At 44.8% G+C, this 255,979-nt stretch overlaps 9 protein-coding genes and 1 long non-coding RNA gene across 21 annotated transcripts in view; 3 read left to right on the plus strand and 7 right to left on the minus strand.

The window, feature by feature from the left end:
- The window catches only part of LOC148686803 (uncharacterized), a 9,916-nt gene extending 1,846 nt beyond the window's left edge, over positions 1-8,070 (plus strand). For 2 of the 4 annotated variants that reach the window (XR_015948042.1, XR_015948041.1), the window contains 4 exons: positions 2,372-2,427; positions 4,870-5,068; positions 6,083-6,137; positions 7,638-8,070. Coding sequence is in view for 1 of the 4 variants with exons in the window: in XM_088661600.1 (XP_088517726.1) it covers positions 2,372-2,427; positions 6,083-6,137; positions 7,638-7,703 (177 nt within the window). In the remaining 3 variants the exon portion in view is untranslated. The remainder of the gene's footprint in view (positions 1-2,371; positions 2,428-4,869; positions 5,069-6,082; positions 6,138-7,637) is intronic. The other 2 variants (XR_015948043.1, XM_088661600.1) reach the window with 1 other exon arrangement.
- An 8,880-nt stretch (positions 8,071-16,950) lies between these two features.
- Positions 16,951-49,522, minus strand: ST6GALNAC2 (ST6 N-acetylgalactosaminide alpha-2,6-sialyltransferase 2). The gene is made up of 10 exons (XM_035104555.3): positions 49,028-49,522; positions 32,499-32,591; positions 31,107-31,164; positions 27,315-27,516; positions 23,572-23,737; positions 23,102-23,240; positions 22,787-22,890; positions 21,196-21,279; positions 19,712-19,811; positions 16,951-19,087 (listed from the first exon to the last, which is right to left on the minus strand). The coding sequence occupies exons 1-10, from the start codon at positions 49,129-49,131 to the stop codon at positions 18,920-18,922; spliced, it is 1,218 nt and encodes a 405-aa protein (XP_034960446.2). The 5' UTR covers positions 49,132-49,522; the 3' UTR covers positions 16,951-18,919.
- A 13,989-nt stretch (positions 49,523-63,511) lies between these two features.
- ST6GALNAC1 (ST6 N-acetylgalactosaminide alpha-2,6-sialyltransferase 1) lies at positions 63,512-88,746 on the minus strand. Its single transcript, XM_035104556.3, has 9 exons — positions 88,459-88,746; positions 75,907-76,702; positions 74,361-74,529; positions 70,775-70,946; positions 68,884-69,022; positions 67,981-68,084; positions 66,861-66,950; positions 66,138-66,237; positions 63,512-64,953 (listed from the first exon to the last, which is right to left on the minus strand). The coding sequence occupies exons 1-9, from the start codon at positions 88,572-88,574 to the stop codon at positions 64,783-64,785; spliced, it is 1,857 nt and encodes a 618-aa protein (XP_034960447.2). The 5' UTR covers positions 88,575-88,746; the 3' UTR covers positions 63,512-64,782.
- Positions 88,747-90,726: 1,980 nt separating this feature from the next.
- On the minus strand, positions 90,727-93,411 carry LOC148686804 (uncharacterized). Its single transcript, XR_015948044.1, has 2 exons — positions 93,301-93,411; positions 90,727-91,081 (listed from the first exon to the last, which is right to left on the minus strand). It is a non-coding gene; the product is annotated as an uncharacterized LOC148686804 (long non-coding RNA).
- Positions 93,412-102,539: 9,128 nt separating this feature from the next.
- On the minus strand, positions 102,540-112,150 carry LOC118079870 (uncharacterized). Its single transcript, XM_035104558.3, has 2 exons — positions 111,232-112,150; positions 102,540-107,541 (listed from the first exon to the last, which is right to left on the minus strand). Exons 1-2 carry the CDS (start codon positions 111,581-111,583, stop codon positions 106,946-106,948), a joined length of 948 nt encoding a protein of 315 aa, XP_034960449.1. The 5' UTR covers positions 111,584-112,150; the 3' UTR covers positions 102,540-106,945.
- A 1,718-nt stretch (positions 112,151-113,868) lies between these two features.
- MXRA7 (matrix remodeling associated 7) lies at positions 113,869-175,370 on the minus strand. Of its 3 annotated transcripts, XM_088661598.1 has the most exons (5): positions 174,590-175,370; positions 148,130-148,190; positions 136,173-136,269; positions 130,957-131,037; positions 122,282-124,073 (listed from the first exon to the last, which is right to left on the minus strand). In XM_088661598.1, exons 1-4 carry the CDS (start codon positions 175,148-175,150, stop codon positions 131,004-131,006), a joined length of 753 nt encoding a protein of 250 aa, XP_088517724.1. In that variant the 5' UTR covers positions 175,151-175,370; the 3' UTR covers positions 122,282-124,073; positions 130,957-131,003. The 3 variants fall into 3 exon arrangements, with proteins under 3 accessions (XP_034960451.2, XP_088517724.1, XP_034960452.2); XM_035104560.3 differs by lacking the exons at positions 122,282-124,073; positions 130,957-131,037 and adding an exon at positions 113,869-114,960; XM_035104561.3 differs by lacking the exon at positions 130,957-131,037.
- A 9,119-nt stretch (positions 175,371-184,489) lies between these two features.
- On the minus strand, positions 184,490-199,718 carry JMJD6 (jumonji domain containing 6, arginine demethylase and lysine hydroxylase). 2 transcript variants are annotated; one of them, XM_035104559.3, is made up of 7 exons: positions 199,382-199,718; positions 196,393-196,781; positions 195,596-195,882; positions 193,060-193,195; positions 191,960-192,098; positions 189,521-189,648; positions 184,490-188,541 (listed from the first exon to the last, which is right to left on the minus strand). In XM_035104559.3, the coding sequence occupies exons 1-7, from the start codon at positions 199,508-199,510 to the stop codon at positions 188,505-188,507; spliced, it is 1,245 nt and encodes a 414-aa protein (XP_034960450.1). In that variant the 5' UTR covers positions 199,511-199,718; the 3' UTR covers positions 184,490-188,504. The 2 variants fall into 2 exon arrangements, with proteins under 2 accessions (XP_034960450.1, XP_088517723.1); XM_088661597.1 differs by having other exon boundaries at positions 186,233-186,846.
- A 1,458-nt stretch (positions 199,719-201,176) lies between these two features.
- Positions 201,177-206,616, plus strand: METTL23 (methyltransferase 23, arginine). Its single transcript, XM_035104563.3, has 5 exons — positions 201,177-201,373; positions 203,380-203,484; positions 204,498-204,735; positions 206,122-206,206; positions 206,429-206,616. The coding sequence occupies exons 1-5, from the start codon at positions 201,263-201,265 to the stop codon at positions 206,610-206,612; spliced, it is 723 nt and encodes a 240-aa protein (XP_034960454.2). The 5' UTR covers positions 201,177-201,262; the 3' UTR covers positions 206,613-206,616.
- Positions 206,617-207,162: 546 nt separating this feature from the next.
- SRSF2 (serine and arginine rich splicing factor 2) lies at positions 207,163-210,407 on the minus strand. 6 transcript variants are annotated; one of them, XR_015948040.1, is made up of 5 exons: positions 209,835-210,407; positions 209,136-209,449; positions 208,735-208,838; positions 208,058-208,170; positions 207,163-207,600 (listed from the first exon to the last, which is right to left on the minus strand). XR_015948040.1 is itself a non-coding variant. In XM_035104567.3 (3 exons), exons 1-2 carry the CDS (start codon positions 210,194-210,196, stop codon positions 209,143-209,145), a joined length of 669 nt encoding a protein of 222 aa, XP_034960458.1. In that variant the 5' UTR covers positions 210,197-210,407; the 3' UTR covers positions 207,163-208,170; positions 209,136-209,142. The 6 variants fall into 6 exon arrangements, 1 of the variants encoding a protein (XP_034960458.1); XR_004691908.3 differs by lacking the exon at positions 208,735-208,838; XR_009557191.2 differs by having other exon boundaries at positions 207,163-208,170.
- A 2,651-nt stretch (positions 210,408-213,058) lies between these two features.
- On the plus strand, positions 213,059-235,261 carry MFSD11 (major facilitator superfamily domain containing 11). Its single transcript, XM_035104568.3, has 14 exons — positions 213,059-213,264; positions 213,424-213,596; positions 215,394-215,449; positions 217,168-217,275; positions 218,301-218,380; positions 221,015-221,111; positions 223,635-223,693; positions 224,641-224,785; positions 226,079-226,119; positions 226,923-226,988; positions 228,399-228,524; positions 230,516-230,690; positions 231,263-231,398; positions 232,372-235,261. Exons 2-14 carry the CDS (start codon positions 213,501-213,503, stop codon positions 232,534-232,536), a joined length of 1,350 nt encoding a protein of 449 aa, XP_034960459.1. The 5' UTR covers positions 213,059-213,264; positions 213,424-213,500; the 3' UTR covers positions 232,537-235,261.
- Positions 235,262-255,979: the final 20,718 nt, after the last annotated feature.

The following is a 255,979-nucleotide window of genomic DNA, read 5'->3' on the forward strand; positions in this document are numbered from 1 at the left end:
TCTGTCTACTCCTGCGTGTGACTTCCTCAGAAGAGTTGCTATTGTGGAATCCAAATTAGTGCTTTTGCACACAGAAGGTCCCAAGTTCAAGCCACTTAAAAGGACCTTGTTTAATAAATAATGAAATAATGATAAAGTCTTGCAATGTGCTAAAACGAGGAAGGCTACTAGAATGCACAGATTCCCATAGGGTTATAGTGAATTTACGAATGGCAATTGGAATGAATTAATCAAATGTGATTAGTTGTTTACACACTGACTTTTTTATTATTTTGGGGTGGGTGAGGGACCATCTTTAAATGTCAAAAGATTGCCCTTCCAAATGGTCACTGGCATAGGATGTATCTTGTTAAATCTCTCCTACCCTTGGTTGCATAAAATACCAAGTGCATTGTCAAGTAGGGGTGAGTGGGAGACTTTGACACACCTATCACCAATTTGGAACTCTTGATTGCAGGTGAGGGTAGAAATGACTGGAGGTGATTGGGCAGCATACAACCTTCGCCCAATGCCTTGCTGTGGCCATTTGGAAGGGCAGTAGTTTTCTGCTTGGTCATTTTGGCCCCTGAAAATCACTACATAGGCAACACATCCCTCTTGACTTGATGCATTCTGGTAGTTATTCAGAAATTCAGTATATTCCTATAGCCAATAGCGTTCATTCAGAAATTCAGCACGTCCCTAAAATCTGCCCAACACCAGTTGGAGTAAACAATGCTGGGCTAGATGTACTGATGATCTGATTCAATATAAGATAGCTTCATGTTGAAATAGTTGTCCTTCATCTCCATGATACTGGTTGTGCAAAGTTGGGAGCACCTCTAGGACATGTAAAATACTTTCTGGACTGCATGTTTCTTGCAGTGTTAAGTATGCACACACAAAAAAAGGGGATTTTTCCCCCCTGTAAAAGAAGGTGTGCTTTGTCTGCTCGACCACATTGTTTGAATGCTCTGAAGCAAGTAAAGATGAATTCGCTAATATAGTGGTAATTTGATGCTGCTCCTCACGTGCAGATGAACACAATGGCAGCAGTTTGGTATGCTGCAGATAGCAGATTATCATCTAGGGTCATTCCTTGGGAAGAGTGAGGGTCAAACTAAACGTGATTTAGAGCACTTTTTACAAAAATTCAGGGTTTTTTGCGACAGCCAACTCCTTTTTGTTGACAAAGCAGCCAGGGGCTGCAGAGGAATCCAGATGAGGGTTGGGAAAGAGGTTTAACCTTTTTCACCTTGCACTGTTTCCCCAACTTTAAATATTTTTAAAATTCTGATCTAATAGCTTTGTGTATAGGGGGGTTGGGAGGGGAATTTTCACTTGGAAAATGACATTGGAGGAAAGCATTAACCATCCATGGCCCTGCAGTTGTTTTTGTAAACAAAGATGTTGACAGTTGCAAGCGCATGATGCAAAAATGTGCTTAAAGTCACGTCTACTTTCATCTGGAACTGGACAGACATGCCAGTGATGAATCCAGTTGGGGAAAGCAGATGGTAGATTAACTGTCAGAGTACTGCTGTTTTTTAAATGCTCAAATATGTTTTGGAAGACAAGCTTTAGGCCTGATTCAGACACAGCAGTAATCTATGACTTGCTGCTATCCCAAGTGAAGATGAGCTGTGGGTTTGCACACTTCCCCTCCCACCCCCAGTCTTTTGTGGCTGTGGGGTTATCTGCACCATCTCTTTTAAAGGAAGCACACCTTCCCAACTTTGAACATAATGAGAACTGTGGTTAGTTTAAATGTAGATGCATCTGATCTCCTTTCAGCTGCAAAAAGAAGAGGGAGGGAGAAGTGTGCAAGGCCAAGACTTGACATGGCTTGTTTGTGTCACTGCATTCCTGTGCAATATGTTGTAGAAATGGAAGTGGGCTTATTGGGTGAGTAGATTGCAATAAGAAATATATGATTTTGAAATTCTTAAAATGTCCATTAGAATCCTGTTATGTGAACCTTAGTAAGCCAGAAATCCCAGTTACCTGAAATCATGTGTACAACACCACCCCAACGGATGTTGAACAGAATAACTTTGTGCCACGAACTGTAATGTCTGGTTTTCCAAATGTCTGGTTTATCCCAGGACTGAAATGAGGCTGCTGAATTCACTAGAATTAAATTTGGGTCTTGATTTAATTCCGCATTGTCCTTATTTTGCACAGAACAGATGAACTCTCAAAGACAATATAATATTTTTTATCTAGTAACAAGATGATACCCTTTCCCTCCAAACTGGACTCTTGTTCCTTTTGAATAATAAATTGTCATGGTGATTGTGATTCAGTTGTTGTTCAAGAAAATTGTCTGAAAGCAGTGTGCAAGTTTTGAAAGCAAAATGAAGAAATAAAATCAATATGTTTGGCTCCACAGGATGCAGACCATTTGCCTCTGGACTCAGAAGTACAGTTTGGAAACGGCTGCTCAGGGTAAGGAGCTCAGGGTAATGCTTATTCATTTGTTTGGCTTCTGACAAATTTGCTAATCCCTTCATGTCAGTGGAATGTGAGTTGCCAAGGACCAGACTCCCTCATTTCAGTGCAGCTTGAGAAGTTGTGACTGGAAGGGGTTTAGGTTTTGGCCTCAAAATCATGTGTAAATGCTTATTTGTGACATTTAAAGCAATGCAGGTGGTTGGAAATAATCCCACCCTTCTTCCGAAAGTTCTGGGGCAATTTCATTTTAGCAGAGATTTACCTATACATACTTGGGTCTTACTAGTCAAAGTCCACCATTCTGTCCACAACATCACATGACTGAAAAATCCTGGGCAGGACTTGCTTGTTTGATAGAAATGGCAAGGGTTACCCTGATTTAACACCTCAACATTAAGCCAGAGGCCTCCATATTTTAAACACTGTTCCATATTCAGATTACAATGAGACCCAAGCAAAGAATAGGGGAGGTGGCCTCGAGGGTGCTGGCCTGGTTGTGTCAGGCAGCTCACATATGTGTCAGGCAGCTCACATAAATGGAGGAATCTCCATGCTACCAGGCAAGGAGAAAACTCCCAGAGAGTCTGGAAAGTATCTCTTTGAAACACAGCAATCAAATCCTCATCAAGGGGGCAAAATCCATCCATCAGCCAACACCAAAGAAACGTTTCCAATTTAAGACCCTTTTTAATTCTTTGGAGAATATGGAAAAATCCTGAACTCTTAAATGGAGGCGGAAGATATAATTTCATGATTTCAACAGGCAGTCGCTGAGAAACCAAGTGAACCAACTCATCACTCCCTAAACTTTGCATATTTCAGAATTGGCGTGGTGTAATGGCCAAGGTGCCAAACTAGAACTGGGAAGACCAAAAGTTTCAGGTCCTCAACCTGGCCACAAAACTGCCTGGGTTACCTTGGACTTAGTCTCTTTCCCACCTCACAGGGTTGTTATGAGAACAAAAAGGCCATGTATGTAGCCTTGAATTCCTTGGAAGAAAGATTGAATATATTTTAGCCACCACAGGAAAATAGTTGAAGAACTTACAGCAGGCATCCCCAAACTTCGGCCCTCCAGATGTTTTGGACTACAATTCCCATCTTCCCTGACCACTGATCCTGTTAGCTAGGGATCATGGGTGTTGTAGGCCAAAACATCTGGAGGGCCACAGTTTGGGGATGCCTGACTTACAGCTTTTTTGGATCAGTCCTGATGTTGGCTTTTTCGTCTGTCACACTCCTCCTAAAAGCCTGTGATGTGATGTTATCCCTGTCTGAAAATTCAGCTATGAGGGAAAATAAATATCCACTGAGGCTTGCCCACTTTGACACCTCACAGTTGTCTTCAGTAGGAGTGATTTCTTTTGAGATAGGTGTGACCGCTGTATCCTTCCCTCAGCATCGTGACTTAGCATTCAGCTGTTGGGCTACATTTTTCAGTATTTTCTTTCTCTGGCATTGATTTGAGATGGAAGGGTTTCTGAAAGCGGGCCTTTTGCAACACCGATTCCCTTCTGGAGGTTATTACAGCAGCCACAAGGTATTCCAAAGATGCCAGTCAAAGAGAGAACTATCTGTCATCTAGTTTTAAAGTTTCTTGAATCTGTTAGAGATTCAAAAATCCGAAGCTGGTATCAGAGGCAAAGAGCTAATGTATGCTTAGCTGGGAACAGGATAGACAAAACTGAATGTTCCTTGGGCCAGTATTTTGACATGGATGGAGGAGCTGCCTGGCCTCCTTGCCACACTAAAATCATTGGAGCAAAAGAAAACGCCATTTTTCTACTGCCACTTTTATTGCGTTGTTGACTGGAAGGAAAGGCCTTGGCTGAGCAGCATGACAAATGTCCTGTGTTTGAGAACTCTGGAGAGTTGTTGCCAGTCAAAACACACAACCCTGGGCTTGATAAAAGACAGCTTCATATTCAATACGTTTGTCCTGAAAACAAAGTTGATCGGCTTTACAACGTCGTATCTTCAGGGTCACAGAGGCCTTTTCTGCATCTGCTTGTCTGCCATAAAACTCTTGAGCATTGTGGGGGGTTCTGGAGCATAAACTCTTCACATGGGGTGCTGGTCTAACAGTTGGGCCTCTGTGCCACCCTGAACAAACCACATGCACAAACACCCAACATTCCCCTGTGGCTGCACAGGCCGGTAATGATGATGAGCAAATTGTTTTCCTGCGTAGGCATTCCACCATCACTGATCCTCTCCCTGTGAACCTTCTGATAAGTTGTCAGGGTGCCACAGGGTGTCCTGAACATAGTTTGCGTCCTTTATGCCTGGGGGAGGGTGGTAGGGGTGGCATTGGTGGGTGGGCACGACACTTAAGTATGGAGCGCTCTTTCCACAGTTATGCATATAGCAAGCGGTTGTTGCTTTCTCATTGGCGAAGGGGCCTTGTTGATCACCTAATTCCCTCTGGTCTTTTAGAGTTACAGCTAAGAGGCGAAAAAATGGTGGAGAGAACATAGACCAGTTTTTCCATCATGCAATGATGTCTTTTCCTGCAAGAGGGTGAAGCTTCCTTGGAATCATACAAGCCCTTCAGCCATAATATTATAGGACAGAAGTAGAGGGATATCTTGTTTTGCCTTGGAACGTTGCCTCTCCATTAACTGCAAATGCCCTGGTAAGCAGTGTGTTCCTGGTTTTTTTGCTTCTTAAAAAACTTCCCTCTTGGGATATGATTGCTGTTGTTTCTTTTCTCTCTCTGTCCCCCACCCACCCACTTATGTGAAAAAGGAGCAGTGAACATTTGCCTGGGGAATAACAAAAGCCCATCAGCCCAGGATACAAAGCAGAACAGCCAAGCTTTCTGTTAGGACTCTCACCCAGCAGTAGGCGGGCGAGTAGAAGCCTCTGTGTGCACATCTTTGCAGAGGGAAGAGCGACAGTTTTGTTAACGCAAATGCCATGCCTGATGCAAACGCCTTGCAATGATGCCCTGAACATAGTTGCTCTTGTTGTCCCATGTGTAGGTGTCTTAAATGTCACATTATTGGCATATTCTCAGGGCTGTTTATACTAGAGGGTGTAATTGGTTCAGGGGTATAAAGCCTAACACTGTTAACTCTTTATAGACCACATGCACCATACAAGTGGAGAGATACTTTTGTAAGGTGCAAGAAGAGCTGGTGCCAAGTTAGTAAGGGAGTTTTGGATCGCTCTTTACAGCATCAAAGCAATAGCATGTCACACTCAGGTTGGCGCAGAGAGGGTGACAAAACATCTGTCAAAGAGTGACAGATGAAGGTCTGTGGGCAACATGGATGCCGAAGAATTTCTATATGACATAAACATAGTTTGAGGGAAGTAACAAGCAAATAGTTTGAGGATGAAACGGTTTTTTATTTTAAAAAAAGAGCAACACGTTCCTTGAGGCCATTTAGCTCTGGTTTTGCTGTTAATGTTTAGTGCTTTTTTATGGTTTTACTGCCTGCTTTGAGAAACTGCTGGGTTTTGGCGTTCTTTCACGTTGAGCATGAAAAACCTGAGGAGCAAGGTAAAAATGAAAATATGAATGTAAAGGGGAAAAAATGTATTTCCAGTCCAAGCCCCATTTAGTGATTTTGGAAGGGTAGAGTTGACTTCTTTTAAAAACAAAACAAAGAACACCCCCAAACCTTTTGCTATTTTGTTGCAGGCGCAACTGTAAGAAGAATGCATTTCAAGAATGGAGAAGTTATATTTTTTTATGGGTAAGTAAGCTGGACTAATTCTGTTTTCATGACCGAAAATAACTGGTTGAAGGACTCCATTTCATAGCTAACATTTGTTGCAGCTCTTAGTCCTTGGCTGTGTTGCCCATTCAGATTTCAATACAGTGGTACCTCGGTTTACGAACGCCGCAGACCCGGAAGTGTTTACATCCAAGTTCCGCGGCGTCGGATGCGCAGACGCAATCTGCACACATGCGCAGAAGCGTGCCTTCGGGGAGCGAACGCCTCCGTGGAACAGATCGCGTTCGTAAACCGAGGTTCCACTGTACTAGACTTTTGTGTGGGTCTCTGAAAATACCATTAGCTTTCTTTGCAGCAGTCCTTGATCTCTGGCAGCTCCCCTGTCCCCCTACCTGGGGAGCCTTTCTGGTTTCCTTTTCGACCTGAAATCATGTAGTGCTTGACCAAGTGCTGCTAGTAACACAATGTACTCAAGTAGTCTGTTGTAGAAATTAAACGGCCTGTTGTGATAAGCAGTTTTCAGCGGGGATGCCTTGCTTTGTCCCACCACTCCAATTTTACTAGGAGCAAAGCATTTGGTTACATCTCCAGCCCTTGCATGAGCAGCCCATAAGGATGGTGCTGGCTGCTCCACCTGTTTTCTCTTTCCCCCAACTGAAGAGGCGGAACAGTGCGGCTGCAGCAACATTAACACTTGCAGTAGCAGCAGAGGTTGGACTGGGGTACGAACATAAGAAGCAACCTTGCTGGGTCAGAACCGAGGGCCCATCTAGTCTACCAGCAGCCAGTGAGATGCTTCAAGAGGCTCATGGCAGATGTAGGTAGCCTTCCTCTGTCCTCTGCAAGCTATTGCTTTGCTGCCTGTTCACATTTGAATTAGTTTTCCTGGCAAACAACTGCTGCTAGTCCTAGCCTCCTTGAACGTGTCTAAATCAAACTAACGTAAGTCAGTCAACATTGAGGGAGAGTGTATTACACCATGTGTCGAAGAAGGCTGCCTTTTTGTTTGCCCTGAACATAATACATAAGGGCTTTGTTGGCTGCCAAGGAAGGAAGGAACCCAGCCACAGAGATACGGGGTGAATCATTTCTGCCCAGCTGCCCATGAGCCCTCTATGTCTCACCTTGCAAGCTGCTGGAGGTCATGAGATCAAGTGGTTCCAACACAGCTATTCTGGCCTCGTTCTCTTTTGCCAGCCTTATTCTTTCAGAGCCATCAATTTTTGATTCGTGTCCTCTGCCATCGTTTTATACCAGGGGTATGCAACCTAGGGGCCGGATGTGGCCCAATCGCCTTCTCAATATGGCCCGTAGACGGTCTGGGAATCAGCGTGTTTTTACATGAGTAGAATGTGTCCTTTTATTTAAAATGCATCTCTGGGTTATTTCTGGGGCATAGGAATTTGTTCATTTTTTCCCCCCTTCAAAATATAGTCCGGCCCACCACATGGTCTGAGGGATGGTGGACCAGCTCACAGCTGAAAAAGGTTGCTGACCCCTGTTTTATACCTTTTATAGGTGCTGGCTTTTAAGCAGAAGGGCCTGGAAGTGCCGAGCCACCCAGAAGGGGTTTCCCTGCGTTGAACAAGAAAGCAAACTTGATAATCAGTGGTGGAAAAGTGTAGTCTGCCTTGGTAGTGAACCAGGCCTTAAAGGAGGAAGCAATGGATTCTAAAGTAGCGTATCCAGCGTAACTGAGCACTTAGAAGTTTGGACTAGTCCATGAAGCTCACCAGGTGACCTTGGGCCAGTCACTGCCTCTCAAGTTAAGCTACCTCACAGGGATGTTGTGAGGATAAAATGGGGGAAGGGATAACCATGCACTTTTCCCACATCCTTGTAAAAAGAGAAGTATTCTGGGTTAGCGGAGTTTGTAACCTGAAGCATTTGTAACCCGAGGTTGCACTGTAAAATAAGAACAATAATAAAAACTCCCCCCCCCAACAAAAAACAACCTCATGGGGTGTGATGCTTGTGGGGAAAAGTGAGAAAGGTAATGTTTGTTTTTCAACCCTGAAGTTCTTCCACCTCTAAAGCAAGCTTTGCATGTTTACTCAAAAGTAAGTCCTACTGTTCTCAATAGTGCTCGCTTCCAGGTGAATATGCATAGGAATTCAACCTTAATAACTTAACACTGATAGCAAGGTAGGCATCAGAACTGTTAGCGTGGCAGGTGATCTTCAGGCTTCCTCGCCAGAGGGAATCCACATCAAACCTGTACATTGCAGAGGGCTCTGGGGCACTTTCCCACTGTGCCCACTGTTTGGATCAAGCCCTTAGCCAAAGTGCTCCCAAGAAAATACCCCACACTCCTCTGTGGCTGCACGATGCTGGGGAAGATGGATATGGGCAGACAAGTGAGCTTAAGGGAACTTTATCCACTTATTACAGTGCAGTCAGACCTCGGTTTAAGTACGCTTCGGTTTGAATACTTTCAGTTTAAGTACTCCGCGGACCCGTCTGGAACGGATTAATCCACTTTCCATTACTTTCAATGGGAAAGTACGCTTCAGGTTAAGTACAGACTTCCGGAACCAATTGTGTACTTAAACCGAGGTACCTCTAATGAATAGAAGAACATTGATAGACCCTCCTAGGAACACAGAAGACCACTGTTTTGAACCCTAAAATCACTCAGTTTTGGGCACAAGGAGCGGTCAGGAAAGTGATACTCCCTGTTACATGTGAACAAAATATGTTTGCCAGACTCAAGCCACCCACTTGCCCCTGCTTTTGATAGCAAGAGATTATGTGGAACAGTTAACACTTCCTAGAGTTTATACTTACATTTTACAGTCTTCATCTGCTTCTGCTGGTTTAACATTCATACAGTGCCAACAGTTTGTCAAGAATGCTATATCTGGTTGCTTTATCAAAGAAGGAAGTTCAGGCTGTCAACTCTTTCTGGATCAGTTCCTCCTAGTTTGATGCAGGCAAGAACCACTGATGAGAGACAGAACAAATGTTTGGTCTTGCACCTTGCCAGAAGGCAAGGCTTGTTTCCCACTACTCTATGGTGGGAAGGCCATACTAGATCCCCTTCTTCCTAGGACAGCCTAAAGTAGAGCCATTTTTTTTCTGGAACAATAGAATTATGAAGTTGGAAGGGACCACAAGGATCCTCTAGTCCAACCCCCCTGCAATGCAGGAATCTTTTGCCCAATGTGGGGCTCGAACCCACGATTCTGGGGTTAAGTCTCAAACTCTTAAGGCATGAGCTATATTTCTAATTGCAGGGGAGCAGGAAGTAGGATAGTTGGTAACAAAGTTGTTTTGTGATGGGAAAGGGTGTCTCCTAACAATTTTGAGCACCCATCACAAACTACAGGCCCCAGGATTCACTGGGGGAAGGCATGATTTTTGGAAGTTGCACAATGCTTGCTTTAAACAGTGCCGATTGGGGAAGTAGGCATTCTTTACAAAGCTGCATCCTACAAAACAGGTTTTTTTAAAAGGGTTTTGCAGGATATGTACAAAGCATATCTGTGAACATCTGCTCAAAGTTGTCAGTATTGCCTCATACATTTTTTGATGGTTTACTGTCTTTTCATAAAACTCCATAAAGGCAGTGCCATTCTGCTTCTTAGATTCAAAAGGAGCTGCCCCACCAAAGCCCTATAGGACTGCTAGGACAAGCTTTGGATCATTTGAAACTGTTCGTGTGGTCCAGTGTCCCAGTGGTCAGATGTTTGACAGGAGGTTGCAGCCTTCTTTCCTCCTAGATAATTTTACTAAAACTGCTTAATGCACAAGAGTCAACATAGCCAGTTTTTGCAAATTTACCATATTTGTAGCCTAAAGAAGTGTAACTTGTATCATCTGTGTGATAAATCGGAGATGCATTTGAAGAGGTCATTGCTCAGGGTGTGAGCCTGACTGCATCCCCATTTGTTTCTCAAACAGATGCATGGATTCTGTTAATGGGCAACAGGGTACACAACTGACATGGGGTGCTTCCCGATAGGTATTTAATACTGCAACAAGGTCATTCAGATATTGCAAATAATTCTGCAATTCTAGGATTCTATAAATACATTGTTGGCAACAGTTTGCCATTTTGATGCAGTGCTAGGTGGATGCTGTAGAAGTGCATGTGTTAGCAGTAAAGGTAAAGGGACCCCTGACCATTAGGTCCAGTTGCGGACGACTGGGGTTGCGGCGCTCATCTCGTGTTATTGGCCGAGGGAGCCGGCGTACAGCTTCCAGGTCATGTGGCCAGCATGACTAAGCCGCTCCTGGGGAACCAGAGCAGTGCACGGAAACACCGTTTACCTTCCCGCTGTAGCGGTACCTATTTATCTACTTGCACTTTGACGTGCCTTTGAACTGCTATGTTGGCAGGAGCTGGGACCGAGCAACGGGAGCTCACCCCGTCATGGGGATTTGAACCGCCAACCTTCTGATCGGCAACCCCTAGGCTCAGTGGCTTAACCCATAGCGCCACCCGCGTCCCTTGTGTTAGCAGTACCTGTACTTAAATAAGCATCCATCTGGAAGCACCCTGTGTGGCCTCCCAGCTGGGAGGTATCTTGTAGACGGTGCAGAGTGTCCCTGAAATACACATGGGAGCATAGGAAGCTGCCCTTTGCTGAGTCAAACCATTGGTCTATCTAGCTCCGCATTGTGGCTCTCAGATGAAGTCATCTCAAGTCCTTCCTGGAGATGGAAGGGATTGAACCCTGGACCTTCTGCATGCAAGGCTCTGTCACTGAGCCCCAGCCCAGCCTGCTATAAGCATTGTGTATCTTGCTGGTTTGTTGCTGTCAGAGCCTGCTTTTTATTTGACTAAACACAATGGTCAAACACACCTGTCAAGAAATTATTTGGATTTCAACACGGAACAAGAGAAACCATAATCGGGATGGTGTGTTTTGCCATGAAGCATAACCAGCATCATCCTTTGCTTCTGTTCCTTGATTGTAAAGAGGGAGGGTAGTTGGCAAAAGAACTTGGGCTTCAGCTGTGTCGTGGAGTTTCCCTTATTCGCATGAAAGATAAATGTTAGTCATGTAACCATAAAGGCTACTTGTTTCCTCCGATCTAGAACTGCTTCCCTATGATGGCCCAATTTCTACATTTAAAAAGACCTTGATTTTGGAAACCACGGAAGATTCAGTAAACATGGTCATGGTCAGCAAACTGCTTCCAAGTGCTGTGATCCTGTGTTTACACTTTCTTGGGAGTCAGTGCTGTTGAACACAGGGAATTGCTTCGGAGTCAGGGTGGGCCTAATGGTTGGGGGGGGGGGTCCCTTTACATTTACCAGGGTATACAGGGTTGCACTGATGGTTGGGTGCCGTCAGGTTTCCTACAGTATGAAGGAAATATTCAGATACTCTTAGCACTGCCAAAGGTTCAGTTTGGGACTTACTGGCCCATTACAAAATCTCCAAAAAGCATGTCCCCCCCAAAAAAAACAACAACACACGTGTCTGATGGAAAAAAGTTCTGACTTCCTATTGTGGCGGAATTGGACCACACACTTCAGCATCCATTTGAAGAGTTGCTTTGATGTGGCAGCAGTATAATGGGGTGAGGTCCCACCTGCAACACTTAAATTTGGTACAGGTGTATTTGTTGAGTTCAGCTGACCCAAACTGCCCTGCGGTGTTCGCTTGCAATTCCAGCTTTGGCTGAAAACCTGGATTTCTGTCTTGCCTGGGTCACCTCCTGTCACCTGTGTACAAAGTCTGCACAGGTAGGGGTTTTCCTCTTCCTTAATGGTTACTTCTGACATTTCCTCTCAGGTATTTCTTCCTTCTCGACCTTCCATTTCACCTGTGTTTATACATACCCACTCTCAACTTTCACCTTAAGAGTTGCTCATTATATTTTGTTTGGTGTACACAAAACATGCTGTAAAAGCAGCACGCGAATGCCTCTGGAAAGGGTACTGCAGCGTTGGCTGTGGCTCCATGGTAAAGGACCCCTGGATGATTAAGTCCAGTCAAAGGTGACTATGGGGTTGTGGCACTCATCTTGCTTTGCAGGCCGAGGGAGCCAGTGTTTGTCCGCAGACAGCTTTCTGGGTCGTGGCCAGCAGGACTAAACTGCTTCTGGTGCAACGGAACACCGTGACGCAAACCAGAGCACACGGAAACGCCGTTTACCTTCCTGCTGCAGCAGTACCTATTTATCTACTTGCCCTGCTTTGCTTTCAAAATGCTAGGTTGGCAGGAGCTGAGGTAGAGCAATGGGAGCTCATCCCGTCACGGGGATCAAATCAAATCAAACTTTTATTTGCATACATTACAAATTGGTTACCAATAAAACCTATTAAACCTGTTAAAACCCAAGGTAAAAGCTGTCGTCACAGGGATCCCAACCGCCAACCTTCTGTTCGGCAAGCCCAAGAAGCGCTGTGTTTTAGACCACAATGCCACCTGCATCCTTACCTTTGGTGTATACCTGTTCAATGGCAAGTGTGGGCTTGCTGTTGCATCCTGTGCAAGAGGCCCTTCAACTCTCCAAGCAGATTTTGGGTCTTGCTAACTGGGCTAGTTCCAATGTAAACTCTTGAAGTATTACGTCATATTTGGGCTACAGCCCTATTAAAGAAATCTTAGGTGGTTGAAGGTAGGAAACTGAATGTTTAAGTTACACTACAATGCTAAGTGGGCCGTGGGTGGCACTGTGGGTTAAACCACAGAGCCTAGGGCTTGCTGATCAGAAGGTCAGCGGTTCGAATCCCCATGACGGGGTGAGCTCCCGTTGCTCAGTCCCAGCTCCTGCCAACCTAGCAGTTCGAAAGCACCTCAAAGTGCAAGTAGATAAATAGGTACCGCTACAGTGGGAAGGTAAACGGTATTTCCATGTGATGACCTGGAAGCTGTACGCCAGCTCCCTCGGCTAATAACGCGAGATGAGCGCCACAACCCCAGAGTCGGTGACGACTGTAACTAATGGTCAGGGGTCCCTTTACCTTTACCTTTACAAGGCTAACCGACTACTTAGAAGTCCTATTGAATGGCTTACTCCCAGATAAGTGGGGTTAATCAGATTTGCAGACTACTAAAGCAATAGTTCTGAATATTTGTTTTGTTTTTGGAACATTGGTAACTTACTACCTTTTAAAAAACAAAACAAAAAAACAAAAGCACCATTGCCTTAGCTAACCAGAGGCACCAATTTCATTTATGAATTGGCTCAATGCTGGAAATCCTGCTTCACATACCATCTGACCTATAAGGACACAGTGTGCAGCATTAACTGGGGTTTCAGTTTGCAGTGCTGCACCAAATATGATTCCGTAAAGCAGAGGAAATGGAAATGAGAACAAGGCTCTTGGGAGAAAAACGTGCTACCTCTGCTGCTGATCCTGTTGATAACTGCTGCAGCACTTCACATTCCATCCTATATGTGAAGCATTGGGGCATTTTACATAAATCTATCTCTTCTTTGGCGATCACTCGTTTCCAAGTAAGATTGTCTTCCATAAACACGGTTTTAACAATGAGTCCGTAAGTGACTGTGGAGATCAATTCTGGATCTGCACATTCTTCCACAGTGGGGACATTGGTTACCGGGCGGGAGTTGATCACGGTGTGGATTTGCCAAGCGTGCCTTCCTCTTGGCATGTTTCTCCCTTGCGTCCTGAGATCGAGTGTCTTCAAAGCCCATGACACCTTTGGTAAAGGCTGTTCTCCAACTGGAGCGCTCGCAGGCCAGGGTTTCCCAGTTGTCAGTGTTTATACTACATTTCTTAAATATTTGCCTTGAGACAGTCTTTAAACCTCTTTCGTTGACCACCAGCATTACGCTTTCCGTTTTTAAGTTTGGAATAGAGTAGTTGCTTTGGAAGACGATCATCAAGCATCCGCACAACATGACCAGTCCAACGAATCTAGAATCCTTACAACAAGCATTCAAGTGAGCTCAGTTGCATCGCAGGGGAGTGACTTGCCTTTGGCAAATGGTGTGTCCATAACAAGCAAGATTTGAACCTGGAAATTTCTGGTCCATAGGCTGGTCACTTATCAGCTGTTGTTATGCTCTCAGGAGTGCATGAGGGCCTCTATTACACCTATGAGGAGAGTATTTGCTGCACAGTTGAGGTAGTCTGTCAAAAGCACTGGGGTGTTTATCTGTCTTTTCATGGAATCTCATGGAACAGGTGGCATGTCATCATGACGCCTCTTCTGCCGAGGCTGCCACTCATTCCCCAAATGCACACGGTTTAAAACAGTTTGTTCTCTTCTCCCATCCCCACCCATCCTCTGCACCAGCTTGGTCCTGCTTTTTACGCAACCAGCATCACTTGCTCCATTTCTCCCCCTACTGCTATTTCCCCCCACCTCACGCCCACACGACAAAAGGAAGACACAAAGGAGAAAAGATCATTCAACATTTATGCAATTATACAAAGTGGGAAAATGTTTCGGATTACACTCCACCTTCCCCCCCATTGTGCGCCTGCAACCCTCCGTCTGTCACTAGCCACTGTAACTTTCCCCGCAGAACAAAACTGACCCGATGCTGATCTCTTGGTTGCTATTTACACTTAATTATCTTACAAACACCAGTGGGAGGCCTGCAAGGTTAACTGGTGTCAATAAGCCCGCTTTCTTTGCTTCTTGGTTGCTAATTGTGGCTTAATTAGCTGGAGAGGGAATCTTACCCCATTGTGCCAGAGGGACGGGAAGTCAAAGGGTCAAGGTGCCCCCTTTCTAGAAGGGCTGCATCCTCAGTTGCTGCCTCTGGCGTCACTGGCCTTCCTTAGTGCTAAGCAAGGCCACTGACCAAGCTGGCAAATGCCAGCATGAGAACAGCAGGTCGTCCTACACAAATGTTGTGGATGCCCGAAAACTCAAGAGGTGTGCTGCTGGCGTGTTGCTGGTTACCTGAATGTGACTTGTCATCAACAAGAAGGGATATGTACAGTCATACCTCGGTTTAAATACGCCTCGGTTTGAGTATTTTCAGTTTAAGTACTCCGCGGACCCATCTGGAATGGATTAATCCACTTTCCATTACTTTCAATGGGAAAGTTCGCTTCAGGTTAAGTACGCTTCAGGTTAAGTACGGACTTCCGGAACCAATTACACTCATACCTCGGGTTAAGTATGCTTCAGGTTGAGTACTCCGTGGACCCGTCTGGAACAGATTAATCCCCTTTCCATTACTTTCAATGGAAAATTTCGCTTCAGGTCAAGTACGCTTCAAGTTAAGTACAGATTTCCGGAACCAATTGTGTTTGTAAACCGAGGTACCACTGTATTGAAAAAGTGAGGCAATGCACGTTTTCACTTACAAAATTCATCTGGTGGTGTCGGCATTCCCATGAGACAAGATTTGAGCATTCCCTGTTAACACATGTATACTGAAGGCGAGTGTGCAGCTCTGCGTATGAAATTAATGGAACACCTTAGAAGCACTGTTGGCTTTTAAAACCATTTATCACACATCCGCTCTCTTTCATTCCAGTCCTCAAACCTGCCTTCTCTGATGGCATCAACAAGTGACCCAAGGAACTAAGCACACTTTTGTCGTGAAATTGTCCCAAGTTTGCTTTCATGCTACACGTTGCCGTGACAATTTCCTATGAAACACCATTTAAAGCGCAAAGAGGCTGCATTCCCCTCTGCTGTTCTCATCCATCAGTAGTTACTGCCAGTCTTGGAGATCCTTGAGGAAAAACAGCTAGGGAGGAACTGTTTAGTTTGAGGTGATGGAGAGGATTCAGGCTCATGCAGTACTTTGAACAACACCTCTGGCCCCACTTTATATCTGCAACATCTGATTTGGCCCGGAATTGCCCTGGTGTGAAATCTTATGTTGCTCTGTGTACCAACACAGTAATCCTTAATGAATATGCTGGGCATCATGCTTTACAGCACGATTTCCCAAACCTGGGGTCTCCAGCTGTTTTTGGACTACAGTCCCCATCATCCCTGACCACTGGTCCTGCTAGCTGGGGATTGATGGGAGTTGTAGTCCAACAACAGCTGGAGACCCAAGTTTGCGAAACCCTACATTACAGCAAGGGTGGATACCCCTTGGTTCTCCACATGCTGCTGAACTACAAGTCCCAACCCCTTCCCTGATGGAAGTTGTGGTTCAGCACCATGTGGCGGGCCAAAAGGTTCCTGACACCTGATTTACAGGTTAAGAAATTTAGCATTCCCTATCTTGATCATCTGTCCTGTTCTCCGCTTCATGGACTCCTCCAGCTTCATAGTTCAGGTAGGAGGTGTTCTTTTTGAATGTTCTCTTGCACAGTATTTTATTTACTGGTATTTATTTATTTGACTTGTATAAGTGTCTCCCTATCAGTAGAAAACTAGGGGGAACGGTTCTAAGACAGGCCTCCTTCCTCCTTCCTTCTAAAAATGTGTTTCTTGCCAATGCTACAGTAAACGTGGCTCTGGTGAAATTTCAGAAGCCAAAGTTGGAGCATAATGGAAGCTCCTTGGTAAGAAGAAGCACAATTTACGCAAAGGTTAGCAATTCGTGAATTACGCAATTTTTTTCAAAATAAATTTTTAGCAGATGTAACCCTATGCCAAAACAAATTAACAATATAATATTGTTCCTTAAGCTTCAAAGAAGGAGAAGAACACTGGAGCAGAACTTTCCCACCACCTGCAACATTTTCTGAACCAAGCTGCAGCCACAAAGAGGTTTTCTTTGACACTTTGATAGGGCCTGAACAACTTGATTCAGGTCAGCAGTAAAGTAAAAGACAGATTGTTGGTAGTTATGCAATGTTGCCGTCAGACCTCTTTCGTTATCTTTGTAGCCGGATTTTCCTTGATTGACAGCATTGCAAAGACTTCCCTGCTTGGACTTCTTCACCCCACATAAGGAATCTTACACCACACAGACACAGAAATATCAATGGATTGTGGCTTTATTACGAGGATCATCTTGCCTCTGTCATCGTATGTGCACGCCTTTGTATTTACATTTAAATACAACACGTTAATAAGCAGTCTCTACTCTGTTAGACATTTTTGCGTGTACAGTGGTACCTCGGTTTATGAACACAATTGGTTCCGGAAGTCTGTTCATAAACTGAAGCGTTCATAAACTGAAGCGAACTTTCCCATTGAAAGTAATGGAAAGTGGATTAATCTGTTCCAGACGGTCCGCGGAGTACTTCAACTGAAGCGTTCATAATCTGAAGCAAACTTTCCCATTGAAAGTAATGGAAAGTGGATTAATCCGTTCCAGACGGGTCCGCGGAGTACTCAACCTTAAGCGTACTTAACCCGAAGCGTGGGTATAATTGGTTCCGGAAGTCTGTTCATAAACTGAAGCGTTCATAAACTGAAGCGAACTTTCCCATTGAAAGTAATGGAAAGTGAATTAATCCATTCCAGATGGGTCCACGGCGTTCGTAAACCGAAAATTCGTAAACCGAGGCGTTCATAAACCGAGGTTCCACTGTATTGTGGCCTTTACAGTCGTCTTCACTGTCAGTCCCTGAGAGAAACCCAGCTTACAGAAACAGTCCCAAATGCACTGAATTAAACTTTTCTTGGCACAGCATTATTCATTTATTTTAACCGGAGAGTTAGACATGCAGCCTTGCACCTTACCCACAGGGGAGGGACGGCTCCATAGCAATGCTATAATTTCCCTGCTTATCCCTGCTTCCGCACAAAACCAGGGGGAACTCTTGCGAGGCAGCTAACTAGGCCAGCCCTGGCCCACTTGAAAGGGGTCCAAGAGACAGAGCTGGTGCTCAGGAGTGTGGGTGGTTGAGCTGTAGCATTTCACCGTGATGGAGATCTTCCTGTAAACACAAAAACGCTGCCTGGCTCTTTTGTCCAGTGCTGACTTTGGGACGAATTTACCAGTGACAGCTCTTCCCATCTCTTCAACTAACAGAGGAGATATTTTTGCGTGATCTGCCCGGAACGTAAAATAAACAGCCAGACTGGAGGAGGAAATTTGGAAGCAGGCTTTAGGAAAGGGAGTTGGGCTGTGTCACTGAGGAAAAGAGAGAATATAATAAAACAAGACACTGGCGAGTGGAGTGTGTATGCTCAGCACCCACATGAAGAACGTAGCTGGTAGCCTGAGCAGTGCAAGAACACTACCCTGTGTGAAAGGGGGAAGATCCAATCATTCTTGCCCGCAACTGCTTCTTAAAAAATCCCCTTGCAGGTTCCTATTTCACAGTACTGTCCGTTAATGTGGGCCAATAACATTGCATGAACTCAATGCCTGTTGTGTAGGGCTTTTTTTTCCTGAACAGGAGAGCTGTTCTGAGTGCCACGGGCTCCCACCGCGTTACGGAGCAAAGATTTGTGGCTTCACCGAGGCCATGGCAAACACAAGTGTGCTCCAGCCCTTGTGCCCCATTTCACAGTGAGTATTGCCAGGCAGCTCCTAACAGGAAGAGGCAAAGAGTGGGGCGACTTCAAGAACAGCCATTTTGTAAGGTGGGGCCAGTGTTCCAGGAAGACCAAGCCGCGCCTTGCCTCTGAGCAGAAGCCGCAGCAGAATGCCGGACGGAAACATCACCGGAAGTGTGAGAGGCGCTTGCAGAGCTGGGGATTGTTGCCGCATTGTCACAGCAGGATTGTGACTGTGCTGTCGCAGCTCCCAACTTCGCTGGGCCTTCCTTCTCGAACGGATTAGTACAGTGCAATTTGCTCTTTGTCATATCCCATGGAGATGATTTCTCCCCTGGCTGGCTGGTGCAGGACTTCCTTTGGCACATTTGGAAGCTGCGGCTTTTCAGTTTTGCTGCTGACCTAAAATAGAGGAAGGGCTGCCCAGGATCCACCTGAAGGATGGAGATCAGGTGGAGCTGCCCTCTCCCTTTCCATGCCCATGCGCCCAAGCTGCCTTCACCGTTGATACAGCTTCATGATGCCAGTCCGGTGCAGACTCTTCCACAGCTCAGCTTCCAGCAGCATATCGTGGTTGGCATAGAAGACCAATGGCTTCTTCTCCTGCTCAAAGTAGTGGTCGGAGAATGCCCTGTAGTTGTCGGTGATGAAACCATAGGCACTGACCTGCGGGAGGGGGAGAAGCAGAGGAGGAGGACGACTTAGGGATGGGCGTGGACCTGAGGCCCAACCTCCCAGGCTCTGTCTGCCACCCCACCCTTGCCACGCACAGCGCCTTCTGGTGGTTCCCTCACTGCGAGAAGTGAGTTGACAGGGAGCCAAGCACAGGGTCTTCTGGGTAGTCGCTCTCCCATCAGATGTCAAGGAGATAAAGAACTACACAACTTCTGAAGGCAGCCCTGAATCAGGAAGTTTTTAAGGTTTGGCATTTTATGTTTTTATATTCTGCTGGACGCTGGGGCAAACCAGTCAAATGGGCAGGGTACAAATAATAAAATAATAATAATTATTATTACTTGGCACCTAACAGTGTGCTTGCACTTTCAGAAGACCCATGAAAGTTGCCCCCTTTCTCCAGGCAGAGATACAGAGGTTCTAGCTGCAAGAGGAACAAGCACATCTTGTTGGGAGGAAAATGGATTGTGTTCCCCGTTGGCGCTACGTGTGCGAGAGTCACCTTCGCCACTTTCCACACAGTGTGAAGTCACTGTCACAACTAGTCTTAGACCTCCACCCCTTGATGCTGAGTTTATCAGGTGCCGGAAAAGTTAACGGTATAAAGACTCTTACCTGATCACAGGTATGAAGAGCTGTTAGAAGCATCAGGGCTCCAGTGCTGGGCATGTAGAGATGTCCAAACTGACTGTTTATTATTTCTGACCTTAAAAACCTGTAAATAGAATAGGGGCACAGGAGGGAAGTTTATGGGCTATTAACAAAAAAGAAGAAGTCTTTAACCAACTGGCTGTGTCAGGTGTGAATAATGGGCCATATAAGAATCTGGCAATCAGAAAGGTTTCAAATGTCCAGCCTGTTCTTCTCCCTGACATGCTAGCATTCCACACACAGGGAATTTTTGCCCGTTGGTACTGGCTCTCACATGATACAAAATGGAATGAAAGGCAAAATTCCTGCACAAATCCCTGGAAATTGTGTATCAGTCTTCCACTCAAATTACTCAGTGATTCATGGTTCCCTCTGTCCTTTCCGACAGCCAGAGATTCAAACACCACCAACAAAGAAGGGCAATCAGAATTCTACTACATATGTATGTACAAGTGTAGGGGAAGAGGACTGTTATTGTTACGATTATTTTACTTTTAGGCTGTCAGTATGCTTCTTACTATGTTTTTATTATATTTTTATCATTGATGTTTGGTAATTTGTTTCTAATGTTGTACAACCCCCTCCCCTGAGATCTTTTGATAAAGGGAGGTATATATATTGAATAATAATAAAAACATGCAAACAAACAGATGGTCAGTGGTGGGGGAATCTCTGGCCTGCTTGCCTAGTTAGGCCTGGCAGGGTCCTAATTTGGCCTAATTTCCCCAAAGCTACACCCACCCGCAGATGACGTCAGCTGCTGGGCCAGTAAAGGAACGAGTGCAAAGGAGTTGGTTCAGGAGCCTTCAAGTGCAAGTTCAATTGCTCCCTGATAAGTGGGGAATTGTACCCACGTCTTTTCAATTTGGTTCCAAACGCAACCCCCACTGAGATTCTTCCCACTCAGAAACTCCCAATCTGCACTCCAGAGTGAAGCCAATCCCTGCCAAAGGCAGGCACGATGGTGATTAGCTGACTGAAGGTGACTTCAAGCCAAGCTAGAATCGGCTACATTCCCGAGTTTCCACTCAGGATCTCTGGAATGTGGCCAATCCCTGCTGAAAGTGGGGCTTGCAGACAGCTCAGGATCTAGCCCACTGAGCTGAAAAGGTTCCCACCCCGGATGTGTTTTATGTGATAAAATGTGGGTTCCCCTTACTCCCACTGACATGATACAAGTAATACTCAGAGTGGACCCACTGAAATCAATGTGCTTATGTCTACTGATTTCAAGGGACCTACTCTTAGCATGACTTAAGTTAGATATCGCCCACTGAATATATTAAGGGTGGGAAAGCCATAGATCTCCAGATGTTGCTGGACTCCAGCCCCCATCAACCCCAGCTCCAACATGGCCAGTACACAAGGATAATGGGATTTGTGCTCCACCAACAGTGCTAAAAAAAAAACCAGGCTTTGCTGTGGTGTTCAAAGTCTCAAAACATTACCTCTCTGTTAGGTAGTGCACAAATTCAGGGTGCAGCAACTTGAACTTTCCGGCAGATGCCTCAGATCCAAAATATTGTTGTGGCCTGTGGAAGTAGATCAAATAGAAATAGTTTTGTTGCATGACAACAATTAGACAGCTCTCAACTGATCCCGTGACTGGGGGAGAAAAACAATACGTACATAAAGCAGGAAAAAATGAACCATTTGTGAAGCACCACGATGCCCAATAAAAATACTAAAAATGGATGGTGTGAAATTAAATAACTCTCCAGAAATCTGGAACAGGAAATCCAAGTGCACCTGCTGCTGGAGGAGGTCCAGGAGAAGGGATTTCTGCTTATTCCTCCTTCCCCCTGCCATTCCACCTGCTGTCCAGAGGTTGAGCTACTTAAATGGTGCTGAAAACCTTCCATCTCCCTGCATGCCTCAAGCTTCCAGCCTACCCTGTGCTTGCCCCTCTTAGATCACTATGTATGAAGAGTTCAGGGAACGTGGGAGGGATTAAGCTTGCAATATTGGCAGTCAGAGCTTTTAAAGCAATCAAGGGATTTTTTTTTTTGTGAGAAACACAGAGAGAGATGAGGGAGAGGTTAGAGAATTGCAGGCAATTGCAGAAAAGGAACCGGAAAGGTAAAATAAAAGGTAAGCTCCAGCCACAGGCTTGCATCCATGCTTGCACAAAGGATGACCTCGTGCTTCTCGTTTGGACGCAAGCATCTCGCCATGTGTCCTTGCACCCTAGACACATGACTCTTACAAAGCATCAAAAGAGAAAGCATGAGATCGCTTCCTCCCAACAGTTTCCATGAAACTTCAAAAGATTCTTCAGTGCTTATGAGAACTCTGCAAGACCAGTGTCACACCACTGACTTGGGACTTCCACATGACATGGAATAAAATCTCATGATACAATAGCTCTGGTTGGGTGTTCTGGAAGTGAGGCTGCGTTGGGTAGCACCTCCCACTGTCATCTACGCATATTGTGCAAACATCTGAAAGGAGGGAGCTATCATGTGTCTACAGGCTTCCATGTGACCTGGAACCCCACCCTCACACAATCAGGAACCATGAGCAACTGAGGTTCTACACTATGTAGAATCCTGTACCTGCAACAACTCCCTCCCCACTTCGCTGGATGCGAAGATACCTAATTCAGTGCAGCCTTGATTCCTGCTTGCAAATTCCCTTCAACTGCGAGTCGAATGCCTGAAAAATAGGCCTGGCATCACTGAAGACTGAAGGACTGGAGGAAGCACATCTACAGTTGCAGGGAGATGCGTTACAACTGCACTACGATCCCTAGAAGTGTGATTTTGCGAGAACAAGATAAAGCGATCATTTTTAGCAATGGGGTCTGGCTACATAAAAACCTATTTACTTCAGGGTAGCTTGCCAGACTGAGCTGCCTCAGTAGGAACTGGAAGCACAGAGATATTAAGGCTGAACAGAAAGCAGAGTTCAAAAATGTGACCAAAGGGATGTCAACACTGAGAACTGACAGCGGCTGATGTTCCTAGCTGAATCTGCTCTGTGTGTCTCCAGGAGAACTGAATGCAAGGACAGAGAAGCACACAAGGAGCATCTACTTACTCATCGCCCTTGTCATACCCCTCTGGGACCGGGGTGCCCAATATGGCGGATTTCAGCATGATATAATCTCGTAGATCCGAGGGGATGAAAATGTAGCGGATGTCCTGAAGCAAAAACAGGGGAGGAATGCAAAACACAGAAGAGAAATTTAAGAACTACACGTGGCACCTACAACAAAATGTTGCTGTATGGGTTCCAGGGTGTCAGCCAGTCATATATAGAATCTTTTCCAGATGCTCCATCCATTCCTGGCTCCTGGTTTTCCATTCCCTCTCTTCCCCTTTGAAGAACAGATAAGATTACTGATGTATGTACCTTGCCCTGTGGTATCTGCGTGAAGCCATATTCTGCATAAGCAATGAGGGAATTCTTCATGGTGTTTACTGTGAAACCATAGAAAGAGATTTTCGTCCCAACATCTTCCTCGAAGCCTTTGATCACGGCCCCATTAAGCCTGTAAGGGGAAAAGATCTTTTCAGACATACATAGGTGTTAACCAGAAGAAATAACCGATTCAATATTTTATTTTTGTTTGGCAAGCTCTCCGACAGGGGTTTGGGGGAAGCTTTTAACATCTATACCAGGCATCCCCAGACTCGGCCCTCCAGATGATTTGGGACTACAATTCCCATCATCCCTGACCACTAGTCATGTTAGCTAGGGATGATGGGAGTTGTAGTCCCCAAACATCTGGAGGGCTGAGTTTGGGGATGCCTGATCTATACCCATCCGCAAATTGGATTTGGGTCCCTCCTTAAGAGGAGGGAATGCTGACCCCGTTGTACCTGAAGACGAAGTCATGAGCATCTATCTCCTTGCCTTGACGAGAGCCGTTCAGAATCCCACCGTTCCCAACCACAGCACAGCGGCTGCAGCCATCTGGGAGCCCGGTCTTACTGAAGAGCCTACTGTTGGTGGAGTCATTGAGGAGCTGCACGGTGGATGCAATTGCTGCCAATCAGAACACATAGATGCACATCAGGAGAAGCACAAAAGGCTGATGGATGTGTTCCCTCTCTGCCACCCCAATGACTGCTTGTTTCATTCTTTGCTGCCAACCACTTTGGGCAAGTGGATACAGAAGTAACTATGAATCTCAAAAACCAACTAGTTCAAAACAGATGATACGAGCTAGTTTGTTTAGCGTGCACTACACTAGGAAATTGAACATAAGGAGCTTCTGATCTGTTTGACTTCCACAGACCCCTGAAGCATCCATGAATTGAATTTTGGAACAGCTTAATATACATAGTATGTTGAGGATGTCTTAACGCTATCTCCCCCAAATAAAACATTGCTTACTTATTTCCCCAGCATAAAGCAGCTTTTGGGGTGGGGGTTCTTTTGTTCAAAATCGGTGAGTTCATGATGAATCAATTGAGAACTGCAGCAAGTTGATTAATGGCTTTTTGAGTCATTGTTTTGAATAACTCATTTTGTAGTAGCTCGAACTCCCGCAGATAATAGAGATGAACTTCCAGATGGAGCTCCCCACTCTTTCCTCACAGTGGTACTGTCAGGGCAGGACTATGTGGGCAGAAGGCACAGGGCCCCACTTAGCAGGAGAAGCCTTCAAATGCATCATAGTGGGTGTCCATTTTGAAGTAATACACACCACCATCTAAGGCAAGGGTGGGGAACCCACATAAAATGTGGGTTCCTCTCACTACCACCTGTCCCACCAACATGAAACACGCAAGTAGGACATAAAGTGGGTCTCACCCTAGTAGAGCCAGGACACTGAGGTCCGGCTCCGAGGGCCTTCTGGCGGTTCCCTCACTGCGAGAAGCGAGGTTACAGGGAACCAGGCAGAGGGCCTTCTTGGTAGTGGCTCCCTCCCTGTGGAACACCCTCCCATCAGATGTCCAGGAAATAAACAAGAATCTGACTTTCAGAAGATATCTGAAAGCAGCCCGGTTTAGGGAATTTTTTTAATGTGTGATGTTCTATCATGTTTTTAATATTCTATTGGGAGCTGTCCAGAGTGGCTGGGGAAGCCCAGTCAGATGGGTGGGGTATAATAGTAGTAGTAGTAATAATAATAATAATAATAATAATAATAATAATAATAATAATAATATACACAGAGTGGACCCACTGAACTAAATGAACTAAGTTGACTGATTTTGGTGCGTCAGCTCTGAGCATGACTTAAATTGAATGACATCCATTGAACAGCTGCAACCCTCCAGATGTTGCTGCACTCCAACTCTCAATAGCCCCACCCAGAGTCCAGAATTGCTTAAATGCACCACAGTTCCCCATGCGACCGGTTACAGAGTGGGGTGCAGGGAGCTGGGGAACCCCAGAAAAGGTCCTTTGCCAACATGTGGCTTCTGTGCTGAACTCATCTCAAGGCAGAAGCTTTCACACTTCCAAAAACTCTCTGCAGCCAGTTCCCCCACTACGCTGCTTCTTTGATTTGAAGCATGTCCCACATTCGCTTCCAGTCAAGAGATTCAGGACATCAGCTGGCCAGGCAGACAGCGTGCCTGGCAAGAAAAGGAAGAGTGGGCAATGCAGTAGGAAGTGAGATAATTCCCAAAAGCCAATGGCCACAAGCAGCAGCAGCAGCGACAACAATGGAGTGGGTTGTGCCAGACCCTTTTGGTTCAAGTTAATCATCACAAAGACACTGGAACCTTTTATACGGGCAAATGTCACAAGGCGTTGATACCAGCGTTTTCAAAGGCTTCCTCTCCCTTCAGATCTAAGTCTTTAAAGAGATACCAGAGGCTGTGTGAAGCCTGCTGTCGAAATGACGGCACTTGCAAACGCTGGGACATTGCTGAGAAAGTAGAACCTTGAAAATTCATTTGGGTTTGAGCGGCTGATAGATGAAGAAAGACTTTCTTTTCCTTTTCTTCTGCTACCCATTCCCCTATGTCCTTCAGGTGTTGCTGGTTCAGAGAAGGCACCTTTTCTTATATAGGATGCTCAGTGAATACATGCAGAACGAGCTGAGAGGAAGGATGCCTCCTTTGGGTCACAGACATTGTTAACAACATCACTCCTCACATCTGATCAGGGGAGGTATATCATTCCTGATAAGGATCAGTCGCCCCCTTCCCCATCACCTCAATCTGGACCAGGCAACCTGGATATGTGATGTACTCCACTGGCTGCGGGGCAGCTGCCATGTGGGAAGCACCAAGAAGTAGCAGTGGCATGTGGGCATAAAGGAGGAAAAAAGATTCTGGGCGCAGCTGCAGATAAGATGTGCGGAAACTACAGGCAACAACACTGATCCTGGGCTTTAGAGCCTTTAGGTGGGGAATGTTTGGAAAGGCTCTGCCCTCTCTCTCCAAGTCAACAACAGCGATTCAGCTGCCAGGAAACCAGGGAAGCACTGCTAACTTACCCCGCTGTCCGTTAATGGACTGGGTTACATGAGAAATCAGGGATAGGGGTCCATTTCAGCCCAATGGACCAGATCTTTATCTCTCAGGGCCAACTTTGACAGCTGGGTTGAGGAGAGGGGACTGTTTTCTTTTGGGGCAGGAATGTGTGTGTTTTTTTAGAAGCCCACCTATGTTATCAAATCGTTCAGCACATGGGAATTCTCGGCATTATCACTGGTTGTGATCCACGGAAATAAACACAGATCAAAACGTAAAAATGTATGATTAGGCAGAAAGGGGATGTGCACACTGTGTTAAGGCACAAGCCATGGCTGATTGCACATGAGCGGCGCATGTGAGCAGCACACCCTGCCTTATCACTCTTCCCTTAGTGCAAGTGGAGCGAGGAATCTATGCCATGCAAACTTAATGCTCGTGGTTGGTTTATTTCTCTAAAACAAACCATGACCGGGAAGCAAAAGAACAAAACATTGGCTTCAGATACAGTGGTACCTCGGGTTACAGACGCTGCTAACCCAGAAATAGTACCTCGGGTTAAGAACTTTGCTTCAGGATGAGAACAGAAATTGTGTGGTGGCAGCGGCAACAGCAGGAGGCCCCATTAGCTAAAGTGGTACCTTAGGTTAAGAACAGTTTCAGGTTAAGAACGGACCTCCGGAACGAATTAAGTTCTTAACCCGAGGTACCACTGTACTGGTTTGTTTGGAGACAAACAACTGGCTTAGAGGTCCCAGCAAGGCAAGGGTCACGATGTGTTGCTCACGCTAGGGGATGAGTGAAGCGGGAGTGATTTGGCAGCAAGCTTTTATGGCTTACCATGTTATCCAAACATGGCTGCTGAGGTTATGAGTACCAGCATCAATTAATGGAGTGTGCCAAGCACAAGGCCCCAAGAAAGGATGTATTCTTCCTTCATGTGTTCTGTTACCATCTGGCAGGCACCGGGTGGTATGAAGTTCCCTGGGCATTACAAAAAATTCCCATGGGCAATTGCTTGCTCTCACCAAGATTGCCTCATGTGTATTTATGGCACCAACACCTCCTGGAGCAGAGCAATGTGAGCCCGGTTTAGAGCTAGGGTAATTAGATCATAATGCATGCATCCAATGTAACCCACCATACAACAGAGTAGCCCTCTAGACTGAGCTGTGTCCCCAGTCCATTACCTGAATGTGACAAGCCACGCCAGCCGTAGGGGACTTTGTGCTCTTTTAGCTTCTCCCAGGTCTCTGGGGTGAAGTGCTGCTTCCCCATCAGCACTGGGATGCCAAAATCAAACTGCTTCCTCATCGTTGGGTCTACCTTTACTTTGGACTTCAGTGAGTGGGGACACAGACCGGACTGAGAAAGGTTTGGCGTGAGCAAATCCTAAAGCGGTAGAAGTTAATATCAATCAATACTTCTTTGGAATGTCTACTTAGGTAGGTCACAGAGAAGACTGGCAAAGAACATATAACAACCTTAACAAAACCCCAAATTATATACAGCAGTTCTCAATTACAACATTGTGTTCATTGATGAAAACGTTGCAATGCTGCAAACATTTCTGCACTCGGAAAACTCAAATGCTGAGATCGGGGGCAATTTTGCCAAATCAAGCAAAGAAGCAAGACTTGAAAGAGCCTGTTGACATCTTTGGTTCTTGCCCAATGGCAGTGATGGAACCACAACATACCACTGAACCCAAAGGGGAGGAAACGGTAGTCGGAGCAATCTTGTACAGGGGTTTGGGCTACACCCTCTGGGCTTGCTTAGCCTGACCAAGCTGTGTTAAACATTAGTGTGGGATGAAGCCACGCAGGAGACTGGAACAGCCCCGGTGGGACAGGTGGGAAGTCAGGTGTGCTGAATCAGTGCATCTGATCTCTTAACGGTTTTTCTGTGTCCTGAGACGGGGTTCCTGGATTTCCATTGTCTGTTAAAACTTCCAGTGGGCAGCAGCTATCAGGTCACTAGTCCAGGGAATTATGCCTGTACTGCAGGTACTGTACATTGTTTAATTAGTTGACTGTTAAGGGTTGATGCTGCTCAGGACTAAAGAAATATTCCACCCACACAGACACAATCCACGTGTGTAGCAGTTTTGCTTTGCTTTGCCCTTTCTCTGGGCTCAGCTCTTTCCTGCATCCCATAATACTTGATGGTACAGGAAGGAAGGGACCGTATGACTATTTTCAAGCTGCACTGAATATTGAACAAAGAAATGGTGGAGGAGTATTGCCAACACCAGAGTGGGGTGGGGGCAAGAATCAGGGTTTAGGGAACCGTTTTTCTTTCCTCCTTGTGGGCCAGAGGAGAAAGCCAAAGGTTTGTGGTTCTCCCTCCTTTGTTATGACTCACGAGAGGGGAAAAAATACATGTTCTGGGATGTGGGGTTGGAGATTAATGCTTTGCCACTTCTTGATGACACTGTAAAATAGCTTTGCATACCGTCGTACAAGTCAGATAATTTAGTGCACTAAACGAAGCATTCCAAATTTACTTCTATGGATCAACATGAGCTTAAAGTCAGATGTTAAACAGCAGCGAAGAATCGTATTCTTAGCTCCCACTGTTTGATGCATTTGCACTGGCTATGTAAATACACTGCCCCTGATTAAAAGCCTGCCAGTAGCATCAAAAGCAGATTCACACGGGCTGCATGGATGACATCTGCTGCTAGACGGATGATTTGAATGTCAAAATTTGAATTCCAATTTTGGGGGCCAAATACCCATTTTAAAAGTCAAATATGGATGGTATTTGAGTTCTGATGAGAACATCCAAGGCAAGCATCAGAATCCAAATATTGTGCAGCAGAGTCAACCTAAGCACGCTTGTGGCTGGCTTTTTTTTTTAAAATCAACTCATAGCCAAAAACATTTGCAGAAATTTATTTTGACGGAATACCTTTTCAGATGCCGCTCAAAGTGGCCTACAATAAAAATAAAGTGAAGCAGCAGCCAAATTCTCTGATAATTTCTGTGATTGCAAGGAATGGGGTGAGGATAAGGATACTGCTGGCTGTCAGTCAGAGTGAAAAAAGCATTAACCAGGGAAAGTGATATCCCTCTTAGGAAAGGATCCGACAGATGGGAGGAATGGGTTCTTTTCAGACAAAGTTACTGGACAATACAGTTGTTCTCCATTTGCTGTGCACATTTCAAGGCTCCCTGTCTCTGGAGCTCCCTCCCCAAGGAAGTACACAAGGCCCCACCCTTGTTACCTTTGCAATATACCTTTTTTTAAAAAAAAAAAAAAAGGTTGCAGACTGTGTTTACTAAGCAGTGTTGTGTTGGGCTTTTAAACAGCTGTTGTGTGTATTTAGTTCTTTCACTGATTTGTTTCATAAATCTTTTTTTTTAAGCATGAAGGGCCTTGAAAGGCAGAATGTAGATTTGTAGGTAAATAAGATACATGAAATAGACATCCCTGCAGATTTTGCATCAGTCCTCGGAAATGGCCTTTTCCTTGCAAATTATAATGCTGAATTGACCAGGAAAATGTGAGATCTACGTTCAAAATCTACTTAAAGCATACTAGGAGATTTGGGGCATGTCACTGATCCCTTGCAGTAAGATGGGACTAGTAACCCTTTCTTCTTCTTCTTTTCTTTGTTTTTGTGTGTGTGAGAGTGTGTGTGAGAGTGTGTGAGTGTGTGTGCTCTGTGTGTGTGTGTGTGTGTGTGTGTGTGTGTGTGTGTGGAGAGAGAGAGAGAGAGAGAGAGAGAGAGAGAGAGAGAGAGAGAGAGAGAGAGAGAGAAGGGGCGTAGGAAGATAGGGGCAGCGGGGGCGGGCCGCCCCGAGCAGCGGGCTCCAAGGGGCGCCATCACGGGCGCCCGCCCCGCCTCAAAACGCGTGCCCCACCCCCGGAACGTGTGTCACGCCCCTCTGGGAGGCGCGCCCCGCCCCCAGAACAGGCGCCAGCCCCGCCCCGGAGCATGAAGCTCCGACACTGTGTGTGTGTGTGTGTGTGTGAGAGAGAGAGAGAGAGAGAGAGAGAGAGAGAGCAAAACATCCTAAAGTATTTTGTTTATTATGTTGAATCCACACTTAAGTCTTATTCAGAGTAGAACCGTTAGATCCCTTGAATTCAATGGCATTTAAATTAGTCACAACTAAGTCTAGCTCTAAGCAATTATTAATATATTTTTTCATTATAAATTCTAAACTATATATCTACTATATATTTCTCTGTTTTGTCTTAAGATATCATAACCAAATTCTGCATGATGGTTCCTGAGATCAAGGAAAAGGTTTTCATTTACTGTATTGTCTGGGGACATCAGGATGCCATTTTGAATTAAGCTGGCAGACTGAGCCTTTCAAAGCTTCACTGATTTTAACCAATGATTGCAAACCTGTGCTGGTTTGTTGTTGCTGTTGCTCTTTAGAATCCCCAAGGATTGCCAGGCATGAGGTATTCCGGCCCTGTGGATTTCAGTGGGTCTGCTCTAAACGTTATTTGAGTGAGACCATCAACTGATACGGTAAATTTTCACAGCACGACACCCTTTTCCACTAAGCACACATGACACTAAGGCACTCTGTGGCTTAGAAGTACAGAATTTCCTTTTCAGAGCTTGTTCCTCTTGATTGTGAACTAGCAAGCAAGAAAGTAAGGGAAATACCTGTGTTTGTGCCATGCCTGTTCCAGAGATATGTGGTCAACCTCTCTAACTCTGAATTAGAAACAAGTGTTGTGGAAGAATAACTCTTACGATGTGAGCCTTGAATAGTAAATAGCTTTATCTTTTTATTTTTATTTTTTGATGTTTTGCTATGTTTTTATGTGTGTTGTAAGCCGCCCAGAGTGGCTGGTGAAACCCAGCCAGATGGGTGGGGTATAAATAATAAAATTATTTATTATTATTATTATTATTATTATTATTATTATTATTATTATCTGGGTGCTGAACTGCTTTTGGGAAGGGGACAAAGGGCAAAGGAAGTCCTTAGAATGAAGGGTGGACTTGTTACCTTCTCCTTGGGATGATTAAGAATTCTTCTCTCAGGTGAATCTTTGGTTGGGTTCCCCCTAGAACGAAAACAACAGGAAAAGGAGACTGACTTTCACACACAAACATTTGTTCACTGTATACTGAGATGCATTCACTGTCCAACAACCCTTTCTGAGGGTTTGCTCAAATTGCTCAAATTCCAGTGATTTATATATGAAATCTAGACCCTTTTATAGCCATTGGACAGTTGCAGATTGATGAACCTGCCGTACTGGTTCTGTCCCATTGCCATCTAGCCCACAGGAAGCATTAAAGAGCACATATCAACATTGCAGTGCACTTATGAAGATGAAACCTGTGATACTGTTTGCTTGGTGTGACGATCAGAATGTTCAGTTGCGCAAGGAACTGAACACTTGGTAGTTGTACTTCTATGAGGAAAGGGGAAATTGTCAGCATGGCTGGAATTAAAAGGTCAGGCCAGAAGAACAATGGATTTCAAATATATCTTCACAAGGTTTTATTTGTGTGATGAAGAGTTCAAATAGGAATCCATCCCAGCATAGTAGGCAAATAAAAATAAATTCCAGTAAAAATCAGGGCAAGGCAGTAAAAATCAGGGCAAGGCAGTCTGTTTGCCTGACTCACTCAGACTTGGTACACTCTGACCTGTGAATCTTTGCTGACGAAGAATTGTCGAAACAGGGCCTTGCCCTGATTTTTACTGGAATTTATTTTTATTTGCCTACTATACTGGGATTGATTCCTATTTGAACTCTTCATCACACAAATAAAACCTTGTGAAGATATATTTGAAATCCATTGTTCTTCTGGCCTGAGTTCTTGCAATTTACTGTTTATTTCTGGACTTTACCAAGAACTCCAATTTCTACTGGAATTAAAAGGCTGTGTGTGGCAGGTTAGGAATTGAGAAGGAAACCTGGATGTTGGGAAGTCAAGGGCGAGGGAGTCCAAAGACAAGAAAGCTGAAGGAAGGAAAGGTGCAGGGCAAACAAATGGACTAAGAAAGGAATATGAAAGACAAAACTGGGAAGGGGGGGCTAGGGCTGCAAACTATTGTTGGAAGGGAAGTGGGCAAGCCTAGGATGCTGGGGAACTGTGGGTCAGGGAATCAAGAGGGAATTGGAATCAAGGGAATCAAGAGGGAATCAGGGAATCAAGAGGGTTATTAGCCAACATGGTGCCCTCAGAACCCTCTGGGCTACAACCCCCAGAAGCTCCAGCCTAAATCCTGACAGCGCAAATTGGCTGTCTGTGACTTATCTCAGCCCTGACGTCCCTCTGGGACCCAGAAGAAGTGGCTGGCTGAATTGAATGCATTGATTTTAAGTAACCATCCAATACTCTGGCAACATTTCTGTGAGGAAGGGTCCACTCCAGCCTCGCTCACCTCTTTATGATGCTTTCTCTGGGCAGACTATGGTTCCTGACATCTCGGGGAAGTTCTGCTTGCGCTGGCCCCAGTGTCTCCTGCTGCAGCAGTCTGGAATACAGGAACCAAGCAGGTGGAGAAGTTATGCATGGAGTTCTCATTTCATGCCAGCGTTCCTATAGGTTTTGCCTCCAGATACATTCATTTTATTCCACATTCATGATTATTTGTGCCCGTGACACTACTGGATCAGTCACACACAATCCCAGTATCAATACAGTTTGCATTTCTAAATGTTTTGGGATGGTTTGCCTGAAATAGTCCATGCATATCCCATAACCTCCTGCTGAAATCCCATAACCTATTGTCCCACAAATGTTCTGGATTAATTTTGTCCTAGGTTTGTTGTACCGTAGCCCCTACAGACAGCAATGACCACCTCCTAGTGGTGCAGCAATAAAACTGCTAGCACACTTGCAAAGCTAAGCAGGGTCCAGTATGGGTTTCAAATTGGATGGGCTACCATGTGTAGAGATTGCTGAATAGCAGGGGGTTGGGCTAGAAGACCCTCAGGGTCCCTTCCAATTCTATGATAGCACTGGGGAAGTATCACAGAAGAAACTCAAGCAAGATAAATCCACCACTAATGCGCTTATTATTGTGTCAAGAACGCATTGCAAAGCGTGCCTGCAATAAAACACCAGTCTGGAGAGGCCCTCAATCTAAGCTGCCACATAGCTCAGCTCTTAGATCTTGCAAACTTTGTGTGACTTTAGCTCTGAGGTATGTAGCTGCCAGTGTTTAGCAAAACTCCTTAATTAACTCATAAATTAGATACTGAGGAATAATGTGTTCCACCATAACGCATGGCATCATGAAGCAATTCACACACACACACACACACACACACACACACACACACACACCAGTCTTTGCACAATGATACACTGAATTTAGATCTTAGAACACCAGTGCTGGTTTCCTTGTTTTTACATTGCAGGTGAAGTAGAAACAAGTATGCAGAATGTGGAGTTCAAATATAGGCACATTTTAAAAAAAAAACCTTCTCTGCTGGACTTCCCAGTGCTTGTAGGGATCCCAGTTTGCTCAAACTTGGTCTGAGTTGGTAAAAGGATCCACAAAGAAGGAGCAAAAGGAATTTGCAAGGGCATAAGGACGCGTTCCAACTTGCAACGACAGAGTCTTGTGGTAAAACTGAAACCGGCCCATCCACATTTTCCTAGCTTGAACTGGTATGATTTGGTAATCTCTTGCTTGGCGCAGTGCAGTTTCTCCACCATGCCTTTTGCAGAGGTAAGGTGGTTAGAGCACCTGTCTATGGCTCCAATCCCCACTTCAGCAATGAAGCACACTGGGCTATTGAGAGGATAAAAAAGGAGGGGGTGAGGACAAAATGGGGAAGAGAATCAGAAATGTTGCCTTGAACTCCCTGGGAGTAAGGCAGAATATATCTGTGTAATGAATGAGCCAATGAATAAACAAATGCTATGAGAAAGACGTGTGGCAAACCTACATCTAATCAAACTTCTCTGCGCTGCCCAACTGCCTCTTATTATTAGGCAAGGCAGGAACGTTGTTGACTTGAATGGCAAGCCAGACTTCTTCCTGTTCCTACAAGGCTTAGTGGTCCAGAGACAAATGAGACATGCTGGCCCTGATTCAGGGACATCCCTGCACAACAGCAGGCTGCGTGCCTGAGGCTGTGCAGGATGATCCCCCTCCTTCTCCCCATCAAAGAGATGATTAATGCTGTCAGCTTAGATTGGAGCAGCCCTTAGACTTAGCCACACACAATCCGCGCATGGGAGATGCGAGCTGGCAGCTCTCACCCTCTGTCTGGCATTGCATCTGTGGCGAAGGAACACAACACCTGCACAACGCCTGGTCCAGGTGCTGGATCTAGGGATTTTGCATGCAGATCCGCTCCTCTGGACCTGAGTTCCCATACTTTGCCTTCAGCAGAATTCCAAACTCCAAGGAGTGTGAATTTTTATGTCCAGCTGCTTAATATTGGTATTAAGTATTCAAAGCCTCCTTTGTGGGTCTGGGCCATTAACAACGGGTGAGAATTTATGGCTCAGATCAGTGCAGCAGCCATTTGGATCATGATGGATGTCTATTGAGGGCTACTAGCCATGATGGCTATGTTCCCCCTCCACTGTCAGAGGCATTATGCCTCCAAAGGCCAGTTGCTGAATACCAACCCTATCCATGCTTCCCAATATCTGCAAATCACCGATTGGGAGAGTACTAATGCACGCAGGTCCTGCCTGTGGTTTTCCATGGGCCTCTGGTTGACCACAGGGGGGGAAAGATGGCGGACTAGAAGGGCCATGGGCCTGATCCAGCAGGGTGGCTCTTATGATCTTATCAGTGTTGGTGGCAGGGGTCAGCGCTCTTCTGCAGGGCCCCCACTTCCAATCTCTGGAACCCATCGGCCCCACTTCTCCTCCCCTGTTCACCTACCTACCCCCTTTGACAATGCAAGTGGTGACTTGAGTGAGGAGACAGAGCAGCATGCTGTCCCTTGGGGTGGTTGTGAGGCTGCAGCCCAGAGAAAGAGGGCAAGCAAATGGAGGCACCAGTGAGGAAGACATGCCTCCCCCCGCAAACCTGGAACTGACGCTGACTTGGATGGTCAGCTCGTATCAACCTGCAGGATAGGAGCAGGTTGAATGGGATGAGGAGGGAGGGAGAGCTGCTGCGAGAAATTGTTTTGTTTTGCCATGGAGACCGCCCCACCAACCTCAGTCTCCCCTCAGTCAGCCCCTCACCCCATACCCCTGGTGGCATTGCTTGTAACCCTCCTCCTCCCTAGGTTGTGTACATACATTCAAAGCACATTCTTTCCCTCAAAGAATTCTGGGCACTGTGGTTTGTTAAGGGTTGCTATGAATTGTAATTCTGCGAGGGGTAAACTACACTACCCATAATTCTTTGAGGGGAAGAACGTGCTTTAAGAGTGTTGTGTGTACACAAGCTTAGTCTCAGTGTTGCCCTTGAGGATGGGGACAAAAACTAGAATTACCTGTCTCCACCTGTCTCTCATGGGCTGCGGTTGCATGCCCACTGTTGGTCACCCTGCCACTCTCAATGGGCATCAGCCCCCGCTGCTTATTTTAAATGTGCTATAGTTGCCTCAGAGATCTCTAGAGAAACCATATTTGCATTTTTGAACATTACTGTTTGTTACTACTGTATTTAAGGACTAATGTTGCTGCAACAGAAGTTAATCCTACTGTATTCAACAGGGCTTACCACAAGTAAACGTGGGATTGCAGCCACACAACCCCTAGCTATTTTGTTCCTACTTCTTCTTTTCCAGCTGCCTGTTTTGTCTTGGATCTTACCCAGCCACTGGTAAACCTGAGGTCAGGCAACTTGGCTAAACCCTTCTCAGTCAACAGCTCCACCTCCCTACATGGGTCATCTTGGAAGAAGAAGAAGAAGAAAGAGGCCCATTCATTGGGAAACAGAAGGTTGACTTCAAAGCAACTCTCACAGCAGCCTGCCCAAGTTCAGGTGGGTGGGGAAATCAATATTGCCATCGTGTATCTATGAAAAATGCTTTATTGTGGATTAGACAAGGCACATGTTGTTGAAGAGGCATTTACTGAAATACGAGCTCTTGCTGATAGTATACTCGCCATCCTGGCTTGAACTTTCTGCAAGGCGTCGCTCCAAACCTGGACTGGCTTTAGGGTTGAGTTTTGATGCGGCTCTGCCTAGTTAACACCTGCTTCCTGCTTAACAGAGCCCATCGAAACTAAACATGGGCACAACTGGAAGACAGAGATATGTACCTCCTTGCGGTAATCTGGAGCTGCCACATTCACTGCAAATGAAGCTCCAAGCACAGACTGCCTTGTTCATTGCAACAGAGACAGCCAACCTACATGTACAAAGAATGGAAGCACAGATTTTCTCCCTTCGGCAAAATGAATGGATTGGCTCTCTGTGTGAGGTGATTGTGTAGACCAGAGCTCCCACAACAATCAGGCATTGGGGAGCATGGCAAAATAATTTCGCTCTCCTTACCCCTGTCATAGGACGTAGAAATGTAGAGTTGGAAGGGACCACGAGGATCATCTAGTCCAGGCATCCCCAAACTTCGGCCCTCCAGATGTTTTGGACTACAGTTCCCATCTTCCCCGACCACTGGTCCTGTTAGCTAGGGATCATGGGAGTTGTAGGCCAAAACATCTGGAGGGCCGCAGTTTGGGGATGCCTGATCTAGTCCAACCCCCTGCAATGCAAGTATCTTCCACCCAGTGCGTGACTCGAACCCACGACCCTGAGATTAACAGTCTCATACTTTGCCAATTTAGCTATCGCTCAGATGCCCCTTCTCCAAAAATGGATTCTAGGGCTGTACAGTATATAAAAAGAAATGTAGAATTACAAAAATAAATAATGCAATAAAATGAAGAGGAATAAAACTATCCAACCAATGTGTGTGTGTTTTGGGTAAATAATAAAGTTGCAACCTGGCACCGAAAATAATAAACTGTTGGCATTGAGGTGCCAACCCAGTGAAAGTCATTTCTTTTGGACATACAGTACATACAATGTACTTTTCCTGCAGATGAAACAGACTTCCTCTGATGACCTGGGTGCACAGGCATTAAGAATTTAAGCCATTTCCCCCCACAATTGAAGTCAATGGGGCTTGATGGATTTACAACCCCGTCCATCTAGATGGACAGGTTGTGGCTTGGCCTTAATGAAAGGACTCCTACCCTTTGCACAATAAGCCTTTCCAGGAAGGTCTCCAGTATGCACAACCTTTCTCACAACAGAAATCACTTCTTTATGTGCATAATTCCACATCTAGTTCACCAGACCTTGCTCCGCTTGAATTCCAGGCCTCTGAGGCATGGCTTCAGAGGGATGTCTGCCACAGGCTACGCACATGCAGAAGTGAAGAAACACGACCTGCTTGCTCCTCTGTGTGAAAATCACCACTTGGGTGTCACAAAGGTTTCCTTGGCGGTTAGGCATTGGAATATGGAGTTGTCTGGTGTGTTTGAGGACTGGTTGTGGCCCTCATCCAGCCCTCCTCTTATAGGGGTATCCCCTTAAGGGATCCGGCGGTCGTGGATCCCGTCCGATGCCCTGCTGGGGCTGGGGCCATGGCACGACCCCCGGTGACACCAGGGGGAGCTTTCAGTTGTATTTGCATCAACAGGCTCCTCCCTCGGGGTGTTAACCTTATATGACCCCCTGCTGAGCGGGGTGGAGTCATGCTTGCTAGGGTGTCCAATGCCTAAGCCAATACCTCTCACTTGCTCTAACCAATAAAGTTGTGGCCTTATTTTACCCATTAACTCAAATCCATGTGTCACTGTGTCTTTATTTCTTGCGGGGGGCGGGTCCTCGAAGCGCAATCACCATTTGGGTGTCACAAAGGTTTCCTTGTCTCTCTCTCTGCTCCTTCAGACTGGCCCTGGCCAGAAGGTCAACCCCTTGAACTGCAACTATTGGAATGGATTCGAAAACATCCCCCCTCAGAGGTATCAGTCTCCACATGCTCAGAAATATAAACCTGAGACTTTTTCAAAGCAAAGGGGGTGGTTAAAACTTATCTGTGAACTGGAGCAGCCCTGTTTGTTTTTGCTCCGGTGTACAAGTCCAGAGATCCGGGTTCAAATCTCCACTCAGCCCTAAAGCTCACTAAAGTGACCTTGGGCCAGTAGCTTTCTCTCGGCCTAACCTACCTCACAGGGCTGTTGTGAGGATAAAATGAAGAAGCGGAGAAACTTATATGCTACCTCGAGCTCTTCGGATGAACATTTGAATCCTCAATAACCAGTATGCACAACCCTTCTCAACCTGTACACTTCATAGGCGTCAACTTCCAGATAGGAAAATAAGGGAAAATAAGGGATCAGCGGCGGCACGGCACCGGAAGTCGCTTCTGTGCATGTCCAGACATGCGCAGAAGCAACTTCCGGTGCCAGGCTGCCCGTGTCCGCATGTCTGGGCACCAGAAATCGCTTCTGCGCATGCTTGGGCATGCGCAGAGGCGATTTCCGAAGCCAAGTGAGCGAGCAGCCAGCCGGGAGCTGGGACATGGCTGCCGACGCCAGCAAGAGCTGCAAATCCGGGGGATTTACAGGATATTTTTCAATTCGGGAGACCAGCGGGAAATGGATTTAAATCCGGGGGTTTCCCGTGAAAAACGGGAGACTTGACAGCTATGGTACACTTATGTGTTTTGCAACATATGTATTTCTATGAATGGCTGGTTTTTGTTCTGCTACTGTTCTGCTTGTGAAAAGATACATTACTTCTGGTAAAGGACCCACCATAGCTGCTAGAGGGCCGTGAAAAATTGTGTTGTTTACAGCCAGTGTAAACAACGGCAACAGGGGCAAATGTGAGGCTCTGCCTAAGCTACTGGTGGGGCTAGAAAGGAGAAACACTAAGAAGGGAACCTCATGCAGAAGGGAGGAAAATCAACATAAGAGTTATGAGTTTGCTTATGAAGCCTGGAGGAGTAGGATATTGTGAGTGGTTTACCCAATGATTTCTAAACAGTGGCTTCGTACGATTGCAACCTTTTCTTCTAGGACTCCCATGTCTTTCACTGCTGCATGGTAGGCAGCTCTTTTGGACATCTTTCTTACATGCCTAGACCAGGGGTGGCCAACCTGTGTGGCCCTCCAGATGTTGCTGGACACCTCCTGTCATACCTGATCAATGGCCATTGCTCGCTGGGGCTGATGGGAGTTGGAGTCCTACAACATCTGGAGGGTCACAGGTTAGCTATCCCTGGTCTAGACATTCACCAGACTCTTATTATGACTGCCGTGGGACTTCAGGAAGTCCATTTCAACAATTACCAAATAAAGGGGTTGAGAGGTAACAGCTACCCCATACCATCCAACATTTCTCCGATGAAAATAGGGACATCCTATTCTATTATTGTGGGATGCGGGTGGCGCTGTGGGTTAAGCCACAGAGCCTAGGGCTTGCCAATCAGAAGGTCGGAGGTTCAAATCCCCGCGATGGGGTGAGCTCCTGTTGCTCGGTCCCTGCTCCTGCCCACCTAGCAGTTCGAAAGCATGCAGTGCAAGTACAGTAGAGAAATAGGTACCGCTCCGGCAGGAAGGTAAACGGCATTTCCGTGCGCTGCTCTGGTTCGCCAGAAGCGTCTTAGTCATGCTGGCCACATGACCTGGAAGATGTACGCCAGCTCCCTTGGCCAGTATAGCGAGATGAGTGTCGCAACCCCAGAGTCGTCCACGACCGGACCTAATGGTCAGGGGTCCCTTTACCTTTATTATTCTATTATTATTATTATTATTATTATTATTATTATTATTATTATTATTATTATTATTCTATTTATACACAGCCCATCTGACTGGGTTGCCCCAGCCACTCATGGCTTCCAACATATATAAAAACATAATAAAACATTAAACATTAAAGAACTTCTCCATATAGGGCTGCCTTCAGATAGCTCGGGGGTTGGATAACTCCATACCCTCCAACATTTCTCCGATGAAAACAGGGACATCCAAAGGGAAAGCGGGACATTCCGGGATCAAATCAGAAACCAGGATGACTTCTGTAAATCTGGGACTGTCTCTGGAAAATAGGGAAACTTGGAGGGTCTGATACACTGAGCCTGAAAATAGCTATCCTGAGTGTCCCAGTTTGAACCTATGGTTTGCCTATTCTAGCCCATGAATGTGAAAGGTCACCCAAAGTAGTGACACAGCTACAAGGGAGATGCCACCCAGAATTGTCTCCAGCACTTAGCGGAGGAGACGTTCACATTTGGAGTTAATGATTTCAGATATCACAAAAATAAATGCAATATGTCCATCTGTTACAACTTGGCAGGCACCATCTTTATGCAAATGATGTGCAAAACCTGTTAATTACAATTAGCTCAAATATACAAATTAGATGCCGGCACCTGGATATCATATGTTGCCAATGCGGTTCTCAGAGCTGTTCACCCCTGATCTAAAGGGACCTGCAGCAGAAGTTTATACAACTGATGGAAACATGTATTTGGATTTAGCCTTGCAAAAATGACTTCTAACAAATCTGTCTCACTCAGACATGCCTTTCTCTTCCCCATCATCTCCCCTGCAAGCTTCTTTCGGACGTCAAATCCAACGAGAGCCAAAGCATCAATCAGATTTTCGCTGGAGCTGTCGCCAGGAAAGAATGTCTACTGATGTGGGTATTGTTATAGCTAACCTATATCTGTTTTCTTAAAATAAAAAACAGCAACAGCATTTTCACATTTAGAAAATGAGATACAAACCCATTGCAATAATGCATTTATTATTAAAAGGCTAAGAAAGGTAAAAACTATTATATTGCTTGACTTCCAGATTATGGATTAATTAAATTAAATTGATTTAATTAATTTCTTAAATTCTTATGGAGCAGCTAAATCATCAAATCAACCCTATGGTCCTTAATCTGTAACTACACACACACTCTGGACTTGACAATTTAAACATCCCTTATTTTCTTGCTTTCTCAACATCGTTGTTCATTTTATAATCCCAACCTCCTGCTATAACTTCCTTATCAGGTCTGTTTTACTTGGTCTTGCACTCTCCCCCCCCCAAAAAAGTTTTTAGCATATCATATCGTGACCATCATGGGAATGCATAATACCAGCACTTGGTGGGTCGTTAGGATGCTATATTTTACATAATTAAATGAACAAAGCAAAGTGTCCATCTGAAATGCATCTTTAAGCATATTAATCACCATATGCTAAAAGCTCGCAGCCTTCTGGCATCTCCATCCAATTTGATATAAATCTTCCCTGACCAAGTGCGTTGCCTTGAGGTCAGATTCTAAGTTGGCTTTGTTGTTGTTGTTGTTGTTTAGTCGTTTAGTCGTGTCCGACTCTTCGTGACCCCATGGACCAGAGCACGCCAGGCACTCCTGTCTTGCACTGCCTCCCGCAGTTTGGTCAAACTCATGTTTGTAGCTTCAAGAACACTGTCCAGCCATCTCGTCCTCTGTCGTCCCCTTTTCCTAGTGCCCTCAATCTTTCCCAACATCAGGGTCTTTTCCAAGGATTCTTCTTTTCTCATGAGGTGGCCAAAGTATTGGAGCCTAAGCTTCAGGATCTGTCCTTCCAGTGAGCTCTCAGGGCCGATTTCCTTCAGAATGGATAGGTTCAATCTTCTTGCAGTCCATGGGACTCTCAAGAGTCTCCTCCAGCACCATAATTCAAAAGCATCAATTCTTCGGTGATCAGCCTTCTTTATGGTCCAGCTCTCACTTCCATACATCACTACTGGGGAAACCATAGCTTTAACTATATGGACCTTTGTCGGCAAGGTGATGTCTCTGCTTTTTAAGATGCTGTCTGGCTTCACCAAAAGTAAATTACTTGCATTTACAACTACCCTCCACATTCTACTTTTATTATGACACCATGTAATTCCGTTTTCATCTGTAAACTTGTTAAAAGCACACAATTAACTCAATTGCAAAACTCTGAACAAGTGGCTAATGTGTGGGGCAATTGAAGTTTTGTTGTGGTTACCTCTGTGGCGGTTCACAGTTACCATAGTTCCTTGAATTACAAAGCAATAAGGGCAGGTTTCGGCCCAGGTCATTTGTGTGAAAGACTTGTGCCAACAACAGTCTTTTTTTATGACTAGAAGAAAACAGGATTAGGAGCTGCATGTTAGATCTAGGGAGGGTTAGGAATAGTAGTCTAATTAAATGTATCAGGCAAAGACCCTAGAAATTACTGGTACATCCTGATTTCTGCCTGTGGAGATACTGGGTGATCTGTATGCAGAGCTGGGAATCCTGCAAAGACTGGAATCAGGCAGCAAATAAAAGAAGAAGTGGAAGCTAGAGGCATCTAAATCAGTAGGTTTTGAGCTGTGTTTTGAGATCTTTTGGGGGGCAGCTACAGATAGGCTCCTTGCCAAATGTTGTGGTGCTCTATTTAGACCAAGGTTCCCCAAACTTGGGTCTCCAGCCGCTTTTGGACTACAATTTCCAACATCCCTGACCAGAGGTCCTGCCAGCTAGGGATGATGGGAGCTGTAGTCCAAAAACAGCTGGAGAGACCCAAGTCTGGGAACCAAGTTTGTGAACCAAGTTTGTCCAAGGTACTGGACAGTCAGCATCAGGAAACATAGCAAAAACCAGTGTCTTATTTAGCAGATATTCAAAGGATCTGACCTGATTTCAGCTTCTGGACGTGGTCCCAGGAATGGCTGAGTGATGAGGGCAGCTGCCGCCAGGGGTGGGCTTTGATAACATGGTGCCCTGAGCGAGGACAAAAATTGCCCCCTACTTTAATATTTCTTATTTCCACAATAATTCCTTGTGGTACAGTTGCATTTTTATGGCTCTTCTCAGTAGGTGCCCGTATTAATAGAGGTATATTATTATTATTATTATTTTGCTCCCCTTTGGTTCAGCACCTTGTGCAGGGGAGACACCCACACTGCCCTAAATCTGGCGCAGCTCTTACACAGTTCCTCAAATATGACCCAGTGTCTGGTGAAAATTATTATTTTTGGTGTTATTTTTGGTTAAGTAGAATGTTAGCTAGGTCTACAAGGGAGCAAGGTGGCTGTTACCAAGCATCCTCAAAGGAAGTCTTTATTTCCTCCTGTCTTCTCCCCTAAGGCCTTGTGCCTCTGAAGGCATGGCTTCATTCCGAGAAAGGAGCTTCCACCTACAATTTATTGCTATTAGGGGCACAGTAAATGTTACATACAAATGTGTGTAATAAATCTTTCTTTCTGACAAACAACTGGCGGGGGGAGGCTGCTTAATCCTTTCCCCACAAGCCATTTCCCTGCTGAAAATAGTATCTCTCTCTCACCCCTCCCACCCACCAGCTTCTTTCTCATGGACTCATATAATTTTAGGATGAGAAGAGACCCCTGTGAGGTTCCATACACAAGCAAATGTGCACATAACTCTACAGGTGAACACCTTCCCCTTCACAGCTCATCTAATACAAATCCCAGCCTCCAAAGGCTGTGTTTCCCCAGGGCCGGCCCTCAGGCAAGGCTGGGTGGCGCAATGCGCCAGGGCGCCGGGCCGCTAGGGGGCGCCGCACTGCGCCCGCCAGACAGCCACGCTGGGAAACCGGAGGGATCTTCGCATCGCCGGAGGGATCTTCGCCAGATATGCTTAAGATGGCCCTGTGTTTCCCTGATGAAAAGCTCTAGTTTTCATTAGGAGCATTTAGCTTGCCCTTTGATGTATAAAAAGAAAGGGTTTATACACTTTGATGTATAAAAGGAAAGGGAGGGAAAAGAAGGAATGAGACCCGAATGTTTATTTTGCAACTAGAGTATATACCAGCAGGACAATGGTGTGGGAAATGGAAAGTTCTGCTAGTTGAGATGAAAAATTGAACTTTCCATCTCAATAAAGATAGGACACGGTATTACCTCCTATCAATCTGAAAAATGCTGGGGCAATTGCCATCCATCTTTCAATTGGAATGGTTGTGGGGTGGGGAGGGGAGGTTGGATAAGAGATATCAGAACTTCGACCCTCACAGACCCGACAAAATGTGTTGTTTGCTCAATTGAAAGGAAGAAGTTGGAAAACAGGCTGGGCCATTATGTCTCCTAAACTCCAAGGAGCTGCCCTGAAGGACAGGAACAGTAAAGAATTGCCCACAAACTCTAACTTTAGGGTTGCCATATTTCAATCAGTGAAAATCCAGACAGTTGTTGAGCTTTTTTTACCGTAGTTTTGCCCAAAGTGGTTGAGCTTTTTGGGCAAAATCGCTAAAAAAGAATGCCATTTTTGAACTACTTTTATTTTAAAAGGGCACTGCCGAAATCGGCTGCCATACGTCCGGATTTTCCAGGACATCAGCCGCGATTTCTGCCCGGACACTGCTGCTGACTGGAGTATTCTGGATATATCTGGCAAAATCTGGATGTATGGCAATTCTATAACTTAGAACTTTTCTGTTTTACAACAACGATAAATATGTCCATTTCACTGTGAACTTAGTCATGCTGAGAAGGTTGGGCCATAGCAGAAAAGCTGAGGAGGAGGAGAGAGCTCTTAAACCATACATAGCTTGGATATGGAATGCCTTTCAAGTTCTTGAGATAATGGGCAGTATTCAACTAAACAAGTTTGTGAGCAGAATGACTTTTCCTCATTGGTGGATGGGACTTTCCCTCCCCCCCCCCCGTGCACGCCATGCCATCTCCTAATCTGCTCTGGAGGATTGGAGGAAACCATCCAATCCTAGCCCCGTTCATAGACTCATAGGAGTTGGAAGGGACCATGAGGGTCATCTAGTCCAACCCCCTGCAGTGCAGGAATCTCACCCAACATGGGGCTCGAACCCATGATCCTGGAATTAAGAGTTTCGTGCTCTGTCAACTGAGCTATCACGCCTGGCCATTGTGCAAGCAAAAGTTGTTCTGCGACTTAGCATTACATTGAATATGGCCCATTCAGTTCAGGAATGTCCCTCCTCCTATTGTATGCCTCAAAACATTTGGGGGTAAGGCTCCTCCATCAGCAGAGGCCAGCAGAGGTGGCTAAGGCTGCTTGGAGGGGACATCTGCACCCCCAAGACAAATACTGCCTCTGGCACAGGTGATCAGAGGTTTGGATTGCTCTGCAAGGAAAGGGGTACCTTTTTTTGCAGGCATTCCCATTTTCACTATGCCATGTCCCAGGCTTGCTCAGCAAAGGGGCCCAGCAGGGCCAGTTCTGGAGGGCCAGCTCAGGATCCAGTGGGTCCTTTACTGGCCTAGCTCAGCCACCTCTCCAGCGTGCAAGATGCTGTCTTTTGGGGGCTCCAGCGACTACCAGTGGTAACTTCCATCCACCTATTGGGGTCAGGATTCAGATTCAGGGTTTTGTGGTTAAAACCACAAACTGTGGGTGTCATTCAACATAAAGCCAATTAGGGTATCTGTGTGTGGAACAAGGTCTGCTCATACAGCAAGTCTTTTCCACCCTCTCCTTCCCCCAGGAGTGCTCTAGGCCTGCTCTGGGGATTCCCCCAACCTGCCATCACAGATTTAGAGGTGCAAGGGGAAATCCCTGTTGCAGGAGTGGATCTCATTCCATGCACACAACAACTTAATTGAGTCCCACTCAAGTAAGAGTAACCCTTAGTTAGTGGGTTACACTCAACTAACTTATAAACTAACTCATAGTGGACCCAATGAATTTAAAGGAGCAAAGTTAGTCATAAGGGATGCAGGTGGCGCTGTGGTCTAAACCACTGAGCCTCTTGGGCTTGCCGATCGGAAGGTCGGCAGTTCAACGGGGTGAGCTCCCAGTGCTCGGTCCCTGCTCCTGCCCACCTAGCAGTTCAAAAGCACGTCAAGTGCAAGTAGATAAATAGGTACCACTCCGGCAGGATGGTAAACGGTGTTACCGTGCACTGCTCTGGTTTGCCAGAAGTGGCTTTGTCATGCTGGCCACTTGACCCGGAAGCTGTCTGTGGACGAACAGCGGCTCCCTCGGCCTATAGAGCAAGATGAGTGCCGCAACTCCAGTCATCCGTGACTGGACCTAACGGTCAGGGGTATCTTTACCTTTACATTTTTAAGTTGATCATGGTGATTAATTTTAATGAGTCTTTTTTCTTTTTTTAATTTCTAGTTTTCAAGTTTATACAGTTCACTAATTTTACCATCATTTTGACATTTCAAAGCTTGACTTCCTTCCCCCTCCTTCTGCGGTTCCTTAAATTTATTTTAAATATCTTCTGCATATCCAAATTAACTTAATTTGCTCATTTATTCATCTTCTTTAAATATAAACTCTTATGAAGCTGCAGGTTATTACAATAATCCTGCCAATATTCTTATCTGTTTACTATTTACAGTCATACCTCATGTTGCATCCGCTTCTGGTTACATACTTTCATGTTGCGTCCTGCGGCAACCCAGAAGTACCGGAACCGGTTACTTCCAGGTTTCGCCACATGCGCAGAAGCGCTAAATCACACCGCATGTGTGCGTAGGCACAGCGCTTCGCCTCGCGTCAGTTCTGTGTTACGGACAGGCCTCCAGAACAGATCCCGTCCGTAACAAGAGGTTCCACTGTACAGTGGTACCTTGGGTTACAAACGCTTCGGGTTACAAACACAAAAGTAGTACCTCGGGTTGCGAACTTTGCCCCAGGATGAGAACAGAAATGGCGCGCCAGCGGCACGGCGGCAGTGGGAGGCCCCACTAGCGAAAGCGCACCTCAGGTTAAGAACGGTTTCGGGTTAAGAACGGACCTCCAGAACGAATTAAGTTCATAACCCAAGATCTGTATCTGTAAATATTCAATAAACCATTTCCATTCTTTTATTTTAAAAGTTATCTTGATGAGTTTATTCTGAGAAAACATTTGTACAAAACAACCCCTATGCTCTGGCCACCCCTAACTCAAAGCTAAACTATGAACCTGCTGGGTGAAGTTAAGGAATTCACTATGTCTCACCTCCTGCAAGTATAATATGGAGATAGTCCTGGCCAACCCATCTAGAGCTTTAAAGATTATTGATGTATACAAAACACTTTATGGACTACATTTGGTATGGGGAACTTTTGGCCCTCTCGATGTAGCTGAACTACAACTCCCATCAGCCCCAGAAAGTATGGCAATAATGACAGGAGTTGTAGTTCAGCAACATCCAGACGGCCAAAGATATACACAACTAGACCTGAAATTCATAGAATATACTGCTACATTCAAAACTACTGAACACAAAGTGAAAATACAAAAAGGAAGGGAGGGTCTCACACTCAGATCTATGGGTCGTTGCGGGACGGGTGCCGTGTGAAACTTCATCCTTCTCCTTTCAAACATGGATGGGAGGACAGTATAAAGTAAAAGCTGAACTTCAGGATGAAATGAAGTGTGGAGCCTAAAGCAAGCTTGCCAAATGGTTTCGGATATCTGGGATCTGAGTTTTGGGTCCCAACCTGTTCCGAGAGAATCATCCCTTCTGAGCCCCTCATCCATCTCTTAGGCAGCAATGAAAGCAGATGACATCTGTATCTACTGCAGGAGCCCATGAGCTGTAGGGCAAGTGCTTTAAGCTTAGTGAACTTAATCTTGCAGGCACTTCACAGCATAGGCTTCGTCAAACTGGCGCCTGGCAGATGCTCTGAACTACAACTCCCACCAGCTGGCTGGGCCTGAGGGGAGCTATAGTCCAAAGCATCCGCAGGGTACCAGCTTGACAAGGGCTGCCGTAACATCTTTCCAGCCCCCTGTACTTCTCTGTTCCAACTTTCACACCACTGCTCTTAGCATAGATTACACAGCTTCACCGGCTTGCAAATGGGGGGCTTTAGTCTGCCACAAGCAGAGTAGGAAGCCTCTGAAGCAAAGGTAAGGGCAGTATATGTTCCCTGGGATCTGAAACTCATCACAGGACATAGCAGCTAAATGAATGGCAAAATCTGAGCTGCACTTTGCTCTCTTGTCCGTCTGTGTGTGTGTGTGTGACAACAGCACCCTGTATGTCTACAAACATGAAGACAGGACGTCTTGCAACCATGCACAGCACCCCATCTTCAAACTTGAAGCCATCTAGTGGCACCCTCCGAAGAACCCTGCATTCGCCTGCTTGGGCTTCCTGACCCCACTGTGTGGGAATGTGCCCTCATGGCTAGGAACCCTTGAACGCACAGGCGTCTGGAAGCCTCAACTCTCCGCTTCGCATGAATTACTCACTCCGCTGAACTTAATTAGCATGCCTGGCCTGCTTTTTATTCCTAGCCTTTTGGGAGCTGGGAGTACAATACCCTTCTTCTCTCCCAACACTCGCCTGCCCTTCCTCGCTCTCCAGGAGAGGTAGCGTTGTTGCTGTGTGCTTTGTTTCTGTAAATGCACACATATCTGCCTTCGCCTTGGAGGGCGTGTGTTCCATTGTAAAGCAACATGTGCAGTCACATCTCCGAAAGCAAGCTTTTAGGTTCTTCCAGGTTTAAAACTCCCCGCCCCCCCCCGCCGCCGCTTTAAAAATAAACGAGCTTGCACGATTTTTAGAGACAGCTGCGGTTTGGGTCGCGCAACCCCATCGGATCAAAACAAATCCCACGCAAACAAAAGAATATGAAGCAAGAGTCTTCGATTCCGAGGCTGGGTACACACACCATACCCTGAAAGCACATTTCTCTCCCCACCCCCAACCCAAAGAAGAATGGGAACTGTAGCTTGTTTAAGGGTATTGGGAACTATTGCCCTGCGAGATGTAAACTACAGTTCCCATGATTCTTTTTTTTCGGGAGCAAAGAAAACGCGCTTGGAATGTGCTTGAAAAGTGCGGTGTGCACGCCGCTCTTTCCTGTTCTGTTTCCAACACGATTGCCCGGTTCCCCTGGTTTTGATTTCTTTGGGGGGATTGCGCCTTTCCCCCAAACACCCTCGCACAACACACAAGGGATGCCCCTCATTTCTGAGCAGCCAGCTGCTAAGCATGCTAGGCAGGGCTGTGTTTTTCTCTCGCGACGCTGCTTTTGGGAACATTTCAATCTCCCCCCCCCACCGCGCCCCGCCCCCCCCCGACTTACCTGGATGAATCCGTCGTGGTGTAGTAGTGCCCGTAGAAGATGACCGAGAACGTTATCCCTATCAGGAACAAAAGGCAGAGCCTCTTCCACCGGGCAGACCCCATCCAGGAAAGTTTGGAGCACGCCAGCAGTAGCAGGAGGAGGAGGAAGAAGCCTTCCCCCAAAAAGGGTGGCCTCCCAATGCGCACTATCCTGGGCTCCGCCAAATGAAATCAGAGCCACCTTCGCTTCCCAAGCGATGCCGCCCTCCCTTGCAAAAAAGCAAAAGGGGGGAAAAGTGGGGAACTCTACAGTGGCTCTTTCAAGCTCTTTTGAAAAGTTCCCGAGTTGCTCTCCTGCCTGACTTTACCCTCTTGAGCCCAGCTGGAAGAGGTCCCCCAGGGCTTGGGTATTGTGCGGCGCGTAATAAAGACCTCCTTCTCTCTCTAGCGTCTCCTCCCTCTCCCTGCCCTTCCATCTGTTGATAGCTGCCAATGCACCTTCCCAGGGTAGCTAACTAAGGAGAGGGAGAAAGGCTGTGTAAAACAGTTGGGGAGGGGGGGTGGTAGGGTACTTTTCCCCTAACTGGTTTAGACTCGCTCGCTGGTGGAGGGGGCGACGGGAGGCGTCGGGAGGCGTGTGAGTTCCTACTCCTAAAACAGCTACTAATTCGCAGCTGGAGATTAAACATTTACTCGGGCAGGAAAGGAGCATGCTTGGAAGTTGATCATTCTTTAGCCTTGACCTAGGAACGTGGTTTATTTTGTTTTCTTATTTTTTTTCGTTTGGGGGGAGCAGGGAGCGGGTGGCGGAATTCATAAACGCTTATTTCAGATGAAACAGGAGCTTTTACGCACCAACGGAAGCGCGCGCACACCCCCATTTCACAGATATGTGAGAGGTTTCGGGCTGGGTTGGCGTTGGCAGGGTGGGGAGGGGTTGTTAGCGCGGATCCAAATCCGGAGTTACTCCTGCTGTGTTGTTGGGTAAACAGAAGAGCCCTGAAAGAGCGGCTGGGCTGCTGGGCTAAGTAAAGACCCTCCCACCTCCGCTGAAGAATGTATGGAAAAGATCCACGTCCCGCCCCCTCCAACCATTGCAGGTGCTACTCACTGAATTTCCATGGGGATTTGTCTCTCCTCTGCCCTTCCCTGAAGAAATCAGACCCCCACCCCACCCCTTGCAACTTCACTGGGCGAAGGCCGGCTCCAGAGGGTGACCGGGTTGGGCATTTTCCAGGGCTCCAAGACCAACTTTGCACAGAGAATACAACAAGATGCAATGTAGCCTAGGGCAGTTTGTGTGTCTTGTCTTCTCCATGGGGTGCTGTAGGTGGGGGCCCAAAATCCATGAATGCCTGATAAATTTGCATGGGATGGGGGTTGATTTAGTTTGGTTTTATTGTACAGTACTGTGTTATCTTTTCTAGAAGTAACCACCCTGGTTACTGGTTATGGCAACAAATACAATAAAGCAGGTTCTCCCCATAGAGGAGAACATGGGTTGCGGAAGGGTTAACAAGACATCCCAGGGTTGGAGAGGCGGGTCAGTTTGGATGGCCACATGTGTGATTGGTGGGTGTGCTGTTGCTGGGGAAATTTGCATGTAGCAAATGATTGATTGACAGCCTTGCCCTATATATGTTTAGCGAGCAGCGTTCAGTCCCACTTTTGCTGCTCGCAACGAATTTCCCGCCTGCCCTCCTCTAATTTTAGGCACAGGGGCCTGGTAGGAATTTTGCCACTTGGCTGATTGGCTGGTGCCAGGTGGTTTTTTCCTACTACGCTGCAATAAGTCACAACTTGTAAGGTTGGCGGTTAGGCATTGGTTCAAATTGGGTGGTGGAGGGGTACGAATTTTGGTTGGGCCTGCCCCTCATGGTTGCTGCTGCCTTTAGGGGTATTCCTTTAAAGGAATCCTGGGGCTCTACATGTTTGTTCATTTATTCCCGTTAGGGGCCAGGACTGCGCATGAGCCTCGGGGAGCATCTGCGGGATGAGGTCAAGGGCGTGGGCCCCTGCCCTGATCTCTCCCAGAGGGTGCTTACCTACTGGCTCCCCTACTAGGCTAATGGGAGTCAGATCTGTCCCAGGCGGGGGACAGATGGCAAGAACCAATGCCTAAACAACCACTCACATTCAGTTGTATTTAAATAAAGTTGTGGCCAAATTAATGCCAAAAACCTTAAACTTAAAATATTGTGTGAAGTGTGAGTTATTGGGGGGATGTCTTGGAACAAAAATAAAAATAATGGTGATAAAAATAATGGTGATAATAACAAACCCCCACGTCTGGGGTTTAAGGGGAGGGTTTACACTCAAAAGATATTTGCTTTCTGGTAAGCTTGAGTCCTAGCAATGCACTAAATAATCACTGGCTGAACTCTAAATAAATACATTATTAAGAAATGACTTGCAGTTAATGCAATGATGGTGCAGCCAAGGTCTGAATATGCCTCTGTGCAGCCATCCTATTCATGTGCTCACAATCAACATGACGCTTGGTCTTATGCACATTCACACCTAAAAACCTAGTTGTGGAATTGCAAATGAAAACCCTGGCAGCTTCCTAAATCCCTGTCAGTGGAGTTAGGTGAGCAAAAATTGCCTCCCGTAGAGTGGTACCTTGGTTTACGAACTTAATCCGTTCCGGAAGTCCGTTCTTGAACTGAAACCATTCTTAAACTGAGGCACGCTTTCCCTAATGAGGCCTCCTGCCACCGGTGCCCTTCCACTGTTCATATTCCGTTCTTAGACCGAGGTAAAGTTCTCAAACTGAGACACTACTTCCGGTTTTGCAGAGTTTGTAAACCGAATAGTTTGTAAATAGGGCTGTTCTTAAACTGAGGTACCACTGTATTCAACTTCCCAATAGCTTCATTCACGTTTACCCCCACTTGTGTCAAAACCGAGAGGTTTGCAGACATGATTTTTCTTACCACATCCATGTTGTCACATAAACTTGCTCTGAAAATACAAAGGACTGGATTAGCTATCAGACTAAATGATGCTGTTTTGTAGGAGGCTGTGTGTGTGTGTGTGTTTGTTTATTTCATAAAAAGTATATGTCGCTTGGTTTATAAAAAAGGATAAAACAATAAAATTATCACTAAAACTTTTTACAGCAATAATGTAAAACATAAAAAGTTACAACAATAGACTGAAACTAAAGAAAATTCACATCAGCTTTCTAAACATCTCTGTGGGCTTGTCTAAACCATGATGTTTTTAGCAGGCACCGAAAAGAATACAGCAGAGCAGGATCTGAATCCAGACCATCAGCTGCTGGCATATGAACCACCAACACTACTGGGATGTAAAATAAAGTGCTTTCATGTGACAGGACGTGTTCAGGTTACAAACCTGACTGAAATCCCTTTTGGGGGCCTTCATGAATGCCACTGTCTGCCAGTGGCACCGTGTCCCAGCTTAGCACTGTTAGCATTCTTCCATACGGAAGGAACACTTTGTATGAAGGACAGAAACTCAACAAATGCCATTTTCTCCCACTACATCTAATCCAATTGCTTGCATATAGCAAGAATATTCTTCAACCAGGCATTGGCTTGTCCACGATCCTGGCTACAACAGTCCATTACCCGCAAGTGGCGCTCACACCAGATGTCAAGGAGATAAATAACTACCGTATATAACTTTTAGAAGACATCTGAAGGCAGCCCTGTATAGGGAAGCTTTTAATGTTTGATGTTTTATTATGAGTGTTGGAAGCTGCCTAGAGTGGCTGGGGCAACCCAGTCAGATGGGTGGGGTACAAATAATAAAATTATTATTATTATTATTATTATTATTATTAGCAGATGAGGTGCACTGCAGGAAGCTGTTTAACTGGGCAGATAGCTTAAGGAAGAGAGGGATTTTCAAGGTGGATACCTGGGGTTCCTTGAAAGCTCATAAAAGGATCTTCAAGAGCAGTAATGGCAGTTCAGGTTCCACAAAGAAAGAAAAAACATTGTGATTCCTGTTTGATGTTTGAGGGGTCAGTCTGGATGTTACACAGGAATCCCTCCCAAACCTGTGACCCTGTATCTATTTAAGGGGAAACCAGCCAAACCACTTCCTTTGTTTGGGTAATGGCTTGAGCTAGCCATTTACATATCCAAAGAGGTTGCCCTGTTGCCATAGAAACAAATGGGTGGCCTTTTCCCAGCTAACCTGGCTGGCTGGCACATCATCCTAGGATGCAGAACAATAGGCAAAGAGTGCGTGTGTAAGTTTTGGATGATGCTGGAAGCTGGAGACACAGGCTTGTCTTGCTCTGTACTGGATCCAAAGTTTGGGGCTCCCCAGGAAACCTAGTGTTAATGCTGTGATCCCCTCCATCTTTAACTCAGGTTGTATATATGTGTACAGAAAATTATATAACCTGAAGACACCAGTGTCTCTTCATTTCAAGGAAACCAAACCCTGGGTAAATACTGGAACTCCTCGAGTCTCTAACCACTCGTATATTGGGGTGCATGATGCAGCATGACTATTACTGCTATAATAATAATAATAATAATAATAATAATAATAATAATAATAATAATATATTATTTATACCCTGCCCATCTGGCTGGGTTTCCTCAGGTTTAAAGACTGTCTCAAGGCAAATCTTTAAAAATGTAGTATAAACACTGACAACTGGGAAACATTGGCCTGCGACCGCTCCAGTTGGAGAACAGCCTTTACCAAAGGTGTCATGGGCTTTGAAGACACTCGATCTCAGGACGCAAGGGAGAAACGTGCTAAGAGGAAGGCACGCTTGGCAAATCCACACCATGATTAACTCCCTCCCGGAAACCAATGTCCCCACTGTGGAAGGATGTGTGGATTCAGAATTGACCTCCACAGTCTCTTACGGACTCATTGTGAAAACCGTGTTTATGGAAGACAATCTTACTTGGATACGAATGATCACCAAAGATGTTTGTACGAAGAGAGTTAGGCCCATCAGGCATGGCCCACAACCTGCTTGCACGGGCCTAGATTAGAATATACTGTACTAAATTCCTTTTGATGTAGAAAGGATTCCCTCGGTAGAGCATGAAACTCTTAATCTCGGGGCCGTGGGTTCGAGCCCCATGTTACATTGCAGGAGGTTGGACTAGATGACTCTCGTGGTCCCTTCCAACTCTGTGATTCTATGACCTCCATGTTTTAAGTCAGAAAGTTTTAAAACCACTTTTGTAGATATTTCAAACAGCCACGTTACATGCAATTTGGGTTTGCAAATCTTTGGATGTGGCCACAGCTCAAATATTTAGAATGCATATATGTTACCAGGAGTGAAAATGCATTGTGTGAAGGTACTATGGAATATTTGAGGGCTCTGCATCCTTTATCAGCTGAGGAATGGAAAAGAGAGAAGTTTGAGTACACTGACAATTCTCCTTTTCTCCCAGTGCCTCCTTTTGCTCCTCCATAGCTCTGCAAACGCCCCCTTTAACCACATCCACTTCCATCTGCCCTCTTTCCAATATCTCCTGACCCGCTTTTTCTCTGTGACCAGAACCCTTAAATTACCCCCTCTCTCACACATACCCTCCCTATCTCCCATATTTCCCCTCATTCTATGAAATGCCGTCTTTATCCCCACCCAACTGCACCTGACCCTTTTCTAGTTCCTCCTTCTCTTCCCCTTGTCACCAGAGGACTAAAACTGTCACACTGATTTAAAGGGCTTGAAATGCTCCCAATGATCAAATCTGGGGAAGGACACATGACCTCCCACCTTCCCTGGCCTTTTAAGCTTTGGGATCCTGGTGTTGCCCCCATGTCTCCAGACTTTTATGCTTCCCCAGCAAAACCAGCAGTGCCGGGAGAACTGCTCAAAACTCCACTATAATCAGGCCTATTACCTCCTAGATTTATTAACTCTGGAATGGATTTAATCCCGTTAGTTTAATTTGGTTGAGTTGGGCCAATTTCCTAATGTGAGAAAACAGCTGGACAAGCTGAGGAAAATTAATACCATGTAATATGTACGAATACTTGCATACTGAGCGAATAATTCTCTGTTTTGCCACAAAAGATAGCTCTGGTATCAATATAAGAGCTCGTCCACACTTTCCTTTGACTCGTATTTTGATTGTATTGTGTACCAATTAATCTATCCAGGTCCGAGAGTTTTTGTTGTTGTTTCACAGGGAAAATCTGATCTTACCTGCTGAATCGGATCTTATCAGATGTGTGGAAAATCTGGAGAGATTTTGCTTAACCAAATTTCAATTTAGTGGGTAGGATCAGTTTTCTCAAGGCACAGCCGTGGAACAATGAGAAAAGCTCTCCAACCCATGAGAATTAATCGGTACGCAATACGAACAAAATACAGGCCGAGCAAAAGTGTGTGGATGAGCCCTAAAACTGAACAGGGCCCAGTTTCCTGTGGTGGCAGTGCCAGTACAGTCGCGGAGGGTTTCTAGAAGCTGCTGTGGACACAGGAGGAAGAAGCGTAGAAGACCGATGAGAGGCAAATAAGAGTCTGACTAGTTCACCTCAAGTCTTGGACACAAATTGCAATGGCTAGTGGCTATTGCAAATAATAAATACCTACTGTCAGGGACTGGTCCGAAGAGGAGGAATAGTGGAGTCCGTTCCCCGCCTCCTCCTGCACTTCCCGGAGAAGAGGGAGACAGTATGGATTTAGAACAGTGGTTTGCAGAAGGTCATAGTTCAGAGACTGCAGAGGGGAGAAGCTGGGAAATATTGGGGGGTGATCAGGAGCAGGAAGCAGCAGCACCAGGGGAGAGACAGCTAACAGACTCAGTGTCTCTTGAAAGCATTCCCGACCCACCCACCCCCTTGCCCAGGACCATGGGTAGGCTGGGTGGTGGGGGGCGGCAGGGGGGCGCCGTGTGGCAAAGCCGTGCTGTGCGCTGCGCCCACCAGGGCGGGGGCGCCGGAGCGATCTCCGCACCACGGCGTCAGGGCGCCCGACATGCTTGAGATGGCCCTGACCAGGTGTGTCTTGAGTAGTAGAGCTCAGAGGCAGAGAGCACAGATCAGCCAGTGTAGGGGTGATGTAGAAAAGGAGGGACTGAGGGGGTGGGACTTTACATGGAGCAACGCCATTGAGAAACCACATTCCTTCATCTCTGTCTGTGAATATTGAATAAACTACTTGGTAAGAACTCTTCTCGTTTTTCTGCTTCTTGGCATCCCACTGTGGGAGGGATAGGATTCCCTGAAGTCTTGAAACCTACCATCTCAAGTCTCTGGAGAAGCTTACATCACCACAGTGGGCCCTGAGAATGGGAGGATATTAGTACTGTTACTTCAATTCCCTCTCCTGCACTCTGTACTGGCCACTGCCTTAGGCAGCATGGTGAGGGATGGCGAGAGCTGCAGTTCACCAACATCTGGAGGACCTTGTTTCCCTCTCCAGCGATAAAAAGTCTCCAGGCACATTTATGGACATGTTTAGAGCAGGACACATTTCTTCTCCATCTCTAGCAATCTAGTCCTGGCAGGAGAACCTTCCAGCACTTGCAAATATAGTGGATCATGCTGACCGTGTCCTTCCATCCAGCCAGATGTTTCTGCTTGAAATTAGATTATCTGAGTGAGATGACAATGCGCCATGTAGATTCAGGAAACATGAAGGCAAGAGGCAGTAATGAGATGATGGAGGCAAGTAATTAAATTTGTTCCGCTGGAAGCCCGGGGGGGCGGGGGGCAGATGTAACCACATGCCTGCTGTGCTGCCTTGATCAAACACCCTGAAATTGGTCCGAGGAGGCTGTTGTGTTTTTTTTAAAAGGAGTGCAGTGGTTTCCAGCGTTTCATGGGTATCAGCTCTTTGCCCTTGGCTTTGGATATGGATATGGCCTCAGGAAGTAACTCACCGTTGGGTACAACGGATGATCAGACGAGTCTCCTCTTCGTTAATACTTCTAAGCTAAGATGATGCATGTCAACGAGGCACATGCAAGGGTGAAATCCAGAAGCCCTGGCTCATAAGAGTGAATTTGTCAATTACAATCTTGGAGGAAGGCAAGATTAAGACAGCCAACAGGGGAGCATCCTTTAAATAAATATATAAATATATTTTTGGAATCAGAGCACGAAAGACCCACAGTATACAGGCGAAACTCGGAAAGTTAGAATATCGTCGAAAAGTGCATTTATTTCAGTATTTTTCTTGTAATTTTTTACAAATGCTTCCTTTTGGAAATTCCACAGTAATAAAACAAATAGTTGCAATAGTACAAAAATAAACATCGCTGTTACATTTCATTAATCACATTCCATTATAATTGACCCGCCTAATGACAAATAATGACAATTACAACAAATAAAGGCTTGATGTATCTTGCTTTGCATGTCATGCATCTATCTCGTATATTGGTTTCACCTTTTAAGCTGCATTACTGAAATAAATGCACATCTCAACGATATTCTAATTTTCCGAGTTTCACCTGTACATTTATAGCACACCCACCCCACACATTTAAAGCACATGGTTTTCCCCTCCCCCTCCCCTCTAGTTTTAAGGGGTCTCCTGGGAACTGTAGCTCTGTGAGAGGGAAAACTACAGATCCTGTGATTCTTTGAGCAGGAAACTCACGTGCTTTAAGTGTGCATTGGAAGTGCTTTAATTGCAGGAAGTGCATCTGCCTCATGTTTGCAAGTAGCCTTCTGCACACATTGCTGATACTTTATTAAATTAGTAGGATCTATGTGCAGCTTCATCTGAAAACAATGTCCTGAGGTTTGCATTAAATAGTATAAAATATTTGTTTAAAATAGCAATAAAAAGAGACTTTAAAAAACTGATAGGGGTGTTCATCTGGATGCCTGACATCCCTGCCAATATTGAGGTCCCAATGGAGTCTTATAAGCTTTCAGCCTCAGCGGACAACCTACTCGTACACCCAGCCTTTTGTGACGGAATCTGTGTCACTGTCCTTTGTTATTTGAAGGGGTGTTTGCTCTCTCTCTAGTTGTCCTGTTTTAATGTTTACTGACAGAATGTGTTTTTTTATATACTGTATTTTATTGGTACCATATCCTGCTTTCGGGTTACAGTATTTCCTAATGAAAAGTGGGCAACAACTTTTATATATAAATACGTCAATACCCTCAGCTCAGTTTGCAGCTTCCCCCTTATAAGCTGCAACTTGCAGCACATCCTGGGGCCAAGTTCAGCACCTCGGAGCCCTCTGCCAAAGCGCCACCCTGGCACCTTTGCCAAGCAAGCGTGGGCCGCCATCCCCAGAACAGGCACTCCAGCTACCCGGTGCTGAGAGTGGGCAGCTGCAGGAACAATTGGCCGAGAGAGGCTGCCATACGGTAGCTGCCCAGCCCAGCACTGAGCCCTTGAAATAAAAAACACACACCATACGCTGGCAGGGGGTGTAATCATTATACTGATCCCTAAGCTTACGGAGTGGGGAACATGTTTTCGGGAGGCAGGCACAGGCTCTGGCACAGCTTTTTGTTTTTCCTTTTAAGGATTCAGCTCCGAAAAAGGAATTCCAGGTCAGGCAGCTGCAGTGATGACCATCTTTGCTCCCCCCACAATGCCTTGGGGCCCAGAAGCTTTGGGTGGCTGGGTGTGATGTGTTGGTTTTTGTATTTTGGGTCATGGGGGGGGGAACCACTAGGTAAAATAAAAGAACTCCCTGGATGCTATAGATCAGGCATCCCCAAACTGCGGCCCTCCAGATGTTTTGGCCTACAACTCCTATTGATCCCTAGCTAACAGGACCAGTGGTTGGGGAAGATGGAAATTGTAGTCCAAAACATCTGGAGGGCCGAAGTTTGGGGATGCCTGCTATAGATGGAGGTTTGGATAAAGTACTCTTTGGTGAGAGAGAACTCCAACTAAAATTTAAAATCACAAAAATGCAGCAGAATAAAGTGTGGAAATCTAGTTGTTGGACCCTTACAATATCCCCTTCTAAGTTTCTTCCAAAGCTCCCCACTTCTTTTAGCACCAAAAGAGACCAAACATTTTGTAAGTTATAAATGGTTTACTTACAAACTCTTCAAAGGTCAGATTCATGTGCTTTTCCACACAGCATCAAGAAAAGACTTAAGCTCCCAAAATGGCAAACGTTTCTAAATTATTTGTCTAGGAACACAAAGATTGCTTACTTAAGCCCCACGGTCTAAGCTTGGAGGTTCCAGCTTTGTCCTCCTTACGGGTAGGGTTCACATGGTGAAAGAAAACGAACAAGAGTTTGGTAACCCGTCCTTCCAAGATCATGGGCAGGACTGCTTACTCTATGATCTTAACCCCTGCATGCATTTTATTATGTTTTTATACAGTATTTTGCTGGAAGCTGCCCAGAGTGGCTGGGGAAACTCAGCCAGATTGCATAATTAAATTATGATGGTGGTGGTGGTGATTCATTAGTTAAGCATGTTTGTTATATGAGGCTGGATAGCCCACATGATGGTTCCCCGCTTGATACTTCTCCTTTCAGTGCTGGGCCCTTTATGTATGAAAACAAATCAATCCTGGAAACAGCCCCAGTTTGCCCATTGAGGCCCATGGGTCATTGCCTTTGCCCCACTATGCTGGGTGCTGACGTCTATCCTGTTCTGGGGAAGGGGGTCTTCTCAGGCACTGAACTGCCCCACCCACCTAAATTAACCATTGGGGCCTTATAGGAGAGACTATAAGAGACTTCCTGTGTAGGCTTTGCCTGAGCAATTGTCTTCCTGCCCCTGGAGTGTTTCTGGGTCGTTGGCAACCAACTTCTTTCTCTGTTGCCTGTGGCTCACTTAGCCCTGATAATTGCAATGCTCATCCAAGCCCACTGACCTGGCTTTCAATAATATTTTTTATTAGAGAGGAAGGTGCACACCACACCTGTGTCAACCAGTTGCCACATCCACAGCTTTAGCTTTTCATCAATGGCTCGATCTTCGTTTGCAGCCAGAGCAGAAAATCCAAGCATGAGAAGTATACATTTCCCCATAAAGATCCCCGAGATGGTCTACAAAGCCTGTCATTCATCAACCCTGCCGAAGAACATGGAGCATATGGCAGTCTGGGAATCTGCAGCACATGGGCAGAGTAGATGCCTGGCATATGTCTCAGGAGACTTCACAAAATCCTTCCACAGTGAACACGATATGCTTAGGAGCAAAAGCAAATGTGCCTATATCTACTGTGGTACATGTCAAACTTTAGATGCCCATGGATTTAGGAGGAGGACCAGGAAAGAGCAGACTCGAGGGTGAGCTTATGGGAAGGAGGAAGCAATCTTGAGGTGCGATTCAAAGCAGAATTCAGGAACATCGGAACATGGAAAGTTGCCCTGAAACTGAGCCAAACTCAGCCGCTGGCAGCATCTCTCTAGGTTTGAGACACTTCCTTTCATAGGAGCTGCTGGAAGGCTGGAGTCAAAGACAGTTAGGGAGCTCGAGTAGCTTCAAGTGCATTCCAACAGCTCCTTGGTGATGGAAGAATCTCTCCACCCCTCAGAGAGGCCATACTTTTCTTCTTCTTCAAATGCTTCTTTTTATCCATTAAACAAATATCTAAGGTAAAGGTAAAGGGACCCCTGACCATTAGGTCCAGTCGTGACCGACTCTGGGCGCTCATCTCGCATTATTGGCCGAGGGAGCCGGCATACAGCTTCCAGGTCATGTGGCCAGGTCATGGCGAACGAGAGCAGCACACAGAAATGCCGTTTACCTTCCCACTGTAAAGGTAAAGGTAAAGGGGCCCCTGACCATCAGGTCCAGTCATGTCCGACTCTGGGGTTGTGGCACTCATCTCGCTCTATAGGCCGAGGGAGTTGGCATTTGTCCGCAGACAGCTTCCGGGTCATGTGGCCAGCATGACAAAGCTGCTTCTGGTGAACCAGAGCAGCGCACGGAAACGCTGTTTACCTTCCCACTGGAGTAGTCCCTATTTATCTACTTGCACTTTTGATGTGCTTTCGAACTGCTAGGTGGGCAGGAGCTGGGACCGAGCAACGGGAGCTTACCCCGTTGCAGGGATTTGAACTGCTGACCTTCTGATCAGCAAGCCCTAGACTCTGTGGTTTAACCCATAGCGCCACCTGGGTCCCTTTTAAAGGTAAAGGAGCACACGGCAAGCCCTAGGCTCTGTGGTTTAACCCACAGCGCCATCTGCGTCCCAAACAAATATCTATCTTTATACAAAACAACAACATGAATCTCATATGGCGAAAACAAAAATATCCAGAACATTAAAAATAATTTGCATAAAAATATAGAGAGGACGATTTGGGCCCAGTTGGCAAAAATATACAGTTTAAGTTTAACCAAAATGAAGTCTAGAGAAGAGGAACGCTTCATGCAGAGAGAGTCACAGATCTTAAGGCATGCTTGAAGCCAAATTGGTGGAAGACCTGTGGTTGATTCTCCTAACAACTTTTTCTTTACTTCACAGTGGCTGGTGCTTTCAGCAGAAAAGCCACTATTTATTTATTTCCTCAACTGAAATATCTGGAGTCAATCTACCTCAGGCACTGACTTTCAAATGCGCTTTCAAATGGCCACACTAGTTTCCTCTACTTTTATTATGTGGCATGGTGAAAACAGCAATGGACACAATGAGAGAGAGAGACCACAAACCATCCCCTTTTGTCTTGCTTTGTTATTCTAATGATATTGAAAGCAGACTGGATGTGCTAAATTAGGGATCACCAACCTTTCTGGGTCAAGGAGCAGAAGACCAGAGCATTGTCTGAGTGGCACAGGGCTTCCTCCTCCTGTTCTGATTCCCCCCCTGATTCCCTAATGCACTCGGAGAAAAGATTTGCATATGAGCAGAGCTTGGCTATTCTCTTTCCACTGCAGCACAAGTCAGATTGGATCACACACGCACTCCAACACACTTACAGTGTGACTGACAGCTGTACGAAAGATGGCACACCATAGTTCATATTGTGGCACTTTTGCAACATCACATATTGCAATGCTCTTTTGTGAAAAGAGTGCATTAAAAATAATAATCTATGAACACAGTTCTATATTGCTTTTCATAAACAACAGCCAGAAGTGTACAAAACCAAGACGTGAAACAAAACTACAATTGAGAATAAAATGTAGCTGCCAGGCAAACAGAAAGTTAAGTTAAAAAGAAACTACTGTAGCTGCTATTGGTGGCCAACAATGACCTCAGACAACAGAGGGGTTTGCAGCACATGCCAAAATTGCAACAGTGTGGGCAATTACTGCAATTCAGAGGGGAGGTGATTCTACAGAGCGGGTGCCACCACTAATAAGGCCTTTCCTCTTGTCACCTCTAAAAAAGCATTTGTAGGACACAGCATAGCCAGGAGGGATTCATCCAATGATCTTAGTGACTGGACAGACTGACAAAGGCACTCCTTTGAGTAAGCTGGTCACTAGTTTAGGGCTTTGCAGTGCAAAACTAAAACCTTAAACCTGGCCAGGTTTAAGAGTGGTATAACAGCTACATAATAGAATGCCTGGCTCAAGTACCTTAGCCCCTGGATTTTGGACCTGCTGCGGCTTTCAGACTGGTCCCTAAGGGCAGCCTCACACAGAACGCATTACTTTGGGCTTTGCTGTCAATAAATCATACAGCAACCTAAAGAGATGCTGCCACCTGATGGGCCAAAGCAGCATTGCAATTATGCAGGGAGAACATGGACATTCTTGCGCAGGTTCTTGGGACACCCTCATCCCATACATTGGTGTCCACACCACAGAGGTGGAAGAAAGTTTAGTCCCCCCACTTGAATGGGGAAAACCTCTTTCCTCTATCACTGTGGTTCACCTCACATGTGTGTCTGGTAGGTTTTGTGGAATATATAACCTTCTTTGACAAACAAACTTCCTGCCATATTGATGATGGGCATTTCACTAATGACTTGCTCATTGTAAGGGTCATAGTGGAATAGGCGAAAAGTCAGAACAAGCCAGTATCCTGCCTTTGGAAAGGAGATGTTTGAGGAATGATAGTAGATAGCAGATGAAACTCTCTGCAAAGATCTGCAAATGTAAAAAGAACGTTTCCCTGCTTTCTCCTTGTCAAGACGCCCATTCCTGTGCTGGCTAACCTAGGTATTTTTATATTTACATACATTCTGATCACGTTCTTGTATAAGCAAAAGCATTCAGGCTGCAGTGCTAAGTAGTAAGCTCAGTAGGCCTTTTTCTGAGTATTGCATTTAATAAGGTGTAAGTGTAAACATAGGTCTGTTTTTTTAAATAAAAAAAATGCACTATTTTTATATTGAGATATTAACTTACTCTGCCAGCTCCTGAAAAGTTTGTCTTGTAATTCTTACCTTACACTGCAATCCTATGCAGGTGTGTTCAGAAGAAAGTTACATTGAGTTTATTGAGGCTTACTGCCAGGTAAGAAATGCAACTTTAACTTCTTATAACACTGATTAAGAAATATCACTTAAGAAACAAGTACATGGTAGTACTTTGGGATAAGAGCAAACTACGTAGCAACAGACGCCAAGAACAATGGAGTGGCCATAGGAATGCTGTACAAGTAGATTTCCAGTACAACTGGGTAAACCAGCAATAAAAAGTACTTCACTTTCGTAACTTTTATTTTCTTTCCTCCATCTACTCCGGCTTTTCATAAATCAGAAAAAAAATATTTGATAGTATCTTTGCACTATCTTTTTAACAACTCTGTTAAACCAGTCAGCTGCTTCGTAAAAAATAAAATAAAAAATAGTGTCAATATCTATAGGCTACGATCTAAAGAGACAGAATGGATCCACCCTCCAGCCTGAACTTAAAGGAAATCCAGCATCTTAACCTTCTGTTTTCTGGATCCTAAGAGATCAGGATTTTTCTTCCAGTGAGGCTACAATGATTAATCCCAAACCAGTTCTATGGTCTTGTAGGAAAAAAGCAAGACAGGGGTGCAATCAGCTCCGGTCATGCAGACAGTTGATCTTTGTCCATGCCTCTGTGCCCTTGATTTTTCTTGGATTTGCAGCTGACTTTGTTGTTAAGGGAGAATTTTCCATCCCCTCCTGCTGATACGAAGGAGTTGGAAGGTAATCCCCTTTCCACAACAGAGAAGTGCAAGGGAGAAAGGGCCTCTGGAGAGAGAAACTTCAAAAACTTCTTGGGAACCGAAAAGGGTCCTATTCAGCTTTGAAGAATGCCAGCATGGAGATGGTCACCTAGCAACCTGGAGCAATGTGGCACAGCTTGGATTCCAGAGCGGGAGAAACAATGAGTCCTTGCGACCCTACTGAGAACTTAAAGCCCCAGGATCCTCTCGCAGAGCAGAGACAGAGCGCATCTAATGGGAAAACATCTAATGAGAGAATAGGCTTCACCAGAGCAATGGGCAGTGCATCAAGACATGTTGCCAACACACACACACACACACTTACACATACAGGAAAAAGCAAGGGCTGGTTGTTGAGCTTTGCTCTTCACTGATGTAAATCAAATGTTTAAGCTACTGTAGTAGAGACTGACTGGTGGAGAACTGAAACCAGGAAGGAGTAAAACTGACCAGAGAGTATAGTGGAAATGCTGTGTGAGGCCCCTTCCAGCCAACACAGGTAGCGGTAGCCAACTCGGCCCATTATACTCACAGTGGATTCTCAGGGAATAATTAGCCCCTTCAAAATGTTTTCAAGTAGTAATATCCTTCTTGTCTTTTGTTTTGTCCTGCAACCAACAAAACTGCATGTGCGGCGGAACGGATATTTGTTGTTGCGAGAACCAAGTCTTTAGTTGGCAAGGACCCGCTCAAATAAGATAATAATAGAAAATATGGCTCCGATCCATCTTAGCTTCCAAAACTTGCCATCAGCCAGGGCTTCGTTTTCATCTCGCTCAGGATCGCTGGTACAGCTTCATGATGCCCGAGTCGTGAAGTTTCTTCCATGTCCTCCGTTCCAAATCAAAGTCATGGTTGGCATAAAAGACTAAGCGATGCCATTTCTTGTCATAATAATGATCCGAATACTTCTGGTAGCCTTCGGTGATGTAGCCATAAGCACTTACCTGTGGAAAGCCAAGAGCCATAATTGGGGAGCTACAGGATAAAGGAGGGCTAAAATAACAACAACAACAAGAAGAAGAAGAAGAACAACAACAACAACAACGTGGCCCACACAGAGACGTGCTGTGGAAGATCCATGGTGACTACCGTAGGGTCTCCTGCAAGGCTGCAAAATTATTAGCAGCCCCAGGGAGGGGTCAGTTTTGAAGGCTGGGGAAGTAATGCATGGACAGAGAAGATTCTCAAACTTTTTCTTCCCTTGCCCTTTCCTCAACCTAAAGCAATCTCCATCCAAAGCTGTTATTCGTTACTGAAGAGTGTGTGTGTGTGTGTGTGTGTGTGTGTGTGTGTGTGTGTGTGTAGAGCAGGCATCCCCAAACTTTGGCCCTCTAGATGTTTTGGACTACAATTGCCATCACCCTTGACCACTGGTCCTGTTAGCTAGGGATCATGGGAGTTGTAGGCCAAAACATCTGGAGGGCCACAGGTTGGGGGTGCCTGGTGTAGAGCCTCTGTACTTCATCTGCCCTCCTCCCTCCCGCAAATAGAGCTAATAACACTGAGGTTTTGGCAGGGCAGGGAGAAGTAAGGGAGAAAGGGGTTAAGCTTCACCACCCTCAGCTGATACAACCCTAACATCCCCAAGGTATGGGGAGGAATTAAATGTCACACTAATGTGATTGTTCCATCAGCTTGGTAGAGAGAACAATCTCCACTTGCCTTGCTCCCATGCCCCACATGTTGTCCCTGGGGTTCTCCAGACCACCCCCAGCCAATTGGGAGGGGGCACGGAAGATGAGAAGGGGAAGAAGCCCCACAGCACAAGCGGAATTCCTGATGGGAATTATTAGATGAATCCTGCCCGCTGTGTGTTTGCAGCCCTTGCGGCTCAGATTATCACCTCTGGGCACTTCTAAACCCTCACTGGTTTTGGGGGGTGGGATTCAGCCACAGTCAAGTTCTGAAATTAATTTCTACCTCTTGTGCAACTAACTCGCTCCCCCACACCCAAAACAAAACTTCTTTGTTCAATGCCACATTGTATAAGCTCCCCGCAAACAAATCAGAACAAATGCTCAGCAAATAGCCGGCATGATCTACCGTCACCTCCCTGTAAACTTTGTGCAAACAAATCAGGAGGAAGATTCAACAAAAAGTAACCTTTGGGGCGCCTTTGAGTCCTTACCTGGTCACATAGATGAAGTGCAGTTAGAAGGAGAAAGGCACCTGTGGTGGGTCTATAGATCCGCCAGTAGGACTTGTCTAGGTTTTGGGATCTTAGAAACCTGAAGTAGGAGATATTTAAAAAAACATTTAATTTTTTTTCTTTTTATTGAGTTTTATCAACAGGATACAAAGGTAAATAAGATAGCTGGAGATGCTTTGTGGGCACAGAGGGTTTCTCTTATATCCTTATTTGACTGTGGGAGCACATCCTGCAATTTCTGATGGCGGCTTAGGCAGGTAAAAGAAGTGGCACTTTTACAATTTTAGCAATAAAGCCAACCTAACAATGGATGCGCCTCATTTGCAAAAGTTGCCACCTTCCATTCGGTCAAGGGGCCCTGTGCTTTTAAGAACTCTGCGGAAGAAATTCAGTGCTATGTTTCTAGAAAAAGAGGTGCCGGAACTCACCTTGTTCTCTTATAATGGCAATGGCACCCACCTGATAGGTGCCAGGACTCGGTACCAGTGAGTTCCAGCTGAAAAAAGCCCCGACTGTCAGTGGGTACAGCTTCTCTAACTACCATTGAAGACAGTGGCAGCTCTTCTTGTTTATAAATGATGACACTTATCACGCCAGGCCAAGGAGCCCTATCTCCTTCTTGAACCTGACAAGCCTGTTTATTTGGACCCTGCTAGCCCAGAGCATGCCTTATCGTTCAAGTTAACTTTACATACCACATACCTGTTTTTCATGTATCTGAGAAAATCGGGATGAATGACAAAGTAGTTATCCAGTGTGAAATTGCTACCAAATTTATCCCGAGGGTATGGCCTGGGAAAGGAAAAAAAAAACCTTTTAGGCCAAGCACGTGCCATTCAAGCAAGAACTAGTCCGGCCACTTCTCCTATGAGTTGGTGATGTGGTAGGCAGCCACCATTTTTCAGGGTGTGCTTAAGAACCATATGGGAAATGAACTTTCAAATGATCTTTATCTCGGCTGTTCGAACCCAAAAAAGGAAAAGACGCAAGGAGGACGTGGCTTTTAAAAGGGCAAGGGGGAGAAATGAAGCGTCATCAAGGGATGGGGAAAGGATGTTGTGTTTACCACTGAAATTGAACGAGGAGACCAAAGGTTCTCTTCTCACTGAGTTCAAATGCTGCTAAAGGAAAGCCCTGTGCTCATTCGCAGTCTCTTGGCTGACAATATTCCAGCCCGTCAGGTCTTCCTGTGACATATGATGTCCTCAATCAAGCCTTTATGTTGACATGGCTGTACCTGCAAGAGCACATACTACAATCTTTGGTGGGCATTCCCATATACACAGGAGTTCTGCTCGAAGATTCACCAACTACAGTGGAACCTCGGTTGTCAAATGCTTTGGAAGTTGAATGTTTCGGCTTTCGAACGTCGACAACCCGGAAGTGAATGCTTCCGTTTTTGAACGTGCCCCGGAAGTTGAACAGCTTCCGAGGCATGTTTCTCCATTTTTTCAATGGATTTTGCCAACCAGCAATTGCGCCTCAGTTGTCGAACGTTTTGGAAGTCGAACGGCCTTCTGGAACGAATTACGTTTGACAACCGAGGTTCCACTGTACTTGTTAAAATAGCAGGAGAACCCAGTGGCTTTAACTCTGGAATTGTTTTCACTATCCATGTTTGAAGAAGTCAACTGTAGTATTAAATAGAAGGGAGTGATACCTTATTTGTTGACTGCCACATGGAAATTTGAATGTACTTTAAATGAATGGCGTGGATCTGCACATGGTCTTCTGCAAATACAAACTGAAATGGCCAAACTCTTAAGGAACCTTGTCCTGAAATGGACTGAAAAACAAAAAGGGGGAAATCTGCTTCTCTTACCCATAGCCATCCAAAAATCCCTTCCTGACTCTCGTGTTCAGCAGAAGAGCTTTCAGCCACTCGTAATCTCTTGGCCCTTCCAGGAAATGAAGGTACTTGATCTCCTAGGAAACAAGCCGCACATACGCTGGTAGGGGTTGCAGCAGATGAAGCATAAGCGCTGCCAGAGCACAACTAATGAATGGGTAGGCTTGGGCATACTCTGTGCTGGCCAAACAAAATCCAAATTCTGATCCAGACCTCATTCTGAATAATTTATGTAAATGAGGCACGGCCAACCTCCGCTTTTCAGTGAAAGCGGAACAAGAGAGGCAAAACGACAGAAAATGGGAATGCTCTGCAAAAATTGGAGTGCTGATTTAAAAATCCAGAGACAACCCAGATTATTCAGGTTCAACACAAACTAGGTACTGTGTGGCTCTCCGAAGAAGTTCCACTGGCGGAGGAAGGGGGGTGCAGTGGGTGCGGGCTGCCCCGGGTATCATCCCTGAGGGAGGTGACATTGCTGCGCCGCCCCCCTGGGATGCTCCCCCCCCCCGCGGCTAGTCCCACCCCTGGGTGCACAGCACAGTCCCACTCCAGGTGCCGGAGCAGCTAGCTCCACCTCTGTGAAGAACTGAGCTGGGCACTTTAGTAACTGGACTGCTGTTCTGCAACATGAAACACACACTGGGACTAGGGTTAAAGGCTCATCTATTGTCAAGCCTAATATCAATAGATACCGGTAGTAAGTGGTCACAGACTGAGGAACCAGTGCTTGGATTTTAATGTGGAGCTTGGAGGGTGGGGGATAAACCTTTCCCCCCTTCACCATTTTTCTCATCTAAATGACCCCTCTCTAAAAACCCCACTAGCTATCCCACATGGGAGAAAACATCTAATATATGCCATAATCTGTGTTACCTTTCCCGTGGGGATCTTCTTGAATCCACGATTTCCCAGAATTGAGACAGAAGACACTAAGGAGTAGGCTGTGAATCCGTAGAAGGACGTTCTTGTTCCCACGTCTTCTTCAAAACCTTTGATCACGGCCCCACTCACCCTGGCCAAAAGTGACCATATAACATTGCAAAGTTAGCCTTGTAGCAGCTTCTCATTACTGGATTTCACAATGTGCTGCTGGGGTGGGTGGTTTTCAATATTTGATACAAAATAAGTGGCTTGGGCAAGTTTCTAGATGAAGGGAGCTCCAAAGGTTAAAGATATCTACCGGTAGGTGATTTCAATTTTCTATAAGCCAGAACAATGAAACTCAATCAGAACCATGACCTTTGCACATATGCACAGGGTTGGTGTATAATGGATACATGGTGTATAATGGATAGAAGACTCCAAATACCCTGGCATGGAATTTATATGTAGACACAAGCAATAAACTATACAGTATGTAAGGTGTGGGAATCCCCCATAACTTTTAATTTTAAAAAAGGTTGTCAATGATGTTGGCTCCGAAGACAGAGAAAAGGTCGTTTTGTGTGCATAGTATTTGGTTTAGGACCATCAGTTTCAGGTTTTTCAAACTACCTGGAAAGGAAACAGCATTGTTTCACCATCAGAAGATTCCCTACCTTTAGATGCCCCAACTATTCCTACATTATACATTGAAAGCACTTTCAAAAGACATTCTTTCGCTCAAAGAATTCTTGATGGAAGTTCACGTCGTGTGTGTGTGTGTGATTTTGGCTTATAACATTTTTTTTTAGTAGATGACCAAGAAGGCTTTGTGGTACTGTTGCAGGATTTCTCCCAGTCAATAACGATAGACACGGGTTCTTTCCAAGGAAGGACAGAATTTATTCACCTGCGCCCCTAGGGGCTGCAGTGGGATCTCTCCCAAAGAGCTGAGCCCCTCCTTGTTCTCCGAGGCTTCATTTTATAGTGACCAGTAAACAATTTCTGCAGGATTACCCATACAGGCAAAAAAGAGGAAGTTTACTCGAGCAGGCAAGAGAAACAGAACTTTTTTAGCTCCCCCCCCCCAATCTTGTCTGCCCCAAACTGCAAGCATGGGCAGGTTTAAAAACAGACACAGACATCAGTTAGCTCATTCCTTGTGACTGACATTCTGCCATAGATTGGCTTTACACAGCACTTTTCTGCCAATCTCCAGGGTGGGGACTGTTAAAGGGAGATAATCTCAACCCTTCGGTACTGAGAGAAGATGTCAGTTTTAATTCTGGCTTTATCCTTCTGGCACTCTCATGGATTATGCTTTCGTTGACTTCTGATATACGCAAACACACATTATGACACATATAGACGCACACACACACACGTTATTGTTTTAACAATGCTGTTAAGCTACCTTAGACTGTTTTTGTTGGCTTGTTTAGGAAGGACTCTTTTAAATAGGTAGACAGGCAGAAGAAGAACACAGGGAATTTGAATGTATGGAAAAATTTGGGGTATAAATTTGAGGCTAGGGGGAGAAATATAGAGGATAGGTGGATGGGAAAATAAATTTAGATTTGGACTAAGATGAATTATGGGTGGAAGACTGTCGATGCTTTTAAGAATAGAAATAGTTGTGAGATAATGAAAAAATGTGTTAGAATGATTTAAGATAATAAATGAAAATTGCTTAATTTGGAGTTAAAAATGGACCCAGTGTGAAGGGGAATCGAGGAAGTCTACAATGTTAATTAAAATGTTAGAATTGATATGTTTTTCTTTATGCTTTTATTCTTGTTTTTTGTTTTTGTGAATTTTTGTAATTTGTGATGTTTGAAAATCAATAAATATTATTTGAAAAAAGAAGAAGAGGAGGAACACAGGGAAGAGCAGTTCCTCTTACCGGAACACGTAATCATGGGAGTCGATCTCCTGGCCCATTTTGGAGTTGTTCAGTATCCCGCCATTCCCTACCACCGCACATCTGATACACCTAGAAGTCTGGCTGCTGTTGCGTGCAAAGAGAATTTGGTGGTACGGTTTAGGGGGAAGCAGGGTGATGACTTGTTTTACCACTGAAAGACAAAAGGCATCCTTATTCAGCATGAAGGGCAGGAAGTTAACACGCACAGCTCTAAACTGGTTGGGGCGTAGGATGGAACTTAAGGCAGAGGAACAGAACAGGATTAGAGCACTTTAAAGTCTGCCAGCTTGTCTTAGGCTTGGCCTCTGAAGCGCTGCCATTTGGGCTTTTCTATGATCACTTTTGTAGACATCGCTTCGTAAAAAGTCCATACCTGCAGACAGCGGAGCAGTTGCTGAATTGTTGCTATCTGTACACAGGGAGGGCATGTCTAGTGCACATTTAGACTCCTTGCTCCCTTCCCTTTCAATGCCCACTACACTTCTTTTAAATAAAAAATAAAAAAATCCTGCAAGCTTTTTGATATACCCAATGTGCAATAGCACAAACTGTGCTGGCTCAGTTTACAAATGGAGGTTCACATAGCTTTCAAATTCTGAAGCATCTCTGTTTTTGGTTTTTAAAAAATATTTACCGTAAGCTGCCTTGAGAATTCTTTAAAAAATAATAATACATGGAAAGGTGGGCTATACATTTTTAAACCAATAAGTGTTTGACCTGGATTACAAAGGAGCATAGAGATACTTTATATGAGGTGCGCATTTATTTTATCTCATGAAGCTCTTAAGTTTATAAAAGAACATTCTTCTGCAGCTTTTCCCAAGCAAAGCATTCCTTATATGGTGATCCCTTATCTAGACAGATAAGGCATTATTTCATTAAGGGCTTAAGAGCATAAGAATGTAGGTTCAAATCACCTCAGACACACCCATGACTTCTGCCCACAGTGGAGGCACTCATACATGTAGCAGACATTTCAAAGATCCCATAGATAACTTAGTTGGTACAGAAGGAGACTCTTAATTTCAGGGTTGTGGGTTCAAGCCCCATGCTGGGCAAAAAGATTCTTGCATTGCAGGGGGCTGGACTAGATCAGCGTTTCCCAACCTTGGGCCGCCAGCTGTTTTTGGACTACAACTCCCATCATCCCTAGCTAGCAAGACCAGTGGTCATAGAATCATAGAATCATAGAGTTGGAAGAGACCACAAGGGCCATCCAGTCCAACCCCCTGCCAAGCAGGAAACACCATCAAAGCATTCTTGACATATGCCTGTCAAGCCTCTGCTTAAAGACCTCCAAAGAAGGAGACTCCACCACACTCCTTGGTAGCAAATTCCACTGCCGAACAGCTCTTACTGTCAGGAAGTTCTTCCTAATGTTTAGGTGGAATCTTCTTTCTTGAAGTTTGAATCCATTGCTCCGTGTCCGCTTCTCTGGAGCAGCAGAAAACAATCTTTCTCCCTCTTCCATATGACATCCTTTCATATATTTGAACATGGCTATCATATCACCCCTTAACCTTCTCTTCTCCAGGCTAAACATACCCAGCTCCCTAAGCCATTCCTCATAAGGCATCGTTTCCAGGCCTTTGACCATTTTGGTTGCCCTCTTCTGGACACGTTCCAGCTTGTCAGTATCCTTCTTGAACTGTGGTGCCCAGAACTGGACACAGTACTCCAGGTGAGGTCTGACCAGAGCAGAATATAGTGGTACTATTACTTCCCTAGATCTAGATGTTATACTCCTATTGATGCAGCCCAGAATTGCATTGGCTTTTTTAGCTGCTGCATCACACTGCTGACTCATGTCAAGTTTGTGGTCTACCAAGACTCCTAGGTCCTTTTCACATGTACTGCTCTCAAGCCAGGTGTCACCCATCCTGTATTTGTGCCTTTCATTTTTTTTGCCCACCAGGAATGATGGAAATTGTAGTCCGAAAACAGCTGGAGGCCCAAGGTTGGGAAACACTGGACTAGATGACCCTCTGGATCCCTTCCAACTCTACTAGCCTATAATTCTATGAGAGCACTAGGGAACCCCACCCCCACCCCTCCTGGCATTCTACCTTAATTTAATTTAATTTAATACTCTTATAGACTGCTTAATCATCATCATTTTTAAGCAGTGTACCTTTAAAAAAAAACCATACAGAAAACGAAACAATAAAAATGTATCCTAAAACCAAACCCTAACTTAACATGCCTGCTGGGACAGGAAAGTCATAAATCATGTGCCTGAAGTTTAGCAAGTACATACGGCATTGCTGAATCCACAGTATTGTCGAGGGCACGCAACGGGTGTGCTCCCGAGGGGGGTGGGGCACAGAGGGTGCCCTCCCAGGAGCGGGATAGCTGCTCAGGTGCACAGAGCGGCTTGCACGCTCTGCAGCCGGGGGCACAGCAAGCCGCCCACGGGGGTGGAGCATAGCTGCCAAGTTATCCCTTTTTTACAGGGATTTTCCCTTATGCTGAATAGGCTTCCTCGCGAGAAAAGGGAAAACTTGGCAGCTATGGGGTGGAGTGAACCAACGATGGCAGGCATTTGTCGTGCAGCCCACTCGCGACTCCCAAGCCTCCCCCAGCCTGCATCCTTAAAGTAGAAGGCTATAGAGTAGGGTTTCCCAAACTTGGGTCTCCAGGGGGAAGGGGGGAAGGCCGCCAGCAAAGCGGCGCAGCTCTGCCCTCTTCACCTGACGGCTCAGGGTAGGCTTGGGAGTTGCAGACAGGCGGCGCGCCAAATGTCACCCCCCTCAGTGATTGCACCCGGGGCTGTCCACCCCCTTCCTCCACCCCTGGCCTAATCACTACCAGCATTCAGCTTAATGTAATGCAATACAGATTCCATTCTATATAACTGAATAATGGTGTGTGCCAAACCGAACTTTTTCTACAGTTTATTACCGCAGTTGGGTAAAAGTTGGCATACATTTTATCTAAAGGAGATCCCTATTATGAGCTTTCTTCACCCTGGTCTTTATCTGGAATGCTTCCCGAAAGACTTCCTGACCTTCTTCTTTAAGTAAAGACATTGGGCCAGATCCTGGGTTCTCCCACCCTCAGGAGGAAATTTTAGCAGGTGCCTGCTCACCTGTCAACCACCTGACTACCAGCTGACAGGCACTGACTTGGAGCTGGGATTGCCTTGGCAAACAGACTTGGTACACTCTGACCTGTGGATCTTTGCTGACAAAGAATTGTTGAAACAGGGCCTTGCCCTGATTTTTACTGGAATTTATTTTTATTTGCCTACTATACTGGGATTGATTCCTATTTGAACTCTTCATCACACAAATAAAACCTTGTGAAGATATATTTGAAATCCATGTTTCATCTGGCCTGAGTTCTTGCAATTTACTGTTTATTTCTAAATCTGGGTTTCTGCAAAAATCCTCAAAATTCTCAAAAATGGTGACTGTTCCTAGATCACATGACAGGGGGACAGGGAGGAGGTTCTCAGCTGGGAAATTTGAAAGAGGGTTGATCTTCTCAATGTGAGCACTTGTTCCAGAAAGAAGAACCCTTGACCCTTGGCTCTTTCTGTCGTCCCCTTCAAAGAGTTACTCACATGAGTAGTTCAGCTCCATGAAGCCATAGGGTGGGCCAAAATGCTCCAGACGCTCCCATTCGCTGCCACTGAAGTGAGTCTTGTCCATGAAAAGAGTGAGGTTGGGCAGGAAGAGATCCTTCAGCCAATCAGACTTGGCAGCCTTGACCCGCAGAGAATCGGGGCAGCTCTTGAAATAATAATTAAAAAAAGGTAAATGAAGCCGGGAGGTGTTTATTTGAGAGACTATATTTAGAGATCCATATTAACTGACACTGACAACAGTAACCACATCCTGTTAGTTACGTTAGCAAAATCCTGTTGGACAATTTCAGTCAAAGGGAGCTGCTATTCTCCGAATGATTTTTGGTTGTGTACACACCATGCTTTGCATGCATGCACACACCCACACCCCGAATCTTGGGTACTGTAGCTCTGTGAGGGCTAAAGTACAACTCCCAGGATTGTGGTGTGTACACAGTCAAAATGAGTTTTAGACCATCTCACTGGGCTGTTAAACCTGTGTGCAGGCCCGTCTTAGCCATAGAGGCTAGTGGCGCGGGGAACCACGGCACCGGGCACTGAAGGGTGCCAGGGAAGAGGTGTGGGGGCCACGGCTCGGTAGGGGCGGCAGCCTGCCTGCTGCCAGGGGGAAGGCAGGAGGAGGTGATCGGCGGCGGAGAGCTGGGCGCGTAGCGATCAGCCCTCCCTCCCTCCACCTGTCCCTCTCCGGCTGGTGTGCGCGCCCCGCCCGGAAGACAGGCGTTATCCCCAGCGGCCGCCCCTCCTCTCAGCGCCACAATTGGTGGCTGGAGTGCTTCTCTAGCCTGCCACCACAACAGCCAGCCAGCTCCCTCAGGGGTCGCCCTGCTGCTTCGTATAAATATATTATTATTATTATTATTATTATTATTATTATTATTATTACTATTATAGAAGTCTGGACAGGCCAGATAATCCGTTCAGTTCCCCATCTATCTCACTTTGGGATCTTATGGGAGAACTAAGGCAAAGATAAAGAAACACTGCCAAATGCAGGGTGTTATGTATGCATTAATTTATATTCATCATCTCAAAGCAGAACAGGTGTTTAAAACACTGTAGGAACCTAGGAGGAATCCTCATGCCAAAAAAGTTTACAGCCAAGATTAGAAGAGTAGGAAGAGAACAGGTGAGAATGTCACCTAGTAGAATCAGCTTCTACTCTTTTGTTTGGTTACGCCCCAGACCAGGGGTCAGAAACCTTTTTCAGCCATGGGCTGGTGCACCGTCCCTTAGACCATGTGGGGGGGGGGGCTGAACTATATTTTGAAGAAGAAGAAAAATGAACGAATTCCTATGCCCCACAAATAACCCAGAGATGCATCTTAAATAAAAGGACACATTCTACTCATGTAAAAACACGCTGATTCCCGGACGGGCCTTAGATTGCCTACCCCTGCGCCAGACTATAGATAACTGAAATAGCCCAAACCAGGTTTATACTTCGGTATTATTCTGTATGTGTAATAATGAAATGAAAGTATCTTTAGGATATCTAAGACCAGGTCATGTTGTATCAACTCACTGATGCTGGCGTTGAATTGTCCAGGAGATACTGGTCATCAAAGTCCCAATGGGGCTCAGATTTGAAGTCAGATGCTTTAAGCCTTTTCTTGGGGGTCGCTGCAGGAACTGGATGTGTGATAGAGACATTGTGACCTGCGACAACAGAATCAACTAAGCTCTGGCTCTTTTGAGCTACCGGTACATCCATTTCTCTGGAAAATTTCCCCTTGGTGTGGCTTGCAGTGGGTCGTGGTGTGGCATTTTGATTGGATGCCGGTTTTGCACCTCTTTCCTCATCCAGCTTTTGATTGGATGCTGGCGCTTCATATTTAGCCTCAGCTCGTTCATTTCCTTTGTGTTCCGGCTTATTTTTCTCTTCCTTTGGACTGGATGCTGATGTCGCATGCTTCTCACTTTTTTTCTTATACAAGGTGGGTGCTGCAATCATACCCCCAGCACGGTTTTGACCAGCTGCAGGTGTCATAGTCTTGTGTTTAGCTTGATTCTCATTGGCTGTGGGCCTTAGTTTCTCCACAACTTGCTTTGGATTGGCTGCTATCACACCCCTCTCTCCGGCTTGCTTCTCAGTTGATTCTGATGGGCTGGTGTCCTCCACATGTGTCTCTCGGGTGTCCATGGCATTGCCACCACCTGCCAATCTCCTAACAGCATCTTTCTCCAGTGGGGAGCTTCCTGGGCCAAGTATTACATTGCGAGGCCTTGGTGTCTCCCTGTTGGCAGTCATCACTTCTGGGGTAGCAGGCCGGGTGTCCATTTGTGGCACGCTTCCGGCACGGCGAAAGTAAGGAAACTGGCTGAAAGGTAATTGAGAAAAGAGATAGTTGCAGCAAAAAATAACTATACAAATTATACCACTTGTATGAAGTGTACTAGACGGTTGCTTACACTTGACAATATCATGGAAGCCGTGTTATGGAGGCCCCAGCGAGATTTGAACTCGCGACCCCTTGTTTACAACCTTTAATAAGCCGTTATAATTAATTCTCCCCCAATGCGCTTGTGGACTGTAGATATTTGGATTTGTAGAAAGATGACAGGAAGATTCTATGGATTTAAACAAATAACAACTAAGCCCTCCCTGAGGCTGGGTTTTAACACGTTCAGACAAAAAAAGCCAACTGAATAAATACACTTTGGGCTGTGTACACATTGGCGGCATATACTGCAGTGAGATCATTTCAAATCGCATTTATACAGTGAGTGGGGATTATTTTCTCCTAATGTGCAATACCTGATTTGTTGTCCCCACCCCTGTAGCACCCCCTGCCGAACTTTTGTTCAAAAAAACCTTTGCCTGCGCATGTGCTGTCATCAGTGCATGTGCATTCGCAAAGACTGCACACACCTCAGATTTGCATTTTTAAATCAGACAGAAGCTGCTTTGAGGGGGAAACACATCCAACTGGAGTGTTTCTTGAGAAAGTAAGGATACAGATGGATTGTGGCTGTACTCATCTTCAAACACCAGCAGTGGAAGCACACTGGAGCCAAGGTAAACAGTAGTGGGTGCATAGCCTTGTTAGCATGGCATTATAGGTTTGGTTTTGTGGAAGGCTGTTAACATGCAAGGCGGCTAATTGGTCATGATAGCGATTTAAATTTAAAAGATTTGCATTTCACCCTTCATTAAAAAAAACCAAGTTTCCAGAGAAACATGTTAAAAGTTCGTAATTCAGCAGTTATTGCAACTTGCTACAATACACACATCTCTATGGAGAGCATGGACCTATTACGCCTGCTCCTTACTGTTCCTTTTTGTAACTGGCGCCCCAATAATATGTACTTCACGTGTTGTTGCTTTTTCATGTTATGTTTCTTTTGTTACTGTTGAAAGCCAATGAAACACACATTTGTTTTAGAAATGAAACACAGCTCCAATAAAACCATAAATGCAGACATAAAGCCAAGAGTGCAAAGATAAACCACAAAATGCCTGGGTAAATAAATTAACTTTTGCCTGGCGCCATAAGGACTGTGACGTGGGTGCCAGCCAAAGGAGTCTCTTTGGGGAGAGCACCCTCTCCCTAGTTGTGACAGCCTGAAGGAGGTTGCACTAGAAGAAGGGCATAACTTTATAGCACAGCAAGATGAATATGAGAGTAGGCAGACACAGGAATACTTGGGTCTCGATCCATGTAGGGCACAAATGAGCAACTTGCAGGCCCCACCATGCCCCGAAGCTGTCCCGTTCTTCCATGCCATCAGGTTCCCTTCCTTCCAGTTCTGTTTCTTCCTTACCCCCACCCCCACCCTTTTAACAGTATTTCCCCCTCTTTCCATGGACTGCTTCCAAACTGGGCATTTACTGTGGAATAACAATGAGCCATCTGCATGTTTTTTTGGCGAACAAATCAAGCTCCTCCCATGTTGTCTGTGTTCATCTTCTTTCTTTTTTCGGAGCTCAGAAATGTAATCTTAAAAAACACAAAACCCTGCCACAGTGGAACAGCTGCAGTTTCCCTAAACAGGATGACCCATGTGGCACAGCAATTCTGGCTTGTTAGGGCTTGTGTAGATTGTTCTAGCCATTTCGTTCTCTACGAGGCATTTTTCCTCTCTGGGAAACATTCCCATTTCAAATGACATTGCATTCCCCCCCCCCTTCTTCTTCTTATCAGCTAGTTTTCTCCCATGCCATCCACAATTGCAGCCAGATGATGAAATAAGGATCTAGAGTCATTGTGTTTTAATATTCTGTCGGAAGCCGCCCAGAGCGGCTGGGGAAACTCAGCCAGATGGGTGGGGTATAAATAATAAAAATAATTTATTTTATATTATATTATTATTAGAAGATTCCACCTAAACATTAGGAAGAACTTCCTGACAGTAAGAGCTGTTCGGCAGTGGAATTTGCTGCCAAGGAATGTGGTGGAGTCTCCTTCTTTGGAGGTCTTTAAGCGGAGGCTTGACAGCCATCTGTCAGGAATGCTTTGATGGTGTTTCTGCTTGGCAGGGGGTTGGACTGGATGGCCAATGTGGTCTCTTCCAACTCTATGATTCTATTATTATTATTATTATTATTATTATTATTATTATTATTATTATTATTGAAGGGCAGCATGGTGGGAGCTGGGAGTCTGGCTCCCATGAAATTAGTCAACCTTCCCTCACAACACACACACACACACACACACACACACACACACACACACACACACACGTGTGGCCCTTAACAGATCACTCCCAAGGGAATACAGCCCTTGAGAAGACGAAAAAGTTGTTATGCCTAGTTTAAAGGTTCTAGGTAAATAATAGCACTTGGACTCTGCTCAGAAACAACCGGGCAACCAGCACAGATCTTTTTAACCTGTGCGACAAGATGTGATCTGAACAAGCTGGGACACATCAACATTTTGGCAAATGTATCCTGCCCTAACGGAAGCTTCTGAAGTGTTTTCAAAGGAAGTTCCGAATACAACTCATGGCAGGAATGCAACCATGACAATATGCTGTTATTTACCAGGCTTCCTGGAAAAAACAACAACCCATATTCTGCGTATGAACGCAACATGACTGCAGCACAACTTGTTTAATGCATTAAGAAAGAGTATGGGGTTAAAGGAATAATTATTTGGGGAAAGGACTTGCTGCAAAGTAGTAATATCACTTCACTGCTCTCGGCTCTTTGTGTCCTGCTAATGCAGAGCTTTCCAAACTTTTTGTTGTGCTGGCACAAATGTGCAAAGCGGCAGCTAGCCAGAAGATAATCCATCATAGCACATTGCCAGAGGATTTAAAAAAAAAAAGGAAGTAAAATTCTATCCCCAAACAAAATAATGCTTCTGTGCATCAATAATCTCCCAGTTGCTGGGGCTCTGAATAAGAGCCAGGGCACACGATGTGCCCATGTCATTCAGCAAAGCATTAGAGAAATACTGCAGGTCTTTGGCCCCTTCATGGATCAATGCCTTGTCGTGGCGAAGGGGCTTGAATAACTCAGAGAAGCTATGAGCTATGCCATGCAGGGCCACCCAAGATGGACAGGTCATAGTGGAGAGTTTTGACTAAACGTGATCCACCTGGAGAAGGAACTGGCAAGCCACTCCAGTATCCCTGCCAAGAAAACTCCATGGACAAAGACAACAGGCATATAAAAGTTATGACGCTGGAAGATGAGCCCCTCAGGTCGGAAGGCGTCCAACATGCTACTGAGGAAGAGCGGAGGACAAGTACAAGTAGATTCAGAGCTGATGAAGCGGCTGGGCCAAAGCCGAAAGGACGCTCAGTTGCGGATATGCCTGGAAGCGAAAGGAAAGTCCGATGCTGTAAAGAAAAATATTGCATAGGAACCTGGAATGTAAGAACCATGAGTGGAGGTAAGCTGGATGTGGTCAAAAATGAGATGACAAGAATAAATATCGACATCCTGGGCATCAGTGAACTAAAATGGAAGGGAATGGGCGAATTCAGTTCGGATGACTATCATATCTACTACTGTGGGCAAGAATCCTGTAGCAGAAATGGAGTGGCCCTCATAGTCAACAAAAGAGTGGCAAAAGCTGTAATGGGATGCAATCTCAAAAATGACAGAATGATCTCGATACGAATCCAAGGCAGACCTTTTAACATCACAGTAATCCAAGTTTATGCACCAACTACCGGTGCTGAAGAAAGTGAAATTGACCAATTCTATGAAGACCTACAACACCTTCTAGAAATGACACCAAAGAAGGATGTTCTTCTCATTACAGGGGACTGGAATGCTAAAGTAGGGAATCAAGAGATAAAAGGAACAACTGGCAAGTTTGGCCTTGGAGTTCAAAATGAAGCAGGGCAAAGGCTAATAGAGTTCTGTCAAGAGAACAAGCTGGTCATCACAAACACTCTATTCCAACAACACAAGAGACGACTCTACACATGGATATCACCAAATGGACAGCATCGAAATCAGATTGATTATATTCTCTGCAGCCAAAGATGGAGAAGCTCCATACAGTCAGCAAAAACAAGACCTGGAGCTGACTGTAACTCAGATCATCAGCTTCTTATAGCAAAATTCCAGCTTAAACTGAAGAAAGTAGGAAAAACCACTGGGCCAGTAAGATACAATCTGAATCAAATCCCTTATGAATACACAGTGGAAGTGAGGAACAGGTTTAAGGATTTAGATTTGGTGGACAGAGTGCCTGAAGAACTATGGATGGAGGCTCGTAACATTATACAGGAGGCAGCAATGAAAACCATCCCAAGGAAAAGGAAATGCAAGAAAGCAAAATGGCTGTCCAACGAGGCCTTACAAATAGCGGAGGAGAGGAGGCAAGCAAAATGCAAGGGAGATAGGGAAAGATACAGGAAACTGAATGCAGATTTCCAAAAAACAGCAAGGAGAGACAAGAGGGTCTTCTTAAATGAGCAATGCAAAGAAATAGAGGAAAACAATAGAATGGGGAAAACCAGAGATCTGTTCAAGAAAATTGGAGATATGAAAGGAACATTTCGTACAAAGATTACCATAATCAAGGACAAAAGTGGTAAGGACCTAACAGAAGCAGAAGACATCAAGAAGAGGTGGCAAGAATACACAGAGGAATTATACCAGAAAGATACGGAGGTCTCGTACACCTCAGGTAGTGTGGTTGCTGACCTTGAGCCAGACATCTTGGAGAGTGAAGTCAAATGGGCCTTAGAAAGCATTGCTAATAACAAGGCCAGTGGAAGTGATGATATTCCAGCTGAACTGTTTAAAATTTTAAAAGATGATGCTGTTAAGGTGCTACACCCAATATGCCAGCAAGTTTGGAAAACTCAGCAATGGCCAGAGGATTGGAGAAGATCAGTCTACATCCCAATTCCAAAGAAGGGCAGTGCCAAAGAATGCTGCAACTACCGCACAATTGCGCTCATTTCACACGCTAGCAAGGTTATGCTTAAAATTCTACAAGGCAGGCTTAGGCAGTATGTGGACCGAGAACTCCCAGAAGTGCAAGCTGGATTTCGAAAGGGCAGAGGAACCAGAGACCAAATAGCAAACATGCGCTGGATTATGGAGAAAGCTAGAGAGTTCCAGAAAAACGTCTACTTCTGCTTCATTGACTATGCAAAAGCCTTTGACTGTGTCGACCACAGCAAACTATGGCAAGTTCTTAAAGAAATGGGAGTGCCTGATCACCTCATCTGTCTCCTGAGAAATCTCTATGTGGGACAAGAAGCTACAGTTAGAACTGGATATGGAACAACTGATTGGTTCAAAATTGGGAAAGGAGTACGACAAGGTTGTATATTGTCTCCCTGCTTATTTAACTTATATGCAGAATTCATCATGCGAAAGGCTGGACTAGATGAATCCCAAGCCGGAATTAAGATTGCTGGAAGAAATATCAACAACCTCAGATATGCAGATGACACAACCTTGATGGCAGAAAGCGAGGAGGAATTAAAGAACCTTTTAATGAGGGTGAAAGAGGAGAGCGCAAAATATGGTCTGAAGCTCAACATCAAAAAAACCAAGATCATGGCCACTGGTCCCATCACCTCCTGGCAAATAGAAGGGGAAGAAATGGAGGCAGTGAGAGATTTTACTTTCTTGGGCTCCTTGATCACTGCAGATGGTGACAGCAGTCACGAAATTAAAAGACGCCTGCTTCTTGGGAGAAAAGCAATGACAAACCTAGACAGCATCTTAAAAAGCAGAGACATCACCTTGCCGACAAAGGTCCGTATAGTTAAAGCTATGGTTTTCCCAGTAGTGATGTATGGAAGTGAGAGTTGGACCATAAAGAAGGCTGATCGCCGAAGAATTGATGCTTTTGAATTATGGTGCTGGAGGAGACTCTTGAGAGTCCCATGGACTGCAAGAAGATCAAACCTATCCATTCTTAAGGAAATCAGCCCTGAGTGCTCCCTGGAAGGACGGATCGTGAAGCTGAGGCTCCAATACTTTGGCCACCTCATGAGAAGAGAAGAATCCTTGGAAAAGACCCTGATGTTGGGAAAGATTGAGGGCACTAGGAGAAGGGGACGACAGAGGACAAGATGGTTGGACAGTGTTCTCGAAGCTACGAACATGAGTTTGACCAAACTGCGGGAGACAGTGCAAGACAGGAGTGCCTGGCGTGCTATGGTCCATGGGGTCACGAAGAGTCGGACACGACTAAACGACTAAACAACAACAACAAGCAGGTCTTTGGTTAACGGGGCTGTGGTGCTGGCTTATTGGGAAACTTTCTGCCACTGAGAATTACTAAACTCCCACGGAACTGCAATCCTATGGGCATTTGTCACATATCTGTATCTCCATGACATCTCTGTAAGGACAAGGCCTTGATGACATCATAAGACTTCAATGTTGTTGCAGTTCGGGAAAAGCCACCCATGGCAGATTTTGTTTTTCGTTTGAGAAGGTTGGGAGAAAGAGGAGCAGAGATTTAACAGAACTGTTTGATAGAACCTGATGTTGAGAACAGGCACCCTCTACCATGTCACCTTGCCCCCCTACAGCTACAAGGAAGACTGTTTTGAGATTGACTGCCGGATCCCCAGCTTCAGTCGTGTCTTCTCTCTTGAAGCTCAAGAATTCGTTTTTGTTATTTCTTTCATTTTGTGGAGAGTATAAAGTGTCCTTAATGTTAAAGCACCCCAACTCCCTTCCCAAAAAATTATGTAAGCAATTGAAGAACGCTCCTGCATCACAGTGGTTGCCAGCACTGTTCACCCCAAGGACTTTCTCTACCCGGTGGCACAATTTGGAGTATATAAATAGCAAGTGGTGCCACTTGCTATGGCTTCTTCGTGGGGCTGCAACATGCCACCTGGCCCTGAATAACCCTTTCTAGGGAAGTGACCATTAAGCTTCCTTCCACACGAATGTTCGGAGGAGACTGGAGCTCTAAGTCGAAACAGGGATCCCTTCTAAACAACACGCTATTCTAATAACTTCTAGACTACAAGGACCAGCAGAACTATTAGCATGCCCCAAAACAACAATGGTAACTTTACCCATCACAGGACGTACTGCTCGAGCAACCCTTGATTTATATACAGGCCTTGCCTTTCCGCGTTATCTTCCGCCTCTTTTCAATAAACTTTAAAGGTTACCCTGTCTTTTGATATGTTCAACACAAGGTCTAAGCTCATGCACAACTCTGACCCTAAATTAAATCTCGGACACGCCTGAGTAAATGCAATTGTATGCACAGCCCTTCTGCAAACAGATCGAGCACCAGATGGCTGCCAAGTCCAGCAGCCTTAAAGTCGGGATAGCATTGTAAATAATTGTAGGTAATACGCCAGACTCCACCGCCTTAAAGAATCAACGGCTGAAAATCTTCAAGGGTGCCCAAAATCCAAGAATTAGCCAATGCCCTAAATATCATTTCCTGGAATCTGGCCGGTTGCTCTAGATGTTTATCACAATCTACAGATATTCCATTCTATCGCCAAAACTTTAACATCATCGCCCTTCAAGAGACTTGGGTGGCAGAAACTGTGCATCTTGATTGCTCAATGTAAAGAGCTGCCCTCCCTAGACCAACTAGCAATGGCCTTACTTATATTATGGGGAAGATGTAAAGTGTTACTTATAAATGTCTATATTCCTCCAACTAGCTTAAATATTGACATTGATAGCAAGTGGAAAAGATTAGAAACCTTTGTTAAGTTGCTGATTTCAGATTATCCGGGGGCAAAGGCCCGCTGGTGGGTGATCTAAACACAAGGCTAGGGCCAGTTCTGGAAGACTCCTATGGAAGAGTCCCTTCCGCACAGAGCTTTGTGCCTGCCCATTAGGGGAAATAGGAAGCTCCAAACATATATATTTTTATATGTCCTTTTTATGCTGAGATTCGTAGAGAAACCATCGACCCTTTGCTGAAGAGGCTCGCCGATCTACCAGAAAAGCCTAAACTTAATTCTCTCCTCTTAGGCAAAGATCACAAGACGACCTGGCTGGTAGCCAGATTCTGTGCCCAGATCTGTAGGCACCGATCGTCCCCTAGAATAAAATAGCTTACTAGGGAAAAGCTGAAGTCCCCTTTTGGGGTGCCTTAGGATCAATTTTTATGGTAGTCCAAATCTCAGCCATACAGATGTTGTATATATCTCAATTTTAACTCATGAGCTATTGTTGCAATCTACTCTTAATTATATATTTTATCTTCATGAATGCTGTCCCTATTGTGTTATGCAAGCTGGTCTTTGACCGTAATAAATTTTTATTATCATTATAATTGTAGGAATGCAATTAAAAGGAGGAATGGCTTGTACTGTAAAGTTACAAGCTTGAACCCTCTCTGCAAAGAATGATTTATTGATTTAAACTGTGCTGGACATCTGGTAATGATTAAAGCTTTAGGTTGAAAGTACAGTTTTGAAACAACAATAGGGTTGCCAGTTAATTATCAGTTGATCACCTGTCACTTGACCCAGTGGCGGAACTTCATGCTCCGGCACCGGGGGTGTGGCTGCTGGTGCCCGTTCTGGGGGCGTGATGCGCCTCCCGGAGGGGTGTGACACATGTTCCGGGGGCGGGGCGGGCGTTTTGGGGGCGGGCGCCCGTGATGGCGCCCCTTGGAGCCCGCCGCTCGGGGCGGCCCACCCCTACCGCCCCAATCTTCCTATGCCCCTGACTTGACCACAGTCAACTATCGCATGAAACCAAGAAAGCCACCCCCCCCCACCTTATGGGACCTTTCAGCCCCCCCCCCACCTTATGGGACCATGTTAGCAAAAGCATGTGAGAATTGCAGTACTTACCCTTTAGCTCTGTGGCTCCTAAAGCGGCTGGTACTGCCCCCTGGAGGGCAATGGGATTACCCAGGGGGCACTAGGAGGCGAGAGGGCAGCAGGGAATGGGACAGAGGTGGGCCCCTCCAAGCGCTTTGATCGCTTATTTACAATTGACCAGGCTAAACACCTTCCTCCCTTCATATTTAAAGTTTTACTGCTCTTATCCCTTTCAAGGCTGTTTCCTTTGGTCACGTTTGCATTTACAATTCTGAGTTGTCAGAAGTTACAAGATGGCTGCCAATTATTGGCAATAGCTGTTGATTTTCTTCTAAATTAGTTACTGTGCATCTGTGGTAGGTGAAGGTTGGTGCATGTTTGTCCTCGTTGCCCATCTGCTGGCAGGTGAATACATATTTCCTGTTCAAACAGGCTTTGGGGGACTGACTGATTTTAATGAAAGTGATGGTGCTGTTCTGATTTTATTGTAATTATTTGTATGGTTTTTCATAGATTTTAGATATGTATACAGTTTTAGTCTATCAGTGTTCATTTTTTTTTAAAAAAATGATGGGTTCCCCTCTATGTATTTAGTGGTTCCACTTTTTATCTGTAAGCCACCATGAGTCCCATCAGGGGAAAAAGGCAGGATGTAAATCAATGTAATAATCAAGGCCAGCATGACCCATGGTCACAAATGATGGGATTTGTACTCCCAAACATCTGGAGAGCTGGAGAGCCCCAGGTCAGGGGGCCTAGGACTGCCCATACTATTTTGCTTGCAGCAAAAAAAACCACACAAAAACAGAGGCTACCCCTCCTACACACCCAGGTCAAAAAATATTTTAGAATTCAGTTTCATTCTTTCAATAAACTGTTAAATAATTTGATTTGCAAATGATGCTTAGGCAATTGTTTCAACAGAGAAAGCATTTCCTCTTTCCAGGTGGAATGGTTTCCCCTTTTCTCTCCCTGCACAGTGTTCTTCAGGTTCTCCCAACCTTCCAGAGCAGAGTTGGGGGAGGAGAGAGGGAGAAAGCCCCATTGCGCTGAAAGAAGCCCTTGAGCTGGCTTCCACTAGCAGAAAAGGTTATTTACTAGTTAATAACCAGTGCTTTTCCCCTGGGGGAATGCAGGGGTACACATACCCCTAAACATTTTGTGAATCTTTGTACTTTTGTCCGTTTACTGTATTTATTTTCCCCTGATTTGAACTATAAAATGGTGATTTTCTTGAGTCAAAATGAGAGTACCCCTAAACATTTGTTATTATAACAAGACTAATTTTATTATTTATACGCAGCCCATCTGACTGAGTCACTCTAGGCAGCTCCCAACAAAATATTAAAAGCACAATAAAACCTCAAACATTGAACACTCCCCTCTAAAGGGCTGCCTTCAGATGTCTCCTAAAAGTCATATAGTTGAATCCAGCTCTGTGTTATGTAAATAGATATATAATTTATCATTACTATTCAATGTTTATTTATATCACACCTTTTCACTTGACAGGGACTCAAGGCAGCTTACAAATAAAATAAGAACAGCTAAAAACATACCGGTAGAAGAAAAATCAACCATTAAAAAACAAGTCGAATTAAAACGATATAAATATATAAAATATTGATTAAAAACATACATATATAATTACAATAAAAACAGCACTATCTAATTTATGTTAAAAAGAGGACAGTGGAAGCACTAAGGGAGTATTTGGTAGAAACTGAGCTGCAGTGGAATGGAAACAGTGCTGATTGCGATGAATATGGATCGGAATGGAAACTGCTGCCTTCCTACATCCCTAGTTCTGTCCTTCCGTTATAGGCAGATGCAAGAAGTGTCAGCAGTGTTCTAGAACATTGTGCTGCTTCCTTTCTATCCCTTCAATCAAGGGGAACGGAGAGGAAGGAACCCCAGGAAATGGAACATAAAAACTGCACGCCTCAAATAATAGTAGCATGCACTTCTTGGCAGCATTGAGGGCTGCAACCACCACCAGGCAGCCAGCATTTTTTGTTTTCACGTGATAGCAGTAGGAGGCTTCAATTATCTTCAGCCACCCATCACAAATGGGTTAACTATGGGAAAGCTAAAGGGCGTTTCCAAGTGAGAGCTAAAAGGGCTTTATTGCAGCCAGTATGTACCCTTTTTTGTATTTCTCACCCTGTTTTTTTAAGCATGGGTGTGCAACATAAGATTAATCCCAAGCGCCTGAAAAAATTAAGGTGCACAGCTATTTTTTCCCACTTACTATTAGTTACAGCAAAAATAGTTTGCTTTAAATTTTTAGATACCTCACGTTTACTGCATATCCTTAATTCTTATCGGGGGGACGGGGACAGGCGACTCTTGTCATTTAACTCAATGGATTAGTAGTTGATTTTCCATTATATGTGGAGCTCTTATGTCCGCATAAATTCACTATAAATCTCCCCCTTCTGGACATTATTTCAGGAATCTAGTCATTATAAGTGAGTTGATGTGTTTCAGTTTACAAACAGCTGTTCTTATTCAACCTGTGTGTGATGCTAGGTGAGCCTTTTATAGATACAGACACAGATTAGGTGAAAGGGATATCAAAGTTGCTGTTGGTTATGATGAAGCCAACACTTCTGATTTAATTTATTTGAAGCCCTACCTGGAAATGCGGCAGTCAAGACTCCGCAAGGATGGCTGGCTATGGCCCTGCAGATAAAAGTGAGCCACTGACAGAGAAAATTATCTTAACTTTTATTACACAATAGTTTTACGTGTCCATAAGAGAGATTACAGTATATGGGTAGGTACGATACACTATGCATTTCAGTATAGAATAAGGAAAGACCAGCTAAGCTTATCAGAGGAAGCAACACATAAGGTTCATCTGAAAAGGAGACGGATCTCCTCTTACCTGTATGGATATTTTTCAGTAAAGCCAATGTAGGCAGCAAAAGAGAAAACAAGGAACAAGAAGCCTATGAGAAGCAGCCTGGTTCCCCTAGGACACCACCTTCTGATTGATCCCATGGTTTCACACTAGACATCCTAGGAAGTCTCTGCCTTCTTTGCCACAGGTGCTTTGCAGAATGACAAAAGCTACAGAACTGCTCCTCCGATATCCCGTGAACAGGGCAGGCAAGGCACACACTCCATTCAGGTGCTCAAGGGCAGCTCAGCCTCATTCCTCTGCCAAAAGGGCAGAGAAGGGTTACTTCCTCATGTCTTTCTTAGTGCTCTTGTGGTCAGAATTTGCAAGCAGAGGAACACCCACAAGTCAAACAGGTGGGTTTCACACATTTGCTTAGCCCCATAAACAGTGCTCTTTGATTACCATCTTGAAAAAGGCTTGTTTGCTGCAGGTAAATATTACCTGAACAGATAGAATGTGTTTAGAGGGGAGCAGATGGCGAAAGGAACAGGACTCTGTTCCCTTTAAAAAATTAAAGAGAAGAGGACATTTAGGCAGGTGTGGCTTTATCGTATCCCTGCAAAACAAGCTGCACCTGCCGAAGTTCCCTCTCTGAAACAGCTACCTGAAGACAACACAGGCATTCTGTCTTCTTTTCCTGTTAGTTTACCTCTCTGTCTCTCTGTGTGTAGGAAGAAGTAGTTGTGTTCACAAGGAAGGGAAACTAAGGATATACAGTGGTACCTTGGACTACAAACACTTCAGGTTACAGACTCCGCTAACCCAGAAATAGTACCTCGGGTTAAGAACTTTGCTTCAGGGTGAGAACAGAAATCGTGCGGTGGTGGTGCGGCAGCAGCGGGAGGCCCCATTAGCTAAAGTGGTACCTCTGGTTAAGAACAGTTTCAGGTTAAGAACGGACCTCTGGAAAGAATTAAGTTCTTAACCAGAGGTACCACTGTAATCCTGTACTCAGTTACTTGGCAGTAAGCCCCATTGAACTCAGTGGGACTTCCTTCTCTAATCAACATGCATAGATTTGGGCTGCATCAGATCTAAGGTGTAACACTTTTGGAGGGTTTGTAAAGAAATGTGCATTTTCATTAAGGAATTTCATTCATTTAGGGAGAGGGGGACCAGGTGGACAGGGGGACCCTCTACAGCACATTGGGGATGGGGGGGGGCTGCAGTTGAGATGAGAGGAAGAGGAATTCATAGCTGCCAAGTTATCCCTTTTTTAAGGGATTTTCCCTTATGCTGAATAGGCTTCCTCGTGAGAAAAGGGAAAACTTGGCAGCTATGGGAATTATCAATGTGAAAGTCCACTGACACAGAATCTTTCTTTATTATACCAACACTATTATGTGGCACATTAAGTTTATCCATATTTACTGATCTATTTCTTCTTTCTCATTTGGATGGGTAAATACATTAGGTTTGTGATGGTGTCGTAGATTTTACTTAGGATCTGTGTTGGATATTCTTTCAACACCAGGATTTTAAAGTTAGTAAATACTCTTAGAAGACTATGGTTTGTGGTTGAATGTATGAGCAATAGATCTAAGCTGCAGACATTGAAAGGATTAAGGATGTTGTTCTTGCAGTTCAATAATTATTTCATTATATGTCATAAATTATTATCCTTAAATTATTTTCTTAGTTCTGTGAAACCATATGATTTCCATAAATAAAGATTTTCTAAATAATTCTTCCTCCTTCATCTGTGCATTATAAAACAATGCAGTAAGAGGTGATAAACCTGGGGCTATTTTTTTGGTTGTATTTACAGTATTATAGAAAGTGTTAAACATGGCTGATATGCATGGCTTATAGCCTTATCAAAATGTGAGCAATTCCAGAGTGTATTGTTTAGACTTGTCAAAACATTAATTTGGTCCAGTATTTAATATCTTTTTGGGTAAAATCTGATTTTTTAAATGGGCCAGCATAGCTGCCTCATAGTGTTTTCTAATTCATGGGAGAGCTATTCCTTTCTCCTTCATTCTGTTATGCAGAGTATTCAAAGTTACTCTGGGTCTTTTCTTTTGCCAGATGAAATCTATAAATATCTTTTGCCAATTATCAAAAATTTCAGGTGAACTCCTAATGGTAAATTAAAAAAAATACAATCGTATTTTTGACAATACTATCATTTTCAAGGCAGTGATTTCCCCCCAATTGTTATTTATTTGTGACCAGTGTTTTTATTCATTTTTGTCTTTGTTTTACTTCAGATAATATGATCATGTTTTAAAAGATTTAACACACTCATTTATTTATTAACAATGTGTGTTTATTACCTAACAACTAATATACAGGTGAATAATAAAGTTTAAAATGCATAAATATTTTTTAAAAAGCAACAAAACAAGCAATTAAACATTCACAGATAAAACAACAGCAAACCATGTAAAATAGTATAAAAAGAGGTATGGCAGATTGGACTATTGGAAATCTCGACAAATAAATTGAGACTTGCATGAGAATAAATTTAAAAAGGAAATTTCACTGCAACTTGCGTTAATTTATGAGTACTGTACAGCTGAACATGGCAACCTTCTGGCACCAGCTCTATTGTAGTTGATGTAACTCTCCTAACTCCCCTTCTTTGGTGAAGGAGGCTCACCTATGGAAAAAAGGGCAAGTTTTATTTTATATAATCCTTTTGTTATAACATCTCTTATACCAGGCACCCCCAAACTGTGGCCCTCCAGATGTTTTGGCCTACAACTCCCATGATCCCTGGCTAACAGGACCAGTGGTCAGGGAAGATGGGAATTGTAGTCCAAAACATCTGGAGGGCCGAAGTTTGGGGATGCCTGCTTTAGGCAAAGACAGGCTGAAGCAGATTGAGTGGATGAAACCAAAAAATGGTCAAGAAGGTGGTTTCTGCAGGTGCTGTAGAGGGAAGCCCCATCTGTCCCTCGCTTCCCTCTACAGCACCTGCAGAAACCACCTTCTTGACCATTTTTTGGTTTAGCACAGCGCACAAGTGGGTGACTCAGTTCAGGGGTGGCTCATGGGCCGGTCAAACGACCTCCGCGGACCGCTTCCAGCCCATGGGCCTTAGGTTGCTGACCCCTGGCTTAAAAGGTCTCAAGGAGATCCTGCGCTGCTCATCCAGGTGGGTAGAGCAACTCCAGGAAGACCTGCATGAATCTCTGCAATTCCCTCGAGGTGTATGCAGAGAAGAGCTGCAAGCAATTCAAAGCACAGTGTGACAGAGGACTGTGTTCTCACCCCAATTCCCTTTGACATATATTTCTATGTGTTGCTCTCATATGCCTTCAGCTTGACTGAAGACTGGGTGTACATCCATTCAAGGAGTCTGTTCAACCTTGCAGTCTCCACATCAAGAGAAAAGTGCAGTGGTTCTTTATGATGATGCAGTCTTCATAGCGCACTGTGAGGAAGCTCAATGGAGATCCACCAACCGTTTTACCCAAGCCTGCAGGGAGTTTGACTTTACCATCATCACCCTGACAAAGACCAATTTCCTGGGTCAGAACACTGCCAGCACTCCATGCGTCAGCACTGGCGACCACATGCTTGAGACGGTAGACGCTTTTGTCTACCTGGGCTCCACCATAACCCGCAACCTCTCATCGACGCTGAGCTGGACAAGCATATTGGTAGGACAGCTATGGCAACGGCTCCCCTCTCCAAAAGAGTATGGGAGAATGTGATGCTAATGACCAATAGCAAGATGAAGGTCTACCAGGCTTGCATGTTGAGCACGCTGCTTTATGGAAGTGAGTCACGGGCAGTGGCGGAGGAAGGGGGCAGGGGAGTGGGCCACCCTAGGTGCCAGCCTGGGGGGGTGACATCGCTGTGGGCGGGCACCTCCCCCTTGGGATGCTTGTCCGGGCAGGCACCACCCCATTGGGACAATGTTCGCCCAGACGGGTGCCTCTTCCTTGGGACGCTCACACGTGTGATGTGCCATGCCCCCACATGCAATGTGGCATGGCCCCACCACCCCGGGTACCGAAGCCCCTTCCTCCGCAACTGGTCACCGGCAACTTACACAAATGATACCTCAATGCCTTCCACATGTGCTGCATCAGGAAGATTTTGGGCATCACATGGCAGGACAGTGTCTCAAACAAAGATGTGCTCACCCAAGCCCATATTCCAAGCATGTTCACAATGATGTCTCAGCAACCTTTACAATGGCTTGGTCATGTCCACAGAATGGAAGATGGCAAGACTGTCTATGGGGAGCTGTCTTCAGGTACCAGGCCTGTTGGCAGACCAACTCTGCATTAGAAAGATGTCTGCAAGCATCTTGTGGAGCCTGGCTGCATTAACCGTACCATGTGGGAATCCCTTGCAGATGACCACAGCACCTTGAGACAGGCAGGTTGTGTATCCACAGCAGTGATGCGAGGAGGAATGACCCCCAGGAGGAGCACAGAAAGAAGAAACGCATAGCACATCTGCATCAGCACAACTGGATGCCTTCATCTGCCCCAGCTGCAACAAAACATGCCAATCTCTGTAGCCACAGCAGGTGCTGTAACTCTCCTATGCTTTGACTTCACCCCAAAGGTGCACTCTTCTATTGTCTCCTGAGAAAGGATGCCATCAACAAATAGCTTACACCTCGACTGTGAAGAAACGCTAATGTAAGCCTCATGTGAAAATGCCCTATATGCCTCCTCTTAAAGACAGATTGCCTCGCACGCCCTTAGTGTCTCTTGTAAGCAAAATCCTTTAATCATACTTTTAAGTACACATTGGGGAAAAACACAGGGTTTTTTTTGTCTTCTCAAAATAAACAAGGCAATAGATTTTGCATCCAATGCGAAAGGATTGAAAAAATCTGGTTGTTCAAGTCCTTACCTGGTTCAGGGAGAAAGTTCCATTAGCTTTCAAGTTCAAGTCGTTACCTGGTTCAGGGAGAAAGTTCCATTAGCTAAAACACTCTTTCTGCGCCCATCATAGTTCTAAAGAGTATGAAGCATTACACAGCTGCATTGACACTGACATGCATCACTGAACTTTGGAAGCACATCTTCATACTGCTAGAATGTGTGTATCAAGTGAGCCCTTCCAGTGAAGAGCAAAAGGAAGCAGGCCACAGCACCCATATTAGCTGATTTTTGAAACAGTGACCAGAAAATACAGGAGCCAACTCCTAGGGGCTGAGGTCCCTTCGGTCCCCCCAATAAAATATTTGAGGGGGCTGCCCTCCCACAGTTGATGGGCATTGCCATTCAAAAGGTGTGCATGCACCACAACTTGTGGAGGCAGGGCTTACCTCAGCCCCCCCAAAAAAATTTTATTGAAGTTGGACCATATTTTATTCACCCCTGGACTAGAAACACTGTGAGTTGCAGGGAAATGGCCTACAGCTATACCCAATTAAGGCGGGGGAAGATGGCGCAGTAAAATCAAAAGGCCCAGGTGGTTTCAGTGGCTACAGGTGCCAGCTGGTTTGCCAACTGATGACCCTTGCAGAAGCAGCTAAGGTGCTGGTGGGTACCACAGGCTAGGCACATGTTGCACCAGTTCTTAAAGACCTGCACTGGTTGCCTGTGTTTGTGTAAGCACAATTCCAGGTGCTTCAGGTATTTGTAGCCCTATACAACTTGGCCACTAAATATCTAGAGGATCCTCCTTTATAGGCCTGCCCATGTGTTGAGATCTGCAGGGGAGGCCCTGATGGCAGGTGTCTCCCTGTGATGTTCATAGGTTGGTGGTGCATGGACAGGACCTTCTCTGTGGTGACCCCCCCCCCCGATTGAGGTATGTCTGGCCTTATCATTGCAAACACTTCAGCATTAGTTCAAGATGTACCTTTTTGAATAGCCCTTTGAAGGGGAAAGATGAGATCAAAATACCCCTCTCATTGGAGTGGTGTTACTATTTCTGTTTATCAATTTGGTTGAATTTATGGTCTTGTCATGTCTACGTGTACTGAGTTGCATGTATCCCACCCTGGGACATGGTGATGGGTTGGGCTATAAATGCATACAAACAAACAGAATTAGCAAAATACTGGGAGTAGGGATAGATGAGGTGCATTTTCCTTCAGTCCTTCCTTCCCAGCAGGGAGAAATGTGTGGAGAACATAGAAGCAATAAAGGAAAACAAGAACAATAACCAACAGTCATCCTACCTTGAAAGAGCAAGAGGCCAGCAGCAAGTGGAGCTCAAGAAATAAATAAAGGTTTTATTTATTTATTGAGGTTTAGCCTCACACTACTGGATAGCAGGAGCTGTGAGATTATCTGTCCATATTAGTGAATGCCCATTGCCCACTGAGAAGTAGCTTTACTGTCCACATATTAAGACTGTCACCCTGGTCAGCACCACCACTCCTGGGGCAACACTTTTCAGTTGTGATGCTGGAGGAATTAATAGGTTGAAAACGGCAGGTGGTGATTACAACTGCCGTTAAAAGCAAAGGTTTATATTATTCTTACTTTCAGTAATGATGTGAGTCAGTTCCCTGCTGCTGATTGTACAGCAGTGGTGTCATGCACAAGGACTTTCATTTATTCGCTCCACTCCCAGTTTCTGTTTTGTCAAACTGCTCAGGACACTCAGCCATTTGCAGCAACAATTGTATTGTTAATGTTTTGTTAAAGCTCCCAGAAGCTTATAATTATGAACGCCAAGCAATTGCAATTACTGTTATAATCCAAGCTCTGCTCCAAGGCATGTGCTACAGCTAATAAAGAGGCAGAGTTCGCTCCAGATTTTCTAATGAGCTTGCCAGTTTGCCATCAAGCTGGACCCAAATAATTGAGCAGGGACCATCCCCGATTCAAGACAGGAAAAGCAAGAGAGAGTTTTGGAGCAGAGAAAGGATGTTCTAGTACAGTGGCAAATAAAGCAAAATAGCTTAAGGAAAACTTCCATGTTCTTTGACTGCAGAGACCAATTGTTATTAGAAGCATTAATTATTATTATTTTGGAAATATTTTTTATTAAAGGTTTCTTGATTTACAAAAGTATGTGTAATGTCTCTCTCTCATATTTTTTCCATTTATCATTTTAACCAGTCAGTTTCATTTGTTGAGACATTGGGAAGAAGAGGGGAAGAGAGGTAGATTGGGGGGGGGGAGGTTGGGTGTTGATGCTTCTATTTTACTTAATATATGTAGTTTGATGTCAGCGTTGCTGTAGGTTCTCTTTGTTTGCTTGTGTTCCTTTCGTGATGAGAGAGGTTGGGATTGGCCTAGGGTGTGGGTGATCATTTGTGATTGGCTGTGGTGGTCTTTGTTTTCATGTGTGAGTGGGGTTGGTGGGTGTTTTGGATCAGGTTAGCCATTTTGATTTGTATGCTGTTGGTAGATGTTTGTCATTGTCTTGTTGGGCTGTATGTGTGCTGAAGGGGAGCAAGACTGGGGTGAAGGCGTCTTCTTCTGTTTGTCCCCTTGTCATTTTCCGCTTACAGTCATACCTCGGTTTAAGTACGCGTCGGTTTGAGTACTTTCAGTTTAAGTACTCCGCGTACCCATCTGGAATGGATTAATCCACTTTCCATTACTTTCAATGGGAAAGTTCACTTCAGGTTAAGTACGGACTTCCAGAACCAATTATACTCATACTTCGGGTTAAGTACGCTTCAGGTTGAGTACTCTGTAGACCCGTCTGGAACAGATTAATCCACTTTCCATTACTTTCAATGGGAAAGTTGGCTTCAGGTTAAGTACGATTAAGTTTAAGTACTCCGCGGACCGTCTGGAATGGATTAATCCACTTTCCATTACTTTCAATGGGAAAGTTTGCTTCAGGTTAAGTACGCTTCAGGTTAAGTACAGACTTCCGGAACCAATTGTGTACTTAAACTGAGGTACCACTGTTTTGGTTAATTTTTCTAGTAAGGCTGTTTCCCATACTGTTTGGTACCATTGGTCCATGTTTACTCCTGACAGGTCTCTCCAGTGTCTGGTGATGATGTTTCTGGTCGCTGAAAGTATGTGGGTTATGAGTTCTTTGTGGTGTAAGTGGGCATTATTGTCTTGGAATATGTTTAGTAAGGCCAATTCTGGGGTGATTTCTAATACTTGCTTGGTTATTTTACATATTTCTCATATGGTTGTTGTCCAGAATAGTTGGATTTTGGGGCACTCCCACCACATGTGGAGGTATGTGCCTGTGAAGGTGCACCCTCTCCAGCATTGTGTTGACAAAGGTTTGTTATTTTTATAGAAGTCCATTAGGCAATATAAGCCTCTGGATTGCCAGGTTTTAATCTGGAGGTTTTATGCTGCGTGGTGGAATAATGGGTGGTATGCCAGGGGGATTAGTAGGGATGGGCCTTCTCAGTAGTGGCGCCCGCCCTGTGGAACGCCCTTCCATCAGAGGTCAAGGAGATAAACAACTACCTGACATTTAGAAAACACCTAAAGGCAGCCCTGTTTAGGGAAGTTTTTAATCTGTGATATTTTAATGTATTTTGGTATTTGTTGGAAGCCGCCCAGAGTGGCAGGGGAAATCTAGCCAGATGGACGGGGTATTATTATTAATAATAATAATAATAATGGGGTTGGGGATAGTTTGCCTATTACTGTTTTCCATGTTTTGAGCATTGTCTGTGTGTACCTATTAAGTGTTGTGGGAATTTTCCTTAATTTGTTTGGGAGGAGAGGGTATGTTGTGGTGCAGGTATTTTCAATTGTGTCCTTCTCTAGGTGTGTCCATTGTTTCGTCTCATCTTCTAGTATATATGGGATTATATGGCGTATTTGGTTGGCCATGTAGTATGTTTCTATGTTGGGGATTCCCCATATTAGAAGCATTTTTCAAACAAGACTAATAACTTCTATACTTGGCAAGCTATCACAGTAGGATGCAGATTACCCGGAAACTTATAATATAGGGATTTGCAGCCTGAGGGATTCCAGGTTGAGACCAAGACAGAGAAACAATGTTCCAGTCTGGTCTTACACATCTTTATTTAGAGGGAAGTCCCACTGAGTTCAGTGGGGCTTATTTCCAAGTAAGTGTACATAGGGCTTCAGATTTAGTGACATGAACAGTATTTACTGAAAGACAGGACTGCTGACAACAATACCAGTGGAAAAGACATAAAATGGTGTATTTGTGAGCAGGGATTTAACCAGTCAAAAGGAATGGGACAACAAGAGGAAGCATTGCCCAACATTACAAAAACAAACGACAAAATCAGTGTCATTAGGATAACATTAGGCTATGGTGACCGGCCTATTTTTGTCCCTTAATATAGACTTCATGTTCACTTTTGTGGATTTTTTCTCCTTCCTGAGAGTTAGGCACTTGACTTTCTTTCCCAGCAGTATTATATGGTAGAGGCAGTGGAAGCAGCAGGAGGCTCAGGAAAGTGAATGGAGAGGGCAGCACTTGGCTGCAGGGTGCTTATTTCCCTGACCCCTTGCTCCCACTGCCTTCTGCTGGGCAAGAAAGCAACCCACAGCCAGGTGCCTGAGATAGAAGCAGCCTGTCTCAGGGAACTGGATCAAGGGCATATTGTTCTCCAACATTGTGGAATGGCCAGTCAGTGGCATGAGAATATCCACATTATTTTTGTAATAGGCCACAGCCACTCAAAGTGCATCCATGGTGTCATGGACAATAGTGGAAAACCAATAATAATAATAATAATAATAATAATAATAATAATAATAATAATAATAATAATAATAATAATTAATAATAATTTATTTGTACCTCGCCCATCCGGCTGGGCCCCCCAGCCACTCTGGGTGGCTTCCAACAAAGATTAAAATACATTAAAATGTCACACATTAAAAACTTCCCTAAACAGGGCTGCCTTCAGATGTTTTCTAAATGTCAGGTAGTTGTTTATCTCTTTGACATCTGATGGGAGTGCATTCCACAGGGCAGGCACCGCTACAAGGCCCTCTGCCTGGTTCCCGGTAGCTTTGCTTCTCGCAGTGAGGGAACTCACAGAAGGCCCTCGGTGCTGGATCTCAGTGTCTGGGCAAAACGATGGGGGTGGAGACGCTCCTTCAGGTATACTGGACCGAGGCCATTTAGAGCTTTGAAGGTCAGCACCAACACTTTGAATTGTGCTTGGAAACGTAATGGGAGTCAATGTAGGTCTTTCAGGACCGGTCTTATGTGGTCTCGGCGGCCGCTCCCAGTCACCAGTCTACCTGCTGCATTCTGGATTAGTTGTAGTTTCCGCGTCACCTTCAAAGGTAGCCCCACATAGAGTGTATTGCAGTAGTCCAAGCGGGAGATAACTATAGTATGCACCACTCTGGCGAGACAGTCTGTGGGCAGGGTCTCAGCCTGCGTACCAGATGGAGCTGGTAGACAGCTGCCCTGGATACAGAACTGAGCTGCGCCTCCATGGACAGCTGCGAGTCCAAAATGACTCCCAGGCTGTGCACCTGGTCTTTCAGGGGCACAGTTACCAGGGACACAGGGACACAGTTACCTCCACACCAGCCTGCCCCGTCCCCCCAAATCAGTACTTCTGTCTTGTCAGGATTCAACTTCAATCCATTAGCCACCTTCCACCCTCCAATTGCCTCCAGGCACTCACACAGGGCCTTCACTGGTTCCGATTTAAAAGAGAGGTAGAGTTGGGTATCTTCCGCATTATTGATGGACACCCAGCCCAACCCCCCTGATGATCTCTCCCAGTGGCTTCATGTAGATGTTCAAAAGCATGGGGGAGAGGACAGAACCTCGTGAGGCACCCCACAAGTGAGGGCCCAGGGGTCTGAACACTCATTGCCCACCTCCACTTTCTGGACCCGGCCCAGGAGGAAGGAGCGGAACTACTGTATAACAGTGCCTCCAGCTCCTCTAGATGGTCCGGAAGGATGTTATGATTGATTGTATCAAAAGTCACTGAGAGATCCAGCAGAACTAGGAAACAGCTCTCACCTTTGTCCCTAGCCTGCCGGAGATCATCAACCAGTGCGACCAAGGCAGTTTCAGTCCCATGATGAGGCCTGAATCCCAACCGGAAGGGATCCAAATGGTCCGCATCCTCCAGGCGTGCCTGGAGTTGTTCAGCAACCACCCACTCAGTCACCTTGCCCAAGAATGGAAGACTTGAGACGGGGCGATAGTTGGCCATATTGGCTGGGTCCAAAGATGTTTTTTTAAGAAGCAGTTCAATGACCGCCTCTTTCAGCGGGTTTGGGAATGCTCCCTCACAGAGGGAAGCATTCACTACCCCGCAGAGCCCATCGCCCAGCCCTTCCCGGCTTGCATTTATTAGCCAGGATGGGCAAGGATCAAGGAGACAGGTGGTTGGTTTCACGTGTCCAAGCAGCCTGTCCACATCCTCGGGGGTAACGGATGGAAATTGATTCCATGCAACTCAACCAGACAGAGCTCCAGCACTCTCCCACCTCGGCCCTGCTCCCACAGTGGTGTCTACCTCCTTCTGAATCTGAGCGACTTTATCTGCAAAAAACTTTGCAAAATCGTTTGCAAGGCCCCGATGGTAAAGGTGGTTCTGTTAATTTGTGAACCACCTGAAAAAGTCTCCTGCTACTATTTTCTGCAGATGCAATAGAGGCGGTGAAGAAAGTCTTCTTCACCGTCGCTGTTGCCACTTGGTAGACTCGACATTGAGCTCTAGCCTATGTCCGGTCTGATTCAAAGTGAGTTTTCTGCCACCAGCACTTTAGCCATCTCAGCGATTGTTTCATCACCCTCAGCTCCAGGGAAAACTACGGGGCTGTCTGGGCTCTATACAATCGGAGAGGGCGCTTCAGAGCCAGTCAGTCAATAGCCCTGGTTAACTCCATATTCCAATGGGTCACCAGGGAATCAGCTGAACGGCCATCAACATGGGATAAAGCATCCCCTACCACTCTCTGGAAACCATTTGGATCCATTAAGTGGCAGGGTGGACCATCTGAATTGGTCCCACCTCCCTGCAAAGGGGAAGGGTCATGGAGAAGTGCAGCACCAGGAAGTGATTTGACTGTGGCACTTCTTTTGTTTCACTTTTACTTAGTGTCAGATCACCCACGTCACTAGAGGTGAACATCAGGTCTAAGGCATGTTCATGACTATGAGTTGGGCCAAACTTATTCAGGGACAGCCCCATGGAGGCCATGCTTTCCACGAAGTCCCGAGCGGCCCCTTGTAAGGTCGTGTCAGCATGGATGTTAAAATGTCCTAGGACAACCAAACTAGGTGTCTCCAGGAGAACATCTGCCACAACTTGAAGCAGCTCAGACAGTGAATCCTTGGTGCAGTGGGGAGGTCAGTACACCAGAAGGAATCCTGTACTGCCCCTATTGCCCAACTTCCAGAACATGCACTCAGAGAACTGGGTCTTCCCAGTAGGACGCCTAATGCAAGCTAGTGACTTCCTAAAAATCACTGCAATCCCCCCCTCCCCGCCCACATGACCTGGAGGGGAAGGTCAGCTGTGTGACAAACAGGGCACTACCTATCAATTCAAAATAAACATGGGTTTGGGAATCAAGACAGTACTAAGGGCATGAGGGAGATCACAAAAGTTCATAAAACTGCATGTTTGAGAACTATAATTTGAGATTTATAAAAGGTTCTGCTATGGAATCTATAAATTGAGTTTCCAGATTCTGTTAAAGAATAATCCAATGTTACTTATTCTAATCTCTGCTTTTTTAATAAAAAAAATCCTCCATACTACTTATTCCTGACAAGTAGTCAATATAGTACATCCAGTGATATTGCAGTGGAACCAAGTGAAAAAAAGTACATTCAGATGGCTCAAAAAGGTGAGCTGTCACTAGGTACCCCTGACCGTTAGGTCCAGTCGCTGACGACTCTGGGGTTGTGGCGCTCATCTCGCTCTATAGGCCGAGGGAGCCGGCGTTTGTCCACAGACAGCTTCCGGGTCATGTGGCCAGCATTACTAAGCTGCTCCTGGCGAACCAGAGCAGCGCACGGAAACGCTGTTTATCTTTCCGCCGGTGCGGTACCTATTTATCTACTTGCACTTTGACGTGCTTTCGAACTGCTAAGTGGGCAGGAGCTGAGACCAAACAATGGGAGCTCACCCCATGGTGGGGATTCGAACCACTGACCTTCTGATCGGCAAGCCCTAGGCCCTGTGGTTTAGACCACAGCTCCACCCGCGTCACTATTATTTGCTAAATAGTTACAGGTAGGTAGCCGTGTTGGTCTGAGTCGAAGCAAAATAAAAAAATTCCTTCAGTAGCACCTTAAAGACCAACTAAGTTTATATTTTGGTATGAGCTTTCGTGTGCATGCACACTTCTTCAGATACCTTTCGTGTGCATGCACACTTCTTCAGATACCAGGTATCTGAAGAAGTGTGCATGCACACGAAAGCTCATACCAAAATATAAACTTAGTTGGTCTTTAAGGTGCTACTGAAGGAATTTTTTTATTTGCTAAATAGGAAAGACTGCCAAATACTATGCAAAACTCACATATGCAGTAACCGGGATATAGTGAAAATATTACTGAACTGCTTCATGGGAGTCCTACAATCTGGAATTTCTACATGATCAACAACTGGCAAAATGAGACAACCACAAACTTTAAAACGTTGGTTTAGTCATAGCACCATCTAGTGGAATACAAAGTTATCACTGGGAGTATCTCATACTGTAATACAAAAACAATTCTGCTCTTACAGAAATGAAATTACCATAGTAATAAACCTAAAACCAGCATGTAAATAAGTTACAGATAACATGAGTGATGCTCATGTTCTCCATGATTTAAATACTGGTTTTGGGTTAATTTTGTTTCTCAGATACAGTTACAAGACAGCCTGACATGCATCTAGACAAAAATAAGCTCCATTGAGTTCAATTGGGTTTATGCCCAGGTAAATGGGTATAGGATGTATAGAATGTAACCTATGTCTCATTTAACTGTATAAATGACTCATTTGTCCCCTTGCTTTCCCTCTCTCTCCAACGTTTAATAACTGGAATATTTAACAAATTCAAAGTGTGAACCCCCTGTGCTGACTTAATAAATCAAGTCAAAAATCTAAGTGTTGTAGTGTTGTAAGATGTGGCACTGAGTGAATATTTCCTTAGTTTAACTTGAACCCTATGCACATGTTTGCGCTAAACATGACTAAGAAAAAGTACCGTATAATCTTTTATAAACATCAACAGTGAAACACATTTTAGTTTTTCTAGGTGCAATAAAGAAAGATGCTTTATTTCCAGGGGGGGAAATGCTTTTGTCAGATAACTGGTCAAAACAATATCTTCATAAATTAAAGACTCCTAACAGGGAAGAATTAACTTGAGACATGAATGCCTGTGTCCACGATGAAAATAACTGAACCTGAAAATTAATTTCACATCTGTCTAAAAATTTCAGTCACTTTACTCTATTACACAAAGTTCCGTGTGTTTTATTCCAGGAATACTGATACCAACATCTTTGTCATGTCTATCAACATTGAGTAAGAATTCCACCCTGAAACACATTCAGGATATTACAATTGAAATGGTATGCAAGATTCAGAATAGACAAGATGTGCCACTGTTCTCATCTTTACAGTCCCCCAAACTACTTGCTTTTTGTTCTGGTGCACATGGTATGCCTTTTTGATGACATCAGTGGATTTCCTTTTGAGAATTCTTGCTCTAAATACAACTGGGTATAGTTGCTGAAGGAAGTGCATCTAACATTGGGGGCAGGACAGAAAATACAGCCCTACTCCCCAATATTGCCCCATATGTGAGTAATACATGTATAGGGCCTCAAGGTTGACAGCAGCATGTCCTCAAAAAGATGGTTTAGATCAGGTGTGGAGAACCTTTCATCCTCCAGATGCTATTTATCTACAACTCCCATTACCCCTGGTCACTGGACATGCTTACTAGGGCTGAAGGGAGCTGTAGTTCAGCAACCTCTGGAGGGCCAAAGGTTCTCGGTTCATGATTTAGATAAAACCCTTCCTTCTAGAGAAGAATCCTCATACAGTAGTATAAAGTAATGTCATCATTGCCTGTTGATAAAGGAACTGTTTCCAAAATCAGTTTGCAGCTGCCCTTTAATGAAGAATTATGTATTTATTTTGTTACAATTTCCAGAGGGACAACTGTGTGAGGCTGGTACACCAAAACCAATAAAGAGTCTTGTGGCAGCACAAGGACTAACAAATTCATTACAGGATCAGCTTTCATGGACCAGAATCCACTTAAGTAGATACATGAAGTGCAAGAGTGGGGAATCTGCTGCCGATCTGCAATTCCCATCCTGCCCGATCACAGGGCATGTTGGTTGGGGCTGATGGGAGTTGCAGCCCACTGGTTCCCCACCCCTGCTGAAGTGCAATCCCCAATTGGCGTGGTTGTGTGCATACATGGGGGAGATTGACAGGAGTTAGTCTAAGAGAAATGCAAAAGGACAGTGATAATAACGTAAAAGCAAAGTAAGTATTGTAACCATTAACAAGGCTGCATTGACAAAAGCATAAATACCCCATCCTTGGTTAGGTGCCACCACTCTTTGTTGTTTTCATTATCGTGCAGTTTAAAAACTGTGGTGAGGTATGACAGAAACAGGCTGAGAATCTCAACAAAATTAAGCAACAGTGCTGTGGATAGCAACTCAATCTAATGTATAAGAACAGATTTAGTTCCAAAGCAAGGCAATTGCTTTAACGTAACATGAAGAAACACAACAGTAGCAGGTCTACAGGACACAACCTTTGCCTGTATACAATTTTTTACATTCATATGTTGCAAAGTAATATAGTCACCACATGTTTGCATTTCCATCACAGTACAGTCATACCTCTGGTTGCGTCCGCTTCAGGTTGCGTATTTTCGGCTTAAGTACGTGGCGGACCCGGAAGTGTTTACTTCCGGGTTCCGCTGTCCGTGCATGCGCAGAAGCGTTCTGCACGCTTCGCGCACATACGTGGAAGCGCCACTCCAGATACGTACTTTTCGGGTTGAGAATGGCACCCTGGAACGGATCAGGTACGTATCCAGAGCATAGCTGTCAAGTGCTCCCTTTTTTAAAAGGGAACTCCCCTTATGCTGAATAGGCTTCCTCACAAGAAAAGGGAAAACTTGACAGCTATGATCCAGAGGCACCACTGTACAATTTTGATTCTTCAAATGTCTTCACAAGTTGCAATTCTCTCTAGACATCTTGGTTTAGAGATCCTTTCGCTTGCTCCTGTGGCCTTTGCTTCTGGCATATACCATCACATTTTGTAAAGATCCAATTCTGTAGATAGTTTAGGCAAAGCCTCATCCTACTCGAAGCAAAACAAAATACAGACTAAGTGTGTAACTCAAGTGTATATATAAAAAATTCACAAAAATAGCAGTTCCTTGGTTTTGCAGGCGTCTCCATTTTTTCCTGTTTCCGCTCACCTTTTATTCACAGATCCCCATGTCCACTTAAGTTCATGCAGTAATATGGCTATATCGAACAGCACGAGCCACAGGAAACATTTGCCTCCATCTTCATTCCAGATGGAGCAGTTTTTCTAGCAACTTACCTCTAACTCTGTTGCATCAGTCAACAGTAACTATTCTGATGTACCAAAAGCACTGCAAGGCACTACTGCACAAAGTCAAAGTTATGGTTCTATTGCAATATTTAAACTGAGATTCATGTTGCAAAAATAGATAATAAAAATTCAGGTAGCCAAACATAAACCCATTTCTCCTTCTGGCTTGGATGATTCCATGACGGCCAAAGAATTATCTGGAAGAGTATTGGCCTCTGCTGCTAATTCCATTTGATTATTTGCACAATACAGTTTAAGTTTTAAGCTCATCCTCAAGCTTAGACGAAACCCCAACAAACTGATGAATACGTTCTTTGGTCATAATACAGTTTACAACATTATCCTGACCTCCCTATACTAAATGATAGCTTGTGAATTCATTACAAAATAGTGAGGGGGAGAGAGAGAACATTACCCCTGGGCAAATCATTTATCATCATTCTGACAAAAAAGCACAGAAAAGTCCAATAGCAATTTCTATTAATTATGGAAACGGCAGCCATTTTACAATACTTAATTAGGAGTAACTAGATGTCACAAAATAAGTGGCTAGTTTTTCAAATTTCACAAATTTCCTCTTTGTCAGACAGGTTGTTAAACAAAACAAGGTGTCATGAAGAGAAGAGATCTGTTGCTGGTAAAGGGCATGGTAGAAGTGATATCACCAGTAAAGGATAAGCCCCTTGCAAATTGATTAGGTTAGTTTATGCCAAGTACAGATGGTTCAGGTTGCGCCAAAGCATATTGGGACAAAGAATCAATGGCCATTCCCCCTTTGAAAATACATGCAATACATGTCATAAACAGACATAATAATTTGGCAAACATTTTCCTGAATCGCTGTGCTAAGGCAATCACATATGGCACATGGGACTTCCACTGCGCTCTTACTAGCAACATCTTTTTCTCTTCTCTCCCTGACCTCTTCCTTTTTGCGTGTGCGTTCCATATTCAGCCCGATAAAGAGTTTTGTGAAACAAGAAGGTTAGTTCACTACTATGCAATCCTAATAACAGTATTATGATGCTGGGGTTGTCTGGATTTTCTCTCATGGTTCAATAGAGTTGACTGTAATTATAATTAATTATGGATACTGAAGAGGTAATATGGAGTTTCCCTGTACTTGTATTAAGCAAGTCTTTCCCACCAGATGTACGGTAATTCCATGTCCTTAAGGTAGTCAAAATGGGAAGACGTATATCAGAACTACAAATAGTAAGATTGGGGGGGGGGGAGGAGATATAAACTGGTACAAATGGCAATAGGCAATGAATACTTCCTAAATGCCAACACACTAGGGAATGATGGTTGGGAATCACAGCCAACTATTGCTCCAAATGACCTATTCTAGACAGTGGAACTAGTCTGTGGCAGAAACTCAGCCCTCAAATGACTCACAACCCTCAAATGGCTTACTCTGGAATAGTGCATAGCATTCAATGACCAACTGGAGTAAGCAATTTGTTGACTGCAAGAGAATCAATGCAAATGCAAATACCCAATACTGAAAAACATGTATATGCATACTTTGTGTGGTCTCATTTCCCCTGTCTACCCAATACTCTTGCACATACAATTTGTTAACATCTGAAAAACTGTTTCACCTGTTTTTGCTTGGGTTCCTTATAATGACTAGTTACATACATGTGCCTCTCTGAATAATGCCTTGCACACAGAGCAGTAAGTAGATACCTGGTCCACAGCTTTTTTCATTATACCATCTTATAAATTTCCCTCAAAGAAATCAAAATGTACAGTTTCATTAAAAATGAGAGTATATTTAAAATCTTCATGATGTTAAAAGGGAACAGTTTCTTTCATCTGTTATTAGACAGTCCTATCGTTGCAGAGATTAGTCAAAGGAACATATCTACCAACCTGTGTCATCTATATATGTAAAATGCAGTTTAAAGCTACCTAGGAACAGGGAGCCCATATCCACTCGTATTCATCCAAGTGTACAATTTGTAAGACACTATATGATGGTCAAGCAGCAACAAACCCATTCTTTCTGACAAAAACAAACACATATTACTAGCATCTTCCCAACTATCCCAAAACCTGATAGAACCGCAGGACTTTCTTCAGGTCTGCCAAGAAGAAATCAGCTCCTGCATCAGATAGGTCATTGACATCAGGCAAGAACAGGTTTGCTTTATCAGGCGTAATCAAGTTATGCGACAGAAAGTGTACGCCAATTTCATTACAAAAGCTTACCATTTTTTTGTTAACAAACTTTTGAGATTTTGCCATGTGTTTAGGATTTTGGTCCTTCTTACAAAAACGTCTTGGCAACAGTGAAGACCAAACTATAGTAGCATTTGGGAATGCTCTTTTAAGAATGCCCAAGTCATTTTTCATGGATATAATGAGAGACAAGTTGTCGTTGGGATGTAGATCATCTTCTCCAACATGAATTATTATAAGCGATGGAGAAGAACGGAGATAATAAATTTCATGCAGAAGAGGCATGAGCTTTTCCCACTTCATTTTCTGTATCCCAATCCAATACAAATTTGCCTTTGAAACAGAGATGCCCAACTGCAATCCATCTGGTTGACTACTAGCTCTCTTCTTCGATGCAAAGATCACAGAATTGCCACATATCCAGATTTCCTTTGGGGAAGCTTGCTGTCCTCCAGCACCTAAAAGTAAAATGCCACATTAGTTCAACTCCTTCAGATTGACCCCTGCACTAGCTTACTGTAGTTAAAGACTGAAATTTAAAATCTATAAATATGTTAATATGCTAGAAAATTTGATCACCATTCTCGCAAGACCAAAATCAAGAGACCAAGCTAGCTGCACTTTTGAGAAGACAGAAGTCCACTAATATGCACCAGAATTAAAACATTCGCAGAAGCCCGTTAAGACAACTGACTGACAGGAAAATCCACTAAGAGGATCAAAGATGGGGTAGGGTGAACAGTGCAGCTGAGCTCAGCACACAAGGAAACACAAAAAACAGGATATCCCCCCTTCAGCTGTAAGCACTGGTTTTCAGGTATAGGTCATGGGACTATTACTGCTACAGGTCATGAAAAGAGCTGGCCTGCAGAACTAGTCTCAGCACCACTATTCCTTCCACTATGAGCAGCAGCCCAGATGATATGCAGGCAGGGAAGACAACAGGAGCTGAGTGATCCTGACATCTGCACTCACCCACTTATCAACCTGAGGCTATAGTGTACCTAGCTGTAGCAAATGCAGCTCAGTCTGACCTGAATTGGAGAAGGTGCAATAAAGTGTTTTTTCTCACCAAGAAAGGCCATTAAGCTGCTTTCACAGGAATAAGCATTCTGGGGCAATTTCCACCATAAGGAAAAGCCATACCAGAAACCAGCAAGTAGAGGCCATTTGGCATGCCTCATCTTCTTGCCATCCCAGAATTTTACCATGGCCAAAACATGGTAATCTTATGCTGCAATCCTTAGCATACATGCTAAGGAGTAACGCCCACTGGGCATATGAAACTGACTTTGGAGTTAACATGCTTAATTTTGTATTGTTAAACTACATTTTACATATTTAAATGGCAGAGAAAGGAGAAAGAGATAGTGCATTTGTATTTTGTTTGCACAGTTCAGTGAACTCTGTGTAGTTTTAACAGATTATCTCACTATTGCAATTTTCACAAACACATCTGTATGAATCAAAATTCAGGCAAACAGAAAAGATGCACCTCTCTCTTTTTTAAAAAGTCAAGCCCTGCACTCAAACCTGCCTCTCCTCCATCAGCAAACAAATACTGCAGGTATTGACAACTGCAGGTGACCAACTGCATTTTTCCATACAATTAATACAAAGAGTTTTATTAGCTAAGAGGGGAACCAGCATGATTAGTCTACTTACCTCTGTGATCAGACCAGTGTCATTTAGAATGGAGGAGGAGGATATAATCAACCACAGCAGCAAGAGTAGGAAGTTAGCAAAATTCAGTGAGAGATGAAAATAGTCAAGAGCACGGAAATGGCCATTTGAACGGCAGGTGGTGCTAAGAGCCTGGCTTGAGAGATTTTTAAAGTATCAAAACTGCAGTGACATAATGCAGTAGATTCTTTTTGGCTCTGTTAGCTTCAAATCCGCACACAGAGAAAAATAAGGGGCACAAGTTGAAATCATTATGCTTTGACATCTGTGGAATGTGAATTATACCTACCACCTGTAACTTAGTTCCATAGAAGTTTTGAAGAAAAGCACCAGAGAGGAAAAAGAACACTTCCAAAAACAGCATCTGACGGTAATTACCGTGTCTCCCCCAAAATAAGACACCGTCTTATATTTATTATTCCGCAAAGACACACTATGGCTTATTTTCAGAGGATGTCTTATTTTTTTTATTAAGTATGGGAACCTCCAAGCCTCTCCCACCACCCCGTTCAGAAAGGACCAGTAGCACGAGACAAAAAAACACCCCCAATCCCCCGAATCCATCTGTCTCTCGCATCTATGGGATGTTCCCACACTGCTGCGAAACCAGTGAAGCCAGCCCAGCGATGCACATCCACTGCGCCGCCGATTGGCTGTCACCGCCACCGCACCCACTCTGCGCCTTCCCCTCGACAAAGGCGCGTGCGTGCCACCCAGTCACCAGTTCTGGCCATGTCGGTGCTTCAGCAGCAGCAGCAGCAGCAGCAGCAGCAGCAACCAGTTCCAAGTGCCGACCCAGCAGGCGTCTTTCTTCTCCTGCTGCGGCCAGCGTTGCTGCTGCTGGGTCCTGCTGGATCGGGGTGCTCTGCGCGGTGCTACTGGGCGCTGACCCGGCAAGCCGCCGCCTCCTCTTGCCACGGCCAGCATTGCTGCTGCTGGGTCCCGCTGGCTCGGGGCGCTCCGCGCGACACTGCTGGGTGCTTTGTTGGCGCTGCAGCAGCAGGTTCCAGGCACCGACCCAGCAAGCCTCCTCCTCCTGCTGCGGCCGGCGTTGCTGCTGTTGGGTCCCACTGGCTCGGGGCACTCCGCACGGCACTGCTGGGCACTTTGTCGGTGCTACAGCAGCAGCAGCCAGTTCCAGGCACCGACCCAGCAAGCCTGCTCCTCCTCCTGCCGTGGCCGGCTTGCTGCTGCTGGGTCCTGCTAGCTCGGGGCACTCCACGCGGCGCTGCTGGGTGCTTCCTCCTACTCGCGAGCTCACATGCTCTTCTTGGCGCCGCAGTAAAGAAGATAGACAGCAGCTGGAGGGCGGCTCCTCCAGCGGGAAGGAGGCTCAGAGGTGACCGAAGAGGTGCAGGCAGCCTCGCCTCTTCCTTGGCGCCCTCCAGAACTGCGCCTATCACTATGTCTTATTTTCGGGGTATGGCTTATATTGCACAAATGCGTAGAAATCCTGCTACGGCTTATTTTATGGGTATGTCTTATTTTAGGGGAAGCACGGTAGCTGGTTTCTTTTTATTAGATGCATTAATACTTAAGATCCAGGGTCCCCAAACTTACGTGGCCTTGGGCCGGTAAGTATAAGCCATATCCAAGTCTGAGTATGCACTGGATATGGCAGTCTTTTTTCTGGCAAAGCAGCAACATATTGTTGGTCTCAGTGTAAGGCAAACATATGACTGCTTTGTTAATACTGTACAGTATCTTTGGATCAGCTATAGGCAGAACCACATGCTAGACAAAGAGAGGCCAGAAGCACAAGACAATAAAGATCTTCTTCTACTTACATCTATTGTTCAGAAGTATAAGGACCTCCTGATCATGCATTGTCTGACTTGCTGTATGACACAATAACGTTAAAGCTTATCACATATAGTATGGTACCTATACTGATTCAGCAATTGCTTTTTCTAAATATTTCAGGATTTTATATACCATTGCATTTGTACCCATATTCTTTTTCAACTCTTTATTTACTATTTTCTGGTTTCGTAATGGGTATTCCATTGCATTGTTCCACTTGCCCACTTTAAGGCAAAGTCACTAAAAATCTGCATTATTTATTCACAAGTTTATGATGTGGGGTGCACAATCAATTTATACCACAAAATGTGTTTTCTGCATTTTCTAATATTCCACAATTAGTTATATCCTTTCTGGCCTTGCCAAAAGCCAAGGGACACAGAGACAAAACTTTCTGCTAAATAAAGAAAAATCTACCCTTGCTCTCAGTGAGTTGCCGCTAGATATATACCGTAGTTGGCACAATTACCACAGTCATGCCACACTAGGCAGCTGTGGTTTGGAAGCTTTTCCATCCTCGCTCATTTGCTGCCATTTTTTCCAAACAGGTGTGAGACAAGATACAGTGGCATGGAAATGGCAATCCCTGCAAGTTTGTGTTTCGGAGCATCTTGCTTGGGGTTGCGGCTCCACCATATTGGAGGGCGCCTTGTTTGACTTACCCTTCACCTGTTGCACGGCAGTTATCACAGGCGTACGCATCTCATTGAAGACCTTCTTCTTCTTTCCCCCTCCTGCCAAGCGGGGAATAGGATTCAGGCCTTCCGGAGGGTCTTTTGCCGGAGGGGCCACTCCGTTGCTGCCTCCTGGATTCAATTCCGGGGTGCCTCCCGCCGCCGCCATGGCTTCCGCGCCAAGCAAGCCACGCCGGCCAGCGATTAAAACCGCCTCCAAGGCTTTCATGAGGGACGAGTTGGAGGGACTGTCCTTAGGGTTAGGTCCCCTGGGAAACTTGTTTTCTGGAGCCCCGGAGACGACGAGGCTGTCGTCACTGGGCCTCTTGACTGGCTCCATGGCAGAAACAGCGGGAAGATGGGAGCAGGGCAGGGAACCTATGGGGTGCTCAAAAAGACCAAATTTTATTGCAGGTAGAAGGGAAACCCCAGCCCCCAAAATAACCTATAAATATAGGGTGCTGCCTGTCTCTTGGGGCAGGAGCTTTGCAGGCTCAGCACTGAGGTGCTTCAGGTCCAGCACTGAGGTGGCGGCGGGAGCACAAGTAAGCGGCCTTTTAAGGTGGGAGGCGAAATGTAAGGCCCTTCTAGACGGAAGGCAGAGGCGGCCGTTACTCTGCAGCCGGAAGAGGCGCCCCCCTCCCGCGAACTCCGCTAGGCCCCGGGCGCTTCCTCGCCGGAGAGGAGCGAACTGGCAAGGGGCCGTTGCCCTGGAAACGCTCGTCGTACCCCAGTCTCTCCCTCTCTCCGTCACCGCGAGCGCCGGACAACCGACGACAGCGGCGTGTGACCGCGAGCAGGAAGCAGCCTCCCATTTAACATCGAGCGGGAAATGGACCCACGCAGCCACCGTAGCCAATGGCCCTTCATCCCGGCCGAGGAGGGAAGCGCGCGTGCGCATCTGGCGCAGCGTGGCTCGCTGCTGTTTCCTAGACTCGCAATGGGTAGAGAGTCGCCTGGAGGCCTCAGTTCGTGGTTCAGTTTAGACCTCGCTTCCCTCTCCGCCCGGCGGAGGTGAGAGCTGCGCAGGACGGCAGATCATGCATGCGCGGTGTGGAGAGAGATGGCCAAGATATGCTGTACCTAAAATCTGCATGTGCTTTTATGTGCAAAAAAATGTGCCTGTGCTGATTTATATGTGATTTATATGCACATTTTTAAATAGTTATTGCGCCATAAACACAGTGGGCAGCCGCCCACTGTCTCATGGCTGCTAGGACTTTCACCTGTGCCATGGGACTTATAACTCTCTTTTCTGGCGCCCCTCATCTGCTCTGCGGGTGCCCTCAACCCTCCCACTTTAAGCAAGTTTACTACTTCCTAGTACGTGTGCTTAACCCTAACTCTACTTCCTTGGGGGAACTCACTGAATTCAATAGAACTTACATCTGAGTACAGTACAGTAGTTGACATGGTTAGCAGCATGAAAAGATTTACATAATTGCAAACATGACGAAAGTGGTCACATCAGCAATAACTCATCAGAAAGTGCCCAACCAAATGGGACGATTTCCACGTAAATCATAATGGGATCTTAAAAAAAATACAAGATACAAAAAGTTAATAGCTGTAACAGTTATTAAACAAGACCCCGGGGCCAAGAGTCTGTTCCGCAGCCTCAGCTTTTGTGGCTGGAGTGCAATCCAGTTAATTCATTGACACTGCAATTGTAGCACCTTCCTGACTTGTCTTAAATGTTCAAGATGACTTGAGGCTGGCAAATTATAAGCAAAAGTTGTTTTGTGGGGAATGGGGATAATGCTGCCTAATGGTGCAAGTAGTAGCCACTACTGAAACACTTATCTTCAAAAGGATTTCTTTTCTATTGATGAACGAAATAGCATAGAATACCGTTGAAAAAACATTTTGCCTATGCTCTTCACCAAACTACAGGTGGCAATCTTATGCTCACTTGCTTAGGAGGAAGTCCTATGAAATCAATGAAGCTTTCAGTGAGCAACCCTCAGTAAGATCACACTGTTATAATACATGAATTGACTATTATTTAATGAAGATATCCCAGCATGTGTTCTTACACCCACAAAGTCCCTTTGAACAAGATGCATTTCTCTCCCACTGCTTAACAAGCTGTGGATTCATTTCCACATTCATGTAGATGTTATGTGTTGATTTTATCTCTGCCTTAAATTCTAAGCGGGTAATATTACTCATTTTATGATGCAGGGGCACAAATTTTTTAATTTTGGATTTTATTAATTTGTTGATAGCTTGTGATGCTTCTCCTTCTGAACAGCCATACTGGACTGGAGAATTGCAATGTGGACATTTAAAATAAATAAGAGTCTCCATCTTACTGGAGAATGCTGGGTCAATACATAACTATATTTTGAGAGTTCTTAAATGTGTCGTGGAGCATTTAGTTCAAAGGCTGTATGGCTTATTCCTACCAGGGGAACGCACGTGAAATTTGAATTGAAAACTAGAATAAAGTGTTATTTTAATCCTAGCCTGAGATCTTGGGGCAATCTCCCCTCCCCACTTCCTTTCTGCTGGCCTTATATTGAATAGCAGGAGAACAAATGCAAAGCCCATAGATGGTCCTTCTCACCAACAGCACATGCACACTCAGTGTCCCCCCCCTTTTGTATGTTAAACAAGAATGCATTTATTTAAGATATCAAGAATACATTTATTTAAGAAAACATAACAGGAAAACACACTTTTCATAAAGTTTCCTAATGTGCTTTTAGCAGTAAGGTAAAAGGCAAAGGTAAAGGCAGTATATCCATTTGTTGTTGTTGTTTAGTTGTTTAAAGTTGTGTCCAACTCTTCGTGACCCCATGGACCAGAGCACTCCAGGCACTCCTGTCTTCCACTGCCTCCCGCAGTTTGGTCAGACTCATGTTTGTAGCTTTGAGAACACTGTCCAACCATCTCGTCCTCTGTCGTCCCCTTCTCCTAGTGCCCTCAATCTTTCCCAACATCAGGGTCTTTTCCAGGGAGTCTTCTCTTCATTTATCCATTTATTAAATATTGTTGAGCATAGATCTTTATTTGTGAAAGTTTTAAGTTAATGTTTATCATCAGCTTAAAAAGGGGGGGGGGTTAGCCTTCCACAGCATCCATGAGAAAGTTTTGTCAACAAGTGTGTGAATTCTGGTAAATGCAATGCCAATTAAGAAAATGATATATTTGGAAATAAATGGGAGATAATATGTTGAGAAAGTAGCTGACATTATTTACTTTGCTGCCAGCAAATACAGTATATGTTTCTAACAACCATTTATTACCTAATTGGTTACATTATCTCAAAAGAGATTTCAAACAATTATCTTGTTTCAGCTGGGTTCGGAAACATTGAATCTTCATGCAGCACTAAGGTTATCTTCCCTCAATGCGAGTGTAACATTAATAATGTTGATTGGGACAGCAGTTGTTATATTCAAACAAAAAACCAGAGGACATTTTTCTTCTAGGAAAAATCAGTTCCCAAAATCAGAAAAAAAGCTAGTACTGAATATTTTAAATAGGTCAAACCGCAAACATTATCTTGTTCTATGCATTTTTGCTGAAAGTCCTGCAGCCTCCAGTGTGCTAAAGAATCAAAAAACAAACAGTGGTGAGGCTTGGTGACTTGTAGTCTACATGTCATAAAGTTTAAGCTGTTCTTTGATGTCAGTTTCAGACATCTCCCCAAAAGTTTCTGTTTTTTCCTTTAAGAGGGTGAAGATGGCAGTCAGTTGTTCTCTTTGGACCCTGCCAAGAAGAGAAGAACAATAACAGAGAGAGAAAATGGAGAAACCATTGCTTCATAAATTTACAATGCCTCTGAGCAGGGTTAATGGAGTCTGACACAATGCTTTCCAATACTACTACTTCTTCTGCAGTTGTATCTGGTGTCTCTGTGGTATGAGTACGATATCCCAGGGATATCCCCCATCCAGCATCAAAAGCAGGAATTGAGAACCTGTGGCCCTCCAGGTGTTGGACTCATCAGCCCCAGCCAGCTATCAACACCTGGATGGTACCATATTTCCCATCCCAGAACTAAAGTCTGCTTTATGGTAGGACATTTGAATGAAACCCTTCCCTAACATTCAGAATGGAAAATAGTAGGTGCCTCTGGGTGCGGGGGACCTTGGTTTCTAATCCCCACTCTGAGTGTGTTCATTTATAATAATTTATAATAATTATTATTATAAATTATAAATTATTATAAATTTATTATATAATAAATAATTATTACATAATTATTATAATAAATTATAAATTCCAGGTGGCGCTGTGGTTAAACCACTGAGCCTAGGGCTTGCTGATCAGAAGGTCAGCGGTTCGAATCCCTGTGACGGGGTGAGCTCCCGTTGCTTGGTCCCAGCTCCTGCCAACCTAGCAGTTCGAAAGCACGTCAAAATGCAAGTAGATAAATAGGAACCGCTACAGTGGGAAGGTAAACGGCGTTTCCATGTGCTGCTCTGGTTTGCCAGAAGCGGCTTTGTCATGCTGGCCACATGACCTGGAAGCTATACGCCGGCTCCCTCGGCCAATAATGCGAGATGAGCGCGCAACCCCAGAGTCGGTCACGACTGGACCTAATAGTCAGGGGTCCCTTTACCTTTATAATAATAATTTATTATTTATACCCCGCCAATCTGGCTGGGTTTCCCCAGCCACTCTGGGCAGCTCCCAGCCGAATGTTAAAAACACAATACAGCATTAAACATTAAAAACTTCCCTAAACAGGGATGCCTTTATTAACAGGAGGTGGTCTTTTCAGATACAAAAGGCTATTTCCCTGAATCCCACTGGTTCCAAAAAAACATGTTTATTTTTTAGTCTCAGAAATCATGGAAGCTAACCCATTAAGGTGCTATTTTACGTATCAAGGTGTTCACATAAAGAGATAGCTTCTTCAAGCAGAAAGAGAGGCACAACAGAGCAGTTGTTTACAGCAGGACTTCAGTTTAAAGGACAAATGTAATTTAGAGGGAAGTGATGGGATGTCTAAAAACATCTGTGACTTCAGGTTACTTCTCCCATCCCTTAGACCTTAGATGCTGGGCATGCTCTGTGACTTGTGGCATTTTTATATGTTCAGCTTGAACTTTACTTTGTAGAAACAAGCATCTCTGAAGTGTGTTACCCTTAAAAATAACTCTCGTCCCAAAACATACTTTTCTGATGGTCTCCTCCACTCTGAAACCTTGATGAACGGATCTAGCACTTATTCTTCATTGAAATTAGGGACAACTGGGGATTAATACTTTGCTATTCAGGAGTCAGTGAGCTTGCCATGAGGAGTTGAGCAGGGGTTCCAAAGGGATATGTGAGGTTGTTAGGGCAAAATTCTGGGTGCGAGAATGCTCAGCCACCCAGCTCATCAGGCAAGGGCCTGTGGTCGTTGCGGAGTATAAAAGGAAGGAGTCCAGCCACGATCCGGAGCAAACAGCAAGGTTTATTACTGCGCAGCAGGTTCAATGCCAGACTGAACACTATGAACAGGGCTGCAAGAACTTTTAAAAGTTCCCACCACCATCCCATAATGCACATCGAAAGCATCATACACACATCACTTGTGACAGGGTAAAATGTCAGAAAAGGGGAAGGTGCAAGGGGCATTAGCATACAGGTAAACAGGAGGTAAACAGGATTAACATAAGGTAACAATGCACGATGTCCCAGGACATTGATAAGCAAGTACCAGTAAGTATCCGGGAGGGGATCCTTGAGTACCTGGCCGGGGGGGGGGGGGGAACAATGGGTCCAGGTGTGTGTATTGCCTCTGGCTTTGGAGGGCCGGGAATGGCAGGAGATGGTACCTGTATGGATTATGGATATGCAGAGGAGCACCACCCTGGCTACGTGACCTCTTGCTTAAAGCATTATGGCTGTTCCCTGCATCCCTGAGAGCCCTTGGCCAGAGTTGCAAAAGGGGGTTTCATTTAGAAATACAGATACACGGTATTCATTCATAAAGAAATATGGTTACATAGAGTCTCAGGCAACAGAGAAAGGGTAGGAAAGGGAGCCTTTATTACACAGGGCTTGATCTTGAGGGGTTCGTGTTGGTGCGATACTAGAGTGGTGTTGTAGGATCAGGCGGGGTCCCCTTGAGGGCATTTGTGCCAATTTTGATTCCCAAATGAAGCCTCGTTTGGGTGCCCCCCCCCCTATAAAATTCCCTAACAGAGGTACAGAAGCAAGTTCAGTTTAAATGAACCTTCAAGGGTAAGAGGACATCTGCACAAAGTACTGTGATGCTTAAGTGCTGATATTTGCATATTTTATTTCAGAAAACCATAGATGTCTAACAGCACAGGTGAGATCTTTAATGTGGAACTCTCATTCTAAACATATTTTAGCAAAGGGGAGGGGAATACTAACAATAAGTCCTGCCCATTCGAAATCCCAGTACAGTCATCTTTCCCACCCTCCCATATAAAGAGAGAAACTAGTTCTGTCCACCACCACCCCCCCATTATGGAACACAAGTCAATCTTAAGGCACATCTGAATGGATAAAGCAACAGACTTCTTTGGAATGTTTTAAAGTCTATTGAGATATGAACTTCTATGGGCAAGAATCTTGCAAAATTATTGGGTTACACATGGCAACTGTACTCGTGTAAGAACAAGTACATTCGTGAATCTGCAGTTCAGATGAATGTCGGTTTCTTGATGTGGCAAAAGATGAAATATTGGTAAATTCAGAAAAAGACTGGATTTGGAACTAAGAGGAACTTCTGTAATCAATAGCAATGGATTAGATTTTTTTTAAAAGACCTCTGGCTTAAAAATGGATTTTCCACGGTTATGTTCCAAAAGAAATGTAAGTTTTCTTGTTACTTTTTTTTCTTCACTAAAAAGAGGATGTAGAACAGGACTGTATGTGTTGTATCCAATGCTGTGAGTGCAGAGTTATGCTCATGCAATGTGACTTACCCTTCCTCTCCTTGCACACCTTCAAAATTTGTTATGGGGTATTCTGCAATCCTCTGGAGCAAATTTTTCCGGCTGTATGCGGGGGATGGTTGAGGAGAGGAAGTATTGATTTGGAGGCTGAAGTCTCCTGTGCTAGTGGAAGAGCAGTCTAGGCTATGAGCAGAAGCCTATGGACCAGCCTATACAAAATGTGGTTTTCCCCTTGACATATTCTTCTACGGAATGAGTGGCAGAAGTTGCAAAAGCAGAGAGGAAGATGTGTGCAGGTGGACTGAGTGTGCCATGAGACAATAGTAGCTTGGGGGGTGGGGTGGGGTTAGTGTGGGAAAACAGAAAAGCATATCTCCTGTCATGCTCAATTTCAACAGCAGACATATTGGTGTGTGTGGTTTTAGCACACACACACACATGAAAACATAATGTGACTGAGCATCACATAGCTTGGCCCATAGCCATTGCTGTCTGAGAGAAATGGTTACCATTTTTAAAATACAGTAGTTTAGTAACTATCCCTGCTGAGGAGAACACACAGTGGTGGAACACTCTGTTCACAGCTACCCATTGCATAGATTTCATTATACCTGTGACTTGGGTTTAAAAGTTCATTGCCCTGATCATTCAGAAGACTTCTCTATTATAGCCAAGCCTCCAGTACTGATTCATGGTGACAGATACTCTTATACATTCCAGATTAGGTACTATGGGTGTAGCCAGGACTTTTATTTGGGGGGAGGGGCACCAGAGGTGTAGCAAGCCCTAGGTAGTACCCGGTGTGGAATTTTTTTTTGTTCCCCCCCCCCCCACGCAGCTCTGGCTTTGGTGAAAAGTGAAAAACATGAATTGCAAAAAACCCTAGAGCTTACAGGAAAAAACTGACTTCAGATATGAAATCAGAATTGAAAGAACATATAAGAACAGTTGAAAAATCTCATGCAACAGGGGGGGGGGAAATGGTTCCCCAGTGGGGGACGCCGAGTGTCACCCCCCCTCCAGGGTGGCACCCGGGGTGACCCGCCCCCTTGCTACGCCACTGGGGGTGGCCAAAGTTGTTGGGCTTTTTTATAAAAAAGGAAATAAAAGTTGTTGAGCTTTTCTTGGGAAATAATGGGTAAAAATACGCTGTACTGTAAATAGGACATGGGGGTGGAGGGGGAGGCTTCTGCTGGGAGGGCAGAACCTCAGATAATTGAGCACTTTCAGTGCTTTTCAATAATATTTGTGTATGCCTATGGGTACAGGAGATGGAGAGGACAGGGGGAGGAAATGAAGTGACAGGCAGCCTTTCATGTGAACACCACCAAATCCTTACCTACTTTGGAATGAGGCATCACTTATTTCCAGTTTTGGACTGCTCTTTTGTGCAAGCATGGTAGATCACAAAAGGTGTATGTGCACATATAAACAAATATCCATGGATCTCAGGTTTCCTGGCTTGGAGCAAAACACACACACACACACACGGACGGACGGACGGACGGCTGCTGTTTTGTGCAAATCTGATAGATTGAGGAAAAATAATAAGAAAGCTGTGTGCTTACAGGTAAACAAATACCAGTGTGCACGCTCATAGTGACCTCAGGCAAGGCCAGCCCACCCCACCCATGAAGTGGTGTGCAGTAGCTGCCTCAGGTAGCAGAAGCCAGCCTCATGGATGCCTCCTGCCACTCCCCCACCTCTGCCAGAACAGCGGTGCCAGTATAGCTGCTGATCTCCTGCTGGTTTCCTGCAAGATCTTGCAAGATCTCACCAAAGTCTTGCAAGATGTCAAGGAGAGCAAAAGTGCTCATGAGATCTGGGTGAGATCCTGCAAGCTCTTTCAGGGAATCGGCACCAATGCCAGCACTGCTTCTCCACAAGAGAAGGTGAGTGTCCCTCTGGTGGTGGTGTGGCAGAGCAGGGTGGCACTTCCTGTTTTGCCTCAAGTGGAAAAATGAGACGTACCACCCCAGACCTCAGGATTCCAGAACTTACAGCTGTCAGTTTTGAGGGAAGGCAGGCAAGAACCCACAGTCCAGGTGGGGCTCACTAGCTCGGGGAGGAGGTGTGTGATTCCTCAGCTGGAGTAGGCTTAGGACAGGTGAGGGTCACATGTGTCATCAAGCCCAGAAGGTATAAAAGGAAAGCCGTCCTGGCCAGGCCAGCGTCTTTGCTGGGAATAGCTCTCTGGACAGATGATTTGGACTCGGATAATTCTATGCCCTTGTTGGCTACTCTCATTAAAAAAGAAGAAGACAGGAATAGGAATATCTCTTGTACTGCAACTTCAGGTTCTGGTCTTCATATTTTGTGTGCTATTCAATGCTACTTACAATCAGAGAAGATCTATTGAAATCTGTTTGTTATGGTTTATTTAGATGCTGCTTTTTGGCCCCAAAACTTAAGTCTATGGATTTCAGTGGGCCTGCTCTGAGGATGACTGAACTGAATAGCATCCTTTGTGTGCTGATTCAGCATTTTTACATCCGGATGCGGAAGATTTAGCATCTACCAGTCACTGCTGCTCCACTAGAATGCCAGCTTGGTGTCTAGATTTTTGGAATCCAAATAACATTCTATAACTAATTGATACTTCTTTCTTTCCTTAGCCCCAAATATTGGGGGGGGGTGTGGAGAGATCATTTTTATTGGGACCTTGGAGTGGATGAAATGGGCTTACACTTTTTCTGCCTCTTGCTGTACTCCCAGTTATGATTGCCCCCACCCTTGGTGCAGCTGTGTGGAGGTGGTGGTGGTGGAAGAAAAGAAGCAGATAAAAAGGTAGTACTATTTGGAAAGAGAAGGGTTAAAATGGTAGTCTTGAGTAGGAACAATGAAGCTGCCTTATATGAAGTGAAGCCACTGGTCTATCCAGTAGCTGATGTCATCAGGTGGGTCCCTGCAGCTTACTCAGAAGAAGAGGCAATGGGGAGGTCAGCACTGTGCAAACACACTGGCGTGAGCATGGTATTAACTCCACTGATGCATTTGTGTGGAATCAACCTCCCTACAGCCTTGCCCTTCCCTCTCTCCCTCTTGCTAAGCAGCAGCAACAACAACAACTCACCTGCACAGAGATCAGGTAGTAAGCACTTCTGCCCACCACTGAAGCCATCTAACTCAATATTGTCCACACTGACTAGCAGCTCTTTCCAGGATTTCCAGTTGATGTTTCCCCAGCCTTGTCTGAAGTTGCCAGAGAATGAACCTGTCCTAGAACCTCTTGCATGCAAAACATGCGCTCTTCCACTGAGTTACCGTTCTTCCCACAAGAACCTAGAAAGATTCCTAAAGGGAGTGAGGGAGAAATCATAGAGAAGCCATAGCAAAAGAAATGACCAAAGCACCACTTAATCAGACCACACCCAGCCTATACAGGCCAGAGTAGCTGTGCAATGGGAACAGATGTTCCAGAAACATTTGGCCTTGTATGCCACTATTTTTTCCTTTCGGTGTTAGACTTTGTGCTTATTTTTAAGATGTTGTGTTAGTTAATCTAAATTGTTTTATGCAAAGTTGTATGGAGTGATCTTTTCATTGATGCATTGATCATTGACACTAGGGTTATCTGTAACTGAGGGAAGGTCTTGTTCTCCTTCATCTTTCTGGTTTAACCCTATGTTCATTGAGCAGAGATGCCATCCAGATGCAGCCTTATTCTCTATTTCCAACTTTGCTTGGCTTGGTGCTGTCTCAACCTTCCCCCTCAACCACTTTTCGGCTGCCCAGAGGACAACCCATCCACATGTGCTCATATTCAATCCACTGTTAACACTGCTCACCTATGTGAAATGTGAACAGGCCCAGAGAGCACATGACATGCAAAAGCATGAAAGGAAGTTTTTGAGGGCAGCAAGGTGGTGGCGGGAAGAGATGCCTGTAAATTTGTGCCCTGCCTACTTTTAACCCAACATAAACTGATAGCTTGAATTTGCTCTTTTAGAATACCTACTTCTCATACCATTCCTTCAAAGATGAGACTGTCTTCTAGTTGTTAATCTTGGGCATTAATTATGGTATTGTTTTCCAAGGAGGATATAATGGATGCTCTTTGAAGTATTCCCCCCTCCCTCCCCCGGGGTAATATTTGAAACAAACCAAGTAGTTCGAGGGTGGAAAGGCATGGAAAGCATGGACATTAACAAACACAATGACCATTCATATAAACTATTTAAAGGTTTATTGGACTGAATAATGGCAATATACATTTTAAGCCACTAGAAATTACAGCCCTATGTATATAAGATCCACCTTCACATTTAGAAAAAAAATGTAAAAAATACCCAGACAGCCATTTTTGTTATTATTGAGGAGATAGCTTTGCTCACTGCCACTAGTAATATTCCTTGTACAATAGACGTATTGCTGTATACTGAGACATTATATTGTATATAAGGCATTCTTTGCATAGTTAATGCTGTTTGGAACACTGAATCTGTCGATGTGAGTTGGAGGCAGAATGGTTGCTAACAGGTTTTTCAAAGCCGAGTGTCCTTATACATATCTGTATATATAAATAGGATTCAATTGCAAACTGTATTGCTAGTGAAAACATACAGAAGCAGAAGCTTAGACTTAAAAAAAAAGCCAAACTTCCCACTGTTTCCTAAATAAGCCCTTGAAAAAGTTATGCTAGGGGGGGGGGGGAACATCCGCCCCAAACCTAGGTGCCCCAAAGAATGATTGACTAAACAATTTCAAGTATTGTCTGCATAAGTTATCATTTTTAAAAGCAGCTTGGGTTTGATATATTATTAAGCATCAAATCAGTCTGCCCTCAAAACATGAAGAAAAAACAGGAGTATGGGGGGGGGAGAGAATTCCTGCCTAAAATGGTAATTCTACAAAACAGGAAGTGACATCAATATTGTCCTGAAATACTACCTTTGTGGAGGAAAAGACTTATAAAACCAGTGTAGGCTTACAGTAATTGATGGTTTCCAGCCACTAAGGCCCATCAAATGTTATTTTCTGTATGGGTTAATAATCTGATAAATCTTTCAGGGAAGTTAAAAAAAGATGTAACAGTGTGGTGTCAGGGAGAAAAGAAAACAAGGATCTTTGAGGTTACTCGGGAAGTTTATAATTAATATTTCAAGAGTTGCCTTATATTTCATGGATTACATTTTCTAACTCTGTTATTGGGGACAGGAAGCAACCGCTAAGTAAACAGAGGTGTTGGCTATTGAGCATTAATGATGCTCAGACCTCATGATGAAAATCAGTCATGAACTATTACACTAAGGCGGCAATCCTGTATATCCATTTTGCTGGGAGTAAGCCCCATTGAGTACACATGCCTAGGAGTGCATTCTTATCTCTCAAGATTCATCCTACCTCAGATGGAGGACTGCTTCGTCTTCAAAGGGCTATGAAGCAAGACAGGCTAAACTAAAGTCTACATCCTTCCACCATCCACAAACCTTCACAATGCTTTATATCTCAATGCATTGTCTTCAAGGATATAAAGGGAGCTTTTGGTCCTAGGCGGAGGGGTGGAAAGGGACCAAATAGTTTGATATTGTATCTCTGGACTGGCTGATGCAATGGGCAACCTTTGTCCATGCTATCTAAACGGAATATCTCGGGTTTTAATTTTGGATACAGCGGATATGGAGTGGTTGTCACAACAAAGTGCATTCATGAGTTTTACTTTGACATCCAAGAACAGCACCCTCAAAATGTAACTTCTGTAACTTTCTCTAGCCCACATAACTCTTGGGATCAAGCCACACAGATTCTTTACGGTCTCAATATTACAAAGGTTTATTTCTGAGGAACTCAGCTTCGCTCAGCCAAAGAGAAAGTCCCGTATTTTGAGGGGTTATTTATTTTTCGGTTATGTATGTGTATCAGGTTGGTTTGGGGTTTGTTTGTTTGTTTCTCAAGCCTTTAATGATGCCCAAGGGAAAGCCTTAGGAAGAGTTTAGGGATAACTTCATATAGTCTTCAGTTCTGCAAAGGAAACAAGAAGAAAAATAAAGAGGATACATTTCAGTCATGTCGCCTTCTGTGGCTTGCTTTCTTACTACTACTTTCTGAGATAAGTGGAGGAAAAGAACCGAGTTTAGGGAGGGAATTTGAAGGAAAGTTTCTGAACCACCCAGGCACACACACACAGTGATTAGCAGAAGGGGTGCCTCAAGGTTTAAGGCATTTGCTTCATCATTTGCAGCAGGGTAGTCTATGCCCAAGAAAGTGAGAACTATACCTAGAAACCTCTTATTTTGTGCCAGGCATATTCCAAGTTCTAGCCCTGCAAACTGAAAACATGCAAGGATCCATGTAAAACCAAATTAGTATGTCTCAGTGTCCCACCTCAAACATTTCCCCCTTGGGATATCCCAAGAAATGTGGGTCATTTGACCAAATACACTATGTTTCATAATATAGGTCTATGAACAGATTCAGGCAGGCCATACATCGCTGGTGCCGGCACTTCTCACACATTACGGATTTGTGTTAGCCTTTCCACGGTTGACAGAAGCAGTTTTTACTGACCCAGGAAACTGGAGCTTGCAACGTAGGGAATTACTGCAGCACATAGCTTTAACCAATCTCATTTCTGCTGGCAACCCTTTCCTAAAAATATGCACATCCCAGCATAATTTCCTTATCTCTCTCCCCCCCCCCAACTGCATACATTTTTTATAAAAATAAAAAACTGACTTGGTTCATAAATATTTTGAGAGCATGTGGTTGCTAAGGTTTGCTATTGAGGCAATATGGGTACTGGTAACCATTTATCATAGACAGCAGTGGACAAGATGTATACTCACCCATGTCTTATATATCAGACAAAATGAGTTTACACCCAATTGTCCAGTATAAAAAGATACAGGCTATAATCTTCTTTATGCTGGAAATAATATCTTAATAATTTACAAAGGGCAGCATAGTTCAGTCACACTCAGTTGTTTATTGTTCCCCTTTTATAGATTGAATAAAAGAAAAAGAAGCAAAATGTATGAATCCAAGATCATTTATACCGGTGTTGACTTACTGAAGTTAATGAGGCTAAAGCAATGGAAATGATCATGAAATAGCTCCACTAGGTTGCAGTCAACATAATTAAGGAACTGGTGTGCCTGCCCTTAAACCACTTTTACCTCATTTGGGTCAAAGGAGCTTAATGGCTTAAGAGACAGGCAGACAGCATTTGAATGCCATTACACTCTTCAGAAATGGTCCTTTCCCCAAAGTAGCTTTGGGATCAACAGATTTAATGACCTCAGCTTGTCATGTCAAGTCTTTTTCAGCTGTTGGACCACACAACAGTTCTCTTGATGAGAGAACATTTGTGTAAGGCATTTTATTCACTTTGTCATTTCAACTGAAACAGTTCATCCCAATCTTAAGACAAACATTAATGTCAGCATCAGTTGGCTTGGCAATGTGAGCAGCATCATGCAAAAGAGAGTTCCACATGCTTTTTGATTCCAGCTTTGTGGACAGTCACTGACTTTCGTGTTTTAGGGAAACAAAATGACATTCAGTTGTTCTATGAAATTCTTGATGCATCTTCTCCATGCATAGGGAAAGGAGGGTACCTACATACCACACTTTTAGGGAATACAGAAAAAATATTTTGACCATGATCACCCCAAAATGCACATTTCTGGACAATTCACTAACAGCCCAATCTACCCATTCAAGCCAATATACTTAGATTTTACTACAGACATCAGGAATTGCATTAGCTAACGTGTTGCTATGCAAGCAATTCATCTGATGTAATGTTAGCTAACTTTGCATGGCATAGATCTGAAATACTGTACAAGTAGGGAGATCATAGTCCCTTGATGGCTCCCAGTTCTCCCATTCAGTATTTTTCTGCAGCCCCCTAATCAATTCATCCCCTTCCCTATCACTTGTTGACACAGCAAAACACGCATAAGTTAGCAGATGGGGAATGACATCAACTGCCTGGAGAAGGATCAGTACAGCACAGAAGATATGAGAAGGAAATTCTGTGAAGGATTGCCAGGTGCGGCACAGATAAAGAACAAAAAGACCAGGGGAGAACTAGAAGCTGAGCAGAAATGGAAAATTTCCAAAGCTCAAAGCAGCATTCCCACTGCCCCTCTGTTTCCTCTATGCCTTCCTAGCACAATCGGAAAGAAGAGAAATTTTGGGCCACTAGCTAAAAGACACCATGAGTTGTATCCAATTAAATTATACTCAGAGGAGATCCATTGAAATAGATGCACCTATGTTAATTTCAGTGGGTGTTCTCTCATGATTCCCCCTTATATGAATGGTTTTATTGGAAAATTTGCATGCAGGTTAATGATAGTTTCTAGAGAAATGGCTATGCTGACTGCAGTAAGCCTCCGCCACCTTGGGTCTCAAGATTCCTGCTGCTTCTTCCCCACCCTTGAGTGCTCTTACCGTGCTGCAAAAGATGAAAAGCAAAAGAAGGAACAGAAACTTACCAGCCTCTCTTATCCCAAAGAAGCACCATGCTGGACAGGAAAGCAAAGCTGCTGATAAAGGACTGGGAGGAGAAGGACAAGGCAAGCAGCGAAAGGGCAAATGACAACAGGAAGAGAAGGTATTTACCATCCCAAGGCTACACACACAAGGAATCGGCAAGCAGATATCACGGGAGGAGCAAGCACAGGGGGGAAGCATGCACTGGGGAGCAGGATTGGCAGAGGCCAAAAAGGCACCTGCTCCAATGTATACCCTACCCCTTGGAAAGCCTAGCTGTGTTTGTGGAAGGGGGACTTGGCAAAAGCGCCTTAGCTGCTTTGATTGATTCTCTGCAACCGCTTCTTTCTTTTGGCATATTCGGAGGAGCTGTCTCAAGATGACGTGTTTGTGCAGCCTGCAGTGATGCAACAGTGATGCTTTGTGTCCAGAAAGACAAACTTGTATGTTGTCCTTAAAAACAGGACACAAGCAGACCCCCAAATGGGAAATTCTTGCCCTACCCTGTGGGATTTCACCAAGAGGTTGTGGAGCACTAACATTTAGATCCAAAGCTGAGAGTTCTTCCTGTTGTATGAATTTTGAGTTTCAGAGTGTTGTGCACAAATCTGCTGCAAGCTTTGGCCAATGTATCTTAAATGAAGGGCAGGTCAAGCAGGAGGGCTGCACCCACTCCATTCTCCTCTTCTTCACTTGGAGTTAAACTAGGGCAAACACACAGCTATTGGTGAGAGTAAACACAACCACCTTGCATCCATCTTCCCACTGCCGTAATGTCTAGTAGAACGTATAAAGGCTGCAATCTGCAATGCCAAAATCATATACATTCCCCAAGCTGCATAATTGGGAGGTAGGAAAACATGAGATCATGATGTCACAACACAAGGTACGTTCTACTACACATTAGAGAAAGAGAAGTGGAGCTAGATGCAGAGCTGCACGTTTCATTGGCAGCTGCACGTTTCCTATGATGTCTAAGTCTGGCCGTCAGAAAACTGCTTTGGGGTTGTCGGTACCTGGAAACAACAGCACCTGATACGGTACTATCAAATGGTGCTTACATCAGAATGGCACTTTGTTGATATTTCCCAGGAGGGGGGAAATTCAGAAAGCATCCTGACCTTCATCGCTCTTTCAAAACTCACTGGGTTGTATCAGCCCAGGTCCTGCCCAGAGCAGACCCGCTGAAATTACTGGAACGTAGTAAGTCACGGTCATTAATTTCAACAAGTCTACTCTGGTGACCAAGAAAACCTGTGTTTCTAGACCCTTGCTTAACTACACAGAACAACTTATGTTGGTTTATACCTTGCTAACTGCCTAGGCTTCCTCACCACCACCCTCAAGCTACAATGCCAAGGTTTCCCTGGGAAGAGGGACTGGTTGAGAAACCAGTTCCAATCTGGTGTGGCTTTGCCACCATAATACAAAAAAAGGTGAAGGGTTTTTGCAGAGAGGCTTTCCAAGATCTACAGAGGGCGCCCCAACACCAGGAATCTCACATTCTCTTCCCGGGGGGGGGGGGGAGTAAAAATGAAGCGTAATAACTAGAAGACTGGAAAGGACAGAGTCCAAAATCATATCCTGCTTTGAATGGTTGCATCCTTCAGGATTAACTCCTAATAGGACCAGAGATGCATAAAGTATAGTTCACAAATCACTTACTGAGGCTGTTTCTAAAATGCACCCTTTAGACTTCCAGATAGGCAGGTAGGTGGAAGTGCATAAGAGGAGAAAAGGTAATGCTTTATACGTAAATATAGAATGTGGAACCCATTTGAAATCATGAGCATTTCTAGGCTGGTTTGTTCCCTTGACACCGAAGGGACTACTAACTTAAGTGGATGTGGAAGTTTGCCACTTGAAGCGGCTTCTGGGCTGCAGGCTTTGGCCACAACCTAGAACCTAGTCACTTACTGCAGGGCAGCTTCATAGATTTTTACTGGGGTATCTGCAACACTGAGAAGGTTGGCATCAAGGACGCTTGCTGAAGCCCATGCCCCAGCAGGAGGCTTGCTTCCAATCCCTGGCTGCTGTTTCTTCTTGCTGCCTGTTCACCTGCCCTCTTAGAGTGAGCAAGGAGAAGGGGCAGCAATGCCTTGCACTCATTCTCTTGGGCAGGGTTGCCTGTTGGGCCCCAAAGGAAAGGCGTGTTGTGGCAACAATGGCGAGGGAGAAAGGGGTGGGTGCGCTTAGGGAAGGGAGCCCATGGAGAGCATCTTGCCCCCTAGGGGCCCTTGAATTGGCACTGGACACAGATGCTGATCCTCAGCTACCATGACAAGTTATGAAATGGAGCTAAGCCAAGAGGACAAAAAGTATTGAGGAGCCAGGCAGGCAGAGCCTATGCAGTGCAGCTGGATTCCTTGCAGTCCTCTATTGTTTGCTTCTTCCCTAATCTTACCATTTGGCTTGTCACTGCTCTTGACCCCTGCTGGATCCTATGTCATAGCTTGCCCTTCATCTTCGGTTCTTACTCTCTGTTCCTGGGGCTGTATCTTTCCCTGTTTGTGCTGCAATCTTGAAAGCTTTAACCTTGGCTTGATGTCCTGGCTGAGTAAACATTGGCATGATCATAATCCATAGTCTTCAGCTACCTTCAAGCTTTGCTGTTCCTGCCTATTTCCTTGGCCTCTGACTTGAACGAGTTCCGAACGCATCCCTTACATGTGAAGTGTTGAAACATTTTCCATTTGTGCTTTAATGGTTAAATCAGAAAGCTGACATGACCAGGACACTCCTTGAATTTTCTCCCTGTTGCCAGATTTTGAACTGGCCCAGATAGTTGCCCCTTGAACAGCAGTTTTATGTGGAGCAATTAGCAGTGGATACTGATTAGCTCCACGACATGAAAAGCTTCACTTGCTGATGCCAAACCTACGTTAAAGGCAGAGAAGCAAGCCAGAGCTGCTGTAGCTGTGTGGCTAGGTTCAAGTCTCATTTCTACCATAGACTCAAAAGGCAAACAATTCTCTCATCTCTACTCTCCATCTCAAGAATACTATTGATCTTCCTTACTGGGTTGTTTCAAGGATTGTTGAGATAATGCATGTTTCTGAGCACTTGGGAAGTACTGTATGAATGCTAAACAATAATGATTTTCAGAAAAGCTTGTTCTTCAGTATGAGAATTTCTGGAGCTGTTGGGCAAATGGTCCCTTTAATAACTACCCTCTTGTTTTCATGACTGCACAGCAAGCTAAGCCCCAGATGTAGTTGCTGCGTAGTGTCTACATAAGGCAGCCGTCCCCAACATGGTGCCCTCCAGAGGTTCTGGACTACACTTCCTATGATCCCTGACCACTGGCGTTGCTGATTCAGGCTGATGGGAGTTGTAGTCCAAAACACCTAGAGGGCACCAAGTTGGGAAAGGCTGATTTAAGCCAAAATTGCAACTATTAGATTGTAAACAACACAGCAAAACTGTGGCAAAGGATATTAGTGGACTGGGGTCAGTGTGTCCTATAATGCAAACATCTTTCAATATTGAAAACCCAGGGCCCAATCCGGTAAGCACCATAAAACCCCACTGGTGTCAATGGGAGAGATTTCAGCATGTGCATAGCTTTGGGGGTGCTACGGTAGTTAAAAGAGCACAAGCTCTGGAGTAGAAAATGGCCTTAGGCAAATGATTGTATCTCAGCCCCTAACTGATACAGTCGTACCTCAGAAGTCAAACGGAATCCATTCGGGAAGTCTGTTTGACTTCCAAAATGTTCGTAAACCAAGGCGCAGCTCCTGCAGCCAATCGGAAGCCGCAGAAACCGCATCGGATGTTCGGGTTCCAAAGGAAGTTCGCAAACCGGAACACTGACTTCCAGGTTTGCGGTGTTCGGAAGCCAAAACGTTTGACTTGCAAGGCGTTTGACTTCCGAGGTACGACTGTAATATCATCCTGCTGCATGTCTTTCATTTTGGGTGGACAGTTCCTTCAGGCAGAAAAGACGGCCATATTACTACAATCAGAAACTCTACCTAATCCTGAATGGAAGGAAGTTCTGCCCAGCTCATAGCAATTTGATGTAAATGTTCATTTTCAAATTTGGGAGGCAAGTTTGCTGTACTCAAATGAAGTCAGAATGTGGATTCAGAGATCTGATTGTTATTTTTAATTCTGGCTGCTGCCTAGGAGGAGTAAGCCGCAGAATGGAAAATAAAGGCCAGTGAATGTCCCACTAGGGAAGGCCGGTGTATCCTGTTCCATCACATTGATTTGTGGTGCTCATGGTAAATGAAATGGGGCACAGAGGGGAAGGAGACTAATTCATTAGTTATGAGGAGGGAGGGGGGAAGTGGGAGGTGCGGGGACCGGGGGGGGGGGAGGAACATGGTCAACTTTAGTTTCAGATCACATTAGCAGAGGTTATAGGTGGTACCACTAATTCTAAGAAGCATCGTCTCCTTACCAAAAAGATTTGTAAGAATGTTTGTGGCCGAGGACCTAAGGTACTTGCTACAGGGATGTGAGGTCAGAGGTCAGCTCAATCCTGTAATATAAACGCAGCAAACCTGGGTCACATCAACATGGCAGTACTGTCAGGCAGTCCTTGACTGGGGTGGGGCTGAGGGGTAAGGCTGTTGTGTTTGCACGCAAGGGATTGGGGGGGAGGACAGGACTGGGTTTTCATGGCTTCCCTCATCTGATTCAGTGCATCTCCTTACCTGAGGGCAGCCCTGCCCCAACAAACCAGCTAGAAAGAAGGATTGTTTGAAGAAGCCTGAAATGAGAAATTGCTGATGCCACAGCCAGCACTCAGAGGTGGGGCAAGGACGGGGGAAGAAGAAAAGAAACAAAACCAAGAGCTTGGGAAAAACAAAAAAAAACACAGACACACAAAATATGGCACATTGACAAGAAACAGAGAATCCGTTAGAAGAAATGCGACAATCTGCCAATGCCAATTAGTGCAGGAGGCTGGAGAGGGGTTTGCAAAGGGCTCTGCACGGAGGCAGCAAGCATCAAGGATCCCAGCCCAGGTGAATTCTAGAACGGAAAAGCGTGGCACAGGAGAAAATGCTGTCAACCAGGAAGCAAACCACCCTTTGTAACACTGACATTGCAACCCAGGACAGGGAGAGGTGGCAGGCTACATGCTCAGCCCTTAGGAAAAAGTTGTCCCGTAGAACTGCTTGCCTTCCTGTTAAATGGAAGGTCAGAGGAACAGTCACTGAACCACCTCCATGATGGAGGCAAGAGAATCTCACCTGGTTGTTCTTACATCAGTCCTCTTGCGTTTTTGGTTAAATTAGCACCTGCAGGGATGGGAACATGATGGCCCTCCAGAGATTGTCGGACCCACCAGCCTCAGACAGCAGGACCAGGGATGACTGGGGTTGGGAATCCAACAGGACTGGAAGGGTCATTGATCTACCCAATGAATGATTGTGGTCTATAGAGCAGACCTGCACATCATACAGGATATCATATGTGGTATATGGGGTGGCCATGTGTCCTACTTCACAGAGGATGGTCCTCTGTTTGAAGGTGTCCTCTAATTGAGAGTTTTCTGGTCCAAATCTGGTTTAAAGGTAAGGAACCAAAACAAGAGAGTGCAGTTACTTTGAAGTTGCCCATCAAGGGCCATCCCAGACTATGGTGAGAAGTATTGTATTTCTATTTAAATTATTTCTATCTCTCCCCAGCAAAATTTTAGTCAGCAATGCAAGGTCAATAGAGCAATGGGATTCCAAAGTCAGTAGAGCAACACATTAGCCACCTGGAGCCTCTTTTACCTGCTGATGCATCCCTGAAAAGCTAGTTAAACAGTTGGATCTTTCATTTTGGTATTAATGGAAGAGGTAGAGAAAACCTGGTATGAATGAGAGCCTAACAGGTACTTGAATTATTACCAACAGAGGAAGGAAAGGACATTATGTTCCTACATGTAAGCACAGCAACTTTGATTCCCTGGAAATGTGCAAGTTTACATTTTGTGTGTTAAAGATATGCATGAGGACAGAGGTGCCTCCGACTTGAACTTTCTGTATTTCTGCATGTCATGAATACAAAAAGGCAAGCTGCTCTGAGCGCTGAGACTTACAGTGGAAGGGCAGGATATAAATAGTTCTAATGAATAAATAAATGAAAGACTGCTCCAAAAACGGCTTAAATAACTTCTTCCAAAAATATATATGTTTAGGACTGAGGCAGAAGTTAACCTTACAGCGAAGCTTGCATCAAAATGAGTTGGGACTTCTCAAGGATGGATCGCAGCTATTGGAGACCACAAGTTTGATTCCTTTGTGGCTTGATTTTAACTTAACTGCCCAGATTACATAAAGATCTTCTTTCCAAAGAAACTCATTTCTAACTACATGCAGTTAAAAGCATCAAAGCGCACCAATGAATAGAGGCTTTTCTGAAGGACATTTGATGTAGGAGGCCATTTGTAAGAGTAGGACAACTCCAGGGCCTTTCTGTACCCACAGTAGTATGTATGAACGTAACAGCTAGCACTCCTATAGCACTCCTATAGCACCCTACCCAGCTAATGGGTACATTCAAATTGCTACTTCACTGAGGGCTGTAAAGAATTGTCTTCTTCCAGCGGTATGCCTAATGAGCACGAAATGTTCCTGTTAGGTGAACTCCATCTCTTACCAAAAGGAGCTATATATTTGTGCCTGTTGCACACATTTTAAAAGCTTTAAATTAATCTACAAATTCATATTCAGTTCCCTTGAGCATTTGGCTTCCTGACCCGGTTACTCACCTGGCAAACAATGCCACAAGGCATCCTATGACACCCCCCCCCCCAACAATTCACATCTGTGTATTAGCCTGGTAATTCATTTATTCTGCTTGCTCACTTACACCACTCGGGTCAGCTTTTGGGGACAGGATAGGTGCATGAACTGGACGATAAAGCTCCCTCTCGTCTGTTATTAATTGATACGAAGGCCAAATATAGGCACCTTGCTGTGCTAACTAACATGGGCATGAAAAGCTGTGCATGCTGAAATTCCTTCAGCTACACAGCTATTCTACATAAAGGAGCCCTGTCCTGTTGCATTTGGTCACCCTATGTGGTGGTTGCAATCTACAACTGAAGCAAGCCGAAGCACTTCTACTGGGAGTCACTTGCTTTCAAGCTGGAATCAGCAGCTCCAATGAGCCTATATGCAGTGATTTTCTCACAAGTGGATTTCCAGTTGGTCTACTGGAGAAAGCAGATCCAGACTGTTTAAGCTGCAATCTTATACACCAGGCACCCCCAAACTGCGGCCCTCCATATATTTTGGCCTACAACTCCCATGATCCCTTGCTAACAGGACCAGTGGTCGGGGAAGATGGGAACTGTAGTCCAAAACATCTGGAGGGCCGAAGTTTGGGGGTGCCAAACTTATCCAGGAGTAACCTCAACTGAAAACAATGAGATCTGCTTCTGAGTAAACATGTCTAGGATTGCAGGTTAACATCTTTACAAACATAAATTTCAGTTCCAGAACTGGCTTCCTTTCTCCATCACAATGTTACTTGCGGACCCCTTGTGAAACCATAAGAGAACTGTGAACTGAGCTCCAACTGAAGAAGCAGGGCGTCCTTCTGCTATTTTAAATAATAGCAGTCTATAGTCCCTGTTTTTATTGGAACTAAGTGTGACTGCAGAGCAAAGTAAGCGCTCAGAAATAATGAATTTATCTCCCAGTAGCACCTTACGCTCATACCAATAACAAACTTAGTTGGTCTCTAAGGTGCTACTGGAAGGAATTTTTTTTATTTTGTTTCGACTACAGTAGACCAACACGGCTACATACCTGTAACTAGAATTATTATCTGTACTGTATATGTATTTGAGTATGTATATAAAGACAGGTCCAGGATTTACGGAATTGCCAATTAAATATTTAGGCTTGCGAGCATGTGACCCATTCCTAATCAGACTTCAGGTGTCCATTAGTAAGCTTGTTTTTACACAGCTCTGACCAAACAGACACAAAAAGGGAGGAAAAAGCAAAGCAAACTTTGCTGACCACGTCATAAAGCAACAACATGAGAGGGAATCGCTAAGCCATTGGCACAAGGAAAGCTTTTCTTTCTTTCTTTTTTTGCTATACAGTCGTACCTCAGTTTATGACCAGCTCGGGTTGCGAACACTTTGGGTTACGAACTCCGTAAACCCGGAAGTGTTTTCGGCGCACGCACGTCCCACACATGCGCAGAAGCAGCACACGCGTCCTGCGCATGCGGGAAAATCGCGCTTTGCACATGCGCAGAAACGGTGCTCGGTTTGCGACCTTTTCGGGTTACGAACCGCGGTCCGGAACGGATCGCGGTTCGTAACCCGAGGTACTACTGTATTCCATTATTTTCTTACTTATTTTATTTAGGTTAAAACTGCCTTTTTATTTTTACTTTAACAAGAAAGGCAGTGTCACAAGAACTCTTTGGCACAGGTGTGGGGAACCCTTGCCCCCCCTCCACCCCCAATGTTGTTGAACCACAACTCCCATCAGCCCCACCAAGCATGGCCAACGGCCAAGGATGATGGGAGATGTAGTTCAGTAGCATTTGGAGGGCCAATGGTTCTTCTCCAACACCTGCTTTGGCATGTAAAACATAATAACGATGCTGGTGATGCCATCTCCCAACTTGATGTAGGCAACTGTTCCTGTATAGCTGCAATCCTAAATGCACATACTGTACAAGAGAGTAAGCGCCACTATAGTCAGTGGAGCATACTTCTGAGTAAACCTGCTTAGGCTCATGCTGGACATCTTCCAGTGCTAGTATTCAGCCAAGACCATCTTCAGCACTTGATTTTATGATCTTCAGTGCTGGGGGGAACTTGCATTTTTTGTGGGGGTGGTGGTAACTTGCCATGGTAGATATGAGATGGCAGAAGGTACTGTATCAAGTGGTGGTGGACCTGTAATGAGCAGCGGCAGCTCCGCCTTCCTGAATGGGAACGATGCTATATTTTGATGAAGTACAGCCTTGGTGCCCTCCAGCTGCTTTGGGCTACAACTTCTATCAACCCCCCACTGATGCAGCTGCTAGTGGGAGTTGTCCCAACATCTGGAGGGCACCAGGTTGTGGAAGGCTGGTGAAGCACCATTCCCAGGGGCATTAGTGGAAATATGTATAGCCAATCCCACTGGCCATCTGCTCCCTGGTGGACAAGAGGTCTTACTACGCAGAAGTCCACAGCATGTGTAAGGAATGGAAGGGCAGAAATGGCGTCTATAAATTTTACATGATCCCTACCGTACTGGGTGGCTAAACTAAAAGAACTAAAAAGAAAAGAAAACCTGTTTGGAAAGTGATTTAAACTGAACTTGTTGTCTGAGCCTGAGGGCAACCACAACAGGATGCCCACAGTATATCTTGTTCCTCTGAGAAATGCTGGCTAGTCATTGCTTGGATAACTTCGAGATCCCGCCTTGAAATAGGAGGCTAGAGCCATTCCTTGCCAGCAGAGCTGTTTCCAAGGAAGTGGACAGCGTATCTCAGAATGGGAATACCACATAGCCGTTAGCCAGTCTTTAATCCCCTGTCTTAGTCTTTTGAGAATGGATAAAATGCAGCAGCCATATAATTCTGAGTTACAACTTGTAACCAGAAGAAGATGGGTTACAATCCCCGCCTGATCTGCTTAATTTAAAAGGGTGCTCAGCTTACCTTTGTTCCTCTTCAAATTCTTCTTTGGTCATCATGGTTTTATACTGGTTTCCTCTCAGTTTTCCAGGACTGTATTTAAAGGAGAACTGTTCATCTGCTACAGAAGAAAGAGAGAGAGAAAGTCAGAACAGAGAAAGAGCTCGGTCCACAATTTTATGTTGTCATAGGAGGAAAGACTACATAACAGTGAGGCTTATGTCCAAGCAAAATGCAAAAGATCAGGCTATTGTTCTCTGAAGAATATTCCTTTCTCCTTGAATTAAGGGTTCGCTTCCATATTAGGAAGAAGCAAATGCTATTTTGATTACCCTACGTTATTCTGATTCTGCCTTCCTTCCAGACAGAGATTTATCAGTTTCCCTTGTGAGCTGTTTAATGCTTTAGTTTTGCATGCAATCTATAATCACACAGAAAGAAAAATGAGCTGGGCCAAAAATGCTCATCACATAGAAATCTAGTTGCATCTTGAATTCCACTCCAGATTTTTCAATTCTGAAATTTCAAAATCAGAAGAAACATTTTTTAAAAAATATATATATTAAAGGTGTGAGCTGGTCATATTTGGCCATCTCTTATACTGTAGGTGCAAGACATGTTTCCTATGCATAGTTCAGAGAATGGCAGATAAATTGTCCTGAGGCAATCACTTTATTCTCACTTTTATCACCATTCCCTAACCTCTCCTCACACAATAGGCTCTAGCATGTCGAATTCTGTGTTGAATTGTGTACCCATTAAGCATGTTACATATATGACTCAAACGTGTGTGCACAGTCCAATATTTTATGGGGCAGCAGTTTTCTTTGTTACCATGTGATGGTGAGGATGATAGATGATTGTATTTTAATACAGTGGTACCTCTACTTACGAATTTAATGCGTTCCGAACGCACATTTGTAAGTCAAAAAAAATTGTAAGTCAAATCCCATAGGAATGCATTGGGAGAAAAAAATCGTAAGTCGAAGCAACCCTATCTAAAAATTCGTAAGTAGAAAAAATCCCGCATCTAAACCGCATCCAAGATGGCAGGCGGAGCTCCGTTCGTAAGTAGAAACATTCGTAAGTAGAGTTATTCGTAGGTAGAGGTACCACTGTATTCTGTTATAAGCCGCCCAGAGGGCGGGGTATACCCAGATGGGCGGGGTATAAAAAAATATTTTATTTTAATTTAATTTACCAACCACCCATCTGACTGGGTTGCCCCAGCCATTCTGGGCACCTCCCAACAAAATCTTAAAAACACAAGAGGATTCCTAAGTTGTAAATTGGGTTTGCTGCCTTTCTTTACAGCATTGAATGATGCTTTATTTCTCTGGAATCCTGTAGACATAATTAAAGCTCTAACTAGTAGGCAAAGACCCGGGGTTTATCTATTCAAAGCAGGTTTTTGCTAGAGCTCTTTGTTTATGTTTTAAACCGCAGTTCTGGGTTATCTTCCTACAAGAGCCCCAGTAAATGATAGGCCTGGAAGACAATTAAAGGCCCCAAGGCAAGGGGGAGGCACCTGTGCCTGTCAGCTTCTCTTCTTTTAAGCGTGCATACATAAAAGGTTGCATTTAAATAAACTCTGCACCAGGCGGACGATGGAGCAATGCTGTCTCATCGCTGGACTCTCCAGTGGGGCACAGGTTGTACTCCGTGTGCGGGGAGCAGTGGGACACCGTCTATTCTTAGAGCTTTATTTCTAACTGCAGGGAGGAGGGTATTGTTGTAAAGCAGACTTTCTCGCCATTGCGAGAGGCAACTCATCAGGAGCTGAAGGGCCGCAGCTTCATTTGTATATGCTAATGTCACGCCATCAGCATAATGACATGCTGTCGGCAATTTGCATCTCATTTGGAAAGAGCCAAACAGCGCATTGCACATCTCCAGCAATACATCTTCACGAGGAATTGTCACGCTGTTTGTATTACTGCTCCGAGCGGTGCTTGTCTTTAGCGAGGGGTCGGAAACAGATGGGAAGGAAGCGCTCCAGGGTTTCCCTCAGAGCCACCTAGGCTGCCTTGCACCCCCCACCCCACCCCCAATGGCTTCAGGTGAGCCCAACTGCCAAAGGGAAAGGCCCCGTGCTGAGCCAACCATATGGAATTCTGATGGTGTCGGGTAAAAGGGCAGGAATTAAATTTCTGCTTCAACCAGTTAATCAATTCATTAGCCAATTGCGGCACCGGTTAAGAGCCATAGAGGTGGTTGCTCACCCCGCCTCCCAAAAGTGGTAGTGCTCAAAGCTCTGCCTTTAGATATAGCCAATGCAAGGCGCCCTCCAGATGTTGCTGGATCGCAGCTTCCATCATCCCTGGCCATTGGGCATGTTGGTTGGGGCTGATGGAAGCTGGAGTCCAACATATCAAGGGCATCCCTTTAGCTACCACTTCTCTGACTCAACCCAGTGTCGTTGTAATAGGGGGCAGGGGGGCGCCACCCCGGGCAGCAGGCTGGGCGGGGGACAGCAGGCTGGACGGGGCTGGCCACCTCTGATGGCCTCCTCCATGGAGGAGAAGCCCCGATGCAACCAAGACTGCCTTCCGGGGTGCCTTTGGGTTTGCCGCCCTGGGCAGCCAGGCGGCTAGTTACGCTGCTGATTCAACCCCTATATTTAATACCCTCCATATTGCTCTATCTCCCAGTTCAAACCACCTGAGAAAACTACTTACCTCAAGGTAGGGGGGAATCCATCTGCCAAACCTATATATGCAGAAGTAAAAATTGCTGGACCCTTCTATCATACCCATGCTTTTGTCTCCCTCCTCTATTTTGGATCAGTCATCCTCAGAAACTATAGTTTCTGGAGCAATCTGTGGATAGGTAAAGCAGGCATTAGCAAACTCGGCCCCCCAGATGTTTTGGGACTACAACTCCCATCATTCCTAGCTAACAGGACCAGTGGTCAGGGTTGATGGGAATTGTAGTCTCAAAAACATCTGGAGGGCCGAGTTTGCCTGTGCCTGAACTAAAAAGTATATACTGGGACACAAGGAGGGAAAACTGCCAACCAGCTCCATAGCACATCTTTTATATTTTCTGGGACTGAGAAGAAAGAGCAGTCCACAAAAGGTAAACTATGAAATTTGCTTGCAGCATTGGAGTAAAACTACTGGAAAGTAGCACTATGCAAATTCACTCCCTTCCCACATGCCACACACTTTCAGCAACAGCAACCACCCTGAACGGCAAAGCCTTGGCTCAGCAGCCTCGAGGAATATGAAGTTTCATGAAATCTCATTTCCCCTCATGGAAAAACCAACAGTGTCCCCTGACAATGGCAGGCACACAAGTCTGATCGACTGGAAGTGTGCAGAACATCAGCTCATTTAATTATCACACACTACCAGAGAGCTTGAAAAGGCACTTTAATGGGTCACTGATCTTGAAGTTCCTGGATCAACGCTACCGAGACCATCCATTGAGAGAAATCAGCAGTAACGCCACGATTTATGAAAGGAACTGAATAAGGAACGGAGAAAGGATTTGTTGTTTCTGTACTTAGCGTTAGCCTGGCCACTGGCATATTCAGAAAGCTCTGAAGTACAGAGTTTTGTTTGTTTTCGTTCCCAGTGGAATGTCCAGGGAGGCCATGATATTTTCAGTTGCCTCTTGTGGAAGGAGTAACAGAAACCGGAGGTCGCTTTGCAATCATTCCCTCTGTTGCCGATGTTCAGGTGAGAGGGCCAGTGCTTATGTAATCATTTGACATATGAATTAGAATGTGCTTGGACAAGAGAGAGTATATGTTCGGAGGAAGGATTGCAAGAAATACAAAAGGGTCAGCTTTAAAAGCAGCCAGGTCGTCCCCACCTCGTTGCATTTCAAATCATATTTGCATGTCACTGCATACATCCATATTGGTGTTTGTGTGTGTGTGTTTCCAAGTTGCCCACCGTTTGAGTTCACAACAGTGGACAGAGAGCGTGTGTGGATGTGTTCATACGGTTATGTTTTCAAATAGGATCAAAGCTGGTTTGAGAGGAAAAGCATCAAAACTTAGTATTTCTCAAGAAACCACAGGAGAGCTGTTGATTGAGGCCGATGTTGTTGTGTGTACACATATCCACAAACCAGCAGTGGAAAAGTGCACAGGATACAGGCCAATTTTTTTAAAAAAGAAATAGCACCATGTGTGCTCATTAACCACAAAATGCTGACAATCTGTTGGGGATGGAGGGACAAAACAGCAACAATATAAAACTGGATTTGGGAGAACGGGACTGAATAAAAAAGGGAACAGGCACGCTATAATAGTTGATGAATCTACCAAGGACTGCTTTCTTCCACTTCTTTCCATAGTCAGGGCCGGCCCGAGACATGTTGCAGCTGCAGGCAAAACACCCCAACGCTGTCCCCACCTGCACCATGGCGCGCCCCCCCCCAGATCCTTGTCCCCTACCTGCCTCTGCCATGGCCCCCATGCTGATGCCAACTGCATTACTGCAACTGTACCCTCATCTGCAGCTGCGCTTGTGCCGCCACTGCAATACAGGGGCAGTGGGCGCAGCGGCACAGGCAACGGCGTTGGGTTGGTGGCATAGCTGAAGCCCTAGTGGGACTGACAGTGGCACAATGGCAGGTGCGGGGGCAGAGAGGGGGAGGGATCTGTCACCCGAGGCAAATGGCTTCCCCTCAACCGCATGCGTGGAAGGCCCCTGTCTGTAGTGCAGGGATGGGGAACTTGCGCTTCTCCCGATGACGTTGGACTTCCGCCAGCTGCAGCCGCAGATTCCTCCACCCCTGCTCTAATGCTGTTGGGAGGATAGGATGAAGCTGGGTAGGATGCAGCTAGACCTAGCTGCCCAGACACAAGTGGAAGAGGATAGGGCTGTGGGGGGGCCAAGTCCTGATGCTCTGGCATTCAGATGGTAGATGATGAGCAGGGCCGTCTTAAGAATGTCGGGCGCCCTGGCGGCGTGGTACGGAGATCACTCTGGCGCCCCTGCCCCCCCGTTTCTTGCCACGGCTGGTGGGCGGGCTCCACACGCCGCACGGCACCCCCCTGGCAGCCCAGCGCCCTGGCGCCCCGCGCCACCCAGCCTTCCCCTAGAGCCGGCCCTGATGATGAGTGACCATCAACATACCATGCCATTTTTCAAAACAAAAATTTAAAATAAAACACTTTCAGAGTGATCAAGCTGCACTAAAGCTGCTGCTGTTCCTTCAAGCACAAATGAAAGTTTACTGAACAAAGTCGTGGGTCATCTATCCAAGCTTGCAACTTAACTCTTATTTCTCTAGTTTTTGCTTCTTCGTTTAAAGATCAACACACAATCGCTGGAGAGCCTTCCACATGACCTGTTTATTGAGCGTTCATCCTGATTTATTGAGCATTTATTCTCATTAGACAATATTCACTATTTAATGTGCATTCATTCTGATTTGTCTGCAGGGAGGTTAGATGACGTTGCCTCGAAGCATGTGTTATCCCTCACTTTCCTTATTGCAAAAAGGCCAAACTTTTAGGGAAGCGGGTTTGTTGCAAGAGACCTCCCAATCAAATACAATTGAGCAACCTGAATTTGTGGTTGGGTCTCCCTCAAAAATAACAACAGTCTGGAAGCACCCCCAACCTCTACATAACCTAAGTTTAATTTATCCATAGATGCTGTCAAGAATTCTAAATATGGCAAAGCAAGCTTTCCAAGTGTTCATAGGAATTGGGCTGAAATGAAAAGGCCTACTGATATTTATATCTTCCCTGCCTCCAGCAAACTACAGGAAACACTTTTCAAGTTCTGGGCATGAGACTTGTTGCAAAATATGTGAGGGGAGTGGAATGGCCTACTTTAAACAAAGCAGCTGGAAATACAATTTTAAAAGGCATTTAGCTAAACTCACTCCTTTGCCCTCACCCACCCCATCATGAGCCTGCCAGATGCCATGGGACTCTGCCTCAAAAGGTCATATTCTTCCATGAAGTCATTTTTAAATTATTTTTTTAAAATAGAGAACTTTAAATGCTTTTCCATCCTATGCTCCTCGCAATCTGATCCTATGCAAGTCATTTTCTCAGAAAGTCAGCCCAATTAGTTTGATAGGACTTATTTCCAAGTTTTTAACCTGTGAATCCTATAGCCTACTGGAGATTCTTGTGTGGCAATGTCACACCTTTAAGGAGGATGAAGAGGGATGCTTGGGGTGGGGGGCAGTCTCAGCTTGTTGAAAGCTTCATTTCTGGCTACACCCAAATGGATACAAAGATGTGAAACATGAAGCTTTGGTTTCTAACATTCAGCATGCAAAGTCAGTGGCAGATTTGCAAAGTCATTCATCTCCTGCTATATGCAGTCTACAAAAAACTTAAAGTATATCGGCTCCTAAATCTGCATGGCCCTGGTATTTTGAAATGAAGTGATATTGAGAATTAGCATATTAGCTTAACTGGTTTTGGATGTTAATGGTTGAGACAAGAAAGGAAAAGTGAGCATAGCAGAGATTTGGGTTAGGTTAACCAAAGAAGAAAAAGAAATGAACTGTGTCTCCAACAGTATTGGGTATCAGAAGGTAAAGAAGAGTAAGCAATGCTATTGAGCCCTTCTCTTATTTTGTCAAATTTGCATCTGGTTTCCAGGCCACAGAAGTTAAAGGACTTCCTGACCAAAACCTGTATATCTTCCGTATCACAGGGTGTCTTCTGAGCCTGAAACTCCATGATGGCAACAACCTTGCTGAAGTTAAGCAGCTCTGTGCTTGGAATGGGAAACTGCCTTAGAAGAAGCACTATGGTCTGATTTGCGCACAGTGTTAAGCCCTAGTTTAAAATAAACTGAGGCTTAAAACTCATAAGTTCTCTGCTCCTCCTCCACTTCTGACGGGGGGGGGGGGACTGAAAAAAAGCCCAAGTCTGGCTTGTTGTGTGATGTGCAAACCTGGGCTTTTGAGCAGTCGGGAGCAGGTAATGAGCAACGTGCTCATGCATGTTAAATCATAGCTTATGTTAACTATGGTTTAACATGGTGTGCAAACATGGCATGCCATTTTGAGGCACATCATGAAATAACGGCAAGATATAAATTTAAATGCTTCTAAGCTCTCACCCAGTTAGTTTTAAAAGCTGGTTACAGGTGACAAAGTTCAGGAATCAAATGTGATAAAATAATATTGATACTGCAGCAGCACTACATATTTGAATAGCAACACTGAAGTGGGCAGCCTTGCCGCCCAAATCTGATGAAGCACAAGGCTGCAGTTCTGAAATGGGGTGGAAATCTCCCGCTGATTCTGTCTGGAAGCAGACTTGAGTTCACGTTGCCAAAAAGAAGTAGAAGAAGAAGTGAACCCAGAGTCAGATTGCAAAAGAAAAAGGGAAGTGGAAAGAGAAAATAGTTGAACTATAAAAATGGGCACTCTTCCACAAAGATGGGAACTGGGGAGAGAGGCATCCATTTATGTCAGAGAAACACTCAGAAGACTGGATGCTGCAGGCAGGGGCATAAAATGCATTAGCGAAGTACAAAATTTGCTGGCTAACAATTCAAGTCCCACATGGTTGCCAGGGGCCTCCACCTTCTTGGCCTTCCCAATTCTATTAATACTCCTGAATTATATAATACCTTTCTTCATGGTTGGGAGGGGACGAGGGTATGAACCGAGGCAGCCGCAGCACCAGAGTCCCATATGGCAAAGATCTTGTATGACCTCAAGTTCCCCAAGCCTTGGAATCCTGTCTGCCCCCACTAACTGCTATTGGCATTTTACATGGATATTTTAAGCTATTCCAGTAAATGGTATCTCAGGTTCGTGAAATGAATAAATTCCAACAAACCCAGGGATCACGTCGCCTCCTTCCTAGGACAGTAATAGTTTTCCTTCTAGCTTCCTTCTTTAATTTGGAAGTCCCTTAATCAATGCTGGATGCAGAGCTGGAGATCGATGATGCGCCTTTCTTATTTTCACTCAGTGATGCCTATTCAGGTGTGTCTGCATACATATGTCGTATCAGGGAGTGGGACAAACCAGAAGGGAAGGAAGACTGTGCTCCTGTAGCTTTTGTAGTAGTGCAAGGGTGGAAATTTCAGGAGGTGCAGCTTTGCTTACCTTTGCAAGGCAGACAGCACTTGCTGGGGGGGGGGGGAATGCCATTTTACAAATGGTTAAAGGTCCCTGTCCTCCTTTGCATCTGATCACCCTAAAAATCACCACTCTGAGCCTTACTAGGTGAAAAAAGAAGAAGCTCTGTAGCCTCAGAGCCCTGGTTGGCTACTAGTCTCTAGTATTGCTCTTAGAAACCTCACCCTCACAGAGCCAGACTGGTGGTGTTTTGCTGGTGTATTCTGCAACATGCCACTGGTGCAATGAAAGTGGTGGTGGACTGAACCACCCACCCGCCCGCCCTTCTGCTTTCTTGGCTGTTCTGTGATAATCCCCCAATGTTATTGCATGACTGCTTTCTGGAGGAGCATATAGTGCTGCGATGATAGTGAGGGCAAAGAACAAATGAAGCTGGAACGTTTGTGGTACAAAGAGTTACAGGATGTTGGCAGGAAGCTAAGGGGCACACACCAATTGGAAATAAAGCACCACAATATTTTTGCAGGCACAAACACTACTGCGTATAATGCCATCATGAACACACAGCAAAAAGGACGCCAGGTGAGGTCCAGTCTGCATTGGCTCTGTGATTTGTTTATCTAGAGCTGCCACCTTTTGGCAGGACTCATGTGCCTTTAAAAGCTATGGAGCAGGCAGAAATTCAGCCGCTGGGACTGTTAAATGCTTTGGCATGCAACTTTACAGTCCATCTGGAAACCTAGTGCCAAACTCCTCCTGGGCTTTGTTTCGTAGGTGCTACAAGATGAGGACAAGCTACACCTGACACAACTATTATTCAGGACTACACATTACATTTTTATGCATGCAGGAAGATATAAAGGGTGGGAAGATACAATCCAGTAGGCGATACTTTTGTGTGTGAAAGGATCATAGCTCTACACAGCAAAGGACACGCTTTGTAGAAAATCTCTAGTTCCAATTTTGTTTCTTTTAAAGGATCAGATAGTGCACTCAAAAGACCTCAAAAACTGCTGCCAGTCAGAATACACAATATTGGTCTAGATAACTGGTTTCATCCAGTTTAAGGCAGTTTCTTATGTCTCTCTCTCTCCCCCCCCCCTTTTAAACTGGTCTTCGTCCTGTGCCTTTAACCAGCCAAACCTTTCCTGGTACAGAGATAAAATGAAGGGAAAGGATTCACCTGCTTAGCGTCTGTGTGCCAGACTGCTGTCAAAGGCACAGGAGCAGTGCCTATAAAGAAATGTGGCAGCTCCACTTCTTATTTCTCAAAAAAAAAACAAAAAAAAACAAAACACCATGCCTTGCTGTGTGAGCTTCAGCAAATGGCACTATAAAACAGGGATGATAATCACTCCCCCTGCCTTGCGGACATGATTTGTGAGGATTAAAGATTGAAGGGTGATAAGTGTAATCCTCCTGAGCCAATAGGATTGTTGCTGTGACATGGGGCCTTGAGGGACAGCAAGAAAGTGGGACACACGGATGTGTCCCACTTGCTGTAACCACCAGACAAGCTGCAAACAGCACCGTGGCAACTTTCTGTAAACTTCTTCAAATGATCCTCCAACCCCCAAAAGTAATACAGCACTTTTAAAAGTAAGCCAAGTTACATTTCAGAAAGATTATCAGGCTTGCCAACTGCAAAAGCAACCCCCAGTAAATCTGGCGTGTTCCTATTGCTTGAACTGCAGGAACCACCTGCCAATTGACGCAGATTGCAGCACTGCTGAAAGCACAGCTACAAGGGCCAGTTGAAAAGTTGGCAACCCTAACTGGACACTGGAATTTGAGCCACTGGTGCTGGATCATGGCATAAAATCCAAAGGGTTTTTTTTCCTTCCAAATTTAGCTGGAAAGGCCTCAAGGCACACGTTTCTGTCTGCCTTGCTTTACGCTGTGTTCTCCAATTAGTCAATTAATCATTTGCAAATCAACTGATGGACCACTTAAACAGGGCTCCATATGAACCTCTTCAGAGATGCCCTCCAGACCTGGCAAGGAACTCTAGGCCCGGCTTCCAAAGTTGTTGTAAAGCAAGGGCAGGTGGAGGCAGAAATAGAAAGCAGATCTGTGCTGAATGGTGTCGTGTGTTGGTGAGCTACACTGCCATGCTAGTGTACTGCTTTATTTTTAAATGTATTATCATTTCAGGTGTGCAATTTGTTCCATGCTGAGGTCTGCTCTGGCGGTTGGTGTGGAGGGGGGGAAACACACCATTTGCTGGAGGTCTGCATCTAAAAACGCCTGCAATTAATATAAATTGCCTAGCATTTTCATGAACAGTGAAGGATGCCAGCTGATACAACTGGTGGACACACTGTGCTAATTTGACAATCTTCTTCTTACAAGGTTTCATTGACAAATCCCCCGGCTTGTCTTTTGTTCTCCCCCCTGCTTTGCATCTCTTCCTGAAAAGAATTAACAGCCTGATAATCAGGAGGAGGAAGCAGCTGCTTGGGGGGGCAGGCAGCTAATCCTCTGCCCTCCCCCAGAAGGGATGGGAGAGTGAATGCAATGCGCCCAGGACTTCTTCACCGGAGGCCTTATTGATAGGATGTGACAGCCTTGCCTTAGCCCTTCATCAGACCACCTTATAACTGGGCTCAGACTCTCCAATTCACATCCTTCAAGAAGCAGGGTTCTTGCCAGGCTGCTTTAGTCCTCCCTCTCTGGCTCCCCCTTCCCCCCACCTCTGCTAATATAGGAGAGAACTGGAAATGGAAAGTGAAAGCCACCTGGATTTTCATGTTTGCTGGGTCAGAAGGGGAGAGGACGAAAGTGTAGAACTTTCTGGGTTCCAATTGTCAGCGCCAGAGTTCTTTGTCAGCCTCTTCCATTGTATCGCAAGGGGTGAGTTCACATCCAATAATAAGCCATCAAATCCCACCCAGGTGTGTATGTCATCCCTGATTTAGTAAGGATGCAGATATTGTTTGCTTTTAAATTCTAAGGGTACTATGGCTGAGGTGTGCTGCTACGGAGCTTTCTGTTCACATTTAAATATGATGGAGAGATATTCCCACAATGCACTGCACAATCTTCTTGTGCAACAAAGCCAGATAGAGGTGGAAGGCAAGCCTCATATTTTCAGAAATGTGCCCATTCCCCCAAGGTTGCTTAGAGGGCCAAAAATAAGGAAGCAGTTCAGGTAAGGCTGCGGGGTGGGTAGGTGGGTCTACAGAAGTTGGAATCAACAGACAGGAGAATTCCTAAAGTAAGAAACAATGGGAAGTTGGGAGCTGCCGTCTCTCTCATGATCTAGTGCTAATCTACATGTAGGTGTAAAAAGGTAAAGGTAAAGGGACCCCTGACCATTAGGTCCAGTCGTGACGGACTCTGGGGTTGCGCACTCATCTCGCATTATTGGCCGAGGGAGCCGGCGTATAGCTTCCAGGTCATGTGGCCAGCATGACAAAGCTGCTTCTGGCGAACCAGAGCAGCACACAGAAACGCCGTTTAAATGTATACACATTTAAAATGTACTTTGTTTACGTTATGATTGGAACTGAATAGACTAACATTTAGAAATTGGATTGCAAAAGAGAGTCAGGAAAATCAGCAGGAAAACCAACCATGTGGCAATGCAATGTGGCATTTGTCTAGTTTTCCCTAGAACTGCAGTCTACTGGAAATAGAAGGCATCTTACTCTAAAGTTCACATTTTCAGTTTGGCTCTGATTTTCACAAGTGATCCCTATACCTTCAATCCACATACAAAAACCTTGCACTAACTGGAATGTGCATTCCATTTTAAAATTGCCCTTTTTGCTCTGTCACAGGCTCTAATGGTTAAGAATTTCAAACAAAATAAATTTAAAAAATGGCTTTCTTCCAGTCTTACATTAAGAACATTAAAAAATGATGGTCTCCAGACTAAATGATGCTCTTTGCATCACTCGCACAGTCTTTTATCGCCAACGTTTCTCCCTCCAGCCATCATGCATCTCCAAACTTACCATCTTCAGTCTCGGGTTCCCTCACCACTAGTTTCTCATTTTCTGATTCCTGATCTTCTTCCTGGAACAGATGAATTAAACATAAATCTGTTGTATAAGATGCTGGCGGCAAGACCTCCTTACAAAACAAACAGAGGAGCACACTGCAGAATCACAAGGGAATCATAGGCATACCGTGTTTCTCATATTATAAGACATGTCTTATATTTATTTTTTCCTCAAAAAAACACACTATGGCTTATTTTCAGGGGATGTCTTATATTTTTCCTCCTCCTGCTGCCATGGCCGGTATTGCTGCTGTGCCTATCACTATGTCTTATTTTCGGGGTATGGCTTATATTCCTTGAATGCTTAAAAATCCTGCTATGGCTTATTTTATGGGTATGTCTTAAAATATGAGAAACAGGGTAATAGCTCAAAGACAGAATTTTAGTTGGATCTCACTGAAAGGCATCTTTCATTAAATAAATCTTAAATTCATTTACACTTTCTTCCCCATTGCTCTTCGGAGGAACAGGCACAGGAGGATGGAATTTAAAGGCTTATAAATGCATGATAGAATTTCATGCAGCTTATACTCACAGCACATGTAAAAATGGTTGGCACAAGATTGTTAAAAGATAAAAATAAATTAAAAAATAAATGACACCTTTTTGTGGCACAGGGAATTCATTTAGTGCTCCCCCCCCCCTAAAATTGCCCTCTTCAAAACTTGATTTGGCTAGCATGTATTAAAATGTTATTCATCCACTTCCTGTCCTGTGTTAATAGCACACGCATACATATTCCAGGAGAAGGTGAGATAAGGTTACCAGACGTCCTCATACAAAATCCATTGAAGCTGAAAAGTGTCCCCGGATTCATTGAAAAAAATCTGGTAACCTTAAGGTGAGAGCCTGATTCTTTCCTGGTGGCAGCTTATGTGTGTGACAAAAGGAACTACTGTACCTCTATTATAAAAGGGGAAAAAACAATGTTTGGAGGAAACTTTGGTCTTGGAATTAAAGACTCACCCCTTCTAGTTTAAGCATGTTCATTTTGATCCACCTCATTCCATCTTTGGTCATGCCTATACATATATATATGTATATATATATACACACACACAGAGAGAGAGAGAGAGAGAGCACAGTACCTCTGAGCATCTGCAGAGTGCCTGCATATGTTCAGAGGCAGGGGGCTTGGAAAACACCAAGGGGAGGGGGATGCCTGATGGTGCTCCAACTACAAAAGCTGAGGCAGCTGAGGAGGCCAGAGATCACCTTGGCTGTGAGTCCTGGAAGACCTGCTCCCTGCCTTGCAGGCTTTTCCCACTGGCCTGGGAGTGTGGGGCCCTGACTGACTCCAACTACAAAAGCTGATGCTGCTGAACAGACTCTTGGGCTGGGGTGTTGTTGGGAGGGGCGGCTCAGTTATCGCTGTTGGTTTTTTTGTAACTTTATTTTAGATCTTGTTGCGATGTATGTGGAAAGGGTTCAGTTTGGTTGTGTGTTTTTCAGTGCTTTGCTTATTGTTTATAACTACTTTTGTTACGTAGTAGTTATGTAATCCTCGGGATTCTTCAGGAAATAAATGCTGTGACAATTGTTATTGAACTGATTCTCTGTTTGGGTTTGGATTTCAAGTTATTGCCATTGGAGAAGCTAGTGGCTCAACCTGCTAGTCCCCCTTCAACAGACACACATGCCCACACGCCCACACTTACTTTTCCATTAACACATAGGTGCTGGAATGCATAACAGGGCAGCCAGCAGCAGCAGCACATATTCCCTCTCCGTACCTCTGCATCCCTGGAGAGGAGCGGAATAGCCAGTCAGATTCCAGATGGTGTGTGGGCCTGTCGGCTGTCTCCTCCCCACCTCATCTAATCTCCCATGCTTGATTCAAGAGGACAGAGCCTTTACAGTGGCTACCATTTGCTCTATTTGTAAATGATGGTGTGTGTGTGTGGAGGAAGAGCCACGGGAGGCTGCCAGCCTCGATTATGAAGATGGAGTCAAGTTGGAGAAGAGACAAAGGGAGCTATTGCAGACATCTCAGGGTCAAGAGCTTGGAGAGAGGAGAGATGAAACAGGAGTGCTCTCCCGGCAGGAAGGGTCTTGGGAATTCAGAAAGCAGCTTTATAGAAACCAGAAATTTGCTGTTGTTACCCAGAGGTCAGATCTGGATGGAAAGTGTCACCACTGAGGAATGTGTGCTATTCACCAGCCTTTTTGGGTGCATCTCGCATTCTCTAGTCTCTGACTCACCAGCCGGAGCCGGAGCCGGACACGGACACACACAGCCAGCATCTCCTACACACACATCTATTTTAGTCCATGCTTCCAAAAATGGAAACTCCTTTCACCACTTCATTCATTTATTTCTCAACAGCCCTTATTTGGGGTGGGGAGAGGAAGCATGACCCAGCAAGCTGGGGTTTTCTTATGCATAGAGAGAATGCCAGAAAGGTGGCTTGGTCTGGTTGTCTTGCATAGATGGGGGCAGACCAGACCAGAGAAATTCTGTCTCCTTGAATGGGGGATTGTTATATGATCTTCTGGATGCAATAGAGCACTATGCCATGGGTAGGCAAAGTAAGACCTGGAGGCCGGATCTGGCCCAATCACCTTCTAAATCTGGCCCGCGGACGGTCCGGGAATCAGTGTGTTTTTACATGAGTGGAATGTGTGCTTTTATTTAAAATGCATCTCTGGATTATTTGTGGGGCATAGGGATTCGTTCATTCCCCCCCCCCAAAAAAATAGTCCGGCCCCCCACAAGGTCTGAGGGACAGTGGACCAGCCCCCTGCTGAAAAAGTTTGCTGACCCCTGCAATATGTCATCCACTATTCTCCCATCCACACATCTAAAGCACTATTATACCACTTTTAACAATCATGACTTCCCTCAAAGAATTATTGGAACTGTAGTTTGAGGGCGTCGACTGCACAGACCTACAATTCCTAGGACCCTTAGCAGACTACAATTCCCAGGATTCCCCATGACTTAAAGTGGTACAATTGTGTTTTAAACATATGCTGTGGTCGTGATCAGTGTTTGGGTCCTTGAACTCAGCCTGTAAAATCGTTTAAATCTGCACTACTGTCTTGTTTTCTCTATTATCCATCTCTCCTGGTGGGTGGGTGTACATGAGGGAGAGGTTTAGACCAATAGACAGAGCTAAGACTGATGGAAGCTAAGTAAGTCTGGGCTTAGCTGTCAACCTCCGGATTTAAAGATAAGGAATCCTATGGTGCTGTCAACTCCTGGATATGAAAGTAAGGGAATTTCCTGCAAAAAAAGGGAAAGTTGACAGTACTGAGTCTGGGTCTGGTCAGAGCCTGGGCGGGAGACCTTCTCAGAAACCAATGTATGCTGCCTTCAATCCAGTGATGCAAGAACGGTGGAATATATCAAAATTGTAAAAGAAGTAAGTATTGTAGAACTCTGGAAGAGCAAATGAGAACTTTAGATACCTAGATGGACACCTGTCTGCCTGGGCCTCTGTGTGGGATTAACACACGGGAAAGAGTCCAATGGGACTCTTCTGCTAAGTATAAAATACCAATTTAAAAATAAACTTAAAAAGGTAAAGGTAAAGGACCATTAATGTTTTAGCCTGGATAGCTCAGTTCATGCACCCCCAAACTTCGGTCCTCCAGATGTTTTGGACTACAATTCCCATCTTCCCCAACCACTGGCCCTGTTAGCTAGGGATCATGGGGAGTTGTAGGCCAAAACATCTGGAGGGCCGCAGTTTGGGGGTGCCTGGCTCAGTTGGCAAGAGCATGGTGCTGATAATGGCAAGGTAGGTTTGATCCCCGTATGGGACAACTGCATATTCCTGCATTGCAGGCGTTGAACTAGATGATCCTCAGGGTCCCTTCCAAATCTGTGATTCCAGGAAATCTCTTCTTTTTTTGTTATGTTCAGCATTATGATAAAGTTAAACCATTTTCTGACCCTCTTGCATTTGCAGGTTTCTGATCTGACTTCTAATCAGCAGGTGTTCCTTGGCCATTGTTTTTAGCAGATCAGGATGTACGTTTCAGTTGTCCGAAAGTTGTGCACAGGACTGTTTGTCCTGAACATCTTTTCATGAGGTCATATAATATGGCTGGGGCAGCGGCGGCAGGGGGGTATTTACAACATATTTCTATCTCATCTCTCTATTCCTTTGCCAATGGTAAGAGTGCCTCTCTCCGAAGCATGTCCCAACCAAACCTAAACTGGGCAGTGCAGATGGCCTTTCTCAGGAGGAATCCAGCAGCTTCTCAGGGCCTGGTGGAACTTGCTTTACATGTTTGCCTGACAGAGTAACACAGCAAGGTGGAGGCACAGGTGAGCAGGAGGTTCACAGAATATCACAGCGAGTTTATTTAACCATGGTGGGAGGGGGCGGGGAATGATTTCCCCAAGTCATAACTAAAGCAAAATGGTCATATTTGCAATGGGGTTAATATAAGAAATCACTGGATCCTCAGGAATGTTGTAATTTTTGCTCGTTATCATCTCTGCTGGAGACCATCATTTGGGGTACATGCACTAAACTGCAGTTGTTGCTCGGTTACTGCAGAGAATTCAAATGACTTTCCCCAAGGTAGTGTTTCCACTGCAAAATAAAATAATGTATATATATATAAATGTAGAAGGTCCATGTTTGTTAAAGTCCACTTTTCCCCGACTGCTTGACCGATTACGCTCAAATTTGGCCACCACGTCACATGGGAATACGCGAGTGTTTGCGTGCACTTAGATTGGACAGATGCCATACCTTTAAGACAAAAACCTGAATTTGTCTTAAAAAACATAGCGCCCTCCAGTGGAGGTCAAAGAAACAGACACCATTCTGTAGCAATAGGGCCATAATCCTGCCCACAGCAACGCGTGGCTGGGTGCAGCTAGTAATAATAATACAGTAAATTGCATCATTTTGTGCTGGGAGGGGACATGCTGTATTCCTCTACTCCCGGTGTTTTCATTGCAGTTGTGTGAGGTGTGTGATGCCGCAATGCAAGACAATGGCTGTGGCAGTGCCAATGAACTATTGATTCCTTCCTCCTGCTGCAAAAGTCAGCACGAAGTCAGGGAAAGATCACCCCATACTGCAGAACAGGGCTAAATGAAAGTGTGTGTGGTGTTGGGAGCGCCTGCTGCTGCAATACCACCCCTTCTGCCTTACAGTCATTCATTAAACATGTGGAGCACAGCAAGAACATCTGAACAGGGCGCTCCTTTGAATTATAAAGCACCATGGAACCCTCACTTCTGCTTTCTGCTGTGTTGGAACAGCGGGGCAGGAGATTTAAGACATTTCCTAATGGCACATCTGTCTGGGAGACCTTCTTGCACTTCAGCACACAACCAGAAATACGGGAAGCAGTCTCAGAAACAGGAAGCACAGTTTGGTGCTGAACTATCTCATGTGAATGTTGCACCTTCCTCCGTGATGCCTGGATTGTATCGGGTTGGGCGAGAAGTCCTTTTGGGTTCCTTCCAACCTTACATTCTATGATCCTATGTGTAGACTGTGGCACTCATGCCCATGGCTTGCTGTTGTTGCAATCAAGGTGTGTGCTGTTGAGCACTAGCTTTGGGGCCTCCACGGGGAGAGCACCACTTCCATTATAACGCCAAGGTCGCAGGTTCGATCCCCGTATGGGACAGCTGCCTATTCCTGCATCGCAGGGGGTTGGACCAGATGATCCTCAGGGTCCCTTCCAGCTCCACAGTGCAATGATGCTATGCCACACAGAGGGTATCTAAGAGTTATCAACTCAAGCCACTTTTCTGTAAGATGGAACAGCTGTTTCAATGATGGGCAAAACAAGAGGACAGAAAGGCCCATCGGGAGAAAAGCCTCGACCCAGTTGGCAAGCGGCAGGCAAAGGAGCATCAGCGCAGCTTTTATGGGGTCATGAAGGCCATGGTACCCCGGGAGGCTTATGTTCTCCCAGTGTTCACTGACTGTGGCTTGGAGAGTGACATCAGCAGGGGCGGCAAGGAGGTTTCCCTTTAGGAAAGAGGGCAGTGGAAAGCTCCTTGCTTGAGGGCAAACAGAGGCACAGATCTGGGAGCATCTGGGGGAACTGCTGCATACATAGGCAGTTTGGGCAGCTGCTGTAACTGACAAAGATTCATTCATTGGAGGATTATATTATTTTTGCTTCATGAATATTGCAACCTTGTTTCCCCCCCCTCTTCCTTTCCTCTGTGCATTCACTCTGTGCATGAGATGGGGACATTAATGTCAGAAGGAGCTGTGAATCTTGGGGTGAGAGAAGCCAGGCTCTGACTCTTCTGGTCACTTTCAAAGATGGGCAGTTATGGGAACATGACAGAGAGGGGCATGTTGGGCTAAAGCCCCCCTCCTTTAGTTTCCGTGCTAAATCCATCTATTACTGGACTGTATAGATCAGACTTAAGGTCCGTACAGTATAGTTAAAGCTATGGTTTTCCCAGTAGTGATGTATGGAAGTGAGAGCTGGACCATAAAGAAGGCTGATCGCCGAATAATTGATGCTTTTGAATTATGGTGCTGGAGGAGACTCTTGAGAGTCCCATGGACTGCAAGAAGATCAAACCTATCCTTAATGGAGGAAATCAGCCCCGAGTGCTCACTGGAAGGACAGATCGTGAAGCTGAGGCTCCAATACTTTGGCCACCTCGTGAGAAGACTCCCTGGAAAAGACCCTGATGTTGGGAAAGATTGAGGGCACTAGGAGAAGGGGACGACAGAGGACGAGATGGTTGGACAGTGTTCTCAAAGCTACGAACATGAGTTTGACCAAACTGCGGGAGGCAGTGGAAGACAGGAGTGCCTGGTGTGCTATGGTCCATGGGGTCACGAAGAGTCGGACACAACTAAACAACTAAACAACAACAACATAGATCAGACTATGTTTATTTCCTACAAGTTCATTTCCCTTGTCCCCCAAACACAGGCCACCATCTAACAGGTAAAGTTGCCAGATGATCCTTGCAAAAGAAAAACAAGAAGAAAAAGCAGGTAAGGCCTGCCAGATGCTTGATTTTTGTTTTTTTTATTAAAAGTGAAAGAGCAATCCCAAGCCCACAGAGGCTGGAGGAGGAATCTGTGTGATCTCTACTCTGAGGGAGAAGAAGGGTGTGAAGGGAATGTAAACACCGAGCTCTGAAGAGGAAAACCACAGCTTGGAAAATAACTCTTGGCTTACAGCGCTGAAGCCAGTAACACGTTGCCATTTATGGCTTTGCTTTCTGACCCAAGCCTGATGCAAGATGCTGCAAGAGGAAAAGGGAAAGAACAAAGTCTGGAAGAAAGGCACACTCCACAAACATGGCCAGAGAGACAATTACATCATGCCCTGTTCCTTTTCACCCATATTCCACATCTAGAACTCTGCCTCCTTGTATTGAAGGAAACAGCTGTGAAGGCAAACACCTCTCCAGACAGTTGAAATAACCACAGCTGAAGTCTCTTCTTGTCCAGCATGGAAAAAAGTGGATAGCCAATATGTAGAGTCAGTGGGGGAGAGCACGTTCAGCTGAGAGGTCTTGAATATCCTGTATGTGCATGTGCACATTATGTCCCATGTGCATCAATGCGCCTACTGAAGAAGGAATGCCGTGGCAAACAGGGGAAGAGATACACTCTGCCGATTTGCTTTGGCGGACAAAATTATGAATGGTTACTAACCCGAATGGCCAAGTTCTGCTTCCATTGTAAAGGTAAAGGTAAAGGGGCCCCTGACCATTAGGTCCAGTCATGACCGACTCTGGGGTCGTGGTGCTCATCTCATGTTATTGGCCGAGGGAGCCAGCGTACAGCTTCCAGGTCATATGGCCAGCATGACAAAGCCGCTTCTGGCAAACCTGAACAGTGCATGGAAACGTTGTTTACCTTCCCGCTGTAGCGATACCTATTTATCTACTTGCACTTTGACGTGCTTTCGAACTGCTAGGTTGGCAGGAGCTGAGACCGAGCAACGGGAGCTCACCCTGTGGTTTAACCCACAGAGTAGGCTTCTCCTAATACCATGGCTGGAGAGCACAAGCGTGAAGAGAGTTGTTGTGCTTGTGTTCTTTCCAGAGGCATTTGGTTGGCCACTGTGAGAACAGGATGCTGGACTAGATGGGCCTTTGGTCTGATCCTGCATTCAGGTGTTCAGCTTGTGGTTCCAGCTTCTGAGGGCTCCCTACACAACCAGGTTCTAAACTGTGCAGGGAACCTATGCAAGACAGGGGTGCCAACTTGAATAAAATATTGGGAGGGCCTAGGTAAGCCCCACCCCACACAATCTATCACAAGATGTGGTGCACACACATCATTTGAATGGCAATGCCCATCAACTTTGCGGGGGCCTGGCCCCCTCAAATATTTTATTGGGGAACCGAAGGGAGCTTGGCCCCTAGGAGTTGGCTCCTATGGCTTTAGAGGTTCACCTTCCAGCATACTGAGAGTGGCGACAGACAGGGATATGGCAGGAGGCAAGGACGGCAACTGGGGTCCCCTTCTCCCCACATCGTATGATGTACAGCTTTCTGTTTCCCGATTGCCCGTGAACACAGGCAACCAAATAACTGTCTACAGGGCTCCAGTGCCTTTAAGTGTGGTTTCAAAGAAGTGACTTGAGCCACTTCCATGGTTTTAACATCTTGTACTTTTCAGTTGTTATGCTGTTTAAACTGGGTGGTTATTTTAAATGTTTGGTTTGCATTGCTAGCCGCTGTGGCAACCCTTTTAGGCTTGAAGAGCAGGGTAGAAATTGCCTGTAACCAACCAGCAAACGTATTGTAAAACATCAGCTGGTGTAAGGTCAATGCTTGGTTGCTTAGCTCCTGGCTATCTCAGTCTTGTCTTCGACCTGCTTGGTTGCTCTGATTCTTAGCTTCTGATACCTTAACCTTTAACTGCATGACAAGCTCTTGCCTGGGACGACTTCTTGGAGCTTGAAGCCCTTCTATGAACATCTGTTCTTGAGTCCTGATAGAGAAAGAAAGGTTGAGGCATGCCTTGCCTCCTCCTCCCAACTGGCATCACTGGCATTTGAGCCCAAATGCCTCATGCCACTGATCAGCAGCATGGCAAGAAGGAAGTCTTTCGTTATATTCTAAACTTATTGACAGAAGTTGGCCTGATAGGCAAGGCGAGATGTTCTACTTGCTATCTCTCATGCTGTGATCTTGACTCTCTAATTTAAAAGGAAAGGTGGCGTATTCTCTGTCAATAACTCATATCCTGAAATGGGTCTCAAGGGCTTTCATACAGATATGATACATTGACCAGGTCAATGATGAATGAAAGTAGGTTAGGACATCACCAACTCTTGCTCCACACATACTGCCTTCACAGTGACTTAGACTTTTCACACATTGCATCAGGGGCGGACTTTGGTAACATGGCACCCTGAGCGAGGACAAAATTTGGTGCCCTCTTCCCTGCAAATATTTTTTATTTTTCACAATAATTGCTTTTGGTACAGTTTACCCATATAGCTATGGGACGCAGGTGGCTCTGTGGGTTAAACCACAGAGCCTAGGGCTTGCTGATCAGAAGGTCAGTGGTTCGAATCCCTGCGATGGGGTGAGCTCCCGTTGCTCGGTCCCAGCTCCTGCCAACCTAGCAGTTCGAAAGCACGTAAAAGTGTAAGTAGATAAATAGGTACCACTCCAAGTGGGAAGGTAAATGGCGTTTCTGTGCGCTGCTCTGGTTCGCCAGAAGCGGCTTTGTCATGCTGGCCACATGACCCGGAAGCTGTACACCAGCTCCCTTGGCCAATAATGCGAGATGAGCACCACAAACCCAGAGTTGGTCACGACTGGGCCTAATGGTCAGGGGTCCCTTTACCTTTACCTTACCCATATAGCTACCCATATAAATATTTGTTGTTGCTGCTGCTGCTGCTGCTGCTGCTGCTGCTGCTGCTGCTGCTGCTGCTGCTACTGTTTTTCACCCCCTTGACTTGGCACCCGCACTGCTTTAAATCCAGCGCTGATTACACTGACGACAGACCCAAGCTGTCTCTATACATGTACAGACAGGGTGCACACTTGTCGATGTGTACGACCCCACTATTGTGTACACAGACTGTACACTCCTTGAATGCTGTGTGCAAATAAATGTACAGCTCAACTATTTGTGTACACAGACGGTGCAATTATTGAATGTAATATATGTGACACACACACCCCAGCGTGATCTGAGGAGGACCGTGAGGGATGGAGGGATGGACTTTACATCTCTGCCTGCCCATGAAATCATGGGGTGGTTGAGAAAGTTCTCCCTCTCCCAGCCTCAATCCCATCATCTGTAAAATGGGCATAATGATTACTTCTCTTTCACAGTGATGTTGTGTGGGTGAATGAGATTACTTTTAAAATGAGTTATATAAAAAGATAATTGTTTGATCATTCTCCACAGTGAACAAGGCTGAGGCTGCAGGGATAATTTATAATTATGCAATGAAAAAAAGTTGTGGCCAGTACAGGACTATTCCCCTCTTTTTTTTTATCTAGCTCACAAAACTATACCTATGAAGATCTTTAAAAGGGAAGAAAATGACCTGGGGACCACAGTTCTCAGGAGCTAGTCACCTGCAATTGCACCAAGGTGTCAACATCCCTAGACAGACAATTAAAACCACTCCCAGACAAATTTTAGGCCTACCCAGCATATAGCTGCCGGATCTGCTATTTATTCACCCTCTACATTTATCCCTGCTCTGAATGTAGTAATAATAAGGGAATGAGTTAACAAAGGGCTCCCAGCCTCACCCTGCCCATCCTCCTGGGATGCTTTGCAAGGTTGTTTGAGTCTGCTGTTTTTAACAACATTTCTAATCTGTCTCATTAATACCAGACCTCCAACTGCATCGGCCTGATAATATATGATGTAATTATTATGAATAGATTTCAACTAATCTTAGAAACAGCAGGAATTGTTGGCTACAGTGTTAACTTGAAGTCCAAACGCGAAGTTATACTCCATTATTCCTTTGGACTTGAAGTCCAAGCCTCATTTCAAATTTCTTTGTTTCTGTTTCCTTACCAATAATAAAAATGACGCTTTTCTCAATAGGCACAATAGGAATATCTCGCCCCCCCTCCCCCGGAAATGAGAGAGTTCTGTTTCCACTCGTTTGTCTTACACACATTATGCATGTCATTCCATATATATTTTAATCCCTTTGCTTATTAGACTCTTCTACTTACAGCTCAACAAAGAAGAAGAAGAGTTTGGATTTGATATCCTGCTTTATCACTACCCAAAGGAGTCTCAAAGCAGCTAACATTCTCCTTTCCCTTCCTCCCCCACAACAAACACTCTGTGAGGTGGGTGGGGCTGAGAGACTTCTAAGAAATGTGACTAGCCCAAGGTCACCCAGCAGATGCATGTGGAAGAGCAGGGAAGCAAACCCAGTTCACCAGATTACGAGTCCACCGCTCTTAACCACTACACCACACTGGCATTGCGCGGTAATTGTTTTAGGCAATTTCAGAGCCATAAGCAATGTTCCCAACCAGGAAAAGTATCTTCTGCTTACAACGGGGAATATTGTGTGCACAAATGCTATTCCAGATGGGAAAGCAAGACTATAGTTCTTTGTTCTTTGGAGAGCATGTCCATGTTAACATGCTCTGTTTTGTACCTTACCCAACGATGGGGCCGGATCCACATTACAGCTCCTTGTGTTTGCAATGCAATGCTGCACTGATTATTATTTTTTAATAAACACAATTGCTATGCATGGGGCACATTGCATTGGGTACCACCCTATAAGCCCCTTGTTAATAGCACAAGCCCATGGCATGTAGCACGGACTCACATTATAAACAAGGGACTTACGGCATGGTACTCCATACAACGTGCTCTCTGACCAGCAAATGTGTTTGCAAAAAGGTATGTTGCGAGTCCATGCTACAAGCCCCAGGGAACTGTAGTAAGAGAACATACACCAGGCACCCCAAAACTTTGGCCCTCCAGATGTTTTGGACTACAATTCCCATCTTCCCTGACCACTGATCGTGTTAGCTAGGGATCATGGGAATTGTAGGCCAAAACATCTGGAGGGCCGCAGTTTGGGGATGCCTGACATACACAATGTTTGACAAGAACACGTCCATTTGCGCAGGCAGTGGGTGTCTCCCTCTCCCAAGCCATTTTTTCCTCATCTACAGTTTCAAAAACCTATTTGAGGTTCCTTTCACGAAACGTAGGCTTGTGTGCCAGCACTGTAACAACAGTAACCAGAGCTGCCTTTACATTACGCAAGAGATATTTGCCATCGGTCAGTGAGCAGCACCTGGTCTGCACCTGGCTCCAGCCCCAACAGTCCCCGAGGGCGTCCCCCAACCCCAGGCAAGGTGTACAATATGTTCCCTGCCATTGCCAATTCTCCACTTCCCTCGGTGTGTTAAGTTGCTTGTTATGCTTCTCTCCCAGGGCCGGATTTAGGTTTGATGAGGCCCTAAGCTACTGAAGGCAATGGGGCCCTTTATATGTCCAGCTGTCCTTTGTCAACAACAAATTGCTATATGGTAATTTAGGGACCTAATAGATATTCTAAAGCCATTTGCACATGTTGCCATGCAACCAGTCCATGCAGAATGTAGGCACCCTATATATAGAAATGAGCAAAGCAGTGATATTTTAGGGAGCAGGCTAGCAGGCGGGACCCATTACTTACATCCTAGGAGCCTACACAACACAAAACACTGTTGCTGTATGTAGGTTTTATTTTATTTGTTTTTTACAAATAAAAGGGGGCCCCCAAGAGAGTCAGGTCCTAAGCTATAGCTTGTTTAGCTTATACATAAATCCGGCACTGTTCTCTCCCCATGTGCTTTTTTGCCCCCTTCCATCCCTGGCAGAGTGAACAGTTCACCCTGCACCCAGGATTCACTCAAGGAAGCAGCACAGGTAGCAGTATTCTTGACGGAACACTTACATTTGGAATTCTGCAGATATGCAGGTACACATGGAGAAGAAGCATCTCCCCCCCCCCAAACAAAAGAAATATAAATCTTGCAACCACAGCACCCCTGACAGATGTCTATCTGAATCTCTGGTTAAATACATCCAGCAAAGGGGATCTGAACCTACCAGCACCTCCCAAGCCAGTTGGCTGCACCGTCAAGTTAAGAGGGTTCTCCCACTGCGTTGCCAAAATCTGCTCCCTTGCCATTCCCATCTATTCATTCTGGACCTGTCAGCTGGAGTAGCAGAAGATAAGTACAGTATGCTCCCAGTAAACAAAAGGTGTCACAAGAGCTTGAGCATGTGGACTGAGTTCCTAACTTTATGTGGCAGCCCTTTAAGCCTTCGAAGAGAACCACTGTCTATAAAAACTGCAGGATTCCAGGAAGAATCAGAACCAGATAATTCATGCTGCCTAGGGGCACAGCTGTGCTGTCATTCCACACAGTTTGATGGAGGCTTTAGTGCAGGGGTCAGCAACCTTTTTCAGCCGTGGGCCGGACCCCCGTCCCTCAGACCATGTGGTGGGCCTGACTATACTTGGGGGGGGGGAGAATATGAACGAATTCCTATGCCTTACCAATAACCCAGAGATGCATTTTAAATATATTGGTACCTCGGGTTAAGAACTTAATTCGTTCTGGAGGTCCGTTCTTAACCTGCAACTGTTCTTAACCTGAGGTACCACTTTAGCTAATGGAGCCTCCCACTGCTGCCACACGATTTCTGTTCTCATCCTGAAGCAAAGTTATTAACCCAAGGTACTATTTCTGGGTTAGCGGAGTCTGTAACCTGAAAGCACATATTCTACTCATGTAAAAACACACTGATTCCTGGACCGCCCACGTGCCGGATTGAGAAGGCGATTGGGCCACATCTGGCCCCCGGGCCTTAGTTTGCCTACCCCTGCTTTAGTGCAAGGATGATGCTACCATCCACCCCAAATGACAGGAAGTACCAGAGGTAGAAAATAATATTGAAATGTGAAGTATTGGAGTTAGGTTTTTGGGTTGTTTAAGTGTTTTTAAATGTTATATGTTATTTTGGATTTTTGTATATGTATTTATGGGCTGGACTGAGTATTGCTTAGGGGCTTTTGTTGGGGAATAGATTGTTTATTATTAGTGCGTATACCTTTGTATCAATAATGGCTTTGATCATTTTTATTATGTATTTTGAGCTTTGTGTAATGTAACTTTGGGTTGTAAGGTATACAAATTTAATAAATAAAATAAATATTGTCAGAAAAGGGGGAGGGGATGAGGAGACACATGTGTCCAAAAAAAGCAAAAAATGTGTGCATGAACGGAAGCAGGGATAGCCAACATGGTGCCCTCCAGATGTTGTAGACTCCAACTCCCATCAGCCCGTCAGCATGGTCCATGGTCAGGAATGATGTAGTCCACTAAAGGAATAACACAGTCAGGTTTAGCTCGTTCTACCAAATGGCTACTTGCTACTTTGGGAAATGCTTCTGGGAAGATGCTGTTTGTTTTTCTCACTATTAATGTCACATACCACACTAGCAAAGGCTGAAACCTGCAGGACAGGTTTGTTGAGCTCTGGGCCCCTAAAATAGAACTGACAGGAGCCTATTAAGGCCCCTCTAATTGGACCAGCTGTAAATATGTCATCTGATCCAGCAGCTCCAGTAAACAAAAGGTGTCACAAGAGCTTGAGCATGTGGACTGAGTTCCTGACTTTATAGTTGGGGAGGGGGGCTGTTGGCTTGTTTGCAGTGGGAGGTTTAAAAATATTATTCCATTGCCTTTCCGAGGAATTCAAGAACCTAGTGCACAAAGGAAAAGGAAAATGCAAAACAGAACACCGTAGATCGGGGTTGTTGTTTCTTTTGCTTACAGATGACAATAATGCAGTATGAGCTGCACCTGATATTGCCAAATCTCCCCCCCCCCTTTGGTCAGTTTTTTTTGCGGGGGGAGGAGGCTCCCAAAAATTTATAGGACTGAATGAGATGTTTTAAGGTTAAATTCCGGACCACTTTTGAAAGCCTGCATTGGGATTCTATAAACCTAAAATGCAGCCTCTATATAATTAGCTAGACTGTGTGTGTGTGTTTTGAAACCCAGCATATGCACATGATAATGACAGCTCTTAATTGAGCTTCTACTCTGAGTCCAATTACTACCCCTTCATTCCTCCCCCCTCTCATCCTTTCTTGGTTTTCCACAAGAGCTGATCTGTGCGCAGCTTAATGCTGAGAGAATAATCCCCATATCTCCTCCCCCCACTAGAATCCAAGAGCAGGAAGAGCTCCCATGGAAACCTTTCCTTTTTAAACTCCAGTGCATCTATTGTGTTTTAATTTCTTTAAAAGGTGGTGAGGAACAAGGACTAACCTCCTGCCCCCCCCCAACCCACTAAGGATGCTTTTCTTAAAATTAAGGAACATCTGGCAACTCCGCTCCTCGCAGCTACCCCACCCGAAACTCCTGCAGGGCAGCTGGGATAACATCCATCCTCTGCCCATTAATCAGGATCTTGTCGGCTTGAAAAGCAAAACATGAGTTAGGAGGCAGCTGACTCTGCAGGGGGAAGTGTCAGTTTACTGGGTGAATAGGACCGCTGTTGTCTAGCACAATTTGTTTCCCACATGGCTGTGCCTGTCGGAGGCGGCCCCTGCTCTGAGGAACTAAGACTGCCGCACTGTGATCTTGACATCTTTGCTTGCTTGGCGACAGGCACCGTCCAGATCTTCTCTCCCCACAAAAGGAACCCTCAACAAAGCAGGAAGAGTTATCTGAGGACTGGTCTACATGCACACGTGCACAGCACTCCATCAATCTGTTCTGATGACTCAGATGACATGGGGAACTGCCTCCCTCCGGTGAAATATATTGTCAAAATGATGCCAGATGATAAGAATGCTCTGCCTGCGGTTCAGAACAACTAACTGGGCTTAGAAGAGTTGCAAGTGAGGTTGTAAAGGAAAATACCTTTGATGTGAAACCCAGACTCCCTTTTTTTCATATGTAAGGGGAAAATAAAATAAAGCTTTTCCACCAGCCTCACAAACCTGTCCGTGGAGAAGCTATATAGACTGCCAATGTTTTAAGATCATGTAAAATGACACCATGGGCTTGGTGCTATGTTCTTTTATTTGCTGTGACTGTATTGTGTGTGTGTGTGTGTGTGTGTGTGTGTGCGTGCGCACACAAAAAACGATGTCAGGAGATAATAATGCTCTGCGTTATTTTAATATGGGCTGGCTATTTCAAGTGTACAAATCATCGCTTGATGTTGCAGTTCCATGTCTGAATGAATACTAAGCTCCACCGACAGCAGCAGCAGCAGCAGCAGCAGCAGCAGCAGCAAAATAATAATCCAGATTTCAGTTACTTCAGGTTTGCAAGGACCCCGAGCAATCCACAATGCTTGGACACAGAGGACTGACAATGGCAGGAGGTTGTATATTATACTGCCAAATAGGCCCACAGGGAGATGAGAAAGACTTGGATCTTTTAAGCGTGTACCTAACTGGGAAGAGGAAATGATAAATTAAGTCAGAGAAGAAGTCCCATGGAAGCGACTGCACTGTACCACTGGTTTTCTTCTGTATATTTTCTGAAATGGATGCCTCTTCCATTCCTGTTTCTTGAATTGGCTTGTAGGATGATGTGTAGGAACGAGAGGAGGGAGCTGCAATTTTTAAATTTGCTCATATGTGCCCTCTCTCTTGCCATGCCATTTCCTGCCCTGAGCCATTCCAAGGCACGTATGACAATAGAGGGAAGGAGGAAAGGCAAGGAATGGCCTCACTCTTTCATACATCTAGAGATGCAAGAGAAGCCTTTGCCATTGTGAACTCTTCAGGAATCTCAAGTAGGGATTTGCCAAAATCAGGCAGCATTTCAATAGCTTGTCATGCATATGTAGAAATCTCCTGTATTGGTTGACAATACCGTAGCATCAACCCATATCAGGGACATTGTAAATTCACAATGAAGTCTAGCCCATTCTGGGTTCCAGACTCCTGGAGAGTTCTGGAAACAGTTCCAGAAGTTTAAGAGAAATCCAGATGGGAAATTTAAAGTCATCAGATGCCAAGCAAATTTCTCATACACAAGCCAAAGCCTAGGGGCTAAGCAACTGGATTGGGACTCCGAGAGCTGGATGCTCCATTCTTGCTCAAAGCATCTAATACTTAAATTTAAACACACACACACACACACACCATAACCACTATAGGTTCATCATCTGCAAATGGGAGTAACATTATAAACCTCCTGTGTGATATTAAGTAGGTAGGGTTTCTACATAGCAGGGCTAATTTGTGTGTGAATACTCATAAAGACAACCGAATGTCTGATGGGTGATCAGGGCCTCATCTATGGTAACTGAATGATTAAGGCGGCGGCAAGGGTAACCAAAAGCATTTTGGGGTCTGCGGTAATATGGCACTTCCTTCCCCCCCCCCCGATTCCACATTCAGAAGTTGGCGAGAATGGCAGGTGAATTTTCTTGCAACACTGGTGATGGGGCACTCTCCTAATCTTTTACTTCTAAGACCCCCAGGTTTGGTTAGGGGTTGAGGGGAGGTCCCATGGTCCTGTAATGTGTCACCTGTCCCTTTAAGAGGCAAGCCCAGAAGGCCTCATGCTAGCAGTCCATGCAAGAGGAATAGAACAGGACAGAGATGGAGGGAGGGAGGGAGGGAGGCTGCAAAAAATAAGAAAGGGGGGGAAAGGCCTGGGATATTTTTGCCAAGATAATCAGAATCTGGATATTATTCAGCAAAGTTGTTTATGTTGCTCTTTAATGTCAAAAATTGTTGCTCTGTACGTTTTAATAAAGATTTGTTGAGTTTGATGATGTGGTGTAACTTACTGTTTCCCATATACAAGATCACCACTCACCACTCTGCTTCCCCATTATCAGCCACCTGAAGCAGTCCCCTCAGTCTGTCTAAAGGTAGGGCCGGCCCTGGGAAGCTTGAAAAGAGCCTGTTTTACAAGCATGTTGTTTCCTTCCCATAACTTCAGCTGAAAGAGAATGCCTAGCAGGCCAGTGAAAGAAAGGCCTTTAAGATCCACAGCTGTATTCAATCCCATCTAGTCTCTGCTTCTGGTCAGGCTCCCTTCTTATCTGAACTGCAAAACCTTTTTAGCTGGATGTCAGGTCCTTTTAAAAATGGCTCCCATGTTAAAGCTTTACAGCCTGATGAGCAGATGGGATGCACAAACCTACTTCTGATCCAGCTCACAGGGCAGGAGAGGATTTAAGGATTTTATCCACAAAACACTGCTGGCTACAGCTCTATCAGTTGCAAAGAACTTCTGCAATACATGCCACTATTATTATATGCATCCCAAAGCAAGGACCTACTTCACCAACAGAAATAGACTGTTACTGTTCTTGGCGGAAAGGCACCCCCCAAAAAATAACCATTCTCCCAAGCAACTGGGAGCCTCAGCCAGTCATGGTGGGAGTTGGGACTTGGCGGCAATTTAAAATTTGCTGCCGAGCTCCTTTAAGAAGAAGGGTGGGATAGACATGTAATATCTACAAAATACAGTGCATGAACTGTTGGGTTATCAAGTGATGAGGAATCCAGTGTTTGGTATCAAGGGGGGGGGGGAGTGGAGAGAGACAAATGTGGTCAACTAGCCAATAGGTTGGAATTTGCTCCAAAAACTTGGTTTGACTGCCAAGCCCAGTCTTTTCAGTACATTGCTTAGCATCTGGGGATGCTGCTGATTCTCATTCTCAGAGGTGGTTTTCACAGTCACATGGAAATCAGCTTGAATTCCTCATTTGTGATGACTTTTGATGTGTAGGTGGGTTCCCACGAGGCAAGACACAGTGATAACAGCAAGAAGCTTTATTGAACTACACAACTGGAAAACAGGGGCAAAGCCAACTGCTTATATACATTTCTGAAAGCCTGGGCCACTCCCACTCCCAACGTGATTGGCTGTCTAAACTTCCAAGCAGCGAATCACAACTCAGAGTTCAAGGGCCAATGGCAGAGGCCCAAATCCTTAAATGTTCTGTGATATCTCAAATCAGAACACAGGAGCTCAGAATCCTTAGTCCAGACTCAAGCTCGAATACATAACAACTTTGAGCTGAGCTAAACAAGTGAAGTGATTCGATTCAAAACTATTGCTTTTATGTGAAGTCAGGCAGTGAAAGTTTGTCTGTAGTGTTAAGATATGTGACCACTCATTCACATCATCACTTGATGCTACATGTTACCATTCAATACTGCAATGTGCAGACAGAATCTGTTTGTGTGTCTGTGTGCATGTTTGCTTGTGTTACTCTGTAACGATGCAAAAAAAAAAACATCGTAATGAAGTTACCAAGTGACAAACAGTCATGGGCGGGCCAACCCTTGGTTCCCTTGGTTTGTGAAGGTGAACAGGATAAGGATGCCAGCAACAAACAGCCTATCAGCACACTGAGAGCACCTTTTATCAATGAACATTTTAGTTGGCTGATTAATATTTGCACGGAATCCAGCCACGTCCTGATGCATGATGCATCCAGGCAGTTGAAGGGGAAAGAGGCCATCATCCTTGCTTTTCTGCCATTCCTGATGTAGCGATTCAATTAAAAGGGCCTTCTGCCTGCTTAGGAAACCCCCCGAGGTGCCTACAGAATGGACAGCTTAGCTCACAGTGTCTCGGAAACCCAGGTAGCGGACATTTCTAGAGCTTTCCTGATTAGATAAGATTATTTTAATAAATCATGCCTGCCACAGTTTAAAAATTAGCCAGGAGGCAAGGAATGTCATTATTTTCAAGGTATCCACAACTTTCTCCAGATTCCTCTTGGCATTTAGGGGCAGCTGTGTGTAGTCAACAACCTCTTCCTAGGTGGCCTTCCGAACAGCAGTGGCTCAGCTCCCTGACCAAATCTCTAGTGTCAGGCAGACAGGAGGAGTTTTACAAAACTCCAAGAATCAGCATGTTTTAAAGGCAAATGCTTGCTTAATACTTCTTCCATTTTTCCCCCTTCCAATTTTTTTTTGCAAGGCAGCCATCAGAGAAACAGCTCAACAACATCTCCTTTCTGGGAGTAAGGACAAATAAATCCAATCACTGACAGCTGAACTAGATATTTATTTGCATCCAAGTCCGCCTCTCTCAAATACCGTTGACTCACACAGCCCTGATCAGATTTCCTGTACAATCTGATGACACATGTCTACTCAGAAGCAAGTCCCCTTGAGTTCAATGGGGCTTGCTCCCTAGTAAGGGAGTATACCATAGCAGCCTAAGTATCTTCTCTGGAGTTGCAAATTTCATAGCAACAGCAATGACATTCTCAAATAGGAGAATTTTTCACGAGAAAATGGGCTGGATGAATCAGACAAACCAGTGAGCTGTACCAAAATGCAAGCTGATAAGAATTCACAGGGCTAGCCCGGATAATATGGTATAATGAAAGTGACCAAAAGATCAAGAAAGAGAGAGAGAGACCATAGCTCAGTTTAAGGCATATTATTTGCATGTAGAACATGCCAGGTTCAATCCCCAGCAGCTCCAAAACAGAGATCCCAAACAGCTGCTGCCTGTCAGAGCAGACAATACTAGGATAGTTGGACAAATGGTTTGCCCTGACATAAAGCTAACCCCTAAGTTCCAAACCCATGATCCAATAATCAAATGAGTTAGTATTTGTTCAAAGGCTCCCTTATTTCTGCTCTAGCAGGGATATGAGAGACACCATAGACCAGTTTTCAAGGACTAAAGGGCAGTGCTAATGACTGCCACCCATCTTGAATTCTGTGGGCACCATTTACTTTAATGCTCAGAGAGCAGCCTGGACACATGCCTAGTCTCCTATGCGCTGTGCCAGCCCAGTCCTGTCAAGCACTTGCTCAGTACAGAAATGGGCTCAGTACAGAAACATCTCTCTCCCTCTAGACACCGCTCAAGCACAGCTTCGCCTCCCTCCGAGACCAGCCAAAAGAAGCTATGCAAAGCAAGTAAACTCAATGGGGCCATTCTTCCCACAAACAACATGTGGTGAGTGGCAGAGAAGTAATAATCAGACTATTCCGGCTTGCTTTAACAATCTAATATGGGGTGGGTGGGATAAAATGAAATGGGGAGACCGTGACGTGAAGTCCGCCCATCATGCAACCCTGAGCTGTTTAACAAACAAAAGAAAACTGGAGGTAGCTTGCTGGTAGGCAGAGGAGAATGTATCAGCTGCTCCTTGGAAGTTGTGTGTGCAAAAAAAAATAAATGCTCGACTTTTGACTTGTAGGTGATTTGCAGAATTCTGGCTGAGAACTTAAAAAACAAGGGATGTTGGAATGGGTAGGTACTGTACTCTACAGGCTGTGGGGTTCTGAAACATGACATTTTCTTTACAATGCAAGGCATCTTCCCACCTAATATCCTTCCAATATATTGCCTTGAGAATGCGTGGTATGCAGTTTGCATAAATGAACATAATAAGAAATAATAAAAACGACAATGTACAGCACAAGGCAGTTAGGCCAGTGAGCTCCTCTGTGTGTTACTTCTGCCTCAAAGCATTCTGACTAGGATCCCAGCCAAGCCCATCACTTATTAAACCCCTCTGGACCTGGTAGACTCACACTTAACCAGGCATTGGTTTCCTGTGGTGGTTCTAATCAAAAGGCCTGATAACTCTCCCTTAAAAAAAACAACCCCACACCAAATGGGAGTTTGCTTATTGGCATAGGACCGGGGTAATCAATACGATGTCTTCCAGGTGTTTGTTGGATTCCAGCTTCCTCCAGGCCCTGGTAGCATGACCAACAAACAGTGGCGATAGAAGATGTAGTCCAGCAATAACTGGAGGGAGTCAACTTAGGGACCATATTTTGTTTTTGAGGCAATTTAGTGGGCACTGTTCAGGGAGTAACGTGGGTTCAAATTTAGTTGCCCCCCCAAAAAAACACAGCACGTGAAATTTAACAGAGTTAGAATGTGTGGATTCGTTTTGGTGCAGATGTGCATTCTTCATTTGCAGTTTGAGTTTGCACAGATTTTGTGATTACTGTACAGGTAACAAGAAAAAAAATGGAGCGACAGAGTTATGATGGTGGTGGTGAGAGGTGATTATGATTCTGAGGGGAAGGGAGGGAGACATGATAGGAGACCCACTGACGGAGGGGGGGGGACCCAGGTAGCTTTACAATGTACAAAAGGTCTTTCCCCCAAATGGTAGTCTTCCCTTTTCTAAAATTATCTCCAAAAACATGCAGTCACCAAAATGGTCAACATATTCACAAGACAACTAGGAGTCACAGGAAAGTGCCCATTAATCTGCACAGATGGTTATCACACAATAAACATGGGAACACCCTATGGACGTATTTGGGTACAAACAGCAAAAAAAGGCAGTAAAATGAGGTGACCTTATGTACAAAGCAGGCATAAATGTTGCTTTTGTAGATACTCTTAGAAAGCGTAGATAAGCTGTAGCTAATACAGAGACAGAAGAATAGGGGGAAAGGCAGAGAAGGGTGTACGCTAGCCAGAAAGGAGCCCAGCCCCACCTCAGAGAAATAAAAGTAATTCTTCCTGAACCAAGAGACGCCCATCATGCCACGACAGTGGGGAGGCTCCCACCAAGCACACTGTTAGGCTGCTGTCCGAGGCCAGCTATTTATTTATTTTTTTAGATGCTGTATATTTCCACCCAGAGAAGCCAGCATGTGCTCTGTATGCTGGGAAACCCAGCTGGCTTAACAGAAGCTATCTCCTGATCAGCAGGCCTGCTTAGGGCAACTTCTCCCTCTCGCCAATGTTTCCCCGGGGAAATTACAAAACAAGGTACGGTAAAAGGGTGCCCAAAGGCATAAACAGGCACAGGAGCTAAGCAAGGGATGTGGAAGGTAATCACCGGGTCCAGGGATGAAAATAATAATCACAATAGCATCAACAAACACATCCTTCCCTCTGCACTCTGGCACCTGGGCTGTAAGGGGCCTGTTTCTAAGATGTGCTGACTCTGCACTGCTTCCATTTACTTTGCAAAAGAAACAACAAAGGTAGCATTTCTCCTAAAGAGATGCCGCAATGGCAAGCAGCATATGAACCAGAAAACAAAATGAGCAGAGTAAACGCAGGACTCATTTGCCAGGCCCTTTACTAATCTTATTCACTACTCCGCACTGGCTTTTGTACCAAGTGAGACCTCAGATGGAGATCTGAAGCGATTTTAACCAAGAACAGGCCCCCCATTTGTTATTACTGACTAGTTGGAGAAGGTAGCAGTTCGACTCTCAGACTAAGACCACATACCCTTTGGTCAGTCATCACTTCTCAACCTAGCCTACCGCACAGGGTTGTTGTGAGGATAAAATGGGGGGTATTATATCTTGAGCCCACTGCGGGAAAGGGGGGATATAAATGGAATAAATAATACTTATATAGCACTTTTTGTGGGTTCAAAGAACTTCAGCAATCCTTACCACAACTTGTAAGCAGGTCAGTATTATTCCCCCATTAGAGATGGGAGAGGGGGACTGGAAGATTTGTATGAGGCAGTGAACGGCACAAACTAGTTAAAGACAGTGTCGTCACAGAGATTAAATAATGTTAAATCGAAGTCTTCTGGGTTGGATCCCAGTCAAGCACCTAGACAGGCTCACTGCTCATTAATCTCCTCTGGGCCTGCCACGCTCCTGCACACACTTAACCAGGCACCAGCCCTTTTAGTTGTTCTAACCATGAGCAGAGTTCAGGGGTGATGGGAATTATATTCCAACACCATTTGGAAGGAGACACAAGTTTGGTGTTCCCACTGCTATTCCAAACCAAATTGGGGAAAAACAACACACTTATAAATTACTTTAATTTAGTAAATCCCCTCCAAAATCACATTTCATTCGGGGAATTATTCAGCTTTGGTGTCTGCAGTAATTCAGGAAGCAATGATGATGATATAGCAATGCCTACTGGTAGTGAGATCCATCATGGAGAGGAGTAGGTTTGAATTGGAAGCGTTCTGGACTGCAGCTCATGTCGTCAGTTGTCTAGCCACTACAACACAACAGCTCTTTTAATAGCGCTATTTCTATGGAGTTGAAAAGATTACACCCAACATAACGGAGGAATCCGCATCCTCCCTCCCCAATGCTGAGTCATGGCCACGGTGGTGACGATGTTAGACTTGGGCTCTTGATGAGACTTTACACGCACTTTCTATAGGCAGTAGATTTTCCTCAACAACCAAGCCAATGTTAGGCAGCACACATTCGGTGTTGTACTTAGGCGAAAGTGTTGATGTGGGAAGGGCTGTGCACTGCTTCCCTCTTTTCAAGCCCTCATGGCAGCCCCTTTCTTCAGCAAAGGAATTGTTCTTGGCCTTGTACATGTGGGTGACAACAGTGACTCATCTATCTGGACAGAGTGCACTCCAACCGGAGTAGGGGGGGGATGACCAGTGCTATTTTTATGGAAGAAGAGGTGCTGGAACTCACCATAAACACCTCACTTGTTCTCTTAGAATGGCAACGGAGCCCACCTGCAGGGGGCCAGAACTCAGTTCCAGCAAGTTCCTGCTAAAAAAAGCCGTGGAAATGACCTTAACACAGGGTGCAGCGTTAAGAATGAGGGGCTCCCCTCAAATGAACCCTCCTTAGACTTCCAGCGTCTTAAAAAAAGGTCTGCCTGGATCCATCTGTTGTGATACTTCAGTGTGCCTCTGTAATAATCCTATATGCTAATGGCACATTCATTCATTGAATGTGAATGCCTCTATAGCCAAAATGGCCCAGGAGGCGATGTGCAGAAGTACTTGCAGACAGAGAAAAGTACAAAATAGTCTGCAGAAAAATAAAATCTAAGTAGCAGCCCTGCATAGAACAACCCCACAGGCACTGAACATGTTCAGTGGCCATGGGAATGCTGACTGTTGAGGAGGGGACAGGAAAGGGGGGATGGAGTGGAAATGGAATGGAGTATCCTAGAAAAAGCATGGCCAAATGTTGCTGCAAGTCCCACTTGTCTGGACTATATTTGAGCTACTTCAAGGAATACGGCTCCAGTGCCAGTCTAGAAGCGAGTGAAGTAATGGGGCATATTTTAGATATTAAGGATTTTAAGCACAACAACACGTGGTTTATAGCCTAACTAGAACAATGGTAGGTTGAGAAAGCAGGCAGTGTGTCACCTCTTTGTGTTTTGAAGATGGCTCATTTATTTTTAATCAGAAGCCATCCAGGGCTGAATGCAGAGAAGAGTATTTTTTACCTTTGCTGCATGCCAGTGCCTCCTGCCCTATGCATATCCAGGGCGCACCCCTGGGAAAATAGGGGACATCACAATGTGTCTCACTATAAGGAAAACGTGAGACTGCAGAAGGAGATAGGAAGCCAGACCTATCCTTCTTAAAGGCTGGAGAAGGCACCATCCATGGGGATTTCACCTTCATGTATAAAAGTTGCATCAGGAACAAGGAGAAGACTTTCCAAGGCGCCCTCTAGCATTTAGGCTACCAACAGAAAAGACAAAACGCCAAAAGCAGATTCCCAAAGTGAGCACAAGCAACTACTGTAAAGGTAAAAGGTAATGCTTGCATTTCCCTTATTTTCATCAAGCTATTTCAGAAATAAATAAATTTCTTTGGGAATCTGAAAAGTCTCTCTTCTGAATGAGGCCTGCGACATTTACAGCAGCAGCAAGCAGTCATTGCTCACACTTTCTGAAGCAACAGGTGGGCTTCCTGAGCCAGTTTCACAAATGTGAGACAGGGGGATGGAAAGCTTTTCGGGGTCTCCCTTCGGTAGATGCACTGGGATGTACAAAGAGTGAAACCAAGGCAGCTTGTTTTGTTACAATCAAAGTTTGGGTTGATGCTGTTAAGAGATCGAGGATCCTGGGCCGCTCTCCCCCGTTTGTTACCTCTTTGACTCGCGGTCTTTACAAGATGCGGGCTAGGGCAGTGCAAGTATTAGAAGGGATAGCGCTGCATGAAACGTGGCATCGCTACGTCTGGAGCTGCGCCTGCCCATTGCCTGGAATGCTGAACGGGCACGAAACGCAGAGCAACAAAGGCGAGGTGCGGCGAGGGGAGTCCTCGGCAGGAGGCGATCCGCGCCTTGATTGGCTGCGGCGGGAGGCTTCGCTCGGCCTTCGGAAGGAAAGGAAGGCCGAGCGAATTGACCTCCCCACCAAATACCCGCACAGTTCAAGTCGCCGGGGACCCGGACGGCTTGCAGAATGAGCTTGCCTTACACGCACAAGTCGAGGCAAACGCGCACAAAATGCAAAAGCAGTGCATTATGGAGAAGAATTGCAAAATGCAAAGCAGTGCATTCCGGACACACACACACACAAGGAATGCTTTCGTGGAGAGTCCTGCATTGCAGGGGGTTGGACTAGATGACTCTCGGGATCCCTTCCTTCCACACACACACACACAGAGAGAGAGAGAGAGAGAGAGAGAGAGAGAGAGAGAGAGAGAGAGAGAGAGAGAGAGAGAGAGAGAGAGAGAGAGACCTGGATCTTACAAGACTCCCCAAGCACACACTTCTCCCTGGCTCCCCCCAGTAGCATCTCCTTTACCTTGCTCTCCTCCTCCTCTTCTTCTTCCTCCTCTTCTTCCTCCTCCTCTTCCTCCTGCTCTTCTTCTACCGCCACCGGAGCGGCAGCGACAGCCGCCGCCGCCGCCTGGCTGGGGATCTTGACCTCCTGCGGGTGGCTCTGCTGTCCGGCTTGGGCAGTCCTACAGGCGGCGTCGGCGGCGTCCTCGTCCTCCTCGCCGCCTCTCTCCTGGCGCTGCTCTTTCTCCTCCTCGTCCCCTTTTTCTTCAGCAGCCCCGATCTCCTCCTCGCGGCGCCTTCTCCCCTCGCCCTTCACTTCCCCGCCTCCCTCCTCATGAAGCCGAGGAAGCCCCGCTGCGCCCGGCTCCTCCGCTCCCGCTTCGCCGTCCTCTGCCCCGTCCGCCGGCTCTGCCGCAGCGCACTCCTCAGCGGCCTCTCGGGGCTCGCCTCCTCCCGGGGCAGCCGCCGCTTTGTCGCCCTCCGAGCCGGTCCTCAGCTTCACAAAGACCGAGGCGAGGATCACGGCCAAGACGGTGAAGAGCAGCGGGACGGCCAGGTAGTACAACTCCGACGCTACATCCATCCCTCCTTCGGCAGCAGCGCCGCCGCCGCCGCCGCAGTCCCTACACTGGGGGCTCCGACCGCAGCACCGCCTGCAACGCACCAGCAAGGAGCTGCCGCCGCTAGCAGGGAAGAACCGCGTTATTAAGGATAAGAGCGGCAGGCAGCTCCCTCCAATATCTCGCCTCTCCTGGTTCTGCTGCTGCCGCGAATTCCACAGTCCCCACGCGCGCCGCGCAACAGCCTGACAGCAGCAGCACTGGGCGGAATCCCGCCTCTCCTCAAGCTGGGTCGGGTTTCACAACACGCGCGTCACGGCCCTGCGCCCCGCCCACCACCGCGCGCTCCCGCCTCTCAGACCCCTGATGCGGGGGGCGCGCGTTCTCTTTGCTCCTCCCCAGCTGGTATGGGTTGTTGGCTATTATTATTATTATTATTTATTACTATTATTATTATTATTTGCTACTTTATATTCTTAAGCAAAACAAAAAACAAAAAAACCTCACAGTGGTTTGCAACCTTAATTAAAACATCAAATAAAACAATCCAGAATAAAACATTATTGAAGAAAGTGAAATATTATATCATAAAACATCTTACAATATCATCAAATCATAATAGAAACATGGGCGTAACCAGGGGACAGACCCCCCTCATCAAGTAAATAAAAATACTTAACTAACTGACCAATCGTGTCACAGATAGCTTGGTCCTATCCCCCCCATCCTGCCCCCAATATAAATCCTGGTTATGCCGATGAATAGATAAGCACTATGATCAAGCAATCATAAAATCATATTGTGCAATCATCTCCCGAGGCCTTTCTTCCTGTGCCTCTTCCACAAGAGGTCCATAGGGTGACAACACAACATTTGTGGAATGCTCTGTTCTACTTCTCCCTTTCAAACTGTGTATATGTGTGTGGGGTGGGGGAATTGTTTCTGTTTGTTATTATGGTATGCATGTGTTTTTACAGTATATTGAAAACTGACCTGTGATCTTTGGATGAAGGGTGGTGTAGAAATGAAATAAGTAAGAATAATAAGTGTGATGGCCTGGGACTCGGGCTCGGGCTCGGAACCAGAGGAGTCGCAGTCTGCACCGGATCTTCTGCCTTGGACATAAGCTGAACCAAGTCTGGGGCCTGATTCTGATGAGCCTGAGTCTGCACAGATTCCCCTGCAACAGGCACCAGCTGAGCCAAGTCAGGGGCCTGACTGAGCCTGTCCTGGCTCCAGATGCGGGGAATACTTCATTGCTGTCAGCTGAGTCATCATGGACAGCTGGTCCATTACCTACTGGGTCAGGAGAGGCTGAGGCGGCTCCTGGGTCTAGTAACCCACCGGCGTCTCCCAAGCTGCAGAGACTCAGGTCTGAGAGAAGGAGAGACCTGAGTACTCGCAGGAGGAGTGCTCACCTTTGGGAGAGACAGGGTGGTGAGTCGTCAGGGGATCAGGACCGGCCATTACCCCATCAGAGATAAAGGCCAGTCAGACCCCGCCCCAGGTTGCGGGAGCAACAGTGCTGCTTGCCAGATCCTGCCCTGCCCGGCTTCGCCTACATCGGACTGACTCTACGTTGACTCTTTGGACCGTGGATCGGACCTGGACCTTGCTTCTCAGATTACCCACGGGACCAGCACAATAAGCCTCTTTCCAACAATGAATTGCACTTGCTCGGTTAAGACAACTGGGTGGCCCTGAATCAATCACTCAACCTCTGCCTCAGTTGCTTACTCATAAAATGGGGACATCAAGCACTTATTTTACGGAAATGAGGAAATATTAAAATTGTTAAACACTTGGTCCATTAAGAGTGCTACTGGTGCACTCTCTCACATGCAGCCAGACCTTCACCACTGTAGCAGAACTAAGCTCCAACCCATCTCCCACTTAAATATGCTGTCTGCTATGGATTCTCTCCTTCCACCCAGCAAGGAAGGTTCTTTCTGTCCATAATATCCAAAGCCAAGCAACAATTAAGGTTGGTTTATCAATTAAGTTGTTTTGTTCCTCAGTATACAAGGGAACATCTTGCAAGAGGAAATCTCTTTTACACCTTCTCCAGAGATTTCCCTGGCCTAGCGCTAAGTGCTTTTCCAGCCTGTATGTTGCCCTAAGTGAACATCCAAAAACTTCTCTGCTCACCTTCCCCCATTCCTAGAACTCCTTATTAAAATACTTAATACAGCTGGGCTGTCTCCCTCTATTTGCCTTCGGCAGAAGTTGGTCAGGATCAGGTCCAGAGACCTCCCTCATGAATGGAGATGGTCAGTCTATTAAAACAAGTTAGGAATGAAGGTGAGCAGTGGACTGAGAAGTGTTGTTTCCCTGTTCTTGAAAAGTAACACAGCTGAAGAGCCTTTGGCTTCAAAGCAAGGTAGAATCTGAAGTGCTGGCACAGAGGTACAGCTTCCCTAAGAGACACCTGTGCCATTTGTCACAAGCACCCACTTTTTGCAGAAGAACAATCCTTGATGCACCATGAAAGGAGCACAAGGTGACAGTAAACATCTCTGGACAATAGGGCCGTGCTTTTTGATTAAGCCCTACAAGGTTTGTAAGGCTGGTAGCAGATTGCTGCCCAGAAGTAAAATTTATCTGTGTCATTACAGACTCTCCCCCCCCCCAACAAGCTATCAGGATAGATAACTATACCCTGACTTGCCAACAGGAAAGGGAAATGAAAGCTCGCATGCCAGACTCGTATCCTAGGGCTGCTTGGTGCTGGCCTGTAAACAGAGAGATTATTCCTGCAGTTCTCCATCCTGCTTCAGTCATAAAAGGGGGAGGGGGGAGGGAGAGAGAGACTGCATCATAACCTTGCAGTCCACACAGCTGCAGACTTCACTGATGTTTACCGGTCTTGAGTCATTGCCAGGAAGCTGGATGGCCAGATATGGTTTGCACAGCCTTGGGGGAAAAGATACGGTACAGGGTGGCTGCTAGAAGCGGCAGAAGTTTTACCCACCTCTCCATTTTATCTTGTTTCTTTTGTAAAAACAGAAAACCACAAAGAGGTCAGCTTCAGTCTTCTTTGGTTCATTTTAAAGTTCTGAAGTTTGTATGTAACATCAGAACTCTGATAGGATAAGAGAGGGTCGCTAAACATTAAGGAACTAAATCCCCCAATTTTTCAATAGATGTATAAATGAATCAGTGTAGGTGTTCAGCATAGGGCTGTCTCTGTGGCAGAGCTTCATGCTCCGGCACCAGGGGCAGGGGCGGGGCTGGCGCACGTTCCGGGGTGGGGCACGCCTCCTGGAGGGCCGTGGCGTGCGTTCCAGGGCCGTGGCGCGCCTCCCAGAGGTATGCCGCACCTCCCGGAGGGGCGTGACACGCATTCTGGGGGTGGAGCACGCTTCCCGGAGGGCCGTGGTGCGCGTTTTGGGGGCTGGCGCCGATGGCTCCCCTTGGAGCCCGGCGCTCGGGGCGCCCCCACCGCCCCTATCTTCCTACGCCCCTGGGCTGTCTTCAACCAAGTCCCCTGACTAGGACAAGGGCTTCTGCCTATGAAACAGGACGTTCTCTTCCCACATCTGCTCTGGGGGTTTAAGGAACCCCTAGAATAGATCAGGAGGAATACATGGGGAGGAAAGAGGAGGAAGTACCTTTGTGTAGTAGGTGGTGGAAGTATTTGTGCTACTGGGACAAATTTGCTGGATAGAACTCAGTCTCTACAGTAGATCATGTTACAGTTCCCAGTTTTGTGTGAAGTCTTGAGGGGTCCAGTGAACGCAATACTTTGTACTGAGACAGCAAGGCAGGAATGGGGAACTCTGTGGCCCTCCAGGTATAGCTGAACTTCAACCCCCCCCATCAGCCCCAGCAGCATGGCCAATAGTCGGAGATGGTGGGAGTTGTAGTTCAATAACATAGAGCCACAGGTTACCCCCATCTCTGTACTCAAACAGCTTGTGAGACTTCACCAAAGGCTTGAATTGGTAGAGTCTGCATTTTGACAGATCCAGGACCCATATTTAACCCAGGCATGCACCTGGGGATCCTTTACTTTTCTTTTTAATAATAATAATAATAATAATAATAATTTTTCTTTATGGGTAAAGGACCCCTGACAGTTAAGTCTAGTCGCGATCAACTCTGGGGTTGCGGCGCTCAGCTCACTTTACTAGCTGAGGGAGCCGGTGTTTGTCCGCAGACAGTTTTTCTGGGTCATGTGGCCAGCATGACTAAGCCGCTTCTGGCGAAACGAGAGCAGCGAACGGAAATGCCATTTACCTTCCCGCTGGAGGGGTACCTATTTATCTACTTGAACTTTGACTTGCTTTTGAACTGCTAGGTTGGCAGGACCTGGGACTGAGCAACGGGAGCTCACCCTGTCGCGGGGATTCAAACCGCCGACCTTCTGATCGGCAAGCCCTAGGCTCAGTGGTTTAGACCACAGCGCCACCCGCTTCCCTCTTATTTATACCCAGTCCATATTTGTATGGTGGTAGTACTACTGTTATGACGCACCTTAGATCACCTTTGTTGAAGACAAAGGGTTTAAATGGTCCTGGCATTGAGCAGTCCGGACTCATGCGAGTGCCCGATGGGCTAAGCAGTTAGAGGTCTCTGTACGCACAATTTGATTCTATGCCATCAGAGAAAAAGTGAGTCATCATCAGTAATAAGAAATGATGGGTGCCAGGCCTCTCCCATTTTCTAAAATATATGAATAGAAGTTGCCAGTTGGCGTTTGGGACTACCGGTACTTCAGCCTTTAAGAGTTGTAAACAACAAACCAACCCACCAAATCACATCCCCACAGGTTTGCATTGCTTCACCTTCCTTTACAGCAGAAGGCAGAGGCGTCCCAGCCACCAGGCAGGGGAGGCCATTGTTTCAGGCAGCAGAAATTCCTCGGGCAGTATGCCTGTGGGTGCCTTGCTTACCGCATGGGAGAAGCCCCACCATAATCAGCACCGATTTAGGGCAAGGTCTCACCTGAAATCAGTGCAACCGTACCCCAAATCAGCACTGATAGTGGTGCCACTCCTCTGACAAAGGATGCATGGTGGTGGCAGAACAGGTGGCAGTAGGAGAAGGTAGGAGATGGCAGGAGCAGAACTTCCCATTTAATCTCAAGTGACAAAACGGGACACACCACCCCTGGCAGAGGGCATTAATCAAGCTCACCTCTGGAGACAAGGGTCACAATCCAGCGTGCCTTTAAAGGGCAGGGTTTGTTTTCTTTTGATTTTGTCCTACTTAAGTCAACAGAGCCAATATAAATTCTCTCTGAGCTCTAAATGTGACCTTTATAAATTAATATTTTATGCATTGCCTGGGATAGGGAGACCAAGTAAATCCACTTAAAAGAACAGTGGACTGGCCAAGGCAATGTCTCCAAGATTGTAGCTGGGATTGTCTTTCGGGCTAATCCTATCAAGACAGTGATCATTAGCATGCGGATAATTATATTCTTAGTAACAAACAGCCATAACACCTAATCTCCTCCTCCATACAGCTTTATATCTCACAGGGAAGGGATTAGCAGAGTTGGACTGTTAGCGATCACTCCCTTTTGGACGGTGCTAAGGCACATCTAGGAAGCATTGTCAGCTGGCTGGTATTGCTTCCCTTTTGTTAGACAATATACAGTTGCTAGATATGTCAGTGTTATTATTCTGAACTGACTGTGACAGAAATGGGAAGTGAATTCTCTTTAAATCTTTAGCGTTAGAACATCTCTGCTTGACTCGAATCTTTGGGAAGGTCTGGGCTAGTTGCCTCCAAGTTTCATTTTGGCAGGTAAAAGTAATAGGTGACAGAACTGGCACCTGATATAGTTTTCAAGTTCTTTGATTTAATCAGAGTAGGTCCCACACTGACTACTTCTGTGTGCAAGAGGGAGCAATTGGTACAAGTGAGCCAATATATACAGCACATCAGTGATAGGTCATAGCCTCTGTTTTATTTGTTGCTTAAATTTCCACTTTGCAGAAGTGCTTATATGGACACACGCAATGCGGACATTTCTGGATTTTGAGTACCTATCTAAGAAACACCCAAAACTTTTATTATTTTTTAAAAGGGAGTACAATATAAGAACATAAAAAGAGCCCGCTGGATGAGGCCAGTGGCCCAGCTAAACCCAGCATCCTGTTCTCACAGTGGCCAACCAGATGCCCATGCGAAGCATGCAGCCAGGAACCAAGTATAACTTATATAGTCTTATGTGACTGAATATTTTGGTTCTCAGAACCTCTGACAAAAAAGGAAATCTATGGGCTGGGAATCTGTTTGAAGATTCACCGATGAAGAGCCATAGATCTGTAGATCTGTACAAAGGGTTGATGTGGCAGTCCATTTCAAGAAGGGTTAGGGAACCTGGTACCCTGCAGATGTTGCTGCTCTGCAACTCTCATCATCCCTGAAAATGAACCATGCTAACTGGAACGGATGGGAATTGGAAGAAAACGTCCTGAGGATCACAGGTTTACCTCTCCTGATTATAAGGAAATGGTAGCATGGTTTGCCAAGATCCTCCCCCTCCCCCTTACTTATCAGGTTGTTGTTGTCTGCTCTCCTTAGTCCAGATCAACCCATTATTGGAGATAAGGGCCAGTTCTTAACCAAACGGCATCTAATTTTCAACAGACCAAGCTCTTCCACAGAACACTTGGCTAATTTCAGCAGTTTGCTGCCCTCTACTGGAAAAGGGTGGTCCTACAAATATCTAAGCAGGAAATTGACAGCACCGACAACTGCAACTATGGTGGCGATATGCAAACTCAATCGCTTTAGGAAGGAATGGACCTTATTGAGAAAAACAAGATAGGAAAGGATAGCTAGCTCAGTGCCAGCACTACTTCCAATGCACAAAGACACGTCAACCTAATTTGTAAACAACCAGTGTGTGTTTGGATAGCCAATGCACAACTAAACCATGGAATGGTAACAGAGCAAATCAGTTGAACATCTGAAGTGAGAGAGGAAATCCCTCTTCCCTTCTCACTATTATGATTATTTGATAATTAGGGAATTGCCTTCCACATACATGTCCCGGGTGACCTACAGCCATGTCCTTAAAAGGCAGAAAAGAACAACCCAGTGTAGGTTTCAAATCACAAAATGAAGACCTAAAGCAGGTAACTTTTCAATTAGCTGAAAAGGCTTGCTGAAACAAAAATGGTACCAGTTGTTTCTAGAAAGCATACATAGTGGGCACCTGCTATTATCTCAGCAGGAATGCTGCTCCATAGAATAGGGGCAGCTATACTGAAAGCCCTGGTCTGAGTTACTTTTGGTACCTTTGGAACTTTTCAAGACAAACTTCTACAGAATGCAGTATATAAGAGATATATATATATTAGGGGAAAGTGCCTGGTAGCAGACGGAGAGCCAATGCAAATCCCGCAAACAAGATGGTACCATACAAAAGGGATTCTAAGGACAGTGAAACTTTCCCCACCAATGCTGCAGAGGGAGACCATGAAGATGAAGGCAAAGCTGCAAATAAGCTGTTGTTCAGGTTCAAGTATCTAAATCCTGTACCACAGAATTGTAAGAATTTGCAAAGCCTTAAGAAACTGATGTAGGTGGCTTCCTACAGAGTTCAATTGGGCTTACTTTCTAGTAACCATGTATAGTTGGATCCCAGCTTCAGCCATTTCCTGGGCTGGCTATTGTAGGACCCTGCGACTACCATTCAACTATCAGACTCTGCTGTCTTGAAGTTAAATAAGAGTATTATTCATAGCTGCTGGCAGAAACAAGAAAGGCCAAATTTTATAGTGGGCTGCACAAGAGGCAAACATTGTTCATTGTTGAATGCACCTAACTGAATTAGAAAAAAGTAGAAGTGAATACTAGACCCATCAAGGATATAGGGTATCGTAAAAATTGACCACGTTGATACACTGGTATATTAAGCTGGAGCAAGTTTGGGAAAAGAAGAACTAGTGGAACTAGTAGCAAACAGAACAAGGGATATACAGTATATGCAATCTCAAACAGACACAGAACACAGACAGGAAAGTGTGTTAAATGTTTAGGGTTTTGATTTGGACATCTGGTGAATATTTTAAAGGACCATAACAGGGAATTGTATTATTTTCAGAAATCTCAGCAAGACCAGGTGAACACATAACTGGGACGAGCTCATGGTGGGAAAGGCTATTGAATTCTGCAGTGTAGATCAAAGTCACATGTGGAGAAAGAGGGAGAATCAGAGAGGCATTGTGTTTGAGATAGCCACCTTATATGGAACCCAAGGTTCAAGACTATATAAAAAGGGCCAAAAGCATGATGTAAGGGTGGGTGCGATTCTTTGTGATTTGGAGCACCAAAGCTGTGGGTGCATATGCAACTCTGGGCTGACAGGTCAGCACTGCTACCTTTAATCTCTACTATTTACGAAATGCCTCGTGTTTCTTCTTTTAAATATTTGTGTGGCTTTATTGTTTCAAATGTTTGTAAGAAATTGTGTGAAACTTGTTTAAACCATAACCACATTTGTTCCGATTGCACTCTAAATCCAGCGAACGACCAAGGTCAGTAAAAAGGTGATAGGAAAGCTTTGTAGGAGCTCCCAGATCAAACGCTGGTAACTAATTAAAAGTCTCCTAAAATTAAATTCCTACAATATAATTGCAGAGGTTGGATGTCAACCTGCCATACATGATCTAGTTGAGATTCTTGCATTGTAGGCGGTTGGACTAGATGACCCCAGGGTACCTTCCACCTGTACAATTCTATGATAATACAGATTCTTCCCTGTTTTTTTTTTTTTACTATTGAGGAGTTTTCTAGTAAAACATAACTAATTCCTCTCAGCCACATAACTATAGCCTAGCACTGAGTAAGCAGCATACCGCCTACTATGCATAGAGAGTAAAGCAGAGATTCACAACTTCTTTTCATATCTATGTGGTTGCTCTGGCTAAGTAAAAGGGTGTTGTAACTTCCAGTTAAGCCATATCAAACTTATGTTTAATTTGTCTGATATGGCTTAACCAAAAGTTACAAGTTAATTAAAGGCAATCTGTTCTGTCTCTGATATCCTTATCGAGGCTATACGGGTTGATTAAAAAGTATTACACAAAACTAAAGGCCAATTCACTGTCGCTTTGAAATGTAAGTATTGCAGAAGCACAAAGTCACATTGGGCTTCTGATTTCCTCTATGCAGAAGGGTGCAATAACATCTAAAGCATTTCCTAGAAAATGCAAGGCAGTATTCGGGATACAAATTCAATAAGAAGTTGAAGCTCTAGTAGAAGATATATTCCAGTTAGCAAGCTGCACTGCATCAAGTATTTCAGAATCCTACAAATTGTGACACTGCAAGTTAGTTACCGCACATAAGGTAAAAAGATTATCACCCAATGTTTAGATGAAAGTTAAGTGCAAATGAAGTAATGGAAAATAAGGCTTTATTTTTAAAAATTTAAAAACGAAAAACATGAAAATCATTCAGAGAACAATTCAGAGCACTCCCACCCTGGTTCCATTAAATGATTAGACTTAACGAGTAGTTAGCAGAAGTGGCACTTTAAATGTTGCTGAAACAGTCCAGAGAGACTTCGCCCCTCACAAAAGGGAAGAATGGAGCTCTATCCTCAACACAATGACACAGTTATTAGGAATTCAAGAAAGAAAAGGTTTTAGCACATTTCCCCAAGTAAGTAGTGGCTGTTGCTGAAAGCTGTTCAGAAAAAAAAGGCTGATCCAGTTTAACTGAAATATGCAAGAGCTAATAAACCCAGGACTTTCTTTGATGCAATCACAAGCTCTCAGTGAAATTTTTCATCGGATGGGTAACTGAAAAACATGCATCCTTTTAAAATGCATAAAGTGCCTCTATTAACAGAAAGAGATGTTCTAATAACAGTACAGCATTAAGGACCTGAAAATAAAGTCTGAGCTAGAGATATATTGATTTGTAAAGCCCCTGTTGCTTAATTAGTGTTTAAATGATCCTGGCAAGCCCCAGGAGCGTCTCCACCTCCATCGTTCTGCCCGGATACTGAGGTCCAGTGCCGAGGGCCTTCTGGCGGTTCCCTCACTGCAAGAAGCCAAGTTACAGGGAACCAGGCAGAGGGCCTTCTCGGTAGTGGCGTCCGCCCTGTGGAATGCCCTCCCACCAGATGTCAAAGATAAAAACAACTACCAGACTTTTAGAGGACATCTGAAGGCAGCCCTGTTTAGGGAAGCTTTTAATGTTTAATAAATTATTGTATTTTAATATATCTGTTGGAAGCCGCCCAGAGTGGCTGGGGAAACCCAGCCAGATGGGCGGGGTATAAATAAATTATTATTATTATTAATTTATCTCATAAGTTTTTAGGTATCATAGTTATAAAAAAGGCAAGTATTAGCCATTGGACTTTTAGGCAGCAACTTCAGGTCTAACTGCAGCTGGCATAATATAAACACTGCATTGGTTTTCAAAGAGGCACATTAAGGGGGGGAAAGTTTGTGAAAAGCAGTATCTTTAAAATAAGAGTTGTGATTTAAACAATGATCAGCTGTAAATTTTCTCTGCAAGGATTATTTAGAAGCAATATTGCAGTTTTCACACTCTTGTCACCCCATCACAAAGGAATCATTAAACTAGAAGCTTGGAGTTATTTACTTCTGCTTGCAACCCTGGGCAAGTAGAGAATTCAGGATCCTTATTCCCAACCCATGGCTATCTGAATGCTTGGTACTTAACAAAACCAATTTGCTTTCCTCCAGCATGACAGCTGCCTGGCTTCAACTCCGCAGAACAGGAATATAGTTGGCATCTGGCAAAACAATGAAAATGACAACAAACACTGAAAGAGTGCAACTGAAAGGAGCTAGTCAGCTACTCAGATGCAAGATGTATATTCCTATGAATAAAATCTACAACTTTTTAAAAGAAAGAAAGCCCAAGTTTAATGTGGATTTGTTTCATCAGTTTGGGAGATCTGGAATAAAAATATTCCCTAGTACAGTAAGAGGCAAATAGCATCTATAAATGAATAAATCCCACTTGTGGAAGATATACATTTAAAAAGGACACTGATTGTAGCTGAACACTGTTGCTTGTGGTTGCTATTCCTAAAAAATATAACTGGATTAACCCTGAAATGCCAAATATCCATCAGTTTTTGATACAAAGAGAAAAGCCACCCAAGTTTGTGTTTTAATGGCATATTTGATACAAGACAGAGAAAGTTAGCATATTGTACCCAAATGGTGGGGCTCTTCAGCCTCACCCACCAAGCATACTTAGCCCCCAACTTCCAGATGAATTTTACTGATCAACTCAGTGAAGGTTTGTAATCCAAGTTCAAATAAATGTACATGGCTGAACAAATGTATCTGCATCTCAGTATGACAAACAGGAATTAGGTAAAGATGACACTCCCTGCAAACCTAGTGCATAAAGGCCACACAGAATGTATAACACAAGTCTCCTTTTATAAACATAGAAAGCAAAACAAATTCAATATTCTAAATCTCATGGTTGCAAGGAATACTTTAACAGGACGAGCAGATTTTGCCAAATTCTGTTTGGCATGCCGAAGGTTATTGGTGCAATCCACGGTTGTCAAACAATGTAATAGCAGGAAGCAAGGCTAGAAAAGACCTTTGCCCAAGATATTGAAAATGCTGCTGCCAATGAGTACCGTAAATACTGGGCTGACTCAGGCTGCTTCAAATGTTCTGGTCAATGTTATGATATCTATACTAGTCCTAATTCCTTTCCTGTTGCTGTTCATCTGCCTCCAGAGTTACAAGTTCTGCAAGGTAAATTCAAACAAAATTACCTGGTTACTTTCATCTGCTGTAAATTTTGGAAAGCTATTTGTGTGTTCGCTATGCATTTGGATACTTCTTAAGATATTGTAACCAAACTTTGCATGATGGTTCCTGAGTTCAGACATCAGGTTCTCCTCAATGTTTCGATGCAATTTTGAATCAAGATAGTAGACTGAACCTTACAAACGACACTGATTTTAACTGCACTGGCTGAGCAGCATCAGGTACAAGTCTGCTAGTTTAACCTAAGTGTTTTAAGGGGAAAGAGCCTGGGAGAAAACAGTTATGGGGTACAGAAGGCAGCCATCCTTTTAACACATACTGTTGGCATTCACAAAAAAATGATACTTTTGTGCAAGTATGGAGTTAAGGCTGGCAAGTGACATGTGGATCCCTGCCTGAGTGATATGGTAGTATTTTGGAAATGAGTAATCAGTACTTTCACAATGCATCGGCCAGTAGATGTGAATTCTCCCTAGGTTCCTGGTAATGGGGTAAGTAGAAAAACAAGAAGAGAATTGAGAAGCACACCCAATTAACCATTAAACTTGCTTTTAAGTGGTTATTGGGGCATCAGATCTTTTCACTATGTTGCAAACCTTCAGGGTAGAGACAGTTGGGTATGGAGGTACAAGGCCCCTCTTAACACATAACACCCATCTCCATTAACGAAACAAAAAACCTTGAAGCAGCAACATATCCTGAAAGAATACAGCTACCTTAAGATAAACACAACCACATCTTATTTCAAGACAAAACGCACAACGTAAAAATACCTGCCATATTACAACAGCAGATACAAGTAGGAAGTTTCTGGGCTGCAGAGAAGCAGTTCTTCATAAAATGGGATTTTTATTGTATTTTTTTCAGACTCCAGACACTCCATATAAAAAAACTTTACCTTCATATAATGTTTCCAGAAGCTCCCACAGGGAGAGGTAAAAGAGGCAACTACAGCTTCTTCCATGCCTACTTTTTCTGGGGCAAAATCACAAACTTACTGCAAAAATCCAGCAGCTTTTCTTTAAAATAGAAAGCATATGTAATTGTGGAAATGAACTGCTGGTTCAGACATTACATATCTCACGAATCTTATTAGTCCATGGTTGGTTTGGTGTCATCAACAAATTAAGAACTACAAAAACGTGTTTCTTACAAGGTGATCATTTTTTACACAACAGAAGGGTCCTTAGTTGGATATAACTAACACAATGTCTCTTCTTGTGCTCTAGTTAAAGGATCTGCTGACAAGTTACATGCAGCAGAGGTTATAGTTCTGACCTCCAGTTGTAGTGCACGAGAATTCAACTTGTAAACATATGACAATGTTGGAACTTGACACAGGCTTTCAGGAGCTACCTGCTTATTTTTAAGATTACGTTTTGAATAGATATTCCCCATTTTCTTTTGCCGACTGCTTGTTTGATGGAGTGCAGAAAGTGTTGAGAACATAGAAATCTCTAGTTTCCTCCTTTAGTAAGCAAGAAGTCAGCAGGTAATGGCAAGTAGAAGATTGGATTTTTAAAAAATAATAAAAAGGAGTGGTGAAGACTTGAGAAAGCTCCAAGCATACAGCTGATAGGAAGAATAGAAGACTGCTGGCTGGCTGCAACTGCCTTTAGATGGGTCTTGTTATCTTTCAGGGATGAGCACGGCTTCCGCAAGATTCCCTAATCCTGTCAAAAATAACAACAAAAATAAAAACACAACTTCCTGTCATGTCAGGGCATGCATCTTTTTAGCTTATGCAAGATGGCAGTAAAAAAAACTTTAGAGAATCTGATGCACCCTCAAGCTTCTTGGAATACAACATTAACTGCAGTGGAATCAGAAGTGGCTAGCCAATCATATGAATATCTGAGAAAAGTACCGACATAAATAGCTGGGGAAAAGCCTTTAATTACCCAACAATTCCGATTCCTGCTAGCCTTCAGACCACACAAGCAAGAGAGATGAGATGCCATCTTAAGATGTTTACCTCAGCCACAAGCCTTACCAAGAGCAGGACAACAGCTCTTCAGAGATCCACTTTTTTGTCTTAAAAGCAGAAACTCATAAGCTTTATATCAACAGGATCTACCAATAGATAGTATGGTCAGAATCCACCTGCTGTCTCTGAAGAATGACCCAGTGGAACGAGAAACACCATTTCTTTTCCTTTGTTACCTATTGGAAGCTTACCAGGCATAAGCTCTGACCTACTATTTGAACATCAACATCTACAACACTGGAGATCCATGAAGTCAAGGCTACAAAAAACTACAAGAAACCTGAGAAGTATCTTCCAAGATATGATTAGCTATTCAAGTCTCACTCCTCAGTTGCCAGCTCTAGCACTTAACACCCCTATAAGCATGGAATCTGATTCTCTCTCCTAGAAGTAGAATTTTTATACCTCAACAACATTACTATTTTCAAGTTAAGGAGTTCTGAGTTGGACAAGCAATCAAAAGTGAAGAAATCTAGGCACTTTTGATAAAGAGAAGTCCCAGTTTAGAGCATTAGACATGAACAAGGAGATGTGTGGGGTAAGGTGGGTTACAAGCACATGGTGAAGCTGCCTCCCCTTGTGGGCAATTCCCTTACACTCCCCTTGTCTGTAATTAGCAGCCCAGCCCCACAGATCTGATGAGCTTCTATAATTTGTTTGGTCACCTGGAGGAGCTGCGCTCTTTGCTCACGCAGTCATCGTGGGAGCTTGTATCGCCATTCCCCATCATGCTGCATGTCCTTCGCTTTTTCCTTCTATGCATCATTCCTTCCGTCTCAGAGCTAGAATCACACTAAACAAGAAATGACAGTAATAAATCCTGACTATCAAAATAGCAATTCTGGCCACTGATTAGTAATAATGTCTACATTGTCTGAGGAACAGCATTATTTCATGGTGACATCTGAAGTGATTAGGAGGCTCCTAGAATCTGAGCTGTTAAGAGGCTATTATATTCCTACCGTGTTTCCCCTTTTTTAAGACACCGTCTTATAACTTTTTTCCCTCAAAAAAACACACAGTGGCTTATTTTCAGGGGGTGTCTTTTTTTTAAAAAAAAGTGCTGGTACAAGTGGGACCCACTGGCTCAGGACGCTCAGTGCTCTCTTCTGCACGCTGCTGGACGCGTTGTTGGCGCTGCCAGTTCCGAGCGCCTGCAGGGTGGGGTGGGGGGTGGCAGTGCTTTAAACCCCCAACCCTGTAGAAAGCAATGGAAGTTATGGACTGTAACAATCCTTAAGATGCGCAGGTCTTAAAAAACCCCTGGTATCACCCTTGAAGCACAGCCTTCCAAAGTCAGGGGGGAAGAGGTCTGTTTAGACAAAGGAAAGGATCGGGGGTGATTCTGCGCCCTGGGACCCACAGAACTACTTTAAAAATCCCAACCTGGGGGGGGGGGGTCAAATAGTGAAGCCCTGTAGCAACAGAAGGCACATTCTGAAGCACCCGAGCTGTTCGGTTCCATAAAAAATCCAGGAATTGTAAAATTAACAACAATAATGCGGGGGGCACTCTATCCAAAGAGTTAAGAAGGAATGGGAAAGTGTTGAGTTATATATGGAAAAATATGGAAAGGAAAGTTAGTTAAAGATAAAAAAATAAATAATTATCGCAAGGGGAAAAATAACATCATAAAGGGTAATAATATTTAATATAAAATAGACAACACAACAGAAAAAGCAAGTATATGACTAAATGAGATCGCACAGGAGTGAGGGAAGTGGGGAGAGAGGGAGGGGGGTAAGGAATGGAAGGAGGCAATGGTTGGAGGAGGGTATAGGGGGATGAATTAAAGGAAAATTAAGACTGAGAAGCGCATGGTTTTTGTTTTTTAAAGATGCAAAGGCTTGCAATCAGCCAAAGTATATAGCCCAACTTCCAGGAGACTGCGATCTACTTGCGGATTTATAAACTGGAGGTGATCTACCCCCGTTTTATTGGTGTTCAGGTCAGAGTTGTTTTTAGAGAGAGGAAATATCCAATTTTTGAGGTTAAAGTAAAAGTTCCTGACCTTTTTTTTATAATGAGGAAATGCTGCTAAAACTCTGTTCTTCATTCCACGAAGGGGAGAGGGGGCGGGGCCGGGTGCTCAAAGACAAAAGAAATGGAAAAGGAGATAGCGATCAACTACAGCCTCCTGGGGATCGACCAGCCTCGCATTCATGCAGCCGCCGGGAGAGGCAGGGGCTGCAGCCGAGTGCTGCTTCGCAAACAAACGGGGGAAAGTGCTTAGCACCCAGAGAATCCTGCTGAAAAACACGAAGCAGCAACAGCAATTGCACACACACCATCCCAAGCCAGCACAGTAACCAAGTCCCAAAAGCAAGAAAGGACTCAGCAAACACTGCTGCGGCCGGCGTTGCTGCTGCTGACTCGGGGAGCTCAGTGCTCTCTTCCGCACAGCGCCTATCACTATGGCTTATTTTCGGGGTACGGTTTATATTTCTCAAATGCTTAGAAATGCTGCTATGGCTTATTTTATGACTACGCCTTAAAAAGGGGGAAACACGGTATTTAGATGTCCAAAGATAGGGTAGAATGCAATTAAGTCTAATTTTTGAACATGTTGGCTACACTTCTAGAATCTAGGCATTCCTGGAGGTGGAACCATATCAGTTGGATTTTGGCCCAAGACTTGGAAAGTAAGCCACTTCAGTATTTCTTGGTGGACTGTGCCTGGAGACTGACTTTTTCAACTCCCTAGATCTTACAGTGAAATATCACATGTACAAAATTAGAATTAGAAAAAACAAGCATAGCTCAATGGTGACTGAGTGTGCTCACTGCCCACAGAATGTTGCTGTCTAATCAAGAGGGGGGGGGGGAAATGAAAAAAGTGATGGTTGACCCTGAACAGGAACATCCCACGCTGCCACCTTTTGCTGAAGATTCACTTGTTGATACTACTGACCATCAAAACCTTTTAGATCATCTGCCGGGGTTGGGGAATATAGAAACCATTTATATATGGGACCAGCACTAGTGATACAATAGTTTTTGCTAAAGCACACCACCTGAAAGTTAACATCCCCCACTCCACAACTGTTGTCATACAACCCCACCCATGACTTACAACTTGTGGCATGTCTGATGTAGTAACTTACCTCTGAATCAGAGTCTGAAGAACTGGAACTTGAAGAGCTGGACGAATCACTAGAACTATCGGAAGCAATGCCTGTTGATTCTTGTAAGTCAACAGAATCTGCTAGTGCAGCCAGCTCAGGATGCTCCTGTTTCAGGACCCTTGAAGACAAATTTTCAAGAAATAATGGTTGGCAAACAAACTAATGGATATACACACAGATGGCAAAATTATTGTGCATTTTGCATCTTCAGCCCGTATGACACAGCAGACTATTTCACTAGCCAAATGCATCAGCTACAATTCTGGAGTCTGTGTTTACATGCAACTTGGAGTGTTTATTAAAAGTAATTTAACAATATTGCCTGGGGTTCTTATGTATCTAGGTAAAATAAGAAATGGGATACAGATGTTCTCAATTCCCAATATGCTGCTTAAATGTGATCCAAATTCACTCAACAGTTCAAGCAGGCTTGTTCCCATCAGTGTAACCATTGCAACTTTGAGCTTGCCAACAAAAAAACCAGTTGCTGGAAACAACGGGAGAGGGCTATTGTCCATATGTCCTGCTTGTAAGCTTCTCAAAAGGTATCTGAAAGGCGAAAATGAGAAACAGGATGCTGGACTAGATGGGCCTTTCCTTTTGATCAGTTCAATGGGAAGCCAGATCAGACTACTCACATAGGTAATCTGAGAAATGAGTACTCACAACAGAGTGAGAATGTATCTGTTTCTAGAATAACTTTAACTGCTGCTCAAAAACATCCTTTTTCACCATGATAATACATTTCAACTACTGAACTAGCATTTTTATTTGATAGTTAGTAATTGTATGTTTAAACAAAGTATTCAAATGCATTCCCTGTATATGTTTTGAAACACAGTTGAGTCACCTTATTGAATCTTGAAATCCAGAAGCCTAATTCTCCTTCTGGACTCCATGAAAGATGTTGCTATTAGAAAGCCACAATATTTTTCCAAAATGCAAAAACAAGTACACCTTCATCACTTCTGTCTTTCAGATATTCTGTCAAGCATCATTCCAGGCGTACTCAGGAAGCAACATTTAGCTTGCACCGCCAGCATCTGGGAAACCACAGAAGTAATGATCACATCTCTCACCTGTACCATTTTCTTGATAATTTTGGTCTTCCCCTTACTGTCTTGTGCCACACCACAGGGAAATTTGTACAGCTGGCAAAGTTCTGAGTGACAGCAATAGTTGTGTCAAGATTGAGAACTACATGCCACCAGCCACCTACAAATGCAACACCACATAAGGTTATAAACAACCAACCGAAGGAAGCACATTAACTATGCTATTTTTAAATGTAGGCTTGAAAATATGGAAGAACATGTTTGGAAACAGAGGTGTATAAGAAGCATCTTTGAAACCCATGTCCCCTGTACAATACTCATTCTAATAATGTCTTGGGATAAACACAAGGAAAGGGAGGAATTTTTCACCTTTCCTTGTGAGGAAAGGGAGAAATTTTTCACCTTTCTAAAAAGCAGTGAGAGGTTGGCAAGGCCCTCTGCAAAAGCTACTCCCCAAGTACTTTGTAATGTGCAAGAAACTCAGGGGTGGGGTCTTTTCTAAATCACTTCAGGCCAGGCTTTAGCAGACAACAAAAAGAAGTTGAGACTTTTCCTGCTTTTATAGAGAACCCGTTCCTAGACAGTGGTCATCTTCACACATTGTGATAAACCATGCAGTGTTTAGCTAAAGTGAAACTGAACAATGTCAAAATCTTCCTCCCAGACATGGAGGACAGAGAAGAAGTATGTAGACCAAAGGCTTACAACCATAAAAACAATAATGAAGAACAGTATCCTACTGCATTAAAAACAAACTGAAAAAGGAAAAAAACAATCTACTTTGGGAGGGAAGGCAGGGTATAAATTTAATAAATAAAACAAACCCATATATGGGAATGAAAATGAGTATTTTTGTCCCCAAATCAACCCATGACTGATATCACAATGAAGAAAATTCAGAGCAGCAGAGCATGACACTATATAAGAAGAGGAAAGGGGACTGCTTAGCAAACAATGGATGAAATAAAAGGGTTTTTGTATACTCCGGGACTGTTCACCTGATGAGCCATCCCTCTAGGACAGCCTTCCCCAACTTGGTGTCCTCCAAATAATTTACACTACAAATCTCATCAGCCCCAGCCAGCATGGCTGATGGTCAGGGCTGATCTGGATCAACTCCATATGTTCTCCACAGAGAGAACATGCTATGCAGTCTGGTCCCTTGCAGATTTACCTGGAAGTACGCCTAACTGGGTTCAATAGGATTTAGAGTGTTTACTTACTAGGAAAGCCTGCCAAACACAGTGAGACTTGCTTCCAAATAAATCTGTGGAAGGCTGGGCTGTTAGCCACAGCATCCAATCAATATATCAAGTAAGACATAAGATGCAATGAAGCTTAAATGATAAATGAAATGGAAGCACAATAGCTTGGTTTTTATTTGGGATCTTATTGTTTCAACAAAATAAAACTATTGTATTTAAACAAAACTGTTTTGTTTTGGTTCAGTATAGTTTTAAAAGAACAAAGGACTCACAGAAGAATGGAATTCTGTTTCCTCCACTGTTAGTGGCATACTTAATATGTAATCTATGTTGCACAGAAACTCTGTGTCAAATACCAGAGATCTATTTTTAAGCTGATTTTTGTGACGAGAATATTAATTTCACTCACATATGACGCTACGATTAAAGACATGATCAACTGATTACATACACACATTTCTTATGAAAGTTATAAGCACCTAAGACAAAAACAGTTTACAGGGTATAAGGGAAACTGAAAAGGCAACTCATGTTAACTGAAGACTGTAATATATTTCTGATACGGAATCAACAGTTCTACAAAGACAATTGTCAACTGACCAAAAACCCTCCAAACACAAGAGACAGAGGCCTACTCCAGTCTGGTTATTATTAGACATCTGGCTCACGTCCTAGAAGTGTGCATTTAAAAGCCAAAAACCTGACCTGGTCCACAGATCACAGTACCAGTATTTGCAATTGGGTCAGCCCCAACCTGCCAGAGACCATAATACCCATGTACTTGAGTTTCTGAAGTTGGAGACAGAGGGAGAGAAATTATTTCCCAAAGGAACAAATTGAAATGAGGGTCCAAGTGTTTACTTCCCTGCTTCTTTTCTGGAGAGATGCAGGTTTGTACAGATGTGACAAGAGGTGCTAGGCCTTTTGTTAGAGACGCAACGCAAAAGTGATTTTAAGAAGCAAGATCAAGTGGAGTCCACTTGTCCACGTTCATTTTCTGCTTCCATTTCACCGTAGAAGTCTCAAAGCTGACAAATTCTCTCACCTATTGTGCTAGTTAATCTGCTTGGAACTGAAAGGACATTATTCATGGGGCTTCCTCCCACTTCCTAATCTTCAAAGGTTTAGCACATCTCCATCTTGATTGCCTTGCTAAAGTATATATTATTTCAGGATTACCTCCCATCACATTTGCTATGCATCTTTCTTGTTCAACACACACAGCCTAACATAACAGAATCTATGAAGAACTCTTATGACACTTTGTTTCGTATCTGTCCACGCTTGGATACTGCACCAGAAGTGTATCTTCTATAACTTCACACTTCAACACGAAACTTAATAAAACCCTTTACCTGGTACAAAGACAGTCTCTCCTGGTTTTTGCACAATTTCCAAGGGTTTGAACTCAGAAGGCCAAGTGGGAAGCTGAGTCCTTGGGTATATTACTCTGAACCAAGTGATGGCTTCATCTTGTTGGTTCCCTCCTTCCTCACGAGTCACTTTGATCAACTCTCTGGGAGTGCTGGTAGGGAAGAGGCACCAGCGCTTGTATCCTTGGACTAAGGAATTCCAGGCACTGGTTCCCAGAGGGTCAATGTGGATGCCTGTACCTGATCGAGGTGGACCCATCACAAACCATCTGCACAAAGGAAAAACCCAGCAGCGTTACAAACAACCCCGCTATTTTCCTTAATGTGTTTCTCAAAAGCAAGTGTTTTCTTTCCGTTTCCAAAGCAGTCTGAGATAAGTTTGCTTTAGCTTTTGTTTGTATTGGAGGAGAGATGAAAGTAAAGAGAAGAAAGAACACTAAATATTACGCTGCTCTATACAAGTCAGACCATTAGTTCAGTATTGCCTAGATTGACCAGCAGCTTTCTCCAAGCTCTCCAGAGGCCTTTCCCAGCCTGCTATTCATTTAACTAGAAATTGCATTATTCCGCCTCCCATCCAAGACAAACCCTTCTTCAACCCATCTGGCTGATTTATCCCAGAAACTGGAGAGAGGTCTCCATAGAAATGTTACAAAGGCAGGTAAAAGGTTGACGGCATATAAAAATTAAATTAAAATCCGCTGATGGACTGTGCATCTGTTTGAAAAGCACTGCCCTTTGCTGTTTCTATCCTGAGGCATCAAATAACCAATTTATACCTGTAAGGTGGCCGCCTCTTCTCGCCTGCATACTTGAACAGGTCATCTGTGAAAAACTTGGGCACTCTGTAATCCTCCAAGAGTTTTCTACGCTTTGGGTGCTCCCCATAGCTGCTGTCGAATATATAGAGGGGACTGTCATCTCGCGTGGTATCCATGTATTCAATGTAATATTTCATTTTCATCTTCACAGAGTACCCATCATTGTCCTCCCCACACTTGAATTTCTGGTTCCTGTATTTGCGTTTCAAACGCTCCAGGGTCCATTTCTCTTGAGCTGGCCATCCTGCCTGAGCATTTAAGAGGACAACTGGCTTGTAAGGCTTCTCAAAACGTTCAATAAATTCTTCCACTGACAAATGGAGTGCATCTGCTCTTTCCACATTGTCCTGAAAGATGGATAAAGTGTTCTAAATGCAAGAAAATGCACATTTAATACAGCAGAATTATAGTGACCATGTTAAGTTCCACGGAACAAGTGCAGAGCAAGTCTTATACTGAATCAACCAGTCAATAAGAAATATACATTAAGCAGTCTTTAAAATCCCGCCACCCAAAAAAGCTTCCTTAGTTCTACAAGGACCTAGAGTCATGCTGGCAACCAATAGGCAGTGGATTTTATTCTGAATGCACCTGAATAATATCACTATGTGATCCACTCTTTTAAGCATATGTTTTTAAATGGCCAGATAATCTGAAATGCTTAATGAAATACAAAAGATTCTCAAGGAAAAACATTGTGTATGGCAATAATTATTTTAATCTAATTTCTACAACACTTTAACAGTGCAACCATATACATGTCTATTGAAATGTAAGCCCCATTGATTTCAGCAGGACTTACTCTCAGATAAACAAATACAGGAGGGCAGCCTCAGTGTACAAAGAAATTTAAAATATAGTATAAAACTAACAATTACAGATCCCCTTTAGATATGAAAGCTTCAAAACACCTAAATTTTGTTCTACACTGAAAACATGCAGTTCCAAATGATTCTATTCTTATTCCTCATCAAAATGAGGCACAGCACTAACATTATCCTAATTGTTGAACAGTATACCTGAATCATCACCATGAAGCAATGAGTGAAATCAGAAGGATAGAGAAAACATTGCAACTTAATCCAAAGGCACCCAAGATTCTTGCTACAGCTAAAAGTTCTCTGTACAAATAGTGAAGTAATTGAATGGAAATTTCCATTCCTCTTCATGTCTAAATTGCTATGCATTAAGATATTACTTTGTGTTTCAACATACATCAACAGATTCCACACACCCCTACATTTATGTCACACCATAAAGGTTCCAAAGTTTCAAGATAACCAAGTTATGACAAACGGTCAGATCTGTAAACATCTGCAACACATGAAGCCTGATCATGGAGATTTGCTCAGAAGCCCCACCAAGTTCAATGTGCAGAGGACTGCATCTTATGAGTAATTTTATGGTCCATAATATTCTTGGAAACAGACTATTTTTGGTGTGCTTATGATTTGAATTTTAAATGGACGCTTTCCAGTCTGAGAGTAGAGTTACAGTTACAAAAAATAGAACGAGACAAGAAGCCTTAGATTCATGTTTCCTTGATAACTACCCACTGTAAAGATGACACAGGATTCTATGTCACATAAAGAAACTTGTCACCATGAGCCTTTGAAAATGGTTTCCCTTATTCAGTGTTAGAAACTCTATATATACGCTAGGCGGCAAATGACTCCTTAAACCAGGGTTACAGTCACCCAAACAGAATGCCTAGCTGCCATTTCTGTGCCAGACAACTCAAAAGTTGTATTTTTCAGTAAGACTTTTTGATTCTTAAAATTCATTCTAATTATGCAGATAAAATATAATGGATAGAATTCAACTGGATGTGTTTTTCCTAGTGTGTGAAGACAGTCAAGATCCAAGGATCCCCAGGCTTGCACCTCCAGATGGCGGAGATGTCAGGTGCCATCCTGGCATTTGGGCATCTTCACTTGGTCACAACTGCTCTTGGCACCTGGCAAATTTAGAATGCTGTATACAACAAGTTCTACTTTGTGTCACTTCCCTTCCAAGACTATTGAGACAAGATTTATAGTGTTTCTTGAGAATACGGATGTTCTTGAGTTAACAACCAATTTATTTCCCAGATCACCAGCAACAAGTGTTCTACCACTTTTCACAGCATACACTCATAAACTCACTCTCTCTGGGTCATTGTACCATATAAAATAAAGAACCATGGATGGCAGGACAGTCCCAAATGGCTTTCTGCTTCCAGGGTGTGCTCTGAAGGCACATAGCTGAAGCTATAGAGGTGTTCAGTCTAGCCATTGCCTCAATACGACACTGCCTGGCAACCACTTATATGCCACCTTAGGTTCCATGGTCAGAGAAAGCAGGACAAAAATGGAAGAAAATATGGAAAGAGCAACTACTTATGATCTTGCAAAGTACTTTTTAAAAAAATGCCAATGGGAAAAACCATAAAATCTACAGCAACAGTTGCACTGACAAGGCTAAAGCCTTATCCCCATTTACGTGAAAGTAGACCCCACTGAACAACGTACAGTAGCTTGCTTCTGAGCTGACATCTATCAGTTTGCGCCAGAGAGTTAAGTGAAGCATGCAAGTGCATACAAGCAGCCTCTGGTGATTGTGGGTTCTAGTCCAGGAACGTTCACACCACAATACACCTTAGTCTTCAAGGGATCACAAGACTTCTGCTTTCCCCATACCTATATACATATTATATACAGTACCGGTATATATGTACACTCCCTATGTTGTTTTATTATGACTCAAAAGGAAAACGGGCACGCATTCACGGGGTGGCTGCTGTGCGTTAAGTCTCTTTGCCCCTAGGTAGGACTGGCACCGCACCTGCCTAACCTTGCCTGCTTTCACGCAGGATCCGGCCTTGAGCCTCTCCCCGACTCCCCGCGCCCCACAGCCCTTCTCCCACGCCATTTTCCTGCCCCTTTTCACCTCCCCGCGCCCGCTTCACCTTGCAGGCTGCGGGGCTAAGCGGGAAGCTCTCGCAGTAGTTGTGCCGGGTCCAGTCGAGGGAGTCCTTGAGCTCCGGCCGGGCGCTCCGCTTCGCCTCGCGGATGCGCTTCTTGCTCTTGTGGTTCATGCTCCCGCTGCCGGCGCCTTCGCCGCCGCCGTCTCCTCCTCCTCCTTCGTCCGCCGTCTCTTCAGGCTACGGATTCGCCGCGGAGACACCCCGCCCGAAGGAGCAGCGCCCCGCAGCTTCCAGAAACCTCACGCCCGCGCCTCCTGGCTCAGCCGCCAAACACAGCTGCCTCCTCAGCCTCCTTCCAGACATTGCGCTCCTTCCCATTGGCCGGCGCTTCTCGGCCCTCCCTCGCGCAGGCAGCACCGATTGGCTGACTCTGGCAGCGGAAAGAGGGCGCCGAGAGGGAAGGATTGGAGGAGGCGGAGGAAGCGCCTCCGCCTCCGCCGCCATCTTGAGGAGTCAATCGCCCACCTTCAAGGGGCTGCGTCGCCGCAGTGAAATATGCAAAAGTTGTGGCAGGCTCTTGTTGTTGTTTTATTAAAAAAAAATCAAACAAACAAACGGGAACTGCACTGCCGTTTAAGGAGGAATGGTGCATAAGTTGTGGCTGGCTGGCTGGCTGGCTGGCTGGGGTGGGTCAGAAAGCCCATCCCCAATGTCAGTCTGAACTGGAAGAGAGGAGAGGCTGAAAGAAGAGAAACAATCACACAGCCAAGTGGCACCGTGAAGACTTAATCCTAACGCATAAGGTTTCGTGGACTCAAGATTCCTCTAATGCACCGTGAAGCGGCCTTGAGGTTACGAAAGCTTTTGCCCCATGTTCACTCTTTGTGTTCACTCTTTGGGTGGTATTCAACTCAGGGTAGACCCACTGAAATGCAAGAACAATTTAATTTCAAGTTAATTTCAATAGGTGTACTCTGAGTAAAACTTCGTCGAATCCCACCCTTCGTTTTTGCTTCACGACAGTTACCCCTTCCAGGAAAGAAAGAGGCGCATTAAAGCAGCCATCGCTCGAGGAGATGGTTAAACAATGCCATCGCTCGAGGAGCCATCGCTCGAGGAGATGGTTAAACAATGCATGTTTAATAAGACTTAAAGTCAGTGGCTCAGCCCCAGCAAGTGTGCAAACGACTGCAGCAATTTATGAACAAAGCATGCTGGATATGCTCAGTCAGTGGGAGGTGCTTTATATTTCTTGGAAACAATATGTGGCATTCCTTATTTGCTTCCAACCCATAAACATTGCCGGACTCTGCGCAGGGATGAGGATCATGTCGCAAGACTCGCAACGTGGGTCTGATCACAGGTGCCTGATATCGTGCATCGGATGGAAGTAGGTCCCACCAAAGTGCCAAGAACTAAAAACTTCCATGCATCTAAGTGGGCTTCCTCTGATCCACGAAAGCTCCTGGCCATTATCAGTCAGCTGCTCTTCGCTGTGCGTTGGTTCGGGTGTTCTGTCCCCGCATTCCACCTCATCATATTTTGATTTTTTTATTTTAACTCCGGAGTAGTAATGCATTAATTGAACCAACAGGGGTACTCCAGGGGAACGGCTGAGAAGCACATCCTGCCGAACCATGAAAACTGAGTAACACAAGAATTAAAAGGCGCGGGACCTTTGCTGCAGCAGAAATTCCATCGCCCCGTCTGCTGCTTTTACTAAATCCCACCCTCCTCGTAACTGTCTGCGATAGGGTGCTTTGCCGGAAGACGCCTTTAACGTTCTTGACTGCGAATGGTCCACTTAGACATCAGTCGATACCGAGTATGATACAGTACAGCCGAAGCTCAGGAAGCACTGCATGGTTGTCTGTCTACGTACCGGGACCGGGAGCTTTCCTTCTTGCGGGGAAAAGGGTTCCCATGTGCGAGCCGGAGTGCAAATTCAGTGTGAGGGAGTACAGGTTTTCAGGAGAGCGTCAGGAGGAGGAGGAGGAAGAAGAAAGAGATCAGCTAGTGGTGCTTATTCCTGAGGTGCTGATGATCCATTATCATAATATTTTTAATGCGTATTTGTATGCAATTGAAAGCAGAATAAGTTAGGGGCAGGAGATACATATACTGTATATAAATACTGTATATGTATCAAATGGGTCTGCATTTACGGTACTAGTAAATTGCACACGAATCATTTGTTGTTGCTCCCCACTTAGAGACATTTTCATGAAAGCCGCTTAATTTATTTTGATAGGCAAAATCACCTAAGTTGTTTTCATGTTAACTCCTAGGAGAAAACTAAGGGCAATGTTGTAGGATTTTTTAAATGTTATTTTTGTGTGTGATGAGCTTCGTTTTAAAATAAAACGAATTGTGAAGATGGAAAGGTAGCTTTGTTAGTTTAGTCCCACTCTGCAAAAGGTTTGTCTGTTGCAAAAGAAAAGTAATCCCCCCCCAAATCTGTTTACAAGGAGGTAACAATGACATTTCATCTTAGTTCAGGACTATTTAAATTTCAAGTATTGATCTGAAAGTGGAGACCACTTAGGTTGCAGTCTTGTGTCCACCTATGTGGGCATAAATCCCATTGAACTAAATGGAGCATTCTACTGAGTAGAGACTGCACTGTTAGTCCATTATGCTGATTTTTCCCCCCTTAGCACCCACCAACAGCTGGAAATCTGATGGCTCTTCCATAATGTTCCTGTGATCCATTGGCACAATTTGTTCCATTATTTGTGAATCACTGAAGTAAGAGTACAGGTGATCATTATGTAGGACAAATCAATGAATTCAGGAATCCCCCCCCCCCATCTCTTTAGTATCTCAAGCTTCTATTTGCTCTGCAGATCTTTTCCACTTCTACTGTCTCACAACTAAACAAATCACAGCATGTGTGTACTGTCTCAACCATTTGTGCATGTTTATGTATGCTGCATGCCTCAGTGATGTGCCAGAACTGGGTTGAAACTTCAGCAGTTTGCAATTATGTTTTTAAAAAATAATAGGAAGAGTATGTGTGTTTGTCTATGCGTATTTGTCCTTTATGGACAAGTGCTTTATAGGTAATTTGACTTCTATGTGTTAATTTAGCAAATACAATGGCTGACAAATGCTTCTATAACACATCTTTTCTTTTATTGACGTTGACTATAACCAGTGCTTTTTTTCTGGGGGGGAACGCATACCTCTAAACATTTTGTGAATACTTTTGTATATTTACTGTATTTATTTTCCCATTTAAACTATAAAATGGTGATTTTCTTTAGTCAAAATGAGAGTACCCCCTAAACATTTTTTATAGAAAAAAAGCACTGACTATAACTATGATAAAGTTACAAGAATGTTGCTGGTGGAATAATAGTGGCAACACTGAAATTCTTTAAAATGTGCAAATGTTCAATGCGGCTGCTAGCCTCTTTTGTTTAAGACTGTAACAGCACTTTAGATTACATAGACTCTAATGCAGGCATCCCCAAACTGCGGCCCTCCAGATGTTTTGGCCTACAACTCCCATGATCCCTAGCTATCAGGAACAGTGGTCGGGGAAGATGGGAATTGTAGTCCAAAACATCTGGAGGGCCGAAGTTTGGGGATACCTGCTCTAATGAATCCGGGAGAATACCATGCTACACATGGTAGCATGGTAGTGTTGCTTGGCCATCTAAATAAGAGTTAACGGTCTCAGTTGTTGTGTTACGTCACTTTTTAAATTGGTTACGTGTCGGGTCTCTATCCTGGCAACCAGCAACCATCATTTTGCTTCACTGAATTTCACTGGCACTGTATAGCTGATCAATGACAGCAACTCCTTTTATGGACACCTATAAACAAATTGTCTTCTACAAAACAAGCATGATTTCCCCTTGACCTTACACAATTACACAATTGCAATTGCAGCTCTCTCTCAGTATGTGGTTTCTAATGAAAAATCCCATTATAGAAAAGAAAACTGATGAAAACTTAAAATGCACTTGTATCATGTTTCTTCAAAAGATGTTTCTGAAGCAACCATGTTTTACAGCAAGATGTCCTTTTTTCAGGTCCTTGATCCCCAATATGGCATGTACGTTTGGCCCTGTGCAGTGGTTCTGGCCCAATATGTGTGGTTTCATAGAAGACTAGTCTGCGGCAAGAGAATTTTGGAGGTAAATCACCGTAATCATTTTATTATCACCTTCATCATTTAAAAATTTACCCGCCCTTTGCCAGCAGGTCCCAGTGTGGGTTAGAATTAAGAAGTGAAAACAGATTAGTCACAGGAATAGGGTAGGCCCTGAAAACACACATGGAAATGCAACACCTTGGATTATAGGTTTATAGTATGAAATTACAATTTTAAAATAAAGTAAAACTATGTATTTAAAACATGGGTGTGACCGTTCAGATGTTATCTAGCTCTCTGCAACACAGAGGGCTTTGACAGGATCAACTCTTATCCACTGGAAAATCCTCTATAGCAGGGGTGGCCAACTCCCAAGAGACTGCAATCTACTCAGAGTGTTAAGGACTGGCAGTGATCTACCCCCTTTTTGGGGGGTTCAGGTCAAAGTTGTTAAGCATTTTTTAGGAAGAAAAGCCCATGGGGGGGGGTTGGGTCAAAGTTGTTGAGTTTTTTCAGGGAAGAGGTAAAATGTTGAGCTTTTTTTAGGGGAGCCACAGTTGTTCAGCTTCTTTGAGGGGAGCCAATGATCTACCAGTGATCTACCAGTAGATCACGATCTACCTGTTGAACATGCCTGCTCTATAGTTTTCAGGAATCTCTAGTTCTATAAATCTCTGGGACGTGGACCATATGAATAGGGTAGCAGACCATGCAACTATTATACCTGCTTCCCCATTCAAGCTTTCATGCTAAAGAACTGCAACAAGCAAATATAGACCAGACCACAACTGTTGACACAGTTCATTTATGAAGGAAACACTTAAAGATTAAATTACTGCTTTCTAGAATGGTTTTAAGTAGAAAAAGACCTTAGAAATCGGATTGTGCAATGAAACACCAGAGGCTTCTAGTGAGTAAACTGCTGGTATGTTTTCATTTGTGTCATTTAGCAGTTATTGATGGTCATGAGGGAAAAAAAACCACCCAAGCTGTAGTAAAATTCTGAACTTGTTACACATGTATTTGGTGTTAAAAATCAGATTTTACTCTGTTTAGATTGGAGCAGGCGTGAGTCTTCCTGGGATAGTGGCAGCAAAATGTGGAGCAGAAATTATATTGTCAGATAATGCAGAATCCCCTCAGTGTTTGGACAACTGTCGAAGAAGCTGCCAGATGAATAACCTCTCAGGAGTATATGTCACAGGACTCACCTGGGGTCATGTATCACCCAGTCTACTGGCCTTACCTCCAGTGGACATTATTTTGGCATCCGACGTTTTTTTTGAACCAGAAGGTAATTCTAAAGTTTTATCTACTGCTGTGCATATTCTGAGCATCCGTATGAATATACCAGTAGCACAGCATAGAATTTGACACCAAATAAAATTGGTGTGAATGGTGGCTACAAAAACCTGAGTAGTTCCTCAGCTCTCCAGACCACTCCTGTCTGCTATGTGTTATCCAAATTGCTGAAGAAAATATTCTTCCCTTTGATTTATATATTTTCTTTTACAGAGGCTGTGGTTAACAGCACAAATGTTGGAAGTGTGGTTCCACATGCAAATTACATGCACTGATAATAATGGCCACGCAGTAAAATATTAGTGATGTGGAAACTAGCAAAGGAAATTAAAAGGAATAAAAAGGACATTCCTTCCTGCTTTAAGGTCCAGGTGTCATTCTTAGAATATTTGCGAATTAAGTATTTGACATGAGCTTTGATGTGGTCTCCCAATATATTGAAATTCCTAAAACATTTGAGAGCACTTAGAGGGTATCATTAAAACACAGTGTCTACTCCATCATCAAGCCATGGCCCACTCGCCTATAAACTATAATACCGTTGATTCAATTGTTGTTCAAGTGATAGCACGATGAATCGGGCACCTGCCTGTCTTTAAGGCTGCAAAATTCTGCATACTATATGGCAGCTGACGCAAATAGGACAGCAACACACCCTCCTCACTCTTTCATGTGCTTGTAACCATTTTAATTTTTACAATCGTAGGAGCTGCAAATAACCATTATCATGGCAGTATGGAAACATACACTGTGGCCTTTTATTGGCATGTTGTAGATAAGGCAGAATATCCACCTGCCTTTTCTTCAAAAAAGGAGTCCAGACCAGTAAAGGCCATGTAAAGCTACCTGATACACACACCCACACACGTGTACATGTGTGTGTGTGTGGACAGTGTAAAATTATTCTGTACTTGTCACACTGGAACAGTTTATTTTAAAATGGGAATCGGATACAATGGTAGGGAACCTTTGGTTCCCCAACTCCCATTAGCCTAAGCCAGTATAGCCATGGGCCAATGATGCGGTTGGCAGACCCATTCACTACCGATTCTGTAGAAACTTGGTCAAGATCTGAAAAACAGACAGAACTCATGTGCAAAACTGGATGAAAGCCCCAAACGCTCTAAAAGAACGAAGCCTATATGAAGAGGCTTTTTAGAATAGATGTTACAACTCTTATACTTCTGATAACAGTATTTATGCCATTGTACAGCAAAATATAGTGCACACAATTTACAAACTTCTACATCTCTCTTCTCCAACAAGGAATAAACGGCAGCTTAGATTTTTTAAAAAGACTCTAGTAAAAAAGGCACAAAAGTAAAATGCCACCACTTTACAGTATTATTGCATTAAATACTTCTGTTATTTCATACAGACTTTGAAGACGTTATTAGTACAGTGCACTACCTAATGGAAAAGAATCCACACGCTCAGTTCTGGACTACACATCAAATCAGAAGGTATGCTTACAAATTTCCCACTTTGGTATTTTGTTTCAAGCATTTTCACAGGGCATACTGATGGACCCAGATCTAAAATGTGCACACTATTAGTTTATTACAATTTTTGTATTTTTACAAGGTGTTTTGCGACTTGTAACCTTGAAGTGTTACTGAGGAGCCAGCTTTAAAAAGCCTAGGTATTGAATGAAAGATTCAAGTGCTGACTGGTGTTTCTTTCAGTGCTGACTGGACTATTGAAGGACTGCTTCACAAATGGGAAATGGAAAGCATCTGTGTGCCCTTGCAATCCTTTGAGGCCAACAAGGAACAACTGGCAGGCTCTACTCTTCCGGGGAGACATACTATTGAAATGCTGATCCTCACAACAAATAAAGCAACCAAGTCAGGTCCTGTTACTGTTTAAGGGAGAGGTTTGCTTTAATGTGTTCTAACACACTTGGGTTGGATATACTAGCAAGCTGTACATTCAGCCAGTTTACAATAGATGCTCTTAAGTAAATGGAGTGTTATGTGGCACCATGAGGTGGTGCTTTTCCTTGCATTTCAAGGGTTCCCCCTAGTCTTCTTCCCCAGACATTAAGCAGTGAAGTAGCAGTTGCCCCCAACATAGCTGTCAATGTACACAGCATGTTTAATAAAGTTTTAGTGCAGCCATTCTCACATTAAGATAAGACTATTCTGCTTAGTCAGTTTAGTTTCCAATTTCTTGTATCTACCCAGAAAACACCTCCAATGACTTATGTGCAATATTCCCTTCTGTGTGCTCTACTATATAGTGTGAACTGTAGAGGTACATTGTTGACTCCTATCCTGCAAATAATCTAACAATTTATACGAATTTCAAAGGAAAAGTACTCCAAATGTGATTTGTTATATATAAACACATGAGCTACTGTTCTGAAATAGGACGACAGATTTTGTTCTCTTCTAACACACAAAGCAGAGTCAGGATATAAGAGTTCAAAAAACTGAACACCAAGTAAGTGTTTTTATTAAACTACAGACACAGTGGTTATAGTATAGAATGTTGTAAGAGATACTCCAAATCAGTACTTACAGAGGAATGAATCAAATGCTTTTAAACATTACATTTGTTTATATCCAAGTTCACATATGTAGATGGTCTAATTTACCATACTGGAAAAAAATAAGGTGTGTTTATCACCAGCTAGATGTGCTCACTGTATGCTCCGTTATTTTTATGCAAGGCCCGGGTGACTGGAAGTGCAGTTGTCAGGCAATTATAATTAACTGGACAGCCATTTGTTTCTGCACGACAAGGCATCGTTACAGGAGCAATCAGGAGAAAACAGGAAACAGCCAAGCACTCTGCACTGCAACACGCCACCTTAACAGCTAACCAGCATTACTCAACTGCTACACAACTGCGCCTAGTGCACAAAAATACATAAGAGAAGAGATTAGAATTTTGTCTGATAAAAACAAATTGTTCAAAATAATTGTCAGCTGTAAAGTTTAACTTGTAGATACTATTTCAACGAAGTATTTGCAAATGCATTTGAATTAAAAATTTCAGAATTTGAGACTAAAGGCAAAAATTGAGCATGTGGACAGCATTAAGCTATTCAGCATATCACAGCTGCATAGTTCTTTAATAAACTTGAGGAAGCAAGTTAGTTATCAGTTTTATTTGCAAAATCAGCACTACATGAACAAAAATGAAAATTTTACCTCACATATCCAAGCCAATAATGAAATCTGTAGTCGTTCACTTCACTAAATTACAAGAAATTTGAATAATAGCAACAAAATGGCACATAAATGTAAAAGTCTGCCATTTGAGGCTCAAAAGTAAAGTAAAAGTTAGACAAAGTGTTACAAAATAACCTTTTCAACAGCTGGTTGGTTGTGTCGGGATCTCTCCAATGGACTGGCGATTCAAACGATCGTACTTCCTCCAAGGCTTCCTTTATGTAGGTTTCTCATGTTTTTGACGTTATCTAGGTTTGAAAAAGGTATAGTTCAGCAAGGTACTTTTTTGTATGTCCTCCATATTTTATGGATGCTCCCAGATTCCTAGTAATACTGGCCTTGCCACTGTTTTAGAAATGTGCAGTGCCCACCTCCCACCATGATACTGGATACTAATGTAGACAGCATGAGAACTTTTTTGATACTGTTGAATCTCCATTATTGATGTTACATAGTGTCGGGATAAGATCGAACTACCCTTAACCTGAATCCAGCCCAATTCACATTAGGCATTAGTTCTTATTCAAAACCTTGAAGAATCATTAAATGGTTGTGTAACTTAACAATTCTAGGCCCACTTCCGTTGAAAAAACAGGACCAAACAATTTGAGGGAGGTTAAAGACACACTATCCATTTTTCCCACCCAACATATCCTTAGAAGCCCACAATCGTACTTTAGATAAAACTGATTTCCATAAACTCTTGCAATTCACCTTCCACTTTTAAAAATATTTGATGCCGTTCAGCATTGTAAACACAGGACTGATTGGTCATTAACAGGATAGTGTATCTTTAACGTTTAAAGACAAACCTGCTCCAATACACGCCCACAGAAACTGGTCCCTGGAGGATCAGCCAAATCAGTTAAAATCTGCAATACTGGCCAATATTCTTTAAGCAAACAGGAGACCGCAGCTTTAAAGGGGAAAATGCAGATGTTGGGTAAGAACAGTAAGAAATAGTCATTTCAGAAATAGGTTGCGTCTCAAACAATAGATATTAAAAAGCAAGCTATTAATTGCAACAAAACACAAATATAGTCTCTGTAAAAAATTGCATTTTATTTTATTAGCCATAAGCTAAAATGCCCTCCTCAGAAACGAACATGCCCCATTAGGATTTACTTACGCTAGAATCCTGTCTCAAGAACCCAATACCCACTAGAGAGCTACAATACAGCATGCAAATACAGCAGGCCGCCAGACACGTTACCATATTCTTAAGATGACACGGCTCCTTCTTCTTCGGGAGACTTAGGAGGGCTCTTAGAACGGGACCTCGACTTCGATTCCCTCTTTGAAACAGGCGGGGGGCTTCTTGGTGACCTGGACCTGGACCTCGATCGGGAGCGAGATCTGGAGGCAGAGGAGGACTTGGACTTCGATCTCCTGGCAGACCTGGACTTGGAAGTGGAACGAGACCGGGATCGTGTGCGGGATCTGGACTTGGAGCGGCTGTAGCGCGATCTGCTCCGGGACCTGGAGCGGCTCCTGCTTCGGGACCGGCTGCGACGCCGTCTTCTAGGACTGCGGCGGGCGGGTTAGAGGAAGGATTGAGAAGGGAGAAAAGGGGCGGAATGAATAATGGCTAGAAACTTGCAATGCTATTTCCCGGCCAGATCTCGTTTATGACGCCTAAAGGGGAAAACTCCGCGCCGCCCATTCGATCCCTCGCCTTCGGGGATCACGTGGCCCAGCTCTTTTCCCGCCGACCTGAGCCAAAGCGATACGCAAAGAACACAGGCCTTTCGTTTGCCATCTCAAGTTACTCGCAACAATCGCTCCCTTTACCGTTGCTTTCCTTCACACGCCAAAGATCCCACCTTACATCCACACCCCCCACCCGCAGGCCGCTCTTCCCGACCAGGCTCGGCCTCCGGAGCAGCCGCGCGGCCTTCTCCCCGCCCCTCACCTTCTGCTCCGACGTCCGTAGCCTCCGCTGCCGTACCGGCGCGGAGGGGGCCCCCGGCGGCTGTGGTGGGAATCGGGCGGCCGCCCGTAGCGGGCCATCTGGACGCGCAGTTCCCGTCCGTCGAGCACGGCCCCGTCCATGGCGTCCATGGCATCCTCCGCGTCGCGCTTGTCGTGGAAGCGCACGAAGGCGAAGCCGCGGCTCTCTTTGGTGTAGCGGTCGCGGGGGATGTAGACGTCCCCGACGCGGCCGTACTTCTCGAAGACGCGCCGCAGCGTGTCCGGGGAGGTGCGGTAAGTCAGGTTGTCTACCTTCAACGAAGTCATGCCTTCTACGTCCGGCGGCGGCCGCCCGTAACTCATAGCAGCGGGAAGGGAAAGGGAGGAGGGGAAGGGAGGGGATGACGCCGGAGAAACGGAGCGGGGGGGGGCAGAGAAGGCGCGTGACGGGAGGGGTGGGGGTTAGGAGTAGCGGCGGGAGGCCTCTTCCGTTGGGGCTGCAGGTTTCGGGACCTGCGGTCGGGTCTCAAGCTCGCGGACAGGGCCTCACTCGCTCACCACCATCTCCGCGCAGCCACGAGCAAATGAACGAGGTACCGCCCTTCCCCGAACACTTAAGCGCCACAAAATGGCCGCCGGTGACCCGGAAGGAAACAGCGAGACCACCCTCCCCCCTCCTCCGAGAGCTGGGCCGATTCAAATTAAAAATCCGTTTTAGTTTTCCCAACCGAAAAAGTCACGGAAACGCGCTGGCGGCGCAACTGGGCCGTCAAGGGAGATAAACTTAATTACTGTACAGGGTTTTGGACGCTCAGGCGCCGTTAGGTTTGAAACCCCGGAAGAGATTACACACATATATTATACCTATCATACATAAATGTCTGTTCCTGAGGGCTATGCAATGTTTTTAAATTTGATGAATCAAATATGAAATATGCTGTTTAAGATTCTGTTTATTACAAGTTGCGCGGGTTTGGGTTTTTTTACGCGTTCAAATAGCGCTTGTAGAAAAAGAGGAAGTATTGGATTCAAAATGGCGAAGGGAGAGCGGAAACTGATCTTTAGGGAGCGCGTGCGCGAAATCTATAGTACGCACGTAGCGTGCACGAGAGCCTTGGACGGTTTAAGGATGTGAGGCGGAGCGATGATGTCCTTCCTGCCGCAGTGAAGAGGCGCGAACTAAGGTTGAGGGCGTGACTACCTTATGCCCCGCCCATTGCTATTAGCGCCGTGTTAGGGGGAGGGGGAGATGTTGATAGGAGCCGTGCTGCGTTGGTGTGATGTGGTGGTGGAATCAGAAAACAATAGCCCGGCAGCGTCTTTTATGAGAAGCAATCAAGACACCATAAAGCAAGCTTTTTGCTAAGGGGACTGCAGATTACAGTACAACTGGTAAAATAAATAGTACAACTGGCAAAAATAAAAGTTTGGCATTTAAAAAAACAATCCATATTATGGAAGCATAGAACCTATGCTACTGTATTTTGTTCTATGGAGTTTTATAGCCATTATTGCAACCTAACCTACCAAATTGTGTTCTGTACAAAAGTATTACACTGAAGTAAACAGATTTAAAGGTAAAGGGACTCCTGAACATTAGGTCCAGTCGTGACTGACTGGGGTTGCGGCGCTCATCTCATGTTACTGTCCGAGGGAGCCGGCATACAGCTTCCAGGTCGTGTGGCCAGCATGACAAAGCCGCTTCTGGCGAACCAGAGCAACACACGGAAACGCTGTTTACCTTCCCGCTGGAGCAGTACCTACTTATCTACTTGCACTTTGACGTGTTTTCGAACTGCTAGGTTGGCAGGAGCTGGGACTTAAAGACATGTTAATTAGTAGTGCTCCCAAACGGAATATCTTTTTCTTGGGGCAATGCACTAGTGAGTTGACAAGGCACCCCTTTTTGGTTCGGCTACGAACAAAAATAGTGTTTGGCTACTGATATAAGCAAAAATCTGCCCTTATGGGGTTCTCCATCGGTCGGAGAATATAACAGAGGCCAACCAGAGAATTTTGAGAAGCAAAGCCTTTATTTTTACTGTTGCAACAGGGTCCTTCCCCTCAAGCAGGAGAACAAGGAAGGAACCCCAAACAAAGGTGTCCTGCCCTTAAATAGAAATTTAAAATTGGTTTCAGCCCACCCCCCAGAAGCATCACCCATATGTCACAGAAGGGGTGTAGCCCAAGACCGCCCTCCCTAGATTCATCATAGGTACATCATGAAAGGGGAGGTCTGGTGGCAGTAATCTGAACATCCTGGACCTTGGACCCTGCCCCCTGCCCCCAAAACCTAATCAACAAAAAAAGGAGATATTTACATTTCCCTGTTTCCCAGCCAAGTTAATCACACCTGTCTAGCACTCAGGTATCAGGATGCCTGAGACAATGAGAAGGTTTTCCCCACCCCCTTCTTCCTTGCAGAGGAACACCTGGTCAGAGAGAGTCAAAATGGTGTCAGTCAGGCCTGTCTTCCTGTGCTGCTTCAGACATGTGCCTGTACATTCATGTACATGTTTATGAACAATTATTATATATATATATATATATATATATATATATATATATATATATATATATATATATATAAAACCTTAAAATTTACAACAGTGAAATGTTTAGCTGACAAAATTCTGAAATATTAGAGGTCGTCACTCTGATTTATGAAATGATGGTAGAAGCATCTAAAAACAATGCCTCCCAGCCATTTTATGCACCAGCAATATCTTGCCCACATTCCAAACATACCACTGACCCAGAATGTATCACCACCTAATTGTTGTGCTGCATTGTCACCAAAAAGCTGCATGGGGATTTGTAACGGTTAATTAAGAAAGTGGTTTCCCTGTGTGATATGGAAGAATAAAGTAATAGAAATTATTACTGTATTACAGTACATGTTATATCCGAGTACTTCACATTCTAGTACAGTATGGAGAAAGTACCTAAATTAAAACACTGACACACATAACTTGCATGCCCAATTTGAAGTAAATGATACAGTACTTAGATATCTAACCTCTTTTTACCACTCATTGAGATTATATAAATATATGAAGCAGAAATGTATGCTTTTTAAAGGGAGTTAACAATTCCTTATTAAATGTATCATTTAAACAACTAAGCAAGTCCTTTTCATGCTTGCCTTTTCTGGGTTGACTAAGACTGTTCAGAACTGCATTTCCCAGAATTCATCAGGGCTTTCTTCCTTTTGGTCAGCTGACCTGACTTCTATACTGCTCTTTAGTTCCTGTCCAGCTTGAACGGAATGCTCTCTCTGCAGGAGTTCCCTTTGTCACCACGTGATTTAAAGTCTTTTGGCCAAAAACTGACTCAGAAGATATGATGAGGAACTAAAATGTCAAAGAAGATCAGCTGGGGCAGAATGCTTCATTTTTTGGGAGAGCCTGCTGTTGTTCACTGTGTGAAAGGTAGTATTTTAATTCCTGTTGCTTGGAGTTTTTTCTTTGCTATTATTCTGCTTAGCTACGGTTGTATATGATTTCCCTTCGTTTGTCAGAATATATCTGTCAACGCCACAGTCAGTTTTTAAATATATGCTTATTGTGGTATTTGTGTTGTCTTGACAGATTTTTTTCAAAAAGAAGCTTAAAGGGTAGCGACCCTGCCCTAACTTTAGCCGGAAAGCTTTTTGAGGAAACACAAAATGAATCCCGAGACAAAAAAACTGTTGAACATCATTGTCCTAGGAACAGCCTTTATGTTTATGTTCACTGCTTTCCAAACATGTGGAAATGTTGCGGTAAGTGAATATACGAGCCTACCCCTTCCTACCTTCCCCTGAGTGCATCCCTTTCCTTTCTTCATGGTGCTTCAGTCTGAATGGTTATACTGTATTGTTTTGGGGCTTCAAGCACATGTAATGAGATAACTCTTGTTTTGTTTCTTCTAATCTCTAGATTTAGAAATATTTCTGAAGCTATCTGCTGCTTTTAGTGATACTGTAGTAAAATGCTAACACAGAAAATGATTAGGGTTGGAATCCTAACCTCATTGCCTGCAAGGATAGTAGATCTCAACGAGCTTCCAATTGAAAAAGCATGCGATTCCCCACACTGCTCTGTGTAGCATTCAGATGATCTTTCAGAATGTAATGCTTGAGGCATAATCATCTTTACTCTGTCTCTCTGTGTGTTTGTGTCTGTGTGAATGCAAGGCAGAATAATAACCAATTCTATAGCCTTGCCAGGACTGATATATACCCCCCCCAATATTCCAGGAGCATGCCAAAGGTACATGCCAGGAGCGTCCCAGAGGCTTGAGATTCATCCCAACATTCCTCTCCAAACCCCACTGGGGAGGAGCCGTGTCAGTGGCCTTTTTAGTGGGAACGAGGGGAAAGGTTCTGGGGGTGGATGCCCCCCTCTGAGGATGGACCTCTCTCTTTGGCCAAGGAAAGGAAGATCTGCAAATTCCTATGGCCCTGGGACACCCTCCCATGGACTATAGCAGGCATCCCCAAACTTCGGCCCTCCAGATGTTTTGGACTACAATTCCCATCTTCCCTGACCACTGGTTCTGTTAGCTAGGGATCATGGGGGGTGTAGGCCAAAACATCTGGAGGGCCACAGTTTGGGGATGCCTGGACTATAGGATTGTATTCTTAACTGCCAGCAATTGCACATCTCTTTTATAGAGAGAAACCCATGCCTCTTTTATCATCCCTGACCATTAGCTATGCTGAGGTTAATGGGAGAAGGATTCTAACAACATTAGGAGGTTACCATGTTGCCCATCCCTTTGTGCAAAATTCCTTTTTTTTAATCACTCCACCTCGCCCCAATCCCATGCGTGAGGTTTCCTAGGGATAAGGGGTAGAATTCAATGTAGTGCTAATGAAGCATACATACACACAACATGGTCCAGTCTCACAACAAGACACCTCCTCATGTGCCCTCCAAACCAGTTCTGGCCTTTCATCCAACACTCCAGAGCAGGCATGTGGGGGGAGGGTGGTGGGAATTCCTGTTGTGCAATAAGATCTTATTCCATGCATGCAACACCAATCCTGTCCTCAATAAGCAGGAGTGTGAGAGAAAGGCTTGTTATTCCCTTCCTAGTTCGCTGTGGATGATACGTAATCAAGGACACTTCCCACTCACCAGTTAGATGTTCCATTGCAATCTTATTAGTGTTACCTGTTCAAATGTAGGTTTCAGAACATCTGTTTGTTAAAGTAATGTGTAGTTTTGCTTTCAGGAGAAGGGAAGAGAAAAACTCAGGGAGCTCAGAAAACCAATGTGCAAAACTCTTAATTTACTCAGGCTATCGACTTTCCTTTGCATCCTTGCTTTCTGTGTTGCAACATTAGTGATTATGAAAACCTGTGTTTACGTGTTGAATGAGTCATTGCCTTTATCAATGAAATGAGTATTACAATAGCAACTACCTAATTCAAGGAGTTGCTTTGAAGTTTAGTGTTTTAATTGCTGTTAATCTGTAGTTTGATTTCTAGTTCTGTTAGGCATCTCAAGTATTTATCGTTTAAAAAAATCTTTAGATACCATATTTTAATTTTTTAAAAATTCTTTCCGTACAGCAAACCGTTATCACAAATTTAAATCACACTGATTTCCATGGCAGTGGCTATACAAGGTACTCTTCACTGATACTTTTCTCTTTTTGTTGCTTTTGAGTCACACTGGGTGCTGGGTTCAGACATAATGGAAAACAGTCATTCTCCCTATCAATACCCTGAGTTCCTCCTCTTTGTTTGGAGGTCCCAAACAGAGTTTCAGAGCTAGGCATTTCAAGCTAAACAGCTAATGCAATGTGTCAGAAGGCTAGTCCCCATCTGTAAAGCAGTGAAAAAAGTGCATGAAGAAGACTAGACTTGCACCGAAGTGTCAAAAAATAGAAACCCCTCCATTTTGTCCCCTTATGTGCATGCCTCTCTTGCGGAGGAAGGGGTTTGTGAGAGAAGGCAAGCGTAACTCGATCTTTTCCCTATGCATTTCACTGACGGAGCTATGTAAATAAATTGGTGATACCCTGCAAAGCAAACTCTGCTCATTACACAGACGTTATTTGTCTCTTCCAAAGTTGAAAGTCCTTAACAAAGAAGGTGTTATAAACATCCAGAAAAAGTAAGGATTAGCCTATGGATAAGAAGTTACAATGTGCTGACAGCATTTCAGCTTAAGATACAAATGATACAGTCCTAGTTATTTTCATCTTGCAGTGTGAGGTAATTGCTAAAATACAGTAACTCTAACTTATGTAAAAATGCATATATCGGCTTGTTTTAAACATATTCTGCTTCCATAATTGAGCTCTCCCAATGTGGGTTAAACCACAGAGCCTAGGGCTTGTCGATCAGAAGGTCGGCGGTTCAAATCCCTACTATGGGGTGAGCTCCTGTTGCTGGGTCCCTGCTCCTGCCAACCTAGCAGTTCGAAAGCACATCAAAGTGCAAGTAGATAAATAGGTACCGCTCCAGCGGGAAGGTAAACAGCGTTTCTGTGCGCTGCTCTGGTTCTCCAGAGGCGGCTTAGTCATGCTGCCCACATGTTCTGGAAGCTGTACGCCGGCTCCCTTGGCCAGTAAAGCGAGATGAGCGCCGCAACCCCAGAGTCGTCCGCGACTGGACCTAATGGTCAGGGGTTGCTTTACCTTTTACCGGTACCTTTATGGAAGGGAAGAACAATGAAAATGGCTAAAAGGGCAAATAATAATTGGCATCCTTTGACAACTAATGGCTAAATCAGATTTGTCATTGGATATGTGTGAATACAACTTTCTACATGTCCTGTTTTGTTTTGTGTTGTTTTTGTAAAGGGACCTAAAAATTGATTGGATTGGACCTGATTCCTTTTGATCTGCTATTAACCAAGGATTCCCCTCCTTTTGTGTTGTGAGGTCGAACTCCTGCCTCCCACATGACTGCTTTTATCAAAAATGAAAAGATGTCGTGTTTGGCTTAGTCCTGAGCAGATTTCCTATTACATTGCAAATCTATGAAGGCATAGAGTCTTCGTGACATTAATTAATAGATACAGTTGAGGAAGGCAAATAATGGCTAAACTGGACATTACATAACTGAGCAAACTAAACCTTCTGATGTATATTCTGCTCCAGTTCACACTACTGTAAATACATTACTTATGGTAAATGAGCCACCATAGCTACTAGAGGGCCATCTACCCATCTACCCATGTACTATCAGAAACCAAAGTGGCACATTGGTTGCCATATATGAAATAAGTTGGCATTATTTTCATCTCTCCTACCCCACTATTAAAACATTTAAAAATTCTGAAATGACATTGAACGGTATCCTAATATTTATTAATAATTAGTGTTACTTTCCGCAGCATGGCTGTTATTTATGGGGTGTTTTCGGCATCCAATCTTATCTCGCCTTCGGTGGTTGCCATCATAGGACCGCAATTGTCCATGTTTGTTAGCGGTATCTTTTACAGGTAAGTCCTTGGTGTTTCCTTCTGGCTGCCTACCTTTTATTCATCTACCGTATTTTCGTTCCATAAGACACACTTCTTCCTCCTAAAAAGTAAGAGGAAATGTCTGTGTGTCTTATGGACCAAATGCATGGTCCCTGGAGCCGAATTGCTCAGGGGCGAAAAGCAGATCGTGTTTTTTTTTTTAAAAGAAAGAGCTAAAGGCCAACAAGAGGGAAAGAGAACCTGCTCAGCAGCTGATTGCAAGAGATCGGGAGGGAGATAAGAGAAGCTAGCTCCCTTCCAGGCCCCATCCCTTTGCTCAGGCCTCCATTGTTGTGTTTCCCCAGCAACATGTGACTGGCTGATTAGATTATCTGTCTGGAAACTGTAGAAATGGCTTCCTTTCCTTTCCTTTCCTTTCCTTTCCTTTCCTAAAGAAGCTGCAGAACTGTGAGTTGAACTCCATCAAAACAGGATTCCCCCCCCCTTTGCAAAAAAGCTGCACAACTGTGAGCTGATCCAAAAAACCCAGGGCTTTCCCCATTCCTCCTTTAAAAATTAGGTGCATCTTTTGGTCAGGTGCGTCTTATGGAGCAAAAAATATGGTACCTTTGAAAGGCTTATTGTGCTCATGTGCAGCATCAGCAGGTGAAGAACTGAGGAACATGGGATAGTGGTTAGTGTGCTGGCTTTGGACACAGGATGTACAAGTTAAAATCCCTGTGCAACCTTGAATCTCGCTTGGGAGCCCTGATCAAGTCATCTTCTCACAGCTTAAATCGACCTCTCGGGATTGCTGTGAGGCTAATATTTTAAACTCAGCTTCTTGAGCGGGGTACTGTGTAAGAAAATAGTGGTTGTTAGATTGCATCATTGAAACAGCATGTCATGATGTGCTTTAGTGATATGTAAAACTTTCAAATATATTGAGCTGTAGTATTTTTTGCAGTTTGAGTAAGAAATTGATATAAAATACCAATATAAAGTATTGCAGTTGTGGCACCAGCCATTTTAAAACTGAATCCCATATGTTGCCATCTTTTCAGCATATATATTGCCGTTTTTATCCAGCCTTCTACTTGGAGCTTCTACACAGCGTCTGTTTTCCTTGGAATAGCAGCTGCTGGTAAGCCTTTTCCTACCATGCCTTGATTCTTGCGGAACTTTAAAGCATAGTTTAGTGCTAAGTTGGTGAGGCTTCATGAGCCCAAGCAAAGCATTTGGCTTGCGTACTTCTCCCTCCCCTCTCGCACACAGTTTGTGAGTTTTGCTTTCAAATAATCTTGGCCAACTGTTAGCAGTGAATCGGGGATTCTGGCTTAAAATAAACAGTGGTTTGCTAAACAACCCAACTTCATAACCTATGGTTGGAAGTTGGTTTGTATCAAAACTGACCAGAGCTTGTTTTATTTCAGGGTCCTGGGTTTGTGTGCAATGTTTAGCCAAGATTTTTTAAAACTGAAGCTAAGTTTGGCAGAACTCCTCCTGACTGTGCAGGAGAGATGAGGTAGGAGCATGCAAGCCCAGCAGATCACTCGGGCTCTGGGAGGCTCGCCTGTGTAGCACTAAACTATGGTTTTAACGGAATGTGTGAATGAGGCCTTTCTGTATGCTGTTCCCAACTTTGTATCGGAAAGATCTAGGAATGTTTAGGTTGGACTTGGGGTCTTGGTAGGATCTTGAGATCGAGGCCAAGATGCCCAGAGCATATAGGCACATAATGTGCCCTTTGGAACTGTTGGTTTTTTTCAGCTTCCCCATCTTCCAAATGACAACTTTGCTTTTTAAACTCCTTTCAGTTTAAAAAGAGGTGTGCCATGTAGCATGAGGATATCCTGTTTGAGATGACGAAGTCCAAAGCTCCTTCAGACATGCAGAAGAACTACATGTGGTCTTTGCATCCAAACTTTAGCGTTTCTATTTTTAAAAAGCTCTTTAGCATCCCCACTTTTCTAGTAAAGATAGTTGTTGTTTTTAAATAGGTTTTATTAATTTATTTCTTTAAAAACATAGACACACAACATATATACATACATTTGATTTTCTTCTCTCTCATAACATTTTACAAAAACGGAAATAGAAAAGGAAAGAGTTAAAGTAAAGGAAGAAAAAAGATAAAGAAAGAGGAAAAAAATACTATTAAATAAATAAATAAATGTAAACAGAAATCCAGAATTGTGCGATAAAATAAGGTTAATATATGGATTACAGAGAGAAAAATTGGAAGTCATCACAAAGAAGATGTTAATGGTTTTTTATTGGCTTTTTTTGTATACAGATTGTCGGGGTGTTTTGTTTTTTCTTTAGTAATGATAGTTGTAAAGAAACATTAGAGAACTTTTATACCTGCTAGTTTGGAGCTGGAAGAAGAATGAATGAATTCAAAGTTGAATGTAAAAGATCCCCAATATTATTCTGTTAGCAAATCTATTGATTTCTTAAGCTCAGCCTTTAAAAATGAAATGAAGTGGTCCATGGTTTTGAAGTTTGTGATTATTGATGTTCCAACTTAGTAGGAATCTTAAAAGCCAAGTGAGATGTTATATTAAATGTGTCACGTGTTATCTGTTTCTTTTTGAATTGCTAACAGCCAGTGTGTGTGGATTTTTATTTTTTTTAACAGTTGCATCAGGGGAAGAAAGGGCTAAACCCCCTCTCCTTGGCACCATGGTTTCAACGAGTTCTCTGTGCCTCCGTTTATGAATTAAGATGCAAAAGGCACAAGAACAAGTGACATGGCTAGTTTGGCTTTAAGCACGCGACAGTACGTTTGTTGCATTTTTGCAGCTCAAGCTGAGAATTATCAAGTTGGTATATCTTGAAAACGAAATATTTACACAAAGCATACACTCAGGCATGAATATGGTTTGTGTGAAAGGTTCCCACAGGAATTATTATTATTATTATTATTCCCTTAGGCTGCAAACCTAACACATTATCTAGAAAGCAAGCCCAGTTGAATTTAGAGAGATTTACTTAGGATCACCTTGTTCAAAGTAGTTAGCATTATAATTAACTTGTGGTTTTTTTTTTGGCTGTGTCATTTGGAGACGCCCTAAAGTGGTACTCAAAGTCCAGATTAGAACTATGACCGTAGTTGAAGTGGCATCCACTCTGAAAGTCATACCTTATGGATCTTAAAAAGTACACATGGTTCAGATTTGTTGCTGCCAGCAGCCTGTGATAAATCAGAAACTAACCCTTAGTGCTGCAGAGGCTGGCTGCGTTGCCAGCAAGGGGAGAAATGCCTAGAATACATTCTAGTAATGTTTTATGTTATTTGGTATATATTAATTGTTGATGCTTGCAAGTGTGTAATTATTTTCACATTTTGAAGCTGGGTGATAAATGTTGTTTCACACATGGCAACAAATTCTATTTGGTATTTGAGATTTGTTGATGCTTGCAAATGTGTCATTATTTTCACATTTTGAAGATGGGGGATAAGTGTTGTTTCATCACATGGCAACAAACTCAGCAAGGAGCTGCTGCCAATTCCAGCCTTGTAGTATATGAAGTATGATATTTGTGTTTCAGACAGAACTTTGTTACATTCACACTTGACATTTTTATTAGTACTGTACACTTAAAAACATCTTAGGTATAGTCCTAAAAATCTGTGAAGTACCCCAAATAGGCATTTTAAAAATACTTACATGAACTAACTATCCTGGGCACTCAAACTCAGACACACATAAAATGTCAGCAAATCCTAAATAATTTTCTTTCCTTGTTTACCTTTGAATGATTTAAATTTCAGTACTGTGGACTGCTCAGGGAAACTGTCTGACAATAAATTCCAACGAAAACACCATTGGCAGAAACAGTGGCATCTTCTGGGCATTACTACAATCCAGGTAGGAAACAAAATTAGCACCTTTACTTATATCTTACCCAATAAGATCTTGACCTCTCCCTAGTTGTTGTTGTTGTTGTTGTTGGTAAAAAGCCAATAAAAGGTTTGTCTGTCTATCTACCTGGCACTTGTTAGCTTTTTTGACATGAGGGTGACGCTTTTCTTTAGAGAATGCTGCGCTTGTGTCATTTAACACCAAATGTCTAGTTTTATGAATTCTGTCTCTTCTGAAATATCCATAGTTAATTGGAACAAAACATTGCAGTTCAGTAGCAATTCTGTGCTCACTCATTTTCTTCCAAGAAAACATTGGATAGGATTGGGTTGAATAACAGCTTCCAGGCAATTCTGTGTTCCAAAAGGCTTATTTAGAAATGGCCTTCTATATTGGAAGGAGTGCTTTGGTCTAAGGCTGTTCTGAGTCAGCATCACTTCTGTGTCATGGGAAATGATCTGCCTTGTTCCTGCAGGCTAGCACTAAGAATTTCCCATGAACTTAGCTAGTGCCCTGGAATCTTAAGGGAAGTAGTCAGAAATTCAGGGAAGGCTGCAGAGGATGCTGTCTAGCTTATGTGACCAGTCTTTTATATAAGCTTTATTCCAGCCTTCCGTCACACTAACCCACAAAACTGTTCACCTGCTGTCATGTTCAAACATGCATATGGTTGTCACTTGTCTCTAAAAGAGGAAAATAACCAATTTCCTTCCAGTTCATGCGAGCTCCCTTGTCTGGTTGACTGGAAGGCAATTCCTATTCATTTTTTAGACAACCTGCTTCATCTGGGAGGCACCAGTGGCAGAGGAAGAGGAGTGCGGGGGGTGTACACCACCCCTGGCAGCGCGATCCCAGTGGGTTGGCCCCCCCCCCCATGCTGGGCGCCACACCTCTGCAGGCGGTGTGGCATGCCCCCAGGACGCACGCCACGCCCCTGCGGGCGGCGCGTCATGCCCCTGGGACGCGTGCCAGCCCCGCCCCCGCCTGCTCTCTGCCCCCCCCCCCCGTGCCAGAGCATGAAGCTCCGCCACTAGGAGGCATGCTGGCTTTGAAAGAAATTATTCTCATTCTTATATGTTGTCCATCTGACTGGGTTGTCCCAGCCACTCTGGGTGGCTTCTACCAAAATACAGAAACACAGTAAAACATCAAACATTAAAACCTTCCCTATACAGGGTTGCCTTCAGATGTCTTCCAACAGTCTTAGAGTTGTTTATCTGTTTGACATCTGAAGGGAGGGCATTCCACAGGGCGAGTACCACTGTCAAGAAGGCCCTCTGCCTGGTTCTCTGTAACTTCACTTCTTGCAGTGAGGGAATCGGTAGAAGGCCCTTGGAGCTGGACCTCCGTGTCTGGGTTGGGTGATGGGGGTGGAGATGCTCCCTGTTTGCTTTTTAATGAGCAGACCTCTGATTTAAATTTGTCCAACAAATGTCAAGAACTCTTTAGAAGTGCGAGTTGATATAGCGGCTAGTGGGGATTTGAATCCCCACCAGGAGGAAGTTAAAGAGTCACAGTGCCAACACTGAGAAGGTCCTGTCTATCACATGTCCCTGCCTGATTTTGTGTAGGAGTGGCACAGGAAGCAGAGGCTGTGACGTCAGTCAAGTTCCTGTGTGAGTGGGCAGTTGCCAAGGTAACCGGTCCCTAAGTTGCCTTAGATATAATTAATTAGATATCCGCAGCTTTATTTTTTAATTAATTAATTAATTAAAAACATTTACAAACTGCTTAACATTTAAAAAAATCTCCCAAGTGGTGTACAATATAAAACATTAATACAAAAACGCCCTATAAAACAGCTATAAAAGGATATAAGAATAAGTAAAACAGGAATTCAGGGAATATAAACATAGAAAACAGGGCCCAATTTCATGAGTCAGGGAAAGCCTGGTCAGAAAGGTAAAGTTTTCACAAGATGTCTGAAGAAACCAATGCTTGCTGATTCCTATATGGCAGAGTTTAGAGGTTTCGCCGCCCAGAGTGGCGGGGGAGACCCGGCCAGATGGGTGGGGTATAAATAATAAATTATTATTATAGTTTAAACTTAGTCCAGAAACTCTGGACTCTGGAATTAACTCTGAGATCTGGTGGTGGTGGTGGTGGTAGAAAATGAAGAAAGAAGAGCAACTATATAAGCAGATCCGGACAAAATCCATTCTTCTTTTGGATCAGTTTTTGTGATGTAGATGTATATCACCATTGTTGGAAGCAACTTGTTGGGTTCTTTATCCAGCCAAGAAGTATTCTTGCTTTAACTTCATTACACTTTTTGTGTGGGTGTAGCAGGAGAACAAAGAGACCAAGCTCTTTGTTATCTTATGTTGTCCAGATATGTTCAACTATGCCTGGAAATCCAACATAATTTAACTTTTTACAAGGAAATCCTTGGGCTTGTTTCAGGTTCGCTAGGATTTGCAGTCTTCTCTTCTGACAGTGTAAAGGAAATTGCAGTCTACATTTCCCCCCCCCTTCTTTTGCGATTCAAGTACCTTGCTTAACCAATTATGTGCTTTCTTTTTTTCACAGTTTGTTTTTTGGAAATCTATATATATACTTTGCCTGGCAAGGGAAAATTCATATATCAGGTTGGTCTTTTTAATATATCCTTCTTCTTTTTTTAAAGATAAGCAGGTTGTGAATGAAATAATAAGGGGAAATTGCTGTGTTGATGAGGGGACAAACAGAAATAAAAAAAGCAGTGGAGATAGCCACAGCTTATTTTAAATAGTGCTTTAAAAGTCCTTGGAGGCTATTTTTAACTTCATGTGTAGCAGCATAATTGTAAACACTACAGTGTTTCCCTTCTGTTTGCTGTATTTTGGTTCCATGTGTACAGCTGGCTCGTATTCCCATCTATGTCTTCAAACTGTGATCCTCGCCGAAACAAATCTACTTTGACATATATCTGGGTGTTGCTTAGCTTCCTCTTTTATTGACCTTGCCTTGACCCAATTTTTGGTTCTTACCAAGTGCATTGCAGGCGGTTGGATGAGATGACCCTTTGGGTCCCTTCCAACTCTACAGTTTTGTGATTCTATGATTCCATGTCTCAGTGTTTATCATTCAAACCTCAAAAAAGCACTGTCATCCTTGAACTTCCCTCCTACATTATTCCCCTTGCTCTGGCTCCCAGATTCTGCAACTGAGCTCATGGCAGTTTTCACAAGCTTCAATAAAGTTTTGCATTTATTTTGTCTGTGAATCAGATGTGATATATTAGCTAGAATTCACAGTTGATTTTGAAATCGAATAAGGTTCAGAATTAAAACACGCTACTGGCATGTGGTTCCCAGAAAGTTACTCAGAGGGAACTGGCCCTTAGGTTGAAAAAGGTTCCCCACTTCTATTGTATAGGTAACTTTGGATATAGAACTTGAGTTTCATTGATAGAGAACTTGACTAGTATATGGGAGAGTACACCTTATTTTATATGCTGTATTTAATCACAACACAGAAATGTCCTAGGTATAGAATGAATGGATATGCTATTGCTGGTTTATGAAGTTGACGCACACTTCTTTTTCTTTCCCAGAAAACGACCGTAGGACCGTCTTCATTGCTCTGACAGTGATTAGTCTTGTGGGGACTGTTCTGTTTTTTCTCATTAGGACCCCAGAAGAATCAAATTCAGAGGAAGAAGAAGCTGATGCCTCTACTGACAACCTCATAGAACGCACGTAGGTCTTTATGGCGATACGACTCCCAAATCCGTATGCTTAGCCATTTCTACTCCTCTGTGAATAAGATAGATGACTAATTTGTATTATGAAGGATGGTTATGCACACTATTTTCCCATTAATCAATTTGTTTTGGGGGGGAGTAGAAGAGTTTGTGGGAAATACTCCATTTAGTTCTTCCTAATGCGACACTAATCCAGGCTGAAGTGTGTGGCTAAAGTAAGAATTAAGTCCTTCTGATACTTTAGGAGTTGCCATAGAATGCAGTAGTCATGCATCTGGGCAGCAGAAATTAACTTGGGCTTGGGTAGAGACAATAAACAACGTAATGTCCAGCCATAACATAATATCAGTAAAATACAACAGTTCAGAGGCAGCTGGCTGGCTGGGGTGCAGCTGCTACACAAGCTTCTTGGCAGGTGGGTTTGCTGTTGCGTAGTGGGAGGTAGAGACGGAGTGGTGGGGAGGTCAGCAGAGTGCACATGCGCCAGCAGAGCCAACCTGGCACACCTGCCAGTGTGTTTGCACTGCACTGACCTCCCTGCCACATTACGCTTCTCCTGTTATAAGCAACCGTGACTCCTCCGCCAGGAAGCTAGTGGAGTGGTTTCGCCCCAGCCGGCAAGCTTATTCTGAAATATGGTTAATAATCATAAGCAATACATAATAAGTAGTTCGTTTCTGAACGGGTTATTTCCCATATTGGTACTGTCAGGGGGACTCCCTACAGGGAGCCTCCTCCCATCATCCTGACCAGCACTTCGCCCAGCGACAGTGCTAGCAGCGGGTCAGGGGGAAGCAGAATGGAGGAGGGAAGGCTCAGCGAGGCACCAGAGCCCCTGCACCACTCTGACCAACAAGGGAAGGAGGGACGGCTCAGGGAGGCGTTGGAGCCCAGGCACCGCCCCAGCCAGCAAGGGGAAGAAGGGGCACCGCTCCGTCCGGCGCCCGAATTGAGGTGCACGCCCAAACGCAGGGCTAAGGGGTGGCGTTTCGGGGTGCCCGGGTTATTATGCTGGCCCTGAAGCAGACGGGCGCCATTGCCAGATTCTGAGAGTGACTAGGAGGCCATGTTTTCTGCTATCTCTGCACTGTAAATAGTATGCACAATAAAACCTTTAAAGACACAACGGACTGGAGTGTCTTTACTCGGGAGTAGCCGCAACAACTCCCGGACAGGTACGGTAAAATTTCTAATGGCATTGTCATGTAAAGATTAATAATCATGACAACTTAAATTCACCATTTGTAAATTTATTTTCTCATTTTAAATAAACGTTTGTTTTAACCAGGTCTGGCCAAAGCAACATGACAAGGGCCGTCGATGCATTTAGTAAGTAAAATCCCATGGAAGTATTAGATTTTCCAGCATGCCAAGCCATAGTCATGCATGGATGCCTCACGTTAAAAACTCACCTCCAGGTGTTTCTTTTTTTAAATAAAAAGGACAGGCAATATGCATTATTTTCCTGTGTTGTATGATCATCTCTTCTTACCACCCAGACACCAATGCTTTGCATCACCCAGGACCACAGTTAAGCATCATTGTCTGAGATTCTTACCCCTAGGGAGGAAAAGATGCTTTTAATTCCCCGTGCTAGGGGTTCCTTGAAAGTTTCATCCTCCTTGGAGCATGGTGGCTGTTCTCTTAAGGGAGCAGTGGATGTGTTCTCTGTGGGGTAAGGGGAATTGAAAGATGGTTTGCCTAATATTAGCATCAGGATTACTACATTCGCTGTAATGTGGGTTGCTTCAGATATGAAGTAGGCAGGAAGGTAGGCTCTTAAGGTGTCTTCTCCTGCCTAGGAAGCTGCCTTCTTCTGACCATTGATCCATCTAGCTCAGTATTTTCCACCCCCACCTGGAGACCCCTACCTGGATTGAACCTGGGGCTTTCTGTATACAAGCAGCTGCTCTACCAGTGAGCAATGGTCTAGGCTTACAAAGCTGGAATCTATAAGCCTATAGTTCTGTGTTCCTGTATGCAACTGTGAATATTAATTCAGAAGTCGTTATTGTGATTGTGGGAGGGGATAATATAGTTCAGCCCATTCCACCTCCCCCCACTTTAATTCAGCATCCGGCGAGGATTCTCATGGTGTGCATTCATGTATTTTAATTGTGGCTTCTTTGCAGAAAGATCCATCAAGCTGTGTGTCACAAAAGAGATTCTGCTGCTTAGCATCACAACGGCCTATACAGGTAACTAACTGGATAAGGATAGAATCACTAGCCTCAGGAATTTGCATGGGACTTGTGCACAGTACCTTTTCTTTGGCCCAGACTGACTGTCTTACTGCTCAGCAGTCCTATCCCAAATCCATTGCTTTTGGCTGCATCATGCAAATCCCCCCAAGTGCTTTTCTTTTCATGGTATCTCCCAAAGCATTTGTTAGTCTGAGTTTCTGCTCTCATTCTGAGCCTGTGGGAGAACCATGCACAGAGCTGGGGATTTCTTTTAAAGATTTTTCTGCATCCAAAAAAAGACAATCTGCTCTTTCTAATGAACTGCCGCCCATATTGCTGGCTGGAGCTACTTCGGACAAAAGCCTTGGCTGCTTGGATGATTCCCTTGTACACATCTGCAGATGCTTTTTGGATTGTGGTCCTTGCCCTGCATTAAGACACTCCATTCCAGCATCTTCAGTTTTCTCTTCCATCATATTTTCCTCTCCCTCTCTCCCCCCACAGCAACTTTCAGTGCTCCTCTTCCTATATCTTCCCTTTGGTAGCCGAATACAGTACTTGTGTTGCAGATTGCCACCTGGTGGTTGCAGCTGAGAGTATCTGTACCTTTCATAGCCTGCAGTCATTCCCCCCACCTCCGCCCAATTTTTTGGGCTTTAAAGTGAAAGTGGAGATTTTCAGAATTTTGCTTTTATTTCAGTCCCATTTTTTGCGGACTTTAGTTGTCCCGACCACCACATTTTTATATTCTTGCTTTAAACTTGGAGGCCTATCTCCGGTTCCTTCACCAAGTTGTGTTTTTGGGGAGTTTGCCTGCAGTTCCATGGGTCGGTGGAAGTATTGGCCCATAGCAGGCTCTCAGTGGGTCATATGCCTCATTTACTTCACTTGGTTAAGATTTTTTTGTTATTTAATTTACGTTCTACTTTTCCTCAAAAGAAATCCAGGCATGTGGTACATATGATCCTTTTAACCATCATTATATAGAACCAGACAGCTCTGAAGTAAGATGTTTCATGACTACTTCTTGGGAGTTGTTAGTAAAGCTAACACTTAGTGTTCCATAGGTGCCTTGGTTGTTGTAGCTGAATCCTGCACAAACATTCTTAAAATTTAATATCTGCGCCAATGGTATTTGAAATACCTTGGTGGTTTATATGGTTGGATCCTACGCAGGCATTTTTCCTACCAGCTGCTTCCTCCAGATAATCAAAGTACTGTATGCAATGCCACCGCTGGTCAGCTTGACTTGCATTGCATAAATACAGTTATGAAAAGTTCTCCTAAAAGACCAGTGTATCATTCAGTCTACTGATATCTTTTGGCAGCTCCATGTTGCAATTCTATCTTAAACTGTAGACTTTAATAAAGCTCTAACAAGGAACTTTCTCCTTTCGTGTTTGTAATATTGCTGTTTCTTTCTAGGTCTGGAGTTAACGTTCTTCTCTGGAGTGTATGGGACCTGTATAGGTGCGGTAAATAAATTTGGTACTGAAGAAAAAAGTCTAATTGGACTCTCTGGTATTTTTATTGGTATTGGAGAAATATTAGGTGAGTCATAGGAACAAAGGGAATTCCTTTGTGCAGGTTAGGCCTTTGGTTCATCTAGCTCAGTATTGTTGACATAGAGCAGGCATCCCCAAACTTCGGCCCTCCAGATGTTTTGGACTACAATTCCCATCATCCCTGACCACTGGTCCTGTTAGCTAGGGATCATGGGAGTTGTAGGCCAAAACATCTGGAGGGCCACAGTTTGGCGATGCCTGACATAGAGACTCATAGCAAATCTCCAGGGTTTCAGACAGACATCTGAAAAGGTGCTGGGGATTGAATCTGGGCCCTCCTGCATGCAAGGCAGATGCCTTACCATTGCCCTATGGCTTCTCCCCAAACTGGATTTGAAAAGCAGGAAATAAATTTTGCCTACAGTTGTATAATACATATTCAATCATGCCTTGGTTTAAGTACACTTCGGTTTGAGTACTTTCAGTTTAAGTACTCTGCGGACCCGTATGGAATGGATTAATCCACTTTCCATTACTTTCAATGTGAAAGTTCATTTCAGGTTAAGTACGCTTCAGGTTAAGTACAGACTTCCGGAACCAATTGTGTACTTAAACCGAGGTACCACTGTACAGCTCAAAACAAGACAACAAATAAATTAATAATGATGATGATGACATTGATATACCACATATGCCAAAATGGCTTCTATGTGGTTAAGTGAGACCGACCTGTTTTAAATGCTTATGAAGTGCATTAATATGAACAGCTACAACAGTTTGTTTAATCCTCAGGAGCTAAGACTATCCACACCAGTTTAATGCATCAGGAAGTTAAAAGGTTTTTTTATATAAAAAAAGGTAAAGGAGCCCTGGACAGTAAAGTCCAGTCAAAGGCAACTATGGGGTTGTGGCGCTCATCTCGCTTTCAGGCCGAGGTAGCCTGCGCTTGTCCACAGACAGTTTTTCGGGTCATGCGGCCAGCATGACTAAACTGCTTCTGTCGCAACGGGAGACTGTGATGGAAGCCAGAGTGCATGGAAATGCCGTTTACCTTCCCGCCGCAGCAGTGCCTATTTATCTAACTGCACTGGCATGCTTTTGAACTGCTAGGTTGGCAGATCAGGAAGTTAATACTTATTTATAGTGGTGATGGAGTAGCAGCAGTGTTTTGCTGATTTTAGACTATGCAAACTCTGGAGTATAGGACTTCTGACAGCCAAGGCAAGCAGCTGTTGGGTATAAAAAGCAGATTGCATTTTTGGCCGTTGGAGCCACTGCAGATAGCAATGTTTGTGACATAATTAGTCCTAGTTCTCAGAAATAGCAGTAAATCATTGAAGTGCATACCTTCAGATACAGACTTACATGAGTGAATATGTTTCTGTGAAAGAGAGAAAAACAATCCTTGGCATAACAGACTAGGTTCCAGGGAGAAGGATACAAGCTTTGTCCTTTTCCTGACATGCTAGCGTTCTCTTTACAGGGATGTTTATTTAACCGTATGGAGGAGCATGTGAGCTCCGACCCTCTTGAGGTCTCAGGTGATACAGTGGTGACACAGTTTGCCTCCTGATTTGCTCCTGTGAGAGGCCAGGTCACGGTTTCCACTTGTGGATCAGGTAGTGGTGCCATGTGGGGGAGAGAGGATGGAGCGTTAGCTCGACACTTTGCCATAGTCAATCATCTGGTGGGGGTTTGCTTCTCCCCCCCCCCCAACAGTGTTGCCTGCTTTCTAGTATGTTGGACTGTGGGTAGAGCCACCACCACAAGACATAACGCCCAGGAAGGAAGTTGCCTCTGCTGGATTTTCCGGAATCCGTCCTTCACTCAGCCTCCCAAGCCAGAGAACACACAATTTAGCAGGATCCTCTCATCCTTTAGCGAGGCTTTTTAGCGGGGTGGGATGCTGCTGAGCAGAGTAGGGGGTCAAATAAGTCCATTTCCACCAGTCCCTTCCATGACATACGAGAGAAGTGATTTAACCCTCCACCCCACCCTGTTTTCTTACTCGCAACAATGATGCGTTCTCTATTACAGGTGGAGGAATCTTTGGCCTTCTGAGCAAAAACAGTCGTTTTGGCAGGAACCCAGTGGTGATGTTAGGCATTGTGGTCCATTTTGCAGCCTTCTATTTGATTTTCTACAACATGCCAAACGATGCCCCCATCGCCTCCATCCATGGCACAGACAGCATAGCATTCATGGAACCAAGGTAACGAGTTACTTTACTTCCTTCTCATGAGCAGGCAGATCCAGTTTACACAGGGTGCTAAGCCAAACCATGGCTTAATACGAACAGGCAAACATGTTGGTTACAGGACCAAAGATAATGGCTGGGGTGCTCCTCCTTCCCTTTCTGGGGCCAAGGCATGATTTGCCTTACTGTGATGGCCAAACTTAGGCTCATGGTTTGTCTTGCTCCAGACAAACCATGAACTGTAAACGTAAGATTTGCTCTTGGTTTACCACTCATGGGGAAGACAAACCATAAGCCCAGGTTTGGATGGAATGCTAAGTCAAAGAATATTTAAAACATTAAATAATACAGGCAAAGTGCCTTTGACATATTTAATTGCAACGCAGAAATGCCCGAAATGAGAATTCTCAAAATGAAGCAGCTCTTTGGTAACAATCTGGACCTTGCCAATTTTTTCTCCATTATTTCTCAGTAAACTTAGACAAAAATAATATGAATGGTAGGGTTGTACCTAATTTTTCATTCGTAGTTGTGTATATTTTTTATTAGTTACAGTGTGGTTAATGTTGGCATCTCTTTATTTTCAGCAAAGAACTGGCAATTTTCTGCAGCTTCTTACTGGGTCTAGGTGACAGCTGTTTCAACACTCAACTCCTCAGTATTTTGGGATTCCTATATTCAGAAGACAGTGCACCTGCCTTTGCAGTCTTTAAATTCATCCAGGTATTATTGGTTGCCAAATGTCAGAGCCAGACATTATATAATCAGTAGTCTACTGAAATACTACAGTAGTTTATTCATTATGCAAACAAAGAGCTTTGTGTAAAATTGGAAGGAATTTGAAAGTCATCTACTTTTGACAAGGACACTGGGTAAGGCAAGAACATAGAAGCCTTTTCAGTAATGCAGGATGTTTGGTTAACCAAAATACATGCTACAGTCCTGTGTTTAAGCCCCAGTGAAGACACTGAAATTTAATTCTGTTTAAACATAAACATTTTTGTGATATAATATTTGTGTGTGATGAAACAATGGTTAATATAACAATTATTTTTAAAGAATAAATATTTGGAGTAGTCATAAGTGGAATACGTGCATTAGTAGGTGTGCTATATAGAAAATGCTACCTTCTATCTCAATGCAATAAATGATATTAATGGAACAATAGCATTCTGTATCAGTTTAAATTAATATAGCTAAGTGGATGAAGTGGAAAAGATAGAGGCAAAAACCGCCATGTTCCAACTCAATCTACAAGTCACTGTGATGGCTCAGTTGGTAGAGCATGAGACCCTTAATCTCTACATTGGGCAAAAGATTCCTGTATTGCAGGGGGTTGGACTAGATGACCTTTGTGGTCCCTTTCAACTCTACAATTCTAGGAATTTGGGAGTCTCTACTTTCCTGGATTTGGTGCAGTTGAGCCGTCTGTAGACGCAGCAAGGAATTTAGGAATTAGGAATGACCTTGGATCAGGAAGAGTCAAAGCTGATATGAAAGGCCATTTGATGCTAAGCTGTTCACTTTGAAATAGGCAGATTGTAGAAGAGCTAAGTAAGGCAGTTAATTAGAAAAACAACTTGGACTGGGGAATTTATGCTCTGGAAATCACAAAAAGTTGGAATGTTACTAAAGCTGAATGGCACTGAAGCCAAGATGAAATGTCACTAACGCCCTTCCTTGCTTCCCTTTTCAGTCTATCTGTGCCGCCATCGCGTACTTCTACAGCAACTACCTGCTTCTTCAGTGGCAGCTTCTGATTATGGCCGTGGTGGGGTTCTTTGGGACACTTTCCTTCTTCACCGTGGAGTGGGAGGCCCCAGCCTTTGTGGCCAAAAACACAGATTACAGCACCATTTGACGGAGGCGGTTTCAGCGGCCCGCAACAGTATTCACATGCAGAGACACAAGGACGTGCTCCTTGGAAAAGACTTGATAGCATCTTCTGTTATAGAACACAGGGAAGACTGAACTCCAAAGTTTAAAAAGCTTCCCCTCCCCTTATCAACTTGTTGTGATGGGTATTGCATACTACAATGTGGAAGAATAGCCTGGCCATTGGGGCAGCGAAGCCTCTTCTTAATTATTTCCACTTGCCAAGTGCCTGCATCTTATGCTTATGCCCACCTATTGTGGAGACCCTTTATTCTTTTTAATTTCATTCCTTTTTCATTTTTTACTTGACTGTCTCTGAAGCAAACAGTCTTTTCAGAACACCCCCTGCCCAAGTAGATGAGGATATTTTTTCACAAGATGGAAGGCCAGTTCACTTTGTGGATTTATACGGAAATCCATGGAGGGTTTCCAATGCTTTTAAAATAACCCCAGTTCCATTTTTCTCCAAATAACTCTAATGTTCTTACATTATAATGTGAATGAGCGTCAGTTTTTTAAAAGAGGAGCTATATATTATGGGATAATAGCATAAGGGAATGAAATGCATTGGCACAAGCTATTTTAGCTAATTTTAGCTGAGTCTCATCTGAGGTAAAAATGATTATGGTCCAGAACCCCCGTAGTCCCCATATTCCTGTGTGCTCTGAGACTATTTATATTATATTTTCTCAGGATCAAGTTTATAATGATATTTGCTGCTTTGAAACTGTGTAGGAAATGCACTCCAGAGACTCCCAAATACTTTACCATAGTGATCCCACAAATATTCAAATACCCTGGTGTTCTGCATGGCTTGCAGCAGGCATAAAATTTCTCAGCTGCACAGGTAGGGACCTGATTACGGAAAGTGCTGTGCTGGATTCTAGCCTCATTCTTTTACTTTACTGGCAACATCATTTGGGGAAATTTGCCACCACAGACTTTTAATATGTTTTTTTTAATGCTTGCTTGGAAGAATAAGATCTCATGACTTTAGCATTGTCAGGATCCCAGGGAGGAACAGTGCTCTCCTGTGCATGTTTACTCAGAAGTAGGGCTTACGCCCCAGTAACTATGTTCATAGCTGCCAAGTTATCCCTTTTTTAAAGGGATTTTCCATTATGCTGAATAGGCTTCCTCGCAAGAAAAGGGAAAACTTGGCAGCTATGACTATGTTACAGATTGCAGCCTTAAAATGTAAATGTAGGGAAAAGTAGTGTGAAAACCATATGTGACAATCATGGTGTCTGTGTACAGATAGTGTCTGCATATACACAACTAGAGACATTGAATTGCATACAGTGATACCTCGGTTTACAAACACAATTGGTTCCGGAAGTCTGTACTTAACCTGAAGCGTACTTAACCTGAAGCGAACTTTCCCATTGAAAGTAATGGAAAGTGGATTAATCCGTTCCAGATGGGTCTGCGGAGTACTTAAACTGAAAATACTCAAACTGAGGTGTACTTAAACCGAGGTATGACTGTACTCTGTGCTTAAAGGGACAAGTGGAAAAATGCAGTACACTAAGCCCACAACGTATGCACATTTGACATTCAGTTTTACGTGCTTGGCAATTTTTTTTTTAAAGGGGTATCCAGGAAAAAATACTTTGGCAATTCCACTTGCATTGCACACAATGGGTATTGACTACGGTATATGCAATTTTGACATTAGGCATGATACCTGGAACAAACCCCCGATGTAAATTGTGGGCTTACTTGGCTGGCATCCTCGAGTTCATTGTCGGGAATTTGGTGAGATTACTATTGAATAAACTACTTGGGGGTTAATCACATTTTCCAAGGGAATAATTTTCCAAGAGCATTGCTGAGAGTAAAGAGCTTATTGTTTGGGGCAATGGGTGAGGAATCAAAAGGATAATTCTAGTACTATGAACTTCTCAATGCAAAGCCTTGTTGAACTTGATTAGTTAATTTTAGTGGGGCTTGTGTAGATGTGCACAGTGAATTGTATTCAGAAATTTTCAAATAGTTGCTGCAAGGTAACCCCATTGGATAGTACCTAGTGTTGCATGACCAGGAGTTTGCTCATGCAATGGCGGAATCTCATGCCGGAGGAAAACAATATCCTTTCCCTCTGTATGGGGCGCTTCTCCCCTCACACTGGAGTCCTGGATGATGCAGTCTGCAGAGTTTGGTGGACATCCTCTGGGTAGGCTTGTCAGAGGGTAGAGAGGCTGCAGGGGGAGGAAAGGAAGCTTGTGCTATCTGAGCTTCTTCAAACTGTTGGTCTGACCCAGAAGTGGAGGCTAAGGATGTCAAGGGACAAATGCCAAATGAAGCAAAAGGATTCCAGAAATAGGGCATTGGTCCCATCAGCCATTGTCTGTCTCGGAGGGGAGAGACACAGCTGCCCACATGCAGAACCTGGCACATCTTTTAAAAAAATCTCATTTGAGAAGAGACATCACCACCACCACCAAAGGTAATTAGTTAGGGCAATTAGATGTTGCTGGCATAAATTTTGCAATACACATGCCTTGCTGCCCCAGATTATTTCCATTCATGAAATGATTTTGTGATCAGCCATTCTAGTTTATTGTCATACTTTTGTTATTTTTTTAAAAAAAATGATGACTCAAAGTATTCTCATTTTTATGGCACCAGTTTTGAGAGTATTGAGAATAGCTCCTTGTTTCATTTCTTTCTGTGATTACATCATCTGAATAAAAGTGAACTTCAACCAATACCTATATTTTGCAAATGTGCTTAGTGATTTTTGAGTTACTTGCGTGGCGTGGATTATCTGCAAAATTCCTTGCTTTTTCTTTATGGTAGAACAATTGCGTCTTGTCTTACGGAAATAATTCATGACAGCCATGGTGGATGTCCCTCTTTCCTGATAATGGTGAAGAGGGTCCTTACCTTAGAATTCTTGCAAGCCATTTTATAACAATTGATACTGTTCAGTGGGTTAGTAAGAGCAAGCCATGACTGCAATCCTATATACACTTGGGAATACTTTTGCATAGGTTTCTGATTATATATATCTAAAGCACACAATGTCTTTTTCTTAACCCCCCCCCACAATTTTAAAGATTCTTATTTGTAATAATTTCAGTCTAATTATTTTTATTTAAAAGATTGCTACCATTCAACAAAATTGTAAGGACAGCGTTCAAAGATAATCTTTTTTAAAAACAACAACAACCACCACAATCAAAAGACAACACGGTAGAAGGAAAGTGGATAAAACCAACAGTAAGCCAGTTCATGAACAGTGGTACCTTGGTTCTTGAATGTAATCCATTCTGGAAGTCCGTTCTACTTCCGAAACATTTGAAAACCAAGGCGTGGCTTCTGATTGGCGCAGGCGCCCCAGAAACAGTAGCTGATAGCCACACTGGACATTTGGCTTCTGAAAAACATTCGAAAACTGGAACACTTCTGCTTTTTCAGCAATCGGGAGTTGAAATGTTCACGTACCAAGAGGTTCAGGAACCAAGGTTCCACTGTATTTTTGCTGGAATGTGTTAACCTGACACTGGAAAGAGATATCAGTTGGTGCTAGTCCTTAGGGAGAGCATTCCATGAACAGGGTGTCACAATTAAGGTCCTCTCCCTGGTCCCCATCCACTTAGAGCAGGGGTTGGCAAAAATTTTTTAGCCGCGGACCGGTCCACTGTCCCTTGGACCTTGTGGCGGGCTGGAGAAGTGGCATGGGGAGGGGGAGATGGAAGAAGAGGCATGGGGGGGGGGCAAGTAGTCGTCACCCCCCTGCCCCAGCCACTGCGCGTACCTGCTGCCACCGGCGCTGCTGCTTCTCGTGGGTACAGGGTGGCGGCGGGAGGAAGAGGCCGAGCAGCGTGGGGACGTCTCTGCCAATCAAGTGCCACTGAGGTAAACCAGGCGCGGCGTTTGATTGGCAGAGCTGCCGCCGCTCAGCCTCTTCCTCATGTCGCCAAGATGACTTTGGCTCCACGCTGCTGGGCAGCCGCTGATCACACTCAGCCTCCACCTGCCCATTGGCCAGGGCCTCACACACCTTTGCAGGTGATTGGCCACAACCTTTGCTCGCACTTTTAACAGGAGGGAGAAAGGAGGCGCCGCCGCAGTGTGTGAGGGGAAATGGCACAGAAAAAAAAATGTTGGCGCAATTTTTTTTTAACAGAATCCCCATGGCCCATCTGCAGATCTGATCCTGAAGGCAATTGGGTTAGATCGGGCCCACGGGCCGTAGTTTGCCAACCCCTGACTTAGAGGAAAGAAAGGAAGTTTGCATTATTTGCTTTATAGACAGAGAGTAGCTGATGGGACATGAAGAAGGCTAATATATAAATGGCTAAACTAACGATGGGAAATGCTACAAGCATAGAAGAATCTAACATGCAAGTTTGAAAAATGCCCCCCCTATAGGTCCCTAATACTTCTGTTACTACCTAGGTTGGTGATGTGGAAAGCAGACATTATGGCTGGGAGCTGCTCTGGCAGAACAGCAATGTGCGCTCTACCGTCTCCTAAGGACCATCTTTGCACGGATGCCCCTCACTTTTCACTGCTGCTCCCCTGGGCCCTCCCCTGTCCTCTGCCACAAGCAGCTCATTGTAAAACAGCCCTTAGCAAAGGTAATAGTTGTGGCATTATGGAAATCAAAGCCATTTGCATGATTTCCTTCATGGCCCGAATCCATAGCTTCCAGCTGGCACCCGCAATCCTTCCTAAGAAGATGGATGTCTTTGAGCCAGGCCTGTCATTTGCTGAGGCAAACATGTACCGTGCAGTGCCTGCAAAGTGGGGTCTGGGGAAGCTGCCCGAAAATAAATGATGGGCGACAGCAACTTAGCGGAAACTTTGGAAGCAGGTGAGACCTGGGCATTGCTGTGCAGGCTGCAGCACACGATGGCAGAGTGATTTATTTGTGAGTTACGATTTTAAGGAGCAGCCAATCAGGCTGCAGGCAGAAGTCAATCCACAATATAATTGGCCCACAGGTGTAGCCCTGAAGTAGCCAATCACGCAAGGCCCATTGTGTAAATAATGTATATAAGCAGATGGTTTGGGGAAAAGAGCCATTCGTCTTCTCTTCTCCTCCTTGATGACTATGAGCTGAATAAAGAGCATGAAATTCACTCTTGACTCCGAGTATATTTCAGTACCGCTACAGCGGGAAGGTAAACGGCGTTTCCATGTGCTGCTCTGGTTTGCCAGAAGTGGCTTTGTCATGCTGGCCACATGACCTGGAAACTATACGCCGGCTCCCTCGGCCAATAATGCGAGATGAGCGCGCAACCCCAGAGTCGGTCACGACTGGACCTAATGGTCAGGGGTCCCTTTACCTTTACTGTTATCAAAGGCTGAGCACAGACAATAGGATTAAATATCCTATTTAACAACAACAACACACCGCCCATCACACTGGGTTGCCTCAGCCACTCTGGGCAGCTTCCAAAATATATTTAAAACATAACAAAACATTAAACATTAAAAAACTATACAGGGCTGCCTTCAGGTGTCTTCTAAAGATTGAATAGTTACTTATCTTCTTGGTTCAGGGTGTGTGTCACATAATTCCATACCCTCCAACATTTCTCTGATGAAAATAGGGACGTCCTAAGGAAAAGTGGGACATTCTAGGATCAAATCAGAAACCAGGATGGCTTCTGTAAATCTGGGACTGTCCCTGGAAAATAGGGACACTTGGAGGGACTGTGAGGGGTAAACTACAATGCCCAGAATTCTTTGATGGAAAGAATGTGCTTTAACGGCATAGTGTGTTCACAGCCCCTTGGCCATGTAAAAGAGAGCTATTATATGTCAATTGAGGCAGGAGCTTCTGTACCTACATACTCTGATGAGCTTGTCCCACTGAGCAGGGTTGATCAGAGGGTAATACCTTCTGAGCAAGGAATGCACTTCGTAAACATCAAGTCAGTCAGAAAGTTTAGCCAAATGAGCCTTCTCACATTCTGGGGTAGAGGAAAGTACAGGGGGGAGGCAGGCCCTTTCTTCAGCCGGAACTCAGTTCTGGCACCTCTCAGGTGGGTGCCATTGGCATTGTAAGAGAACAAGGGAGGCGTTCATGGTGAGTTCCAGCACCTATTTTTCTAGAAAAATAGCACTGGGTGTCAGGAGGGATTTGGAATTTCAAATATAGTGGACCCTGAGCATTAAAACAAAGCTCACCATTACATCAGCATGGATAAATGTTCATCTCCCAGCTACTGTCTGATCCCCAGCATTTTATAGCAAATTCATTGCAAGGGTGTAGAAAGACTTCTGGCTGAAATCCTAGATGTCTGAATTTCAGAGATATTGCCAGAAAGGGTTGGCAGGACTTGTCCTGATCAAGCATTAGTCTGATATGGTAATTCTTTTTTTTATTGTGACAGGAGGCAGATAAGTGATTATTATTAGATAGCCTTTCTCCAATAGCGTTCAGTTTGGGGTCAGCAAAAGCAGGGAGTAGCAGGATAATCCACTTCCAGTGGTTCAGGGCTCGTCCACACTTCTGCTTGTCCCTCTGCTTTCTCCCGGGAAAACTCTCCTTACCGCTGAATCAAAGCAAATGACAACTGGTTTTTCTGCAGACTGATGTTTGCTGTGATTCAGTGGTAAAGGGCCTGTCCCTAGGAAGCATGCTTTTGGAAGGTCACATCCACACAATACATTTAAAGCACTTGTATCCTACTTAGCAGGCATGGCTTCCCCCAAAGAATCATGGGAACTGTAGTTTACCGTATTTCTCACAGAGCTACAATAGCCAGCACTTAGGGTAGAAGAATCTGCCAGTTTTGGTTCTCTTACATTCTTTTCAGGACTGAAATTCAGTTCTCCACATTTCTGCAGCAATTTGCATTTTTTAAAAACAACAACAACTCTTTTTAGTTCAAATTCCTCCTCTTTTAGTCAATGCCTTAAAACAACAGCATCTTAAATGCCAAGTTTTTGCAATATGCTCTGCCCATGGGGATCATATACTAGATTCAGGAAAAATAAATCTCCACCTTTCTGAAGTCTATGAATCACTTTGCGCCTCTATGGAGCCTTTTCAGGACTGTATTGAATCATTTTTACACAGTGTTTTTGTCCCAAATTTTACTCCAGAATTTATGGAATGCTTTAATGATAAAGTAACATTTGAGGAAGTGCAGACTGTTATTTCTAAACTAAAACCACAGCATTGATCTGGCCCAAATAGATTGTCTGCAGACTTCTACATATGAGGTAACAGTCCCACACCTTGTGGACCTATTTAATGGGATTGTTGAGAGCAATAGTGGGTAGTAATCCAAAAGCCAGGAAAAGATCCCAAACTGGTGGATTCTTATCACCCTATTTTGCTCCTCAATCAGGGCAAGGAAATCAATTTGCTCCTCAATCAGGGCACCCCCAGGAGGAAAGAGTGTCTTTACCTCAGGCACCACACTGTGTGTGTGTGTGTGTGTGTGTGTGTGTGTGTGTGTGTGTGTGTATGTATGCTTGTGTCAGGGCAGCAAACCTTTTCTGCTCAGGGGCAACAGAATAAATACAGCCATCTTGAATGCAGAGACCAGTTGGTCGTGGAGAGGCTAATGGATGGACGGCTCTTTTTCATGGCAGTGGACCAGATCACATAGTCTGTAATGCCAGCTTTCAGATTCTATCAACTTGTGCAAAAGGGAGCAATGCTTGAACGCCGCATTCCTATTTACATGCAAATTATCCCTGGATTGGCTCCTTTCCCTTCTTTTCTTTTTCATCAGGTATAACCCAACCCATCACTGTTTCCAAGGGCAGTGAGTTCCGCAGCTGTGAATGTATGTTTTTCTTTCCTTTAGCTAGCTTTTTATCAGGTCAACGCATATGCTGCTGATCTCCAGTTTTATCATAACCTCTCACATCTCTTGCCTCCTCTGCAGTTCCAATCTGTCTCTTTGGCAAGATGAAGAGCTTGTGCCAGAAATGGACTGGATGTGTTTAAGAGGTCAAGAAAGAAGATGTCCTTTCTGAAGTGGGTTGAAATCTCCAGGGTTCTTTGAAGTCTTATGCCATTCCTTTTGAACAGATGTTGAAATAGATGGTTTTAAAAAAATTGATATTCCTTTAGTTTTGCTAATAGCTCCAAGCCCTGAATTCTCATTCTCTCTCTCTCTCTCTCTCTCTCTCTCTCTCTCTCTCTCTCTCTCTCTCTCTCTCTCTCTCTCTCTCTCTCTCACACACACACACACACACACACACACACACACACTTTCCTTACCAAGAAAAAGAGCATTCTGTCACAAGTCTTCCCAGAGCCAAATTAATTATCCCATCCTAGGGGAATTACCCTTCACCCTGCTTTGTGTTTCATTCATTGGTGTAAACATGTCAGTTCTTCCTACTCAAAACCTGACAGAACAACCATGGTGGGGCCTCGGCTAGTCTCATTGTATTCTGAAGCATCTGTCTAAAGCACAGACCTGACACTCATCTCTTGCTTGTTGCAAAAATAGTCAGTGTGAAACACGCCACGGGGAAAAGACAGATTTGCTTTAATTGACTGGAGCTCTTGAAAGAGAGCAGCATCTCGTAAGGTGGAGATCTAAGAGACAAAATGAAGACAACACTCTCCCCCCCCCCCCCGGCTACAAACCTGCAATCCTCTGACCACATCACTTTCCTAAATTGAATGGCATTATTCCCATATCATTGATTTTAGGGTAGGTTTTCAATTTTTCCTTCTGAGGGTTTGCCAGAGATTTCCCCACACGGGGTTCTGCTTCCCTAAAAAGAAAGGGGAAGCTTAAGGGAAGAGCCGTAGCTCAGTATGCAGAATGTCCCACTCTGCCACCTCCAGCTGGGACTGGAAAAGACCCCTGCTTGAAACCATGGTGCCAGTCAGTGTAGACAGCAGTGAATTGGATGGATCCAGTGGTTTGACTCAAGATAAAGCATCTTGCTATGTTTGTGTGTTCCCCTGTTGCAGGGAAGGGGGGCGCTCAGGCCCGGGGACCAAGTGGACAGTTTTAAGGACCATAAGAAAGGAGAGGGGCAGGAGTCTTGAGGTTGCCCATCAATAGACAGCACTCAACAGTGGACTGTGTAAGCACACAGGGCTGCCCCATCTATTTGAAGCACTCTCACACCACTGTAACAGTCATGGCTCCCCCCCCCCCAAAGAATATGGAAAATGTATAGGGTTCTGGCAAAATACAGGGCAGGGCAAAGCGGGGTGGTTGGTGGACGATTTTTATTTATTTATCTGGTGCTGAAGCGACTTCAAAGCAATCCATTAAAATCTACTGCAGCCTAATAGGATGACTCCTCTGAAATTTGTCACGCACGCATGCACACGCACACACATATGCATTTGGAGAAGGTCCCTAACTTGGCAGAGAAGATCTGAAATACAGGACAAAAGTGAAACGATACAGAATGTAGCATTTTACATTGAAATACGGTACAATCTTGTATTATATAGGACAGGTGGCAACCCTAGCATAGTTTGCTAAGGGGGCTGGGAATGGTGCTGGGTCTCTAAACAACTCTCAGCACCCTGAAGAAACTACTGTTCCCATAATTCTTTGCAGAACAGCAGGGAGAAGGGGAAGGATGACCTTAGAGACCAACTAAGTTTGCCATTGGTATGAGCTTTTGTGTGCATGGCATAAGAGTGTTTTAAATGGATGGGGTGGATGGGATAGTCTTCCGTGCTATGGTGAGAGATGCATTTGTAGAGTAGTTCTATCTTAGGGTTGCCATATTTCAAAAAGTAAAAACCAGATTTTGTTAGGAAGACCCCAAAATTGTTCAGCTTTTTTTTTATATATATAAAGGAAACCACCAAAATTGTTCAGCTTTTTAATGGAAAGCCCCCAAATTGTTGAGCCAGGACAAAGCACTGCCTTTTGGAAATCCCCCCACCCCACGTTGATTTTGCCTTTGAAATCCCAGGAATGTCCGGGAAAATCAAGACGTATGGCAGCCCTATTCTATCTGAATTGTAGTGACTTGCTAAAGTGGCAGCTGCACATATAAATTAGTGCATGCAAACTGTTGCCGTTTGTTATTGTGTGTGTGATGCATTTCATTTTGGGTTCCCCCCCTCCTAAGTGGCTTATGGACACGCCCAGTGTTGAGCAGGACAGAGCTACAAAGCTGAACAAAGCAAGCTTCTCATTTAGAGCTCAGGGGGCACAAAAGCTGACACATGACAAGAAAAAATCCATCAGGTGAAGCTTTTTCTTTCTCTCCCCCTCCCGCTCCCCAATAATCACTGCCAGGAAAAAAAAACCCAAACCCAGCTGCCAGCTCCTGCTGGCTCCCTCCTATTTTTATGCCTTCCATTGGCAGCCGAAGAGGCTATTTATCTGGAAAAGCAATTGCAGGCAACTGCTGCATTGTCTCTCATTTTAGCTCATGGAGCTGACAAACAGCTCGACTCTCTGCTGGCTTTGTCATTGTTTTGTAATTTTAGTGCCGTATTTGTTTTATTTGTGGTTTTTATATATTTTTTAAAAAATCACCAAAGTGGGCGGGAAAGGTGACTTGAGCATCTTATAAATATAACTGTTGCATTTATGCATTTTTTCGACTGACAACAAGCTCGTCATCATGCAGCCAAAATGGCACCATCCGCCCATGAGAAGGAGGTATTGGAGAATCCCAAGGTTTGCAGAAGTACAACCACCTTTTTTTGTGGGGAGGATCTTCCATAATACCACTGGGTTTGAACTTTGAAGCTGTTTAGGCTTTGATGCGCAATTATTACCATAAATTCCAAATTCCCAACATAAAAACAGCGGCAACGAAAAAGTTTAAGCACATTCTCCCCCCCCTTTCACAACAGAATGGTATCTTTGGTTTATTAACATGAAAGCTCTTGGACTGAAAAGAATTTGTGCTCTTCCTTTAATAGCATCAGAAAGGCAGCTGTTTTAGCAACATCCATAGAATCAGAGTGTTAGAAATGACTTTAAAAGCCATCTAGTCGAACCGCAGTGCAGTAAATTTGCTACTATGGCACCTATGATAGGTGGAACTTTATAAAGTTGTTGTGCTGCATGTATGTAGGTGAATCTGGCTGGACAAACTAATCATGCTTTACCCCCGATCAGTTTTGTTTGTAGTTTGCCCTCAAGAAAACTTAATCCATTCCAGAAGTCTGTTCCAAAACCAAAGCGTTCTAAAACCAAGGCACGCTTTCCCATAGAAAGTAATGCAAAAGGGATTTATCTGTTCCAGACTTCTAAAACAACCCCTAAAACAGCAATTTAAAATGAATTTTACTATCTAACGAGACCATTGATCCATTAAATGAAAGCAATAAAAAATGTGCTGCAGTCACACAATCAATCAATCAATCAATCAATCAGTAGCTGAACTGGGTTCCACACAGTCAAAAAACAAAATAAAAAGAGCTGTGAACACAAAAACACAAAATAAATAGCAAAAACAGACAGACCTCAACGTAACACTCAAAATGCAAGTGTGGCACTCAAATTGGAAGCGTAACACTCAAATAGGAAGTGTAACACGTTCAGCTTCCAAAAAAAGTTAGCAAACTGGAACACTTACTTCTGGGTTTGCAGTGTTAGGGTTCCAAGTTGTTTGAGTACCAAGGCGTTTGAGAACCAAGATACCACTGTATACGCTTGTGTAACAATTACTAACGCATGAACACAAGCGGGCTTTCTAGAAGGGAAATAAACATGGAGGCGAGGTGACGAAGCAAACACAAACCTTTTGCTCCCACAACGCCTCTAATGCAGCTGCAATAATTAATATGAGAAATCACTGATCATCAAAGAACCACGTGTAATTCAATTTTCTTTCCCTCTTTCGCCACGCTAGATGTTAATCAGCTCAGCACGTGGCAGAAGAGGCCCCCTCGGCCCACATCTCATTTTGAAAGGCATGAAAGATAATATGCTGTGTGCCATGAAGAATTAAACCCCTTTTCAAAAGTTGACAAGTTTATAGAGCTTTTCTTACAGGATTAGTTTGAATGGTGTCAAAAAGAAAAGGCCGCTAGAATATGCAGATAAATCGCAATCAAATAAAGTTCTGATGAGGCGACCGGAAAACGAGTGCCTCGTGAAGAAGCAGTGGCTTAAGAACGAATAAGATGAAGAAGAGATTATATATTTTTCTCCTCAGAGGCATGAATCTTTGATACAACAGAGTGTTGTTGGAAATTCAGCAAGAAACATCTGGCATACATATAGATCTGTATATGCTGTCCTCTTAGTGCAGGCATCCCCAAACTTCGGCCCTCCAGATGGTTTGGACTACAATTCCCATCTTCCCTGACCACTGGTCCTGTTAGCTAGGGATCATGGGAGTTGTAGGCCAAAACATCTGGAGGGCCACAGTTTGGGGATGCCTGTCTTAGTGCAAGAACGTTTGCTTTTGCAACAAAACTTTGCTCCCTTTTCTTTCCCTATGTACCCGCCACCTCTGTCTGCTTCAGAGAGGCAGGGCAAGTTCTGTGGTCCTTGCACTAATGGGATGCCATCATGCCCAGATAACAGATCTCCAGGTTGTCGGCTGCAACGGCCCAGATTAAGGCCATTTCTTATATGCATGTCACGCAATGGAGTGCAAGTGTTACTCTAGCACCGGACTCCAGGAGCTCCTCCTGTCTCCCTTTCCCCTCAACACATGCCATTCCAAATCACCAGCTGCTTTCAAGCACACCTGTCTGCCTTGTCTAATTCCACATCCCTTCTGAGAACTGCCCAGCAGAGGGTGCAGCTCCCTCGCTGGTGCTTGCTTCTCCTCTCTCCACATCTTCTGAGAGTCCTTCTCCCATTTCACCAGTCTCTTTGTACTACACTCTCCTATGAAGGTGCCCTTTCCGATATCTCACTCCCACTGCCAACAGGAGACTTTCAATTAAACCCAGTTTAGGTCAGCTCTGACAAGCAGACTGCCTTGTAAATCGAGAAGGTTATCAGCTGATGCATTCCTGAAATGCATCTAAGGGAAGGCGGGGAAGAGGAGCACTCTGCTGTGATCCAGTGCCATTTCTTTTTTTAAAAAACAAACAAAATTAATTGGTTTCTCTCCCTCCCTCCCTCCTCCTCCTCCCTCTCCTATTGCAAATGCCAGACTGTCTTTTATAAGCCGAGTTTGTGCTATCAATTATTCGTATTAATAGGTACTGAAAGGGGATAATGAAGCTTCCAAGGTTTCCTTCCACACCTTGAAAAGCAAGGAAACTAACAGTTTATTTAAACCGTGTTCCTCATTCACAGCTGCAGAAAGAGGAGGACACACAGTGGAGAGTTCTTTCTTCTTCTTCAGCAGGTCCCCTCCCCAAGCAACCTCCCCAGCAAATAATGATAATAATAATAATAATAATAATAATAATAATAATAATAATAATAATATCTGCTCCCAGCAGATTGTTAACAATAATAAAAAGGAGATAAAACATCAAACATTAAAAACTTCCCTACACAGGGCTGCCTTCAGATGTCTTCTAAAAGTCAGATGTTTATTTCCTTGACATCTAATGGGAGGGTGTTCCACAGGGCGGGAGCCACCACCGAGAAGGCCCTCTGCCTGGTTCCCTGTAACCTCACTTCTCGCAGCGAGGGAACCGCCAGAAGGCCCTTGGCCCTGGACCTTAGTGTCCGGGCTGAACGATGGGGGTGGAGACGCTCCTTCAGGTATACATGATCTAGTCAGGGCTTCACATTTCCTTGTGTGTTGGATCCAACTTTGTGAGATGCTGCCAAGTATATTGAGAGGACATGTTCAAAGACGATAATTTGATAATCTTGCCTTGATGGTGTCATTCCTTGTGAGGCTACTCCAAGGGCAGAAGTGGTGAATTAATGAGATTGGCTTCTCTTTCTTGCACCTAAGGTCACAGTCCTTGGTGCACACTCTGGGGTGATCTCTTTCACTGACCTCGCTGGGAGCAGCGGAGGAAGGTCCTTTAGGGTGAATGGATCACTGCCCTACCAACCTCATTCTGCCCATTGAGAGCTCCCAACTTGAAAAGCACATCAGGCAAATCAGGACACAGTGTGGCATTCCACCAGCATCGTTTGCACCAGGGGTTCCCAACAAAATTTTCTGGAGGACCCCTCATCGAGCCGCTATTGTGACAAGGACCCCCATTAATTCCTAATCCTAAAATTAAAAAGTGAGAGCCAATTTAAGAGTCTTTTTATAAGAGTCCAGGGAGGAGGGAGGGGAATGGAGAAGACAGGGTACCTGTGCAGTAGCGCACAAATGAAGCCGACGTGCGCAAAGCATCTTGGGGAGGTGAGCGTTACTAGAATGCGCGCGCTGCCTCTTTGCAAAACAGTAGTGTTTGTAAAGCGCCACCTAACGGCATACAGCAGAACTACTGCCTCATCTAATTCTAGTTTTGCGCTAGACTCTGCTCATGCAGGAAGCGGCCAAAACAAAAAATCTGTTATCATACGAAATATATTTAATATATTTTTTATTCTAATAGCATCTTGCGGACCCCTCTGGCATAGCTCGCGGACCCCTGGGGGTCCCCGGACCACCTGTTGGGAACCACTGGTTTGCACAAATGAGAAGTAACAAAACAGCCCAAAACTCTAAGGAACAGAACTCACAATAGGATGGCCAGATGCCCAAAAGGATGGGCCTTCTGGACCTTCAATAGTTGTGTCAAACGTTGTCTTTCAACCTTGGGGACCCAAAGATAGTCCAACTCCCTGCATTGTCAGCCTCCCTAGGGATCATGGGAGTTGCAGTCCAATGACATCTAGGGGACCAAGGTGGAAGAACTACAGAAGGCCTGGCTGTGTGCACAGCAGACATGTAAACCAACGGCTCCCCCTGAAGAGTCCTGGGAACTGTAGTTTGTTAAGGGTGCTGGGAACTGAACCCCCATGAGCAGGGCTGTCTTAAGCGCCCCTAGCACTGTGGAGCGACGGATCCCTCTGGCGCCCCGCCCCGTTTCCCAGCGCGGTGGGCGGGTGGGCGCAGCGTGGCTGCCACAGGCACTGCTGCGCGGCGGGCGGGCAGGCACAGCGTGGTTGCCGTGGGCGCAGCTGCGTGGCCCTGCCCATGAGGGGTAAACTAAAGTTCCCAGGATTCTTTGAGGAGGGAAAGTCATTTGCTTTAAATGTATGGCGTCTATACAGAACCTGTCCCCTTTTGGATATGAAATGAACCATTTGTCACACAAGTGATTCCCTCGTCTGCGCAACTATTGAAAGGTGCAGTTTTCCCCTGTCGACTTTTCAGCATCTATCCCCCTCCTGGCTCCTACTGGCAAAGGACACTGAGCTCATGTGGGAGTCAAGATTGCTGGCTCTCATGTTATTTCAGAAACTTCTTTCATCCCCACCAGCCCCTGGAAATGTGGAGATACAGCAGGATATTTCATCACCACCCACGGAGGTCAATGGAAAATAGTTTAAGACACTTCTCCCCCGGGCATCACCCCTTCTAAACCATGAAATGTTCTGCGTTGGAGGCTGACACAGAGCGAGGGCAACCTAGGCTGTATCTAAACCACCAGCTGGAATTGGAATTAAAGTCCCAGCATGCAGCGTGGGGCATGAGCATCGCGGCTGAACAAACCCAGAGCCTTTTCTCGGCTGCATTATGAGTGGCAGCTTCCCAGACTGGGGAATTAGCTGAAGTTGTAGTAGGAGAGGTTCCCCCCCCCCCACCGCCATCGCCGCCTTGTCTTCTCTCTGGCCTGGCACTTGTGGAAGAACTTTTGCCGCTGGCTGCTTTCTTGTGCAGACGCAGCTGCTGGCTGGCGTTCGCCAACCTGCTTATCTAGTATGGAGGAAAAGGCAGCTCTGGCCAGTTCTCATTAGCCAACTCCATTTACCGTTGGCCGGGAAGAAGCCTCCATGCAACATGTTGGCTAGACAGAGATGTGTCTGCAGCTGAATCCAGCATTTGAAGATACTGAAACACGGTTGGCTGCGAGGAAGTCTGTGTTTATACAGGGAATTGGGGAGCTAAACGGAGTGCAATACCCAGAACCTGCAGTCTCTGTTGCTGACTGTTCAAGGGTGCATTTCTTTCAGTATCATGATCAACGGAGGCTGGTCCATCAGGGCAAATGTGGCAATGCTGTACCACCCTCAGCCTTACCTCAGCTGGTCTTTACTCAGCTCCCTTATTTCTTGCAACCAGTCCAGGGAATGGACTCCAGCTCCCTCTGGCCACACTGTCACCTAGAAATCTGTATTTCACTCCAAAGCATATACAGTGGTACCTCGGAAGTCAAATGGAATCCGTTCCAGAAATCCGTTCAACTTCCAAAACATTCAGAAACCAAGGCACGGCTTCTGATTGGCTGCAGGAACGTTCACAAACTGGAACACAAACTGGCAGCGTTCGGGAGCCAAAATGCTCAACTCGCAAGGCGTTTGACTTCCGAGGTACGACTGTATTGATATTTTTGAGACAATCAGCATATCTGCACTATAGAGTCAATCTGCTTCTACAAGTAGGTAGCCGTATTGGTCTGACGTAGTCGAAACAAAATAAAAAAATTCCTTCCAGCAGCACCTTAAAGACCAACTAAGTTTTTTATTATGGTATGAGCTTTCGTGTGCATGCACACTTCTTCAGATACACTGAAATAGAAGTCCCCAGATGCTTATATGTAGAGAGACGTTGAACAGAGACGTTGGATTCTTATCTCATTATACATGATAAAGCGATCTTCAGCTCACCCCTTGCTTTTTCATGCAAGACCATTTGCAGTCGTTTACAGTCGTCAACAGCTACCAGTCAGTCAATCACCCATTTCCACCCCTCCCCACCCTTTCTCTACATATAAGCGTCTGGGGACTTCTATTTCAGTGTATCTGAAGAAGTGTGCATGCACACGAAAGCTCATACCATAATAAAAAACTTAGTTGGTCTTTAAGGTGCTGCTGGAAGGTATTTTTTTTATTTTGCTTCTACAAATCATACTTGATTCCCAGGGTCTCCCAGGAACTGATGGGTTGTGAAGGGAGCTATGGAGTCTCTAGCATAGCATTATGCGCACTCTCAGCACGCTACAGGTCCCAGAGGTCTTTGGAGAAAGCCGCAGCAATGAAACTGGTCTTAAACCAAGTTTGATATGTGGGTAGGTCCAAAGAGGACTGTGTGAAATAGGGCAGGGGTGCCAACTTGAAGAAAATGCTGGGGAGGGGGACAGGTAAGCCCCACTTCATATAATTGATCACAAGATAACGGCACATGCACATCATTTGAATGGCAATGTCCATATTTTATTGGGGGGTTCCTATGCACTGGCGGAGGAAGAGGAGTGCGGGGGGAGCGCACTGCCCCTGGCAGCACGATCCCAGTGAGGTTCCATTGCAGCTGCCCCCCTGCCCACGCTGGGTGCCCTGCCCCTGTGGGCTGTGCACCCCGCCCCCAGAACGCAACCATGCCAGCCCCGCCCCCTCCTGCTCTCCGCCCCCCTCCCAGTGCCGGAGCATGAAGTTCCGCCACTGTTCCTATGACCCCCTAGGAGTTCGCTCCTATGGGCAAGTATTTCATTGGGCTCTGTGAATCACACGGTAGAAACAGAAAGTATCCACAGCAAGTAGTGCTGTTAAGTAGTGCTGATTAAGTATGGTCTAATTGAAATACTGTACCTGGAGATGTAAAAGGAAATTTAAATTTTGGAGAAATACCACAGACTTGAAAATCTTAACCCCCCCCCATCTCAACAACACACCATCAAACCAGAGCCTTACTAGATCCCTTTCCCTGTTTACTTAGAAGTACGGTAAGTTCCACACTGAGTTGCAGAGCTTATTAGTGAGTATGCATAAGATTTCAGCACAAGTGAATTGATACCACATCTCAGGCACATTTACTGATATATAAGTCCCGTTTAATTAAGCAGGACTTACTCCCAAGTAGGATAAGGATAGCAGGCTTGTTTTATATTGTTTGAACCCACCATCTGTTTCTTCATCAGTCATATGCAATGAAAGCAAAATTAGAACAGATTTTGTTATGCTTTTCAAGTGGATGACCATCTGGCTGGATCTTCTGCTCAGGGGATGAGGAATGTGACAACAAAGTCGGCAAACTTAATGACAAAGTGTAGCAAACAGAAATGTGATCAGCTTTAGACTTGGGCATGCCATTGGGCCTGCTAGCTCAACTGATGTTCACATGGTCAGCTATTAAAGCAAGACAGACTTTCATCCCCTCCAATGAAAAGCAGAGCAGACAGTGGCAGGCAGTAGTCTGGGCAGGGGAGACAGGAGGAATGTTCTCCTTACAGGTGGAGGCTACTTAGCAAGTTGCACCATTTAGATCTGTGGCCCTGCAGATGTTGTTGGGCTACAACTCCCATCCATCCCTGATGGATATTGAAATATACTCGGAGTCAAGAGTGAATTTCATGCTCTTTATTCAGCTCATAGTCATCAAGGAGGAGAAGAGAAGACGAATGGCTCTTTTCCCCAAACCATCTGCTTATATACATTATTTACACAATGGGCCTTGCGTGATTGGCTACTTCAGGGCTACACCTGTGGGCCAATTATATTATGGATTGACTTCTGCCTGCAGCCTGATTGGCTGCTCCTACAGGCCAATCAGGTAGCAGATTCACTTTTGCCAGCCGCCTGATTGGCTGCTCCAGCAGGCCAATCAGGTTGCGGATTCACTTCCACCTGGAGTTGGATTGGGTAGCTCCCGCTGATTCTGAATCCTATTGTTCTAGGATTCAGCTCAGTACATAACACCCCTCCCCTCTAAGTTCCAGTCCTGCCCGGGAAGTTGCATTCGTAGTCCCCAAGGTCTGCTGGCCGCCTCCGTGTGCGTTGTGGCCTGGGGTGTTCCTTGGTCAGGCGTTCTGGTTCTGGCTCGTGTTCCGAGGCTGCTGGCTGTGCCAGGGCTGTCTGGTCTGGCGCCACTGAACCACTAGGTTGTAGCTCTGGTTCCGGTGTCCTTCCAGCCTCGGGGCGCCCCTCTGTGCCTACTGCTTCTGCTTCCCCTGCCCACCCCTCTCGCTCTACAGGCCTCACTGCCCTGCTGTCCCCTTGGGACCCCTCTGTCCCGCTCTCCTCCCGGGTTCCTCCTGGGAATCGTCGCCGTAGCTGGTCGCAGTGGCGGCGCCAACATTGCCCCCCTTCCGTTAGTACCTCGTACGACACGGGACCGGTCACCTTGGTGACTGTGGCGGGTACCCATGCTGGGCCTGCCCCAAAATTCTTTGCATACACTGGGTCCTGGGCCACAAATGTCCGGGGGTTCCTGCCTTTCCCCACCACTACCTCATCCTGAGCTCTGTCGGGGTGAAGTCGGTCCAGTCTAGTTGCAAGGCGCCGGCCCATTAGTAATTCAGCTGGGCTCCGGCCCGTCGTTGTGCTTGGGGTGCTGTGCTGTGCTAGAAGAAATGCGGCAAGGCGGTATTCCCAGTCCCCTTGTGTCATGCGGCGGAGGCTGTCCTTGGTGGTCCGCACCATGCGCTCCGCTTGGCCATTGGTGGCAGGGTGGAATGGTGCTGAGCGGATGTGGCGGATGGCGTTCTGCGCTGTGAAGGTCTGGAACTCCTCTGACGTGAATGCGGTTCCATTGTCCGAGACGAGGGTGTCAGGGAGCCCGTGGGTCGCAAACAGCTTACGTAGTACCCGGATGGCTGCCGCCGTAGAAGTGGATGGTACCAGTGCGGCCTCCAGCCATTTGGTGTAGGAATCCACCACTATGAAGAATGTTTTTCCCTGGAAGGGGCCAGCGAAGTCCACGTGCAAGCGTGACCATGGATGTCGGGCGGACTCCCAGGGCTGGACTGGGGCCCTTGGGGGATCCGGGCGGGATTCTTGGCAGGTCTGGCAGTGTTGGACCCAGGCCTCTATCTCTCTGTCAATCCCCGGCCACCACACATAACTCCTGGCAAGGGCCTTCATCCTCACTACCCCTGGGTGTGTCTCGTGTAGGGCTGTGAGGACCCTTTTGCGGAGGGGCTGGGGAACAACAACCCTGCTTCCCCATAACAGGCACCCCTTGTGGGCCGACAGTTCATGTTTGCGGTTTGTGTAGCCAGCGAATTCTGGCCCGGGGCTGCTGCTGGGCCATCCTCGCCACACCCAGTCCAGGACCCGGGAGATGACCCTATCTTTTGTGGAATGGTGCGCAACTTCTTGTGCCTGAATGGGTCGGTCGGGAAGCAGCTCCAGGGTCATAACCTCTTGCGCAGGCGCTGGGTCGGGGCCTGTTTCTGGTAGTGGTAGCCTGCTGAGGGCGTCTGCGTGGCCCATCGCCTTCCCAGGGCGGTGGATTAGTGCATACTGGTAGCCGGCAAGGAAAATTGACCACCTGAGGACACGTGGAGACAACACTTGGGGGGTCTGCTTCTCAGGGGCAAACAGGCCAAGCAACGGCTTGTGGTCAGTCACTATGGTAAAGGGCCGCCCGTACAAGAAATCATGGAATTTTTTTACGCCCTTCACGATTGCCAGACCCTCCTTGTCAATCTGTGAGTAGTTTCGTTCGGCTGCAGCAAGCGTCTGGGAGAAGTATGCCACCGGCACCTCTCTTCCATCCGGGAGTTGGTGTCCCAGGACAGCGCCGATGCCATAGGGAGAGGCGTCGCATGCCAGCACCACTGGCAGCCTCTCGTCGAAGTGTGCTAAGACCGAGTTCGAGACGAGCAAGTCCTTGACTGCCTGGAATGCGGCCCTTTGTCGCTGGCCCCACACCCAAGGGGCCCTTTTATCTAGGAGTCTGTGTAGGGGCTCCGCTACCGCTGCCTTATGGGGAAGGAAGGCATGGTAAAAGTTCAATAGTCCCAAGAATGACTGAAGTTCGGGCTTGCTCTTGGGCGCTGGGGCCTCACAAATGGCCCGTACCTTGTCACCGGTTGGATGGACCCCTTCTGCGTCCACCTTAAATCCCAGAAAGTCCACCTGCGGCACTCCCAGTAAACACTTTTCCCGCTTCACCTTGAGGCCCGCCGTCTGGAAACGGTGCAGGACGGAGCGGAGGCGGTCCTCAAATTCCTCTGGTGTGGGCCCGGCGATCAGTACATCATCGAAGAAGGGGGTGACGCCAGGAATCCCTTTAAGGAGAGAGTCCATTAGATTCTGGAATATGCCTGGTGCCACGCTAACGCCAAATTGCAGCCGCTTAACTCTGAATGCCCCTCTGTGCGTCACAATCGTCTGAGCCTCTGCTGTGGCTTCGTCCACAGGCAACTGTTGATACGCTTGGGCCAAGTCCAGTTTGCCAAAGATTTTTGACCCAGCCAGGGTGGCGAGGACATGGCTGACCACTGGCACTGGGTATGCATGGGCCGTGAGAGCCTTGTTTATGGTGCATTTGTAGTCTGCACAGATGCGGACCGAACCGTTAGGCTTGACGGGTGTGACAATTGGAGTTTCCCAGGGGGCGTTGGGCACCGGCTCCAGCACTCCTTGCTCCACGAGCCGGTCCAATTCCTCGTCTATGCGGGGTTTCAGGGCGAACGGGACCCGGCAGGCCTTGTGCCTGATGGGTCGTACAGCGGGGTCCAGCTGTAGGGCAATGGGGGGTCCTGTATATCGTCCCAATGCCCCATCGAAAACCCCTGGAAACTCTTTGCATGTGGCGTCCACGTCCACTTGTAAGCTAGTGCGGTTCACCCCGGTAACGGCTAGCCCCAGAGGTCCAAACCATGCCAGTCCCAGTAAGCTAACGTAGGGGCCCTTAACTACCAGCAAGTCCAATTGTTGCTTTCGCCCTCGATATTGCACCCTGAAGGTCCCCACCCCCATAGTAGGGACCTTACGTTTCTGGAAGTCCCGGAGGGTGAATGGGGCCGGCCTTAGTTTGGGACCCCCATTAGGGCACAGTTCCCTTAATGTTCGGGCCGAGATTATGGATAGAGTTGAACCCGTGTCCAGCTCCATGCGGCATGGGGCTCCCTCTATCTGTACCTCTATATAAATTTTCTCTGTGCTGGGATGGGGCAACTGGAATACCTGGTAGTCCGTGATCTCCGTCGAGTTGCCTTGGTGCATGGTGCCGTGTGACCTGGGGCTCCTGGGTCGGTCATCTGATGCTTGTCGACGGGTGAGTCGAGCCCGACACACCCGGGCGATGTGTCCCAATTTTCTGCACTGCCTGCACTCTGCGTTGCGGAAACGACAGGTCCTCCTCTCGTGGTTCTCCCCGCAGCTTGCACAGTTCCCTCCTTCTTGTCGAGGCTGCTGTGGTGTGTGTGCTGCTTGAGTGCGCCGCTGTACTCAGTGTACTTCCTCCCTGTCAGATTCGGATTCGTCGGTGAGGTCTTCGTGGTAGACCCTCGGTTGGGATGGTGGGGCCGGTCGTGCCTCTTGCGTTGACCTCTCGGCGGCTTCGGTTGCCAGGGCTTCCTCCAGAGCAATCTGGAACGTGAGGTCTTTTTTGGCGTAGAGGCGTCGTTGCAACATCTCGTCCCTCAGGCCACCGACGAGGCGGTCACGAAGCATGTTCTCCAATTCTGAGAAGTTGCATAACCGGGCGGCTTGGCGGAGGGAGGTCACAAACCCAGTTATGGTTTCCCCCGGGGCTTGCCGCTTTGCGTAGAAGGCATTTCGGCAAGCTACCACCGAGGGCTGTGGTGAGAAGTGCTCCTTCAGCCGTTCCATTATTGTTTTGTAAGAGACGGTAGCGACATCTCTAGGTGCAAGGAGAGCCCGGGCGATTTCAAACGTCTCCTCTCCACAGACGCTGAAGAATGTCGCCCTCTTCATGGCATCGTTGGTGACTTCTTTCGCTTGCAGGAGGAAGCTGAAACGGGCGGCGTACCCTTCCCAGTCTCCTGATGCTGGTTTGAATGGCGAGAAGCTGCTGTCGGTTGCCATTCTGGGTTCCTTGGGTCCTGGAGCTGAAGCCTGGATGCACGGTGCGATGCAGCGGTGCAGCAGGTGGCGGTGCTGCGGTGCAGTGCGTGGTGGCGGTCAGCTCAGCAGGATCCCACCTTCGTCGCCAGTGAAATATACTCGGAGTCAAGAGTGAATTTCATGCTCTTTATTCAGCTCATAGTCATCAAGGAGGAGAAGAGAAGACGAATGGCTCTTTTCCCCAAACCATCTGCTTATATACATTATTTACACAATGGGCCTTGCGTGATTGGCTACTTCAGGGCTACACCTGTGGGCCAATTATATTATGGATTGACTTCTGCCTGCAGCCTGATTGGCTGCTCCTACAGGCCAATCAGGTAGCAGATTCACTTTTGCCAGCCGCCTGATTGGCTGCTCCAGCAGGCCAATCAGGTTGCGGATTCACTTCCACCTGGAGTTGGATTGGGTAGCTCCCGCTGATTCTGAATCCTATTGTTCTAGGATTCAGCTCAGTACATAACAGATATTGGCCACGCTGGCTGGGGCTGATGGGGCTTGTCATATAACAAACATCTGGAGGGCCATGGATTCTCCATCCTTGCTTTAGATCAGGCATCCCCAAACTGTGGCCCTCCAGATGTTTTGGCCTACAACTCCCATGATCCCTAGCTAACAGGACCAGTGGTCAGGGATGATGGGAATTGTAGTCCAAAACATCTGGAGGGC

This window comes from Zootoca vivipara, chromosome 2 (assembly GCF_965207765.1).
Source record: "Zootoca vivipara chromosome 2, rZooViv2.hap1.1, whole genome shotgun sequence".
In the NCBI taxonomy this organism is placed as follows: Eukaryota; Metazoa; Chordata; class Lepidosauria; order Squamata; family Lacertidae; genus Zootoca; species Zootoca vivipara.

Coding starts and splice junctions, on each gene's coding strand:
- ST6GALNAC2 (XM_035104555.3), bottom strand. CDS start 49,131: ATGGGGTCTGCCCGGTGGAAGAGGCTCTGCCTTTTGTTCCTGATAGGG. Junction 19,812..21,195: donor GTGCACTACCTAACAGAGAG/GTAATGTTTTGA, acceptor TTCTATTTACAG/GTTTTTAAGGTCAGAAATAA. Junction 19,088..19,711: donor CTCTTCATACCTGTGATCAG/GTAAGAGTCTTT, acceptor CCCCTCCCGCAG/GTCAGTGCCTATGGTTTCAT.
- SRSF2 (XM_035104567.3), bottom strand. CDS start 210,196: ATGAGTTACGGGCGGCCGCCGCCGGACGTAGAAGGCATGACTTCGTTG. Junction 209,450..209,834: donor TACGGACGTCGGAGCAGAAG/GTGAGGGGCGGG, acceptor CGCCCGCCGCAG/TCCTAGAAGACGGCGTCGCA.
- MXRA7 (XM_035104560.3), bottom strand. CDS start 175,150: ATGGATGTAGCGTCGGAGTTGTACTACCTGGCCGTCCCGCTGCTCTTC. Junction 148,191..174,589: donor AAGAGGAGGAGGAGAGCAAG/GTAAAGGAGATG, acceptor CATCTGTTCCAG/GAAGAAGATCAGGAATCAGA. Junction 136,270..148,129: donor GGAACCCGAGACTGAAGATG/GTAAGTTTGGAG, acceptor TTTCTTCTGTAG/CAGATGAACAGTTCTCCTTT.
- METTL23 (XM_035104563.3), top strand. CDS start 201,263: ATGTGCGAGCCGGAGTGCAAATTCAGTGTGAGGGAGTACAGGTTTTCA. Junction 201,374..203,379: donor TAGTGGTGCTTATTCCTGAG/GTGCTGATGATC, acceptor TCCTTTTTTCAG/GTCCTTGATCCCCAATATGG. Junction 206,207..206,428: donor ACTACACATCAAATCAGAAG/GTATGCTTACAA, acceptor TGTTTCTTTCAG/TGCTGACTGGACTATTGAAG.
- LOC118079870 (XM_035104558.3), bottom strand. CDS start 111,583: ATGGAGCCAGTCAAGAGGCCCAGTGACGACAGCCTCGTCGTCTCCGGG. Junction 107,542..111,231: donor TGCCGTGCAACAGGTGAAGG/GTAAGTCAAACA, acceptor TTTTACTTTTAG/GTGCTGGAGGACAGCAAGCT.
- ST6GALNAC1 (XM_035104556.3), bottom strand. CDS start 88,574: ATGGGATCAATCAGAAGGTGGTGTCCTAGGGGAACCAGGCTGCTTCTC. Junction 70,947..74,360: donor CATGGAGCTGAACTACTCAT/GTGAGTAACTCT, acceptor TTTGTCTTTCAG/TGGTAAAACAAGTCATCACC. Junction 66,238..66,860: donor CTCAGATACATGAAAAACAG/GTATGTGGTATG, acceptor CTCCTACTTCAG/GTTTCTAAGATCCCAAAACC.
- MFSD11 (XM_035104568.3), top strand. CDS start 213,501: ATGAATCCCGAGACAAAAAAACTGTTGAACATCATTGTCCTAGGAACA. Junction 213,597..215,393: donor AAACATGTGGAAATGTTGCG/GTAAGTGAATAT, acceptor CTTTCCGTACAG/CAAACCGTTATCACAAATTT. Junction 217,276..218,300: donor GTTAGCGGTATCTTTTACAG/GTAAGTCCTTGG, acceptor CCATCTTTTCAG/CATATATATTGCCGTTTTTA.
- JMJD6 (XM_035104559.3), bottom strand. CDS start 199,510: ATGAACCACAAGAGCAAGAAGCGCATCCGCGAGGCGAAGCGGAGCGCC. Junction 195,883..196,392: donor AAGAGGCGGCCACCTTACAG/GTATAAATTGGT, acceptor TCCTTTGTGCAG/ATGGTTTGTGATGGGTCCAC. Junction 193,196..195,595: donor AGAGACTGTCTTTGTACCAG/GTAAAGGGTTTT, acceptor TTGCATTTGTAG/GTGGCTGGTGGCATGTAGTT.